Raw genomic sequence first — 272,300 nt, 5'->3', positions numbered from 1 at the left:
GTCATTTATGACATCGTTGAGTTGCAAAATCAACCATCCTCATGACCCTCCCTACCACTAGACACCTTGTTATATAAAACAATACATGTCCTTTTTGTTTAAGTCACTTTGGATTGAGGTTTTTGTCACTTACAACCAAATACATGCTAACTAATACACAATTTGGCTTAGGTTTTTGAAGGTTTATTTCTCATATAACAACAGGAAAACAATAATGTCCTTCAAAGATGTGGGTTTTAGTTCAGAACCTATCATTTATTTATTGAATGACCTTGGGCAAGTCAGTTTCCTATCTGCAAACAAAAACAATACTCTTTTTCTCTTCTTTTTTTGAAAAAGATTTATTTATTTATTTGAGAGAGAGAGAGCATGAGAGAGCATGAGCGGGAAGGGCAGAGGGAGACAGAATCTCAAGCAGACTCCCCTCTGAGCAGAGAGCCCCATGTAGGGCTCAATCTCATGACCCTGAGATCACAAACTGAGCAGAAACCAAGAGTCTGACGCTTAACCAACTGTGCCACCCAGGTGCCCCATCTTCATTTTTTTCAATTTTGATTAAATTTATTTTGATTAAATATTTTTATTTTGATTAAAAGAACATACTTAATATGTTGTGTAATTTAAAGTTTAAAAAAATTTTTAAATTAGCATACAGTAAATATGTAAATATGTAATACATATTTAGCGTACTTTAGCGTACTCATAGCATACAAAGAGCTATGAGTTGTAGCACATCTATAGATCCGTGTAACCACTACCGCAATCAGACATGGAACAGTTCCATCTCCCCCCAAAATTCCCCTTTAAATTCTTTTGTAGGCACCCCCTCCTCTCACCCCCAATCCCTGGCACACTGATCTTTTCTCTCTCTCCTATGCTTTTCCCATTTCCAGAATGTAACATAAATGGAATCATACAGTATGTAATCTTCTGACATTAGCTTCTTTCACTCAGTGTCTTACCTTTGAGATTCATTGTATTACTGTGTTTATCGCTAGTTTGTTCCTTTTTCTTGCTGAATAGTATTCCAGTGTGTGTGTATGTGTGTGTGTGTGTGTGTGTATCATAGTTTGTTTATTCATTCCCCATTAAAGGACATTTAGGTTGTTTCCTGGTTTTAGAACTTATAAATAGAGCTGTCACAAACATTTGTATATAGGTTTTTTGTGTGAGCATAAGTTTTATTTCTCTAGGGTAAATATTTAGGAGTAGAGTGGCTGGGTTATGTGGTAGGTATACATTTAACTTTTGAAGAAACTGCCAAAATATTTTCCAGAGTGGCTATACCATTTTGCAGTTTCCCTAGTAATGCATGAGAGCTCCAGTTGTCCTGGGTCCTTGGCAGCACTTGGTATTGTCCGTATTTTTCATTGTTGCCATCCAGATAGGTATGTAGTAGTTTCTTTTTTCTTTCTTTTTTTTTTTTTTTAAGATTTTATTTATCCATTTGACAGAGAGAGACACAGTGAGAGAGGAACACAAGCAGGAACACAGTGAAAGAGGGAGAAGCAGGCTTCCCGCTGAGCAGGGAGCCCGATGCGGGGCTCGATCCCAGGACGCTGGGATCATGACCTGAGCCGAAGGCAGGCGCTTAACGACTGAGCCACCCAGGCACCCCGGTACGTAGTAGTTTCTAATTGTGGTTTTAGTTTGCATTTCCCTAAAGGCTAATGATGTTAAGCATCTTTCCATGTGCTTATTTGCCATCCGTATATCTTCTTTGGTGAAGTGTCTGTCAAATCTTTTGCCTACTTAATTTTTTGTCCAGTTTTATTGAGAAATAATTGACATACATCACTGCATATGTTTAAGGCATACAGCATGATGGTTTGATTTATATATGTTGAGAAATGATCACCACAATAGGTTCAGCTAACATCCATCTTCTCATATACATACAATAAAAAGAATAGAAAAAAGGGAAAAATTTTTCTCTTTGTGATGAGAACTATTACTTTCCTACATTTCATATAGCATGCCTATTTGAATTTTTAATTGAGTCATTTGTTTTCTTATTGTTTAGTTTTGAGAATTCTTTATATATTCTTGATACAAATCTTTATTAGATATTCAATTTGCAAATATTTTCTTCCAGTCTGCAGCTTGTCTTTTCATTATCTTCATAGTGTATTTTGCAGAACAAAAGTTTTAAATTTTGGTAAGTTCAACTCAATGCTATATCCATGAGCTCTTTGCCTAAGCCAAGGTCACAAAGATTTTCTCCTATGTCTTCTGAAAGTTTTATAACCTTACATATTACATTTAGATCTATGATCCATTCTGAGTTAAGTTTTGTTGAGGTATGAAGTTTAGGTTGAGGGTTTGGGGGGGGGTGGGCATATAGGAATCCATTTTCCCTTTCCTTAAAAGCCCTCTATGTCCTAGGTCATATCCAATTTGCTGAAGAATTCAAAAAATCCTTGTATGTTAATGTCCCTGAAATGCTTTGTGAACTGTAAAGCTATGCTCTATTGTAAGAACATATTTTGATGTGGCTTGGATATGCATGGGAATTGACAATAGAAAATAAATTAGGATTATGATTGTGAAATAAATCACCCATCAGCTGGCTACCATGTTTCTCTCTCATATGTATATCACTCACAGAGCTCCTGCTTTACAGAGAATTTGAAAATTACTTTTTAATTAACAGATATTAATAGGACTTTGTCACAATATTGATTCAGGGGTGTTTTCTTGCTGCATCACTGCTAAGTATTTGTTCAAACATGCAGGCCCTAGGGGAAATTGTGAAATCAGTGAAGATTATCTCTGATCCCCTCTCCACCTTTTTTCCCACCATATCCTTTCAATTGAGGCATGTGAAGAAGGTAGACAGAGTCCTACATGAAATCCCAAATTCTGAACCAGAGCATGAAATGCTGATTATCAAATTCAAGCGTAATCTCTTTTTTCTCTTGTCATAAAATCACATTTCCATTGAAGTCACTCTTCTGTTAATCATTTACTCTGGCAGTTGGTAATTTTAAGCAGGACCTCAAATTTTTCAGAGCTTAGATAAGGACAGAAATCTCAAGTTTTCCTACCTGGTGTTCTTTGTTTTGTGATCCAGTAAATTCTGAACTTAGAAGGCAATATTAGGAAATGCACACACAATTTATGAGGTAGGAAAAGGGCACATAAATGTGGTTAATGATCCAACCTTAGTGTCAGAGGCAGATGAGATGCAAAAGGTGAGGTTATCTTTTATGGGTGCCCTTTTATTTGCTTAAGCTCCCACCCAGAATCCTAGAGCCATCTCTTTCCCAATAGGCTGATTCCAAATCCTCCCCTCAGAAGCACAGAGGTCAATCTGTGCATAAAGGAGATTTATTAGCACACCAAAGGCTATCAGGCATTAAGCAAACAGGGAAATCATAGCGGTTCAAAGTCTACCAAGGGCCTCAACAATTACACCTGATGCTCCCTAGGGCCCCAGATACTTCTAGAATTTGAGTGATGTGGGGGCCCTGTGAGGCTATTGGCATTGCTTCCCGCTGCCCAGCCCTTGGTCTAGAAGCACTGTCCCAAAAGTAATATCTGTGGCAATATTCTCACCTTGAGCCCAGGACACATTTCCTGGATGTCCTCAAAAATCACTGGTGAATGCCTTCCCCAACCTGTTCTGGCTCTTGATGAAAGCTACAGTCCTCTTTGTGGTTGGTCCCTCTCTTCAGACACTACCTGCAAAGTCCTCTTTATGTGTTCAAGATTGTTTTATTTGACCATATCTTCTAAGTAATTGTTTTATTTGACCATATCTTCTAAGCTCTGCTCTCACCTTAAGTGACTAGCTAAACATAGCCTTCTTTTAAGGCTGCTCTACTGGTAACATTTTGTGGCCTATAAAGATGGGACCTAACCAGGGTCCAGACGATAAACTATGAGAATCTTGTTTCTAAAGTGAAAGAGAAACAAGCCCTTTTCCTGGAGCTTTGTTGACCATTTGGAGTCTGGGTCATGGGGATTAGGCACTCATCATGACTGATTCCATCCTTCAGAATTCTTCAACTGGAATTCAACATCCTTTCTTCCAAAGAACCAAGGAGTTCCTGGCTTCCCAGGTCATCCTCTATAGCTCCTCAGTGTATTACCATTAAGAAATAAGCAAATCATCTGGGAAGCCGTACAAAGACAATTAATCCAGAGATTTCGGAGTCAGTCAATTACAGTTGAAGATCTATTTATTATGAGAAAATGCTTCATCTCTAAACCTGTTTTGTCCTCTGTTAACTGGTGGTACGATCTCATGACTTTGTTGTGAAGACGAAATGTGACTGATGGATACAGAGTACTATAGCAGTTCAATAAATGTTAGCTTTTAGTAGTTACTGGCATCAGAACATGCGGTGAGAGCCCCTACCCCCTATCCCAGTTGTTGGTTTATTATAGTCACTTTCCTAGAAATAAGAGAGAGGTGCGCCCTACTTTTTTTTTTTATCACCATTGTCCTCTAAATTAATCAAAAATAAGAAAGAAATAAAACCAGTGTTTCTCAGTGAGGACCCATGGTGTGTTTTCTTCTCTCTTCCTTTTCCCCCTCAGTGATGGGAAAACCAGGGACTTTGTTCTCCCTCAGTACTTCAACTAACTTTTCATGTTTCGAATCTTTTACTGCCTATAGTATTTTCCTTCTGTAACCCTACCATGCTAACCAACCTATCCCATTTGAGATGGAAATAAGATAAAGTAATTAATGATTAAGTGCTTTGAAAATACAAAGGACTCTGTAAATGCCAACAGCCAGTGTTGCTTTCCAGTATAATGAAACAGTGTAATAAAAACAGATCATAAAATCTTTTTGCTATCCTGGCCACTACTCTTTTTGCCAGTTAAAATTTATAATTATTGCCTGTTTATGCAAAGCAATGAGGGACATGAAAACAGTCCAGTCGATTTTCCAAAGCAGGTGTCCCTAATCAATTGAACACAAAAAGTCTGGAGACATCATCAATACATTTTGCAAATTTCATATGAGAATAACACATCATGATCACCTTCAGTTTCCAATGATATGACTGACTCTTCCCCCACCCACAAGCTCTTTTTCTGCAAGGAATGTGCTGTTCACATCTCATGTCTTGTATGAGTTAGTTTATATCACTACCAGGTGTTTTATTTTATTTATTTTCTTTTATTTATTTGAGAGAGAGAATGAGCAGGGGAGTGGGAGAGGGAGAAGCAGACTCCCCTTCGAGCAGGGAGCCCGAGGCGGGGCTCGATCCCAGGACCCCGGGATCATGACCTGAGCTGAAGGCAGACGCTTCACCGACTGAGCCCCCCAGGCGCCCACTTGCAGGTGTTTTTGTGCACCATGCATCATAACAGCAGGACACTAGACACAGAGGATAAATGATCCAGGCAACCTTAGGTTAGGTAGGGGGCAAAGAGTAAATGCATTATTGAGTTTAGAAGACACTGTTTGATCAACTTAAAGTGAAAGCTATTTGCTCGTTTTCCTATTGTAATTCCGAATGGGACAACGTTTTGAACTTGCTAGGTATAACTGCCATACCTGGAAGGCCACCTATTTCTTTGTGTTTGGGGAAGCCTGGGAACTTTAGTATGATTCTGCAAATGGCTGAGACATGGTGAAGGATCCAAAGAATTGGGTTTCCGTTAGAGGCTCTGGATAGATTCACCACCCAGGATTCAGGGTTGTTTTGGAACCCAACTCATATAAAAGTGTTTAACAATTTTGAAATTGATCACAATTTTCAGAACATTCTGTGCTATTTTTTTCTTTTTCATCCCGACTCTACCTTTTCATTTAACAAAGTAATATTGGCACCTGACACTCTTCCTTAACTCTATTAAGTAAGTATAATTAAAAGTTATTTATGTTCGATTATTTGCTTATCTGCCTCTTTGATTGTGCTTTCTCTTTTCATCAATACCAATTTTAGCTTCATTTAATCAAAGTGGTGAAATAATTAGATAGATAAGAGATTTAAAGTAAAACTGATGTATCAACCTTGGTAAGACTCTAAGGCCTCCTGGAATATTAACTTGCTTTATCACTCTTCTCCCTAAGGTTCACCTTGATTTTTACACACCTCTTAACTTGGATGGGGGATACTGGGGAAGCTATTAAAATCAACATGGAATGTCAAAAGGCAAGTACGGTTAGAATGCTTCAATATCTAATGTCATAGGAGGAATTCCACAAATACTATGACTTGCTGATATAGGTAGAAGTTTCATAGACAATGAGAAACTGGGTCAAACTGACTGTTTAGAACTACTCATTAGAAAAAAGGAAAGATTTTAGGCTATGCATTTATTAAACGTTTAATGTAAGCATAGTATCTTCCTTACTAGATTCTTGAGAGTTCTGAGATCATGGAATATTAGACATAGATGGACCCTGAATATCTTAATCCAACTCTCTTCTCCAGAGGACCAGGGAAATATAGTGATGTACTCAAAGTCAGGTAAAGGAGGGAGAAAGAGAGAAAAAGCAAGTGAGAGAGCAAGAAATAAAGTGGCTTATTGACTGTTAGAGAAAGCTCTTCCCTTCACTGATTGACAGAAAAGGAGGGGTCTTCTCTGCCCCCTCTAATTCTCACTGTGGAATCTTAGTGTAGAGTCTTAGTGTAAAACTCTTCCCTCCCTCCCTCCACTCCCTGCAAAGCCAGGTCATGGACACATAATCAATCCAGCAGACATTCCCACCTGGGGCTTTGAACCTTGAAGGACCAAAAGAAAAAGAGCCAGGGAGATGAGATTTACAATGCTATAATCTACCAGCATTTCTGGCTGTGTCCAGTGGCTAACACCCTCTTGCCATGGTAACTAGGCCCAGTGGTGGCTGTGGACTACAGCGAAGTCAGCAGAAATATCCTCCCCCAATCTCTGGTTGCCTTGCCTTCCTAGTCTCCCCTCTTTGCCCAAGCTATTCCTCTCCAGACAGACCCTCTGTTAATTCTATGGGTTCCCTGATGATTTCCTACTAATCCTCTTCTCCACTCCCCTGCAAGAACTCTGGCTGATTCAGAAATTGGTACCACAAAGTGAGCTGCAGGCAACTGACCCTCAGGGAAAAGTGATAAAATCAGGGTTGGTTGACCTCCCCTTAGAAATACAGTGGCAAAACAGCCAATTAAATAATTGCTTATGGTCACCTGGAATGCTGGTTGAGAGTACAATTTAAGGAGAAGTGTGTGAAGGGTATAAGGAGTTCAGTGATAGCCAATGAGGTGGCTGCTTCTTAATGGTGAAAAAAGTCATCTGCCTCAGCAGATCTGAGATGGTCAAAGATAAACTCAGACTTTGGTTTGATCCTGTGTGCTGATGAATTACAATATCAGTGGTATTCACAGCCCTGGTTTCAGAGGTGTATATTGTGGCATTATCTGGGTTAGACTGAACACTAGAAAATTCACATGGAAATATATGAGAGGATTTAGAGAACCCTTCATTCTCATTGACTCTCCCTTGCCAGCTCAAGAAATCTCTCCTACCCTGTCTAATGACCCTGTTCTTCCCTTGATTGAAGATGTATTTTTACTGAAGGGAGTTACCTTGTAAGATGAAGGCAGTTCTCCTCATCCTCCCCCACCAATTTCCAAGATTGTCAGATCTCATCATAATTCTGGGAGGGGGATGGCAATGATAAAGTCAGAAGCCAAGGAGGGCAAAGAACTCCTGGATTTCTAGTTTATATTGAAAAAACTCTGAAAGGGTGTATGAGAATAGAGTAAAAGGATGCTTGATCAAGGATGAGAGATGTAATTTTGGGTTGGTCTGGATCCAACAGTTTAAGATTCACTGTAGATTGGGTAGCTATATCGAATCCAAGGAGTAAAGAAGGGAAATGCTCCTAGTGGGCAAAACTTCAAGTACAGTACCTTGACTGGCATTTAACCTGGAAGGAGAGAAGCCCTGAGGCATGAATCTATAGGAATTCACAAGGAGTTGTTAATGGTTTGGCCAGATGATTAGAGACATGGAAGGGACAAGATTAAAGACTGGAGACAAGTGTTTCCTATATGAATAGCAGCTGAAAAACACCAACATTGTGTTGAAAGAAATATATGTTCAATGGAGTTTAGGTATTAACAACCCAAGAGGTTTAGGTGTTCTATCAGGAAAACACTGATTAGGGCATTTTATTGGGTGGGCTAATATATATATATTTTTTTGGCTGCCCAGCATTTGAACCCCCAATTAGACTTAAAAATCTTATTCCCGCTCTCTTATGTAAGGATCTAGAGACATAAAGGGAACTTCCTAAGATTGGGAAATGGGGGAAGGAAGGAAATGAGAGAGAGAGAGAACAAGCAGACAACTAGAAACAACAACTAAATCTCTGTACTCTTGCTGATAGTCTTACTATCAGATTAATAAAGGATATCTAGGAGGTCATTTGTTAATGGAGATTTGTCTTTTTTTTTTTTTAAGAGGAGACAAAATTGTTTTGTTTTTGAGCTCTTTCCAAATTTCTAGAAATCCCCAAATGTGTGAGTTTTGAAAGAAAGCAGCAGCCCAATTCTCATCAAGGAAGCCAAAGGAAGCAATATTCCCTGTCTTCTCTCCCCTTGTCAAAGAAGGTGAACTAGTAGGTGAACTAGCCCCAGCCAATTGGATGCTTCCACCCAGTACTTTGCTCTCAAGAATGTGGCCAAAAAACAAAGGGACAATGAGATTAGAAGCATGGTGAAAGCAGTGGCTTTGTCTAGCAATAGTGTCCTAGCCAGATTGCTCCTGCTGGGTAGCTTTCCTTGATCTATGACTTTTTTTTTTTTTTCCGAGCCCCATTCCCCAATCTTCCCACTGATTCTGTGCATTAGTTGATAACCTCAAGTACTAGATATCAACCAGGAAAGTTGATTTGCATGGACTACATCAATGAGCTCCCTTTTCTTCTAGCTTCTGGTTGAGCTGGAGAATAGAGGGAGGGAGTAGAGTGAAGTCAAAAGATTTATCCTTCTGGTTTCTCATGAGGTCACCTTGGGTTGGCTGTTCCTCAACAGAAATTCACTGTTCCTCCCAAGGTGGCCTACTCTACACAACTCTCTCTCCTTCCAAGTTCTAATAAGCTCACCATCTCTTCGTCTTTTGGGGCCAAAGCTGTCAGCCCTGGGTCCTTGCACCATGCCTTGTGGTTGCCCCAACCCCCCAACACTTTGAAATGAGTTCCTTTGTAAATAAACCCTTCTCCAATTATCCTAATAAGAGGGTGTCATCTGTTTGTCAGAAACCTGACTGATATGCCTTCATTTTCCGGTTAACTTTGTGCCAAAGAAACCCAACAGACTTAGCATTCTGACAGGAGGATAAAGAAGGAGCCAAAGCCCAGAGTTGGGGTCAAGGGTGAAATTTTCAGTGAATGGTAATAAATGAGACTGAATATAGCCAAGGGACTCTGTTAGGAAAAAGTCACCCATGGAAAGGCATAGATAAAAATAGCTCAAAATCCACTTAGAGTCTTCAAACCTGACCCCTAATCATAAAGGGCAATGGCTAACAGTTGATTGTAAAAGGAAGCTTCTGTTCACAGACATACAATTGCTGAATAGTCGGGCCATTCATTTTTAAGTGTCTGGACAGTCATTAAGTCTTCCCTCTCTCTCTCCCAAGTCCTATGGTGTTTTACACAAAGGAAAATGCACATAGGTTCTTCCACATGTCTCCTCTACAGTTTTCTTCGCTGTCAGAGAGACACAGCTGCACCATGTTTGGAACAATGCAGCATGAAAAAGCTATTAATCTAGCTCCATCTAGACGCACCAAGCCTAACTGCAGGGCTGCCTCCAGTTTCATTATTAGAGTATGTACAAAGTAATGAAATTCTACAAACACGGGCCGTGAAACAAAAACTGGGAATTAAAGTTATGGAAGAAAATAAACAATATGTGAAGAGCCTGCTGAAAGCCAGGCCCCACAGATTTTGTACCCATAATCTCATTTAAACCGTACAGTCTTGCAAATTAGTAGTTATTCTCCTGATTTAACAGGTGAAGAATCAGAGGCAAAGAGTAAGCAACTTTCCCAGATTACTCACATAACAAGTGGTAAAGTCACAACTCAAAGCCATGCTATTCCAAGCCTATTTTTGAAATTGAGGCATGTATCCCCCAGGAGATCGTCAAGACAATCCATTTTGGTGGAGCAAAGCCAATGTTAGAACTTTTAGTTATTTTAATTTTTATCAGATTATCTGAAATCTTTGTGTGCATGTTTTATAATATACATAATAGGTAGTACAGGCAGACAAATATGTAAATGCAAGTGTATTGCTTCTACTGGGTAGTTTTCCTTGATCTTTGTCTTTATTTTTTCTGAGCCTCATCCCTCAAACTACTCACTGATTCTCTACACCAGCTGATAGCCTCAAGTACTAGGTATAGACTCAGGAAAACCGATTTGCATGGGCCACATCAATGAGCTTTTATATCATCTGACTTCTTGTTGGTTATAAGTGATGTGTGATCCAAAAAATTTGAAGACCACTGCTCTGTGCTCTTTCAAAAGGCAGTATAGTGTAGTTGTTGGAAGCATAGGTTCTGGAACCAGGTTGCACATGTTCACACCTCAAGCTACCATGTTTTAGCTGAGAGACGCTGGATAACTTAACTTCTCTGTACCTCAGTTTTCTCTTACACAATATGCAGATTTAATAATTAATACATAGAGTGCTTAGACCAATATCTGGCAAAATAAGAATATAATAATATAAGCCATTATCATCACATTACATGATCCTTCAAAGTCATCATCCAGGAAAGCACCTTGTCATAAAACTACTGCCATATTTCCCTTACAGCTCTTCTTTGGTACCTGGCTCCTGAGTTAGTTTGTGAGCCACCTGAGATCATCAGATCCATTTCTTAATAGTCACACTTTATTTATTGCCCCAAAGGATATTTTTCTTCTTGAAATTTTTTTATACTTTACATCAACTGAAGTTTCAAGTTATTTTTCAAAACAAATCTATTTTCTAAAATCTAATACAAATGCAAAGATTAAGGACTTACATTTCTGTAGGTTTTTACAGAAACATACCTCAAGCTCTGGAGTTTCTTCCAAGACGGTCAAAGCACGTTCTCAACAATTTCAGTGGTGCTAGACTAAGTGACCTCCCGAAGAAGGGGAAATGTCTCATTTGGATGTCTTTTATGTCTAGCAAAAGTAATGGTCATTTTACTGCAAAAAAATTAACCATTTTATTAGAGCATGGTGTAATATAGGGAGTCTAATCATCAGTGTCAAATAAAACCAAGTTTTATTCCTGGTTCAGTATTTGCTAATAGAATCACTTACAGATCATTAACATCTGTAAAGTGATTTAAAAATTCCTTGCTGCAGGTTCTGAGTGGGAGATGAGCTCAGTGAGGTGGAGAGCCAGATGATGTAGACTACTGTTAGGACTATGGCTTTTATTTTCAGTGAGCAGGGAAGCCATTAGAGGGTCTTGAGAAAGAGGAAGGCATGTCATGCTCTTAAAAGAATCCTTCTGAGGGGCGCCTGGGTGGCTCAGTCATTAAGCGTCTGCCTTCGGCTCAGGTCATGATCCTAGGGTCCTGGGATCGAGCCCCACATTGGGCTCCCTGCTCCACAGGAGGCCTGCTTCTCCCTCTCCCACTCCCCCTGCTTGTGTTCCCTCTCTCGCTGTCTCTCTCTGTCAAATAAATAAAATCTTAAAAAAAAAAAAAAAAAAGAATCCTTCTGACTGTTAGGATGGAAGCAGGGACACTGATTAAGAAGTGATGGCAATGGGGGCACCTGGGTGGCTAAGTTGTTAGGCGTCTGCCTTCGGCTCAGGTCATGATCCCAGGGTCCTGGGATCGAGCCCCACATCAGGCTCCCTGCTCTGCGGGAAGCCTGCTTCTCCCTCTTCCACTCCCCCTGCTTGTGCTCCCTCTCTCGCTGTGTCTCTCTCTGTCAAATAAATAAAATCTTAAAAAAAAAAAAAAAAAAAAGAAGTGATGGCAATGGTCCAGGTGAGAGGTGATGGTGTTTTGGGACTGGGAGGTGATAGTGGAGGTGATGAGACATAATGAGCTTGCAGGTATTATATATATATATATACACACACACACACACATATATATTCTTTTATTTTTATTCTCTATAATATATATATTCTTTTATTTGAGCATAGTTGACATACAAGTTACATTAGTTTCAGGTGGATTTGACAAGTTTATACATTATGCTATACTCACCACGAGTGTAGCTCCCATCTGTCCCATTACGTCACTATCACAATATCATTGACTATATTCCCTATGCTGTGCCTTTTATTCCCATGACTTATTCATTCCATGACTGGAAGCCTGTACATCCCACTCCCCTTCACCCATTTTGCCCATCCCCCTACCACCTGTCCCTCTGGCAACCATCAGTCTATTCTCTGTATTTATAGGTCTGATTCTGCTTTTTTGTTTGTTTATTCATTTGTTCTGTTTTTTAGATTCCACATATGAGTGAAATCATACGGTATTTGTCTCTCTTAGTCTGAAAATTAAAACTAGAAATACCCTATGATCCAATAATTTCACTACTGCGTATTTACCCAAAGAACATGAAAACACTATTCAAAAAGATATATACACCCCTATGTTTATTGCAGCATTATTTACAGTAGCCAAGATATGGAAGCAACCTAAGTGTTCATCGATAGCTGAATGGTTAAAGAAGATGCCACACACACACACACACAGGAATATTATGCAGCCATAAAAATGATGAGATTTGGCCATTTGTGACAACATGGATGTACCTAGAGGGTATTATCCTAATCTTGCAGATATATTTTGAAGCTTGATCTTTCTGAACATATATTTAAAGAGATAATGTAGGTAAAAGGCCTCAATCAGGTATGTGGTATACAACAAAACCAATAAAGAGACATAATCATTACTACTTTATGGTCAAAACTTGTACAATAATCAGTAGATGGCCAGTTTGTTCAGGATTGGTATGAACTAAGATCTTATATTTTTTCCTTCCTGACATATTTTCATTTTTCCTCAATAGGCAGATAGCATGGTCCTGAGAACTAGGGTTCTGTAGCCAGACAGGTATGGGTTCAAATCTTGGCTCCATCTCTTACTGTTTGACCTAGAGCAAGTTACTTAACCTCTCTGTACCTCAATGTCTTTATCTGTAAAACGAGGAGACTCAATAAAATATACCCCAGAGAGTTATTTGAGGATTCACTAAGTTAATGTACGTAAAGTACTTAGAACTGTGCCTGCCACATAGTAAATGCTCATGAAATGTTAGCTCTTATGATTGACAACTTCTATTAGTTGTTTGATTTCTTATTTTTCATTTTGAACCCTTTTGTTTTGATTGAAAAAGCAAATTGTGTTAATTGTAAAAAAAATTAAACCCATACAGATATGTATGACTTAGAAATTAGAAGGCCTCTTAATTCCACACCCCAGAGGGAACTACTATTAAACAGTGTAGTAAATGTTGCTCCAGATTTTTACCTATGTGTTTATCATACCTATCCATATATGCACATATGTTAATTTACTTTTTATGAAATGGGATAGTACTCTGCATATTATTTTGCAATGTGTTTTGATCACTTAAAATTTGATCTTAGATATTTTTTCCATTTAAGTTCACATAAAACTATTATATTGATTTTTGTGATCGCATAGTATCCCCTTGTATGGAAGCCCAATAATGTATTCATTCAGTAGCTTAGTGAAGTCATTTAGTTGTCTTTATTTTTCTTTTTCACTGTAACAAACAATGCTACAGTAACATCCTTGCCCATGTTCTTGGTGTAAATTTCTATATTTCTGTAGGAAAAAGTTCTGAAAGAACTTATCTGTAGAAATGGTTACATTGAGTAACAATGATATACCATTTTTTAAAAAATTATAATTTTTGAAAAAATCATATTTTTTCTGAATTTCTAAAAACTGTGAATAAATGTGCTTATTCTCCTACTAACCATATCCTGGCAATCTTTTTTTTTTTAAGATTTTATTTATTTATTCATGAGAGACAGAAAGAGAGAGAGAGGCAGAGGGAGAAGCAGGCTCCCAAGGAGCAGGGAGCCCGATGCGGGACTCGATCCCAGGACCCTGGGATCATGACCTGAGCCGAAGGCAGACGCTTAACCATCTGAGCCACCCAGGCGCCCTCCTGGCAATCTTTTAAATCTTTGCCAGTTTAGTAGGAAAAATAAATATAAGTTTTATGGTTTTATTTGCACTTTTAATAGTAGAGTTCATTGTCTTTTCAAATGTTTAAAGTTTAATTTTTTTTTTTTTGTACATACTCCCTATTTTTCTGCATTGATTTTTTTTTTTTGGTTGGGTTCTTTTTATTTTTTCCTTTTCTCTTCTTTAAGTTCTGGAAAAAGCAAGCCATAGGCTGGCAGAAAATATTCGCAATACATAAAACTGACAACAAACACTAAGTATCTACTCAAAAGAAGTTTGAGCATTTGTCCACACACACACACACACACACACACACACAAACCCATGAATAGCCGTAGCAGCTTTATTTATGAGTGCCCTAAACTGGAAAGGACCCAAAGGTCCATCAACAGGTAAATGGATAAATAAATTAAGGTATATCCATAAAAAGGAACAAATTATTGATAAACACAACAACGTGAAATCATTTCAAAAACACTATGCTGAGTAAAAGAAACTAGACATGAAATTATACAAAAGACAATACTAATCTATGACTGGTGAAAAATCAGAATGGGTTTTTTTTCTAGGAGAGGGGAGTGGGAAGGGGAGGGGGAAATGTTTACCTGGCTTAGGGTGGTGGTCACATGGTGTAATGGTATAAACCTCTGCCAAAGCTCATCAAAGTATACACTTAAATGGGTGCGTTTATTTTATTTTGGTTATGTCCAATCAAGTTGACTTAAAAAGAAAAAATTGTTTTGTTTCTTATTTTTTTAAGATTTTATTTATTTGAGAGAAAGAGAGAGCACGAGGGAGAGCACAAGCAGGGGGAGCGGCAGAGGGAAAGGGAGAAGCAGGCTCCTCACTAAGCAGGGAGTCTGACTCCGGGCTCGATCCCAGGACCCTGGGATCATGACCTGAGCCGAAGGCAGATGCTTAACGGACTGAGCCACCCAGGCACCCCTACAAATGTTCTATTTTTCATGTTTAAATTATTTTCAATAAAATAGCATCATATAGTGCATATCACTTTGTAATTTTATTTTTCTCAACATTACATTTTTTAGAGAATTCTTCATGTCCATACATGGAGAACTGGTTCATTTGTTACAACTGCTATACAATATTCATTCCTGTGTGAATAAACAGTCTTTCCATTCCCCTACTGATGGACATGTAGGTTATTTCCACTTTTTTCTAGGATAAACAATGCTGCTGTGAACAACTTCACGTATGACTCTTTGGGTACAGTTACGTGTTCAGCTTTATTTTGTTTTGGCAAATTATTTAAATAATGGGATTGTAATAATTTGCATTCTCACTAGCAAGCTTCCTGTTTTCCTAAATAGTCAAACACACTTAAAGTCAATAATGTTACTATTTTTGCCAATAATATGAGTATAAAACGTTATCTCGTGATTCCTTATTTTGCATTTTTGTTATTTCCAATGAGATTAAATATCTTTTTATATGTTTATTGGCCATTTGGATTTTTATCTCTGCGAATGCAATATCCTTTGATTATTTTGTATCTCTTATATTTTTGTCTTTTTCTTATTGACTCATTAGTATTCTATACGTATTCTGAATACTAGATCCTTTATCCAACAAATTATCTATAGTCACATTTACCAGCCTGTTTGTTTATTGCTTCAATAAAGTACTTCTTAGGCTTTTCTGTGAGTTAAACTCTTTCTACATAAAGTGTGATCCATGGGCCAGGAGCATCAGCATCAGCTGGGAATTTGTTAAAAATGCAGATTCTTAGGGCCCACCTGAGACCTGCTAAATCAGAATCTTAATTTTAACAAGACCACTAGATGATATTTATGTGCATTAAAGATTTTTAAATACTGGATTAAGTGATTAAGAAAGTGCAAATTTTCTTCCCTGGGGTAATAGCATAGTAGTCCCCGCCTGCTTTCTGCTGTTTTTTTTCTTTTTTTTAAGATTTTATTTATTTATTTGATAGAGTGAGAGAGCACAAGCAGGGGGACCAGTAGAGGGAGAGGGAGAAGCAGGCTCCCCGCCAAGCAGGGAGCCCGATGCGGGGCTCAATCCCAGGACGCTGGGATCATGACCTGAGCTGAAGGCAGACGCTCAACCATCTGAGCCACCCAGGCGCTGCTGTTGCTTTTTTATAAAAGAAATTCCTTGGCTTTGGACCTGTATGTCCTCAGTTCATATATCCTGGAGCTGTACCACAAAATTTCAGAAATCAAAGAAGCTATTAGAATCTGATTTATTGATCTCGGGGCCATGAGATTGAGCCCGGCATCAGGCTCCCCGCTCAGCACAGAGTCTGCTTAAGATTCTCTCTCCCTCTGCCTCCCCCTGCCCCCCAGTGTGCACGTGTGCTCTCTCTCAGATAAATAAATCTTAAATATAAAAAAAAGAATCTGATTTGTAAGTCTGGATGTTTATGGGATTTCGTAGTGGGGTTTTCAAAGTGGAGATACACCTGTTTTTCTGATTCCCAAGAAAGAAACAGTGTTGGCAACTGCATTGTAATGCAATTCAAAATGCAAGCCTTGAAGGTTTTGTTGAATGCTGCCAAGAAAGGAACTAGTTCAGCCAGGAAGCATAATCCATCAAATGCCTTCCTTGTTCGTACATGCCTCTATTTTTAAGTTGACACAGAATGCTCCAGAAATGAATAACAACTAGAATTAATAGGGGAAACTGCCCAGAGTTGTGCATGTCGTCAGACATGTGATGACTCCTCTATATCAACATGATTTCCTGAGGTTGGCCAGCTAGGAAGGGGAGCACACACGGTGAGAACACAGGACTGCAGTCGAGAGTCGTAAAATTATAGCTCAGAACTCCTTGCCTTCTCCAGCACGAGGGAAGTGACTCCACAGGTTGAGACCATCTGGCTACGGGGGTGTGGTGGAAATACGTACTCCTTCCTGAATGTCACGGATGCTCCCCCCTATCCCCGCCTGTCCGTAGTATGCAGGGGCACAGAACACTGGATCTGGCAAGGGGTGGTAAGAAGCAGAAACGTGTTCCCTCTGGCCTGAAACATTTCATTTCCTGCTTCCTCTCTCTCTAGACCTGCTACGGCAAGCAAAGAGGTCAGGAGTCACAAATGGTGCAGCTATGAGATCAGTGGTCCCGGCCCCTGAGTGATCAGGTAAAGCAGATCCTCCCCACTGACCCCTGTTGGACATGTAGCATGAGTGAGGGAAAGAACACTTTTGTTTGTGTCAAGCCACTGAGATTTGAGTGTTGCTTGCGATGTAGCATAGCCTGGGTTATGCGGATACAGTGAGTGTAGATGACTCTGCCTTATTCATGAGAGCTAACACTGTTGAGTGTTACTCCCTAGCCCAGGCACCACACTGTGTTCCATGTGCATGATCTAGTACCTCCCCTTCCAGGACAGACAATAGTATTATATATTATATGACATATGCGATATGTATCTGTATCATATGTATCAAGTTTATGTAGATACCATCTTTTTTATATGTATATATATCATATATAAGATATAGATATGATATATATATGATATATATATATCATATATACATGCGGTATATTGTGCAAGGAGGTTTTCTTCCTTTCTTCTTGTTATGCTAAAGTAGTGTCTCCCCTTCTAGCTAAGACTAGTCCCTCCACAGGCAATCTGGATACCATCTCTTCCTCCCTTATAGTATTGGTTATTCCTTCACTCTCCTGAATCTGTGTTTTCTCTCCTATTTGCTTTGCCCCTCACCATTCTCAGGTCTCTCCAAACTTAAGAGAAGCTCTCCATCCACCTCTCTTGCCCCTCCAAATACTATCTCCTGTCCTCTCCCATCCCATTTCAGTCTCCTGGATGTCCAAACTGTTCACCCACACTTGTTTCTTTCATCTTTTCCCACTCTCTACTCCAGTATTGTTTCTTCCTCCATCACTCTACCAAACACTTCTTTTCAGCATTAATGATATGCATTGAGAAATTCAGGGGGCAGTTTCCACCTTACTTCATTTCTCAGCATCACGTGACACAACTGACCACACCCTCCTGTTGAAACCCTATTCTGTCGGCTCTCTCTCTGTGGCTCCTCTCTGCTTTCGAGCTTCATCATCTCTTGCTGGGCCATTAAATGTTGGCCTTCAGCACGACTCATCCTAGCCTCTCTTTCCTTTTCATTCTATAGTCACTTTCCAGTCTTTCACCTAGAAGTCTTTCCCGAGGCTACCTAGACCCAGGCACCCCCAAATATGTCTCTCCATCTGGGGCTCCTACTTGCCAATTGGCTGCTCAGCTCAGCACCTCCACTTTGATGCCTTAGTGTGCTCAAGGCTGAACTGTAATGTTCTCCCCACCCCGCCTGCCTAACTCCACCCTTCCTTCTCTTTCCTCGGTGTGCCCCATCTTAGTGAATGGCACCACCCTTCCCCTTTTTGCTTATGTTGAAAACCCGGGAGTAGAGCTGCATCAATACTTTCTGGAACACTCAGCAGCAAAATGTGCTTTCTCTTTTTGAAATTTAAAAAAAAAACAAACTTGGGGCGCCTGGGGGGCTCAGTTGGTTAAGCGTCTGCCTTCGGCTAAGGCCATGATCCCAGGGTCCTGGGATCGAACCCCACATCGGGCTCTCTGCTCAGTGGGGAGGCTGCTTCTCCCTCCTCAGTGGGGAGGCTCCTTCTCCCTCCCCCTCTCCTCCCGTGTTCCTACTTTCTAGCTCACTCTCTGTCTCAAATAAATAAATAAAATCTTTAAAAAAAAACTAAACATAGCATAACTAAAGGAAGTTTTTAAAAATTCTTATTTTCCCATAGTGACTATTATGATGCTTACACGAAGAATATCTTATTTTTCCCAAAATAATTTAGGGCCCTTCTTTGCTGTTGTTCTTTTTTTTTTTAAGATTTTATTTATTTATTTGACAGAGAGAGACACAGCGAGAGAGGGAACACAAGCAGGGGGAGTGGGAGAGGGAGAAGCAGGCTTCCCACAGAGCAGGGAGCCCGATGAGGGGCTCAATCCCAGGACCCTGGGATCATGACCTGAGCCGAAGGCAGACGCTTAACAACTGAGCCACCCAGGCGCCCCCTTTGCTGCTGTTCTAAGAGCTCTTTGGTAGTCCTGCACTGCCTGAGTCAATAGTCAGATACCATTTCCTATTGATTCTACCTCCTAAGACATTTTCAAGTCGGCCTGCTCTAGATCTGCCAATACACCATATTCTAAGCCATAGTGACTGGTTGTTGGTATATCTGCAGTAGTCTCTGAACCCTCCTCCTTGCTCCAATTTATTCCCCACAAATCAGCCAGGCAGAATGATTCCAGAAATACACATAGCTGATCCTGTCACTCCACTGCCTAAAACCCCTCAATGGCTTCCCATTGTCCTTAGGGTGAAATCTCAGATCCTTAACAGGCCCACAACCCTGCCACTTTGCCATGAGCTGGTGTTACCTCTTTGAGCTCCTGGAAAGAGCTCTGTTCTTTATGAGCCTTTGCCCATGATTTACTTTCTGCCCAGAGCTCTCTCACCTCTCCCAGCTTATCCTTCTTCAGTTCTTAGATTTAATGATGTTTCTTCAGATAAGCATTTCTTAACATCTCACACCATGTCAGTGCTCTCCATTAAACACTTTCTTTGTACCCCCCACTTTGCTTTGTAAGTAAATGATTATTTGTGTATTGCCTCGTTTAATCTCTCCTTCCAGTTTTAATCAGACTTCCTGAGAAAGTCAATAACATGCTCTCCTACACACAAGGTCCTTGAATCCAGCTTTGATTCCAGAGCTCGTGCCCACAACTAGCACATGTACATACATTTCCTCATCCTGGAAGTTGGCTTTTTGCCTCTTTGTTTTATGGTGTATGGGAAATTAAAGTTTGACTGTAGAAAAATCTCTCTGGATGAACCCTAAAGCAATGGTGTTCTAATGTTGGTGAATCTCTTTGTGCATTTCCTGTCAGTAGTGGATGGCGCACCTCAGCCTTCTGGGGGAGGACAGAGGGAGACATTCAAAGCTGTCGACAGGTTGGGCTGGCTAAACTAGACCCCAGCTCTCCTCCACTGTATAATCAACACATCCACGAGGGAGCAACATGAACCACCTTACAGGACTGCGGTAGGACTCATTCATTCGTTAAAGATTTAATGAGCATCTAGTATATGGAAGGTCTCGGGTTACATGCTGGGAATACAAATGCGTTTTGGATGTTTAGCAGAGTCCCTATTTCATTTAGTTAGAGACAGTCACTTATTACTAGTACTATTACAGTTATGTGTCGACGTTTGCCTGCGTCACACAGCCTGAGTGACAGAGCATGTGATATTTGTGACGTTTGTCACTATGCTTACGGGGTCCCTGCGGGACCTAGATAAACCGCCAACATCAGCGTTGCGGGCTCAGAAGCATCACTGCGCGGCGTGGCCGCCCCTCCCCTCCCGGCCACCAGAGGGCGCGCGGCCTCTACCGCCCCGCCCGCTGCGTCTGCGCCTGCGCCTGCGCCGTGCCAGCCGCCCGACCCTCCGCTCCCCTCCCCCGGCGCCGGCCCCGCCTCGCGCCCTAACGTTCCGCCTCCGTTGCCCCTAGCGGCTGTTTGTTGACTTCCGGGGACGCGGTAGTAGCCGATGTCCGGGGTGTCGCTATGGGGGCCCGGGGGGCTTCCGCGGCCCGCGTCGGGACTGAGGTGCTGCCATAGGCCCCACCGAATCGCCTTTGCCACCTTTCCGGTTCAGGCGCAGGCTCCCCGCACCGCCCTCAGCATGGGGGAACCCGAGGAGGTGGTGCCCGGTGAGTCGCGTCCGCGGGGGGGGGGGCGGCGGGCCGGGAGGGAGGGTCCGCGGGCGGGCGGGCGGGCGGCCAGGTCCCGCCTCCGGGCCGCCCCGTCGGGGGAAAGGCCCGGGCGGCGGCCGCGGGACTGGGTCTGGAGCTCGGGCCGCGCCTCCGCGAAAGCTGGAGAGGAGCGGAAAGGAAGGCGGGGGGAAACACGGGGAAGGGGGTGCTTGTGTTTTCTTCTCTTTCTTTTAAAATAAGCTTTCGATGAGTTTCTCCAACGCGGGGGCAGTTTTTACCTCCCTATAAACTTCCGCAAAGTACCTCCCTCGAGGTCCCCAGGACCCAGTCATGTATTGAATGCGGTAAAGAGTGGGTGACTAGAGAGCGTGGGGTAAAAGGAAGGGGGGAAACAACTTAGAGAAAGGGGGTGCAGAGGGAGCCATTACGAGTGCTCTTTCAAGACTTTTTCTCTGAGCTCCAGAAATACAATTGACATTGTGACGCCGTACCACACGTATAGTGTAACAGACGTAGACGTTTCATGAAGTGGTGCTTATTCTAACCACTTGGAATGCTCTCAGATCTTTTTTATAGTACATTCCTTTAAAAATGATAATCGTGACCCACTAAATTGATTTTCTGACCCACTAATGGGTCGAGACCAACAGTTTGAAAAAAAACACTGGATTACAGCAGAATCAAGTGTGTGTGTGTACATATATATTTAGCGTTTTCTGCCATGCTCTTGGCTCTAACATGATTAGATTCCTGACCTCCTGGAGTTCACAGGCTAGTAAGAGATACTAGAAAGTAAACAAAATGACAGTACCATTTCACAATAGATACCAGGTGACAGAGCAGTGCCACCAAACCCTGGCTTGGGGTGAGGGTATCAGGGCAGGCTATCTGGGAAGCCAGAATAGAACAAAACAAAATTATTCATTCTAGAAAAACCCAGAGTGTGTTCTAGAACCTGGCCTCTTCAATTTCAATTATCAGTTTGAATTGACACGCCTCACAATTGTTCTCAAAGGGTTTTTCACAGTGGCTAGTCCCTTGTACATTATCATTTATTATTAATACTTATGTTCCCTATGTGTGATTATTCTCCTTGAGATTTCCTCAAAAGCTGGATCTGGCCTTGTGTGTGTGTGTTTAAATGGTTATTGAAAACTGGTAGGGATTTTTGGTCTCTCTCTAAAATGGTACTGGACCAAAATAGTCTGTGAATACTACTCAGATCAGGTAGTATTTAATGACTTAAGAATGTTAAATCTCAACATCCTATATCGACATGATGCTAATGATGAAACTCAATACTGTCCTGTTCCCATGTGTGGAGAAAAGCCTTCAATCGGGCTAGACTGTGAGGTGTTAACCAGTGTTAATGGGGCACGGATTTTATCAGTCAGCTCATTCCAGGGAGCAGATGGTCCACCTGGGCACGGCAGGACTTTTAGTATCGCGTTGAGAACTGCCTTCCTTTTTTTACTTTCCACCAGTAAATAATACATATTTAGTAGATTTCATAAATAAAACCAGAATAAAGTCTGAGGAGTGAGACTGAAGGTAGAAGGAGGATGTAAACAGTGCTAGAGCGGAAGCAAAGCTGCCACAAGACAAGGAATCTGTATAGATAAGTTACTGAAAAAAAATAGTAACAGACAACATAGTAAAAGTTGTAAAATATACTGTCGTATATTTGCAGGTTCGGGTGCTGTGTTTACATTTGGAAAAACTAAATTTGCTGAAAATATTCCCAGTAAATTTTGGTTTAAAAATGATATACCTACATTTCTTTCATGTGGAGATGAACATACTGCTATTGTTACAGGTTAGTATTGAAATCCTAACTGAGGATGGTAATCCTTAGAGAACCCTAAATATTATAGATGTGCTGCGTTTCAAACATGTTGAATATATTTCCTTTACCAGAATAATGTTTTTTCTTTCTTTTATCAGAGAATTCTTGACAATTTGATTCATCAAGAGAGTGTTTTAAATTTTGAATCCCCTTGGTATATTTAAATATGATTTTGTATACACACTACTTTCTTGGAATAAATTTATTTTAATATATCTATATGATCAAAAGTGATTACTGCATAATCTTAGAAACATTTTTTTAAAGATTTTTTATTTATTTATTTGACAGAGAGAGAGACAGCGAGAGAGGGAACACAAGCAGGGGGAGTGGGAGAGGGAGAAGCAGGCCTCCCACTGAGCAGGGAGCCTGATGCGGGGCTCGATCTCAGGACCCTGGAATCATGACCTGAGCCGAAGGCAGACGCTTAACGACTGAGCCACCCAGGCACCCCTCTTAGAAACTTTTTTACACCTAACAGAATCTGGTAACCCCTAGATGGACAGTTAAAACAATTCATTTTAACCTGTTTGTAACCTTGTAACCTGTTTCAACACGGAAAAGCAATACAACTTTTAAGTGTAGCTTTTTTATTGCTTTGTGATGACTTCATCTCATATGACTTTATGTTGAAAATGCTTCAGTTTCTTATGTCTTTTTCCTTCCCACCAGGAAATAATAAACTTTACATGTTTGGCAGTAACAACTGGGGCCAGTTAGGATTAGGATCAAAGTCAACTGTTAACAAGCCAACATGTGTCAAAGGTTTGGGGTCTTTTCTTCTTTATTGCTTTAAATACTTGCACTACATAAAGTACTTTTATTGATTGTGATGTTCTTTAATATCATATTAGGAATAATAAAGCCTTTAGTTCTTTAGTTTCCATTATTTACCTATTATTGGTGTTTAACTTTATTTTTTATATGATAATCAGAACTGCTTTTATATATTAGGGTCTAAAAATCACATTGCTTTTTAAACCCGAAGAACACAAAGGAAATAATAATTCTCCAGTATTGCACTTGAATATCCTTTTATTTTGCCTGTTTGTTAACCTGCTTAAATATTACTGTTATTGTATATACAAAGAACAACCAATACAGTATATAAGAATTTTGAGCTTTGTCTCATTTGTTAGAGTTGTGGACATCATGGTTCTATGTAGTTGTTGGTTTTATGAATTATGCTTTACCCTGCTGCATATAGTGAGTAGCTGTACTGAACGAGACATCGGGACTAGGGGTTAATTAGTACTAGTGTCCTTACAAGAACAGGACAAAATATTTTAAATCAGGACTGTCCCAGAAAATATGGGATGTATAATACCTTTACAAAGCTTTCTTAGCATTATGTGTAAAGCTTCTGTTGGGTTGTTACCTGTGAACATCAGCTAAGTTTGAGTGGTGATGGAGATTCTTTGGGATGTGCCAAGAGCAGTATTCTTAATCTTCTTAGCTAAATTTTTAATTTCAGCTCAAAATGTCATTGTAATTTAGCATATCCATGCTATTTATAGATAATGTTATGGAATTTTCAAAGTATTCTACTTGGTCAAAAAGTGTTTATTGAGCACAATGTACTATAAACCCTAGGTTGTTTGGGGTTTTTTTTGTTGTTTTTTTTTTAAAAACCCTGGGTTTATTCACATGATCTTTACTCTCAGATATCTAATAGATGAAGTAACAGATTGTCTAGACTGAACTTTGACACCAGGGACTCTGTCTTAGTGATCTTTGCAGCCTCTATGCTAAGCACTTAGGAGGGGTTCTGTAAATCTTTTTTGAACATGTAAATGAATGAGTGAAGAGCTTTACCATAGGTTATGCCTATGAATATTGGACTTGTAGTGTTTCATTGTGTGAGGTAGAAGGTGAACTTGACAATGGTGGTAGCAGATTAGGGAATAGATCAGGTTGGTGAGGAGGCAGCATAAAGTGCCACAAATCTCAGTACATATTCATGACCTGTGGAGATTTGAAAAATACATAGCAGACCTACTGACTCACATTCCCCAGGGGTGGGGCTGAGCTATCTGTATTTTTCTCAAAGCTCCGCTGGTTATTATGATGCACAGCATGTCCTGAAAACTTTTGGCTTATTAGTTAAGAACATCAACTTTGGAGTCTGACGGGCCTGGGTTTAAATCTCGTTTCTACTGCTTAGTTACCATTTGACCTGTGTTATTTATCATTTTTGTAACCATTAAATCTTTTAATTGTCATATTTTTTTGTATTTTTAGCTTTAAAACCTGAAAAAGTGAAATTTGCTGCCTGTGGACGGAACCACACCCTAGTTTCAACAGGTGTAGTATTCAATCTGTATGACTTTCTTTCCCAGTTTGAGGACAGAGTTCTCATTTGTGGCTTTGTAAAATTAATAGAAATGGTACCTTGGCAATAATAAGATTAGGATTTTTAAAAATGTAAATGGTTAGCACACTTGTTTGCCTTTGAAAATACATAGATAAATGTTAACTGGCTGCAGAAAATCTTCTTTTCTTGGATTATGTCAAGGGGAAGCCCATCCTTACCTATGCGCACACCTCAGGGGCTGCTTGCTCCTGATCTTGCTCTTTCTTTTCTTTTTTTTTTTTTAAGATTTTATTTATTTTTTTGACAGCGAGAGAGGGAACACAAGCAGGGGGAGTGGGAGAAGCAGGCTCCCCGCGGAGCAGGGAGCCCGATGCGGGGCTCGATCCCAGGACCCTGGGATCATGACCTGAGCCGAAGGCAGACGCTTAACGACTGAGCCACCCAGGCACCCGCTCTTTCCTCTTTTCTGAGGGCGAGTGGAAGCCACCCCCAAAAGGCTATTGATGTGAGCACAATTCCAATCAGCATCCAAATGGGCTGTGTATGTCTCTGTGTAGAAACTGACAAGGTGATTCTAAAGTTTATATGAAAAAGCACAGGACCTAGAATAGCCAAAACAGTTTTGAAAAGAACAAAATCGGAGGACTAACACTACTGATTTCAAGACCTCTAAGGCCACAGTAATCAAGACACTGGGCTATTTGCAAAAAGAGAGACAAAGATTATCAGAACAAAACAGAGTCCAGAAGTAGACCCACACATATATGCCCAACTAATGTTTGGCAAAAGTGCCAAGGCAATTCAGTGGAGAAAGGGTAGTCTTTTCAACAGATGCTGCTGGAGCAAATGGACATCCAGGCACTGATCACCGAGCAGCCTTTCTTACCTCCTTCTCTCCCATAGCCTCTTCTGTGTTCAGGTTATTCTCACCACCTCCGGCTCCTCCTCAGGCCTTTCCCCTTATTCATACTTTTTCCTTGCTAAAATATCTTTCTCTCATTCAGATTCTTATCTTTTAAGACCCAGTATAAGTCTTCTTCCATGGAGCTTTCTGTGCCTATTCAACTTTGACTCATGTCATGCTCTGAACTGCTTTAGTATTCCACCAACTCTGGTTCACGCGATATGTGTTAAATCACGTGGCCTTGTGGTATGTTCCGTTGGAAAGCTAGTCTTGGTTCGTCAGCTAGGTGTCATCTTTTCTAATATAATCTAACTTTAAATTTTTACTGATTCAGGCTGATTTTGCCCTCAGTTTCCCCTATAATTTAGTGAGGCTTTAACTTCATGTGCATTTGTATGACAGGTATAACTAATTTTTAATATGGGTATGTTTTTAAAAATCTTCATTATTTTTGAGCTTACTGGCAATTTTTATTATCTGGGTATGATACACTTCATATTTAATTAATAAAGTAATTAACACACATTTACATAGTGTGTACAACAAGCAAATGCCGTTCTAAGAATTTTATAAATGTCAGCTAATTTGATCTTTATAAACAACTCTGTGAAGTAGGCAGTATTCTTATCCCCATTTTGCAGATGAGGAAAATGAGCCACTGAGAAGTTAAGTACAGCTTGCCCTAGGTCACACAGCTGATGAGTGGCAAGCCAGCATTTGCACCCAGGAAATCTGGCTCTCCAGTCCTTTCTCCTAAACACAATACTATACTGCCTTCCTATTTAGCTAGAAAATTAAAATACACATAGAATTTTCATGTTTCTAATGATACTCTTTTTGGATTTGCCTCATTTTACTCGTTACATATTATATCTTAACTTTAATGGGTATGGAAGTTAAAATTAATGAACCACATCTCTTAAAATAGTTTGATTTGGATTATAAACTAATTTGGAAATTACTTTCCTCTTTTTGCTCTGATTTAATAAAGTGCTGCATTAGCAAGAAAATACATTCCACACATTCTGTGCATTTCAGTTGCTACTTAAGCTCTAAACTGATTTAGAAAATCTCACAAACATGTATAATCTTGCTTGTTTTGCTTGATTTTTGATACCGAATTAAAGTTGTTCACCAAATGGTAGGATAATAAATGGTAGGATAATGTCAGCTTTCAGCTTTCTTCACTGTTAACAGGGGAAATATCTGGTACCTGGCCTGTCTCGTAAAGATGGTGACTGTGGTATATTGATGTTTCTTTCCTTTTCCATGTGCAGAAGGAGGCCAAGTATACGCAGCTGGAGGAAATAATGAAGGACAGCTGGGACTTGGTGACACTGACGAGAGAAACTCTTTTCATCTAATTAGTTTTTTTACTTCCCAGCGTAAGATTAAGCAGCTCTCTGCTGGATCCAATACTTCAGCTGCACTAACTGGTGAGACTTTGTTCCACTTCAGGCTGGGAACCATCCCTTTCCTTTAGACCAGGATATACCAACTGAGTCACCTGACCCCAGCATTGCTGTTTCATTTTCTTTCATTAACTATGTGTTTATGAAGACATAAAAATTGAACTTTGAATCATGACATAGAGTCCAGTTTTGTGCTTATTTAGAGTTAGATGTAAACACACACGTAGCTGCCATGCCTCCATCTACTCCTGTAGATATTAAATCGTCATTTGTGTGTTCTGAACGTTATATTTGCAGCCGTTATAAGGTTGCTGTCAGAAACATAGAAATCTATTAGATATGTGTTATCAGAATATGGTCTGGCGGCACCTGGCAGGCTCAGTCGGAAGAGCACGTGACTCTTGATCTTGGAGGGTTGTGAGTTCGAGCCCCACCTTGGGTATAGAGATTACTTAAATAAATAAACTTTAAAAAATAAAATAAAATATGGTCTGTATTGGTCATTGCATCTCTCTGCCCTCCCTCTCAAAGCCCATATGAGAAGTGTCTTTAAAATGGGAGCCAGGATACACGCAGTGTCTGTGAAGAAGCTGCTGTGGGCTTCTCCGCTCCAGTGGGGGAGCTGTGTGGCCCATGGCGCTGCTCCGGCTGCCGGGAGGGCTGGAGTCACATCTGCAGCGTCGTGCCCGCAGTACCGTCCACCGTCCACTTAGCCTCTCAGCGTCCTTGTGGTTCCTGTTTTCAGTTTTCCTTTGATTTGCCTTATTATTAAACCACTTCAAAGATTTGAAAATTTTAAATTAAAGGACGTAAGTCTTGATAATTTCTAAAGTATTTTGCCTAGCTTCACTTTTTCTTCCATTGAAACCCTAATCAGAAAGAATACACGCTAATGCATTTGGGAGATGCTCTATGTGCTCAGATATCTCCTTAATCTCTGAAGTTATGGTATGTGTTTTCAAGTATAAATTGTAAAAAAAAAAAAAAAGTGAAATGCATTTCTTTTTCTTTTTTGTCTTTCTTTAAAACTTCGTTTTTATAGTATTCTCAAGAGCAAGGTCCTCCAGGCCCTTTTGACCTGGGACTTGCCCAGGAAATGTCCAGTGTGGCTCATGCTGTCCAGTTCAGTTGCAGCCTGACTGCTTGAAAAGAAGAAACATTTGCTGTTCAGAGATAGTAGACTAAGAAAAGGTTAAGTTGAGATAATAATATGGACACGATTAGCATCATGTTATCCTCTGTCCTTTATCATCATAGAAGCCTTTCATAGGAGAAATTGAACTCTTATGCAGCTAGCTGGTGTGAATGTCTTAGTAGCACTTTTCTCTCAAGACACGTAGTTTTTCTAAATTAAAAAATAAATGCTGTGTTGGAAATATAATAACTCGATAGCCTTGCTACCTCTTAAAACCTTTTTTTCCTCCTTGTGTTTTCTTTATAGAGGATGGAGAGCTTTTTATGTGGGGTGACAATTCTGAAGGGCAAATTGGTTTAAAAAATATAACTAATGTGTGTGTCCCTCAACAAGTGACTGTTGGGAAACCTATCTCCTGGATCTCTTGTGGATATTACCATTCAGCTTTTGTAACAAGTAAGACAACATTTTGGATTCATTATGTTACCTCGTACTTCTAAGTGTTTATTCAGTTAATGATAAAATCTAACATTTTACAGTTCTGTAGAAATAATGCCATGGCAGCCTATGTAATGAAATAATTGTGGTCCGTTTTGGGTCACAATGCCTCTCTATTTTAGTAATGACAGTTTATAATTCAAAACTCTGAGATGTTAACTTTTTTAGTGAATATTAGAAAATATTAGAAAAGCAAAATGTATGTCAGAGACTTCTAAACTTTGGTTCTCAAACTTCTTGGATTCCTTGGCGTTGGAAATGAGATCTATGGGCCACTTTCCCTTGGGTGCACTTGCCTCTGTACTTAGACCTACTCTACTCTTGTCCTGCTAATTAGCTTTTATTGTTTCAGTAAGGGAGTCATAGACTTTCACTGTGAGAGCAAGGATGTAGAGTAGATGGAAAAGGAAGATTGCTCAGTATGAGATAAGATTTCCTTTGCTGGAACTTTCCTTACCATCCCCAGTCTCTCCCTTTCTGGGGCTCCCTGGCAACCTTTTCTGCCTTAGTTAAATATTTGAAATGTTATAGTCTGTATCTACACAGGGAGTGATAGAAGTATGATCATTCCATCTTATTGGTGGTTTTTCTAACAGCATAAACACCTAGAGGGAATAGTTTTGTGGCCCCTCTTAGATATCTCTAAATCTTTTACATTCTATGCACCTCATATTCAGATTTAGAAAGTGCTGATTGACCCATTCCAGTGGCGCTCAGATTTCCCAGTGAATTGGTAGCACCATGGTACCAAGAGAGGGCAAACTCCCGACTCAGCTGGCATTGGTTGCCACTATATCAGCTTGTATCTTGAACAAACTAATAATAAATATCGTCAAATGAGGAAGTAAGTGAATGAACAATTCATTGTGTTCCTTGGGGCAATGCTACCTACCAACTTATTGGCAACTTTCTGGCTCCTGGGGTTGGTGTAGTCTATGCTCACTTTGTTTATGAGACAAAGAAACAAACAAAAAACACAGATGGAAAAACAAATAAAAGTCCAAGCAAAAGCATTGTCTTCTCTTTAGATTTTAATAAAACTGCCAAATTCAGTTTTATGACTAAACTCTAGCCAGTAGGAAAACAAGGAATTGCTCATTGTAGCCAACAGGCATTGCATTGAGCTTTTTTATTTTGTTTATATTTATGCCTTTTATTTAAAAAAACAGCTTTGTAGGGTGGAATTTAAGAAACAAGACAAATGAGCAAAGGGAAAAAAAGACAAATTAAGAAACAGACTCTTAACTAGAGAACAATCTGATGGTTGGCGGGGGTAGGAGGGATGGGTGAAACAGGTGAAGGGGATTAAGGAGTGCACTGTGATGAGCGCCAGGTGTTGTATGGAAGCGTTGAATCACTATATGGTACACCTGAAACTAATATTAACACAACTAACTGGAATTAACATTTTAAAAATTAAAAAAAGAAAGTCAAAGAACATACACAAACCCAGCTTTATTGACATACATACTTTACATACTTTACAGTTCACCCATGTTAAGGTGTGAGGAGCAGCAGGAATTTATAGACAAAAGTAGAAAGAAACTCATCTGGACTTAGTAACTCCTTTCATGTAAGAGGCATGGGAAAAAGAGGAAGGGAGCCGACAGAGCACTTCTGTGCTAGTGTTTGCTAAATACTGTATAGAAAACTGTGGTTCAGAAAATTTCATTTTCTGTGCAGATCAATCCAGAAAATCAGTAGAGCTGGGTTTGTAGTATTTAACCAAGTTTTAAGTGGTGCATATTATGTGTGTTGGATGTCCCACAGCTTCCCCAAGTTCTGTTTTGCTAGAAGGACTCTCAAGCTTCAATAGCTTGAGAGTTATACTCAATGGCAAAGATTTATTACAGCAAAGGATACAGAGCAAACACAGCTGGAAGGAGATATGTGTCCTCCAGAGAAGTCTAGCATACACTTCCTAGTCCTTACTCTTTGCTGCACAGAACGTGCTTTGAACTACAGGGATGTGTGTGTAATGTCCCTGCCCAGAGAAGCCCACTCTATTCTCAGGATCTTTGGCTTTTATGTGGGGGTGCTGATTGTGTAGGCATACCCTGCTAGCAACTAGTCACAGCAACTGAAACTCCGATCCCTCAACAGTGAAACCAAGTGTACGTTATCAATGTTGATGGTTGTTCAAAGCAACCCTAAGAACCCAAGCTGTCATAATTTGTTGTTCAGGTTACCAAACAAAATCATCAGTCACTAACATAAAGAACACTCCAAGGGCCGCATTCCCAGGGGTTGGTCAATGGTCAATCATGGTTCTCTTGGAGACATGCAGATAATAACCAACCAGATATGCTGTGTTACCTCTCTCCTCACATGAATGGTGATATGTTTTGTGTCAGATCAGGTTATGTAGCTACAAAGGTGTTTAAACTCCTGCCTTATAGAACTCAGTTCAGTTCATAGAAATGAATTCTAAAAAGTTCCTGCTTTCGAGAAGCTCATAGTCATAGTGTGGTAAGAACATAAAAAATCACCTACCAACTTATTGGCAACTTTCTGGCTCCTACAATTCCCAGATGGAATCTGTTTCCAAGTTAGAAATGATTTTTTTTAATAGTGTTAGTATGGACAAGACAGTGATTAAATGTCACGAGTTCCTTGATAAGAGAATTTTTCCGGAGGAAGTGCTATCTAACTGAGCAAAATCTGCTCTCTTAAGGCTCACTCAACATATTTCCTTCACACACAAATGCATTTTCTAAAACAAGTTTCATAAAAGCAGTTATTCATTTAACAAGTATTCACTGAGTGTTTCATATATCAGACACTGCTAGGTTCTTGGAATACCAAAGTGAGCGAGACAAAATCCATGTCCTAATGGGGGCTTAATGTCTAGTCATTTTGCTTTACTATAAAAGGAAGTAGAAGAAATAAGATGGTCTCTATGTGAAACAGCTAAAATCATTTTCTAGTTCATTAGTAGCGATGGTCATGAATTCATAAAGATTTTGGATTAGCATAATCAAGCTAAGATTTTAGCTTTATTTCCTTACCATACAGTAAAAATATCTCAAGAAAGGGTAAATTGATCAAGTTGTCATTTTCTAAATTTTTTATTGAACATGAGAATGTGTACCCCAAAGACTAGTATTTTGTCCATAATTATGTCATCCTTGATCATTGTTCTTTTCCTTCAATAGCGGAGGGAGAACTGTACACATTTGGAGAACCAGAGTGTGGGAAGTTAGGTCTTCCCAGTCAGCTGCTGGTCAATCACAAAATGCCCCAGCCGGTGCCTGGAATTCCCGAGAAGGTGGTCCAAGTAGCTTGTGGTGGAGGGCACACCGTGGTTCTCACAGGTACGTGTGGATCCTGCTGCTCTGTTCCCTGCTTTCTGGGGTGGCTAATAAAAAAAAAAATTACACTCATTTTCTTCTGTTGTGATAAAAACACAACATCTGATCCACTCTCTTCACAGATTTTTAAGTCTATAATACAGTATTGTTATCTACAGGCACAGTGTTGTACAGCAGATCTCTAGACCTTACCTTGCATAGCTGAAACTTTATACCCCTTGATTAGCTGCAGCCCTTTCCCCCTCTTAGCCCCTGGCAGCCACCACCCTAGTCTGTGCTTCTGTGAGCTTGACTTTATTAGATACCTCATACAAGATGGCCTCACATCTTTTTTCATTAAGATCCCCATCTTTGATTTCCATAGTTAATACACATCTTTGGCCTATGGAAGAAAACTGTAAGTAGAAAAAAATGAATCTTGTGGAATTGTTTTTGCTAACATAATGGACATTTTCATGATCTTAACACCTTTAATGGCAGCAGATAACATTGTTTTTAACTTGTTTTCAAGGACAAACTGCCTTGCGCGCGCATGTGTGTGTGTGTGTATTCTATATTTATCTAAAATTGATATCACTTTTCCTGAAATACCTTCTTTTCCCTGTTCATGCTGTTTTCTATATGTCATTGATAATTCTTTTCTTTGTGATATTCACAATGTAAAACTTGGTAATTTCTTTGTGATTTTTTATGTTCTATTATAGTAATTTGACAAAAAGTGTTAAGATTTTAAATTACAGATATTTAAAGAAAGTTAGAATCTTAATAGCAATGTCAATTTTGGCTTCTGAATTTTATATTTGGTATGACATGTCATTTTTCAGGATTCCAGTCAATACGGTAAAATATACATACTCCTTGATAGTATGCTTACTAAATTGTTGCCTCCAAATTTGTTCAACATTAGATTTATTTGAGTAGCATACAGGTAATACAGCTAGTGAACTATTGTATTTTTTTGGTCAAAAAGAAATTAACAGTTTCTGAAGTCACCACTTAATCTTCAGTAGCCCAAAGGTAGCAGTGTTGTAGGCAAATTTTGAATAATATCCAATTCTCAGATGATATGCTTACTGTTGCAAGGTGATTGAGCGATATTTTATCTTTAGATTTTCCTCTCATATTGCTTTTCCTTGACTTTTTGTTCTAGTCCAAGTCATGCTTGTTAAGCGGTGGTTTCCCAGAATTACAATTCCCAGATGGAATCTGTTTCCAAGTTAGAAATGATTTTTTTTCAAGGCCTCCATTCTATATTTGGAAATAATTCTGAGGTTTAAGATTTCTTTGATTTTTCTAACAAAATGGATTTCCATATTTTTTTTTTTTTTTAAGATTTTATTTATTTATGTGACAGAGAGAGACATAGCGAGAGAGGGAACACAAGCAGGGGGAGTGGGAGAGGGAGAAGCAGGCTTCCCGCCGAGCAGGGAGCCCAATGTGGGGCTCGATCTCAGAACCCTGGGATCATGACCTGAGCCGAAGGCAGACGCTTAACGACTGAGCCACCCAGGCACCCCGGATTTCCATATATTTTTAAGAAGATTTATTTTAGGAATTTTAAACTTAGAAATTAATCTATAAATTATCTGAAAATGTATTCTGTAGGCAGAAATTCAACTTATTCCTTATGTGTTCTGTAATTTCTCTAGTTTAAACAAACATTATAGAATTTATTAGGTGATTGAAGGTTACTCTAAAGCACACAAATGTTGATTATGTAAAAATAACATCATTCAACTATATATTATAAAATGTCATTACATAAAATGAGCACCCAGATAATCCATGATACTTTTAATTATACTTAAAATTTAAAAATGCCCTGAAGTATGATATTTTCTTGAAATATTATAGACATTTAGCTTTCTGTGGACTTAATTTTGAGGTTAAAAACTATGTTGCCAGAAATTATTCTCTCTAGATTTTTGTAGACTTTGGGATCTCACATACCAGTATGTGAGTTTTTGTATTTTAAGTTTTTAATTTTGTGACAAGAATATGAAGACCAACAGATGGTTGCGATCTTCTGATCTGCATTTGGCTAAATACGGCATTGCGAAAAAATGCAACCTTTTCATCATTGTGTCATAAATAAGGGGGCATTTCAAAACAAAAATTAAAAAACTCTCAATTTTATTGTAAAAGATACCCTCTTAAATTATATTCACTTATCTGTATGGAAAATTTACTGCTTTGTCTGTTTTTCACATTTCTCCATGGACCTGTGCAAGCTTTGTTATGCGCCAGCCCTGGTGAGAAACCTGTGTTCTGGAGTACAGTGTAGACAGAAATAGTCCTAACTGATGACGAAACAGACCTGAAGCACATATTGATTATCAGTTTGACTAAGTACTAAATTGAATACCTAAGAGTTATAGAATACTTTGAAGACCTTAAAGGAAAGAATAGCTAACCATCTGTTCTAGACCATTCCCTTCACCAAAGGGAAGGGCTTGGATTAGATGATTCTATGGGGGCCCTCCCTAGCATTGTTTTTCCTTTTGTCTATAACTCTGATCTCAAAATCTGTTTGGGTACCATTCATTAAACTACTTTAAAGATAATTTAAATTAGTTTATTGCCAATGAATTTATTTAAAACATAATACTCCACGTGACCGTAAGAGGTTAGAAAATAAAACTATTGGTTGTGGCGATGGTATGATTAGTTTCTACTTTGAATCGGGAAAACAGTGGACTGCTGAGAAAGTGTCAGCTTGGAACTTGGGAAACACTAAGTGAAGCAGAGTGATATACGTAATCTGAAATGTCATCGCCAGCATTAGCAAAAGCTAAGAAAGTTATAAGATGGGGTCCACAATGAAGTCTGGATCCCAAGGGAAAATAAGAACTTATCTTAACTTCTCTAGATTTGGACAAACTCAGGATCTCTACAGGGCAACAAGTTACTAGTCATGAAATCAAATGTATTCTGAGAAATCAGAATAATACTCATATGAAGCCACCTACTAAAACCTGTTTTCCTAATAGAGTATCATTTGTCAACATCGAATTACATTGTTAAATGTTACAAAGATGATAAGACCAACAATTGGATGAGTTGTTATATGTAATGTCCTTAGGTAAAAAAAAAAAAAAAAAAGTAGAAACTGTCATCACTGCTAATCAGCCAAGTACCTGAAAGCGAACCCGATAGGGTAAGGAGCAAAACTTCTGGCACGTGACTCCGGCTGCCTGAATGGCCTCACTTCACAGGCTATCTCAGCCCACGTAACCTAGAGTGATCAGCAGCCAGCTAGAGATGTACAGATGTCTTCATTTACCCAGCACTCTACTGCTAACCTGACATTCAGAACTGGTGACATGCCATGCGATTATTAATTAAACTAAGAGATGGTACTTTTTACGTTAAAATAAGGATGTTTTGCCATAGCCTCAGTGTGGCTTCGTATCCTGACACAGCATATTTTCTTTAAGAGGTATTATCTCTCTGTCTTGTTTATGAAGTAAGTATTATTAGACAGGAAAAATGTAAAGCCATACGACAGTAGATGTGTGTTCATCAGGATCCTCCACTGTCAGAAATAAGATGAGTCGATTAGTTACTTTTTAGAAAAATGTTCTTACAACGGAATGTCCTAGTGTGTGTTCAAATCTGCCTGAATGCTTTCTCATGTAAGCCTCACAGCAACTTTATTAGAGAGGAATCATAACATCAGAGAATTTAGGTAACTGGCGTGCTGGCCACAGCCAGTAATAATGGAGGTTTGGACTCCTGCCTGAATCCAAAGCTCTTGCTCTTCCTCCTGTAGTGCAGAGAGGCGATGTGTGGGACTTTGGAGAAGGAGACCACGCTTCCTGACTCAGGGCCAGCCAGAGTTGTGTGTCTGAAGGGACCCTTTTGTCACCACCCATTTATCCTGTTTTTGTGCTTTTCCATTTCTCGAGAACATATGAACTAATGTTTACTAAGTTATTGGAGGTCTTTGGAGTCAAAAAAAATTAAAGGAAAAGCTTTTGTCCCCCCTTTCATTATTGTTGCGCTTCCTAGTAAAGGAACTTGACCTGTGAGTAAATCAAGCATATCTACGGTGAGTTTCAATTCTCATGCAAATTCTCCTCTGAAATTGTTTTACAAAATAGATTATTCTGTTAAACTATTTTTGAGAAGTAAGGAGTTCTTCTGTAGGAAACACTACTCTTTTTTTTAAGGCAATGAAAGGAATTAGCTTAATGACAATTGATGCTGTTTTTAAAGAGCTGAATGGTAATTATAGGGACATGTTAGGTAGTTCACTGACTGATATGTCTTTAGCAATTCTTTTTACGGTCATACGTAAAAGGTAAAATCAGGCCCATGCCATAACTTTTATAATCGTGTGCCTTGTCATTTTTCTCCTCCTTCATCATTGAGAATGTATACCTCAGCATTAGGTATTCTTACATGGATATTTCAGAGGCACTTAACTTTCATCACAAAAGTTTGAATGCAACAGTTTTCTAGATACAATGGTGACAGCGTCCGCTTCCCTGCAATCTTTTTCTTGTATTTGCTCATTCCCTTTCAGAGAAAGCCGTGTATACCTTTGGGCTGGGACAGTTTGGTCAGCTGGGTCTTGGTACCTTTCGTTTTGAAACTTCGGTACCCAAAGTCATTGAGCATATTAAGGATCAGAAAATAAGTTCTATTTCCTGTGGAGAAAATCACACAGCTCTGATAACAGGTACAGATGAGAATTTCTGTTACATATTTCTAGAACGGGGTATGTTTTACTACAAAATACAAACTGTTGGAACGAATGTATCTAATGTAAGCAAAGGAATCAATAATTGAGAAAATGGGAGTTCTTGTTTAATATGCCAAAGTTGCCAAAGTGTAAAGTTGTAAACTCTTTTTTAACATTTCAGTTCAATTTCAAATCAGTGTAAATGATCCAAAGATTTAGAACCTCAAAACAAGTCAGTGCTGTCAGGTAATATCATAGTATTATACTTTGGCAGAAAGCTGGAATCTGTTTGAAATTGCATCAGTTTGAAGACTCTTAACTCTGCTCAGGCCAGAGGGAAAAGTCTTACAGGAAAGAACTTTAAAACGTTCTCCATGTTCAGTGTGACACAGCTACATACAGGCTGAGTAAATTCCTATGACGCTTTTGCCGCTAGGAGGCGTTTCCAGGAGTGACTGCTACTTTCTCCACAGTGATAGAAACACACCTCAAAGGCCACTAGGTGGATACCTGGCTCCTCTAGACCTTTTGCTCTGTACTTTCTCCTTTACCCAGGGAGATACTGCTTTGGGCCTGCTTCTCAACCTCAAAAACTAGGTGCTGCTAATATGGACCCAATAAAGATTCTCCCCTAGAAATAACTCACTTACCTGTAGGTAATTGATATACTCCACAACTGTAATTGCTTTGGAACAAAAGCCCCTGTAATTTCACTATTTCTAGCCCACATTTCAATCTAAAAATGAAATTAAGCATTAAAAAGGCAGAAATCATACAGTATTTTGCAATAAGCCAGATACTGGTATTTCTACATTTGTTTCCTTCTTTCTAAAAAAGCTACTGCTAAATGGAGCTCATCTAATGGTATCTAGTTGGGGCAACTAGTAATCCGCAAATACAATGTATACTACCGTATACTGTTCCTTCTTCCCCAAAGAGCCTTTCAGAGAGAACTACCTGCCCATTTTCAAGTGTCAATGTCTTTGTTAATGTAGCGTGAAATAAAACTATATAGAATGTAAAGAATTATTATTCACTCATAGTCCCAGAAGAGTTGTTGATATGTATCCCTTACTGCAGGGTCCTAATGTCAATTTCGCTGTCCTTACTGCTCTTTTTCATCAACCCTAAATTGCCATTGATGGGAAACACGTACTTTTTATGGATCATCTAACACACAATTAGATTATTTGGTTAAACTTTCATACTACCTTTCCCCCTGATGAAAGAAGTTACAGCACTAATAATTGACCATTAACTTTGTTTGCTTTTTGCTCATAAAGCTTCGTCAGGGGATAGGTGTTATGAATTTTTTTCTTTCAGGACTAACAAGAGGTGTGTAGTGAGTTATTCTGTAAGTTCTTACCAGTTCCCCATTATGTAGCCAGTGGCTCATGGTTTAAAAAAGCTTTCAAGTTCGAAGTACAATCAGGTAGCTTGGATCAGAGTTTATCTTTTCTGGCTAAAGATAATCAAGTTAAAACACAAAGCCTAAAAAGCACTTTGGGTAAAAAAAAATCAAGGGTCAAAAGAAGAGGAAAAGGGAAAAGGATGATAAAGGAGTATATGTAAAGAAAGGAAATAGGTAGCTAATAGTAAGAAATTTAATAAGAGTCTAAATTTGGGGTTTAAATACTGGTTATTGCTTATTAATAGGGCATTTATTTTCTGTATTTTTTTTAATATTTATTTATTTGAGAAAGAGAGTGATCGAGGGAGAGAGAGAGCAAGCACACAAGCAGGAGGGGCAAAAGGAGAGGGAGAAAAAATCTGAAGCATACTCCATGCGCTGAGCACAGAGCCCGACTCAGGGCTTAATCTCATGACCCTGAGATCACAGCCTGAGCTGAAACCAAGAGTCAGAGCTTAACTGGCTGTGCCACCTAGTCGCCCCTCTGTATTAACTTTTGAAAATTTTACTGAATTATATTATTTTTTCTCCTCATTTTTCCTTCGGTTCTCTTGGATTTTCTTAGTATGAGATTACTTTGCCATCTTAAACTAGAAGTTCCCTTAGAAATGATCTTATCATTTCCTGGCTTAAAACCATTCATTCAATTTATTGCCATTAAGATAGAGTTCAGAAATTCTTAATATGAACCAACAGGGTCCTCTGTAGTGTGGTTCCTTCCTACCTCTTCAGACTCAACTCATACCACTGGCCCCTTTGTGCTCCAGGCACATCGGTTGCCTTTCAGTTTCTTGACTGTGTTGTTTTCTCTTGATTCAAAGCCTTCATATGTGTTTTCTTGCAGCTAATACCCTAATCATCCTTCAGGTCTGTTTGAAAGCCTTCCTTAATCCCCAGACTAGAAGGAAACCCCCCTCTTCTGCCCCCATCCTGGCCCCCTTTCCTTTCCTTCTGCTTCCATGGCACTTTCCACCACTTGAGAGAGAGGGTGTTAAGGAGGGCTTGAGAAGAGGAGTGAAGGTTCAGAATAGCTGCTCTGGCAGTGGGCAAAAGGGTTAACTGGAGAGAAACAGCAAGACTGCTTATCATTATCGTGAGCCATAGAGGGGCCCTCGCCATTGCTATAGGGACTAGTCAGCATGGTTGGTTTATGGCACTTCCCTCAGCAGCGTTCCACAGCCCAGGAGCTGAATCAGTAAAAGAGACAGTTGGATTGATCTAAGCTGGTAGTTTTCCACCAGCGGCCATTTTGTCACCCAGGGACACACGACAGTGTCTGCATACATTTTTGATCGTCCCAGCTACAGAGGCAGGGTGTTTTATGGACATTTAGTAGAAGCCAAGGATGCTGCTAAACATCTTACGGTGCACCAGACAGTCCCACACAACCGAGAATTATCTAGCACCAAATGTCAGGAGTGCCAAGGTTGAGAAACCTGAGGGGGAAAAAATAGATTGTATTGGAACATAGGGGGTCAGAATACAGAAGTCCCCTTCCCCTTGAGAAGATGGTGTGTATGAAGAGATGGCTCATGCTGGGTTGCTGCTATTCCACACAGTGCCTCACATGACTGGGCTTCAAGTTCACAAACCACCGATGGCTTAGTGATTTATTCTCACAGTGTCTGTTGCCTAATGTTACATGCAGGACCACAGAGACCACAGAGAGTGTGGAAGTATCATTGGATCAGAGTAAACTCAGTGCAGCATTTGAGGGGGAAATGGTAATTGCAATATAAGTAAATATATTTGCCTATTTACAAATAGATGCATACAAGTAAGGCTTTTATAAATCTCTCTCTTTTTTTGCATTTTAGATATAGGTCTCATGTATACTTTTGGAGATGGCCGACATGGAAAATTAGGACTTGGACTGGAGAATTTTACCAATCAGTTCATTCCCACTTTGTGCTCTAATTTTTTGAGGTTTATAGTTCAACTGGTAAGGACATCACATTTCCCTGTTTACATTTTCATATTCCTATATATTTGAGTCTTGCAGTATTTCATAGAAAATAGATACTTTTATGTTTGTTGAAAGAATATCATGGCTATATCTAATCAGTATACTCATTTCCTAAAAGTCAAATGTCAGACATCATGCCACTCAGAAAATCTGTCCCTTTCCTGATTCTCCTCCTTTGAGCATCGTCCTGAGTTCTCACCCTAATCTTGACTCTCCTGCTTTGTTCCCCTGTGTCTCTTGAGAACCAGAACTGTGCCATGCCTGGAAGCTTGGTTGTCTGCTCCAGCAACCAGCAGAGTGTCTGACACAATCACCTATAAATAAAGACTTATTTAAAATAATAATAATTTCACAATATTATGAAAGAAATGTTCAGAGTATGCTATTCTTATAACCACCCTGTAGAACACTATAAAGTTGCTAAAAAAATCTGTGTATTACAAATACTACACAATGGTTTTTTAGGCATTTTATTGAAAATCAGTTCTTTCTCAAAATCCTTTGAACGTTGGTTTCATTTTTCCTTGTTCCACCATAGTGCATGCTTACATTTTGCTCTAAGGACTTTTAAGCATTGAACTTCAGAAGTGTTCATGTAAAGAAAAAGGTTTGGAGACATAATTATCCCAAGAGACTGATTTCTTCTTGGATCACTTTTTTCCAAGTAGAACTTCTCTGGGTAATTTTTTTTAAGGTGTTTGTGTTACTCTCAGATTAAAATAACATTTTCTGACTTTGAGGAGGAACATAATGTGCCAGATAAATTGGAAGTAAAATGGTGTGTTAAACTTGTTCTAATTTTCAATTGTAGTGTTTAAAGAAGACATATTATAATTCGTGTGTGTGTGTGTGTGTGTGTGTGTATCTGGGAGGAGGGGAGACACACACTGACTACCTAGGAAGTCTACCATTAAGTAAATATTTTGTAGCTGAAAACTGTTAAAAACCCATTTGTGTTTGAAATCAATGTTGATTAATCAATATGTGGTTTTTTGCTGCAGGTGGCTTGTGGTGGGTGCCACATGCTTGTTTTTGCCATTCCACGACTTGGTGGGACAGAAGAAATGGAGTTAGAAGAAATAAATGATTCTTACTTCCCTGCAGCACCTTCTCTGCCCCTCAGCGATCTGAGCTCAGGAAATGTACTGAACAGAACTCTGTCAGCACGTGTGCGGCGAAGAGAGAGGGTATAGAGTTGGGGCCAGTTCTGTATCATGGCACTACAAAGAGAATGGGAAAAAAATGCATTTTCTTTTTAAATCAAAGAAGGGTCTTTTAAGATAGATTTACTAAGTAAAATGGTTAGAGGTGCAGGCTTACAAACTTAAAGCAAATTCAGAGTTAAGCTGTTAAACACACAAATGAGAAAATTCAAATAATCATGGATAACCTTGACTTAATAGAGAGTGGATACAAAGCAAAGATACAGAGCATCCTTTTAGAGGCCTATCTTCGCACTTCAGCTTGAATGCTGAATTATTTTCTCAATTCCATATGGATTGACTTACTTTACTTTTTATCTTTTAGTTACACCTCATGAGCCGTGGAAGGTTATACACTATAAACAATGAAATGTGGGAAACAGAGAAATAAGGACTTCAGTTCGAGATAGGGAATGTTCTTTCTCGTTTAAATTTAAAGGTTCTCATTCTGCTTTAAAATTATTTCAATGACACTTGTATTTAAAAAAAAAAAAACAGAAAATGCCAAATAATTTTTAAAGGAGATGTTCCTTTTTTAAAGAGTTGCTTTAAGTTCCAAAACATTCCCTTTGAAGTAAAAAGGTTAAGTTTGGCTTTTTGTTATGAAAAAGTAATATATGGAAAGACTGAGAAATAGCAGTATTTTGTAGTTATTGTTTGTTTAGGTCTCGTGACTAATTTTTTGTTTCCTAAGGAAAGCAGAGAGAATACACATATACTTTTCCCCATCGTGTGAAAAACAGGCTTCTAATTTAACAATTTAGAGCAACTTAGATGCAGAGATAACAAAACAAAACATTTTTGAGTCCTTGGGGATAATTTAAAAATGAATGTGGGACAGTGGGCAACTTTGAAGTCTCTCTCTTAAATATTTTTAGCAACTGGGGGGTAGTTTCTGTCAATACTAAACATATAACATCATCTAATAGTTTATTTAACCTGTTTATTTTAAAGGAGAAATCACCCGATTCTTTTCAAATGACACAAACTCTACCTCCAATTGAAGGAACTTCTGTGCCACCAGTTTGCTTTTCCCCCAGGCCAGTTCCTTTCTATATGTCTGCAAGTAAGTGGCCAGGGAAAATGATACTTGAAAAGGAGGACCCCATGCTGCCAGTGGAACCAGGTAACAGCTGATAACTCTGCCTGCTCACAGGAAAAGTGTACTTTTTATTCCTATTGGTGTCATGTTTATCTTAGGATGTTCTTGCCAATTAACTTGTTTTCTTCCTAGTTGGAGGCTAACATCTCTCGTTTGAGTGCCAGTCCGGGAATACTCTTACAAATACAAAGCCTCACCAGTGACCCTAAAAATCCCATGTAACAATAGCAGCATATTTGTACAGAGCAAATGTATAACATACGTGGTACCTTCTCTTATGTTACCTCCTTTAAACCCTGAAGCAGCTCCATGAAATAGGTGGGAGTTCTAAACTCTTCATTTGGATAGATGAGAAAAGCAAGGCTTGAAGAGACTGAGTGACTTGGCCAAGGTTACTCAACTTATAAATGAAGAGAGCTGGAGTTGAATGTGAATCTTCTGGACCTTTGTGAAGTCTTGCATTTAGGCAGTATACCAGAGTGGTCAAGAACATGGGGTATGGGGGCGCCTGGGTGGCTCAGTTGGTTAAGCGTCTAACTCTTGATTTCGGCTCAGGTCATGATCTCAGGGTTGTGGGATCAAGCCCCGTCCAGCGTGGAGCCCTCTTAAGGTTCTCTCTCCCCCTCTCCCTCTCCCCTCCCCGCCCTTGCATGCATGTTCTCTCTCTCTCAAGAAAAAGAAAAGAAAAAAAAAAGAGCATAGGGTATGGAGTTAGACTGATCTGGGGTCAGATGCCAGCTCTGACATTTATTAACTGTGTGCCTTACTTTGGGGAAGTTACTTAATTTCTCTAACCCTCAGTTTTCCTATCTTTGAAATGAGTTTAATAATACTTCTTTAGAGTGATTGAGATTAAATGAGATAGGGTATATAAAATACTTAGCACTGAGCCTAGCACCTCTAGGAAGCTCTTTATAAGTTATAGTCATGGTTATTATTAACACTTCTACCTCACTGCTTTTTAGATACACATTATATTTTAAATTGTAATCCCAGCTCTTTGGTTATTATACACCTCTTTTTTTTTAAAAAAGATTTTTATTTATTTATTTGACAGAGAGAAAGCGATAGAGGGAACACAAGCAGGGGGAGTGGGAGAGGGAGAAGCAGGCTTCCCGCGGAGCAGGGAACCCGATGCGGGGCTCGATCCCAGGACCCTGGGATCATGACTGGAGCTGAAGGCAGATGCTTAACGACTCAGCCACCCAGGCACCCCTATTATACACCTCTTGTAAATAATTTTGTTTATAGGCATTTGTGTATCTTGAGTGTGTATATGTTACCAAAGGGCATATGCTTGAATAGTAGGGGCAGGGCAAGAAGCCAGGATCAAGAGATCAGAGTAAACAGTAGGTTTGGAATTAAGATGATTTGGGCACCTGGGATTAAGAACCACAGCACAGATAATTTTTAGTTATCTTTGGGATTAAGAACCTAGGCAAAAGTTGAGGTAGTAAAAGCAAGAATTGTGGGCCATGGGAATAGAGTATTATCTACAACTAGGACCTTGATCATTAGCAAGTTTCTTAAACTGTATTTTTTCCAAAGGTTTATTTTACTTGTTTTAGAGAGAGAGAGAGCATGCATGTGGGGGGAGGGGCAGAGGGAGAGGATCTCAAGCATGCTCCATGCTGAGCTCAGAGCGCAGTCTCAGGACCCTGAGATCATGACCTGAGCCAAAATCGAGAGTCAGACACTTAACTGACTGAGCTACCCAGGTGCCCCTGATAATGAGCCAGTTTCTCGCATCTCACACAGAACTTTTGTATGCTTCATTTTGAGATAAGCATTACTGACACCCTTCAGGCCTGTACATGGAAAAAGTGGAGTCTGACAACAGTGTATACAAGGAAAAGAGAAGTTTATGGTTTGGGGGAAGTTGTTTCCCACTTCAAGAGATTTGAATGTGAACATATACAGAGTTTGGTAGCTAGAGCCAAAGGAAAAGCTATTCCTTATCTTTTTGTGACTGTTTGCTAAAACTGTCTTAAAAGTATTCTGAAAGTTATATCTAACATATAACACTTTTTCTAAATTATTTGCAGACTTCAGTGTTTATCATGGAGGGAGGAAGGTCAGGGAAGACCTTGCTGAGAAGGTGACGTTTAAGCTAAAATATAAAGGATAAGAAAGCCACATGAAGAGAGAGGTTATATGCATTTTAGGCAAACAAAATCATATAGGCAAAGACTTGGAGGCAGTTTATAAGGAAAGGAAAGAAGACTGTTGGAGCTAGAGAATGCGGGAAAAGGCTAGACAAGATGTTGGAGAAAAGAGTGAAAAAGTATTTGTGATTTTATAGGCTGTGAGAAGCCTATTTGATTTGAGTGCTTTTCTTAAGTGCAATAGAAAGTCATTAAAGGGTTTCAATCAGTGGAGTGATGTGCTCCAATCCAATTTACATTTTAAGATGTTCACTTTTGCCTCTGTGTGGACCGTAGGCAGGAAAGACCAAAGGCAGGACGAATACTTAAGAGCCCTTTGCAAAAGGTTATGGTGTGTGGTCCAGGATGTTTGCTGTGGAGCTGGAGAGAAGGGGGCAGACTGGGAGTGCATTTGAGACCTAGAACTAACTGAATTTACACAGAGAGAATCAAGGATGATTCTTAGACAAGAGGATGGTTGACAAGCTTGAGGGGAAAAAAAAATCGAGCTTGAGATACCTGCAGGACATCCAAGCAGAAATATGGAGCAGGCAGTTGAATATGCAAGCCTAAAGTTCGAAAGGGAGGTCTGAACTAGGGAGATACATTTGGAACCCAGCAACACAGAGTTGGTATTTACAATCCATGGGACTTGGTGAAATCACCTGTTAGATAACAGAGTAGCAAGACAAGAGAGCCAGGAGTCAGGCTGAAGGACATCTAACATTTAGAGGGTAACGGAGAAAGAGCCAGCAAAGAAATTTTCCTCAGCCCCCATCAGCTAGTAGGGTAAGAGGAGGGGAATCAGGAGAGAGTAGGGTCATGAATTCAAAGTACTGCTCATAGGCCAAGGAGAAAGCTCAAAGAAGCATCCCATGGATTTGGCATCAAGTGGAGAGTACCTGTGATTTGACAAGAGTAGCTTCAGGGGAAGATAAGAGCAGAAGCCAGAGGGCTAAGAGTTGAGGCATGAATGGGAAATGAGGAAGTGAAAAGGAGATAGGGTGTGTAGAGAATTCTTTTGCATATTTTGGTCAGGAAGAGGAGCAGAGAAAAGGGCTGGCAACTAGAGGAGATGCGGGGTCAATGGGAAATAGTAGAGCATTTTTGTATGCTAATGGACATGGAGAGATGGGGCTGGCCTACAGAGCAGTCTTTGCTAAAAGGAAAGACGCATCCTGTATTTCAACAGGAAAATGGAGGTAAATGTGTACATTTGTTGGGGGGAAAGATAAGGCAGATCAGGTCTGATGACTTTTTTTCTCAGTCAAGTGTAAGGCAAGGCCGTGAGCTTCAATGATTTCTCTATTTTCCAAACCTCCATTCTCTGCCTTCTCCAGTCTATCCCATTAAGCACTTTCTACATCAGTCTTCCTCAGGCACAGCTTTAGTTCCCATCTGCTCCAGGGGCTTCTGAGAATCCCTAATATTTGTGAAAATAAGTGTAAGTTACCCCATGGAACTCCCACCTGCTTTTGTAGCTTCATCTCTCAGTACTCTTTTTCTTATAACCTTAATGTAGGTCACAGGTCTGTAAAGTACGGCTCATGAGCCACATCCCGCCAGCCACTTGTTTTTGTAAATAAAGTTTTATTGGAATCCAGTCACGCCATTCCTTTATGTATTACCTATGGCTGCTTTGACATGACAGCGGCAGAGTTTGAGTCGTTAGGATGGAGACTGTATATGGCCACAAAGCCTAAAATGTTTACTAGATGGCCTTTTACAGAGAAAGTTTCCCAACTCTTAATTTTGATCAAACTGAGCTCTTCACAGTCAGACTTAGTGGAGAAGGCTGTGAAGTCAAGACAGACCTGAGACCGACACTTGGCACTTCATTTATTCATTTGTGAAGTGGGGATACGCTGCTTACCTCTCTTGTTGTCATGGAGGTAACTCGACACGTGTGAAAGCATGTGTTCCCAGCACATGGTCAGCCTTCAGTAGAAGCCATTCTGCTGCTTCTGTTAGCACTGGGCCTCAGTTTCTTCTCCGTCCACCTCCACCGCTGCATCTCAGAATTCTACTCACTCTTCCCCGCACCTCTTTAGTGAAACATTTCCTGATTCCCGACATTCGGGTGTGATTTCTCATGCCAGTATATCCTATATTTTATATTCCCTTTAGATGATAAGTTCACTAAGAATGAGCCGTTAATTAAGTTGATTATCTTGCATGTAGCACTTCACATGAAATAAACACAAACTGATTATTTGCTCCTTTGAATTGAATGAATTTATAAGGCCGAGATCAGTGGGGACTAGCATTTTTAGCAAAGACTTCGTTCAGGAGCTCCTCTCAAATAAATATGTGGGTGCTAAGTGGGGGTGTAGTAATTGAGAAAAATGTAACATCAAGTAGAGCTCGTAAGTTTTAGTTACCTGCTCGATGACATAATAACCTGGCAGTTTTCCATGAAAGTTTCTAGGTGCTTGTACTAGTTACCTGATTTTTCACATAACAAGTGGCCTTAAAACTCATCTCACAGAGTTTGTGAGGGTCAAGAATCCAGGAGCAGCCTAGCTGAGGGGTTCTGGCTCAGAGTGTTTCATGCAGTTGCAATCATGCTTCAGATGGGGCTGTAGTCACCTGAAGGCTCCACTGGGGCTGAAGGATGCTCTTCCATACTCACTCGAGTGGCCATTGGCAGGAGGTTTTACTTCCTCAGTGCGTGGACTTCTCCCTAGGAATGGTCCTAGCATGGCTTCCCCCGGAGAAAGTGATGCAAGAAAGACAGAGTGGGGGGACCGAGATAGAAGCTGCAATAACATCACAATTATGGCTGCTTTGTTTTGTTGGCCATATGGAACAACCTGGTAAAATGTGGAAGGGAACGACACAAGGGGACCCATATCAGGAGGATGTGGGTCACTGGGACCCTTTTTGGGGACTCACTGTTACAGTGCTTGATACCTAGGTAGTAGTTCTCCCAAAGGTATAGTGTTTGCCTGTTCATATGAAGGAAGCAGTTGCTCTCTCATCAGCATGGAAGTCTTTGAACTTTCAGAAATAGACTTTAAAACCTCTTATCACTATGAATGAATTCTGTTCAATTCCCCTAACATGAGGTTAAAGGACTTTAGTAAAATTATGCCTGCACTTTATATTACAGAATAATTTATTGTCCAGTTGTCTTTCAATTTTCCATTGAAAGCTGGTTTTCTCTTTTCCCTTTTAATCAGATTATTTCCAGGATAAAATGGCCAAAGGGAAAGAGGAAGACAATTCTTCAGCAACAGATTCAGAGAGCCTTGGAGAAACTACTGATGTCTTAAATATGGTAATGGTTTTCTTATTTATCTGTATAGATATGTTTGGATTTCAGTTCATCATGTATTTGTATATGTGTACATTCTGTGCTGTTCCTTGCATTATAAAAGGTTTTGGTTTCATTTTGTTTGTTATTTTTATATGTTATATGTTTATTATTTTATTGAAGTATAGATTATATATAATACAATTAATTTTGATCCTCATATCATTAGTATGCAGTTGAGAGTAGATTATATTACTGTCTGAACTGTTTTGTTCACTTTATATATAAGAATGTATAAATATATAATCTTATATATAGTCTTTATTCTTTTTAGAACATATACTTTTTATTTATTGCAGACACATATGATGAGCCTGAATTCCAATGAGAAGTCATTAAAATTATCACCAATTCAAAAACAAAAGGTATAACATAGAGAGTTATTTTCATTATGGTGGGTAAGAACAGTTTATATTTTTTCTTGAAAGTTTTCTGGAAAGAATACATGAAAGATAAGTCTTCATTTACTTTAGATTTTAAAAGAGGATTACATTGTAGGTAGCCTCAACTTGGGTTTGTTCTGTTGGTATATATTTCGGATATATGACAGGATTTCATTGCTGAAATTTGCTTTTTGGTGTCACTAACAAGTCATAGTAGCCACATTTTCTTATCATCAAAGCAAAGGATTATTATGGCAGTTCATAAGTATTAGAAGAGGCTACTGTTGATCAGAATGGTTCTCGGACTTGGGTTGAGCATGACTTTGGTTGAGTTACCGTGTTGTTCTCAAATGTGATATTAACATCTTTTCTAGCTCTAAAATTTGGTGGTTTTAGTGAAAACATTTGATAATTGCTTTTCCAGTGTGTGGAATGGGCTTTAATCTATCACAGAATTGATAGCCTAAGAACAAAATTAAACATTTGGAAATTAATCAGAAACCATGCATGGGTGATAAAGAGAGACTTTTAATGAATGACCAGTGAATAGGAAGAGGAAGGAATAGTTGGTGGTTTTCACAACCCTGGAGAGGTAAAGGCCTGCCCTGAAATCCTTTGCTTCTGACTTTACGGACCAGACTTTACGGGATGAAAGGAAGGTGGGGTTTGGGGATTAGAAAAGTAAGTTGAAGAAATATGAATTGAAGGAAGAAGGCTTCTAGACAATATTTAATTTCTATTTCCAGTGCCTTTGCCATGTTATTAAGCTAAAAATCCTTAAAGTCAAAGTCACCGAAATGCAAGAGAATCTTGCTGAATTGTAAAAATTTAGTGCCAGTCTTTGTTAGTCTTACCTCTGTTTTACTGAGAGGCATGGTGAGTAACAGCATTGCTTTTGAATATGGGAGAACTGTTGTCCTAGCCCAGTGTGGAAGCTCAGCAAAGGTTGACTGACTTTATTGACTGACTACACTTCCAGGCAGACATCTTTCCTGTGTCTCTCTTTCCTCTTCTCTTAGACCCAGGGCTCTGCCTCTTCTGAGCTATTTGATTGTGCTAGGGAAATAAAGAGACATACATTTAAAAATCATTTCTGGCAACTGGGCCTCTCTGCCTCTCTTTAGGGCTCTTGAAAGAATTGTGACTTTTTAAAGAATAGGACCTAGAACAAACAGAAGGAAAGCACTTCCTTTTATTTATTTATTTATTTTTTTTGGTATTTATTCTCTTCTATTCAGCACTTCCCTTCAATTAGCAATAATCGCGCCTCGGATAAACCTCATTGGCTACGATACTGCCACTGCGCAAAGCTCAGCACTTCCTTTTAAACTGATATATATTTTATACTTCACGTAGTCCTTTTAAGTAGAGGCCCAACCAGACTTATTTTAGTGAATGAAAAAAAGATTTATTATAATATTTCCATATATTGATGTTTAACTTGTGCTGTTTTAATTTTTGGTGTTTTTGGCAAAAAAATGACCTCTTCCTAAGCCTAGCAGTCATGACAATTTGTAACACTTGATTTAGTGAGGTTTTACTCTCCAGAGATGCAAATTCATCAAATATTTCAATTCATTAGCTTACAGAATTTAGGTCAACAATTTGATTTTTGTTTTATTTTGTCTAGCAAGAAATGAATTTCATATTCTTAATGTATCATTCAAATTGCAGTGTTTAATTTCATAGTTTTTATAAAAATCTTAACATTTTACCCTAGATATTTTTCCACATAGTGGTTAGTTTCATGTATGCAAGTTATGATAATTAAAGAATATAATAGATAAAAGGAAGAGGGTCAATAATTTGAAAAGAAACATATTATTTAGTATGCTGATAAAAAGATTTCATTTGTAGTTTTCATTTCAGATTTTTCTTGTAGAAGTAAGCTATTCATTTTTTCCAATATTTAACATTTTCATATTTTCTTTAATTCTGTGAATTTCATGGAATTAAAAGACCAATCAAAATTTGACAATTAAAATAACAGGGAAGGTAGGAAAAGAAACTGAACCCAACTGCATGCAAGAGAAGTGTGTACATTGTTTTTACCAGTATTTTGCACAGTCTGGAAAGGTATTCTATTTAAGACTTGATTCAGATTAAGAAAAGGGGTAGAGAAGACATACTGATGGTCCTGTGTGAGTAGTGGCATCCTGAGAGCAGGCAGTGAGCATGCAGACATGTGTGCCACAGCAGAATCCAAGGTGCTGCAGACTCAGAGAGTGGCAGAAGTTATCTCCAGTGAAAGCCAAATCTGAGCAAAATGTCTGGTAAAACTGGACATTTTTATTCTGCTAGCGAAACTTAGAGTAATGCAAAATCTTGGCAGTGTTTTGTAGTAGATGATAAGTTACCTTTGTCAACTAATGGTAGTTTGACGATTACTTCAAAAATTTACAGAAACAAGAAACAATTGAGAAACTGAAGCAGCGTACAGCTCACTCTGGACATGATGATAGTAAAGGATTTGCAAGTGACGAGATGTCTAAAACAGTGAAAGAGGGGAAAGCCTATAAACAACTTTTGGCCAAAGGAATGTACATGATGCAAGCAGCTATGACTATGGAAGCATTTTCAGATGAGGACGTAGGTAATGACTCGGGCCAGCCTGGGTCTCGGGCTGACACCCGTGCAGAGGGTGTGCAAAGAGAGCTATTTAGACGTGAAAGTAAGCACTGTATTTATCCACCTGACAGTAAGGCAATAGCAAAGGCAAGTGATGGAGGCCAAAGACAGAAGGATCCAGACGCAAAAGAAACAGTCTCTGAAAAGGAAACTGAGCTGGCGGAAATGGCAGATCTGAAGGCTAGGAGACAAAGCGAAGAGAATTTAAGAAATATTGATATGTTCTTTGACTTACCAAATAGAGACATGAATATTGAGGATGAAGACAGTAACGATTTTGTTAAGGACAGTAAGAGGAATAAGCGAGATGTGATTTTTGACAGCGAAAGAGAATCTATAGAGGAGACAGACAGTTACTTGGAAGGCAAAAGCGCAAGTCAGCAAGGTACCACTGACAGCTTCGAGCAGCCCGAGTCAGTAGAATTTAGTAGTGGAGAGAATGAGGATGACGAAGTGGAAACCGAGCAAAACTTGTGGTATAGCAGAAAATTTCTCGAACAAGTACTTGAGGAAGAGGTTGAACACAAAATGTCCAGATTCATGGCAAGATATGATTTTAAGTGTGACCACTTGTCAGAGATCCCCGAAGAGCAGGAAGGAGCAGAGGATGCAGAAGGAAGTGGAATAGAGGAGCAAGAGGTAGAGGCAAGTGAGGAAAATGTGAAGGTGCCAGCAAGAAAACAGGAGGAGGAAATAGACATCCTGCCAGACGTCCTGACAGACAGAGCAGAGGTGAGTGAAGGCAAGGGAAAGGCAGGAGGTGGAGGTGAGGGAATCCAGTGGGAGGGAAATTCAGGAGTGGAACAGAGGCAAAGTGAGGAGGAAGAAGAGGAGGAAGACAAGGGAGGAGGAGAAATAGAGGGCCTGGGTAAGGGAGAGAAAGACCTAGAAGAGGAGGAGGGCCAGGAGCAAAGAGAGGGGGAACGAGGCCATCAGGAAGAAAGAAACAAAGGGATGGAGGAAGGAGAAGGGGAGGAGAAAAGAGATGAGAAGGAAGGGGAGGGGGGGAGAGGAGGGGAAGAAGACAGGGAAGAGGAGGAAGAAGGCAAGGAGGAGGGAGAAAGGAAAGAGGAAGAAGGACAAGAGGAAGGACAGGGAGAGGGGAGAGAAGAGGAAGGAGAGGGGGAAGCGGAGGAGGAAGGAGAGGAAGAAGAAGAGGGGGAAGGGGAGGAAGGAGAGGGGGAAATGGAGGAGGAAAGAGAGGGGGAAGGGACGAAAAGAGGTGAAGGGGAGGAGGAAGGAGAGGGAGAAGGGGAGGAAGGAGAGGGGGAAGTGGAGGAGGAAGGAGAGGGAGAAGGGGAGGAAGGAGAGGGGGAAGTGGAGGAGGAAGGAGAGGGAGAAGGGGAGGAAGGAGAGGGGGAAGAGGAAGGAGAGGGAGAAGAGGAGGAAGAGGAAGGAGAGGGAGAGGGGGAAGTGGAGGAGGAAGGAGAGGGGGAAGGAAAGAAAAGAGAAGATGAAGGGGAGGAGGAGGGAGAGGGAGAAGCAGAGAAAGGAGAGGAGGAAGCAGAGGAGGAAGGAGATGGGGAAGGGAATGAAGGAGAAAGTGAAGGAGAGGGGGAAGGAGAGGGGGAAGAAGAAGAAGGAGAAGCGGGGGAAGCAGGGGAGGAGGAAGAAGAGGGGGAACCAGGGGAGGAGGAAGAAGAGGGGGAAGCAGGGGAGGAAGGAGAGGGGGAGGGAGAAGAGGAAGGAGAGGGAGAAGAGGAGGTAGGGGAGGAAGAGGAAGAAGAGGGGGAGGGGGAAGGAGAGGGGGAGGAGGAGGAAAGAGAGGAGGAGGAGAAAGAAGGGGAGGGGGACCAGGAAGGAGAGGAGGAAGGGGAGGGTGAGGGGGAAGAAGCAGAGTGGGGAGTGAGGGAGAGGGAAGAGGAGGACACTGAGGAAGAAGAGGGGAAATACGAGGAGACAGGAGATGAAGAGAGTGAAAAGCAGGGAAGACCGGGTAAAGGAAAAGGGTCCAACAAAGCAAGCAAAATCAGAGGATCTGTGAAATATGACAAAGATAAGGCATACCCCCCAAAGTTTATTACTAACACAGAGGGCAAAGGGAAAGAGCATGAGGTACAGAGGTTCAAAATGCCAGTGCGGTCAAAACAACTTTTAGAAAATGGGCCACCAGGTTCCAAAAGATTCTGGAATAATGTTTTACCACATTATCTAGAATTGAAGTAACAAACTTTAAATTTGAAAGTTTGTTAAAGTTTTTAAATTTTTAAAAATTTAAATTTTAAATTTAACAAACTTTAAATTTAAAACTGTTGACCAGCCAACAGTTTGAGCATCTTACACGTAATAGGCACTTAATATGTTTTATTAAATTGCTTTTTGTCATGGTTACTTTATGTGTGGTACAATATAGACTGATAAAGACAACACAAAGCACTGGTAAATTTGGCTCCTCTTAAACTAATATTTTGGTATATTTTCCCCCCAAATTATAAATCTGTCACTAGAAAATATCAAAAGGTCATAGCAGATAATTAACATTATATATTCCTCATTAAAGACAGAGTTAGGAAATAGTATACTATAAGAATGTTGCATTTGTATATACAAACTGGTCCCTTTAAAGATGGCACAGATCCTTCAAGGCTATAAAAACATCTCATTTCTTATGAGTTTCTTTGGTCTCTGATTTCAGTGTGCCTACTACGTAGAATAATTTTATAAGGTGGATGGTATTGTAAAGCTAAAATGAAGAATTCGCATTTAAAAAAAATAGTGCTCTTTTTTTACCTTTTATGTGTCCTTTTTGCAACAATCTACCAAGTGTCAGCTGGATTCAGAGCTTAGATCTTAATGTGCTGTCTTTTAGTTACTGTCTGGACAAATGGCAGTATATCTCATGAAATGGAGGTGAACCTAAACATATATTCGGGAAGTATGTAAAACTTGTAAGTATTTATTAGCCAGGCAGAGCTCCTCACTGGGGTTCAGTTTCCTCACGTGTAAAATGGAGCGGATTAGATGATAGAACTATAGTCCCTCCTAACTCTCAGATTCTTTTGTTCTAACAGGCTGATTTACTCCCATTGTGTTTGTCATTTGCATAAAAGTTTTTTAAGTTAGAAGAAAAATTGTACTTTAAAATTAATTGAGTTTTCTATAAATTATATATTGTTCTTTACTCTTAAAAACTTAGGAAGAGCTTTAATGTATCTTGTGTTCTGTCATTCTGTATTTCTAAACTATAACTTCTGAGCTTTAACTGTACTATCAGAATCGTCATTCCCAGTGTCTATTATGTACCCTCAGTGTGTTCTTCATTGACTATTCTGTAATTCTGTTTGTTGCTCGTCAGAATGTTTCAAGTAAAATAAAATGTAAATGTATACCATCAGTAATTGTTTGTGGAAAGAGAAACTAACACTAGATACTGAATTTTCGAGAGGCTAGATTTCGATTAGTGTAAATTCAATCTTCCCTTAAAACTTTCAGTATTTTTCATACAGCTAGATCATTTGTTCTTTATTCATAGCTCCCTTTTCAACTGGTTTCCCACCCCAGTCCCTTCCATATCTTGGGCATGAGGGATTTCTTCTACTTTTAGCAAGGAGAATCTGGATGGTAAACTTCCTGTGAATTTTGTGTAGCTGAATCCTGTGCACATTTGATTCTCTGTGAGAAAGAATATGGGGGGAAAGACTAGAATACAAAGAGAAGAAACTCCTAGGAGCAACTGTAGGTTTTGTTTTAGCTGCAGGGATCTCTGGTCGCTTCCCCTAACTAACCAAACACGCGAATTTGGCATTGCAGGGTTCTATCCAATTCTGCCACATTCAGTGACGGTCAGTGAAATGGAATTGGTGCTTTGATCAAGTGTGTGCGCTGTGTTGTTAATGCTAGGGCCCAACATGTTTATTTAAAACGTTGACTTAAAATGATGAACTGAGATGAACGATAGAATGGAGTTCATAAAGGAAAAGGCTTCAGGGAGAAAAGAAACTCTTAACCCTCAAGTTGTTAATGTCAAAGGCGAGACCTCACCAGCCAGCAACACTGAAATGGTGTTCAGAGCATGTGCCCATCTCAGTATTTGAGCTGGCCTAGAGAGCCACTTTCCAACAGCATTTCCCACCCATTTCTTCACATTTCCCACCCATTTCTTCACATTTCCCTGGCCAACCGAAGTGTTGTATGCTCTTTTTGAAGCAGTAGCTCGGGCAGGCATGGTGTTCTGGTCAAGAGCACGGGCCTCGTCATTTTGAGATGTGAATTAGTACTTGGTAAAACAGATCGGGATAACTGGTTCCTTCTTCATTGTCCCCATCTGCTGGTGGATCGAGCTTTTATTGTAGTTTCTCACTGGTTATTACTGAGGCCAGCGTGAGGGGTGTGTGTGTAGAATCCGTTGAGTTACAGTTTCAAATGAGGACTCTGGCAGAAAAATATTTTCAGGTAAGCTACAAAGGAGTATCACAGAAACATCTGCTGCTGCCAAACCAGTAACTCTTGAGGTGAGTGCAATGAAATGTTTTTTGTAATTGCGTTATAGAGGTCAGCTTGCTCTGCACGTATACATTCAAGATAAAATGCTACCATAGAGGAAGGTGCTGTACTTCCTTCTTCCTTCACTCTTCCCAGTGTCCCTGACCTGTAACTTAATATCTGGTACATACTGTTCACTCAACAAATAAGCATGTACATGGCAAGCACCCAAAAGGGAACGGAAGCTTTCCCAAATCAGGGAGAGCTCAAGAAACGAGGGCCGCTTACAGGCAGCCTCCTGTGGCCCTTTTACCTGTCAGGGACATTAGGTGGGTACAGATGTCTTGAAAGGACACCAGGTAAAAGGAGTTCCCATGGCCCTGCCTTTAACTATGACTTAACAATGCCCTTTAGTTACCTGATCTATCCCGCACCCCCACTCCTGTGTTCTTTTTAGCCAGGGCTACCCGAAGATAAAAATATGATCTGAAAACAAATCTTTTGCTTTCCTTCATGAAGTCCCTTAATTAAGAAGACAGTGGTTTTGTGCCTTGAGTATGCCGAGAGTAAGATACAGTTCCGGATCTCAGGGGACTCTTGGCTGTTTCTATAGGCTGACCAGAAACTTTACCCAGACAATAGAGCGTTTCAGGAGTGGCACTTCAGCAGCCACTTCTGCACTTCAGCAGAGAAGGGCTAGGAAAGGGCTTCCAGGGGGCAACGGGGAAATGTCAGCTGAGTCGTGAGAAGTAAAAGCGAGTCATGCAAGCGGCAGGGGCAGGGCTTTCCCAGTTGATGGGAGCCCTGAGAGTATTTCAGTGTGACCACAACTTAAGAGTGTCTTTTGGTTCTGGGTAGAGAGGCAAAGGACCTTAATGTGTTTCTGAAAGATGTTAAACAGCAAGAGTAAGGTGATCACACTTGGGCTTTTGTAACGGTCTGGCAGCAATATGGAGGGTGGGTTGGAGAGGAACAAGACCAGAGCCAGGGGTGCCAGTTAGGAGGCAGCTCGAGGAGAGCAGGCAGAGACAGAAGAGGGGACTAGACAGTGGACAGAGTTGGGGACATGTGTTATCAAGAGAGCTTTAGGGATAGAATTGGAGGGCTTAGTAAAGAGATGCAACTTGGAGGGAGAGAGAAGGCCAAGCTTTTCTTGTTTCTGTGTGAAGAGCCAGGTGGAAAGGGCGCCATTGGCCAAGGCTGAGAACAGGAGTAGGGGCAGGTTTAGGAGCCTGCTTGGGCTTGTTGACCCAGGAAATGTTCAGCGGACAGATACATGTGTGGGCCTGGAACTCAGGGGAGATTGCTGGGTATCGCCAGCTTTTAGGGGTCATTGAAACCATGAAGTTGAGTGAGAGGCAGCACTCATAGTACGAGAAGAAGAGAACTGAAGACAGAGTTTGAGGAAAGCTCAGTAGCTAATGGGGAGGTTGAGAAAGGGAAGTCTGAGAAGGAGGCGGTGTAGGGACACTTTCTAGGAAAGAGAAGTGCCACCCAAGCCAAGGAAGGCATGGTGGAGGGCTGCAGAGAGGTCTGGGAGAGGCCCAGCAGAAGGCTGGCCAGAGCTCACATTGCCAGCAAAGAGGGAGCTCCAGGAAGGCCGCCTTAGAGTCAGGGACTCTGATGCCCTGGGGGAAAACACCTTAGACTTGCACTTGCTATTAGTATATACAAGGGTATATAAGCACAGGATGTTGTTGAAGTGAGCTGATCAGCAGAAAGGAAGAGACTACAGAGCTGTCAGTTTCAGGGCGGGGGGGGGGGGGGGGGGTTGGGGAACAGCCCTGAGGGCACCTGTTCTGGTCTTCAGGTATTTGAGCAGAGCCGGGAAAGAGCCTGGGCACTGGCCCCCAGTAGGCCTGGATTCACACCCCAGCCCTTCACAGATTAGCTGTGTGGACACCTGGAAAAGCTTTTCTTTTTTTTTTTTTAACCTTTCTGAGTCTTATTTATTTCTTTTTATAAAGGGAGGGGTCTTTGGATAGTTAAATTAGTTAACACATGAAACATGTTAGAGGTACTCAGCAAATGGTAACCCGTGTCCCTCTAATTAACCCCTCTGACTACATCAAGTCAGGTAAGAACTACCCTCAGGAATCTCCAGGTCACTGACAGATGTGCATGAACATCTAGTCATGTGGACCTGACTTCTGTTTAAGTACAACATAGCTGCTCCCTCCCCAAAATTGGCTTATGGAAGTATATCTGTGGGAATGAAGTAAGTAACAATAATGATAACCCCCTTAAATATAGGGTAGAGTGAAAGTCTGCACACCATACGTGGGTCCAGTACTGCCATTCAACATTTGAAGCGTGGTGAAAGGCTGATGGTACGGGACGACAGATTTCCCTGTGTCCTAATGTTTTTATCAAAATAGGTTAAAAAATAAACATAAAGAGTAAAATTGCCTACCAGCAAGAAGTTTGTATCCTCAGCATTGTAGCCACTTTTGCAGGCCTGCTTACAAGAGTCAAACTGGAATGGATTTTGTGGCAAAAATAGCAGATTAGGAATGAACTAAGGGATTGGTACATAGAAAGGAGGAGGAGTTTAGAGACTGTAAAGTAGTGACATTAGAAGGCAATAATTTGGAGGTCAAACTGGGAGCCCTTTGGTGCAACCTGGCTTGCAGACTCACTTCGCTTGGTATACACAGTGATTTTGGTAACGCTTGAATCCATTGCCAACACTGAAATACCGGGAAACTTTATACTGTAGCAGTGTTTTCTGGACTTGACTTGGACCTGAGGCAGCACTGGCCCACAGTCCAGCCAAGGCGCCCCTCCACTTCCCTGTCGTCCTAGGCTGCTCCTGATGGGTCCTGCTTTCTTCCCTTGCTTGTTCTAGCTGCTGGGCTCCTGGCAGACAGTAAAGGGAGCTGTGCAAGAGGGTAGAACAAATACGTGAACACTTGAAATCAACTATTTTCTAGTGATAAGATCTGGGACTTTATGGCAAAAAGGTGCCCAAGCATCTTGTTTTTTGATGGCCCTCAGTGTATACTAGGGAGTCTTAAAATCACTTATATACAGATGCTCATTGTTTGCTTGTGTTATTTTCTCTGTAAATAATCTTTTTAATTTTGATACGAACCCTCTGAGGTAGGTATTGCTGGTGTCATTTTCCCATTCTACAGAGAGACTGTAAAGTAATATTATTAGACCCCTTGCTCAGGCCGTGGCTGATGGTACAGAGCTTGGATAGCAGTACCTAGGTCTTTGTACTGAATGCCCTCCCCGCTCTCTCTTCCTGCCTCAGTGAGTTCCAGTGCAGTAAAAACATGAACTTCCATGTTAACCCTTCTTGTCCTAAAAGCCTTGAGATTGAGATTTTAAATATATACATTTCCCCACGTGGTATTATGTAGATATAAGGTTTTATGCTCTATTAACCTATTTGGAAAACATTGTCTACCCTATATGACATTGAGGCATCTCATAAATTGAGAATTGTAGCACAAAATTTTATACTTTATAGTCGCTTTAAAAAACTTGTTTAAAACTCTTGAAATATAATACATCTAGAAAAGAGCATATCTCGTGCGTGTATAGCTCAGTGCATTTTCCACAAGGTGAACCCGCCCACATAGTCAACACCCAGATCAAGGTAGAGCGCTCCCCAGCGGCTTCCCTTCAAACCCCCTTCCAGGCATTTCTCATCCCCCCAGATGACCACTATGCCAATTGCTGAGAGCAACCTCAAGTTTCTCCAGTATGCAATGTAGTATTCTTAAGCAAACTGAAACCTCATGAGGAACATTTCGGTTTCTTGATATTTCCCATAAGAAATGTGGCCCTGGGCCACACCCAAGACTGCAGCTCCCAGTGCTGTGCCTGACCAGCAAGACAACTGTCCCTCTGCGAGAGCCAGGCCCCCTTCCCTTCGCTCCTGCGGTCCCAACACAAGACGTGTTTCCGTTGACCATTCTAGACTACTTAACGTCTTATGTGGTTCTGGTGACAAGAATGTACTTAAACTTTGCCCTTTCTCTTTGTAAAATGACAGTATTCTGCCAATCTCTCCTAAATTGTTTCAGTTTGAAGGTAAGTACTGTGATTTAGAGTAGTTGTCCAGATGTGAATAGATTAATTCTAAATGTGCTTAAGTGCAAAGTTCTACAACTGATGTGATTTCTAGTGAAAATGTTTTCTAAGAGCTTTCTCAAATTTAGAAAATGATACCGTTCCAGCAGTTACTCATTGTTACAGATTTTCATAAAGTTATGAGTAAATTTATAGTTCATTATAAGAAATGAGTGTTTTGCTTATTTCTAAAATAAGATAAAATGTCCTGTTCCTTTTTATAATAGCATGATATTGTCTTACGGTTACATTAATATCTTAGTTAACTAGCATGATGGGAGTTGACCCAGGTGCTAAACTAGCAGAATTCTCCAAGAGAAGAGGACTTTGCTGCAACACAGCTCACTGACCCCTCCCTGTGGGAGACAGATGGACAGAGTCTGAAATTCTCTGTCTTGGGAACACTGTTCTTTCCAATTGGCCTTCGTTTATATACATTCATGACTACATCTATCTATCAGCCATAAATCTTAAATCTAGTTAATCTTGCTTCCCATTCCCCTCCAAAGTAGTCTCTGATCATTTTACCTTCTATGTGCTTCTGGCTCGGCATAATATACAATATAAGTCACTTAGAGGGGAAATTATGCAGAAAAAAAGAAAGCTTTAGAAATTATTGGTAAATGGTAGCTACCTCATAGTTAACCCTACCCAACCTAAACATGCAGCACATCCTTTAATATAGCTGTCTACCCTGGTACCCTGTTTTCCTCTCTGTGTTCCCCTCCCACATGCACCGCCTCATGACCTTTGCTTAACCTAAGTCAAGCCCTCTCAGCGTAACGAAACTCTTAAATCTCCAGGCTTCGCTTCTGGATTGCTTGTCCTTGGTGAAAATGCTATCAGGCCACACCCTTAGTGCTATTGGCCTGAGGATGCCACTTAACGTCTGTTACTAAGTAACAGTAAATCACCCTAGCCTGAACTCTCACATTTGGTATTTTGCCAGAAGAAAGGTGAGTTAATTATGAGAGGTATTATTTTCAAACCACCCACTAAAGATTCTTTGGGTGTCCCGCTCATCCTTAGCCAAACAGCAACTAGGAAGGTGAACCATGAGAAGCTAGTTACTGTGTTGAAGGGATATAAAGGGTGTATATCGCCTGAGGCAAATATGGCGAGGTGAACTTTGTAAAAACATCCTTCAAGGGAGTAAAGGGCATTAATTACTTACTGCCTCACCTATTTTAGGGGCCATTAGAGAAGTGCATAAATGAAAAGCATAGGAAAAAAAGTCCAATAAGGAGCCTGATCTCTTAATGACAAAAAAATAAGCAGTATTCCACCCAAAATATGAAACTGAAAAAAACTCAGTATAGAATAAAGAATATAACTAATATTTTTCACCTATATTTAGTATTACATGATTTACTCTATCAAATCCATAGACAGACTGTCTTATAATTTGGATTAGTTGGACAGGACCAGATAGACTAAGTTCTGCCTCTGGTTTTCCCTCTGCTTTAAATAACCGAGAGCAAACCATTTAAACTGCCTATGTCCCTTTATCTTCCTGGAATGTAAGTAATTATACTTAACTCTCTCTCGTGAATATCAGTGAATTGTACTTCTGAAGTGATTTTAAATCCCTATGTTTTGGAAAATGAGCATAATATATAGATATGATTATGTTATAATGCTACAGTAGAAAGCTTTTTAACTTCTCTAAAGTTTAAAAGCATTCTTTTGAGACAGCTCAGAAAGCATATTTAATTTTTTTTCCATTTTAACCTTGTAGTAGACGCTAATAGAATTTTGGGAATCCTAGTCATCGAGAATGTTGAAATAGATCAATGTGCGGAAAAGCCTTGGTAATATAGTAACTTGATATGCACGATAGGCTATGCAGCATTTTATTTCTTTGCCTTCAGTATTTGAATTCATATTCTGTGTATTCTTTGAGATGATATAAATTATTTATGACTGCAATATCAAATCTGTTTCTTTTAAAAAAAGAAAATCTTACCTCTTCCCTGATATCAATTTTGACACAGGATCATGAATTTTCAGATGAAGAACTAGAGGACATGGATGAGGAAATTGATGAATATCCGGAAGGCAAGAAGAACATACCAGCGGATGAAGCCAATGACAACTCAGCTGAAAAGGTATTGATTGACACCACTGAAAAGGTATGATGATATGTGCTTAAATCCTGAGATCCTGCCTAAGAGCAAGTTCCATGGTCTCTGCAGAGGGCAGACTCCAGCTTCCTTTGGGAGCAGAAATACTTCTCTGAATAACTTGGTTCATGCGCTATAGGAAAAGCTTTGGCAGATTTATAAATCAGGCACACTTTGTTTCTAACACCCTTTCCACACTTCTTGGTAGCAGTTTGTTCCCGGCTTGAGTGGAAATGAACTGATATGGGCCAGTACAATATACTGTTGAGAAATTAACCGAGAAGTTCAGCACTGGGTCCTTGAAATGATCAAATTACAAAGTTAGGAGCCCTATACTGGTGGCAGGAATGAGGCGTGGGTGTGTGCACACATACATGTGTATATTTACATGTATGTGGACAAGTGAAAGCTGTTCACAGCGGTCTTTGAAGCCGGCTGTGATCAGTTCTGTACAGATGTGGTGTAGAAGAAAGGAATTATAGGAAGAAAAGGGGGAGCTATCACTGAGGAAGAGGAAGTCATCCTAAAAGTGGAGCTAGGGATGCCAGAAACATCTCTTCTATTTGGCAGTTTTGTCCAAGAGGGACACTGCTAGGAGACAGTTGATAGGTTTGAAATCATTCATTTGCTAATGTTGCTCTGGGTTAACTTCATAGGTACAGAATTCAGAAAACGAAACTGAAAATGACACTATGTCGATTTGTTTTCATTTTCAGTTTTTGTACCTCTAATCATACCTTCTTGTTGATGAATCACTTGCATCTTTGGTCTGCGCAAGGCTTCTCTTTATTTAAATTGATTCCCTTTGTGTTCTCCTTTTCCATAACACAGACAACCACTGAAACACGCTTATCCTTTTATTTGAATGTGTACCTGTAAACCTGTGTTGTTTCATGTGCATGTATTTTTAATTTACAAAATGGGGCTGTGCTATCGAGATCATTTTCTTAATTCCTTTCTCAAGACTCCTTCCTCTCACTGAGGAAAAAAAAAAAAAAAGCTTCTAGCCGTTACTGTTTTCTTTCAGAGGGAGGGAAAGATTTATAAGGAATATTTATGAGTTCCAGTTTGGGTAGTCCCTGAAATTCTTTAACAGAATTCCTGAAACTCCAGTTTGACAGTGTAAAATGTTGAGCCAATTCATTTACCAACTAACGTTCCTGAATCTTCTTGGAGTTGAATTCTTGAATCATACAACATTTTGGAATCCAAAAACTTAAAGCTAGAAGGGACGTTAGCAGTCACTCAGCATCTGAGGCAAAAGCCCAGCAAAGTGAAGCAGTAGTCACGTGTTTATGTTGTTAGCTAGAGGCTGACTCGAGAACCCTTGCCTAAAACCCAGATGATGTTTTCCAGCCCATCACAATTACGTTTTTTATTATATTGTTTCTTTATCCTTTATAGGACAAGAAAACCAACCAAGAGGAACGGGCTATTTGTGAATACAATGAAAATCCAAAAGGTGTGAACACATTTGACTTCAGAAGGCCAGCTACTTTAACATACACGCACACATGCATGCATATGTACGCACGCATATGCTGTAGCTGAGGCGCTAAAGCCTACAGACGTGTATTCTGCTTCCTGCCTTTTACTGTCACATGGGCCTCATGACAAGCGCTGAAATACGTGACACAGGAGTACTTGTTCTCATTAATCACCACCACGGCTTCTTCATATAAAATATTCGCATCACTCCCAGCTACTCGTGTATCAGTGTTAAGTGGTTCAGGACAGGCTTTTCACTACCCTTTTTTTTCTTTTCAACCAGTAGTGTTAAGTTGGGCTTTTGTCCCCCATCTCAGTTTATGTCTCTGGTGGGCACTGCCAGACCCCACTGCTAAAGACCAGGCTGGCCTGGAGCTACGGCTGGCCATCCCGTTATTTCCCCCAGGGCTCAGACGTGGGTCTTTCATCTTATCGTGGACATTTAAGACAGGTCCTTTCCCAGGCCTGACTGTTGGTGTCGGAAAACAGGTGCCACAGAATAGAGGGGACTGCGACTACCCTGGAGACCTACATTTTCTACAGCCAGATCATCTGGGTTTTGCTGTACAACCCTTATATTATGTTCCACACCATCACATCAAAGTGTGCTTTTTGCTGTGTTCTCATTAAAAATAACCATTCATAGTAGTAGATATCTGATCTGAACTTAGGCAGGAGGAGGAGGACTTCCCTTCATGCTTTTTTCCTTCTAACTTCAACAGAGTAGTAAGTTTTACTAAAATAGTGTCTGTAAGTATTCTTTGCAACTAATTAAAAGTAAGATTTAAGTAGTTGATAATATAAAATTATAAGAATGCATATACTTCATGAGTATACTTTAAAGATTATTTTTCCGTTATATAACTTGTGGATGAATTTGAAACACCAAAAAGTAACATGTCCATTTGAGTACAAAGAATTTAATTATAACTAGGTTAATTTAAAAAGGTAATTTATATTTTACAGAACTCTTTCCTGACACTCACTGTTACCTTTGTAGCTGTGTTTGGGTACTTGTCATGCAAACATCTCCAACACTGGCCGGGTCATTCTAGGCTTTTTTGCCTTAACTCAGCCCTCTAGGAACTATGAAGTAGAGACCTTGTCTACTGCCTCAGCGGTAGTGATACGCTCTCTGTAGTACTACCCCGTAGGTCAGGCTTGATAGCGTTGCACTGAGGGCATCAGGACTTTCCTTCTTCTCGTTATTAGAAAAACATATTTCTCAATATATTCTATTATAGGAAACATGCATAACCGTGCAAAGAGCAGTTCTTCAGAAGTCCTGGAAGATAGTGAATCAACACCAAGTAAAGACGTCAAAAAATCAAAGGTAAGTGAAATTTATTTTTTCATTTTAGTGTTAAGACCAAAGTATTGAATTGCTCCTTTTACTTTTTATATAGTGATTCATATAATTTACCTCCTTAATATGAGGTTTTATGGCCCCAAAACATGTGAAGAATTTCAAGTGATGTTTCATGTTTTAACATAGCTATTTATTTCCTAGACTTTAGATGGAGTCAGGTGGCCCAGCCAGAATTTAATAGCATGTTCCTTTCAATAATCCCATTCACACTGATTCAACTTACAGGAAAAGATACACAAAAGAACTTTCTTGCTTAAATTATGAGTATAATCATCATGAGAGTCTAGAAAAAAGTAAGTCAAAACCAAGAAATAGGAGAATGAATGCAAAAATAAGGATGTTGTTGCTTAGGAAACGTGACCACACGCTACGTCAGCCTCTCCTGCCAAATACCTGTTTTGGAGTTGTTAATAGTCTGAGAGATATGTTTCTTCTTCTTGGAAGTTACTCTTTCCACTTGCAGGGGAACCTTCTGTAATCATGAGAGCACATTTCCAGGTAGAAGCATTAGGAGGAAATGTGGAAGAAAAGATCAATGAAAGGCCTTGTTAATTCCTGTTCAGCCTTCCGGTTTCAGCTTAAAGTAGTTATTTCTACATAGAGGCCTTTTGTGACCAGCTGCACTTAGATAAATTATGTCCCATTACTATTCTGTCACGTAACACCCTTTTCTCATCCTTCTTTATATTTATCGTAATTGGCAATTTCATAGTGAAGTGTACATTTACTTGCTTTATGACTTTCTCTCTCCACTGGCCTTCAGCTCTGTGGGACAAAAACTATTTTCTGTTTTGCTTTCCAATGGATCCTTGGCATGTAGCACAGTCCCTGGTATATGGGACATGGTAAATGCTCAGTAAATATTTTTGGTTGATAATGAACTATAAAACGTAAGGAGGTAAGGAAGAGGACAGGAGGAGGGTAAAACCAGGAGCAGCCCTTAGAGGAGTAAACAGCCTGTCTTTTGCCACTCTGAAATTCCTTTCAGAATTACTTCAGAAATTTCAAGCTAAAATTTTGGCACAGGTCCCCTGTTGTTATCTTTTATTAAAAATTACTTTGTGAGTATTCTTATCTTTATAAAAATTGCCTTATGTTTAGAGATAGCTGTGACCTGGCTCAAAGGATACTCTCAGAATTACTCTCCTCCTTAGAATTATAACGTGTACCATCAAGTGTTAGGAACAGATTCTCTCTGTCTGGTAGAAAAGAACATTTCAGATATTCTACTCTACTTCATAGCGGTCCTGTGAAGACTTTTTTTCCAATTGTAAGAGCTCAGGGAAAGAGTCTGGAAAAGAAAGTCAAATATGAGGGCGGGAGATGAAAAGCAAAGGAGTCAGGAGACAGAAGAACCTACGAGGGTAAATGAAGTGAAGGAGCAGAAGAAAATATTTGAAACACACAGACCAAATGAAAATGTGTGTTCTAGAACACACGATCGAGTTTTGGGAATTTTTCAGGCTGTCCAGCCTTCAGCATGGCATTGCCCATCGGTGCGAGGATTTGGATACACAGGGCTAGGAGAGAGGGGAGCCAGGGGAGAAATGCCATGTGGCAGGGGGGAGTGGCATGCTCCCGTAGGAGCAGGCCAGGCAGGGGGCCCGAGCAATGGCAGCGGTGGACGGGACAAAGGTGAGGTCAGGCCAGGATACAGCAGGCTGCAGGTGCCAGGCTGAAGAATGTAGTCTTAAACTTGGATTCTGCTCAAATTCTCATTTATACCTAATGGGAAAATATGCTTCAGTAAATGTACATGTCCTTGGTTAAAGGAAACAAAAAGTAATGAAAATCATATTTACAAAGTCAAGCAGTAATAAATGTATTTCTACTTAAAGAATATACTGTTGGGGCGCCTGGGTGGCTCAGTCGTTAAGCGTCTGCCTTCAGCTCAGGTCATAATCCCAGGGTCCTGGGATGGAGCCCCACATCGGGCTCCCTGCTCCGCGGGAAGCCTGCTTCTCCCTCTCCCACTCCCCCTGCTTGTGTTCCCTCTCTCGCTGTGTCTCTCTCTGTCAAATAAATAAATAAAATCTTTATAAAAAAAAAAAAAGAATATACTGTTATTCTCCATATTTTAAAAAGGAAATAGATGATTTAGGTGAGATTTTCTTTTAGTCAATCCCATATGACCTCTTTTAATCTAGAGTGTCTCTAACCTATTTGTACCATCCAAGCCAAACAAATCAAACTTTTTAAAGCTTAGAAAGTAAATGATGCATTAACTTACATCAACACATATTTAAAGTATATAATTTGATTTCTTTTGACATATGCATACACCTGTGAAACCATAATCACCAGAGAGTAAACAGTGCCATTGTTGGCAGAGGGTTCTTGGTGCCTCTTTGTGACCCCTGTCTATGCCCCCTGACCCCTGCTGTCCTCAGCAAACCACTGATCTTCCTTCTATCATCATACATTATTTTGTAAGTTCTAGATTTTTATATAAATGAAATCCTACACTGTATACTCTTTTTGTTTGGCTTCCTTTGTTCAGCATAATTGTTTTGAAATCCATCCATGCATGTATTGATAGTTCATTCATTTATATTACTGAGTTGTATTCAGAGTTAATTTTTTATATGGTGAGGGTATGAATTAAGGTTTGTGGGGTTTTTTTGTTTGTTTGTTTTTTGTTTTTGCATATGGACATCCGATCGTTCTAGCACCATGTGTTGAAAAAAGACTACCTTTTCTCTACTGAATTGTCTTCACAGAAATCAGTTAACTTTTCCATGTGTGGGCACATTTCTGGAGTCTATATTCTGTTCCTTCGATCTGTTTATCTTGTGTCAGTCCCATACTGTCTTTGATTACTGTAGCTTCATAATAAGTCTTGAAGTCAGGAAGCTTTACTCCTTCAACTTTGTTATTTTTCGAACTTGTTTTGGCTATTCTAGGCCCTTTGCATTTCCATATGAATTTTTAGAATCAGTTTGTCAATTACTGGAAAAAAATGCCTGCTGGGATGTTGATTGGGATTGCTTGGAACCTACAGATGAATTTAAGAAGAATTAACATCTTAACAATATTAAGTCTCCTAACTCATGAAGATACTTCTCCATTTATGGATGTCTTCTATTTTTCTTAGCAATGTTTTGTAGTTTTTAGTGTACAGGTCTTGCATAGATTTTGTCAGATTTATTTTATGTCTTCTGTTTTTTATTCCCTGATGAACTGGTTAGAAGTTTATCAATTTTATTGACCTTTTCAAAGAACTAGTTTTTGGTTTCACCGATTGTTCTGTATTATATTTTATGTGCACTCTAATCTTTATTATTTCCTTTCTTCTACTTTCTTTGGGTTAATTTGCTTTTCTTTTTCTAGTTTCTTAACATGGAAGTTGAGGTCACTGATTTGAGCCTTTTCTTATTTTTTAATATAGGCTTTTTGTTCTATAAATTTTCTCTGAAGTACTTGATATGTTGTGTTTTCATTTTCATTCAGTTCAAAATATTTTCTGATTTCTTCTTTGACTCATGGGTTATTTAATTTCAAGATATTTGGGTATTTTCCATTGAGGTTTCTGATATTAATTTCTAATTTAATTACATTGTGATTGGAGAACATACTCAGTATGAATTGAGTCCTTTTAAACTTATTGAGACCTATTTTGTGGCCCAGAATCAGGTCTATCTTGGTTAGTGTTCCATGTGCACTTGAGAAGGTTGAGAAGCATGCTGTTGTTGGGTGGAGTGTCCTATCAATGTCAATTGCATCAAGTTGGTTGATAGCGTTGCTTAAGTATTTCCTATACTTCCTGATTTTCTGTCTACTTGTAATATCTATTATTGAGAGAGGAGTATTAAAATCCCTAAATACAATTGTGGATTCATCTATTTCTCCTTGTACTTCTATTAGTTTTTGCTTCATGTATTTTATTTTATTTTTGGTAAAGATTTTATTTATTTATTTGACAGAGCGAGAGAGCACAAGCAGGGGGAACAGTAGAAGGAGAGGGGGAAGCAGGCTCCATGCCAAGCAGGGAGCCCGATGCGGGGCTCGATCCCAGGACCCTGAGATCATGACCTGAGCCAAAGGCAGACACTTAACCATCTGAGCCACCCAGGCGCCCCAATTGCTTCATGTACTTTAAAGCTCTTATTAGGTTCTGTAACATTTAGGATTGTTATATTCTCTTAATTAATTGACCCCTTTATCATGAAATGACTTCTTTATCCCTGATAATATTTGCTCTGAAATCTGCTTGGTCTGATATTGCATAGCCACTTTAGCTTTCTTTTGATTAGAGTTATATGTCTTTTTCCATCTTTTTACTTTTAATTCGTTTGTGATTTTGTATTTGAAGTGCATTTGATTTAGGCAACAAAAAGATGGGTTTTGCTTTTTTTATCTAATCTGAAAATCCCTGTCTTTTCATTGGAGCATTTAGCCCATTTATATTTAATCTGATCATTAATGCAGTTACATTTAAATCTATCATCTTACTATTTGTATTCTTCATTATCTCTAAAAAATGCTAAAGTATATCTGTTATTAATAGAGCTGTACTAGCTTTCCTTTGATCAGCACTTCGATACATCTTTTTTCATTCTTTTACTTGTGTTTTAGATGAGTCTCTTGTAGATGGCCTATAAGCTGGATTTTGTCTTTAAATTTTTTTAACATACCTACCTAAAATCTAAAGCTAGTTAATGTTCCTGTCTTTTCCTCAAGTAATACCAAGATCTTAGAAGAGTTTTCTCTCCTATCACCCCTTCCTTTCCATTTTACATATTATTGTATCCAGTATTTTAATTCTTTGGCCTCACCAATCAAATGTTACTATTATTTGTTACACCACTTTCTTACTCACAATTCCGTTTTACATCTCAGATATCCTTCTTGGGATCCTTTTTCTTCTCCCTGAAGAAATCTTTTGGAAGTTCCTGTCATAGATTTCTTTTTGTAGTTAACTTTTTTAGTTTCTGTTCACTTGCAAATGAATGATCGTATGGCTGGTTGGCAGTTATTTTTCTCTTGATATCTGCTCCCATTGTTCCTATTAAGAAATTTGCTTTAGTATAATTGCTGATAACTTTGTATATAATCTATCATTTCTCCCTGGCTGGTTTTTTTACATTGTTTATCTTTGATGTACCTCAGTTCACTATGAGATGCCTAGATGGGAATTTTTTTGCTTTAACTTTCTTCTAATTCATTATGACTCTTGAATCTGAGAATTCAAGTCATTCATCGGTTTAAGAAAATTCTCATCCATTATATATTTGAATGTTTCCTCTCTCCTCTTTGGAATTCTGATACAAAACTTTTCATTCTTTTATCCATGTCTTTTAATGTTACTTTCCCGTTGTCCACGTCTAAGTAATATTTCGGGGAATTTCAGAGCTTTCATATTTCAGAGCTCTTTGATTCCATAGTTTCCTTACAGCTGAGACTAATCTTTTCAACCTACCTGTTGCATTTTTATTTCAGTGATTATATTTTTCACATTTTGAAGTGAAATTCTATTTTGATTCTTTTTCAAATCAATCATTTAAAAACTAGTATCTTGTTTGTGCTCATATTTTTTATTCTGGTCCTTTAAATAATTTAAACATACTTATTTTATAGTGTATATTTAGTTATTCCAATGTCAGACATCCTTAGCAATCTAAATCTGTTTGTTGCTCTGGTTGACTTGCTAGTACTATCTTGTTTCCTTATGTGTTTTGAAATTCGGATTGTGAGTGCATGTTCAACTGGGACTTTTTGTGGAACCCCTTTAAGACTTACATTGAGGCATATCCATCCATAGAGAATTTGTATTAGCCTCTGTTAGCTCCCCTGGGTGTTACCATTCCAGGACCACTTTCAGTTAATTTCTCAGTTAGTTAGGGCTTTCCCCCCTACACCAGTAAAGTAAATGGGAACCCCAGCCTCTCATTAGGAAAACATGGTTCTCCTTCACTCAAAGCATAGACCAGGAGAGCCATGGTATTTTGTCATCTCCCAATGTTTGTAGGTGGACTTACATTAAGGGCATAGTTCTTAGAGGGTCCCTACTTTGTGGAGGGGTCTCAGTACCAAGTTTCCACATTTTATGAGATCAAATATACATTAACAAAATGAGTCTAAGTTGTGCGATCAATAAATGCCATTTCATTCCTCCCTCGCCTCTGAGGTTTCCTGCTCCCTCTTCATTTGTTGGCCCACAGGGATTTTCCTTCATTTTGTTTTTGTGAACTTACTTACACATTATAAAATTATGTTTTTTGCACTTATTCAGCATTTCTTGGTATTTTGTAGTAGCAGAATTTTTCAAGATACAGATTCCTCCACAATAGCAGAAATGAAACAGGAGTTCCTCCATTGTAGCCCACAGACCCTTTTTCTAGACTCTGACTTTTTGGGTCGCCACTTTTCACTTGAGTTCCTCCATTCTTTAAAGACTAAAGGCCAGCTATTATTCACATCATTTTGGTTTCCAAAGGAGCCAAGTCCTCACCTGCTTTTGTTGTTTTTGGCATCTTGTCAAAACCAACGTATGTATGTGTTGTCACTCTTCAGGAATCTTATTTTATCTGGCTACATCCTCTAAAGGGCTAAAATCCCATGGGACTTTTCCATCGTCCTCTTTCTCAAATTCTCCTGTATGTACCCTATTGAGCACTCCATTCTTAACACGTTTTCCTCCCTCAGTTCTGAGGTGCCTCTCTTTCCTGATCTTGTTTCTACAAAGCTCTGTCCCCAGTGCTCACTCCTCTGCCTGCATCTCACACTTGGCTCTCCCTCAGTCTCTTTTCTTCTGTTCTCCTTTCTGCCTGCCTGCAGTCCCTGGGTTGTGGCGTCTGCTTTCCTCTGTCCGGCTGTTATCTGCCTGTTCACAGCCCCGGCCTCCCCTGAACAGCAGATCCATATATCCACCTGCCTAGTCAGACCCCTGGGGCTCCCAAAGCCATCATTTGGCAGCGCTCACATTTTGCCAGAAGTTCTGATCTATAGGAACGGGAGGTCTGTCCTCCTCCAGAATATCCTAGTTTTCCTCTTTTTTTCTCTTAACAACACAACAAAGTGAAATACTGAATTTACTCTTTGAAGAAAAATGATAATGTATTACCAAGGCACTGAGGTAGTGTTGAAAGTTAAACCCTGAAAGGTCTTGTTTCGGGGAGGAAGCATGATTGCCATTGGTAAAAGAAGAGGCTGATGGACACTGAGAGTGTTCCTTTGTACACATGGTGCCCCGTAAAGATGTGATGAAATAATGTTAAGACTAGTTGAAAATTATACCCCCTAAATACTGTTAAGTGACTATTCACTTACTGAAATGAATTCTTTGTGTGTGTGGGTTTTTTTCTAGATTTTCCTCTTTAAAAGGATGTCATTGACGAGTCAGAAAAGTATGCAGAGTAATAATGAGCCACTCCCAGAGATAAAACCGATAGGAGATCAAATAGCTTTTAAAAGCAGTAAGAAAGATGCCAACCAGAACCACATGGGGCAAAATCATCAGGATACTTCACCCCCCAATATGGAGAGAAGGTCAAAATCTTGTACGATACTATAAATACATATTTATGTTTCCGTGGTCACCAAGCACATTGTAATTTATACTTGAAAAACAATTTGACTTCTGAAGGAAAGTTTCTGATAACAAACTTTTAAAGACACAAGTTTAATAATATGTTTTATTTGGTTTGAATATTGCGACCAGTTTTGGTATTTATTTATGCTAATATTTTTGACAAGCAATTTTAAAATATGTGTATCTCAAACTCTCCTTCAAGTGTTGTGGCCTTGACTGTTCAGTGTTGCAATAAAATATATATTTTTATATGTGAAGTTTAAATTAAAATATTTCATAGTTTTTACTAAACAAATTCTTTATAATTTCATAAGGCAACATTTGCAATCTCATGACACTGTAACAGTTTTTAATGTATCTGCAATTTTAAAAAACTGAGTCAAAACTGTTTTTAATGAACATTTTAATAAACTATATCTGGTCGTTTCCACTGTTTAAATGTATGAGTATGAATAAAATGTAGAGGTACTTGGAATTCTCTGTCAGTTCACAGAACGGGGGCCAAAAAAATCTGTTTATGTTGAAAATATTGCGAGACACAAACTTCATTTACCTCTGAGTAAAGAAAATATCAGGGCCACCCTGTAAGCAGTACATCTTCGTGGAGAAACTCGAAATTTCTCTGCCTCCCAGTCTGCTTTAGGGAGGCGACGTGGCACGGAAATGCGGCAGATTCTGTGGTATGATCTGGAGTGTTTCACCTGCCACAGCTCGGCCTCTGGCCCGACCAGACACAGCCAGGCTTGCTCGCTGCAGCTGTCGGTAGCCGGGCTGGCCCCATGGCCCAGCCCCCCGCCGCGGGGATCGGAAGCATAAGGCTGCTAGGTGTACCCCGACAGAACCGCTGCCGTCCTGCGCTCACGGATCCTGCCCACTCAGTGGGGCACGCCGCCCTCGTTCTCACCATCCCAGCGCCCGGCTAGCACACTTGTTCTTCACTCACGGTGACCATTGCGCCATTTGCAGACAGGAAAAGAAACTCCATTCTTGTGTTTCACGCAGAGGGGCGTTAGTCTAGAGTAGATGCGATCTTGAAATCTTACAAAATAGTCCCCTGTGCAAATACTACATTTAGGGAGTTCTGATCGTGCTGTTGCTGCTCTAGCACCGAGCCGTGGGCTATAGACCGCGAGACAGCTCACTGACAGTACTAAGGCACCCCAGTTGTGGCGGGCGGGATTCTAAGATGGCCCCCACGGTTTCCGTCAGGGCTGTGCTTGCCCTGAATACTCCCTTCCCCTTGAGTGTGGGCAGGAACCGTGAAGATGATGAAATACCACGCCGTTGCTTCGGTTCCATTATGTGGGAGAGGTGAGACGTTTTGCAGATGTAATTAAAATTCCTAACCCGTTAACTTTAAGCAAAAGGGAAATAATCCTAGATGGGTCTGACCTAATCAGGTGAGCCCTTTCAAAGAGGCTCTAGAGGTCAGACATGGAAGAAGTCGGAGCAATTCAAAGCAGTGGCGATGCTCTCCTGCCGGCTTTGAAGAAGCCAAGTGCCCTGTTACAGACAGGGCCATGTACCAGGGAATGGTGGGAAGCCTCCAGGATGTGAGGGCCTCCAGCCTCCAACTGCAAGGCACTGAATTCTGCGAATAACCAGTGAGGTTGGAAGAGGAACCCAATCCTCAGGTTAAGCCGTAGCCCTGGCTGACACCCTGACTGCAGCCCTGTGAGGCCCCGAGCAGAGGACACAGCTCAGCACTGCCCAGGCTCCTGACCCATGAAAATTATGAGATAATAAATATATGTAGTTTTAATCCCCTAAGTTTACAATAATTTGTTATGTAGCGATAGAAACCAATAGCCCTCTTATTCTGACAAAAGGCCTTTCTGTATGACGGCTTCCTCCATCAGAGCCAGCAAGAGAGTTAATGGAGGCTGCTAGCAAGACAGGGGTCACAGTCTTAGGTAACATAATAATCATGGAAGTGGTATTTTGCCCCCTTTGACACATTCTGTTGGTTAGAAGTGAGTCACAGGGTCTACTCATACTCAGGATGACGGCAAGGAGACCAGGAGGCAAGAGTCACAGGCACCATCTTAGAGCCTACCCACCATACCAGTCGTTTGGCCGATTACTGAAGAGAATGGGACAGGTTACAGACCAAAGAAAGGATTAAGTCCGAGCACTGGGAAGAGGTGGACATGAGACAAGCATAACAAACGGGCAGGGTATCCCTGCTTTCTCGGAGGCCTCAAAGCAGTTCAGACTTGAATAAGGCGGTTGGTAGAGAATCAACAGCAAGAGTTGGTTTTAGCAGTATGAGTAAATACTTTAAAAAAAAACAAAACAAAACTGCATAAAAGCACCGTACCAGTTGTCTGCCCATGGACTGTAAATGCTTGTGTTATATTTGTTTCCTAAACATGGTGTCACATCTGGCTTTTACTTTGAAGAAATACTGAGCACTTCCTCTGTGCCAGATATCATGCCAGAAACTAAGAACAGAGTCACAGTTACTGGGGAGTACAAGGGAGCAAATGGGGAATGACTCTGCATTCTCAACTGGAGCTCTTAGGGCAACTTAAAAACCTGTTTCCTAACTGGATGGAAACGAGATTAGTGGACACTAAACTTAAAAAAAACCACAAAGCTCACATATTTGAGAACTCTTAAGAAGCCGGAAAAGACCATTGATAGAATGGAATAAAATGATCAATTTATACCAGTTTCAAAAATAAAAGGAATTATATTTACTGATAACCTTAGCTTTAATAGAAAGTGAAATGATTTATCTTAATCCCCAAACTATTCATCTTCATTATCTTTTCCATGAATTCCCCTCTCTCCTTTATATAGTAAATTTGCTTTGGCCATTTTTACTGACATTTTGGGGACCTGAAAATAGAGTCTGTTGAGTTGAACATTCGGGGGTCATTGACATTGTTCAGATTACTATGGACCAAGTGTTCTAAGGATATTAATTTAGAAAATGTTAGTAGTGGTAGAATTTTTAAGGTATCATAAAACGGCAAGCAAATCCATGTCAAAACATTAAAGGAAAAGGAAAAATTGGGGGCACCTGGGTGGCTCAGTTGGTTAAGCGACTGCCTTCGGCTCAGGTCATGATCCTGGAGTCCCGGGATCGAGTCCCGCATCAGGCTCCCTGCTCGGCAGGGAATCTGCTTCTCCCTCTGACCCTCCCCCTCTCATGCTCTCTCATTCTCACTCTCAAATAAATAAATAAAATCTTAAAAAAAAAAAAAAGGAAAAATTGGTAGGCACTAAGGCCCTCCTATGTATGAAGAAACTATCCAGTTCTGAAAAGGTGCTTGTATTATTTTCTTAGGGCTTCTGTAACAAAGTACCATAAACTGGGTGGCTTAAAACCATAGAAATGTATTGTCTCATAGTTCGGGAAGCCAGACATCTGAAATTAAGGTGTTTGCAGGGCATGCTCCCTCTCTCCTAACTTCTGGTCACCTCAGACGTTCTTTGTCTTGTAAATACATCACTCCAATCCTTTGTCCTCAGGAGGCCTTCTCCTTCGGTGTCTTCACGTCGTCTGTCTTTTGTGCATGTCTATCTCTGTTCCCAAATTTCCCCTTTTTATAAGGATAGTAGTTTAGAACTCACCCTAATGACCTCATTTTAATGTGATTACTTCCTTAAAGACTCTATTTCCAAATAGTGTCACATTCTGAGGTCCCGGAGCTTAGGACTTCAGTGTCTTTTCCAGGAGACAGTTCAACCTGTAGTAGTACGTTAGTTTGAGAGCTCTACCGATTCCACAAAAAAAAAAAAAAACCTCAATTTTTTATAGCCTCTCCTCTCCTGTATTCTTACTCTGACTTTCCTAAAATGGAAAGACTCTTGCTAAATCCTGGAATTTTAATGATAAAATATCTTCAGTGGAGACATTTTGTGATGTTGAAACTTCTAAGATGCCACCGGTTACATCAAAGCAGGAATTGTAGCGGGGTTATCTTTCCCAGGATCCCAGACCCAGGGGGCCCGTGTTCAACGTCAAATGATTATCAAATAAATGATCACATGTGCAGTCGTAGAGTTTGGATAAAGATTTGTTTCTTCGAAATCTGTACACACATACTGTAAGCTTGAACTCATTTTTTTAACATATTTCCCATATGGTGTATTGCAGTATAATTCTACCCATAGGCTATTATAAATCTGTAGAGGGAAAAGAAAGTCTTTCCATGAGCAGAAGAGAATCTCTTCCAGCAGAAGTAGCAAACACCATCCGAAGCACCCCAAAGGGGAAAATTAGGCCAACTAGTTTTTAAATCATCAGGGTTGACAACAAGAATGAAGCCCAAGTCACTGTCACAGACTTCTACTCTCAGGGACCTAAGCGGCAGTGGAATCAGAGATGAAACTCAGAATAATTATTTGGTGAGAGAGCCAGACTGATGTCTTTATTGTGCTCCTGAATTTCAGTGAAGCATTTTTCTGCCTGCTTTGATTTTGCGAGGCTATTGAAACTGAAAACATTTCCGTACTCCAAATTTCCTTTTGCCAGGGCACATGGTTTAAAGATTTTTCATCTGATAGTAGCTCTTTAAACATCTTAGAGTATCTTTTTTAGACAGAACTTTAAAATGTGGTTTACTTTTTTACCTTGTAAGAATAAGAAGTCTCAGAAGTCAAAAGAGGAGACAAATCAGAAGGTTGGAGTCTTCATCTCAGGAGTGAAGGGGATATTTTATTGAATTGAACGAACAATGCATTTAAACCAGGGGTCCCGTAACTAAGATATTTTCCAAGGCTAAGCAGGTGTGCATATCGGAACTGCTGCCACTGTGTTCTAGCTGGTAACTACTGTTTCTCAAGACAGGCCCAGCATTGCCAGATGCTCAGCATTTTTAAAAGAAGGTGGAAATCTGGGTTTTTCTATGGGTAACTCATTTGTGTGCATGCACGTACATGCATGCATGTATATAGGTTAGGGGGGAGCCAAGCCGTAGCTGCGGGCCAGATTTGGCCAACAAGAAGCAATTTGCAACCTCTGTTCTAAACAGTACAGTATTTTGGCAAGAGAAATTTGTTCACAAGGAAAATATGTTAAAAGAATTAATTAGGGGCGCCTGGGTGGCTCTGTTGGTTAAGCAACTGCCTTCGGCTCAGGTCATGATCCCAGAGTCCCGGGATCGAGTCCCACATCGGGCTCCCTGCTCAGCAGGGAGTCTGCTTCTCCCTCTGACCCTCCTCCCGCTCATGCTCTCTGTCTCTCATTCGCTCTCTCGCAAATAAATAAAATCTTAAAAAAAAAAAAAAAGAATTAATTAGGCCCTGGATTTATCTGAACTGTAATCTTCCCTAGTTAGATACCAGATTTTAAGCAGCAAATGAGAGCTAAAGAATTAACTAGAAGAGTGATCTGATCATTCTACTGAGGTCATTTTTTTTGTTGCATGCCTATGTACATTAGGCCTTCTTGAGTAATGGGAGTTGGGGGCATGACGGAGTATTAAGTATATTGAATACAGTGAAGTGAGATGTTTTTGCTGGAAGAAGCTACATTAAAGTTAAGAGACAATAGACCGACAGGCTTTTTGATAACCGCCCCTCCAACAATTGTAACAGGTGATACTTTGTCACACGGTCACTACACAATCCTCATTACTGAAAAACGTCAGGAAAGGCTATCATAACCCTAAAATTACCTACTAAAACTACAGCAGGGAAACTTACCTGTCCAGGCCAGGTTGCACTCCCAGATAGTTCCTCTTCCACATTCATCTGGCATGTATAATACATGTATAATATGATAGGTAAGGTGTCCTAAGTAAGGTTAGCAGTAGACTAGAGAGCTGTACCTAACTTTAAGAAATATATAAATGGGGGTGCCTGGCTGGCTCGGTTGGAAGAACATGCGACTCTTGATCTCGGGGTTGTGAGTTTGAGCCCCACATTGGGTGTAAAGATTACTTAAAAAAAAAAAAAAAGAAATGTACAAACGACAGTGATACCTTTTTATTTTTACTTAAGAAAAGTCTTATCTGGTTCAGTCACTGGTAAACATCTGTCCCAAGGTGAAAGAAATTGTTTTTATATTCTAGAAAACCTATCGAACTTCCTCACAATCAATCTTTATGAGTAATTTGTTTAGAATTGTCAAAATAGTAGCACACTTTTTAAAATTTTTAAAAAGTGGGCATGAAGGTTATTGTAACAGAAAAGTTTTCTATGAAAAGTCTTAGTCTGTCAGTTGTTTGAAAATCATTAAAATTCTGTCCATAGGAATGTTTGATTTCATATGTTTAGATGTCTATTTCCCAACTTGGCATCAGATTTACATTAACTCCTTAATTATTACAATTATTTAATTTACTGCATATGGTAATTAAGAATTACAAAAATTATATAAAAGTGTAAACCAATTTGGGATTTAAAAGTATTTTCCTCATTAATTACTAGATACTATACAATTTTAGAAATTAAAGCTAGGGATTTTAATTATGAAATCTGGTTATTAACATCAATCTCTTGTGTTTTTTTTAATTTACTGGGAAACAGTTCAAATATGTAGGAAAGTAGGATCAATATAATAAACACCTATGAGCCTGTCACATAGATTTAAGTCAATTACACTTTGCTGTGTTTGCTCCATGTTCTACCCAGACATCCTGACATTCCAACCCTAAATACATCAGTATGCATTTCTAAAAATGACATTTTTGTACATAACTGCAATGCCAGCATTTTCATTTAACAAAGTTATCAGTAATTTTCTAATATCCGCTACTTACCACTCAGTCTCTTATTCAGATTTCCCTTGTTCTTCCCAAAACATCTTTTATAAGCCAGTTCACTTAAATTGAGAATCACTCAAGGTCCATGCATTGTATTAGGTTGTCTCTTAAAGTCTCTCTTAATCTTGAAGAGTTCTCTCATCATGTTTTTTTTTTCATGACACTAAGTTTTTACAAACTGGGGCACTTGTCTTGTAAAATAATCACAGGCTTTAAAGCAAGTCTCTAAGTGGCTCAAACGCATCCTAGCACTGGACACCGATAGAAAAGTTGGACAAATGTATGTATCTGAAGCACTTGAAAGTATCAGAGTGCTAACAAGATGTAATGGGGCCAAAATTCGGGAGGAAGGAAGCCCGAATGGATATGCTTTGCATGTGGGACTGCTTTTCAGCAAGAGGTATTAGTTGCTTCTAAAGTTTAACATTTTCAAGGAAATAATGCCAAAGATTGAGGATTTTGATAGAAAATGGAAACTATTTTAAAAAGGACTAAGTGGGCACCTGGGTGGCTCAGTCGGTTAAGTGGCCACCTCTTGATTTCGGCTCAGGTCATGATCTCAGAGTTGTGAGATCGAGCCCCACATTGGGTTCCATGCTGGTTGTGGAGACTGCTTGAGATTCCCTCTCTCTCTCTCTCTCTCCCCCCTTCTGCCCCTCCCCCTGCTTGTAGTCTCTCTCTCTCTCTCTCTCAAATAAATAAATGTTTAAAAAAAGGACTAAAAAAATCTTAAAAAAAAAAGGACTAAATGTGAATTCTAGAACTAAATACAAGCATTGAAATCAAGGCATAATTATATGGGCTTAATAGATTGGCAGAAAAAAATTGGTAAACTGAAAGCTAGGCCTGAGGGAAATATTCAGACAAGCACAGAGAGACAAAAGGATGCAAAATATAGAAAAGAGTCGGTGAGATATTTATGGTACTATGAAAAGGTTGAATATATGTATATTTGGAATCCCAAAAGGAGAAGAGAGAATAGAAGTACTATTTAAAGAAATAATTCCTGAGAACTTTTCAAGGCAAAGAGATATCAGCTCCAAAATTCAAGAGACATTACAAAAAAAAAAAAAAAAAAAGAGAGACATTACAAACTTCAAGCAGGAAAAACAGAAACCCACACCAATGCAGTTCATTAAAAACCTTTAACCAAACTTGTAATAACGTATGACTCCTATTTTTTATGCTTCCTGACAGCTTTTAAGCCCACCTCTCCCTCTTCCCTTCTGCCCCACATTTGGGCAAGCTGGTAAGAAAGCCCAGGTGTGGGGGCACCTGGCTGGCTCAGTCAGTATAGTGTGCGGCTCTTGATCTCAGGGTCATGGGTTTGAGCCCCACGATGGGTATAGAGATTACTTAAAAATACAGTCTTTAAAAAACCCCCAGGTCCTCTCGTCTTTGGCAGCAGATGAAAGTTCGAACCTTGGCCTGTAGGCTGAAACTCCTACTCCAGCCCCACTCCCTGACCACCACACAAATTTCAAGCCAGTCTTCTTTGCCTGCTTTCTCAGACCATTCTCAGACCAGCTTGGGAAGCCAACCCTGCTCTCCCCAGTAAGCCTCATGATGTGTGTAATAAACCTTTCATACTTTCTGGGTGTGTATGTGACCTCATCACTTTCATCATCAGAAGTAAATCTTACGTCAAGGGTTCATTTCACCCACAATACCACTATAGATATGAATATTGAAAGTGATCAGAAAGAGTGTTCTATTACCTCAAAAAGAGCACTTAAAGACTTACAATTGACTTCTCAACAGAAACAAAATCTAGAGTATAATGATTTTTTTTAAGCGCTGAAAGAAAACAACTGTCAAGTTAGAATTCTATGTCCAGAGAAAATTTGTTTCAGAAGTGTAGGTGAACAAAGGCATTTTAAGACAAAAACTGATACTCGTCGCTAGCAATCCCACACTAAATAATAATGGAGGTTTTTGTTCCCTAAGGTAGTCGTTCTCCACGGGGTGTGGGGGGGGTGTGATATTTGGAGACATTTTGTATTTGTCACAGTGAGGGTGGGGGTGAGAAGTGGGGATGCTATTGGCGTCCAGCGGGTAAAAGCCAGGGGTGCTGCTGAACATCCTACAGTGAACAGGGCAGCCCCCCTAACAAATGAATTCCCCATCCCAAAATGTCAATAGTACTGCAGTTGAGAAACCTTGCCCTAGAGAAAGGAAAATTTAAGATGACACAGACACCAGTTCACCAGTTTTATAGCAGCTCTCTTCGCGATCTCCGAAACCTGGAAACAACACGCAGATCTCTTCGATGGCAGAGGGAAAGCAAACTGTAGTAGGTCCATATGATGGAATACTACTGAGCATTAAAAAGAAATTACTGATAAATGCTAATAACACGAATGGATCACAAAAGGATTATGCCGAGTGGAAGAAACCAGTCTCAACTGGTTACCGATGTAAGATTTCATTTCTATGACATTCTTTGGAAAGACAAAACTAATGATGGGGAACAGATCAGTGGTTGCAAGGGTTTGGGGTGAGAGGAGCGTGTGACTACAAAAGGATAGTATAAGGGCATATTTTTGTTGTGTATCCTGATTTGGGTGGTGTTACCTGAAAATAATAAAATTTATAGAACTGTACGCCTGAAAAAGGTCGATTTTGTTACATGTTAATTTATAGATACAATCAAAATATACTTTAAAAAAAAACTATATTCAGCCAAATTGTATGTACCAAGACAATGTGGCCTGACAATCTAGCTTAATCTAAAGGTAAAATTTGGCTTATTGTAGAGTAGCGGTTCTTAGCCAAGGGTGTATGTAAAACACAGGGAAGTTTTAAAAATAATAATGCCTATGCCTTCCCTGGTTCCGATTCACTGGGTCAAGACTAGGGCCTGGATATGTCTTTTAAAATAACTCCGTAGGCATTTATCCTACATCAAGTGGAGAATAACTGATTTGAACTCACAAATTACTACATAACCTCAGAATGTTATTTCTCACAAGCCAACTGCCGTAATAATGGCATCAGAAATGTGCACATTGTTTTCTATGAAAGGTACTGATTGTGTCAGTCTAGGTAGTTTAACTGCTATAACAAACACTCCCTAAATCTGAATTGTTTCATACAATAAGTGTCTATTGGTCGTGTCAAAGTACACCAAGGGTAAGCGGATGGCCTTGCCTCACGCAGTAATCCAGGGACCTTGGCTCTTATCATTTGGTGGCTTTGGTCTTACCTTTGTGCCTTGGCGTCCTCCAGGCCTGGAAACTGTACATCTCCCCTCTGCCTGCATTCCACTGGCATTCAGTGGTATGGGCCCAACTTCAAGGGAAACTCAAAATGGAGGCTAATTGCGATCCCAGGAAAACAAGGAAACTGCCACAATTGAATGTACTTCCTCTACACGCCGATGGAGGGCATATGCACCTGCCTTTACAATGAACTGAGTGAAGGATGATGGACAGTCTTATACTTTCTGTAGTTTAAAACTCATTTTTAAGACCGTTCAATCAGCATAAAACAGTCAAGTTTCCAAAGCATAACTGTGTGTTCCTAAGAAGACTAGAAAATACATAAAGGAATTTAACTGAGTCCCAAATTGCCCTTTGCCAGTGTAAGGACAAGCTCGCTTCGGCTGTGATGATACATCTGGGCACGACTCGCTGACCTTTTTCTTTTCCTCCGCACTCCCAGTAAGTGCCTTGCCTGTGACCTTCCAAGAACCCAGGAGCTGGTCTTGCTGTAACATTCAGGGTCTGGCTGTCGTATCTAGAAGTCTCTTTTTTGAAACCTCTCTGGCTTCAGAGGCCTCCCGCCCCATTCTTGCTTTTGATCACAAGGGCCTGCTGATGTCACCCGTGACTGCTTGTTTCCCGTGTACTCCAGAGAATGAACTTGTCCTGTAGGTTTGGTCAGAGTCATTCCCCATTTGCTCCCTTGTACTCCCCAGTAACTGTGACTCTGTTCTTAGTTTCTGGCATGATATCTGGCACAGAGGAAGTGCTCAGTATTTCTTCAAAGTAAAAGCCAGATGTGACACCATATATCCTATATCTCCCTCACTCTCCACTTAGGTGCTGGAAAAATGATTCTTTGGCTTGTGTGACAGTGATACCAGTGATTTGTATGTGTGTGAAGATGTGGAAAGAGGAGGAAACCGAAGAATAAAGATTGTTCTATGATCTACTGAGAGAGGAATTTATGGCCTATTTTCTGAGAAGGGCCTACATATCAAACAAAGACAATAATCAATCAATACATCTTGTCTGTTCCCGGTGTTTGTACCAGACGGCATTTGCATTGATTTGAAAGCAAATTTTGCTTCCAGGACCTGAGGACTTGCAGAGGATTCTGTGCCACCTCCCTCCTGAAAAGCTGAATGGAGTAACCTAACTGGACAGTGGTGTTTTTCCTGTCTTTCATAATCATTAGTAAAGGGATTACTCCATCCACGCAAGTGTTTTCAGGAGTCAGGAGAGCGAGTACTCCAGGAGACCACACCCCGGTCTTCAGCATGAGGTCAGTGTCAGAACTACATTGTAGGGTTATGACTTCTTAGTGGCAAGATTTCATATTTAGAAAACCAGCAAAATTTGCTTTTGTTAGGGATTGAAATGTAAGACCTCAGGCTCAGCGTGTGGCTGAAGCAATAAAAAAAGGAATAAGATACATGTGTAGACGGACAAAATTGATGTCAACTAGTCAACTAGGCAGCAGGTGTGTGGTTTACAAGGCTCTATGTCCCTTGTTCCCTAAAATTCCCCATGCATTCTCATAGGGAGCCCAGCAGAGTGCTTGTCTCAGGGTTGGTGTCCAATACTGAGGGGAATCATCATGAAAGAGAGAATGGAGGGGTTGGAAGAAATGTGACATTTCATAAACCATAGGAGACATTAAAAAGACGCCTTGAAGGGATTAAAATGGCGAAGGCTGAAAGAGAAATGAAACCCAAGTAACACAGAGAAACATAGACCCTCCCTCTGAACTATTTGGATTTGAGCATCGCTCAAGAAGCTGAAGCAACTTGGTTTCGTAACACAAGTACATTTTCCTTTAAGCAACTACCTGCCATGTGCAAGTTTCTTAAAATAATATAAATGATTTTACCAATGACCACAGAGCCTGCCAAACCCTCTAAATCTTAGGGTAAAAATCTCACCTCTCAAAATCTCCTGCAGGGAAAGTTCTTCTATTTGCGTGAGGCTCAGTGGAGTTGAAAAAGTGTTTCTGTCTTTCTTTATTTCTAAACAAACTCTTTATGCACAGCTTGCTGTAGCAAGAGAGTCAGCCATTATCACTTGCGTTCGGCAGACACTCACAGGTAGGTAAGAAATGGAAAAGCTTTATAGTGGAAAAAGATGGAAGGCTTCAGGTATGCTCCAATTAGAAGTCGTTGGCCTGGGGAAGCCGGGGGCAGGCTAACGAGAAGAGGGGCAACCTGTCCTTGTATTGAAGAGTGTATTTGCCTTTCTCTGGTGAGCCCTGAGTTGGAAACAGGGGCAAATGTTAAGGAAGTTGGCAGGTCCTGACTATTCTTTTTTTTTAATTTTTTAATCTGAGTATAGTTGACATACAGTGTTACATTCGTTTTGGGTGTACAACATACTGATCCTACTTCTCTATGCCCTATGCTCTGCTCACCACAGGTGACATCTGTCACCACACACCGCTATTACAATATCACTGGCTATATTCCCCACGCTGGGTCTTTTATTCCATGACTTATTCGTTCCATAACTGGAAGCCTGTGTCTCCCACTCCCCTTCACCCATTTTGTGCATCCTCCCGTCCCCTCCCCTCTAGCAACCGTTTGCTCTCTGTATTTACAGGTCTGATTCTGCTTTTTGTTCATTTATTCATTTGTTTTGTTTGGATTCCACATATGAATGAAATGATACGGTATTTGTCCTTCTACATCTGAATTATTTCACTTAGCATAGTACACTGTAGGTCCATGCATGTCGTCGCAAATGGCACTGTCTCATCCTTTCTATGGCTGAGTAATATTCCGTTGTATCTCCATGCCACATCTTCCTTATCCATTTGTCTATCAGTGGACATTTAGGTTGCTTCCATATCTTGACTATTGTAAATAATGCTGCTGTAAACATAGGGGTGCCTGTATCTTTTCAAATTAGTGTTTTTGTTTTTGTGGGTAAATACCCAGTAGTGGAATTATTGGGTCATATGGTACTTCTATTGTTAATTTTTTGAGGAACCTCCATACTGTTTTCCAGAGTGGCTGTGCCAGTCTGCATTCCCACCAACACACAAGAGGGTTCCCCTTTCTCTGCATTCTGGCCAACACATGTTGTTTCTTGTGTTGTTAATTTTAGCCGTTCTGACAAGTGTGAGGAGAGAGCTCATTGTGGTTTTGATTTGCATTTCCCTGGTGCTGAGTCATGTTGAGCATCTTCTCGTGTCTGTTGGCCATCTGGCTGTCTTCTCTGGAGAAATGTCTACTCAGGTCTTCTGCCTACTTTTAAATTAGATTATTTGGTTTTTTTGGTGTTGAGTTGTAGGAGTTCTTTATATATTTTGGATATTAACCCCTTATCAGCTATATCATTTGCAAATATCTTCTCCCATTCAGTAGGTTGACTTTTCATTTTATTGATGATTTCCTCCACTGTGTAAAAGTGTTTTATTTTGATGTGGTCCCAGTAGTTTATTTTTCCTTTTGCTTCCCTTGCCTTAGGAGACATATCTAGAAAAATGTTGCTACAGCCAATGTTGGAGAAATTACTGCTTGTGTTCTTGTGTAGGATTTTTATGGTTTCAGGTTTCACATTTAGGTCTTCAGTTCATTTTGAGTTTATTTTTGTGTTTGGTGTTAGAAAGTGGTCCAGCTTCATTCTTTTGCATGTAGCTGCCAAGTTTTCCCAGCACCATTTATTGAAGAGACTATCTTTTCCCCATTGTGTGTTCTTGCCTCCTTTGTCACAGGTTAATTGACCATATAAGAAAATTGTGTTTATATTTCTACAATTAGTTATTTACCACCTCAAAAGTTTTCAGGAAAAAAAAGGAGTAGAAATATGACAACATTTGAAAACAGTTTTCTCAGCATTTTAGAAATACTCCATGAACTGTGCATGGTTAAGGAATGCATTCGAAGTTGTAGCCAGTTCTCATGTTTCCCTTGGCTTTCACTTTTCTCCAGGATCTCTTGGGCCTCCCCAGCGTTTTTAATTTGGCAGTCCACTGAGGAGGTATGGAGAATTTATCTCAGCATTTCTGTGTTTCTCTGATATCCAGGGTCTCTCCATTAAATATCTGGCTATAAATCAACATTCACTTCAAAGCAGGACCTCAGCCTTGGGCTAGCAAAGCTGGGATTTCCCCCCATCTGTTATAAACCAAGTCCATCACTTCTTACTGGCAAATCTATGGGTTTTCATCCTTTACCCTTTATTCTTCACAGCTGTTACCCTAATACATCTCTTGCACATTTAACTCCATACTGGCATCTGCTTTTCAGAGGACCTAAATGGACACAGTGGGTAGCATAGTTAAATGGATCACCAACTTCGCAGTTTTCACTGGTGAGGTATCTAAGCTAGAACTGGATGATCCAGAATCATCCTCATTCACGAAACTGAACTGATCTCTGTCCAGGTCTACTGGCTTAAATCAAAGATACTGCTCAATGCTTGAAAGAACCCAGAGGGGAAAGTCTTCCCGTGGGAAGGGATGAGGCAGTCGTATGGGGGAGCATTCAAAAGCCATTTGAATTTAGTAAGTTGTCACCAACATGATGTGGGAAAGCTATATTAGGACGCAAAGGAGGATCTACAGGGAACACCATCCTGGCAAAAGCCTGAGGCAAGAGGTAAAAAGGAGCATACTCCCAATAGCCTTCTAAGTTTTCCTAATTGTATTCAAGAATTGCATTCAACTGCTAGAAGTAGAAACCTGAATATGGTGACTAAAAACACAATGGTTTGTTCTCTCGCATAAAACAAGCTCACAGGTAGATAGTCTGCTATTCGTGTGACAACCCCACAAAGTCATCAGGAACCTAGGACCATCCTTTTTGCTCAGCCATTCTCACCATGTGGCTTCTGTCCTTAAGGTCATCCCATGTTGCAAGGTAGATGCCAAAGCTCCAGCCATTATATATGCAGTCTAGGAAAGCGAATGGAAGGAAAGCAAAAAGGCTCTCCCCCAAAACTGAGTCAGCTCCTTTAAAAAAATTTCCCCAAATTTGCTTGTACCACTTCTGCCGAATCCTATTGGTTTAAACGTAGTCACAACAAAAAGGGCATAAAATGTAGTCCTTTATTCTGGGAAGCAATGTACCCAGGCTTCTGTGATTAAACAGAAGTCTGCCACAATGATCTTTCAGTTTAAAAGATCTACGTTGATCTAGTTGAAGTTGAACAGCATGACCAGAAAAGAGAGGATCTTGGGGTAACATTTTTCCTTATGGCTCCCACTAGAGAGAGACAAGAGGGCAGATTGAACCCCTTTTGTGAACCATGCAGTGGGATCTTCCATGACCAAGAGTTGCCATAGAAGAGTCTGCTCACTACCCTAGAGACCCTGGAAAGAACTCAGACATGAGATTCAACAGGAATCAACTTCATGATTTTTTTATATGTCATTGAAGACTTTTTTGTTTTGAATAACAGAAATTGGAAGGGCTCAGCCATATCTCATTTACAAAAAGGGAGATGGTTCTGTTATAAGCTTCCTTAACCAGTGTGGTCTCACATAATCATGGCTCCTCAGGCTTACCCCCAAAAAGGTACCCAATTTTTAAAATAACATTTAAACAAAATACAATCAACCAAATTGGCTATGAAAAATCTACTAAATACAAATTCAGATTTGGTAACAGCCTCTCTTACACACACACACACACACACAGACACACACACACTCTAGTAGAAATCATCCCAGATCCGGAATTAACTCTGATAAACCACAGTTGCAAATTACTTGAGTACCTTTATTTACCTGAGAAATCTTCATTGAACACACAGCACAGACTTTAGAAGAGTTTCCTAAGAAGTGGACAGTTTTTTGCTTTCTCACTGATTGTTCATGGAATGTTAATGTATCAATTTTCTAGGCCAGAAGTCCTGTGTTGATGAGACATATAAATGTGTAGAAATGAGAATAATTCATGTCAATGAGGTGTATATTGTATCAGAAACTTTCTTGAATGGGAAACATTCAGCAAGAGAGACTGCACACTTGGTTTTCCCCATTCTGAACACCAGACTCTTGCCTACAACTATCAGGCAGAAATACATAAACCATGGAAGAAGCATTGCACCCAGAACTTCATGAGGACAACCTAGAAATTTACCAAGAATCATAAATGTACATATTTTATTGTAAAGGTAAAGCATGATGATATACAACAATTATAATGTTAATATTTAATAAGTGCCTACGTACCACATACTGGTCTAAGTGCTTTCTCTTTATTTAACTCATTTAATCTTACCAACAAGTCCATAAGAAAAGTTTTATTGTCCCCCTTTTCAGATGTACACATGAGTCACAGAGAAGAGAATTAACAGAAGAACTTACAACTTGTAGATGGGTTCCTGACTTAGCAAAACTTGTGCTTTTAACCACGTAGATTGTGTAGAATACAGCACTGTCTTTCATTTCCTACAGTAATTTTTAATTATTTTCTCTCTGAAGAACTGATGAATATCCTTCACGTGTGACTAAGAAAATGGTCTTTGTTTTGATCCCGTTTTGGTGTATGTTGTTCTGTTGTCACATTGTTAGTCAAGTTCTGGCGACAAGTCCCCTTATGGGTGTCCCACTGCCACCTCCATTGGGGTCTGTATTAAGTGAGGCCACATGTGTTGGCTTTGTACCATGTCAGCTTAGCTAAACTGGAACTATGTTTCCCAGAACGTCATCCTTCGTGTGGTTTCGGTTTCTGATGGACCACAACAGATTTTAGAAGGTAAAGATGAAGCAGTGGTCACTATTCCCTGAAGGTCAGTGTAACATGCCAGGCGACACCGCAGAGTGCATTCGTTGCTGCTGATAGGCTGGCTTGGGACAGCAGATTCTGGGCCTGCAGACTCTTCAGCTCCTGCCCGCTCTCCTTCAGCTGCAAGTTCTGGGCCAGATGCATATGCAGCTCTGGGAGAAAAGATGCCAGCTTCTGTAGGTTACCCACATCATTGAACCTGGACATGGTAACAGACGGTTTCCACTTTGTCCTTGTGGGTTCCAGTTTGTCCTTGGTCTCTTCCGCTTCAAGCTCAGCATTTCTTTCTTCTAGCCCTAATACCTGTAGTGACCTCAGGCTCATTACTGTGCAGAGACAACAGCTTTCCATGCAGTAGCTGGCCAGCTCCCACAGTTGTCTCAGGTCTAATCCTCGTCGTAAATTCCTAATTCCATGTCACTTAATGGTGTGGTTCTGCTTTCCTAATTGAACTCTAATGGACAAGCTCATTTATGCTATGATAACGAACTAACCTCAAAACCAGTGGCTGAACATGACAAAGGGTTATTTTGAGCTCAGATTCTAAGTCCAGTGTGAGTCAGCAAGGTGGGTGATTGGGGTGACTCTCCTCCACATAATCACTCAGGGACACAGGCCAATGGAGACGCTGACATCCTAACACTTGGACTTCATGGTTGCTGAGACAAGGAGAGGGGCACTAATGGGCTGTTCAGTGCTTGGGCTTGAAAATGACAAACGTTACTTCTCCAAGTCCTTTGGCCACCTGACTCCATTTAACTGCAAAGGGAACTTGGAAATGTGGACAAACAGATGGCTCTTCCATAAGCAGTAAATGGCTCTGCCACAGCTCACACTTCTGTTTATCCAATACCCTCATGCTTTCCACTCCCCTGCCCTGGACGCTACTGGTGCCCCACCCTGGTCTCTCTCATTAGGCAGATGCACAACATCCCCAGCTGCTGTAGGTGTTGGCCAATGGCTCACAACTCCTCCCTCTTCTGGAAAGTTGCCCTTGGCCAAAAGCAAGCCTCTTCGGACGGAAGGTGATACCTCTATCTCTGGGGAGTGGACCTTGGCCAGTGATTGAATGACATGGCGTTCCAAAGGCCATCTCTCTTGCCTCAGGGTGGGACTAATTCTAGTGCTCCAGAAATATCCCATAGTATCAGACTGAATCTATTCTATACCTAACACTACATTTTTTGCTTGGCTGTCCCCCCTGCTCTATCTTCCTTCCCTAAATTCCTCTATGCTAAGAATAGACCCCCAATAAATCACTTGAATAAGAATCTTAGACTCTACTCCTAGGAAACCTGATCTAAAACATTCCCACAAATAGAACACACTCCACATGCTCCACCATTCTCCCAGGGAGACCACTAAAGTCCCATCTAATCAATGAATCTAGCTCATAGTCCTGCATCTCTGGGTGATGCATGGTAACTATGCCTGGACCAGTCTTGGCTCTACTTGGTCTAAAAGACTAACAAAAAAGACAAACTATCTGGCTTACCCTCCAACATACACCTAATGTATAATGGCAACAATAAACACTCCTTTGTGGAAAGGGGCACAAGAGAGACACACAGAAGTCACTGAAATGTAGCAATTTCAAAACTCTGCTTTGCAGGTGATTGGAGGCCCCTATGCTGAGAGTGAAGAACACTCTGGATCACGCCCTGGTTTTTCTCTCTTGCAGTAATTCCACTCTCCACTGTTCTTTATGGTCCCTGGATCTGCTCTGTGGAGGTTTTTCCTTTTCTATAATGCCCCTTGCCATATCTGAACTAGCTGTTGAAGAACATATATGCCCTCTTTAAGTCTGTGTAGCTCTCTCAGTTGCCCTTAGAAGATCAGGGATTAAAATTAAAATTAGAAGATTGGTTTTAAGTCTTAACTAGTCAAAGGCTTGTTTTGTTTGGTACTGCCCAGGCTTGTGGCTTCTCAAGCAGAACAAGACTCTTACAAACTTAATAGACTTGGGGTGCCTGGGTGGCTCAGTCAGTTGAGCCTCCAACTCTTGGTTTCGGCTCAGTTCATGATCTCAGGGTCGTGAGCTCTGCGCTCAGTGGGGAGTCTGCTTGAGATTCTCTCTCTCTCTCCCCGCCTCTGCTTCTGCCCCTCCCCCACTCTCTCTCTCTCTCTCAAATAAATAAATAAAATCTTTGGAAAAAACTTAATAGACTTAACAGTAGGTGAATAGATAAATAAAATGTGGTATATCCATATAATCAGATATTATTTAACCAGGAAAAAGAATGAAATGGTCACACATGCTACACTGTGGATGAACCTTAAAAACATTATGCTAAGTGATAGAAGTCAGAAACAAAAGATCACAGATTCATGGTTTCTAGGGGCTGGGAGGAGGCAAAATGGGGAGTGACTGCTAATTGGCGTGATGTTTCTTTTTGGAGTGATGAAAAGGTTATGGAATTAGATCATTGTGATAGTTGTACAGCTTTGTAAATATACTAAACATTACTGAATTATACACTTAAAAAGTAAACTTAGTAAAAACTTATTAGATTTCTTAATATAGGCTTGTAATTAATTCTGTGTTGCAATCACACCCACAGATCTTTGGGGGACAAAATTAACAGACCTGGCACATTTTTTTGCTGTTTTCTAACTTCCCCATGTTTTCCTTTCTCTTGATTGAATGGTAAGGGAATAGAGGACAGAGAAGGCCAAACTCTTAATCAGATCTTTTCCCTAAGTAATTTTATATAAGTGAGAGATTTTATTGAGGACCACACCCGTAATCATAGCACTTTTCAAAACATTGCTTTATTGAGGTATAATTGAAATAAAATAAACTGCATATATTTAAAATGTACAGTTTGGCAAGTTTTGACACATGTGGGTGTATGTGTATTTATATCCACACTCAATGTAATGAGCCTAATACTCCCCAGAGCTTCCTTATGCCCCTTTGTAACCTCTCCTTTCCACCCTTCCCCAAATACTCCCCCAGGCAATCACTGATAGGTTTTCTGTTACTATAGATTAGTTTGCATTTTCTAATATTTGTGTAAATGGAATACTGCAGTATGTACTCTCTTTTGTCTGGCTGAACTCACTCCGCATGATTATTCTGAGTGAAATGGCTGGGTCTTATGGCAGGTGTATGGTTAACTTTTTAAGAAACTGCTAAACTATTTTCCAAAGTGGTTATAGCATTTTACATTTCCACCAGCTGTGAATGAGAGTTTCAGTTTCTCCACGTCTTTGCCAACAGTTGGTATATATATGGCCAGTGTTGTAAATTTGAGTCATTCTGAACGGTAGTGATCTCATTTTGGTTTTATTTTTTTAAAGATTTCATTTATTTGAGAGAGGCCGAGCGAGCGCACATGAGTGGGGGGTGGGCAGAGGGAGACAGAGAATACCAAGCAGACTCTGTGCTGAGCGTGGGACCTGACATAGGGCTTGATCTCACGACCCCGAGATCGCAACCTGAGCTGAAAGCAAGAGTCGGATGCTTAACCAACTGAGCCACCCAGGCGCCCCTCATTATGGTTTTAATTTGAAACCATATATCTACTTCGATGAGCTCTCTTTTATGAATTTGGGGGATTGTTTATTTTTTCTTATTATTGAGTTTTGAGAGCTCCTTATATATGCTGAATATGTGATGTGCAAATGTTTTCTCTCCATCTGGGGCTTGTCTTTTAATTTTCCTAACACTGTCTTTTAAAGAGCAAATGCTTTTAATGTTGGTGAAGTTCTATTTAACAATATTTTTTTTCCTTTATGGATTGTGTTTTTGGTGTTGTATCTAAGAAATTTTTGCCCACCTCAAGCCCACAAAGATTTTTCCCCTGTTTTCTTCTAGGTATTTTATCGTTTTATGTTTTACATTCAGGACTACAGTTCTTTTAAATTAATGTTTGCCTTTAATGTGAGGTACAGGTCAAAGTTCTTTTTTTTTTTTTATCAACATATGAATGTTTCATTGTTCCAGCAAATGGAACCATTTGTCTAGAAGACTACCCTTTCTCCACTGCATTGCCTTTGCACCTCTGTCAGAAATCAGTTGACCTTATATGTGCCGGCCTATTTCTAGACTTTCTGTTCCATTGATCTATTTGGCTACCTTTATGCCAATACCACACTATCTTCATCAATGTAGATTTTTAATACATCTTGAAGTCAAGGAGTGTTATTTCTTCAAATTTGTTCTTCTTTTTCGAAGTTGTTTTTGCTTTTCTTGGTTCTTTGCCATTCCATATTCATTTTAGAATCAGCCTGTTCATTTTTATTTTAAAAAGCCTACTGAGATTTGGGTTTGGATTGAGTTTACTGTATAGATCAGTTTGGGCTTCTGGTCCATGAACTTTAATTTCTCTCTCTCAACAGTATTACATTGTCTTGGTGTTTAGGCCTTACACAGCTTTTGTGAGACTTATCCCTAAATCTTTCATATTTTTAATGCTATGGCAAATGGTACCATATTTAAAATTTTAATTGTTTATATAGTATATAGTACAGAGAACTCACTTATTAGTTCTAATAGCTTTTTATAGATTCCATTTGATTTTCTACATAGGTAATCATTTCATTTTTGAGTGCGAAGTTTTGCTTTTTTCTTCCAAGTCTGAATATTTTATTCCCTCTTCTTGCCTGATTGCACTGGCTAGCACTTCCAGTACAACACTGAATATTCAGTTGAGTGGCAAGAGTGGACATTGTGATCTTAGGGGGAAAACATTCAGTCATTCACCACCAGGTATGATATTAGCTACAGTTCTTTTGTAAATGTGCTTTATTAGTTTGAAGAAGTTTCCTTCTAGTCTCAGTTTGCTGAATTTTTTTTTTACCAGGAGTGGATGTTGAATTTTGTCAAATGCTTTTTCTGCATGTATTGAGATTATCATATAGTTTTTCTTTTATGGTCTGTTAATGTGGTGAAATACATTGATTGAATTGTGAATGTTAACACTGATTTGTATTCCTAGGATAAATTCCATTTGGTCATGATGTATTGTACTTTTTATATTATATAGTGTTCAATTTGCTAAATTTTAAAGAATTTTTACATCTATGTTCATGAGGGAAATTATTCCATAGTTTTCTGTTTTTATGGTAATATCTTCGGTTTCACTGTCAGAGTAATGTTGGCCTCATAGAATGAGTTGGGGCATATCTTTTCCTCTTCAATTTTCTCTGAGTTGATGGGAATTGGTATTCTTTCTTCCTTAAGTGTTAGTTAGAATTCAGCAATAATGTCAACTGGGCCTGGAATTTTCTATGTGGGAAGGTTTTTAACTATAATTGTTGGCTCTTAAATGCTAAAGCCTAGGATTGATGGATCGCATTTCTCATAGTCAGAATCAGCCTCATGGTTCTACCTAATTGCAAGAAGGCTAGGAAATATAGGGGAGCACATAGATATTTGGTAGTCAATAAATGTCTGTGTCATGGGGTCTTTCAGAAAGTTTAGAGAAAAGTATGTCTACATTGAGTAATTGCTCAACGTTTACTTCAAAGTCCTAAGATATAGTCAGTTCATCCCCTCCAGCACTCTGCAAAAAAGCCCATTGCTTTTATCGTACAATCCTGGAAATAAGATCACATTCTCTGTGCTGTGGCTCCATTCTCTGTTCAGTGGAAACTCAAGTTTTCTCTTCCTATGGCTTCTGTTCCACATTGGTGAAAGAGAGAATTTTATCCAAGTTCAGCTTTGGCAGGAAAAATAATTTCTAGATTGGATCCGAGATGAAAATGGTTCCTTAGTCTTATGGAAACACAAATACCATGATTCTTCCTGTCTTACACTATAAATATTCCCGTGTCTGAGCAGCGTCTCACTGCAGTGTGGCTGCAGAAATGTTTAAATATTTCATGTCCATCAATATTTGGGCTTTGGAACCCCACAAAAGCTTGAATTTTGTTAACATTTCCATATTATTAACACATATCATTAACTTCCTAGGCATATCAGATAAGGTTGTTTGATCACAAATTAAAAACTTACTATAAGTTGTATCACTCAGGGCACATGATAAGATGCTGCAACAGAAACGCACTATTCAGTAGCTTATTCAAGGTGCATATTTCTCTCTTGGATCACAGTTCAGAAATGTGCAGTCCAAGCTTAAGAAAACTGCTGTGCAGTCCTCAGTATGGGGCTTCCATTTACTTCATAGGAGATGGCTGCTGAGTTCTCATCTCCCAGCCAAGATTAAAGGGAAGGGCTTAAGGGAGCACATGAACCTTCTGTTGGAGTAAGACAAGTTAGAAATAGCATACACTACTTCTACTTAGCTCCAGTGACCAAAACCTAGTCTCATGACCACACCAAATTGCAAGGGAGGAAATACCATCCTGAGTTGGGAATCAAAGTGCGTAGCTAAAGCTTGGGAGCTCTAGTGTGAAAGAGAGAGACTGGATATTGGTGGGAAACGAGTAGGGTTTCAGGAGTACATAATATTGACAGGAAGGCAGAAGAAAAGGATTTGGAAAGAAGCCAAAGGAGGGTGGCTTTGGATGGGGATGGGATGCACAGGGAAATGAACACTATAGGAATAGTCAAGGCACAGCTGTTGGGTTAAAAAAAATAAAACCCCAACCATTTTGTCATTTTTCTGTCACTTGTTCTAGACTCAGCGTCCAAATGACCAAGAAATGGTGCCTGCCTTACACTGTATTGGGGAAATAAGGAAGAATCAGATGGATGCTTCCTCCTGAAGCCCCTTGGGTGTCCATAGCTGGAAAGGGAGCCATTTGGATTTCTCATCCTACTAGTTTTTTTTTTTTTTTACAAAAGGGAAATGTAGTTTCTTAGAAAGAAATTGGGGTACCAGTTGGGAGGGGTGTTGGTCTATTATAAAACATATCTACCACAGATGGAATATTGGTCCCATCCAGTTTATTTGGCCATTCCAAAAACAAGATTGTGGCTACTATAAAAAAGAAGCTGCCCTAGTACCCCATATGCTACCAGGATCTAGGTTTTGCTGATGCTTTCTTTGTAATGTTTCTTGTACCTGTGCCTTCTTCCCTATTCTTTATATGTTTCCCAAGCCTTATCATCTGTTGCCTGAGCTACCTGTCCTTGGCTAGGATGCTTGGGATGCAGGTAAGAGAAAACCCTAGAGCTCAACTGATGCAAACAATAAGGACATTTATTACCGCCTGTATCAAGCAGGTCAGAATTACAAGTAGGCTCCAGGCACCATGGATCTGGGCTCTGGTTCTGTTTTGCTTGCAGTTCTCTTCACTTCCCCCTTATCCATATGTTGGCTCCAGTCACAAGCTGGTTATGAAATGGCTGACACATTCTAGGCCTCACATCCATACGTAACATCAGCGGAAAGACAGGAACTTCTCTTGTCTGTATGATTCTTTTAGGAATATTGTGGATGCTGTGATGTGCTGCCTGTATCCCTCTTTAGGATCAGAGGACTTCTCTCCCAGCTATTGGGAGTGTTTCCAGCAGAGCCTGCAGCTGGCAGCCCTTTTCGGAAATGCTCTTTGCAGATGAGAACTGCCTTATCCAAGTTCACCTTCCCTTCCTGGGAGTAGCCAATATCCAATAACTACTTGTCACAAGTGTTTAAAGGCCCAGCCTCCTCACCCCAACTCAGAACAGCTCTACGGGACCATCTTCAGAGGTCTTTGTTGTGTTGGCTGAGGTCTTCACTAAGACAATATCACAGCTGAACTTCTCCCTCTGCCCCCTCTTGTTGCCTCCTCTTTCATTCCACAGATGTGGATCCCAAGTGCACTCCTTTATGAACCTCCTGCACGTTCATTGTCATCTCAGAGCTTGCTTTTGGGGGAACATGATTTACAAGAAGAAGTAAAGAAATCTTTCTGAAATCCCCTCCCAACTTAATGTCCTACTGTGTCACATGCATTTTCCTAAATGGTCCCTGGGAGGCTGGCACGACTGGCTTAGAATAAGGAGGATTTGCCTCTGGAGCAGGTGAGACTCAGTTCAGAGTCATCTTGAAGACTTCCTCACTCCTCTCTCTGGTGGTTGGCATTAGCAATCGGTTGGGGGCTCATCTGAGCCATCAAGTGGTATGCCTGCATGTGAACCCTTCATGTGGCTTCTGCACAGCACAGTTGCTGGCTTCTAAAAATGAGTATCTCAAAAAACAAAACAAAACAACAAACAAAGCTGTATCACTTCCTGTGACCTAGCCTTGGTCATTTCTGGCATAGCCACAGACCCACCTTGAGAAAGGGGAGATAGTATAGAGCTCCCTTGGTGGGAGGACTGTTCAATGTCACATTGTGAGGAACAGGAGGGATGGGGGGGAGGTATTGTCGCAGCCATCTTGATAAAAACACAACACATAAAACAGGCAGACTTCAACTTATCCACTAGGGAGCCTGGGAAAGCTTCCCTGAAGTTCCATTTAAGATACGATCTGAAAATAAGGAGATGTTACCTAGAATAAGGAGTAGGAAAAGCAAGCAGAAGGAGAAGTATGTACAAAGGCCCTGAGACAGAAAGGAACAGAGCACAGACTGAAAGGTCAGTGTGACCGCAGTCCTGAGAGTGATGGCAAGGGCGGTGAGCGTTAAGACTGCATAGGTCAGGGCGCCTGGGTGGCTCATGGGCGCCTGGGTGGCTCAGTTGGTTAAGCGACTGCTTTCGGCTCAGGTCATGATCCTGGAGTCCCTGGATCGAGTCCCGCATCGGGCTCCCTGCTCTGCAGGGAGCCTGCTTCTCCCTCTGACCCTCCCCCCTCTCATGTGCTCTCTCTCTCTCATTCTCTCTGTCTCAAATAAATAAATAAAATCTTAAAAAAAAAAAAAAAAGACTGCATAGGTCAGGGGCACCTGGGTGGCTCAGTCAGTTAAGCATCTGTCTTTGGCTCAGGTCACAATCCTGGGGTCCTGGGGTCGAGCCCTGCATCGGGCTCCCTGCTCAGTGGGGATCCTGCTTCTCCCGCTCCCCCTGCTTGTGCTCTCTCTTTCTCTCTCTCTGTCAAATGAATAAATAAAATCTTAAAAAAAAAAAAAAAAAAGACTGCATAGGTCAACGGGCTCCAGACCAACAGAGCCTTGTATGCTGTGTGCAGCATGCTCTTTCATCTACATGTGCCAGTAATCCATCAAAGAGTTTAAGCTGATGAGTGACAGTTTGTTCTGACTATGGCAAGTGGAGAGTATATAGAGGTTGTAGGAGAGACAGAAGTGGATGCAGGAGACCACTTAGGAAGTCACTGATAGGAATTCAGTTGAGAAGTGATGGAATGTAGCATGGGCCAAGTGGATGGCACGAAGATGAAGCAGCATGGCTGGATTCAAGCACCATAAGGGGGAAAATCAACAGGACTTAGGGATCTGGGTAGGGTGGAATGGAAGGAAGGAGTCAAGGATGAGTAGCGGTGCCCGTCATAGAGACAGAAAATACTGGAAGACAACCAGCTTTGCAGGTTAGAGGTCCTGAATCTGTTCAGTACATGTAGTGTTGGAGATGTATTTGAACACTCAAGGGAAGTTATATAGTGTGGTCAAGAACACATAGGGAGCCTAAAGGTATAGATTTATGAGTTCTCAGCATTTAGCTGGTGATTAAAGTTCTGAGTGTGGATGAGATCACTTAGGGAAAAAGTAAAGAGATTCTCATAGAATGTAACGTTCAGTGGTTGCCCAGAGATTGACGGGTGGCCAGAGGCTAAGGAGCATCCAGAGCGGTTGGAAGTATGATAATGTGGTGTCCAGGAAGCTAAATGTTATTAGTGTTACTAGAGGTGACAAGTAGTCATTAGTGTTGAATGCTTTTGAGAAGTGTACAAAGATGACTAAAACAGGTCTACTGATACAAACAACATGGAGGTCATGACAGCAGAAGGTAATTCAGAGGAGCAATGTGGGACCCAGATTGGAGTAGGTTGACAGAGGCAGAGTTCAGACAACGTTTTTGAAAGAGAAAGAAAGAGTTGGAGGAAAAATGTTATAATATGACCATCATGCAGTAGCATGCATTTGAGAATAAGGTGTATGAAACATTAAGTTTCCTTGACCAGATCAGACACTCAAGAGACACCTACTGGTGTATTCTCCTTTTAAAGAGAAAGGAGCATGAGGTGCGTGAGGAAAGTGCCTATATCCTATATGTTCCAAACAAACAGAAATTGGACCCACTCCAGCAAAAAGAAGGACCCGAGCAAGGTGGGGAAACTTCAAGCAGCCACCTAAAAAATATTCATGTAGAATCCCAATGCGGATAGCTCAGAATCTCTTTTTAGCTTGGGTGTGTTCAGCTCGTGTGAGCCTTTGTGCAAATCTTGAAACTTTTCCCTGCATCAACTTTTCTTTGGCTGTTGACCAGGGTCAGAGAAAGGCTGATCCTTGAAAAGCACTCAGAACAAGAAGTCCAACAGGATTTGACTAAGTGAAGCATTTGATTAGTTATCACTAATAGTATGATGCAACCCAGGAAGGACTATTAACTCATTGTTTCTAAACTTGGCTTGCTTTTGTACTTGGCTGGAGCCCTCAAAGCTCTGGCCAAACAGCAGTGTTTGTGTGTGTGCTCTGGCCTCCCCGAGGACCTCACAACGAGCCAGAAACCCTCAGGAACCAGGAGAGGTCTTTAGGAAAAAAAAGAGGAGAAAGGGCATGGGGACAAGCACAGCGAGAGGCAGCCTGCCCCGTCCACACACAGACAGGGCTGTATGTCAGCTGTTCTTGTAGCTGGAAGCCCTTCTCGAGGGTCGAAGACTAGTTTTCCAGTCTGTGTCCTCGCAGGGATGCTGACCTTTGGGTTGATTGTAAGAGAGAAAATGAAAGCTTTCCCTCTCCTCCAACACATCCTTCTTTGACTTGAAACATGTGACCAGGCTGTTACCTCCTGCAGATGCTTTCTGGATGAATCAGCATTCTAGAAGACAGAGGCCCCAGGATGTGCCAACATCAACAGAATCAGCAGGGATTAAGGAGAGCGGGGAAACAGTTGAGTGGATGCAGCCTTCAGCAAGGGGTCGGTTGTACCACCTTCAAGGTTGGCAGCCCAAGAATCTTGCTGGGAGTAGAGGGTGAAGGGGCCCGAACTGCTTCTGCAGAGTCCTGAACAGATCCTGCTGGGCCAAGGACTGGGGTCTTCTTTTGGAAATTGGTATTGTAATGGTTGGAAGCCTATCCCTGAGGATGGTCTTTAGGTAAAACACATCCCAGTTAACACTCTTTTTCAGATGCATAGCCTCTGGGGCAGAAATTGATTGTTTCCTCTTTACCACCTTCGAGTCTTCCTGTCTCAGAAGTGTGCTGACCTCCTACTTCTCTGCTCCCAAGGGAGAGTAATGCCACAAACCACATTTCAACCCAAGGAGAGAGCTTTGAGGTTATGGGGCTCAATCCGTATAGGAAAGAGGTGATGCCACAGGATCTGACTGATGTTTCCTCACTTGGTCGCATTTTCTGTCAGCCTCCAGTCCTGGGTCACGTTCCTTTGGATATATTTCCACAGGTCCTATCTGGCAAGAGAAAAAAAAAAAAGGCCTTCCCCTCTGAGACTCGGATGACCCCTGTCAAGACCTGTGAGCTGATGTTTGCTATGGCTTCCTTCCCTTTCCCCTGTTCTGCTTGTATATCCTCATTTTCCTTTTCTTCCTCTTTTCTCCAGTGTCCTCAAGGCATTCATCCACTGCGCGGCCTTCAGCTTCCACCTCCAGGCAAGCATTTCCAATCTCTACCCCTCTCCTCATCTCTCCTACTGAATCTCCAGTGATCTTAGCAGTAGCCACCTCCACATGGTCCTTCCACCCGCGTTGGCACCATCTTAGCACGGTCGAAACCCACCTCATTTTCCCTCCACACTGGCTCCTCACCTGTGTCAGGGTGAGTCCAACCAGGGAAGCAGAGTTAGTAGGGAGCTGTATTGCGTAAGGCCGGTATGGATGGGTTACAGGAAATTGCTCTTATGCAATTGTGGGTGCTTGCTAAGCAGTCTCTGTACAGCTGTTGTCTCTGAGTCTGATGCTGGAGCTTGAGGCTCACGGAAGAGGCAGTAGAGAAGGCAAGCTGTGAAGTGGAGGGGGGAGACCGAGGGCAGACTGGAACCCACATCTTGAGCTGGAACCCCGTGGGGAAGGGCCGTGACCTATGTCAGGCCTCTGACCTTGGTGATGAGGGTATCCAGCAGAAGCAGGGCTCTTTATCACAGAGCTAAGCACGTACACCTGGCCTAGGAGTCAGCTAGGTCTGAGGGAGGGTCAGGGGAAGGCAGGGTACTTGCAGGCCCGGCAGCTGCTTGACGCCAATGAGGTATGTCAGCAAACTGGCAAGGTGAGAACCATGAAATGGCCACTGCTTCCCTTCCAGCCACCAGATTCCCCAAGAATGTCCCTTGTGACCGACCCTAACTGGAAACAAACGAGAGAGTGAATTCTGGGAAATGTAGCTCAGGCTAGCCAAGTTGACTCATGACGAAGTCATTAAAATCCACCCCTAGTCAACTTAGCATCCATATACATCTCCTTAAGGTATACTTAATCTCTGCAGAAGGACCCTATCAAAGTCCTACTTCCGCATAGCATTATGCAACAACAACAACAAAATGGTAACTTTTTCCCCAAGGAGAATGCAAAGTTCCATTTTTGTCCTTGGGTGATGTTGATCCTTTTCCAAGCTGGTTCACATTCTTCCGTTGATACCGTATAACTTAAATCCTGAGCTATTAAGTTAAAGTTAAGTAGTACTAATACATCTTATGTGAGATGAGAAGGGGATGCAAAAGAAAAACAAAAATATCCAGTTAACGCATATAGAGACATCTATATTAAAATAAGGAAGAAATATTCATAACTATTACGGTCCTTGTCTCTGCGACGGTCACATGGTCCTCGCTGATCTCTATAACTATCTTCTTCCTATGTGCTAGCATTGCATATTCTTTTTGCTGATGTCAGCAGGCCCCTCAGCTGCTGGTCATGGCTCTTTGCTTGGTAGGTGGAGGGCCACAAGCTTTCATTCGTGAAGGCGGCTCTGGGTTACTAGCAGCCTGGCCTGAATTGGGTTGTTGTAGTTTTCTGTGGACTTTAATCATAGGACATGGGCGTAGTCAAGGCACCTGGAGGATTTCCTGCTTTCTAGACGTTCTCCTCATGCCCACTGTGTGGTTGTAGCAACACGATTTCTCCCTGACCGTCAGGATCGATCACCCCAGCCAGGTAGTCACCCCCTTCTCTGCTATTCATTCAGTGGCACAAGGCACCCTGAGTGCCCAGGCAGCGGTCTCAACTTCCCTTTTGAATGGAGTCATTGTTGGACCCCCTGATGGAAGCGTTCCTCTCTTTGGAACTGAGACCTCTAGACCCGCAGAGCCTACGCATCGTCCCAGGGATGAGCAGTAACATTTTGCTAATGGATCACCGGAGGTAACGGTAAATGGTTCCCTTCCCGTTTTCACCCCTGTACTCATGGATCAGTGAGTACTGGTTATGGGAGTAACAGCATCACATATGGGATGCTGACTCAAAGCATATACAGCATCCGGGAGGACCTTGGCCCACGCTGCAATGCACTTAGCTGGTGCGTTAACTGTGTCCTCGAAAGGGCACTCTGCCTCTAGCAAGCTGCTTCAGGCCCATGGGGACATGGTAAGACCAGTGAATTCCATGAGCGCGCGCCCATTGCCTCACTCCATTTGCTGTGAACGGAGTCCCTTGACGGGAAGCAATACTTGGGAATACTGTGATGGCACATAAGGGATTCTCTAGGACCGTGGGATGGTGATTTTGGCAGAAATATGTGGACAGGGGAAGAAAACCCATATCCCCTTGTGGGTGCCTATTCACATAATCAGGTCGACTAGTCAAAGTCCTGCCTCCTAGGTGGATTTCCCCTCAACACAGCCCCTCAGAGCTGTCAAGAGAGTAGGGCTGCGGTGCGGGACACGCTCCCCTACCGTCTCAGGTGGGACTGATGCGCCGTGCACAGCGCTCTGAGGCTTTTCTTCTTCAGTCACCTGGTCCTAGGCAATGTTCCATCAGGCCCGAGATGGAGGCCGGAAGAGAGAAGGTAACGTAGCAAAAGTAGATGCCATGGGCCTTTGGGCCCCTTCCTAACGCACCTTACTTGTGCCTTCAGGACCTGCTCGGAGCTTGCCAGAGACTTCAAGATGCATCCCTATCTGCCACTGCCACCTTGAGTAAGTATTGCTACATCTCCCGGGTCGTATGGCCCTGGTGGCAGAGAGGCTTACACAGTGGCGTCTTCTGGCTTTCCGAGCCCCACTCAGAGCTAGCATTTCCTAAGTCCCGTTCATACAGCGCCTACCCAAAGAGGGATTCTTTCCACTGGGCTTTGTCTTAACACTTTTTGAGCCAGCCTGGTTGGCCTGCCTGGGACCTGTGCTCGCCCCTCTAATTACGGAGGCTCGGGGATACAGTTCTACTCCTGACCTGATCTGGTTCCTGTAACCACACCTATGACCCAGATTTGGAGTGGCCGTGGCACTCGGGCAAGGTTAGAACCGACCACGTGAGCAGTTCCCCAAATGAGGTTTTTCTGGGAATTAATCATCAAGACAGGGGAAGGAAATACCCTTCCCTGGGGTGAGATAAGGCTCTGGTGAAGTCCGTCCACTTGTAGAGTGGCCCATTTGTGTGGAGAAGTCTCTGGGCCTATCTCAGAATGATTGCTCTCCCTGTCCCCCTGCCAGGGCAGGCAGGGTCTCTCTTGGACCTTCATCGTGAAAACCTGGTAGGCTTCTGGGAGGTAAAGACCCCAGTACCACGAAGAGTCTGTGCAGTGCCTCAGCCCCAGGAGTTTCTCACGCTCCTAACAGGCCACACTCAGCTTCTGGCAATTTTTCTAAATTGCCTTTTATGTGTTCCTACCAATTAATGGCTCCCGGGTGCCTTCTGCTCCAGGTAAGCCCATCTCTGCCAGGACTGTGTGGATCTGCCTGTCTTTCTGGGTAGTGATAGGTGACAGTTAGCCCTGAAAAACCAGTTCTTCGTTGGGTCCAAGAAAAGGGATTGATTTTTCTGCTTGCCCAGCTTTTTCTGGTTGTCAAGACAGGAATAATGACTTCCTAGCATGTGGCAATTGAACCCGAAAGCTGTTAATTACCTTTTTAAATCTCTGCGTTCTTTTATTTCTCAATTCTTGGTATGACCTCCTGTTCCTACTTTCTAAAAGCATTTGCCTCGAATCTGTTACTGAATACGCCAAATAAATATTTTCTACAATTGCTTTTCCTTTTCTTGGTAGCTTATGATTTTTATAAAAGAGATGGCTTCCTTTGAGTCTTTAGAGCAGACGTAGTCCCTTTCCCTTATACTGCAGACATTTTTCATCCCCTAGAGCTTGTGTTGTTTCATTCTGAATGTTTATCTTAGAAAGAGAAGAAATCTCCCGAAGCCAGGGGATTGTAAACAGATACTCTTCTTGGACGGGCCTTAGCTCTTTGATCTTGACCTGGAGCATTCTCACTTTAACCCTCTCCGATCTGGAATGTTTAATAGATACGGGTCAGCAAAAGTACTGACCCAACACACCCTATCTTTCTGGCATTCCTTTAGCGGGATTCCAAGAGACTGAGGTCTAATCTCCTGGTCCTTGTCTTGAGTTCCCAGAAAACTGGAGCGTTTACTATAGTCTGTAGTTCATATGGGAGCAGCAGGTAAAAAGCTAAATCCACTCTCACTCTGCTACTCAAAGTGTGGTCCCCGGACCCGGGCTGCTCTCTGGCTTTTTTTTTTTTTTCCTCTCATTTTGTTTTTCTAGTGAATCCTGTTTAGTGATTTTACAAAAGCATTGAACAATGATGGATTGGAAATTTTGGTGTTTTTTTTTTTAAGATTTTTTTTATCCATTTATTAGAGAGAGAGAGAGAGCACAGAGTGTGAGAGAGAGAACACGAGTGGGGGGAGGGGCAGAGGGAGAAGCAGACTCCCCGCTGAGCAGGGAGCCCGACATGGGACTCGATCCCAGGACCCTGAGACCATGACCTGAGCTGAAGGCAGACGCTTAACCGACTGAGCCACCCAGGTGCCCCTGGAAATTTTGTTTTATTTTTTTTATTTTTTGGATTGGACATCTTAAAATAATAGTCCTTTACTACAGATGGTCTGCGAAGCACTCACACAGGCCGCTTCACTTCGGAGTGGCTCCTCGACATTGGGAAATGCCAATCCATTTCCTGAGGTACAGTGGGCCACCAACCTTCCCCTCAAACTGCAGGCCCTTTACTCTGAAAGGAGGTGGAAAGAGAAGAACTGGTTTGAAAGCCTAGAAGGACGAGGAGGTGTGGGGGAAATGGTGGCGGCACAGGCAGGGAAGGGCCTTGACGGCCGTCCCCAGGAGATCTGTGTCCTGCAGTAGGGGGGGAGGGGGCCGGCAGGTTCTCCTTCACTGGCGTCAGTTGACAAACCCAAGGCAGAAAGTGGGGGCGAATCCTGGGTATCCCCTTCCTTCTCCACCGTGGGTCGCTCTGCTCTGACTCGGGAGAAGCCTGTGGTGGTGAAGCCCAGCGCCTCACCCCTGCACAGGGTGGAAAGACAGCTCCGCGCCCCCGCCAGGCTTCGATGTCCCTGTTCTCCTCGCTCTCCTCGGGCACCTTGGCCAGCACTCAGGAATGCTTCGGCGGACCGACCAGGCACTGTCAGCATGGCCCTGGGGGGCCCCGGCAATCTTAGTTTGGAAGCAACTAGACTGCGTTCTCACGGGTGTTCCCGTGAAGCCATTTCCCCCTCCTCTGTATCCGTGTGCTTGGCTTTTGAGATCTCATGTAGGATGGCGTACTTATCCTTATTCACTGTTCAGCGTCCACGCCGCGTTCCTGCCCCTAGAGATGTTGGGAACCTGCTTCTTGCCTGCCTGTCTTGGTGTCTCACACCAACAATGTCTTTTTTTTCAATTCAGTCATTGTTATGTGAGGCAGGACAGGAATGAGATCAAAGCTCTGTGGCACTCCCTGAGCGACTTCCCTTCCTGTTTCCATCAACTCATTACCCCATCTTCTGGGTTCAGTTGTTTGACAGATTTATTCATCTACGTAACCGTCCTATTGTCTACCGAGCTATTGTGGGATGGACTGATAACCTCTTTCCTTCCTCCACCCTCATCCCTTCTGTCAGAGACCTGGAATAATGGTAATAGTGATGCTGCGCCTGGCTCAGTCGGTAGAGTGTGCAAATCTTGATCTCCGGGTCGTGGGTTCAAGCCCCACATTGGGTGTGGAGCCTACTTTGAAAAATCATAATAGTATTATCATTAGTAGTAGTGTATTACTATTATTATTATAATTGTAATAACATTATGACTAAATAATAAAATCTGATTGGAGTTTGCTTTAAGGCAGCAAAGAAAAAACTTTTTTTACCATAAAACTTGGTATTTTATTTTTATTTTTATTTTAATTCCAGTATCGTTAATGTACAGTGTTATATTAGTTTCAGGTGTACAATGTAGTGATTCAACACTTCCATACGTTACTCAGTGCTCTCTTCTCTTACAAGTACACTCTTTAATCCCCATCACCTGTTTCCCCCATCCCCCCCCCCTTGTCCCCTCGGGTAACCGTCGGTTTGTTCTCTAGAGTTCAGAGTCTGTTTTTTGGTTTGTCTCTTTTTTTCTTTGTTCCTTTGTTTTGTTTCTTAAATTCCCCATATGAGAGAAATCATATGGTATTTGTCTTTCTCTGACTGGCTTATTTCACTTAGCATTATACACACAAAGAGAAAAAGCCTTGACACGGAGAGTGGTATTTGTTATAATTCAGCCAGATTCAGGTGCTAGGAGAGCGCCAGGGGTTCCTTCTCGGCCCAGTAATAGAACTTAGGCTGGTTTTTGTGAGGAGAGCTTGCTTCAGAGGTGACACAGTAAAGGAAGGCCACTGGGCAGGCTAACCTGGACCTGGAATTTGGGGTGCACATTCACCTCTGTTCATGAGCCTAGAACAGTTGTTCACAACTGGGGGCAGACTTTCCCCTAGGGGACATGTGACGACGTCTGGCGGTTTTTCATTGTCCTGACTTGGAAAATGAGGTGTTTTATTGGCGTCTGGTGCACAGAGTCCCAGGATGCTAACCATCCCTCAGTGCTCGGGCAGCCACTCTCCCCGACAAAGCAGTGTCAGGCCCCACATGTCCATAGTGCCTAGGTTGAGAAACGCTGGCCCAGAATTTAGCCCATTCTAAAACCTGCCCCACTGAACATGTGGGAACAAAACTAGGCATCTGGTCAAACTCCAGGCCACCTCCCTAAAGATTGTAGTCTCATTGGTCTGGGGTCCAGCCCTGATAAGGTGTTTTCATGAAATGCCCACCCCCTCGCCCCGCCCTTTGTGGTTGGACAGGATTGAGAACCACTCAGAGGCGGAGGCGAGTCGGGTCTGACAGAGGCCATAGATGAGGCCGCTCTCCTTCATTTTCTTGTGACTGGAGGGGCTATTGAAGGGTTGTTGGCTCCTTGAGGAGGGAGCAGCTGTGGAGAATCTCACAGGAGATGGAGAAAAGCACCCCACCCCCAGCCCTCGAGAGGATAAGATGGAAGTTCAAGTCAGGGGCTTTTGTGAGAATTGGGATAAAAGAATTCGAAAACCTTCTGGATGGATGTACCCAGGGCCCTTAGCCTAGCTAGTGGATCAGACTAGTGGCAAGGGGAAAGTTGCCCTTCCACAATGCATGTGGCCCCTGCCAAGGCACAGGGCTCCCTGACCCAGAGGTGGCTGGATTTCCCCTCCGACCTGCCTCTTCCTCCAGGTCCCTTTGCACAGTGCACAACCTGACTCAGCAGCCCTGATCGCAATTTGCCTTAGCTAAGACCTCTTTGGGGGCAGGAAAGGAGCCAGGTGCTGCCTTGTGGGTTCACAACAAAACAAAACCATTTGGGAAAGCCTCGAAGAAACCAGAGCCGTCCTGCAGGCAGCCTAGGAACCCTATCCTGATGCCAGGCCACAGGATGGAGGCTTCGGGCTGGTCCTGGTGTCCTCGGAGGTGGTCGAGAACCACCCAGGAAATGGGGAAATCGGGTTGCAGGAAACTACAAAAGCTGCATTCCCAAGACTGGGAGTGAGACAGGGAACTTTCTGTGCCTTATGCTTTGTCCATCAAACACCCTGGAAAGAGAACCTCAAGCCCCATTCCAAATCGCAGTTCAGCAGGCACCCCGTCCAGCCCTTGATTCATTCCCTTACAGAAGAGAAACAAAAAAGCTGCAGTATGGACGTTGGTGCGGGCAGAACCGCACACCTAACTTCAAATCCCCTCTCTGCCCGGAACGGTGAACTGGGCACGTTTCCAAGCACTGGTGTCTTCTTGGGTAAAATGGGCATCATAGTACCGAACTTGAGACGTGGTCGTGAGGGTCAGATCAGCGAACGTGGCCGTTAGTAGCCCGGCCGCGGGGGCCACTGTGGACCCGATCGGTTGTCCCTTCCCACAGAATGGCTCACGCGGCTCTCCGCACAGATGACAGCGTGGGGGCCCGGGATCTGGGGGGCGGTTGGGCACCAGTGTGTGTATGCGGGCTGAGCGGAATGGGAGAACAGGAAGATATTCGGGGTCATCCGATGTGCCAGCGCACGCGCCTGGCGCTCTCCGGCCCTGGGGGGGTGGGGTGCAGCCCCGCTTCCAGAAGAAGCGCCGGCACCAAAGGCGGGGCTGGGTCGGGGCCCCGGACCGCGCCAGCGTCCCGGGGAGGCGGAGGAAGGAGGCCCCAGGCGAGAAGGAGGGAGGGAGGGAGGGATAGCGGCGAGAGGAGGAGTTTCCAGCTCGGCTGCGCCCGCTCGCCGCGCAGCCCCTCGGCCCCGTCTGTCTCCTCCGCCCCCTGAAGGCGCGCAGCGCAGCGCAGCCGAGCGGAGCCGAGCGAGGCCGAGCGAGCGCCGTGCGCAACATGGGGAGCCCCGCACTCCGGGCCGCGCTGCTGCCGCCGCTGCTGCTGCCGCTGCTGCTGCTGCGGCTCCCGCCGAGCCGCGCCTTCCCAGGTAGGAGCGGGGGCGGGGCAGCCTCCCCGGCGGGGCGCCCTTTGTCTGCCCCGGACCCGGCTTCGGCGGCCCCAGGGAGGGGGTGGCGGGCAGCGGGCTCGCGTCTGGGCGCCGGGGGGGGAGAGCCGGCTGTCAGCCCCGCGCCCGGCGCCGCGAGCGGCACACCCTCTGCGTCCGCGCTGCCGGCGGCCCGCGCGGACCCACGCTGGCGCCCGAGGCCACGAAGGGAAGTTTGGCGACGGGCTGGTTTCTCCCCACCTGGAGCTGGGCCTGTCACGGGGTGGCGCACGGCCGAGGCCCGGGGCGGGGGCGCAGCTTGTCCTGGAAGGAGCCCCCACCCGCTCCACTGGAGGGCCCGGGCCACCCCGGGGGCTGCAGGGCACGCGCCACGGGCCAGCGGCTCCCTTGGACGGCACAGGCTGGGGCCTCTCCCACATCCCCCGAACCAACCCCCCCTGCTGGGGATTCCGAGAAAGTCTGCGCCTCTGGGAGAGAGGTGCCAGCTGAGAGTGGTGACTTGTGGCATGCGCTCGGTTAGCCCCAGGGGCCCGGGACTACTCACGCGCCGCGCTGTGAGGCAGGGGGTGTGGCTTCTTGTTGCGGGGGGCGTGGTCTCTAGCATCTAAGGGGCCCCCGGGTATTCATTCGGGGCTCTCTTGGTGTTGACAAAACCTTTAAAAAAGCTCCGGCTAACTCCCTCATCTGGGAGTCTTAGGTTAGTAAAGGGCTTCAGGGGAGCAGGACAACATGGATGCACCCCTGTCCCCCTGGAATGGAGAAGAAATCCGGGGGTGCATTTTAATTTAGTGCTAGTGGGAAGGTGGGTGACATGGACTTTAGGGCGTGCAGACCTTTGGCTTTGCGTTCAACACTGTGGGCAGTTTAAATCGGGGGTCCGAGGAATGAACCTACCAAGTTCTGGGTGACGGACCGCGGGCGGTGGAGGGTTCTCAGATAGAGTGGTCCGGAGGTGTAGGGAAGGCTGCCGGAAATACTCCGCACAGCCCCAAATGAATGAGTGAATCGAACAAATGTGTAAAGTGATAAACAGGAACATTCGTGTGTTGAGCTGTTTGGTAGGAACTGCTTCAGGGCAAAGTAGAAAGGAGACTTCATCCTCTGCCCCAGGCAAGTGCCATTCCCAGGCTGCCCACTGCCCTTTAGCAGGAGTCGGGTCACAATGAACCTAGAGGGGCAGGGGAGGTCCGTACTGGACAGGGAGCAGGGCAGAAGTTGAGAAGCTAGAGGCAGCCTTTCACGCTGAAGTGGGAGGCGTCTCTGAGCTGCCCGTACATCTGCTCGAGCCTTTCTCAGCCAAGGGGCCTCTTCTCTTTTTTCCATTTGAAATCCCTCTGCTCTCCTTTCTCCCAGTTTCTACCCTTATATAGTGTAGCTTGCTGCCAGGGCCCAGGCATCCGCAGAAAAATGGGTGCACCAGTTTGGGCACTCCTCTCTGTCTTTGGGGAACTGCCCCTGGCTACTTCTGCCAGCCAGCAGGCTGCCCCCAGTTTGGCACCCCTCTGTGGGGTCTCTCAGGAAATGTGCTCTGCTGGGGCTGCTGAATCCAAAGGAGGGGATTTCAGTCCAAGCCAGAGGTTTGGGAAGGTTGGGGAGGCGAGACTCTCTAGGCCAGTGGGTCCCAAGGCAAATCACATCAGCTGAATTAACCCTAAAGTGCTGGGTGACAGAGGGGCTTTGCAGATCATTTCAGAGGCACGCCCTTAGCAAGTGGACATTATGTCTCCAGTAAGAGAGAAGGTAAGAGGCCTGGAATCAGGAACCTCTGAGAGAGGGAGGTGGGGATGAAGGGCCCCATCACTCTCATCACCATTATATAACTGTCTGAGATTTAGTAGCAAATCTGTCAGAGTGAGAGTAAATCATTTCCGCTCCTAGAAGGTCTCTGGAGTTCTTCCATCTTTGAATTTGATGCATCTTTGTCTCCAAAAATCCACATGAAACGTATAGAAAGTTCATAGCAAACTTGTCTGTGTTGGATTGTGTTTCTATGGCTATAAGAGGTAAGAGTTTTCATTTTGTTCTTTTGGGGACTTTTTTGAGGTATAGTTGACATAACATGTTAGTTTTAGGTGTATAACATAATAACTTGCTATTTGTATACATTGTGAAATGATCACCACAAGAAGTCCAGTTACCATCGGTCACCATATGGAGTTACAATTTTTTTTTCTTGCCATGAAGACTTGGAAGATTTACTCTGAGTAACTTTCAAATGTGCAATACAGTATTATTAACTGTAATCACCAGGCTGTACATTAGTACACCCCCATGGCTTATTTATTTTGTAACTGGAAGTTTGTACCTTTGCCCATTTTACCCATCCCCCCCCCCGAACTTTGTAACCACCAATCTATTCTCTGTATCTACGAGCTTGGGGTTTTTTCTTTGTTTTGTTTTTCAAATTCTACATACAAGTGAGATCATATGGTGATTTATCTTTTGTCTGACTTATTTTACTTAGCATAATGCTCTCGAAATTCCATGTTGTCAGTTGCAAATGGCAAGATTCCTTTCTTTTTTTATGGCTGCCATATGTGTGTGTGTGTGTGTATCTATCTATACCACATCTTCTTTATCCATTCATCTATCAGTGGACACTTGGGTTGCTTCCATATCTTGACTATTGTAAATAATGCTGCCGTGAACATGGGGATGCAGATGTCTTTTTGAGTTAATGTTTTCATTTTCTTTGGATAAATACCCAGATGTGGAATGAATGCTGGATCATATGGTAGTTCTGTTTTTAACTTTTTGAGGCACCGCCATACTGTTTTCCCCAGTGGTGCACCAGTTTGCGTTCCCACCAACACTGCACAGAGGCCTCCCTTGTCCCCACATCCTGGCCAACACTTGTAATTTCTTGTCTTTTTTTTTTTTTTTTTAAGATTTTATTTATTTACTTGAGACAGAGAGAATGAGAGAGAGAGAGAGAGCACATGAGAGGGGGTAGGGTCAGAGGGAGAAGCAGGCTCCCTGCCGAGCAGGGAGCCCGATGCGGGACTCGATCCCAGGACCCTGGGATCATGACCTGAGCCCAAGGCAGTCGCTTAACCAACTGAGCCACCCAGGTGCCCAATTTCTTGTCTTTTTGATGACAGCTATTCTAACAGGTGTGAGGTGATAACTCGTGGTTTTGATTTGCATTTCCGTTTTGATTCTGTGCTTCAGTGAGCCCTAGAAACCTCTTCTACACCTGAGAGTTTGGAGGTTCACCCCACCTCTTCCAGTGAGCAAGGCTGAAGACGAAGAATGAGCACTGCGGGCCCTAAGAAAGGCTCCGTGAATCTTATGCCTGGAGAAAACTGGTGAACTAGGGTGGTTTCACCAGTCAGGACAACCAAGTGAGGTTTGCTCAAAGCCCAGCCAGACCACACCAGCCAAAGCAGTCCCCCGAAGTACCACCTTTGCAGATAAGTATTAGGAACTGACCACCTGGCCCAGGATCTACAATTAAAGTCTCTCCAGGAGCAGGCTAAGCTAGAAATTTGTTTGGAGTTAAAACATGTAAGGAGCTGACAAAAATTCCTCTTCATTAAAAAGGGGGGAATAAAAAGCGGGGAGTGCTGGGGAGAGCAGGACATTTTCATCTAGCATTTTCTTCACCGAGAACACTTGCAGTCCAGTATGTTGGTGTTACTGTTTCTCATTTCATAGATTTGTGAGCTGAAAGAGACACCAGAAATCGTCCTTCAAGGACTGTCTTCAAACCTTCTCACCTCATTAGTCTTCACACCACAACTGAAATATAGCCCCTCTCTTTTCTATGGTTACTAGAACGTTCTTGCTTTTAGTCTTCCTCATTCTGACTCATTTTACTGTCTCCGGCCAGATACTGGTCTTTTAAGTACAACTACTTTTATCACATTACTGTCTGCCTCAAAAACCGAGAGCAGCAGCTCCCTGTCCTCTCTCTCGTTAACTAGAAAGTTCTCAGTTGTTTTCAGGGGACTACACAATTGCTTCTAGCCTTAATTTTCAGTCTTTCCCTCCTGGTTTCCTAAAATGTGGCCGAAACAGACTACCTGTTTTTGCAGAGCTTGAATCACATTTTCCCCGTTCTTGGTGATCGCTGCTTCCTGCACCTGGAACCCCCCGCCTCCCGGCCCCCGCCCCAGCCACCTGTCTGCCCAAATTCTGCCCATCCTCCAGTGACACCCTCTCCTGGATGAAACGTTTCCTTGATCCCTCGAATGGGAAGCTTCTGCCTTCCTTTAAATACCCACGGCACTTCATGTTTCTCTTGTGGTGTTTATGACATGTGTCGAATGGTACAATAATTTACGCCCTCCTGTATACTTCTAGATTCTGAGCTCTGGAAGGCAGGCGCTACTACGTCTTCCCCTTTGTATTTCTCGTGGTGCCTAGCCGAACACCTAGAGCCAAGTGGGTATTTGTGCTGATCGAGTTAATAGCCCTATAATTTGGCTGATGGGCCACTGGAAAGAAAAGAGCTGAGAGAAACGTGCACAGGTACACAGGGCTTTGTGCCACCATGAATCTCCATGCATAGGGACTGTGGCTTGCTGGTTATAGAGGTTGCTTTTTAAATCCATGAACACCCTCTGTTTAAGCAATAACCTTCTCCGTTGGGGGCTGTAAGGCGAGAGACTTACTGCAGCCACAGGCTGGAGCGTACATTTATTATTTTTGTTGGCCACTTTGCTCCAGCCCCTTCCAAAGTGGTTGAATGGTTTCCTTAGTGAACGCAAATATGTGCGCTACATCAATTCCCCTTTCAGAGGACGAGGCTAAAATGGGTAATTGAAAGTGAAGATCGAGTTTAAACAGAAGAAGGTTTCCTTTTGCCAGGCTATCACATAGTACGAACTTGTGGCCGCCAAGTTATGATGAATACCCAGGTTAAAGATTCACTTCCAGCCGAGCGCTGTGAATGAGTTCCAGTTCCTGGGGAGTTTCTCAAGCCAGCCCCTTCGTTCCGTTGGCCATTGTGTGAGTTCTTGACTGTCAGCTTTTATGGGCCATTGTTTATGGGAGCCTTTTAAGCCCAAACTCTTTTTTTTTTTAAGGTTTTATTTATTTATTTATTTGACAGAGAGACACAGCGAGAGAGGGAACACAAGCAGGGGGAGTGGGAGAGGGAGAAGCAGGCGTCCCGCTGAGCAGGGAGCCTGATGCGGGGCTGGATCCCAGGACCCTGGGATCATGACCTGAGCCGAAGGCAGACGCTTAGCCACCTGAGCCACCCAGGCGCCCCTAAGCCCAAACTCTTTTCTCTTGGATATTTGAATGTAGTTCTGAAACAGAATCCCTTACTGCCTTTTCTAATGAAAACTGGGCTCTATCCGGAGAATTTTTCAAGTGGACACCGAATGATGGCATGCTTGGGACAATGGGATGAAGAAGGAGGGGAATTCCTTCTCTCAGGGCTTTCTGTCTTACAGGGAAGTAGACACCGGCTTATCTGTGGGGGCAAATGTTGTAGCAGAGGCAGGTGGACAGGCCCTGGGAGCCCAGAGAGCAGCCATGCAGGAGCACTGGACCTGGATATCGGAGGGATGCTGAGGGATGGCTGAAGCCTTGACAGTGGTCCCGCAGGCCCAAGGAATGTTAACAGAGGGGGTCTGGGTACTTCTCTAAGAACGTTTGGACATTGAAAACAAAAATCTGCGTGGGTGTTCTTTTTCAGGGGGAGAAGGCCCTTATCCCAGTTCAGAACCATTACTCACTAGGTAATCTCCATGATTCTGTGAGCAAGCTGCCCTTAACGGGCACAGAAATCCACATACGAAGTAAAATGAAATTGTCAGAGTGGGAAAACCGCGACTGAACCCATGAGCAGGTGGTCTCTCGGATTACGACCAAAGGTACAACGTCTCCTTCTCCTCGCTTAAAAAGCAACACCCAACAAAGCCGGCATAATCATAGATTGTAATCGCCTTCGGGCCTGGCCTGGCAACTCGTTGTACCTCTCACTTAGCCCAGAGTCTGTGACCTGGAGGAGGATCATTAGTATTTGTGGATTAACGAACTGACTAAAACAATCGCGGTAGAGAGCAAGGGTTCTGTTTCAGATATCCCTGCAGGATTTAACTGGAATTTCCAAGATGATAATTCCCAGAGAAAAAGGAATGCAAGACTGCAAAATGTCAGAGGAAATTTGCACTGCCCTCAACAGGAGAGGACGGGCGAACAGTCAGGGCATAGTTAATGGCTGAGGCTCTTGGATTTCAAATCCCCCTGGGACACTATTCTAGGAGACTTAGAAACTCCCAGGAGTCCCAGGGGCAGGATTTGCAGATCGAGGTTTAAGATTAAAGCTTGTGCAAGAGAAAAGTCATTGGTAGCATTGCTAAGCTCCCAAGTTTTCCAGATGATAATTGGTTTCACCTGGATCTTACAGTTCGCGTGGTGCACTGGACTCAGAAACCTCTGGAGTGCTCATTCCTGAGCTGCATGATTCACTCACCCGTAATCCTTAGCTCATACTGGATGCCTCTTTCTGCATTGTTCTCCAGGGGGAAGATAAATGGGCTTGGACCTAATGGCTTGGATTATCCCGGAGGTTTGGGGTTGTAAATTGAGTATATTGGTTTTAAAACTTTTTTTATGAGTAATAGACAAATCCAAACATAGAACTGGGGGCAGACTTTCTGCCTTGGCCTTGAGATATCACTGCGCGCTTTCTCCAGCTCTGCTCGCTCTCACAGTGACCTGTGGTCGCAGGTACTGGCAGCCGGTTTCTCGTCTCCTGTCGCTGGCTGTTGGCGGCGTGCGCCTGGTTGTGCCTAATGAGCATCCGTCTCTCCAATGCCGATTGCACCCCGGGACCCTCTGACTGATGACTCTGGCTGGCCACTTACTGTGTGGGCGGCTGAGCTGAATGACCCTGCCAGATCCAGGGATCCAGGAATGTTCAAAAACACTGGTTGAATTAGGGTCACAGGGCAAAGACTGAGCCAAGGTTTGGCAGGCCCTTTGTGGAGTGGTGAGGAAGTGGTGGTGTGGCCACGTCCGCCACCTTCTGAGACTCTGCCCCCAGATTGGCCGTTCCCTGTGGGAACTCTGACAGACTTGTTGCCACTGACTCAGCATTCGTCAGACAAAGGCTCCGATTCCTTTAACTATCCAGTGCTGAAATCCTGTTTCCACTTAGAATTTCATTTAGCTTTCCAAGGGGTGGCATCATATTGTTTCCCCATTAGTTACTCATGGATCGGAGGCCTCCGGCAGGTCCTAGGGTCTCTCATTCATTTCGTGTCCTCATGGGCTGTGAGTCCTGGACGCTCCCTCTCTCCACCACTTGCTTTGAGCTCCCCAACTGATAGGTCACCGTATTCTTAACAGCTTTATTGAGATATAATTCGCATCCCATACTATTCACCCACTGAAACCAATGCAGTGATTTTTAGTGTGTTCACAGAGTTGGGTCTCCATCACCACAATTTTAGAACATTTTCATTATCCCCAAAAGAAACCCTAGGCCCCTTAGCCATCACTCCCCACCCCTGACCCCTGAGCTCTAGGCAACCATTCGCCTGTTTTCTGTGTCTACATATTTGCCTATTCATTACATTCTGTATAAATGGAATCATGCAATATTTGTCCTTCTGTGCCTGGCTTCTTTCACTGAGCATAATGTTTTCAAGGTTCATCCGTGTTGAGGCAGGTATCACTACTTGATTCCTTTGTATGGTTGAAGTTTATTCCACTGCATGGGTAGACCGACCACATTTTGTCCATTCATCAGTTGATGGACCTTTGTGTTTCCACTTTTTTTTTTTAAAGATTTTATTTATTTATGAGAGAGAGAATGAGAGAGAGAGAGAGCACATGAGAGGGGGGAGGGTCAGAGGGAGAAGCAGGCTCCCCGCCGAGCAGGGAGCCCAATGTGGGACTCGATCCCGGGACTCCAGGATCATGACCTGAGCCGAAGGCAGTTGCTTAACCAACTGAGCCACCCAGGCGCCCTCCACTTTTTGATTATTATGAGTAATGCAGTAAATAGTCTGTGTGGGCATACGGTTTCATTTCTCTTGGATAGATACCTGGATGATTTTCCAAAGCGACTGCCCCCTCGTCCATTCCTACCAGCGGCGTGTGGTGGTTCCAGCTTCTCCACACCTTCAGCAACTCTTGATATTATCTGTCATTTTGATTAAGTGGTAGCCTTTTAGCTCAGGTCATTAACAGCTTCCACTCAGGGACTGAGTGAGAAAGCAGTGTCTGTTCTGCCAGCTGCAGCAGGATACAGGTGAGAGTCACCTGCGGCTGCCTTCCACCCTTTCACTGCTGGCTGCAGGGCCACTGCTGGTCATCGGGCACCCTTGGGTGCGTTAAAAGGAAAATGAGAAGGAAATGCCCTGTGTGGGTACGGGGGCACCGGGCTTGGTCAGGAGACAGACTTTGGGCTCAGTAGGAAAAGGATGGAGGCGGACCCAGGACTCGGGATTGAAGAGTGGCGGGCAGGATGATTTGAGACCCCACTCGCTCTTTTGGTGCGTGTGATGGTGTAGGCAGTTCCCCGAACAACCCTGTGCATGCGGGTCCTAGATGTCAGTGCTCACCCCATGTGAGCCATGACACCGCCATAGTCTTTCACGGCTTGTGACTGTTTAAAAGGAGCACAAAACAAAAAAGTGTGCTGGCGTATGGACAGTATCCTGGCACGCGTGAATCCTGGGATCCCCTGGGAGCAGATCAGACGTGCGGGAAGCTTGGGCCCCACCGAGACCTACCTACCAAATCAGCACGTGCATTCGAATAAGATCCCCCCCACCGATCCCTTATCCACGGTGAAATTTCAGAAGTACTGATGTGATGAACCAGTTCAGCCCTTTGCCAAGCCAGGGCGGCTTGCCTGTTTCTATGGGCCACACAATAGCTCCCCTCCCCTCCTCCCCCTCTTTCCTGTGGGCTTTGCCTTCATCATGGTTGCTAGACTTCCTTTCCGAAGTTCCCGACATTCCTGAGATAAGCCTGCACAGCCTTTAGGTCTCGATTCCCTCTTCCAACTCCAAAACAAACCCAATCCTGAGGGGGACCTTGACTCTGTGTCCTTTTAAGCCCTCCCGCCTGGCTGAACCTCCAACAGCAACAGAACCATCTTCAGTGATCGGTGGTGACCGGGGCCTCACGTGGCTCAGCTCTGCAGAGAATTTGTCGCTTAGAAATAACTTCAGCTCCTTAGGAAAGCCACAGGATCAGGGCCTGCCCCGCCCCTCCAGCGAGACCCCGTCCTGTGACTGAGAATTGCCACCACGGGGACTACACATTTTTGTCCTAGCAATTGATGCCCCTGGGGTGCGGGAGGAGGCAGCCCCGTGTGTGGGGGTGCAATGCCATCGGGGAAGTCCGAAGAGCACACGCCACCCCTCACACTCAGCACCCCCCATACCCCACGGATTAGGCAAGTCAGGAAGACGGAACTGGTAACAGCAATAAAAAGGGAACCTCCCACCTTTTCCAGGCGGGGGGTGGTGGGCTCGATATTCTGCGTTGGGCAGATCTGGGTTGGGGACTAGGAATCTAAGGCAGGGATCTCCAGAGTCAGTCTGGGCAGGCCAGATAGGGCCCACTGCTTGATTTTGTATGACCAGTGAGCCAAGAATGGTTTTTCAGTTTTAAAATGGTTGGAGAAGTCAGAAGGAGAATATTTTCTAACACGGGAAAATTCTATGAGATTCAGATATCTGTGTCACTGGATCACAGCCCTGCTCATCCGTTTGGATGCTGTCTCTGGCTGCTTGGTGATACCGTGGCGGGGTTGAGCAGTCGTGACACGGACGATGCGGCCTGCAAAGCCGAAAGTGTTTATTGTCTGGGGTGCAGATATCTTTTCAAATTAGTATTTTTATTTTCTTTGGGTAAATACCCAGTAGTGGAATTACTGGATCATATGGTAGTTCTATTTTTAATTTTTTCTCGGGAGGCTCCATAGTGTTTTCCACAGTGGCCGCACCAGTTTCATTCCCACCAACGGTTCCTTTTCCTCCACATCCTCACCAGCACTTGTTATCTCTTGTCTTTTTAATTCTAGCCATTCTGGCAGGTGTGAGGTACTATCTCACTGTGGTTTTGATTTGCATTTCCCTGATGATGAGTCATGATGAGCATCTTTTCCTGTGTCTGTTGGCCATGTGTGTCTTTGGAAAAATGTTCAAGTCCTCTGCCCATTTTCATCAGATTCTTATTTTTTTGTATATGTGTGTTGAGTTGTGTAAGTTTCTTTTAATGTATTTTTGGATATTAACCCCTTACTGGATATGTCATTTGCAAATATCTTTTCCCATTCTGTGGGCTGACTTTTCGTTTTGTTGATTGTTTCCTTCACTGGGCAGAAGCTTTTTATTTTGATGTAGTCTCAATAGTTTATTTTTACTTTTGTTTCCCTTACCTCAGGAGACATATCTAGAAAAAATTGCTATAGCCAATGTCAAAGAAGTTACTGCTTATGTTCTTGTCTAGGATCTTTATGGTTTCAGGTCTCACATTTAGGGCTTTCATCCATTTTGAGTTTATTCTTGTGTATGGTGTAAGAAAGTGGTCCTGTTTCATTCTTTCTGCATGTAGCTGTCCAATTTTCCCAACACCATTTATTGAAGAGACTGTCTTTTCCCTGTTGTATATTCTTGCCTCCTTTGTCATAGATTAATTGACCATAGAAGCGTGGGTTTATTTTTGGGCTCTCTCTTCTGTTCCATTGATCTGGGTGTCTGGTTTTGTGCCAGTACCATACTGTTCTGATTACTACAGTTTTGTAACATATCTTGAAATCTGGGATTGTGATGCCTCCAGCTTTGTTCTTCTTTCTCAAGATTGCTTTAGCTATTTGGGGTCTTTCGTGGTTCTATACCGATTTCAGGATTGTTTGTTCTAGCTCTGTGAAAAATGCTGTTGGTGTTTTGATAGGGACTGCATTAAATCTGTAGATTGCTTCGGGTAGTAGGGACATTTTAATATGAATGATTCCAGTTCATGAATCGGCATACCTTTCCATTTGTTTGTGTCATCACATTTGTTGTTTTTAAAGGGAACGGTGTTTTTGGTTCCAGGACAGGACGTTTGAGAAGATGACTTGAATTTCTTAAAGCTGGTGGCAGTGCCCACTGCACGCCCAGGGGGGAAGAAAAAGAGAAAAAAACCCCAAACCTTTGGGTAGCAACATCTGTCCCCCATCTGTCCCACTAAGCAGTTGCATGCATACTTGCTTGATGGAAGTTTCTTCCAGTTGAAAGCCACCAACTGTTGGCTGGTGCGAACGTGTGTTTTTAAAATGTGTTTTGTGTATTAAAATGTGAAGAAAGGGGTGCCTGAGCGGCTCAGTCGTTAAGCGTCTGCCTTCAGCTCAGGTCATGATCCCGGGGTCCTGGGATCGAGCCCCGCATCGGGCTCCCTGCTTGGCGGGAAGCCTGCTTCTCCCTCTCCCGCTCCCCCTGCTTGTGTTCCCTCTCTCGATGTCTCTCTCTGACAAATAAATAAATAAAATCTTTAAAAAAAAAAATGTGAAGAAAGCCGGCAACAACCCTTGAGATCTATTTCTCTCCTCTCTGCCCACTGCCCCTTCTAGGATACTCTTTTTTCCCCCTTCTGAAAACTTTCCTCATGCAACCCCATCTTTCCAGACCAGTCAAGTCCAGTTGGCTTTTGCTGGTGCCCTTGCCCATAGCGAGTGACCCTTCTCCCCACGGGAACACCCTGGGAAGCCTTCAGATCTGAGGGGATGGCCTCTCCCCAGGCAGCGCCTCTCAGCACAGGGCAGCTGGCTATTCCTTCTCAGCGCTCAGCCTGCCGCCTCACCTTCCAGAGCTTTCTCCTTTGCCATTCGCTGTCAGGGCCAGTGGAGTCACAGCCGCGGGCCTACGATGGAAGCTTTTCATTCTTTGCTACCAGAGAGTTCGTAAATGCTGTGTTGTGTCTGAGTTTGAAAATGCCAGTGACGCTGAGGCTGGAAGTGGGGGGAGAGGAACTGCGAAGTTCTCTTGCCCAGACCTTCACTCTTCGTTATATGGAGGTGAGGCCTCAAGAGCGCAAGAGCTGCCGTGGATGGTGGGGCGGCGGGGGGCGGTGGGGGGGGTCCCTTGACTTGGTTTTACCTTCTGCACGGAATTGTAAAGAAGCAAAATCACCTCACTGCCAGGCACCAGAGGCAGTTTGAGGGCCCCCAAATGTGAATGCGGCGCCAGGGTGAGCCCTCCTCCGGCTCCGAGGCCCCCGTGCGCACCACGCGGCTCTGATGCCGTGTGACCTCAGCCCGCGCCGCCTTCTGGAGCCTTCTGCCAAAGGCCTTGCCACGGCCTGCCTCCCTTCTTGGATTTTGCATGTGCCGCTGTCTGGTTTCACTTTAAAGGCTAGACCTCTTACTGTGTGTTGGCGTCGAATGTGCGCGGTCAGCCTCCAGGGCCTTGGGGATGCCCCTCGGTGGGGCAGGAGGTGCCGTTTGTTGAGGGCCCCTGGTTTGGGCTACCTCAGAATCAGGCGCCTGTCTTTTCCCTGTTTCTCCTCTCTTCCAGCTTTAGGTGGGGGACAAGGCCACGCTTTGGCTCTTTATAATATTAAACGATAGAAGGAAAATAAACTGACAAAAATACATTCTTTTTCCCTCGAACGAGAGTACTGCCTTCCTTTATAAAGTTACCCTTTCAAGTTGCTTTTTGTTAGCTGTGTAAAATATGACCACCCTGAAAATTTCCCAAACCACATGCTGTCTTAATTGTCTTTGCTAAGGAAAGGCGGAATGCCTGGGGACTGTGGGCACCATCCACTCTGCCGAATGTCTCTCCTTTGGGGTTTTGTGTGCAAGAGTTTGAATACGAGAAGGAATATTCTCTCAGGACAGGCGGCTGTAGAAGCAAGGCTGTCTCTGCCAGCTCCTGTCGGGCAGCGATCACTCTCTCACCCGCTCCCTGCCTTACCACTTGTATTTTTTTTTTTCCTGGAGGAAATAAAGTTAAAATGGATAGTTAAGAGTAGCCTGAATGGGGAAAGACGTTACATAAGGCGGGTGTTTGGGTGCAAGAGAGGGAAGAAGAGGATGGAGCCCTAGTTGCCCACAGCAGTGGCCCAGCCAGCGGTACCCTTACCGCCTTCCCTCCCTCCCTCCCCCCCGCCCCCCAACCCATCCTCCGCCCCCCTACCCCCCCACCCCCCCCCCCCCCCCCCCCCCCCTGCCCCCCCGCCCCCGGCTCTCTTCCCCAGCCCGTCTTGGTGCTTCCTGGGATCTCCTCCCAGATGAGCTACTCACAACGCACCTTCTCTTAGAGTCTGCTTTTGGGGAAACTCACACAAACAATGTCGAAGCTGGAACTTAACCCAAGATTTTAGGTTCTGATTCAAAGTTCTCTCTACAGCTGAATTCATTCCTGCCGAACAGAACTGTCTAGATCAGTCAGTGAACCATAAGGCAGACTTCCATGAGGAAGCCTGGGGAGTGTTTCAGTCCTCCGTTGCTGTGTAAGAAACCATCCTGGACCTTAGTGGCTTAGAACAACCACCACCACTTATTTGCTTATGATTCTGCAACTTGGGCAGGGCTTAGTGGGGATGGCTCCTCTCTGCTCCACATGCTGTTGGCTGGGGCAGCTCATACGGGACTGGAGGACCCAAGATGGCTCCACTCACATGTCTGGCACTTCCTCTGGGATGACTGGAATGGCCGAGGTGGCCGGGCCCCCCTTTCTACCTCTTTGCAGTCTCCTGTTCTCTACATCTTCTCTGTCTCTCCGTGTTGCCCTTCCTCTCCAGCAGAGTAAATAGATTTCTTTCCATGCAGATAGCTTTTCGAGGGATGAAAGCCAGAGCTGCTGGGACTCTTAAGGCCTCGGCACAGAACTGTCATGGCCTCACTCTTGTCATGTTCTACTTGTTAAAGCAAATCACAAAGCAGGCCGAGGTGGTGGTGAGAGTGGTTAGACGCCACTTCTTGAAATGGCAAGGGGGGTATCATCGTGTGCAGGGTGGGGGGCATTGGTGGGTTTGGTTTGAAAGAACATACTGGAGATGTGAGTTGAACTTCCCAGGGTGTTTGCCGGGTGCCTTCGTGTGTTAGCCTGTTCAGCTACAGAATGCGGCGTGGCCCGATTCACTGCGAGGACCTGGAAGTGCATAAATCTGTGTCCTGGGCATATCCAAGGTTCACTTGCCAGCGCTTACTGATACTAACCCCACCTCCATGCTTTGCTCCCCCAGACTTCTCTCATTTTCATCAGTGGCAAAGACTTAAAGAAAATGTAACTCAAAATAGATCATAGACATAATTATAAAACTTGTAAAACTTGTTGGTGATAATATGGGAGAAAAATCTTTCTGACCTTGAGTTAGGTCAGATTTTCTTAGATATGACACCAAAAGCATGATCTATAAAAGATAAAAAAAAAAAAAAAAAGTACTTCATCCAAATTTAAAATTTCTGTTTTTCAAAAGACACAGTTAAAAGAACGAAGAGAGGGGCAACTGGGTGGCTCAGTTTGTTGAGCGTCTGCCTTCAGCTCAGGTCGTGATCCCAGGGTCTGGGGATCGAGTCCCGCATCAGGCTCCCTGCTCAGGGGAGAGTCTGCTTCTCCCTCTCCCTCTGCTGCTCTCTCTCTCTCTGTCAAATAAATAAATAAAATCCTAACTAGCATATTTTATTTTATTTTTTATTATGTTCAATTAGCCAACATATAGTACATCATTAGTTTTTGATGTAGTTTTCGACGATTCATTAGTTGCGTATAAAATCTGAAAAAAAAAAAACTTGAAAAAGAGAATGAAGAGATAAACCGCAGATTGGAAAAAGTATTTACAAATGCCATATGGTCCTGATAAAGTATTTTTACCCAAAATATATGAAGAGCTCTCTAAACCAAATAATAAGAAAACAAATAACCCAATTTAAAGAGTAGGCAAAATATATTTTTTAAAGATTTATTTATTTGAGAGAGAGAGAATGAGCAGGAGGAGCAGAGGGAGAAGGAGAGGGAGGGAGAATCTAAAGCAGACTCCACACTGAGCACAGAGCCCGACGTGGGGCTCGATCCCACGACCTGAGCCGAAACCAAGAGTCGGACGCTTAACCGGCTGCGCCACCCAGGTGCCCCATGAGTAGGCAAAATGTTTTAACAGACAGTTCACCAGAGGGGTATATGAAAAGATGCTCAACATCATTACCCACCTACTAGCTGGATGAACTTGGCCAACTGAACTGCTTTCATCTGCCAAATGTGAACAATGCCCCTGCTTCCCTAGGCAAGTGATTTGTAATGTACAGTGCAAATATAAGGTATGGTTATACTCCCCCAAAACCACTTGCACACATTTTTGTTCCTTGGAGAGGGCTGACTAGCCATTTCTCTCTCTCCTTCATTGGACCCTTATGTGACAGACACCCACAAATTGCTGGCTACGATTGCTAGGTAACCACTGGCCACTAGCAATTTGAGGCTGATCATTTACTGTAAGCTCAAGTGGACGTGGGTGCCTCCCACCATGCTTTTCCAAACCAGTCTGGTTTTTAGGGCTCCCTAAAAAAATCTCCCACTGTCTACTTCTTCTGCCCTCAAGTGTGCTAATGTCCTTTCATTTCAAGGAACTTGCATCATGTATGCTCTGTAACAAAGGGCTTTAGTGTTCCTCGGTACTATCAATACCTAAGAGCTTTACTTTGGCCTTGATTTTCTTTGAATTAATTTGTAATCAATGGTAAAGCTTGAGATCATTTTATATTCTCATGTATTACTGTTTTCTCTAGGACCTAATGTTAAATTCAATGCTGAATGCTTAGTAAGGACACTGATTATGTGAGGAGTAAGTCACAGAACATTTTTCATCTAGTGTCTAAATTTGGAAAAAGAAGCTTGGATGAACAGCTGCAGTATCCCAAATGATTTACCATTTCTGTGAATCCCAAAGGCCCCTCTTCATGCATATAAATTCCTAGGATTCCTGAAATTAAAAAAATATTGTGCAAGGAGCACACAGGGTTGTTGTTTTTTTAACAGCTTATTGAGGTATGCTTGACACAGTAAACACCACTGAACTGCCTTTGTGCCTTTTCAAAAATTAATTGGCAGGCTCTTTGCTGGTCTCTTTCTGTGTTCTTTGTTTTGATCCATTGATCTATATGTCTTGCCTTTTGCCAGTGCCACATTATTTTGATTACTGCAGCTTTGTAAATAGTCTTAAAATTGGGTAACTTTATTCTTTTCCAAAATTGTTCTGGCTATAAACTCTGTATACATTTTAGAATCATCTTCTCTATATCTACCAAAAAAGCCTGCGGGGATTCTGATGGGAATGAAGTTAAATTTATCCATCAATGTGGGGAGAATTGATATCTTTCCTATTTTGAATCTTCCAATCCACAAACAGTATATCTCTCCATTTATGTAGGTCATTTTTTATTTCTTTCATCAGCATTTTGGAGTTTTCAGGATATGGATCGGGTACATGTTTTTGTTAGATTTATACTTAATTATTTCGTTTCCTGGAGCAATTGGAAATGGTATTTTTTAAAAAATCACTTTCTAACCATTCTTTGCTAGCAGACAGAAATACAAGTGATTTTTGTGTGTTTCTTTTTTTTAGTTGCAGTATAATTAACATATAGTGTTATATTAGTTTCAGGTATGCGATATGATCCAGCAATTTAATACATTACTCAGTGCTCATCACAAGTATGCTCTTGACTCCCCTCACCTATTTCATCTATCCCCCCCACCCACCTCCCCTTTAATAACCACCAGTTTGTTCTCTGTAGTTAAGAGTCTCTTTTTTGTCTCTTTTTTTTTCGTTTGTTCTGTTTCTTAAATTCCACATACAAGTGAAATCGAGTTTTCTGTTTTGACTGTGTATCTTAAAACCTTGCTAAGCTCAGGAGATATTTCATCCATTATTTAGGACTTTCTACATAGATAATAATGCCATCTGTGAAGAGGGGCAGGTGTACCTCTTCCTTTCCAGTCTGCATGTCTTTCTTTCTTTCTTTTCTTTCTCTGCTTTCTCTTCTTTCTTTTCTTTCTTTCGCTAAGACTACCAGCATAATGTTGAATAAGACTGGTGAGGGTGGATGTCTTCACATCATTCCCAGTCATTGGGGGAAAACACTCCATCTTTCATTTCACCATGGAGCATAATGTTAATTATAAGCTTTTTATACATCCTCTTCGTCAGGTTGAGAGAGTTCCTTTCTCTTCCTAGTTAACTGTGAATTTAGGTCATGAATGGATGTTACATTTTATCAAATGCTTTTTTTTGGGTATCATTTGATATGATCATGTGAACTTTCTTTTTTTTAAGATTTTATTTATTTATTTGACAGAGAGAGACACAGTGAGAAAAGGAACACAAGCAGGGGGAGTGGGAGAGGGAGAAGCAGGCTTCCCGCAGAGCAGGGAGCCCGATGTGGGACTTGATCCCAGGACCCTGGGAACATGACCTGAGCCGAAGGCAGATGCTTAACGACTGAGCCACCCAGGTGTCCCATGAACTTTCTTTTTTAGTCTGTTAATGTAGTAGATTACATTGATTTTTTTTATTGATTGATTTTTTAAATATTAAGCCAGCCTTATATTCCCAAGATATATACCACTTGATGTTGGTTTTTTTTTTTTTTTTAATGTATTACTGGCTTTTATCTAGCAATATTTCACTGGGGACTTTTGCATCTATGTTCATGACAGATATTACCCTGTATTTTTTTTTTCCTGTAATTTCTTTGTCTGGTTTTGGCATCAGAGTTAGGCTGGCCTCATAAAATGAATTGGGACATGTTCTCTCCACTTCTTTCTGGAAGAGATTCTGTACAATTTGATGTTATATCTTCTTTAAATATTTGGTAGAATTCACCAGTGAAATCATCTGGGCCTGGAGATTTTAACTACAAATTTAATTTCTTCAGTATTTATGGGATTATTCGGATTATTGATTTCTTCCTGGGTGAGTTTTGGTAGTTTGTGTTTTGAGGAATTGGTCCACTTCATCTAAGTTGTCGAAGTTATATGTAGAGTTGTATGTAGTGTCTGAAGTGATATCCCCTGTTCTGCTCCTGATATTGGTAACTTGTTTCTTTTCTTTGTTTTTCTTTGTCAGTCTCGCTGGAGTTGTATCAATTATATGAATATTTTCAAAGAACCAACTTTTGGGCTGATTGATTTTTTTTCCTATTTTGTTTTCTTTTGTGTTATTTCATTGATTGCTGCTTTTATGTTTATTATTTTCTTTTTGCTTTGGTTTGTTTTCTTCTTTTTATCTAATTTGTTAAGGTGGAAGCTTAGGTTATTGTTTTGAGACCTTTCCTCTTTTCTTTCCTTTTTTTTAAAGGCCTCTTTTTTTAAGACTTATTTATTTATTTGAGAGAGGTGGGGGAGGGGCAAGAGAGAGAATCTCAGGCAGACTCCCTGAGCAGGGAGCCCGATGAGGGGCTTGATCCCACAGCCCCGAGATCATGACCTGAGCTGAAACCAAGAGTCAGACGTTCAACCAACTGAGCCACCCAGGTGCCCTGTTTCCTCTTCTCTAATAGAAGCATCTGATGCTATAAATTTCCCTCTAAGTACCACTTTAACTGTATCCCACTGCCTGCACTCTTTCTCTTCTCCTTCTTGAGCTCTGTTGACTGCAATGTTGGACCTTTTGGTCTTGTCCTATAAGTCCCCGAACAACAGAGAAAAAAGATTGAAAAAAGTTTACCAGGCAAGGGGAAGACTCGGAGTTTTAGGTGCCTACAGACCCCTGCTGCATGCTGTCACTCCTGCCCATCACCACCACAAGGTTACCTGGGGCTCAGGACACAAGAGAACAGCGAAAACCAGCAAAAGAAAACTGGAAGATTTTCCCCTCTCTGTGAACATTAGGAGTCTCCTTTCCCCCTCTTTGAGCCAGAGCTAGAGAGCTCCTTCTGGAACTCTCTCTGCATCCAGTGTCCACTTTTGTGTTTGGGCTGACCTGAGTTCAGCCCAGGGGAACATCACCACCGATTCGGTGGTGCTTCAGATTCTGTCTTCTTCTCCAGTCTGCCTGCTAATGTTTACTTTTTTCAGAGTCCTCAAATAGCTGTTCAGTGTACCCTGTTCAGGTTTTTTAGTTGCATTCTGTAGGAAAGTCAAGGTGGAGTGTACTTAACTCCATCATCCCCAGACCTGGAATCTTGTGAGCTGTTTTTCTAATGTTACATGATCTTCTTCATGGTGGCCAAATAGGTGATTTCACTCCTCCTGTCTTTCTCTCTCTCGTTTGTTTCTTCATTTTCTTGACTGTGATACCAAGTATACTGTTAGACCATGATAAACAATTTCTGACTTGACTTCGTTCCAATGCAAACATGCTTTTTGCATTTGCATGGTATTTTGCAAATATTACAATTCTGAGAAATGATGGGAATGCATTGGAAAACATTTTCTGCCTTCCGAAGATACATCTACTAGGATGAGATTAGAAAACAATCGCAATTTTAAAACTGGAGAACACTGATCTTATGGGGTCACCCCGGAAGTTCAAGAAGATAATATACTGATAAGTGACACAGGTATAATTTACTTATGTTCCTTTGAGTGAATCCAGTTCCATCGAAAGTGTTTTTTTTTCCATGATGTAATGCCAATAAATATATGTTAATGATTAAAGGAAGCGAGCCATGCAGAACAGTTATGCATCAAATGCTATATATCCTTCTTTTGCTTTATTAGATAGCTCACCTTAGTAGCAAATGACCAATCCTGTCTTCAGCCCGAACAGTGCAAATTGTCAAATTAACAGAGATTCGGTAAAACAGAATCTTTCGTACAAATGAGGCTTCTGGTAAACTTTGCAATTTCTTACTTTAATGTTGGTGCCTGTATTGGTATCCAACTAAACAGCTCTCAAACATGAGTGAAATCATATCCGTTTATTTAGCAGAGTGAACTGTGAGGAAGTGTGGGCTCCTGTTGTCTGCTGACTGCTTTCTGCAGCAGACCCCAGGGGACCCCGGGGCCAGCCGTGCCGGTCCTGCACTAGGTGGCCCTGGCTCAGGGGGTTGGCTCCCCCCTCTGCACTCTACGCAAGCTATTTCCAATCTCAGAGAAGGCAACCACACACCCTGATTTTGAGCAGATGTCTGAACTTGACGGCAGCTGAATTTCGGTGAGAACCGAGGCTCAGAAAACAACAATTTGCGTTAACATCCAAGTTCTGCTCAAAATATCAACAAAAACCAACCCCCCCTGGCTCTTTTGAAGTCTTCTCTCGTGAAACAACACTGTTGACGTGTAATTCATCATTCGCTCATAAAAACACTCCGGGAATATAAATCAGGATGGAGTCTAAAATGGAGCCTCGCTGCTTTCAGCTAGAGCACCCGGCCCAGATATCTGGGACCTGCTCTCCTTCTCTCCATCCACTCTGTCATTGATGAAACTCATCTTCCTCCTCATCTGTGCCCTTCTGCTCACGCTCTTGAAATCAGCCTTTCCCTCTGACGCAGTGCCTGTGTTTAATTTAATGATCTTCAAAAGAATACACCAACTCCACGTTTAAGCAGGAAGACACCCAGGCTCAGAGATGGTGAGGCCAGCCACGGTCGCACAGCCAGCTGGTGGTGGAGCTGGACGAGGCTTCCTAGCATCCTGCTCCGTTGTTTTATTCCCAGGCTTCTAGAAAGGCGCTGTGCTGGTCACAGAACCTCACCTCTGAAGAGACCACTCTGGATGGTTCATCCGCTTACACCTTTCGAGGATGTGCAAGAAAATCAACTGGCGATGAGGTTAGAAGTCAGGATAGACGTGTGATTCCTGTTGCAGTTCATTTCTTGAGCTGAGTGCTTCTATGTGGGTCTGTTCAATTCGTGACAGCTCATCGACCTGTGCACGTTTCTGGGAAGAAAACATTGATAAAAAGTATATGGAAGAGCGATGGTTCTCGCGGCGCACTGGCTGGGAAAAGCGCGGAGGAGGAGACAAGTGACACCTGGCGTGGCCCCTGATTTTTTTGCTTGGACCTCAGAACTTAATATTCTAATGCCCTTTATGATGCAGCAAGTCATCTCTCTCATCCGTCTTAAAAATTCATTTTCCTCTTCAAGACCTTTGATTCTGCTCTCCGGGGTACGCTGGCTTCGCGGTGACTGTCTAATCTTTGTACCCTCAGTGCTGCCGAATCCTGCTTAAAAGCAGGCATTTGCCGCCGCCGCAAATCACAGTGATAATCATGCTGGGAGCTTGGCCCCCACCCCGGGGCACTTGCTTGTTTAATATTTGCTGTGCGCGCTTTCAAACAAGCCAGGGCACATCTGGATTTAGAGTTTCCCTGCACGTCTATGCTCCAAGGCTCCAATAGTGTGTGTGAGGGAGTCTGTAGCTTCTTTTCTAAATGACGGCACTGAAACCTCTTTTCTCTTTTTGCATTGAATCTGAGACAGAGGAAATGATTCTTCTTTAAAGCTTCTCTCTGTCTCTCTCTGTCTCTCTCTCTCTCTCTGTCCCCCCCCCCCTTCCTTTTACAGCAGGGGAAGGGGCAGGAGCCCAAGTTTGTAACCAACAGTGCCCTGAAAGCCATAGATCCTGCCCCCCTCCCCGCGACTGACAAAGTGATCTTTTGGAGGTGTTCATCACTCTGCCTTTATTACTTCTCTCTCTTATGTTTAGAGTTGTCTTTCATCCCTTCCTCCACCGTTCTGCCCATCCCTGTCTCGCCAAAGTTTGCTTTGCAGCGACATACAAGTCAACCTGGAGTCTGTGTGCGAGACGTTATTTGGTATTATAATTTTATAGAACCACAGAATCTTAACCTTGGAAAGGGCCTCAGGGCTCCACCCTTGTCCCCAGTGCAGAGTTCCCCAGCTCACTTCCCCTGCCCGCCTCCCCCAGCCTTGCGGGAACACTTCCAGGTTCAGTGAGCCTTGATGGTATCTCAAGATGGTCTCAAAGCCTTAGAAAATTTTTCCCCGAATCGAGCTGAAATCAGCCTCTGGGTAACTTCCAGACATTGTCCCTGTTTTTCACTTTGGGGATTATACAGACCACATCTCTCTTTCTATAGTTTCATCCATGAGAAATCGGAACACAGGGATTCTGTTTACCTGAAGTCTGGTTTTCTTCAGACTATAAATCAAGTTTCCTTACCATTCAGCAGACTTTCTATTTATTTGTTTCCTTATTTACTTGTCATTAAAGCTAGTGCCCATTGGCCACTTTTTGGTGTTTCTTTCTAGCATCTTCCAGCATGTCTGTGCATTCTCAAAGTGGGGCCCCAAGAATTGGCCTACATGGCCTGGTACTCCTGGTAGACTTGGTTCAGTCTAGAGTAAAGTAGCCTTCTGGAATGTAGCCTCTGCCCTCTTGCTGGTCACTGTTGCTTTCTCCTTTTTAGGACGTGCTTCACCTGCTAGTTCACTGTGTGGACAGCTAGACCCAGTCTTCCATGGCGGATCCCCCCCACACTGGGTTTGTACAGCTTAGTGTGGGAAGAGAAGTACAAGACTTCAGGTTTATAATCTCTATTCAGTTTCTCCTTGTAGCTACTGCCTCTGATGATTTCTTCATCTGCCATTTTTACCTGTCATAGCCAGTGCTGCTGATGTCCTGCCCCATTCTCCCCTCAGCCCACCTCTGCTTTCTCCTGCAGCCCAGGTAGACTGTTCCCGCTCAAGCTGACAGCTTCTCGCCTCACGTGTCCCTGTGTCTCAGAGGCTTTGCCTGCAGGCTTTCAACAGTGCTGTGGGAACTTGCTCGGCAGAAAGTTCTGGAAGGGTAGAAGGTAGAACACCCACCCTGAGGCCCGCCCTCAGTCAAGGAGGGGCAGGAGTCAGTGGATAAATACCCTACCTTCCAACTTCAGTCCCCAGAGCTTCCCCAGTGGGAATGAGTCTGGTTGTCCCCAGAAGCAGCCTGCTCCTTAGCACACCTTTGTGGACTTTTCTCTTTTTTTCTTTCTTACTTCCCCTACTTTCTCACCATGCTTCCTGCGGTCACCTCCCAAGTGACCTACCTGCACCCCAAACCAAGAACCTGTCCTCTTCATCTTGTGTCTTCTGAAAATTATTCTTCTTAATTCTTCTTCCACTCCTAGAACTACACAAAGCCCTACAGCGTGTCTCCCGAAAGAGCGTCACGTATTAGTGGGCTATGAACTCTGGTCAGTGGGTCAGGACCAACACTTTTTCAAAACTAAAATGGAATAGAATAGAAAATATGAGAAGGCATCGCACCTTAAGTGTTGTTCTGTGAAACTTATTTTTCAGTCATGTAAATGTATGTGTTTACTAAGTCACAAGACACAATTTATTTCTTACTGCGGGTTGTGGTTAAAAAAAAAAAGTTGAAAAGTCACTGCTTTTGCAAACACAGTATATAAATCAGTATTTTTTTAGGGTATTTATACAAGCTGAAGACCTTCAGTCACAGGGATATCAAATGAGGGTGTGTGGGTCTTCCTGCACATGTGATGTGCTGGGTCAGAGGGGCATTCTCTTGAGTAAACCAAGGGAGTAAGGTTAATTTGGCCTGATTTGTTCTTTGTGAACCAAGGCTGATCCCAAATTATCACTGCTTAAAAACAATCTCCTTGTTTTTCTGTTTAATAAGATGTTCTCAAACACAACAGAGGATAGAATTGAAGCTTTTCATGTCTCTCTTTTTCCACACCCCATATTTTGACCGGTTTGACAATTGCCCATCCTTAGTCTTCGATGCTTCTTTGGTTCCCTTTCATTGTTCAGTGACTATGAGGAATTGGTCCACAGTCTGCCCTCCATGTTCTTTCAGGCCCCAAGGCGGAGGCGGCCCACTGCCGGGGGCTCCCTACTCCTCTTTCCTAACCTGTGTTTTTTTCTAGTCTGATGGCAGTTCATCTCCACAGCGGTGCCCAAAGCACAGCAGGAGTTAAGAGAATCTCCTTTTCATCAGTTAATCCGTAAATGTTTCCTCAACTTCTCAAGTAGTGCAAAATTCATCTTTATCTTCTTGTCGCCTTAAAACTCCTCCTTTAGACGAAAATATATGGAATCTGGGCACTTTGTATCATAATAGGATGGACAAGACGTTGCCCTTCCTGGTCACTAATTCAGGGACTCTTCCACATAACTGTGGGAGTAGCAGGCCACCGTGGAAGCTTCCAGATTCCTGAGAGGGCAAGGCTGCATTTAGGGCCGGGTCCTGAAACCTCCCAAACTCACCCCCTTCCTGCTTTCCACCCTTGAGATATGACACTTAAGTTCTTTTCTCTATTTGCTTTTTTGGAAATAACTATTAAATAATTGTGAAAGTCACAGCAGACCATTGAAAAAATCCAAAAAGACTGAAAAGCATAAAATATAAAAATCAAATCACCTGTAATCTACCACCCAGAGATAAATAACCACTTTTACTATTGGTGTTTATCTTTCTAGACTTTATTCTATACATACATTCACACAATGAAAGCAGTGTTATTTATCCATCTATGTTTGGGTAATCTGCTCTTTGTAAACTTGAAATTTGTGGTGGTCCCCTCTCCATTCTAATTAATATTTTTGCCAATCAAACGTGCTGAAGAGTTGAAAGCATTTTTATGGTGAATAACCATATGGTACCAACTAGATTCTACAATTAATATTTCCTATACATGCTTCTTTGCATATTTATCTATGTCTCTATCCATCTATCAATATATCTAGTGTTTTAAAGTTTAGAAATCTGATTTCCCCACATCAGACATATAGACCTTAGCACCCCCATTATCATTTCAATTTTTATTTGTATCATTATTTTCAATAGCTATATCACAATTTATTTAACTAATCCCCCCCCCTTTTTTTTTGAGAGGAAGAGAGAGAGGCAGAAAGAGAATCACAAGCAGGCTCCACATCCAGCTCAGAGCCCGACATGGGGCTCAATCTCATGACCCTGAGATCATGACTGGAGCCGAAATCAAGAGTCGGACACTTAACCGACTGAGCCACCCAGGCGCCCCTAACTAGTGCCCTCTTGATGGACATTAGAGTATTTTCAACTTTTTGTTAGTATAAACACCATCACAACGGACATCCTTGTTTGTGCACACTTACCTGATTGTTTCCTTGGGATGAATTTTGAAAGTGGCTGGCTAAAGTTTCATGTGTATTTGTTTTCCTTTTTGATTTCTTATTTTTTTTTTTAGTTGAGGTATAATTGACATAACATTATATTAGTTTCCGGTATACAACATAATGATTCGATACTTGTATGGTTCATGTGTATTTTTAAGGATCTTCATGTGTATGGTCACTTTGCTGTCCTGAAAGACTCTTCTGCACTACACATCTATATCTATTTCCCCACACTCTGAGCAATACCAGATATTACTGATCTTGTAAAGTTTTTCTCATCTCTTCGGGAAAATACAATTTATGGATTTAATTTATAAGCCTTTCTCCTTTTGTTCTTTCCCAGTCTTCAAATCCCTTCCCATCTTGCCATGGTGATCAGCACTTCTGGGTCCTTCTCCCCTGGGCAGTCTCTATTCAGAGCCCCAACTTCCCGCTGCAGAGATGGGAAGTTCCATTGTCTGCTTGGGTGACTTCAGGGACTTGGCCTTGCTTCCAGTTGGCCCAGTTTTGTTGCCTGAGCCTCAAGAGGCCTTTTCTGTCCACTCTGATACACTCTCTTCAGCCCTTTCCCAGATGTATCTGACCACACAGAAAGTTTCTCCTGGGCATTGGTAGTGGCAATGGTAGGATATTGGCATACATATTAAAGCAAGAAAGTGGGGCGCCTGGGTGGCTCAGTCGGTTAAGCGTCTGCCTTCAGCTCAGGTCATGATCCCAGGGTCCTGGGATCGAGTCTTGCATCGGGCGCCCTGCTCTGCGGGGAGCCTGCTTCTCCCTCTCCCTCTGCCTGCCACACCCCCTGCTTGTGCTCTCTCTCTCTCTCAAATAAAGAAATAAAATCTTAAAAAAAATAAAGCAAGAAAGTGTTTAGGTAGCCATTAAGGAAGGACTGCGGACCATCTGAGAGGTAAAATGTTGAAAGCCACTTGAGAGTAGCCTGGGACGGCACTGCCTCCAAACTTTGAGTCTTCATCGGGACACTCTGTCCTTGAAGCTGGTGTCTGCATCACATTATCTTCCGAGACCATTTCCAGATCTAAGACTCTCTAATTTCATTGGCAAAGCATGCCTTTTACTTGAAGCCCAAACGGTCATTCTTAAGAACTTTGAGGATAAACAAGTTCTTATAATTGCAAACAAATGAAAAACCAACCTAACAAACTTTTTGCATCAAAGACATTATAATTGGTCTGGTTAAGAAAAAAAAAGTTTAATTAAACATTGAGTAGAACAAAAGAATATGTAATATGGGTAAAGTCATAACAAAACAACAACAACAACAACAACAACAACAACAGATAGCTCTGTCCCTACCAGCCAGTTTAATAAAAGAATGTTACTGAAAAAGAGCATAAGGGTTACCTTGAAGTCTTTGCTACCCTCCCTCCTGGAGTCTATACTTTCTATCACCTCAGAGGTAACCAATATCCAAGCTTCGGGTTAGTCATTCCTCTGGCTTTCTTTATGGTATTACTGAATATGTTTATATCTCTAACAATATATTATTTACTTTTGCATGCTTTTTTTTTTGACTTTTGTGTGAATGGGCTCATCCTGAATGTTTTCTTCTGCAACTTGCTTTTCTCACTCAACATTAGATTCTTGAGATTTGTTTATATTATTGCATGTAGTTTTAGTTTGTTCATTCACATTACTCTATAGAGAATCCCATGGCATCAATATACCATAATTAATTCATGGTACTCTTGGCATGCATTTGGGTTCTTGATAGTTTTATGTTACCACAAACAGTGCTGTGAGGAGGGTTCTTGTGCATTTCCCTGGAACAACATGCAGGAATTTTTTTGGAATAAATACCTAGGAGTGGAATTGGTGGATAACTTTGAGTTTGCTCAGTAATACCAAATTATTTCCTAAAGGCATTGCACCAATGAAAAATTCTACCACCACTGTGTTTCTGCTGCTCGACATCCTTATCAACACTTGATCTTGTTCGATTTTTAATCTTTTCCCAAACTGGTTGGGTGTTGCAATGGTATCACTGTGGTTTTAACTATTATTATTAATGAGACTTTAGTAATCATGTAACAGCAATAATAGTGTAGTTATAAATACTTATAATAGTGTAGTTATATTATCCTGGGAGGGTTTTTTCATTTTTTTCATCCTCCAGTCAGTGCCAGGGTATAAGACAAGAACTTTTCTTTGTAGGCCTGGTACATGGAATGGATTTATTTCTAGCTTACTCTTTATACTGACTGCGTAGACCTTTGGTGTATCAGCTCTCTGTGAGTGATGAGGGGAGAAGGGAGGTCTCCTCTGAAACTGCCAGTCTTGAGTGGGCCTAGTCCACGGAAATCAAACCTCAATTTCGATACTTGTCCTTGAGATGAAAGGTGAGACTCAACATGTGCTTACCTGACCAGGTTCCTGCTTGTGCAAAGGTTTTGGCCTCTGACTATTCCTTCTTTCTTGCAAACTCAAGATGGATTTCAAAAAGTAAACAAAAAAATTCAGAATTTTTAGTTGATTTTTAGATGAGTAGAGTCAGGCTCCAGTGCCTCCCAATACTGCCTAAAATAGAGTCCTACTTGCTTGACTTTGAAATTGATTCCCTTTCCAACCTATAGTTACTTTTAATTGTACATTATGGAATTAGACCAGCACAATCTAGTAATTTGATGGGTCAGAGGACACTTATACCTCCTCAAGTTCACATACTAGAAAATTCTCAGTGGAGATGGCTACCCCATCACTTGTTCAAGATTTTACAATAAAACAGAGTTGCCTTTGCTAATTTGCTAAGATGTTTCCCATTTCCTGCCTGCCTTTAGTTTTCATTTGCAATTCTTTGCTCAGCATCTCATTGAAGAGTGGTAGTTCTAGGAGGCATCTGCATTCATGCTCTAAAAATGCCCATGTCTTGCTTCCCCAAAGCATCATTAATGATGAAAACGATTCCATACCCGATTTGATTATGCTGTATATAATTTGAATGTGACATGATTACCATACATTTAGGGAAAACTTTCAAAGACCAAGACCACCAAAACAATTGACTGACAGCTTTTGTAAGGGATGCAAAATAGTGTGTTTCCATTTTCCATTCTCTTTGGATAGGCTTCATGTGAATACATGGATTAAATAAAATACTTTATGTAAATCATCCAGGGCAGTGCCTGGGGTCGTGTCTGGTCACTAAATAGTAGGTTCTTCTTCCTCCTTACAAGCTGTAAACACCTGTGTTGGGACTCACTGGTGTCTACTTTGGCCAAGCTGCTTCTGTGTGATAAAAGGTTAGAGAAATCACTGCTACTTCATTTCATTTACCTTTTATTTGGCCATTTCCTTCTTACACTAGACTTGTATCTGCTCATCAGGGTGGTGGAAAATTGCTCAGAAAGATACGAGGGTGTGTACTTCCTTCTTCACTGGCCCATGGTTTCTGAGAACTGGCCTCATCCCTGCAAATGCGGACTTGACCAGCTCCACCAGTGCCCTCCCTGCAAAGAGTCTTGCCTTAACCCTGGAGCTTACTGAAGACTCAAGTTGCTGGGGGAAGGACAAAGGGAGCTTGTCACTGCAGGCCCTTCTCCAGCAAGGGGCTGGGAAGAGGCCAAGTTGCCGGCAGGCTCCTGTGTTGACAAGTTGCAGCATCCTTGACAGCAGCCAAGACATAAAAATGGGAATTTGTGTTTGCATCTGGAATTTCTGAGCTTTGAATTCTTGGACCTCTTGAGAGGATTCTCAATAAGAGAAACCGGGACACACACAGAAATATCCACATCCACGTTAGTCTCTTTGTTAGACCCTAGGTCAGCAGGTGAAGACCGCCAGCTAGCAGGATGATTGTACTGGGAACAGAATGAGCCTGGGTGCCGCGTCCCAGGGCCGGGGTGGGGAGCAGCATATGTGGGATGCTGCAGGCGCTAGAGGGAGGAGAATGTCCTCTTCCTGTAGTGAGTGCTGAGTCACCCCGGGAACATCTAGGGTTCCACTACGTGATGACTCCAAATGACTCTTGTGCACTCTTCGGGGGATCTGAGCACCATTTGTAATACGGTTTCCAAGGGAAAACCAAGTGTAAGTTACAAGCAACTGACTTAAATTGCGCTTTGGGGACACTGCCCTCTGTTGGTGGGAGGCACCTGGGCTCCCCGCTGAGCAGTGCCCGAAATCTTGGCAGGGTTACAAGCCACCCTGTGCCTCTCTTTGGGCAGGAAGCTACATGTGGTATTTGTTGAATGATGCCAGAAGCCCATTGATCCAATATATTGCCCCCACTTGCCTGTTCTGCTACCGGAAGTTTCCCTGTGAAGATCACGGGGTTTCTACGATGAGAAGGAAGCCATTTTGGGAACCCTTTGTGTAACTGGTTGTGTTAAGGCATTATGTAAGTATGCGAGTAGACAAATGCCTTAGTTGATGTTTAGCAAAGATTACTGTGTTTGATTATCAATTTAGGGTCCCTAGATAAGTTCTGCAATGTAGTTATTTTCAAATTCTTTGCTACCTGCAGAAGAAAATAGATTTTACATCACAATCTACAACACACACACTCTATGTCATCCAATCTAAGACTCTTTCGGTTGTCAGAGGCACCATGATTTTAGGTACCACTAAAAAAAAGTGATGCCGGGCGCCTGGGTGGCTCACTTGGTTAAGCGTCTGCCTTCGGCTCAGGTCATGAGCCCAGGGTTCTGGGATTGAGTCCCGCGTCGGGCTCCCTGTTCCGCGGGAAGCCTGCTTCTCCCTCTCCCACTCCCCCTGCTTGTGTTCCCTCTCTCGCTGTGTCTCTCTCTGTCAAATAAATAAATAAAATAAAAAAAAAAGTGATGCCAACTCAGTTATGCCCTTCCATTGATTATAAAGGTCATCATTGTGAGTTCACAGAAATTAAATGTAAAAAGGGTGCTTCCTAGAGTCAATGAAATATTACGTATATCATATATGCATATACATATTACTGAAACAAAAGCTTCATAAACCTTTTCTGTGTACAGTGTGTTATAAGTATTTACTGTTTTTTTTAACCTATCCTGATCTAATGTATTTTATTAAAAATAAAGCTGGTCCCAGTAAATTTGCTCAACAGCACACATGTGTTTTGGGGTGTGGAACCCAACATGGGGCTTGAACTCACAACCCTGAGGTCAAGACCTAGCTGAGATCAAGAATTGGACACTCCACCGACTGAGCCTCCCAGGCGCGCTGTACACACGTATTTTATTTATTCATTTATTTTTTATATATATATATATATATAGAGAGAGAGAGAGAGAGAGAGAGCAGCAGCAGAGGGAGGGGGAGAAGCAGACTCCCCACTGAGCAGGGAGCCTGATGTGGGACTGGATCCCAGGACCCCGGGATCATGACCTGAGCCGAAGGCAGTCGCTTAACCGACTGTGCCACCCAGGCACCCACATATGTGTTTTAAAACTGAGCTATGGTATTGCTTTGAAATAAGGAATTGGAGGTGATTATGCCGAGACCAATTTCTTATTACAAACCAGATGTCATGCCACAGGTTGTGGCCATTCATTTCATTCAGATGTGAATAGATGGCCTACTGTTTAAGTCAGAACTCTTTTTTTTTTTTTTAAAGATTTTATTTTATTTATTTGAGAGAGTGAGAGTGAGAGAGAGAGCACAAGAGGGGGTAGGGTCAGAGGGAGGAGCAGACTCCCCGCCGAGCAGGGAGCCCAATGTGGGACTCGATCCTGGCACTCCGGGATCATGACCTGAGCCGAAGGCAGTCGCTTAACCAACTGAGCCACCCAGGTGCCCCTAAGCCAGAACTCTTGATGGCAAGTAACAGAAACCCATCTTGAACTAGCCATGGCCAAAGGGAGATTTTATTGTTTTATGTAAAGGCAAGGGGTATGCTGGTGGGCCCAAGAATACCAGAGCCAAGGACTCAAATACTCATATACTATGGGATCTCTCTTTATCTCCCTCTTTCTCTGTTTTGTCTCTGCTTTTCTCTGGTGACTTCATTCTCGGGGATTGGCATTTTCTTTGGGACCTAACCTTTGTCATTGGCAACTATAGGGCTCTTATCTTCTTTTTTTTTTTTTTTTTTTTTACCACCAGAGGCGAATCCTCTGGAGGATCTGATTGTCCCTGTGGTCAGGGGCGAGGATAAAGCCATCTCTGCTAGAACCACGTGGGTAGCATGGAGAATGATGCAATTCTCCGAAAGGAGGCGTCTCGTTTCACATAGAAGAACACAGTAGATGCCCCTCACACCTAGACAGCGGGTAGCACCGGGCATTTGTGTCCTCGGGCTTAACCTCTGCCAACAAGTATTGTGCAAGGCCTGCAGATTATCATTTTGAAAACCATAATGGCTGTCAGCTCAGCTCCACCTTCTTTTTTTTCCCCCAGAGCTCCCAGCTCCCAGTGAAGAGAGTAGTAACTGACAGGAGCTACCGTGTGACTGTCAGTTCAAGGGCACTGAATAGAACCTGCGTGCTTGCAAAATCAAGGAGAGAAGCTACCCCAACAGAAACCATTCTGCCTCCTGTCATGGGTGAAGCTGGCTAAATAAATCATGCCTGAAGGCTTCAAGTTGAGTCCAGCTTTTCATCCTTGGGTGCTGGCACTCCATCCTCTGCCAGGGAACCAGAGAATGTTGCAGAAGGACAAAGCCTCAGGTTTTAGCTGAGCAGGCTGCAACCTGTCACTTGTAGACATTCTCACAAGGTTCAAGTGAGGGCTGTTTCCCAGAAGTGTCTTTCCTCAGTCTCTTCTCTCCCTCCATCTCTCTCTCTATCGGCCATTTAATCTGTATTAAAATATCATTAGCTGTGCATTTATTTATTTTTTTATAATTTTTTATTATGTTAGTCACCACTACACCAAAAACTAATGATTTATTTTTTTTTAAGATTTTATTTATTTGAGAGAGAGAGCGGGGAGGGGAGGGGCAGAGGGAGAGGGGGAGAGAGTCTCAAGCAGACCCCGCGCTGAGCGTTAGCACTGAGCGTTAGGCTTGATCCCAGGACCCTGAGATCACGACCTGAGCAGAAACCAAGAGTGGGCCGCCCAGCCGACTGCACCACCCGGGCACCCCGTCATTAGCTGTGCATTTAAAGGCTTGCTGCCTACCATTCTCAGTACACAGTGCTACGATTTTATTTTATTTTCGTGGTATCTTTCCTGAATCCTGTTATTCTCAGTTTTGCCATGATGTGCCAGAATTTTGTAAATTATACCACTGGTTTAGTGCCAAGAATGATGTACCAATTGCCACTTTACTTGGGCAGCTTTCTTGAATCTTAAATACAGTATCTGTTTCTGTAAGTACAGCCTTCAGTAAGGGAGGTGGGTGTCTCATTTTGACACTGGTGGAGCAGCTCGAACAGAAGGCTCGAGGGGAAGAACCCTCTAAGGGCCTCTTGGTGGAGGGGTCCTTTGTTAGTTTCACCGGGGCAGGAAGGGGAAATGAAACCCCACCAACTCCCTCGAGGAGTCTGATGTTTAGCTGGGAAGACAGACTAGAACCACATGGGTGGCATGGGGACACACATCCGAAATGACTTCAGAAAATCCATAGCAATATAAGATCAGTCCTAATTGAAAGATGTGAACAGAGCGTATCAATGTGAAGAAGATTTAAAGTAAAGATGAGAGGGGCGCCTGGGTGGCTCAGTCGGTTAAGCGTCTGGCTTCAGCTCAGTCATGGTCCCAGGGTCCTGGGATCGAGCCCCGCGTCGGGCTCCCTGCTCAGTGGGAAGCCTGCTTCTCCCTCTGCCACTCCCCCTGCTTGTGTTCCTGCTCTCGCTCTCGCTCTCTCTGTCAAATAAATAAATAAAATCTTAAAAAAATAATAAAGATTAAAAGAGGCAAACTAGAGGAACCAGGCTTTGAAATAGCTTTGAAAACAGGCAAGGGACTAAGAAGGAGGGGAAGGGCCTTTTCAGGTTGGCTGTGTGAAGAAGGCATGAAGACAGAGACCAGTGGTTGTGAAATTGGACAAGATTTATGGTCAGAAGAGTTCAATCCTTCTTTCTTTTATCATTCATATTCGCTTCATTCCCAGAGCACAGAGTACAGTCACGAGCAAGGTAGCAAAGAGCCGCTGCCCTCCCAGCTTTCCATTCTAGTCCCTGGGTCATCACTACCTCGTGGGGTGGCACCGAGGACTTAAAGAGGCAATGACAATGAGAGAGGCTGGTGAAGTTTAGTGCTGCACCATGCTCATTGTTTACGACTAGTTGGAGGGGGAGAAAGAGGAGGGCAAGTTGATTTGCTTGACGACAGTGATCCCAACTCCAGGTTGAAGGTGGGGATGTTGGGAGAGAACATAATTCGAAAACATGTAGTGCGCTCTACGGTCGCTCCCTTTTACAGATGAGCAAACTGAGGCTCAGGAAAGGAAAGTGGCTTCCCTAGTCGAGAACACAGTTTGTAGAGGAGCTGGAACTTCATCCCGGGGCTCTTCCAGTTGCATCCTGCCAGCCAGGATGGCCATGGGTGGTTGAAGAAACTCAGGACCTGCTTGCCTTTTCATGGGATAGGACATCCGTGTCCTGAACAAATCAGGGGAAAGAGAAGGCTTCCGTCACTGCTCTTGGAAGCCTTTCTTAGATTGATGCCTTCATTTTGAGGGAAGAAACAAAGAATTAACAAGACAAGGCCATTACCTATGGGTTTTCAAAATATTCAGAATCACTGTTTTCCCAATTATTTTGACTAAGACCCATAAGAAGACATATATTCTACCATGGCCTATTGTTAGGGTGAATGTATTATTTATTGTCCACTTTTGAGTGTGAAAAGGAGTGCTGTTGATAATGCTGGGACAACAGACACAAAATGGGACTGTCTCTTGCAACCTGGGGACATCCTACCACATACACAGCCACGTAATTGAAACAAAGTTGCACAAAGTAGTATTCATCTTTAATATATGTAACAAAGTGTGGTATTTTCTTTTTTAAAATTGAAGTATAGTTGACATACAACGTTACATTAGTCTTGAGTCCAGGACATAGTGATTAGATGAGTCTATACATGATGCTATGCTCACCACAAAGGTAACTACCATCTGTCACCATACAGTGTTATTACAATACCATTGACTATATTCCCTATGCATGTTGGGGCATCCCTATGACACGTTGATTCCATAACTGGAACCCTATACCTCCCACTCCTCTTTGCCCATTTTGCCCCCCCCCCCCCCAGCAACCATCAGTTTATTCTGTTTATGGGTCTGTTTCTGCTTTTTGTTTGTTTTATTTTTTAGATTGCACATATAAGTGAGATCGTATGGTATTTGTCTCTCTCTGACTTATTTCACTTAGTGTAATACTCTCTAGGTCCATCCATGTTGTTGCAAATGGCAAGACCTCATCCTTCTTTATGGCAGAGTGGAATATTACTCTGTAATATATCATTACATATATAAGTACATATATAACGTGTGTGTATATATACCACATCTTCGTTAGCCATGATCTATCCATGGACACTTGCAAACCCTGACATTGTCAATTCTGTTCTGTTTCCCTACCAAAGTACCATATGACCCATTAAATTGGGTTAAAAGTTTGAAACACACAACTCTAGTTGATTGTTGGTACATGTGAGGGGCTTGGGATAGTGATGGAGAAAGAAAAAGAGGGGGGGCGTATGGTGAAGTGAATGTCTGAGATGTACTGTGAACTTGTCCCATCTGAACATTTTGCTAAATGTGCTCCCTCAAATACTGGTAATAAACATTTCCTTCCATCTGTTCCTCATGATTAGCAGAAGGTTTCGATCGATCTTTCTGGATCCACGTGTTCCACTTGGAAAAGTCTCTTCTTGGTGTACTTGCCCCCCCCCCACCCCCTTTTCTTAGCTTTGGCCTTTCATCTGTTAGCCTGCCACTGACTTAGAGGAGTAAGGCTTCCAAGGAAGTGTGGCTCATTTACAGCTTCTGGCCCTCGGCATATTTTTTCCGGGCCTGCATCTTGAAGTTGAAGCTGATGCTCTTGTAAAGCTAAAGTGTCGTCTCCGCTGCACTCCTTTAAACACACACACTTATACACAATTCCTGGACATCTCTCGTCTGTCTCAAAACTTTGCCAAGACCTAACAGAGCAGGTCTCGCCTGCCAGTCATGTATGTAGGACTCACTCCTGAGCTTCCTCAGTGGCCTCCCATATATTACACCTTTGTAAATTTACCCATGGAGGAGAGAAGGGTTACCACTCTCCCCTCTGTCTCCCCTTCCTCAGGGTCCCCCAAATGTTTGAACACTCATACGTGCTACCAAGAGCCACAAAATGAGGGCGCCTGGGTGGCTCAGTTGGTTAAGCGACTGCCTTTGGCTCGGGTCATGATCCTGGAGTCCCGGGATCGAGTCCCGCATCGGGCTCCCTGCTTGGCATGGAGTCTGCTTCTCCCTCTGACCCTTCCCCCTCTCATGTGCTCTCTCTCTCAAATAAATAAATAAATAAAATCTTTAAAAAAAAAAAAGATGTTTAGATGGAAGAATTTGAAAACACACAGAGAAAACTTCGGTAGCACTGAGATTCCTGACGATGCTTAATGCATTAAAAAATTCTTGAAAAACCTATCAGGCCAGATATAAGTTTGTCACATTTTAATATTTTTACCAGAAGCTCATTTACGTGCACAGTGGCACAGGGCAGTAGAAGCCTAAAATACATACACATGGAATTAAATAGAAAATGTGATTATGAACCATCAATTGAGAAGTCTCTAAAACAAACCAGGGATGGTAGTAATTATTTTATTTTAATATGGTATTTTAAAAACATATACATATGCCATTTGACATTTCCAGCAACCCTATGAGGCATGGCCAATTGGGGTATTTGAGTTTTAGGGAGATTCAATGGCTGTCTTAACTTGGTTCCCTGGAAGCTGAGCCTGTGGCTTCGTGACGGACTGCTCTCATGGAAAACCTGTAAGTGAGGGAGGGGAGCAAAAAAGAGCCAAGCAAGGATCCAGTCTCAGGTAAAATCTAGCACCACAAGATGCTCAAACACATGTATTCTGCAGGATTGTACTCCCTCCTCCATTATTTAAAAAAAATGAGATTAAATGGAGGGCACAAAGTAGTCACTGTTCTATAAAAATTCTGAAATCTAGCTGCCCAAATTTTGGTAGTTACTTGGTCATGCCTCACAGTCTAGAAATAATTCTTTTTTTTTTTTTAAGATTTTATTTATTTATTTGATGGAGAGAGAGAGAGAGCACACAAGTGGGGGAGCAGCAGAGGGAGAAGGAGAAGCAGGCTCCCCACTGAGCAGGGAGCCCGATGAGGGGCTCGATCCCAGGACTCTGGGATCATGACCTGACCCGCAGGCAGGCGCTCAACTGACTGAGCCACCCAGGTGTCCCTGAAAAGGATTCTTTATGGTTTTCTACCGTCTGGGTTCTTGATTCCACCCTCTGGGCTCTTGATTCTACTCTCTGAGCATGCTTTCTTTTTTCATGAAAGGTCACACCTATTGACAGCTAAGCAGTCCCGTGAGCCTGCTTCCTGATGGGAGAATTCTGAGAGTCCAAAGACCTCCCCTCATTCTGTAATGTTTCTGTCCTCTCAGTCATGCCAGGGACATTTCTGTATGTATAACTTATTAAGAACACTGTGGGTCTCCTGTGAATCTTCTTGGAGTTCACTCCACTAGACAAAAGCCATACCCACAAGTTTTATAGATACAGACTCTTCTGTTTGGTTGAGAGGATCTATGAGACACATCCTTAATCTCTTTCAGGGGCCTATTGTATGATTAAAGGGATTCTGAGTCACCATCTTGATTAAAGGAAGGATTTGACAGTCATATCTTTGGCTTCATCTTTAGACTATGTTTTCCTGGCAGTGCCCTGGATTTGATCTTTGTTCATAAGCCATCCAAATATCCTTTACACTTTATTGTGGCTGAGTGTAACCCCTTTGGCAAATCATTCGCTAGCACTAAATCATCTCGCTCCCACAAATAAATACCCTATGGCTTCCAATAGTACAAAATACCTTTTTCTGGGGCACCTGGGTGGCTCAGTCAGTTAAACATCCAGTTCTTGGTTTTGGCTCAGGTCATGATCTCAGGGTCACGAGATTGAGCCTTGAGTTTGGCTCCACGCTCAGTGTGGAGATTCAGATTCGCTCTCTCCCTCTCCTTCTGCCCCTCCCCCCCTCAAAAAATAAAATAAAATAAGTTAAAAAATACCTTTTTCTAAACATCCAGATCTCTCCAGGAGTGTCACTTTTCAAATTCATGTACTGAAGCTGTACCGAGTAGGATAAACCATTGCAGACACATAAGCATAAGGACATATGATTTATGTGTCATAAGAAACTTAAGGGAATTTCTCTCTTTCCTTCCTACATTTGTTGACTACCAATTCTTTTTTTTTTTTTTTTAAAGATTTTATTTATTTATTTGAGACAGAGAGAATGAGAGACAGAGAGCATGAGAGGGAGGAGGGTCAGAGGGAGAAGCAGACTCCCTGCCGAGCAGGGAGCCCGATGCGGGACTCGATCCAGGGACTCCAGGATCATGACCTGAGCCGAAGGCAGTCGCTTAACCAACTGAGCCACCCAGGCGCCCATGTTGACTACCAATTCTGAATCATATACTAGGTAGACAAGACATATTAGACATGGTTCTCACCACTGAGCTATTTAGAGACATAATTTATCTTCATAGTTTTCTTAAGTCTAGATCTATGCTGTCTCATATGGTAGCTACTAGCCACATGTGGCTATTAAAATTAAAATGAAATGAAATAAAAGCACTCTGTTCCCCAGTTGTACTAGCCGTATATTTCAAGTGCTTAATTGACGACTTATGGCTAGGGGCTTCCCTGTTGGACCGCACAGATATAAAATATTTCCATCATTTCAGAAAGCTTCCTTCAACATCAAAATCTAGGGGAAAAACAATAAGATCTAATAAAGGTAAGCATTTATCTCTGTTTTAAATATATTTGTATCTCCTCTTCCATACTAAAATGAGTCAAATATCAAGGAGATACTGCATGTTTCTTCGGTAAACATTCTTTTTTTTTTTTTTTTATAAAGGATCTTTCTGGTTTTTTTTTTAGATTTTATTTATTTGTCAGAGAGAGACAGAGAGACAGAGAGCATAGCAGGGAGAACGGCAGGCAGAGGGAGAAACAGGCTCCCCTCTGAGTGAGGAGCCCCATGCGGGACTCAATCCCAGGACCCTGGGATCATGACCTGAGCCAAAGGCAGACGCTTAACCGATTGAGCCACCCAGGCGTCCCTTCAGTAAACATTCTAACATGCTTTAAAATAAAGAATGTTGGCTAATTGAACACAATAGTAAAAAATTTTTTAAAAAGAATGCTATAAAACTGTGGTTCTTAATACTTTTTGGATCACAGACCCTTATTAAAAATCTACTGAAAGTTTTATTTTTACTGAAAATAAAAAGTGTATTTATATACCAAAAGGTACATGGACTGCCCGCACAAAGCCTTTCCGTTGATCCTCTAGGAGGCCAGGGACTCAGACTAACAATCTCTACTGTAAAGGGAATTTTATTTTGCTATTGACTTTCAGTATAAAATTGATGATGCAGTTTGCTATTTAATATGATGACTTTTGATAATAATAAGAGTATATTTAGAATAATGATGATGAAGGGAAAAACAGAAATTTCCTACAAAACATTAAGAATGCAGAGCTGTCTTCAAAATAACTGAAAAATAAACCCAACCCTTTGAGCTAAAAATATAACACAGAACCAGCAAATCTGTCAATTCGGATCATGTATCACAATCAATAAAGAAATATATAGTTTTAGCAAATTGGCTACATTTTCATTAGTCTCAAATGCTCCCCCCACCCCAACATGAGAAAATGTTTAGGGTGATGGAAGGAGCATTCTACTAGCCTTCTAAAATCCAAGGTCCTGATGTAATTCTAATACATATAACAGATATTTCTTAAGAGTGATTTGGTGCCTCAATGGTACATGGACATTCAGAATGATAGGGTGGGATTCAGTCGACCAGAAGACCCTTATTTGAACTTTGGGGGAGAGGAGTGGCTGTTTCTTTTTTTTTCTTTTTCTTTTTTTTTTATTTGAGACAGAGAGAATGAGAGACAGAGAGCATGAGAGGGAGGAGGGTCAGAGGGAGAAGCAGACTCCCTGCCGAGCAGGGAGCCCGATGCGGGACTCGATCCAGGGACTCCAGGATCATGACCTGAGCCGAAGGCAGTCGCTTAACCAACTGAGCCACCCAGGCGCCCGAGGAGTGGCTGTTTCTTTGGAAATCTGTTGAATTAGATGAAGTTTCTGCAAGGAGAGCAGAATTATAAATGGAATTGGCTCCAGGTATGGCTGAGGGACAGAATCCTTCATGGCACCGAGTTTCTGATTTCTGAGCCAATGTAGAATTTGTATTTGTGTGGAAGAAGCACTGAAGCATTCTTTCCAAAGAGTGGTAATCCGAACCATATGAGGACTGATTAATGGTTGTCATAATAAAACCTCAATTAACCAGAATTCTAAAGGGATAGACTTTAATAAATTAAGAAGAATGTGTTAGGGAACCTTCCTCTGTCCTCCCCCACCCCCCCTCTTTTTCTTCCTTTCTTTCTTTTCACTGTAACCCTGTGGAACATCCCCAGTACGTCTGAATCTCTTTTACTGCTTATTAAACTTTAGTAAGTAATATCTACTGAACAAAAGTTAGTCTTTGGTCTTATGGCATCCTTCAGTATGTCCATTTTGTAGACTGGTTATTTTTTATAGAAGTTGATGTGTGAGTTTAGGCTGAATATGAACTGGACACTTTCAGAGAGGGATGGCTAATACCCATTTAGTTTCTTTTCCCTTCTTTTATCCCCTGTCAGTAATAGGCAGTAAATTTCCCATTCATTTGTGTATCGGTCTGGATACATTCAGTTACAAGTAATAAACAGTGCTATTCACTGAAGCTTAAATCAAAAGGACATTTATTGTTGACCTAACAATAAGTCTGGAGGTAAGATGTCTGAGCTTGATTTAGTGGCCCAATAAGGTATACCACAGACCCCACATTCTTGTTATCCTTCCACTGTACCATCCTCAGCTGAAAATTTTTAGAAGTCCCAACATCTTATCTCATGGTTGCAAAAGGGCTGCCATGGCTTCGGGCATTCACCCTTACACAATAGCTTCCAAAGCAGGAAGCGAGGAAAGAGGGCAAAAGAGTTTTCTCCTTGGGCAGTTCTCTCTTATATCAGGGAGAAAATCTTTCTCATATTCCCCATCCCCCTAAATCGGACTTCTTACTTGTCATTGGCCAATCCTGGGTTTCGTGCCTACCCCGGCAATAGTTGTTGGCAGAGGGCGATTTCTGACTTAAAGTCATCGTCGTTCATCTCCTGGGGAAGGGCACATTGCTGCCAAAGACAACCTGGGGGTCTTTAGCAAGAAAAAAGAGGAGAATGGCTGCCAGGCCAGCGATCAGCAGCTTTTGGTGCACCCAGATTGGTCTTGCTTTTGGGGGGCCCACTCTTCCCTGGAATACTTGTTCTTGTACCCCGAGACGGTCGTTTGCTGTCGGCCTGTCAGTGCTCGGGAGAGCCATACTAGTGGGTTGGGAATCTAAGCGGGGCTGAGTGGACCAATGTCCGTGAGCTGCTGCTAATCAAGTGGCTCATCAGGGTGACCTCTGCCAGGATTCTGAATTGAGGTGATCTGCAATGTCTGCCTTGCAGTCTCTGATTTAAGTAAAAGCAGTAGTGAGAATGTTTGTGTCTCCTTCTGGCTCATTATAAAGACTCTCGTCAGGGTGTAACCTGTTGGTTTCTTCTCTTTGGGCAAACATCTAATGCTTTTCAAATGACGCTTGAGTTGAACTCGTGGTCTTGACTTGAGCTAGTGGTTTAACACACAGAGTTTACCCCTGAGACCCCGGGAGGCAGTGAGCAGGGTCAGAGCTCACGGTGGGAGTTATGTGTGCGCAGGTGAGGGGGAGGTGGAGGAAACTCACAAAGCAGAGAATAGAAACCTGGCTTCTGGCAGCTGGTCCTGCACTTGGCTTGTGCGGCAGTCCTTTTAGATGTGTATCAAGGCTTTGGGATGTGAAGACTTGCAATGGTGTGGTATGAACCAGAAATATTAAATACCACAGTCCGCCATGTCTAGTCTTTCACAATTGTTCAGTACGTTTTTGTTGAAAATTTTAAAGTAATGATAGGCTCAATGGAGAAAACTGGAAAAGCGGAGAAAAAAGGGGAAATTTTCACCGATGAGTTCTGCTCGAGTATGGAGGTTTCTGGTATGTTCTTCCAGCCATCTTCCCCATTTCTTTCCTTCTCTCCCTCCTTTCCTCTCTTCCCTTTTTATTTTTTATTTTTTTAAGGATTTAATTTATTTATTTCACAGAGAGAGAGACAGCGAGAGCAGGAACACAAGCAGGGGCAGAGGGAGAGGGAGAAGCAGGCTTCCCGCTGAGCAGGGAGCCCGATGTGGGACTCAATCCCAGGACCCCAGGGTCATGACCTGAGCCAAAGGCAGGCGCTTAACAATTGAGCCACCCAGGCGCCCCAGTAATTCTGTATTCTGTGGGGGGCAAATATTTTCTCCCAGCCTGGCACTTGTCTTTAAATGTTGTTTATGTGTCTCTTATTGCACAGAAGTTTTACATTTTAGTGTGGTGAAGTGTAGCAATATTTTCCTTTATAGGTTATGGTTTGTACGTTTAATTTAATAGTCTTTCCCTACCTCATGATCATGCAGACATTCTGCATTTTTCCCCAAATTTTTGGCTTTCAGATGTAGGCTCTGGAAATGGTTTTTTGGTATGGTGCAAGATAGGACTCTTATTTTTGTTCTGTATATGCATATCCATTTTATCCTAGCGTATTTATTGACCGTTCCCCCCACTGATAAGGAATCCTACCTTATTGTATTCCAAATTTGACATACGTGTGTTAGTATTATATTATATATATGTGTATAGTTTTATACTTCATTCTGTATATAGTTTACAGTATCTGCTTTTCTGCATAGCTGTATTTCTTTTTTTTTTAAGATTTTATTTATTTTTCCTTGAGAGAGAGCGTGAGAGAGAGAGAGCACAAGTCGGGCAGGGGAGAGGCAGAGGGAGAAGCAGGCTCCCCGCTGAGCAGGGAGCCCGATGCAGGGCTTGATCTCAGGACCCTGGGATCATGACCTGAGTCAAAGGCAGACGCCTAACTGACTGAACCACCCAGGCGCCCCTGCATAGCTGTATTTCATACACATTTCCCTATTCCAAACTTGATTAGTGGTTATATAATAGCTTGTTGGTAGAGGATAACTTGTTTGCTCATTCCCCTGTGGTCAGATGTTAAATTTTCCCTATAATAAATAATATGTGACGAAAGTGTCTTAGAATGCTGATGTGCCAGCAGAATGGGGCTGTGCACCCCAGGTGCACCTGTCTCTCTACTAGGTCCCTTCCTTTCTCTATGGAGGGTACCCCCCCTTGCAATTACACATCTCGAGTTATTGTTCCATGAGCGAGTGTTGTGGTGGTCTTGGAGATGCCCCACCAGATCTTCCTTCGAGGAAGGAGCAGTGGTCTCCACTGGAGGCAATCCTGGTCTCGGCCAGTCATCAGCTTTCAGCCCCTTCAGAAACTGCCCCTGCTGTCGGGAGTGCGTGGCCCATGTTCACGTCCTTCCAACATGGGCCCTATCCAGTGGCTGATCGAGGCAGGGATATAAAGCCTCAGCATTTCCACCCAACCCGAGAGGCTGTCATTGGGCTGACATCAAAGCTCGACTTCTCCCTCTGTGCAAACCTGCTTCCTTCTTATCCCTTTCACAGGTGTTGATGATCCCTAATAAACTTCCTGTGCCCTGAACTCCATCCCCAAAGCTACTTCCCAAAGAACCCAACCTGTGACAGTTGTCTTCTTTGCTTCGAACCAGGAATAAGTCCAGAGCCTGTTACTGCCTAGGTAGATTGTATGGAGGCCAGGATGACTCGGGGGAAGAGGGAAGTGCTCTTAATACGAGCTAGATCTCTTGACACTTACTAGGAGATAGGCCATAAGGAGTTGAAGAATCCAGCAGTTCTTAGAGAATTCCAGTTCAGCTCTGAACGTGGAGAGAAATGGGGGCAGGGTGGGAGGGGAGGGACAGCAGATTCTGAAACACTTCTAATATATTCAGAATGTTTTCTAGAAACTAAGATTCTTTGAGTTACATGAATAATGTTTATTTTCCATTGTGAAAGTAATACATGTTTATAGTAGAAAATTTAAATGAGAAAGAAGAAAAACATCCAATTATCATAGGCTCTTCGATGCATTGTTTATTGTGAATTTGATTGTTTTACATTGTTATAAATCACACCATTTGTATAATTTTGCTATAACACATTGTTCACTTAATGTTATAACATAAGCTTTTCCCACACTGTTGTATCTTTTTATAAACATTATTTTTAATGGCTACATTACATTACAATCCAATGAATCCAGTGAATGTACTATGGTTTATTTAACCATAAGATTGACTATTTGGTCTGTTTGTAGTCTTCTGCTATTATAAGTGACATCGCAAAGAAGTCTTTAGGTGTAGAAATGTTTTCCGATATTTAATATTCTTTCCTTGGGATAGATTCCCAGAAGTGGAATGACTGGATAACGGGGTTTAAAAATAGGCTTTTGATTCATGTTCCTAGATTGCTTTCCCGGAGGGTAATACTGGTTTTCTTGTTCACTTTTTGATATTGAGGAAGGAACAGTTTGTGTAACTTTGTACCTGTCCGGGCAGCCAGAGAGCAAGTAAAGAATCCCGGAGCAAAGGAGAACATGGAACTGGGCTTCTCTTTTGGGGAGTCCTTTTTCAAATGGACATGGTCCAGCCTTCATCAGCTTCCAACTTTGAATTTCCATTCTATCTCTCATCCAGAATACATGTGGAGCAGGGACCATTACTCCTTCACTTATCCTGTATGGGGATTTGAAAAACCTCATAGTAGAGAGGGTTCTTGTCCTTGTCTGTTAGGCTTGCAGGTCCCTATAGGTAAACATGTGACCAAGATGGTGCCAACTCCATGGTCAGTGATCAGACCAGGAAGTCTAGAGGGAAAGATATGATATGTAAATTTAAGACTCCAGTTTTGAAGTTTGGGCCCTGGTACTACTTTAAAGATGAAGAATCTACCACTTACTGGAATCTAATATTTAATATTCTAAAAATGTTTCAGTTCCAACTTCCAAATGAGTTTAAATTTTAAAATTAAATATAGACTTTCTCTCTGGGGCTGTGGTTTTCAAGGGTAGCAAGACTCATTAAGAAACTTTACTTGAGCGATGCCTTGGTCAGAGGTGCTAAATAAACATCCAGATTGTTGCTTTTGGCCCTCATTTCCTACAAATACACCAGAGTAGCTTTGTAGTCCTTTTGTCATTAAGATAAGACATTTGATCTGCCTCCTTAGCCTCCACCCAAATTCATTTCACAGGACAGACTGATTTTCAGGTACCACAAATACCCAGGCTGAGTTTTCTTTGACTGCTGGAGAAACTGTAGGCCATGTCTGAGTCACACACATTTTACTGCGTCTCCCCTGGCATGAGATTCATAGACACATTGGTGTCTTCCCAGAGTACAGTGGACTTACTGTCCTGAGTCCAGAATTTCAGTTGGCACATGGTGACGCCAAAAATCAGTTGGAGGTGCATTTTGATTGGCTCTGGCAACCTCAGCCCAGCCATGTTCCCTCTGCGAGGTCCCCTGTCCCTTCATGAATGGCCACAGAAGCTTTCACTCTCGGCTCTGCGTTCTAATTGCCCCTCTTGCATGGACTGTGCCAAAGCAATGCTTCGAAATATTCGTCCATATCAGGTGGCTTTTCTTGCTGCAGTTTCTGTTCTTTTTTATTGTAGGATCTGGAGACTCACCGCTAGAAGACGATGAAGTCGGGTATTCACACGCTAGATATAAAGGTGAACGCTTGGCTTGTGTGCTAATGAGGGACCTGCTGGTGCCAGGAGGCCTTTCCTTTTTGCCCTGCAAAACAGACTATAATAAAGTGACCAGACAACCACCACATTCAAGTGCGAATTTACTTGTCCAGAAAAAAAAAATATTGAAAATTGAATAAGCTTATGCTCCCATTTAAAAAAAAAAAATGAAGAGAAACAAAAGAAAGAAAAAGCATTTGGAATTTTCTGAAGTGCTGTCCTTCAGCAGCCCAGTGGTCATTTTATTCTCCTAAGTTTCTTTACTGTCCTTACCTCTGCAAAGCCAAGCTCTAGCTGATGAAAGTGAAAATCAAGCCATGAATTCTGCCTGATTCACACATTACAGCCAGAATGGTCCAGAGTAAACCACCCAAAGTCAAATCTGGACCCCCGTGCTGCTAATGTACTGAGATGAATGGGGAATGAGAAAACTTGATTTTCATAAGCTCATTGCATTGTGCTCTTTCTGAGTCCAGCTTGGCTCCCGAAATGATTAAGTGTGTTGCCCACTGAGACTTTAATCTCATGATAAAGAACTCCATCTCTACACATTTGCAGCCATCCACCCCCCCACCAGGTATAAAAAGCCTAATCAAGAAACTTCTATGCAGGCTCAGGTAAGTATGTCCACACATATTTCTACTGGTGAGTCATTTCTCTGAAGCTTAGGGAACCCTGGGAAAAAAGAAGGTAAATTGAGGTGATTTCTCTCTGAATCCGGGTTCCTTTTGCAGTGGAGGAATAATTTGAAGAAAAATTGGTTAATAAAGTTCTGTTGTGGCACCTTACCCAGGAAATTTGCCCACAATCTAGCAAGAGGATACTGCCCTGCTCTGTTGTGATATGTCTAAGCTGTGGGAGAATCAGGGTAGTACTGGGCAGCCTTTGGTCTCAGAGAGTCCTTCACTGGTTTTCCACAGAAGTGAACAATCTAATATAATGATTAGTTCCTATGTCCAGGTGTATTTCCCACCATATTCCACATTTTCTTATGATTCGTGAATGCAGATACTCATTTCTATACACAACCTCTATATTAAGTGCCTCAGGAATTAACCAATCAAGCAAAGGACAAGCTTGTTAATTAGATGTTTGGGGTAAGGAGGTATTCTGATTCCTCACAATTCTTAATTAATTGAGGGTTTTAAGAGAAGATTTTTATTTATTTACTTGAGAGAGAGAGAGAGCATGAGCAGGGAGGAGGGGCAGAGGGAGAAGGAGAAGCAGACTCCCTGCTGAGTAGGGAGCCCAATGCGGGGCTTGATCCCGGGACCCCAGGATCATGACCTGAGCTGAAGGCAGATGCTTAATGACTGAGCCACCTAGGTGCCCTAACTGAGGGTTTAAAAAAAATTTTTTTCTTTGAGTTCCTTGTTGAAAAATCTTCCTAAAACACATGCATGCACATATGGCCCTTCACCTGTACAATAGAAGTTGTCTGGTGCCTTTAGCTCATTGTTCCTAGTGTTCATCCTCACCTCACAGCATTGCAGGTGTGGGAGGTAGACCAGATGGCTAAAATATGTGCCTGTCCTAGAGTTTTAAGAAAAAATCTGTCTTAAGAAATTGGTTTTTTTGTCAGTTTTTTAAGTTGTTTTTTTTTGTTTTGTTGTTGTTGTTTTGTGTGTATGTGTGTTTTTGTTTTGTTTTGTTTTAGTAATCTTTACACCCAACCAGGGGCTCGAACTCACAACCCTGAGATCAGAAGTCACACACTCTTCTGACTGAGCCAGCCAGGCGCCCGTTTTTTGTTTTTTTTTAAAGTTTTAATACTTTAAACGCAAACCATTGTTAACGGGGGGTTTAGCTCTAGCTCCTCAGGCCCCTGCACAGTGTCTGGCACAGAGCACGTACTCAATAAGTGTTCTTGAGTTATAGAAAAGAAGAAAGTGAAATGTAATCAGCGTTTATTGTGGCCCCAGAATGTGGCAAGCATCGCTTGTTGATTCTCTTGCATGGAATGCCATCATATGGTCACACTAACTGAGGGAAGGGGGAAGGCATGTGGAGATATATTGTTATTCTTTATGCACCGATGAAGGAACCACAGATTAGAGAGGGTAGGTGACTTGCCCAGAGTCACACAGCTAGCCAACATTGCATTGAGGTCTGAAATCCAGATGTTTTAACTCAACGTCCAGAGTTTGCTAGTGGTTCCTTACTAGTCTGCTATAAGACACTGTCTATCCCAGGAACTCCAGTTAACTGGAATGCTTACCACTTTGGCCTAGGGGGCTGACAAACCTTTCCTGAATAATCAATTTAGATTTCTCCCGAAATAAACCATGTCTTAATGGAAGCCGCATAAGAGCTTTCTTCCGCAAAACCTTTGTGTTAAACGTTTTGCTCATTCACTTCAACTCATGGTGCTTTGGTGCACTTCCAATTCAAGTCACTCACTAGCATTTTAATTACTGTTACAGAAGGGCTGTTAAACCGTCAAAATATCTTCCATAGATTTCTCTTGGAAAGTAATCCAAAAGGAATTCCTTTCGCGAGTAAATGAAAACAAGATTTTTTTCCCCACATGTTGACAATGGCACAGCTTTTAGATGTGCAGTCAGCACTTCTGGGAGGATTTGAGGACTCAGAATATGGGACAAAATCTAATTGCATCGAAAATATTATATCGAAATGGATGAATTTGTGATATATGTATACCTAGGTCATTCTCTACCGGACCTGCCAGCCTTAAATATTTGTCCTGGGTACATTTGTGGAAAAGCCAACCATAACACGTGTGCTAAAGTGAAGGTATGCTGCTTCCTATTAGCTTCTTTGAAAATCGTGTCCCTCCTGAAAAAAAGTCCAGAAGCTGGAGGATATGAGCATTTTCAACATTTGAGTGAAGGACAGGCCGAGAATTGGACACTCTTCCCGGGTTTACGTCAGTGGAGTTGTGATCAGGACACAGAATGCACAAAGGATTTGCCTTCAGCTGGAAGGGTTACGAGAGACTACTCAGTTATCAGTCAGAAGAGGGAGGAAGGAGGCAGGCATGGGTAGGGGGTCGGAAAGGAGTAAGGTAGAGTTTGAATCCTACAACTTTAAAGCTAGATGACACTTTGAAAAGAACTTAATCCACTCCTCTCATTTCTAGACGAGGAATCTGATTCCCTGAAAGATTTAGTGAATTGTCCAGGGTTGCTAAGAGATGATAGAGTTGGACCAGATGCCCCCCAGGGCTTTTGCCTCTGCCTGGTGTTGCATGCGCCATACTCTACTAGCTCAGTACGTTTTCCTCCTCTCTCTCTGTGCCCCCCATGTTCACTCTTCCCTCACCACCCTTTCCCCCACCCCCAGTGGGGGCTTCACTTTCTCTCTCTGGAGAGAGAGGTAGTAAGGGGGACCCAGTCAGCAAGAGGAGGAGGCTGGAGATGGGGAACACAGAAGCCTTGCAGTCTAGAAGGAGAAAAGGACACGCAAGGAAAGTAAGAGGGAATGAGGCAGTGGGGAAGATGATAAAGAGGTAAAATGACAGGTGACTTTTAAGTTTTTTTTAATACCATGGAAGTCCTCTGATGAACTATAAAAAGTGCTTCTCTGAGACCCAAAACAACAGGTGTATATTGGAGTTTCCTTGTAGGTGATCTTTCCTATTACAGTTGGAAAAGAAAGGCGGGGGGTGGGGGAGAGAGAAATATACCTCACTTCTAGTAGTCACAGAGGCCAGTAGGTTCCAAATCTCAGTTTTGTTTGAGTAGTAGGCATCTGTGGATTTTTCCAGAATTTATCTTAAGATCTTTTGATGATAGAAGAAATATCCACAGCTTGGCACGCTAAGCAAACAGACCCCAAGGGCTTCTCATTTACCCGTGATGTTGAGATCTCCTAGTTTCATGGCTTACCTGGAGCCATCACCAAAGAAAGAAGCAGGGTATTTAAAACTGGTTCAAGAATTCTTTTATACTTAGAAGGAAATAATGGAGACGTGTGTGCTGTTTTGTGCTTTACTTCAGGCTCCAGATTGTTCTCACGTACAACCGTTGGCACAGACAGGGTATGTAAAGTCCAGAGGAACGAAACTTTGTTCAAGGAGGGTCTGTAGGCCTGGGGCAAGCTCCCGCAAGTCTGCGTCCACAGGGTTGAACTTTGTCAGCTCGAGGCCAAGCCCGCAGGACATGCCTTACACCCTGAAAGGCCAGGGAATGCGTGCTTGAGTCCTGACTTAGGACCCACGCACGTGGCAGCAGGCTGCAAACACATTACAGGATCAAAGTGTTAGCCAAAGGAGTTGTGAAAGCACAAAAGTAAAAAAGCAGTCTGCGCACAAGTCCTGGGCATGACCTGGTCTTCGGGGCTGAGAAGCAGTCAGAAACACCCTCAGCAAATTTTTTGGACAGTCAGACGAGGTGTCCTCCTCCTTGGCCACATGATGGCGCGCGCACCCCGCTCACGGACAGCTCAGGTGCCCGAGCGGCGAGAAGAGCCAGGCAGCCGGGGGAAGGGAGCTCCTGTGCGCGGCACTGAGAGCCACTGGCGGGCTTGAGGGAGCTCGGCACTGGTCCCCATCGATTGTGCAGTGGGCACCGTGGCAACTTGCCCCCCGGGGAGCTAGCCTTGCCCTAACAATGTTAGGGCTCTCAGCGAGCACCTTGCAAAGGTACCGGGGAGAGGTTCTGATTTATCAGTGTGATCCCAGCTGTGCTCTGGGCAACTACTAGACCAAAATCAAAACACCCCGGAATTTTGCCATTTGGGAACTTTGCCACATTATCTAAGTGGGGCATAACTGGGGACATCTGAAAAGGGGGTTGCTTCCCTATGGGGAGCAAGTGTTTTGTGATTTTAAGCCAAAATTATATCCCTTGGCAAAATTCTGGACATGGCAGCTTCATTCACATGAACTAAAATAGTAGTATGAGTTTTTACAGAGAATATGCGTGCAGATTTGGAAAAACTCTAACCAGTTATTGAGTCCCCTGCCACTACGTACGGATGGTTAGGGTTAGGGTTCACAATCATATCAGTTGCCCTTTGTAGAATTCTGTTACCTCCTTCAGGGAAATACCAGAAGGAACAAGCATTTATTGAATAAGTGCTATGTGCTGGGCACTGTGCTAGGTGCTTGATATGCATTAGTGGGGGGTTTTTTGTCCTTAATAAGAGCCTCTGTGGGTATAGATACGTACTCAGGTATAGATATCGACTCAGAGAGGTTAAGTAACTTGCCCAAGATCACACAGTTAGTAATGGAGGAACCCGGATCCATAGTCAGATACGTCTGACACCTAGTCCTGTGATCATAACCTCCCCACCCAGAGACACCTTAAAGACTCCTTTTTTTTCCCCAAGATTTTATTTATTTATTTGAGAGAGAGAGAGAGAGAGAGAGAAAACACAAGTGGGGGGAGGGTCAGAGGGAGAGGGGGAAGCAGACTCCCCGCTGAGCAGGGAGCCCAACCTGGGGCTCGATCCCAGGACCCTGGGATCATGACCTGAGCCAAAGGCAGACGCTTAACTGACTGAGCCACCCAGGCGCCCCCACCTTAAAGACTCCTTCAGAGATTCCAAAATCTGGAGTGCAGCCAGCCAGGGACTTGGGAGAATGAGGAGACACATTTTCTAAAGATGTCCTTTCCTATCTCTCCCCTCCTTTGTTTCTGCTACCCACAGACACCCCGTGGTGCTCCCCCATCAAGGTGAAGTATGGGGATGTGTACTGCAGGGCCCCTCAAGGAGGATACTACAAAACAGCCCTGGGGACCAGGTGCGACATTCGCTGCCGGAAGGGCTATGAGCTGCACGGCTCTTCCCAGCTCGTCTGCCAGTCAAACAAGCGGTGGTCTGACAAGGTCATCTGCAAGCGTGAGTAGCGCAGCCGTGGTGGGGCCTCGGGGCCAATCAGGGCCAAAGTTCTTGTGCTCTGAGATTAGGGCTTTTTTTTTTTAACTGAACGTTACTTGGTCCCTGATGAGAAAAACTCCCCCTGGTGGGCACATGCCAGTGGGTTTGTAAGATGTGGTTGGAAGAGTGATGACACAGACCTGGCGGTGTGATCGGCAGTTTGGGGAAAGGGGGGCAAGAACAGAGGTCTGTTCAACGAACAGGCTGTGTTTGTTCCGTACGTGCTAGCCCCCGGAAAGGTGCTGGGGATCTAGAAACAAGACACACACAGGCTCTGCCGTCAAGGGTCCCGGAGTAGCAGCAGAGAGCGGGGCAGAGGTGCACATCGTGCCAGAAGCACCAGGAGAGGGAGAAGTCACCGACTCCTGTTCCCAGAGACAGTCTAGAAATGTTCTCCCAAGGGGTGGAGCTTCGGGAGGCAGGGCGAGTCACTGCAGAATGCTCTCCCGGGGAAGCAACTGTGTGTCGGGGAGAAAGAAGTCAGGGGCTGACTTTGAGCTTGAGGAAAAGTCACCTCTCATTTGGGCCCCTGCAAGAGGGCGTTGTTGAAGCACCTGTGAGATGGCATTGTTATTGCAAACAGCCCCCATTTATTGAGCACCTGTTGTATGCCGGGCATCTGCCCTGTGTCCAGTTTTTGCCACAAGGCTATTGATAGGGGTGCCGATACTTTATCGTCGGGGAAACTAAGGCACTGCACTGCAGCCATGTGACCCAGCCCGTGCCGACGATGTGCCACGGTGACTGGACCCTTTTGGTGCTTTACCCAGATATTCCTGGATGCCCTTTTCCCAATTCTTGGTGTCCATCCCCCAGCTCCTGACTTGCCCCTTGGATCTTCTTCAGAGGGAGAGGAGGCTCTGCTCCTGCGGAGGACTGTTCTCTTTGTGCGGACAGGGAGAGCATCCCCAGTGGGCCCATAGCTGCCCGGGACTGACCGGTGGAGGATTAGGGAAGCCCAACTTCCTTGCCTGGAGGCAGGCCAAACTCCCGTGTCTTCTGCTCCAGAGCTCCCCTGCGGGGGCAGGCTGAAGCCCACCTTGCCTGAGATCCCACCCTGCCTGGCTTCCTTCCCTCCCCTGTGCTACCATCTCCACCCCTCACTGGTCTCCCTCGGGAGCCCTTTCTAACTAAATCACTTGCACACAAATCCACGTCTCAGGGTCTGCTTCTGAGGAACCCAGCCGTTTGCGGCTCAGCTGGGATGCCAAGCCAAGCGGGTCTCACAGGGAACAGTGGGCCCCTTCTGTGTGGCATGCGGCCACCGCTTTGTTTCTCTCATTCTGTCCGTTGTCTTTCAATCGACTTGGCACTCGCTGTGTTTTCAGCGTTTCTGGACGCTGAAAGTCTGCGGACAAAAACTAAGAAGTGCTGAGTATCCGGTTTTCTCTTTTTCAGAAAAGCGGTGTCCGCCCCTGGCCATGCCGGCGAATGGAGGGTTTAAGTGCGTCGATGGCGCCTACTTTAACTCCCGGTGTGAGTACTACTGCTCTCCAGGGTACACGCTGAAAGGGGAGCGGACGGTCACGTGTATGGACAACAAGGCCTGGAGTGGCCGCCCGGCCTCCTGTGTCGGTAAGAAAATACCAGTCTTGACGGGGCACATACTTTGGGAGGAGCAGGGTGTGTGTGTACAGTGGATTTTTAAAGGAAGCATCAACAGCCCGGATGTAAAGCATAAGCACCCAGCTTTGCTTCCAGAAGCTCTCTTCATCCCTACTTCTCTGGCTTTTAGCCTGGACCTAACATGAGTTTATATCCTGGAGCTGACCTCACAAGCCGATGGCTTTTGTCGGAGTTTCGTCTCTTTCCCAAAAGTCCGGTTTGCTACTGAGGCCGCTGCAGACTAGCAGAGGTATTGCTTCCGTCCAGGGATCTGCCCTGTGGCACTGAGCAGTCACTGACATTTGCGGGACCGCCGTGCAGAGAATATGTGTGTGCCTTTCAGCTGACAGACGAGTTCATTTGTTGTCAATTGTGATGGTCAGCCAGCGCTCGGTGTGCTGAACAGGGATTTGGAAAGGTTACCTGACTCTGGGTTTGTTGAGCAATGGTTCTTAAGGTGTGGTCCTGGGAGCCCAGAGCAGCACTTGAGAACTCTTTAGAAATACAAATTCTTGGCCTCACTCCAGATCTGCTGAATCAGAGGCTCTGGGGTAGGGCCCAGTGCTTTGTGCTTTAAGGAGCACCCCCACCCCCCCCCCCCCACCCCCAGGGCATTCTGAAAGTGCTTAAAGAGAGCAACTGATGGAAGACCGTACTCCTCAAACTTTAAGGGGCATGGAATCACCTGGAAACGTTGGTGAAAATGCAGATTCAGCAGGTCTGGGGTGGGGTCTAGCAATTGGCATTTCCTCAGGCCCTCCAGGGGATTCTGATGCTCTCAAGTTTGAGAACCTGCCTTAGAATATCAAATTTGGGAAGAACTTTAATACCTTCATTCTCAAAAGTGTGCCCTTGGACCAGCAGCATTAGCACCAGCAGGAAGCTTATTAGAAATGTAGCACGTTGTGACCCATCCCAAACCTGGCAGATCAAGTTCTACATTTTAATAAGCTCCCCAGGGGATTCCTGTGCCCTTTAAACACTGAGGCAGACTGCTCTAGGACAGTGGTTTTCAACTCTGGCTTCTATTTAAATCTGAATCACTGGGGCCCTGGTATTTTTCCAAAGCTCCCTCCAAGTGGTTGAGAGCCACCATCCCAGAGGATCGTTTACTCATAAACTCTTAGAGCTGCCAGGACCCACCCTTCCAGAACATTCTAGGCCCTTCCCCTAGTCTACAGATGAGGCCTGAGAGGTCACCTGACTTATTCAAGGTTGCATAGAACCAAGCCTGTGTCTCCAGGCTCTCAGGCCCAAAGTCCCTGAATCCAGAGACAGCTCTGGCACTGACTAAGCTAAGGCAACTGGCCACAGGAGCCTGGCTCTTATACTGTTGGTATCTGCCCATCCTCCAGAGACCTGGTCAGCTCAGTCTGCTGATGTGCTTTACCCCAAGGACTCCTTCCTGACTGCTCACTGTCTGGGGCATATGCTTCGGGAGTGAGACTGAAATTGGATGCTACCCTCTGGGGGCAGAAGTACAACAGCAACTCCTCCGGCCTCAGTCCCAGGGGTGTCTTCGCGATGGCACCACTGTCCACGGTCCTCCCTGGCAGCCGTTCTCACTCTGCAGTTACGGGGGGGGGACTGAGCTCTAGCCAAGGGACCTTGCGCAGGGTGTGACAGAAACCCTTCTACGTCCGAGCCACAGCCTGGACCACACCTCGTACCCATTTGACGAGAGCAACAGGTCCAAGTAAACTCAGATCACTGACTCAGATTTATTCGAGGCTTCTCTTTTTCTAGGACTTAGGTAGGAGCTTGTATTGGTCAGCAGCTGGGAAAACAGACACCACGCTAGGTACTTCAAACAGGAGAATTTACTCCAGAGAATGGGTTAAAAAAAAAAAGTCTAAAAAGAGCCCGAGGAACAGAAGAGGAAAAACACTGTTACCCGGGAGTGGTTACAGCAGAAAGCCACGCCAGCCGAGGGCTGGGGGAGCGGACGTTTGCTGCTGTCTCGGGAGCCCAGGAAGCCCTGTCTGAAGCTTCCACCAGAAGCGTACTGGCCTCCCCCTCCCAGGACGGCGCCTCCTGACCGCGAACCTGCCCGGCACCCAGCTGCCAGGAGGAGCCTGGGAAATAGAATTTTGAGACTTCCAGCGCAGGCAGTAAGGGGGCGAGTATAGAAACCCGGAGCTGCTGCAGCCCCTCGCTCTCTGAGGCCTTAGACCTCTGCCCCCGGCTCACCGTCGTTCCCGGTGCGAAGATGGTGGCGCGGTCCTGGTCCCGCGGCGCCGAGGCCGTGCGCCTCTGGGAGAGCAGGACCTACGGCCCGAGGTTCGGGTCGGGAGGGCCCGTCACAGCTGTCGCTTTCAGGGTCTCGCCCTGGGACTTGGTGTGTGCAAGCCAGCTCCTCAGAACCACCACGCGGATGTGCTCGTCTCTCCTCCCTCACGCGGCAAAGGGCCAAGGCGGCTGGGAGGAGAGGAGAGGCTTGCAAATCTTCCTGCTGGGCGAGCGTCGGCCACGCGTTCTCTCGGGATCACCGTTCAGGTGTCCAGATCGTGTGCAGCCATGGGAAGAACATGCCGGCCGTTCTCAAAGAGCAACAGGCATGGCTTAAGCTGGCCCAGATGGGGCTGGAACCTTCCCAGAGGGAGCGAGAAAGAACTAAGAGACGAACCCCAATTGCAGGGGATTTATCGTAGGGTTTGCCGGGGCAAGGCTCAGCCATCCTGCGGGGGCGGGAAGGGATCTTGTGCCTACACTGAGGTGGGAGTGGCAAAGAGGGGACTCGGGAGCCACCGGAGAGCATAGAGCTCCCAGGAAAAGGAGACACAGGGACAAAGCAAGCAGGCAATTCTTTTCTTTGATTTTGGCGACAGATAAGCTGGAGTGTGTCCCCAGTGAATGTGACTCCAGGGCTGTCCTTGACTCTTTCGGCTTTAAATGGATTACGTGAGTTTAATCACTTTGTGTGTTGGCAAGGCTAGGCGGTCCTTGAGCATAACCCCGAGCCTCAGACTATTTTAGATGCTGACACATGGTGGCTGAGTAGTTCCCAGATTGCTACACAACTTCTAGCAGCGCATCTTGGCCAGAGCTTTGCTGAGTGCTGAGAAAAGCGTCCCAGCTCTCCTCCAGACCTGGAGGGGGAGAGACAACCCTGGGCTCGCTCTTGACTCTGAGGTGGTCAGTCCTGTGGTCTGATTCGAAAGTGCCGTGAATTAAAATTAATTCTCTTCTGCAGACCACACGCTGGCGGCGGATTCAAACCCATGTTTATTTCCAAAACAGATATAGCAAGAAGTCAGCGCCGGGGAAGAATCGTACTGCAATTGCAGGAGGGTAAACTATTTAAAGAGCCGCAACTGCCTTTGACATATAAAACAAGAAAACCTTGGAATGAAACAACTGTTGTTTTTAGGGGATGTTTTTTCTTTCTTTCCATTTGTAGTTGTTTTGGCTGGCACTGGCCGTTACATAGAACAATGGACAGTTAGAATTACAAGTCCTCATCTAGTGACCAGATTTTGAGTTGACACGTGATTTTTCCTTTAGACCAACCCTATTTCCTGGGCCAAAAGAGGAAAAGAGGGGCGCCCGGGTGGCTCAGTCAGTTACATGTCTGCCTTCAGCTCAGGTCATGATCCCAGGGTCCTGGGATCGAGCCCCGAGTCAGGCTCCCTGCTCCGCGGGAAGCCTGCTTCTCCCTCTCCCACTCCCCCTGCTTGTGTTCCCTCTCTCGCTGTGTCTCTCTCTGTCAAATAAATAAATAAAATCTTCAAAAAAAAAAAAAAAAGAGGAAGAGAAAAACATTAAAGAAAGTTTAAAAACCCCAGATAATGAGAACCCAGCGGATATCTTGACATGCAAAGAGCCCCATTTAGCTGTTTTAACAAAGGACAATGTACGAACCAACTTGGGTTTTGGAATTGCTCTCTGCTAGTTTTGTGTTGTCTGCAGAGAAGAATAGATTGAGAGAGTCAGCACAAACGAGATTCTGGAATAAAAACTTCTCTGAGATTGCAGATATGCATGCACATTGATGGAAGGCTCTTCTGGCTCTCAACTTTCTGACAGCTGGACTGACCGACAGGGAGGTTTGCTGGGCTGCCCTGCCTTATTTCCAGAGATTCAGCTGAAGATACAAACATTATGGGGCTAAGAATAAACGTATCCGTGCATCGTTGTCGATCTTAAATTATGCTAAATATTTCCTGGGTTGACAAATACACATCCTTTAAATTTTCAGGAAGCTAGTGTCAGCTTTGAAACAACTGGATCGATTAAGATAGTGGTGGACTTTTTCCCCTGGCCTGATTTGTTAGTGCAAAGCAAACAGGTAAACTTCTGGTGTCCATCTCTAATATAAACATACCACCAGCCACTTTTCAGTTGGGCGTCTTGTCTTTTTGGTGAAGACGGTGACTTTTCACTGTGGAATTCATTGCTTCCACTCTTACCTCTTTTGTTCATTGGGGAAAATCTTCTAATACCTTCCATGATACCAAAGAATCAGAACCACTTCCCAGAGACATCCACAAAGATTACATTCTAGCTGGGGGAAGCGAGCAGTTGGGTAAGTTTTCAGTGTCTGTGTTTGTTCTGCCTCAGTCACTCTCTTCCTATGCCCCATAAAGTGGCTACTTCCTCCCTCTGTCACCAACCTCAGACTATTTTATATCTGTATCAGTAATCTATTGCTGCATAACGGACACCCCAAAATTTAGTGACTCCAAACGACCATGTTATTTTGGTCCTGGTTGTTTGGGTTAGGAATTTGGGCAGGGCTTGGTGGAGACAGCTCATCTCTGTTCCACATGGTAATGGATGGGATGACTGATTGGGGCCAGAGGATCCAAGATGGCTTCACTCACACATCTGGAACCTCAGTTGGCTATGCTGGCTGGGGTTTGGCCGAGTCTCTCTCTCTCTCTCTCTCTCTCTCCCTTCCCCCCCTTCATAATTTCTTATCCTCCTCACACGGTCTCTTCAGTCAGATAATTGGACTTCCCTTAGATGGCAGCTGGCTCCCAAGACAGCGAAAGTCAAAGGTGCCAGACTCTTTAAGGGCCCAGACTGGGGACTGGCATAGTGTTACTCCCTTTATGTTCTGTTAGTCAAAGTGAGTCACAAGGCTGGCACAGATTCAAAGGGAGGGAAATCGACTCTACCTCTTGGTAGGAGGTGCTGCATGTATATAAGGGGATTATGAGTAGCTATCTTTGTGGGAAATGCACCACAGTATTTTTTGTTCAAAAGCAGTGCTTAGGAGTCATTAATGAAATACAGCTTGGAAGATGCCATACAAGAGGGTATATATATAGGAGTAGTTTGAAAAAACTGGTGTGATTGCTTATATACCAGTTCAGGTCCTATTAACACGGCCAAAATCATAATGCTTCAAATGAGACAGAAGTTCTCTTCTTACATACAGGTTTGTGCTTAAGCAACCCTGGGCAGTGGCCTATGCCCCAGCTCCTTCTCACTTGCTGTTCCTCAGTCTAAGATGGCTGCTCTCGCTCCCGGACACATCCACATTCAAACCAGGGTAGAGGAGGGAGGAAAAAGAAAAGGGTATGCTCCTCCCACCCTTTTTAACAGCACAGCCCAGAAAGTTGCCCACGTGACTTTTCCTCACAGCCCATTGGTCGAACCCATCACATGGCCACGCCTAACTTCAAGGGCAGCTGGGAAATGTAGTCTTTGTTCCGGAAGGCCAAAGGCCCAGGCTGACTTCTCTTGCTATAAAAGAAGGGGGAATCAGAGAGTGGGGGAACAACCACCAGTCCCTGCCACATTGACTGTACAGAGTGAGAGCAAGGTGGTGTGAAAGGTCAGGGATAGAAGAAGTGAGAGAAGCAGCAGGTAGAAAGCCAGTGTGCATGGGGTATGTAGGAAGTCCGGAAATGGGCACTGAATGGAGTCTGCGTGTTGTGAGGAGCGGGGGCAGCCCTTGACTGGGGGTAAGAATATCATCTTGCTTTAGAATGAAGCAGAGAGAGGACACCCCCCCCACCCCCCCGCCCAGGTCGGGCAGTCCCAGATACAACTAACTGGCACGTTCTAAAGCACCTATGAATCACGTCTAGCAGTCATCTTCAAACACAGATCTCCAGTGGAAAACACTATTTGAGGAAACATTTTACCATGCAGTTAATTTATAGCCTTAGTTTAAAAGGCTTTTTTTTTTTTTCCCTTGTTACCTGTTGGCCAGGATATTATCCTTTTGAACTTCTTTCTTATTTCTACTGTGAACCTGGTGAGACTTTTGAGGATTCCCAAGCTTGTCAGATAAACAGTAGTTGATACAGTGAAATATATTTGTTTCTGTTATATATATATATATATATATATTTTAAAGATTTTATTTATTTGAGAGAGAGCACGAGTGGGGGGGGCGGAGGGGCAGAGGAAGAGGGAGAAGCCAACTCCCCGCTGAGCAGGGAGCCAGCGTACAAGGGGCTGGATCCCAGGACCCCAGGATCATGACCTGAGCTGAAAGCAGACGCTTCACCAACTGAGCCACCCAGGTGTCCCTTGTTTCCGATATTTCATATGCAGAGAGATGACTAGAGCACAGAGGAAGGACTCAGTTGGTCAGGTGTCTCCCGCGAATGGGCAGAGGCCAGGGTTTCCACACAATAACTGGCTCTGTGGGCATCCTGACTCAACAGGGAACTTTGTTCAATTCATTCATGGAAATTTACGATCACTTATAAAAAGCAATGATGGCCATGGCTGTGTAATAATAGGCCTAGGTTTCTGGAACATCTCTGAAGGGAAGGCCAGCTGGTCTTGTCAGCTGAAAGTGAGGGCGGAATGCTTGAGGGTGCAACAGAATCTGCTCTTTAAGGATTCAGAGCAGAGCTGTAGCAGGCGACCCCAAAAGAGTGTACGTGTTGGGGGAAACTATTAGGTCAGCAGCAGGCAGACACACAGAAATGTTGGGCTTAGTAAGATAATTAAAAAATATGTGATCATATCTTAAAATCCCAGACCGCAGAGAAATTCCACAAGAGAGGAAATACTTCCCAGTGTACAAATGAGGATGGTAATAACAACACTTAGTCTGGTGGGCAGCAGGGAGAAGTCAATGAAATAATGCAGGCATAGTACTCAGCCTGGGGTGGGCTAGCAGGTTGGTTCAGCAAATGTTAGCTATTATTTTTAAAAATATTCTTTTTATATTTTTGTATTTATTTGAAAGAGAGAGAGTGAGAGAGAGCACAAGACAGGGGAAGGTCAGAGGGAGAAGCAGACTCTCTGCTGAGCAGGGAGCCCGATGCGGGACTCGATCCCAGGACTCCAGGATCATGACCTGAGCCGAAGGCAGTCGCTCAACCAACTGAGCCACCCAGGCGCCCCTAGCTATTATTTTTAATGATTGATTTTTTTTCCTTGTTTCTAGTTTGGAAGAGCACTGATTCTGAAAAACTAGGCCAGTTTCGGCTGATCATTGTTAGCTGGACATAAGCTGGCTTTGGGAAGCTCTGAGAGCCTTCACCCATATAACCTAATTTGGAGCATGTTTGCTCACAATGTCAGTACGCATGGTTGGATACAGAAAACCCAGCATATCTTTCAGATGTTTAGTTTACATGACGCAGAGACTAGAAGTATCTCTTCACTCGGACAATGTCGTCCCAAGAAAATATGGGAACACAGTGTAATTTTTGCATCGAAATCTGTCTCCTGTCCTCATCCCTCCCCTTTTGCTTTAAATTAAAAAAATAAATAAATATGCTTTCCATGATGAGCGAGCCAGCTAGAATTGACCAGCAGGGGGCAGGTATTGTATACTCGTCATTGTGATTAACCCAAAGCTGTGAAACATTCCTGTCAATTATACATGTATGTCTTCTGTCACCTCTTGAAACAAAAATAAAAGGATTATTTTTTTTAAAAACTTAGCAAATGAAAATAGACACCTCAAATGCATTTAAAGCACGTTCCATTTCATCAGAACATGTATATACTTTATCAGTTTTGAGAGGCATATTGTACATTTTAATACCCCTGAAATTGGGACGCATCTCAAAATGGATTGTAACTTAGATGCCATAATATGGTAGCTACTCGATTTGGGATAGCGTATTAAGGTTTGTAAATTCATCAACACATGACATAGAATACATATGAATTTGGATACCCGAAGGCAAAACTGTTTAACAAATCATTCATAATTTGTGACCCTAAATAAAATGAGAAGTTATTAGACAAGACGTAGGAGAAAGTATATGAAGACTATACATGGTGCGTTAGTCTCTCAAAGATGTTTGTGATTCGGAATCAAATATTTAATTTTCATTCAGGTTGTAGCATAGCAGCATTTAAACAATTACCAGCTGACATGGAAAGCAGTACACATCTAAATGTTGTTAACTTGCTAGGCCATCTTTATTTTTTTAAGATTATTTATTTATTTGAGAGAGAGAGAGTACACACACGAGTTGGGGGGAGGGGGAGAGGGAGAGGGAGAAGCAGACTCCCTGCTGAGCAGGGAGCCCACTGCGGGACTCGATCCCAGGACCCTCATTTATTTCTAGCCCTCATTACCAACCCCTCCTTGATACTGAGGGAGCAGAAATTCTATTACCAGGTAGAGAAGCTACTCGGGGAAATTCGGGAGGCCTTTGGAGGGCCAGAGCCAAAGCAAAACTGCTGTCCCCAAACACAAAACCATAGGTGTGGTCCCATGGCAGTTGGAGGGCACAGTGGACCCAGACAGACCATTGTTTGTTGTAAGGTACTGAGCAGTTGGGAATGGACATAGCCAGAGGAGAGAGAGCTTGTTCCAGGAGTAATACAATTCACACTATTGCTGTCTATATGCCTGGCCTTCAATGAATCACTTAAGCTCTCTGAGCCTCAGTTTCCACATCTGTAAAATAGAGCATTGGGTCATTCCTTGAAACCTCCATCCCATTTACTTTTACCTCACCTGGGGCCGTGCCATCTTCTGCCTCGTGTCCTATTTTATGTATGGTGACAATAATCCGCCCCAGTAGACCATAACCACTTGAGCAGCACGTGATTCTCTTGCCTTCGTGCATCCCCAAATGCAGCAGTTGGAATGATGCCTTGGATAAGGCGGCCTCTCAGTAGAGATGTGTTGCCTTGAATTGAATCGAACTAGAAGACAGCTAAGATTCCCCTCTCTGATAATCTCTGATGCTGTCTTTAAAGGAGGAGGGACTCCCCGGGGCTGAATGACTTCTAGCTGGGTGGGCTGCAATGTTGTGAAGTCAGTAAGCAAAGTTTGGAAGCATGGGGAGGAGTTGCCGTAGCTAATGAATTACCCCAGAAGCCGCCTTGCACGGCCAGGTTTAGCTGTGTGCGTAGGAGTTCTCCAACCATCTTCTGAACTCAGCAGGAGAGAAGGGGCAGGATGAATGGAGGGAAGAGAAATACATCTGGGTGAACAAACCCTTCGAAAATGAGTAGCACCTAGAGCTCCGGGCATGTCAGGTGCTGGGTGTTGCGCCACCAGTTGACAAGATATTTCTTGATGATGGTGAAAATCTGGTTATATTTTCAGATATGGAACCTCCTAGAATCAAGTGCCCAAGTGTGAAGGAACGCATTGCTGAACCCAATAAACTGACAGTCCGTGTGTCCTGGGAGACCCCGGAGGGAAGAGACACAGCAGATGGCATCTTAACTGAGTAAGTACAGCTTGGCAGTGTGGAGGATGTTGCTTCTTTTATGAGAGACATTTAACTAGCCAGAGTGGGGAAATGTATCTGTACGGGTCCATTTATGCCTTCAGAGTCAGTATGGTGCTCCTTCAACAGTTCCGCATTCAGGCTTTAGTTTTCTCCATCGTCACCTTCAGCACCTGACCTACTGTGTGTTTCACTTCTGTCCTTGTGTCTTGCCTGTCTCCACTATAGCACATTTACTGCCAGACCCCGAATGCCCAGAACCATGCCGAGCACAGAGTTGCGACTCGGTAAATATTTGTCAAAGGAAGGAAGGGAAGAAGAGGGACGGGGGGAGGCAGAGGACATCAGCTGGTTCACTCTGCCATAGAATCCCCCCCATTGCCTGCCCAGGGGGCTCCTACTGTAGCCCCTAGGCCTTACTAAGCCATCACCTACCTCCCTGCGAAGCCTCTGTGTCTCTGTGGTTTAGGGCAGAACTTTCCATCCCTTGTTTTTTTGGCAACCGCTTCTTTTAAAACTTGATTTTTAGTGTTTTTTTTTTTTTTTTTTTAAACTTGTGACTACATTAGGGCCGCCTGGGTGGACAGTCGGTTAAGTGTTTGACTCTTGGTTTTGGCTCAGGTTTTGATCTCAGGGTCATGGGATCGAGCCCACGTGCTCCGTGCTCAGTGCAGAGTCTGCTAGAGGCTCGCTCTCCCACCACTTCTCCCCCTGCTCTCTCTCCAAAGTAAATAAATAAATCTTTAAACTTGTGACTACATTAAACACTTACAGAAGCAGCTTATTAAAAAAAAGAAAAGGGTTCTTCTGCCTTCTTCCCTACCCCAGCCCCATTCCCCAGGACCAGCTGTGTGAGTAGTTTGACATACATCTGGAATGCTTTTTAAAATGGCGTGATTCCCTTTGGGAAAGTTCTGCTCTGTGTTGTTCTAATCTAGCACCTGGGCCCGTACCCCTGCAGCGATCTGCTTGGCCTTCATGTTCCCTAGAGGCCACTGTTTCATGTCAGCATGTTCACATCTGTGCCTTCAAGTTCATGGCCCTGTCAGACCAACCCACTGGAGTGTGCACCTGCGGACAAAGGATACCTCTGACTTGCCGCCTCTGAGCTACACAGCAGGGAAACCCTAGTTAGAATCCCGTCGACCCAGGCTGGGCAAGAGGAAATATTTTAAGCAATTATGGGCAATAAGAGAACATCTTCTACTAGGAAGATGTTGAGTCTTTCACCCCGAGCAAGACATTTTGTTCCTACATCCTGATCATTTCTCGCAGTATGCCAGTTCGCTTAAATAATATTACTAGCTGTGTGCCTCCTTGTAACTCCTTAAAGGTAAAGTTTTAAGTATTAAGAAAATTATATATTTGCTGTCATATCCACGTGTCACAAACCCCTAAGGAGAAATTTTAGGCAGTTGGGATTAAAAAGTAAGTCACAGTTGATATAAACAGGGATTGGGTTTTATTTATCTTGGAACTTTTGGGCCTAGCACGATGCCTGACCCAGTCCCAATTGCTCGTGAAATCCTGTATAATAAACACAGAGTATCAGGTCACCAGATGACTGTGTTTGTCTAGCGAGGATATAGACCTTGGCATTTTTGTGGGTCGCCTGTGTGTTATGGTTAGAAACATGACCGTTTCAAAGAGCACCTTAGTAGCCTCCAGCCTTCCGTTCCAAGCAGCTGTCTGCTTCTAGACTTCTACAGCCCGAACCAGCAGAGGCTTGGAGCAGGATGCTGCGGGGAGCACTCTCCAGACAGAATGAGGAATTCCAAGAAGGCTGTCTCGTCGCCTTTTCAGCTCTCACTTGGGCTCCTTGCTTCTCCGGCATGTCTCTCGTACAAGCTACTGTTCTATGGTCCCCTTCTGAGAGGGAAGGTTCTAGAGAGCAAGTGCTTCTCCGAGGCAAGTGCTTTCTGGGAGCTCCCTTAGTTACTCCTGATGACTGTTATTTGCAGGTCACAGATGAAACAGAGTCTCCAAGAGGTCAGCAGCCACTCATATTTGAAGCTGATTCCTCTCAGGGTTATCTGCATTTGAATTGTGCCTCAGTTGATACCTTATAAACACACACCCTGTCCACCTCTGTGGAAGGCTTTCTTCAGTGGTCACAGTGATAATTTCACACACTCATTCTTAGCAAATATTCTCATCGTTGCTAAGAACTGTAGAGAGAAGGCAAATTAAGTATCTGTTGGAAAACCAACCTACCAACCTGGCATTCAATCATGCTGTACCTTATTGGTGTTCTCATCAGACAGCCAAGAGGAAAGATGCTAGAGTCACCCTAGCCTTGTCATCTTAGGCAAGTTCCCTAACCTTTTGGTGCCTCAGTTTCTTCATCTGTGAAATAGAAATAATTCCTATCTCATGGGGTTTTGGGGAGGCTTAAATAAACCAGTATGTGTAAAATACCTAGAACCGTGCCTAAAATATGTATATAACATTTATGTACGTGCAAAGAACTATTATTATTATTATTATTATTATTACTACTACTACCACTACAACATTAGGATAATCAAGGAATCACAATAAACTTGCTCAGGAAAGATCTCTACACTGGGCCAGATAGAAAAAAAAAAAAAACAGAGACAATTCTAGCACCCCCTGTAGGCCCAAATTGCCAATGACTGCTTGGACTGTACTCTGAAATGGTTTTCCTCACAGAAAATTTGCTCATCCTCCCCAAAATGAGGCAGTTTAAGGTTCCCTGTGAAACAAAGGTGGGATGGGAAGAAGACTTGGGGCCCTGGGTTCAGCCTCCCCCATCCTCTGTTCTACCCTCCAGTGAGAAAAACTGATCCAAACTTCCCAGGAATTGGGGACTTCCATGTTCTGGTCTCAAACTGCTCTTCCAAAGGAGAATAAAGCTCAGGAAATGCTGTTCTTGAAGAAATCTTTGTTCTAGTCAAACTGGCCTCAGTAGCTCCACATCCAGTGCAGAGTGCCCATAATGACCGTCTTTGATCATTAGGCCCACAATGACCTAATTGTTGTTAGGTCTTTAATGATCATCTTTGGTGTTCCTGTTTTTTTCTCCCCCCTTGAAGTGTTATTCTAAAAGGCCTCCCCCCAGGCTCGAATTTTCCAGAAGGAGACCACAAGATCCAGTACACAGTCTATGACAGAGCTGAGAACAAGGGCATTTGCAAATTTCGAGTTAAAGTACGAGGTAAGAATACTGCTTATTGGCTTTTTCCTCTCTTTACAAGAGCAAAGGGAAGTCGGCCCTCAAGCAGGAACCCTTTGTGAGTGCCCACTGCCATGGGGATACTTGCCAGCTTTGGATTAGCCTCTGATGATGAGCCGAGGGAAAGGGTGCCATCTTAACACCTGAATTTCACAATACAAATCCGGATGAGGTTCAGTGCTGGCAGATTATTTAAGAGGCCTGAGAGAGCAGTAAGCTAGTCTCACATGAGCCCACAGCTGGCTCTCCCAGAGGAATATTATTTTGATAACATTTTCATCCCTGGGCTTGGGTGACCAGCTAAAGCCTGTAAGTCCTTCTATAAAGGAGGTGAAGAGCCCCCTAGCTTGGGCCACCAGGAGCCCATGTTGTCGGTGTTCCAGAACCTTTATTCTCCCTGAAAGAAATACCTTGAAGATTTATTTTATGCCTCATGGTTTGGGCAGCTAATGACTAACCCTCTTTATTCTTTATTCTTCTGGGCTCAACCTCCTCATCTGTAACTCGGGGGACTAAACCGCTTGATCTCAGTGGTCTCATTGGTATGAACGGTGACCATTCCAAGGCCCACCCACTGGCCAGAGAGTCCTCCCCGCCCCCTCACTCATCCACAGGCGTGACTGCCAAGCTGCCGCCTTCCCTGGTTACTCTGTGGAGGGGAGCTCAGCACTGAGCCTCCTCTGGCCTTGTGTCCCCACAGTCCGACGCTGTGGCAAACTCAACGCCCCGGAGAATGGTTACATGAAGTGCTCCAGTGACGGTGATAATTACGGGGCCACCTGTGAGTTCTCCTGCATCGGTGGCTATGAGCTACAGGGCAGCCCTGCCCGAGTCTGTCAGTCCAACCTGGCTTGGTCTGGCACGGAGCCGTCCTGCGCAGGTATGAGTGCAGCCCTCTCTCCAGCCAGCAGCAGAACCTGAAGACCCCTGGGTTCTGGATTCCAGTAGAGGGAGGGAGGATTTCACTCTATACACTTTGAGAGGTTCAGTGTCATCCCTCTTCATCTGACGGGTGCCAATGGTCCTCGAATTTCTAGGGCAGCTCATCTCATCCACCCTCCTCCTTGGCCTCTGCCCAGCTTTGCATTTCTCTTTCATGTCCTCTAAGAAAGAAGCTGGAGGTGGGAACCCAGGGCCTGCGATTCGCGACTTTGTGAATCAGCAGACTCTGCTTTAGGTACCCTTGTTCTTCCCCTCTACAAATGAAAGGGTCTTTTTTTTTTTTTTTTTTTTTGCAATGCCAGGGCACTGCTACGTATGGACAATATAATGCGTGCTTTGCAGCCCTGGCTTGAAAGTCACACAGACATTCAGGATTTTTCCTCCTAATGTTAAATGAGGAAGATAATACCTTACCTACTACTTGAGTTGTTGTAAGGATTAAATGAGGTTATATCCACTGAACAGTGGGATAGAGCAGTGCCTGGCCCAGGGCAGGTGCTCAATGCACATCAACTCTTATTACCAAGGTACACAAATTGGGCTGAGTGTAGTGATAATGGTGTGAAATTTGGACTAGTCAGAAAATTCTGGTCATATCTTTTATTTATATACTCCACTTTTCCCCCCTCTTTTCGGGGTACTTTCTCATCTTTATGCTTTCTCTTTAACCCCAGCCTTTCAGAGTTGACCGAGAGAGAGAGAGACACACACACGTGTAGACCATCAGCTAAATGCCCATGGTTCTTCACTTTCATACATTAAAGTAGAAAGAACATACCTCTTTCCTTCCCTGTCTCTCTTCCTGAGGCAGGGAAAGTAATGCCCACCCCCCAAAGATGTTCACATCCTAATCCCTAGAACCCGTGAATAAATTACCTGACATGGCAAAAGGGACTTTGCAGAGGTAATTAAGTTAAGGATTTTGAGATGTGGAGGGTAGCTTGGATTCTCCAGGTGGGCCCAGTGTAATCACAAGGGTCCTTATAAGAGGGAGGCAGAGGGAAGAGAGAGGTGAGGATGTCACGCTGCTGACTTTCAAGATGCAAGAAAGGCCACACACCAATAGATGAAGGTGACCTCTAGATGCTGGAAAAGGTAAGGAAACGGATTCTTCCCTCGGGCCTCGGTGGGGGGAGCAACATTTTGACTTCAGCCCAGTGAAACCCATTTGAAACTTCTGACTGCCAGAGGTGTAGGAGAATTTGTACATGTTAAGCCCCTAAATTTTGGTGATCTTGATAGCAAGAGAAAACCAATACACTTCCGTATTCCCCAACCCAGTGCTTCTTGGGACCATCTCCCGAATAAACCACTTACAACTGGGGCACCTGGGTGGCTCAGTCGGTTCAGTGGCCTGGTATTGATTTCGGCTCAGGTCATGATCTCAGGGTCGTGGGATCAAGCCCCGCCTTGGGCTCTGTGCTCAGCGCGGAGTCTGCCTGAGATTTTCTCTCTCTCTCTCTCTCTCTCTCTCTCTCTCTCTCCCCCTCCCCCCACCTTTCCCTCTGCCTCTCCCCGCACTCGCAGGAGCGTGTGCTCGCTCTCAAAATCTTAAAAAAAAAAAAACAAAAACAAAAAACCACAACACTTACAACTGAAACTTTGTCTCGGGGTTTACTTCTTCCGTGTTCGCGTATGGTCTGCGTGTCCTCCCAGGCTATGTTGAGCCAGAACCAGTAGAGGGTTTCTCACCCATCTGGCCCTTTCTAATTCCAGCCATGAATGTCAATGTGGGCGTCAGAACAGCAGCTGCACTTCTGGATCAGTTTTATGAGAAAAGGAGACTCCTCATTGTGTCCACCCCCACAGCCCGGAACCTTCTCTACAGGCTGCAGTTGGGAATGCTGCAGGTGAGTCCTTCCAGCCTGGCCCAGGTTGTGGGGAGAGCTCTAACACGAAGGGCCCGGTGATTTCATTAAAGGCGAAGGCCACATTCAGTGCCTCATCTGTTTTCTGGAAACTCTGGGAACTGGCACATTAGAGATCCTACCGTTCATCTCTGGCTCTGGGGCATAACCTGATTAACATCGACTCCCCAGAGCTAACCCAATTGTTTTCCAACTAATAGGGTTTCTTTGTCTTTACCAGTAAGCCCAATGGACCTGCTGCCCAGGCCCAGCCAAAGAATAGTTGTCTTTGTTGGACCTGTCCAGGATATGCCTATGCTGGAGGCCCTCATTCCGTTGTTTGCCCAAGAGGCTGGCTCAAGGGATGAGGGGAGTCCAGGAGCCTTCAGGCCCCAGATCCTGCCCCAGGGAGCTTCCCCTGCCTCCCTAGAGCTCCTCCAAGAGTGATGGCTGTCTTTAGGAACAGTGGTTCTCAAAGTGTGGTCTGTGGACCAGCCGCATCAACATCACCTGGGAGCTTGTTAGAAATGCAAATTCTCCCCCATCCCAGACCTACGGGGGGTCTAATCTACGTTTTAACAAGACCTTCAGGAGATTCCCGAGCAACTGAAAGTTTGAGGCACACGTTCCTAGGAAATGTGCCATTCTCAGCTATGTAAACTTTATAGCTACAAAATGAGGCAGCCGGAGTCTTCTGGGGGAAAAAAAAATTAGGAAAGGATCAAACTAGAACTTGCTAGATTTTGTCCAGAAGCTGGCTTGCAGTAAGAGTGGCCAACCATGACTGAATGCGCAAGAGGTAGGATGTTATGCCGGGTCATGGACACGGTGCTGTACACTTTTTTGAAAAGACCTTTCTTCTACTACAGTGAATAAAAATAAGACTAAGTGTTCAAAACAATCTTGGTTGAGGGGAGCCTGGGTGGCTCAGTCGGTTGAGCGTCTGACTCTTGATTTCAGCTCAGGTCATGATCTCAGGGTCGTGAGATCGAGCCCCACGTTGAACCCTGAGTCGGGCTCCGTGCAGAATCTGCTTGGGATTCTCTTCCTCTTCTTCTGTCCCTTCCCCTGCTCATGCACTCTCTCTCTCTCAATAAAATCTTTAAAAAATAAAACCATCTTGGTTTAATAAAGTTTACAATTTTACTTCTCATTTCAGCATTTATACAATGAATAATGAGGAGTCTTTCTTCCTTCTCCCCGTATACTGGAAAGGCTCCCATAAACTCGGAAAACCCATGCAAAGTTTTGTAGACTCCTTTGATGGGAACTCCGTTCATTACATCTTTACTCCCAATCCCTGCCACCTTCCTTGCCTCCCTCCATCTTTGTATCCCCTTGTCCCAGCTGAGACTTGTTCTTCAGGTGTCGCAAGGCTGTGTGATTCCACTGTGTGGGAAATTGGCCTCCCACTTGCTGATAATTTTCTTAATTTTGTAGAAAAACGAATAAGCCAGGCAACTTGCTTTTCCTCTGTTGGCAAACCACAGCTTTTGTAAGTGAAATTTGATTGGAACGTGGCCTTACTCATTCATTTGCATGCAGTCCCTGGCTGCTTTGCCCTCCAGTGGTACAGTTGAATAGTTAGGACAGAGACCATCCAGCTCCGGAAAGCCTAAAATATTTACTACCTGGCCCCTTACCAAAAAATGTTTGCTGTCCTCTGCCCTAGTCTATCCCATCCTTTCGGGTACTTGCTAAATTACTAATTAAATCATGGTGATTTGGGTAGGCAGGGTCTAAGGACTCAGAGCGGAGTCCCTGAGGACCAGCCAAGAGGGTCCCTGTCTGCACACAGGATAGAAATCAGACATAAGCCAGCAGGAGGTGAAAGTGGAGTTGATCAAAGGTATATAGAGAGAATGCAGGTAGAGAGTGTCTGGGAAAACGGAGAGTGTCCCACCTTTGTTCAGGGTCTGGGGCTTTTGCTGAGGATCATGGTCAGGTGTACATGTCCTCTCAGGCATCCAGGAACCGGTTAGAACAAAGACGAGGACCCACACGTTAGTCCTTGGAGCCAGGGGGCCTTGGTGTGGAGAGGCCTAGTGTCGCTGGTCTGGAATGTGCATATGATGGCTTCCTCTGGTCATTCTGACCTGGTCCGTCCTTAGATGTCGTCTGTTTGAAAGAAGTCATTAACTCCTTGTCCCTTACCAGGAGGACCTACACTGTTTGCATTATAAGGCATGTGTAAAGTGGGCATGCAAAAGTAGAATCAGGAAAAGGAGCAAAAAGCAGATTTTTATGGACTCCTTCGGTTTGCCTATCTCCGTTGGAGAAGATATTTGGTATCCAGGTGTTTATATGTGACCCCCCCTCCCCCACAACATATTTACATTGGCATTTTAACCAGAGCCTTCGAGGAAAGGTTTGATTTGACATAGGTGATTCAGTTAGAATAATAAAAATATGTATTTCTATCCTTACCAATTCCATCACGTTATAGAGGGATGCTTCAGTGGAACTGTAGTATAATACTTGGTGTTGTAGTAACTCAGGAGTTTAAATTTTCTTTCCTCATTTAGCCAGATTCATCTTGTTACTTTCCTATTAACCAATTACCATCGCTGTTCCTGATGTGACGACCTGGCATCTGGTTGAGGGGACCACATTCCCAAGACTCTTGCCAAGGGCTGACTCACAGGGCTGGAATTTTCTTTTTTCTCTTTTTAAATTGAGGTATCATTGGGGCGCCTGGGTGGCTCAGTTAGGCGTCTGACTCTTGGTTTCGGCTCAGGTCATGATCTCAGGGTTCTGAGATCGAGCCCCACATTGGGCTCCACACAGCACAGAGTCTGTTTGAGATTCTCTTCCTCTCTCTCTGCTCCTCCCTTGCTCGCTCTCTCTCAAATAAATCTTTAAAATAAAAAAATAAATTGAGGTATCATTAACCTGTAACATTAGTTTTTGTTGTACAACATCATGAGTCAATATTTATATTACAAAATGATCATCACAATATTCCAGTTAACATCTCTGTCACCAAACCTAGATACAAATATTTTATGAGAACCTTCAAGATCCACTCTCCTAGCTACATTCAAATAGACAATACAATATCATTAACTATAGTCACCATGCTGTACATTACATGCTCAGGACTTTTTATTTTATAACTTGAAGCTTCTACCTTTTGGCCCCCTTCACCCACTTTGCCCATCTTCCCACCCCTGCCTCATGAAAACACCAGTCTGTTTGCTATATCCATGAGATCACTTTTTGTTTTTTGTCATCTTTTTTTAGTTTTTGTAGACTCCACATATAAGAGCGTATGATACTTGTTTTTCTGTCTGATTTATTTTACTAAGCATAATGAGCTCAAGGACCATCCATGCTGGTTGAAATGGGAAGATCTCAGTCTTTTCTATGACTCAGTAATATTCCATTGTGTACATATACCACATTTTCTTTATCCATTCATCCATCGATGGGAAATTAGGCTGTTTCCAGGTCTTGGCTATTGTAAATAATGCTGCGGTGAACATGGAGGTGCAGATCTATCTTTTGATAGTGTTTTGTTTTCTTCAGATAAATACGCAGAAGTGGAATTGATGGATCAGATGGTAGTTCTAGTCTTAGCTTTTTGAGGAACCTCGATACTGTTTTCCACAGCAGGCGCACCACATTCCCACCAACAGTGCACAAGGGTTCCCTTTCCTCCACATACTCGCCAGCACTTGTTATTTCTTGTGTTATTGATTTTTGCCATTCTGATAGGTGTGAGGTGATATCTCATTTGTGGTTTTGATTTACATTTCTCTGAAGATGAGTGATGTTGAGCATCTCTTCATGTACCTGTTGGCCCCCTGGAGGTCTTCCTTGGAAAAACATCTGTTCATGTCTTCTGCCCATTTTTTAATTGGATTGTTTCTTGTTTTGCTGTTGAGTTGTATGAGCTCTTCATATATTTTTGGTATTAACCCCAATCAGATAAATGATTTGTAAATATTTTATCTCCCTCAGTAGGTTACATGTTGATTTTGTTGATGGATTCTTTTGCTGTGCAGAGCTTTTTAGTTTGATGTACTCTCACTTTGTTTTTGTTTCCTTTTTAAAAATTTTAATTGTAGTATAATTAATATATGGTGTTGTTTTAGGTGTACAATATAGTGATGTAACAATTATATACATTACTCAGTGCTCATCCAGGTAAGTGTATCCTTTAATCCCCATCAACTATTTCACCCGTTCCCCCCCCCTCCGCCCCACCTCTCCACAGGTAACCATCAGTTCTCTATAGTTAAGAGTCTGTTTCTTGGTTTGTCTCTTTTTTTTTCTTTGCTTTGGTTCTTAAATTCCACATATAAGTGAAATCATATGGTATTTGTCACTCTCTGACTTATTTCACCTAGAGGATTATACCCACTAGATCCATCCATGTTGTTGCAAATGGCAAAATTTCATTCTTTTTTATGGCTGATATTCCTCTGTGTGTGTGTGTGTGTGTGTGTGTAATCTATCTACCACATCTTCATTTTGCATTCATGTATTGATGGACACTTGGTTTGCTTCGAGTTTGGCCATCATATATAATGCTCCAATAAACACAGGGGTGCATATATCCTTTTGAATTAGTGTTTTCATATTCCTTGGGTAAATACCCAGTAGTGGAATTATTGGATTGTATGGTAATTCTATTTTTAACTTTTCGAGAAAATACTGCTTTCCACAGTGGCTGCACCAGTTTGCATCACCACCAACAGTGCAAAAGGGTTCCTTTTTCTCCACATCCTTGCCAGAACTTTCTCTTTTTGTTTTTGATTTTAGCCGTTCTGACAGGTATAAGGTGATAGCTCATTGTGGTTTTAATCTGCATTTCCCAGATGAGTGATGTTGAGCATCTTTTCATGTGTCTCTTGGCCATCTGTATGTCTTCTTTGGAAAAATTGCGTTCATCTCTTCTGCCCATTTTTTAATTGGATTATTTGTTTTTTTGGGTGTTGAATTCTAGAAGTTCTTTACATATTTTGGCTACTAATCCTGTATTGGCTATGTCATTTGCAAATGACATTCTGTAGGTTGCCTTTTAGTTTTGTTGATAGTTTCCTTTGCTGTGCAGAAGAAGCTTTTTATTTTGGTGTAGTCCCAATAGTTTATTTTCGCTTTTGTTTCCCTTGCCTCAGGAGACATACCTAGAAAGATGGTGTTACGGCCAGTCTTAGAGAAATGACTGCCTGTATTCTCTTCTAGGATTTTTAGGGTTTCAGGTCTCACATGTAGGTCTTTAATCCATTTTGTGTTTATTTTTGTGTATGGTATAAGAAAATGGTCCAGTTTCATTCTTTTGCATGTAGCTGTCCAGTTTTCCCAACACCACTTGTTGAAGAGACTGTTTTCCCATTGCATGGTCTTGCCTCCTTTGTCAAAGATTGACCATATAATTGTGGGTTTATTTCTGGGCTCTCTATTCTGTTCCATTGATCTGTGTGTCTGTTTTTGTGTCGGTACCATACTGTTTAGATTACTATAGCTTTTTAGTATATCTTGAAATCTGGGACTGTGATACCTCCAGCTTTGTTCTTCTTTTTCAAGATTGCTTTGGCTATTTGGGGGTCTTTTTGTGGTTCCATAGAAATTTTAGGATTGTTCTGGTTCTGTGAAAAATGGTGTTGGTATTTGATAGAAATTGCGCTAAATATGTAGATTGCTTTGGGTAGTGTAGACATTTAAACAATACTTGTTCTCCCAATCTGTGAGCAAGGAATATTTTTGCATTTCTTTGTGTCATCTTTAATTTCTTTCATCAATGTTCTATAGTTTTCAGAATACACATCTTTCACCTCCTTGGTTAAGTTGATTCCTAGGTATTTTACTGTTTTGATGAAATTATAAATGGGACTGTATTTTGATTTCTCTGCTACTTTATTATTAGTATATACAAATACAATGGATTTCTGTACTGATTTTTTTATCCTGTGATCTTACTGAATTCATTTATTAGTTCTAGTAGATCTTTGGTGGAGTCTTTAGGGTTTTCTATATATAGTGTCATGTCATCTGTAAAGAGTGAAAAAAAATTTTCCTTACCAATTTGGATGCCTTTTATTTCCTTTTGTTGTCTGATTGCTATGGCTAGGACTTCCAGTACTATGTCTAGTGAAAGTGGTGATAGTGGACATACTTCTCTTGTTTCTGACCTTAGGGGAAAAGCTCTCCGTTTTTCACCATTGAGTATGACGTTAGCTGTGGGGTTTTCCTACATGGCCTTTATTATGTTGAGGTATGTTCCCTGTAAACCTACTTTGTGGAGGTTTTTTTTTTTTTTTATCATGAATTGATACTGTACTTGGTCAAATGCTTTTTCTTCATCTGTGGAGATAATCATATGGTTTTAATCCTTGATTTGTGAGTATTGAACCATCCTTGCATCCCAGGAATAAATCTCACTTTATCATGGTGAATGATTTTTTTAATATATCCTTGGATTTGGTTTGCTAATATTTTATTGAGAATTTTTGCATCCATGTTCATCAGAGATTCTGGCCCATAGTTCTCTCTTTTTTTTTTTTTTTTTTTTTTTTTTTTTTTTTTTTTTGTGGTCTTTATCTGGTTTGGTATCAGGGTCATACTGGCCTAATAGAATGAATTCGGAAGCTTTCCCACTGCTTTTATTTTTTAGAGTATTTTGAGAAGAATAGGTATTAACTTTTCTTTAAATGTGTGGTAGGATTCACCTATGACCCCATCCAGTCCTGGACTTTTGTTTGTTGGGGATTTTTTGATTATTGATTCAATTTTATTGCTGGTAATCAGTCTATGTTAATGTTATAGTTCTTCTTGATTCACTTTTGGGAGGTTACATGTTTCTAGGAATTCTTTTCTTCTAGGTTGTCTAATTTGTTGGCATATAGTTTTTCATAATATTCTTAATGATTGTTTTTCTGCGGTGTTAGTTATTTCTCCTCCATTATTTTTGCTTTTGAGTCCTCTCCTCTTTTTTAAATTTTTTAAATTTTCGATTAGTCTGGCTAAAGGTTTATAAATTTGGTTGCTCTTTTCAAAGAATCAGCTCCTGGTTTCATTGATCTGTTCTATTGAGGTTTTTTTTTTTTTTTTAGGTTGTATTTCATTTATTTATTTATGCTCTAATATTTATTATTTCCTTCTTCCTACTGGGTTTTGTTTTGTTTTTTTTTTTTTTTTCTGGCTCTTTTAGGTGTAAGGTGAGGTTGTTTGAGATTTTTCTTGCTTCTTGAGGTAGGCCTGTACTGCTGTATATATCCCTCTTAGAACAGCTTTTGCTGCATCCCAAAGACACTGGACATTTGTGTTTTCATTTTCATATGTCACCCATTATTTTGTGATTTCCTCATTGATTTCTTCCTTGACCCATACATTGTTTAGTAGCATGTCATTTAGCCTTCATGTATTTGTTTCTTTCCAGACTTTTTTCTTTTAGTTGATTTTAAGTTTCATAACGTTTTAGTCAGAACAGATGTACAGTATGACCTCAGTCTTTCTGAATTTGTGAGGCTGTTTTGTGGCCTAACATATGATCTATTTTAGAGGAATGTTCCATGTGCATTTGAAAAGAATGTGTGTTCTGCTGTTTATGGATGGAATGTTCTGAATTTATCTGTTGATATATCTGGTCCAGTGTGTCATCAAAAGCTGCTGTTTCCTTGCTGATTTTTCTGGTTGAATTAGCCATTGATGTAATGGGGTGTGAAAGCCCCCTACCATTGTTGTATTCCTATTGATTACTTCCTTTATGTTTGTTACTAACTGCTTTATGTATTTGGGTGCTCCCACAATGGATGCATAAATATTTACAATTATTATATCTTCTTGTTGGATTGTCCCCTTTATAATTATTCAGTGTCCTTCTTTGTCTCTCATCACAGTGTTTTAATGTCTGTTTTGTTTGATATAAATATTGCTACCATGGCTTTCTTTTCACTTCCATTTGCACAATAAATTTTTTCCATCCCTTCACTTTCAATCTGCATGTGTCTTTAGGTCTGAAATGAGTCTCTGGTAGGCAGAATATAGATGGGTCTTGTTTTTTTTTATCCATTCTTACACCCTATGTCTTGATTGGAGTGGTTAGTCCATTCACATTCAAAGTTATTTTTGATAGGTATGTGCTTATTGCCATCTTGTTACTTGTTTTATGGCCGTTTTTTGTCATTCTTCTCTGTTCCTTTCTTCCTTTGCTCTCTTCTCTCACGATAAGTTGGCTTTCTTTAGTGATGTCCTTGGGTTCCTTTCTCTATTTTTTTGCATATGTATTACTGTTTTTTTATTTGTGGTTACCACTGGGTTTAATATATAACATCTATGCATATTAAGTTGATGTTTGCTTAAGTTCAAATCCATTCTAAAAGCCCTAAATTTTTACTCTTCTCCACCCCTACCCCCAGTTTAAGGTATGGGGTGCCAAATTTACATCCTTTTGTGAGTTCCTTGACTGATTTTTATAGATATACTTAATTATACTACTTTTGTGCTTACTACTTTTCTTATTCCTGCTTATGGTCTTTCCTTTTCACTCAAAGACTCCTCTGTAACATTTCTTCTAAGACTGGTTTAGTGGTGATGAATTCCTTTAACTTCTGTTTGTCCAGGAACCTCTTTATCTTTCTTTCTATTCTGAATGATAGCCTCACTGGATAGAGAATTCTTGGTTGTAGGTTTTTCCCTTTCAGGACTTTGAATTTGTCATGCCACTTCCTTCTGGCCTGCAAGGTATCGGCTGAAAAATCAGCTGATAGCTTTATAGGGTTTCCCTCGTATGTAATGGTTTTCTTTTCTCTTGCTCCTTTTAAAATTCTCTATCACTGCTTTTTTGCCATTTTAATGACTGTGTTTCTTGGTGTGGACTTTTTTGGGTTGATCTTGTTGGAGGCTCTCTGTGCCTCCTGGATCTGGATTTCTGTTTCCTTCTCCAGACTCAGGAAGTTTTCAGCTATTATTTCTTCAAATAAATTTTCTGCCCCCCTTTTCTTCTTCTGGAATCCCTATAATGCAAGTGTTATTAGGCTTGATGGTGTCATCGAGTTCCCTTAATCTATTTTCATTTTTTATTCTTTTGTCTCTACTATTCAGCTTGATTGCTTTTCATTACCCTGTCCTCCAAGTTGCTGATCTCTTCTTCTGCTTCCTCTAGTCTATTTATTCCATCTAGTGTATTGTTAATTTCAGTTGAGTTCTTCATCTCTGAATCTTTGTTTTCCTTCTCTTTGTTGAGGGTCTCACTGAGGTCCTCCACTTTTCTCAAGTCCAGTGAGTATCTTTATGACCATTACTTAAAATTCTCTATCAGGTATATTACTTGTCTCCATTTATTTTAGTGCTCTTGCTGTGATTTTTTTTTCCCCCCTGTTCTTTAAATTGAGACACATTCTTCTGTCTCTTCGTTTTGCCTAACTTTCCGTGTCTGTTTATGTGTTAAGAAAGTCGGATACATCTCCTGCTCTTCCTGTAGTGCCCTGCAGTGCAATGTACCCTGTTCACCAGAACCTGTTTGCCTGTTTGGGGCAGGGTTTGGTCCCTGTGTTGTCAGTGGGCCAGTCTGGGGCCCCCTTGGCCTTGAGTTCGGTCAGACTAGACATTTGCCAGAAGTGCAGTAGCACCAAACTGCAGGGTACTTTCCATGTGTTGGACCCTCAGAAGCTTTCATTGGTGGGTGGATCCTGCAGTCAGACCAGATGTCTGCTCCCAGACCACTGCTGGGGCCAGAGTCGAACTGGGGTGTGTGGTTTTCTTCCCCTCTCCCCAGGGCAGGGGACACCTTGGGGGTGGTGCTGGCCCGTTGGGGTTGCTTGCACATTGCTGCACTTGGGGCACCACTGTGGGTGGACTCCTGCCAAGGGTGTGTTGGAGGAGAATGTGGGGGGGGAGGCGCACGGTGCCAGCAAGCTGCCAGGGCCCACTGTTAGCCAGATAGGTGAAGTGTTGGTGCTGCGCTGGTCCTGCAGGTGTCCGTGTATCTAGGTTGGAGAGGTTGAATAGGAAATGGGGCCCTCCAGCTCTTCTGTTCTTAGAGAAATCTCTCAAAGATCCCTGACTCTCCAGCACAGGCTCTGAGATGAGTAAACAAATCTTCTCCCCCTATGCCCCAGGCATTTTTCAAACTGCTGCTTCTGTGCTGTATCTCAGCAGGGCTTTCTTTTGTGCTGCCTCTTTAAGGGCAGGGACTCGGTTTCCTGTAGCCTTCAGGCTCTCCTGCATCTGAGCCCACTGATTTTTAAAGTTCCCTGTGTTGGGGTGCCTGGGTGGCTCAGTTGGTTAAGCAACTGCCTTCGGCTCAGGTCATGATCCTGGAGTCCCGGGATCGAGTCCCGCATCGGGCTCCCTGCTCAGCGGGGCGTCTGCTTCTCCTTCTGACCCTCCCCCCTCTCATGTGCTCTCTCTCATTCTCTCTCTCTCTCAAATAAATAAATAAAATCTTTAAAAAAAAAAAAAAAATTCCCTGTGTTGCGCCCCACTATAAGAATTCATGAAGTTAGGCCCCTGTAGTTTTGAAAGCCAGATATTATGGGGATTTGTCTTCCTAGTGCTGCTTCCCCAGGCTGCGGTGCCTGGGGTAGGGTCTGTTCCTCTGCCCTCCTCCATGCTCACGGTGTCCCTCCCTCCCACGGACAGTCCCACAGGTCAGTCTGTCTCCTGATTGCATCTCTACCCTTCCAACCCTCTTTGATGTGGCTTCTTTCTTACACTGAGCTGTGGAGAGTCTGTTCTGCCAGTCTCTGGGTCATTTTTTGGGTTGTTTTCATGAATATGGGTGTTATCATCTAGGCGTATCCATAGGATGAGGTGAGTCTAGGATCCCCCTAATCTGCCATCTTCCCCAGAACTGTTGCCTTTCTTTTGATGTCAAATCCAAACTATTATCACCAAGACCTATCTCAAGGAGCTTACTGCCTTTTTTTTTTTTTTCTAGATGTTTTATGGTTTTAGGTCATATTTTCAAGTCTTTAATCCATTTCATTTTATTTTTGTATATGGTGTAAGATAGTAGTCCAGTTTTCCCAAGATCATTTATTGACGAGATTGCCCTTTCCCCACTATACTCTTGGCTCCATTGTCATAAATTTGACCATATATGTATGAGTTTATTTCTGGGCTCTGTAGTCTATTCCATTGATCTATGTGTTTTTATGCCAATACCATACTGTTTTGTGTACTATAGCTTTGTAGTATAATTTAAAATCAGGAAGCATGATACCTCCAGCTTTATTCTCAAAATTGCTTTGGGTTTTGTACTTCTGTACAAATTTTAGCATTGTTTGATCTATTTCTATGAAAAATGTCTTTGGAATTTTGATAGGGATTTCATTGAATCTGTAGATTGCTTTGGATAGTATGGACATGTTCTCAATATACTTCCAGTTCACAAAGATGGACTAAACTTTCCATTTGTTTGGGTGTCTTTTTCAGTTTCTTTCATCAATGTCTTATGGTTTTCAGTGTAGAAGTTTTCACTTCCTTGGTTAAACTCATTCCTAATTATTGTAGTCTTTTTGACACACTTGTAAGTGGGATGGTTTTCTTAATTTCTCTTTCTGATAGCTTGTTACTAGTGTATAAAAAGGCAAAAGATTTTTGTATGTTTATTTTGTGTCCTGTAACTTCACTGAGTTTGTTTATTCTAACAGTATTTTGGTGGAGTCCTTAGGGTTTTCCATATGTAATATGTCTCTACAAATAATAAGTTTTACTTCCTTTCTAATTTGGGTGGCTTTTATTTCTTCTTGTCTAATTGCTCTGGGTAGGACTTCCAGTACTATGTTTAATGAAAGTAGTGAGAATGGGCATCCTTGTCTTGTTCCTGATCTTAGAGGAAAAACTCTAAGCTTTTCACCATTGAGTATGATGTTTGCTGTGGGCTTTTCATATATGGCTTTTATTATTTGGAGGTTTGTTTCCTCTATACCCACTTTGTTGAGAGTTTTTATCATAAATATATGTTGAATTTTGTCAAAAGCTTTTTCTGCATCTATTGAGATGATCATGTAATTTTTATCCTTCATTTTGTTAACATGTTATTCACATTGATTAGCAGATGTGGAATCATCTTTGCATCCTGGAATAAATCCCACTTAATGGTGGTGTGTGATTCTTCTAATGTATTGTTGAAATAGGCTTGCTAATGTTTTGTTGAAGATTTTTGAATCTGTGTTCATCAGGGATATTAGCCTGTTCTTTTCTTTTCTTACGGTATCCTTATCTGGTTTTGGTATAAGGGAAATGCTCGCTTCATAAAATAAGTTTAGAAGTGTTCCCTCCTGGTTTTTTTTTTTTTTTTTGGTAAGAGTTTGAGAAGGATTTGTAATTTTCTTTGAATGTTTGGGAGAATTCACCAGTGAAGCTGTGAAGTCCTGGTCTTCTGTTTGTTGAGAGGTTTTTGATTACCAATTCAGTATCCTTACTAGTAAGTAATTGGTCTGTTCAGATTTTCTGTTTCTTCATGATTCAATCTTTGAAGGTTGTATGTTTCTAGGAATTTATCCACTTCTAGGTTGTCAAATTTCTTGCTGTGTAATTGTTCATGGTAGTCTCTCATTATCCTTTGTATTTCTGGGCTATCAGTTGTAATATCTCCTCTTACATTTCTCATTTTGACTCTTTTTTTCTTTGTGAATCTAGCTACAGGTTTGTCAATTTTATCTCATCAAGGAAGCAACTCCATTCATTGATCTTTTCTAGTGTCTATTTCATCTATTTCCACTCTGATCTTATTTCCTTTCTTCTAACTTCAGGCTTTTTCTTTTTCTAGATCCTTGACATGTAAAGTTAGGTTGTTTTAGAGATTTTTCTTGCTTCTTGAGATAGGCATTTATCACTATGGACTTCTCTCATAGGAATGCTTTTGCTGCATCATGTAATTTTTGGTATGTTGTATTTCCATTTTCATTTGTCTCAGGATATTTTTTGTGATTTATCTTTTGTTGACCCATTGTTTGTTCAGTAGCATGTTTAATCTTCATATATTAACGGATTTTCTAGTTTTCTTATAATTGATTTCTGATTTCATACCTCTGTGGTCAGAAAAGATACTTGATATGATTTCAGTCTTCTTAAATATATTAAAACTTGTTTTATGGCCTAACATATGATCTATCCTGGAGAATGTTCCATGTGCCCTTGAGAAGAATGTATTCTGTTGCTTTTGTATGGAATGTTCTATATACCTGTGAAATCCATCTGATCTAACCTGTTGTTTAAGGCCAATGTCTCTTTATTAATTTTCTGTCTGGATGATCTATGCATTTTCATAAGTGGGGGTGTTAAAGTGCCCTATTGTACTGCTATCGATTTCTCTCTTTAGGTCTGTGAACAGAACACATATTATATCTTATTGTTGGATTGATCCCTTTATCATTATATGACACCCTTCTTTGTCTCTTATTAGAATGTTTGTTTTAAAGTATTTTATATGATATAAGTATACTTACCACGGCTTACTTTTGGTTACCATTTGCATGGGATATCTTTTCTCAACCCTTCACTGTCAGTTTGTGTGTATCCTTACATCTGAAGTGAGTCTCTTGTAGGAAGCATATACATAAGTCTTGTGTTTTGTTTTGTTTTTTTATCCATTCAGCTACTTGATGTCCTCTGATGGGAGAATTTAATACATTTAAAGTCATTATTGGCAGATACGTACTTATTGTCATTTTCTTAATTTCTGGCGGTTTTGTACTATCCACATTCCTTTCTTCATCTCTCGCTCTTTCATTTGTGGTTTGAGGACTTTAGTATTATGCTTAGATTTCTTATTATATTTTATTTCTACTGTAGGTTTTTGTTTTGTGGTTACCATGAGGCTTACATCTAACAACTTATATTTATAACCGTCTATTTGAAGTTGATTAGAACTTAAGTTTGAGTGCATTCTAAAGCCCTGCATTTGTACTCTCTCCCCTTACATTTTGTTTTTAATGTCATAATGCACATCTTTTATCTTGTGTATCCCTTAATATATTTAGTACTCTTGTCTTTAAACCTTCATACTAGCTTTATGTGATCAATCCACTAATTTTACTATATATTTACCTTTACCAGTGAGTCTTTTGTAGTTTTTTGTTATGAATTATCGCCCTTTCATTTCACCTTAAAGAAGTCCCTTTAACAGTTTTTGTAAGGCTGGTTTAGTGGTGATGAACTCCTTTAACTTTTCTTGTCTGTAAAAATCTTTTATCTCTCTTTCAAAATTCTGCATGATAACTTTTACTGGGTAGTCTTCTTGGTTGGGAGTTTTTTTTTTCTTTCAGCACTTTGAATGTATTGTGCCACTCTCTCTGGCCTGGAAAGTTTCTGCTGAAAAATCTGAAGGGGGCTCATGGGAGTTCCCTTGCACTTAACGAAATATTTCTCTTTTGCTGCTTTAAGATTCTCTCCTTGACTTTAACATTTGAAATTTTAATTATGCTCTGTCTCAATATGTGGGTCTCTTTGGCTTGCTCTTATTTGCACTCTCTGTTCTTCCTGGATCTAGATGGATGCCTGTTTCCTTCCTCAGATTATAGATCATTTTACGCTTTACTTCATCAAATAAGTTTTCTGCCCCTTTCTCTCTCTCCACCTTCTGGGTCCCCTACAAGGTGAATGTTACTACAATTGATGTTGTCCCATAAGTCATTAAGCTATCTTTACTGTTTAGATTCTTTTTTCCTTTTTATTGCTGTGATTGTGTTCCACTGCCCTGTGTTCGAGTTCACTGATCCTCCTGCTTCATCTGGTCTGTTATTAAACCACTCTTGTATATATATATATTTTTTTATCTGTGGGTTGAAGTTGTTACTGTGTTTATTCATTCTTCTCCCCAAGTTCAGTGAGCATCTTTATGACCATTACTTTGAACTGTTTATCAGGTAAAATACATATTTCCATCATTTCATTGAATTTTTTTTATAAAATTGACTTACCAGTTATTAAGAATCTACTATATGCCATTGCCACACTTCCTTTTCTCTGGGTCTTTTCTCCCCAGGTATATTTAGATATAATTCACCTACATCGTTGTATGAGTTTAAGGTGAACAGCATAATGGTTTGACTTATTGTGATCATTTCACAATATATGTAAGTTGAGCTAGCATCCATCAGCTCATGTATGTATATACAATAAAAATGGAGAGGAAAAAAAAAATTTTTTCCTTGTGATGTGAACTCTCAGGTTGTACTCTCTTGACAACTTCCATATATATCCTACAGCAGTGCTAACTGTGCTCATTGTGCTGCACATTATATCCCTAGTATGTATTTATTTTGTAACCGGAAATTTCTACCTTTTGACCACCTTTCTCCAATTCCCCCAACTCCCCCTCCCCCCAACTCCCACCCCTGGTAACCACAAATCCGAAGATAGCTTTTTCTATGAGTTTGGGTTTTTTTTTTTGCATGTCACATATAACTGAGATCATACATTATTTGTCCTTTTTTAAATTTAATTTTATTATGTTAGTCCCCATACAGTACATCATTAGTTTTCGATATAGTGTTCCATGATTCATTGTTTTTGTATAACACCCAGTGCTCTATGCAATACATGCCCTCCTTAATACCCATCACCGGGCTAGACCATCCCCCTACCCCCCTCCTCTCTAAAACCCTCAGTTTGTTTCTCAGAGTCCATAGTCTCTCATGGTTCGTCTCACCCTCCCTTTTCCCCCCCTTCGTTTTTCTCTTCCTTCTCCTAATGTCCTCCATGCTATTCCTTATGTTCCACAAATAAGTGAAACCATATGATCATTGACTTTCTCTGCTTGACTTATTTCACTCAGCGTAATCTCCTCCAGTCCCATCCATGTTGTTGTATAAGTTGGGTATTCATCCTTTCTGATGGCCGAGTAATATTCCATTGTATATATGACCACATCATCTTTATCCATTTGTCTGTTGAAGGGCATCTCAGCTCTTTCCACAGTTTGGCTATTGCGGACATTGCTGCTATGAACATTGGGGTGCATATGGCCCTTCTTTTCACTATGTCTGTGTCTTTGGGGTAAATACCCAGTAGTGCAATTGCTGGGTCATAGGGTAGCTTTATTTTTACTTTTTTGAGGCACCTCCACACTGTTTTCCGAAGTGGCTGTACCAACTTGAATTCCCACCAGCAGTGTAAGAGGGTTCCCCTTTCTCTCCAACCTCTCCAACATTGGTTGTTTCTTGACTTGTCAGTTTTTGCCATTCTAACTGGTGTAAGGTGGTATCTCAGTGTGGTTTTGATTTTAATTTCCCTGATGGCTAATGATGATGAACATTTTTTCATGTGTCTGTTAGCCATTTGTATGTCTTCTTTTGAAAAGTGTCTGTTCGGGCGCCTGGGTGGCTCAGTTGGTTAAGCGACTGCCTTCGGCTCAGGTCATGATCCTGGAGTCCTGAGATCGAGTCCCGCATCGGGCTCCCTGCTCGGCAGGGAGTCTGCTTCTCCCTCTGACCCTCCCCCATCTCATGTGCTCTCTCTCTCTCATTCTCTCTGTCTCAAATAAATAAAATCTTTAAAAAAAAAAGTTCATGTCTTCTGCCCAATTTTTGACTTGATTATTTCTTTTATGGGTGTTGAGTTTGATAAGTTCTTTATAGATCTTGGATATCAGCCCTTTGTCTGTAGTGTCCTTTGTAAATATCTTCTCCCATTCTGCGGGTTGCCTCCTTGTTTTGTTGACTGTTTCCTTTGCTGTGAGGAAGCTTTTCATCTTGATGAAATCCCAAAAGTTCATTTTTGCTTTTGTTTCATTAGCCTTTGGAAATGGATCTTGAAAGAAGTTGCTGTGGCCGATGTCAAAGAGGTTACTGCCTATGTTCTCCTCTAGGATTTTGATGTATTCCTGTCTCACATTGAGGTCTTTCATCCACTTTGAGTTTATCTTTGTGTGTGGTGTTAGAGAATGGTCGAGTTTCATTTATCTATATATAGCTGTCCAATTTTCCCAGCACCATTTGTTGAAGACACTGTCTTTTTTCCCTTGCATATTTTTTCCTGCTTTGTCAAAGATTATTTGACCGTAGAGTTGAGGGTCCATATCTGGGCTCTCTATTCTGTTCCATTGGTCTATATGTCTGTTTTTGTGCCAGTACCATGCTGTCTTGTTGATCATGGCTTTGTACTATAGCTTGAAATCAGGCAGCATGATGCCCCCAGCTTTGTTTTTCTTTTTCAACATTTCCTTGGCGATTCAGGGTCTTTTCTGACTCCATACAAATTTTAGGATTGTTTGTTCCAGCACTTGGAAAAATGTCATTGGAATTTTGATTGGGATGGCATTGGAAGGTATAGATAGCTCTGGGCAGCATAGACATTTTAACAATGTTTATTCTTCCAATCCATGAGCATGGGATGTTTTTCCATCTTGTTGTGTCATCTTCAATTTCTTTCATGAGTGTTCTGTAGCTCCTAGAATATAGATCGTTTACCTCTTTGGTTAGGTTTATTCCGAGGTATCTTATGGTTTTTGGTGCTATTGTAAATGGAACCGATTCTCTAATTTCTCTTTCTATAGTTGCATTGTTAGTGTATAAGAAAGCAGCTGATTTCTGTGCATTGATTTTGTATCCTGCCACATTACTGAATTGCTGGATGAGTTCTAGTAATTTGGGGGTGGAGTCTTTTGGATTTTCCACATAAAGTATCCTGTCATCTGCGAAAAGAGAGAGTTTGACTTCTTCTTTGCCAATCTGAATACCTTTTATTTCTTTTTGTTGTCTGATTGCTGTTGCTAGGACTTCTAGTACTATGTTGAACAATAGTGGCGAGAGTGGGCATCCTTGTCATGTTCCTGATCTTAAGGGAAAGGCTCTGAGCTTTTCTCCATTGAGGATGATATTCACTGTGGGTTTTTTATAGATGAATTTTATGAACTTGAGGAATGTTCCCTCTATCCCTATACTCTGAAGGGTTTTAATCAGGAAAGGATTCTGTATTTTGTCAAATTCTTTTTCTGCATCAATTGAGAGGACCACATGGTTCTTCTCTCTCCTCTTATTAGTGTGTTCTATCAATCATATTAATTGATTTGCAAATGTTGAACCACCCTTGCACCCCAGGGATAAATCCCACTTGGTCATGGTGGATGATCCTTTTAATGTATTGTTGGATCCTATTAGCTAGGATTTTGTTGAGGGTTTTGGAATCCATATTCATCAGGGATATCGGTCTGAAATTCTCCTTTTTGATGGTGTCTTTGCCTGGTTTGGGGATTAAGGTAATGCTGGCCTCATAGAATGAGTCTGGAAGCTTTCCTTCTGTTTCTGTTTTTTGAAACAGCTTCAGGAGAATAGGTATTATTTCTTCTTTGAATGTTTGGTAGAATTCCCCAGGGAATCCATCAGGCCCTGGACTCTTGTTTTTTGGGAGGTTTTTGATCACTGCTTCAATCTCGTTACTGGTTATTGGCCTATTCAGGTTGTCCATTTCTTCCTGTTTCAGTCTTGGCAGCTTATAGGTTTCCAGGAAGGCATCCATTTCTTCCAGGTTGCTCAATTTATTGGCATATAGTTGTTGATAATAATTTCTAATAATTGTTTCTATTTCCTTGGTGTTAGTCGTGATCTCTCCCCTTTCGTTCATAATTTTATTAATTTGGGTCCTTTCTCTTTTCTTTTGGATAAGTCTGGCCAGTGGTTTATCGATCTTATTCTTTTAAAGAACAGCTTCTAGTTTCATTGATCTGATCTACTGTGTTTCTGGTTTCTAATTCATTGATCTCTGCTCTAATCTTAATTATTTCTCTTCTAATGTGTGGCTTGGGCATTGTTTGTTGCTTTTTCTCCAGTTCTTTAAGGTGTAAAGTTAGTTGGTGAATTTGGGATTTTTCTATTTTTTGAGTAAGGATTGGATGGCTATGTATTTCCCCCTTAGGACTGCCTTTGCAGTATCCCATGTGTTTTGGACCGATGTGTTTTCGTTCTCATTGGTTTCCATGAATTGTTTAAAATCTTCTTTGATTTCCTGGTTGACCCAAACATTCTTGGGCAGAGTGGTCTTTAGCTTCCACGTGTTTGAATTTCTTCCAAATTTTGTCTTGTGATTGAGTTCCAGTTTTAATGCATTATGGTCTGAGAATATGGAGGGAATAATCTCAATCTTTTGGTATTGGTTGAGACCTGATTTGTGACGCAATATGTGGTCTATTCTGGAGAAAGTTCCATGTGCGCTCGAAGAATGAGTATTCTGTTGTTTTAGGGTGGAATGTTCTGTAGATATCTATGAGGTCCATTTGGTGCAGTGTGTCATTCAAAGCTCTTGTTTCTTTGTTGATTTTCGATCTGTCTTTTGCTGAGAGTGGAGTATTGAGGTCTCTCACAATTAACGTATTGTTATCAATATGACTCTAGTTTGGTTAACAGTTGGCTTATGTAGATGGCTGCTCCCATGTTGGGGGCATAGATATTTACAATTGTTAGATCTTCTTGTTGGATAGACCCTTTCAGAATGATACAGTGTCCTTCTGTGTATCTAACTACAGTTGTTAGCTTAAAATCTAAATTGTCTGGGGCGCCTGGGTGGCTCAGTTGGTTAAGCGACTGCCTTTGGCTCAGGTCATGATCCTGGAATCCCTGGATCGAGTCCCGCATCGGGCTCCCTGCTCGGCAGGGAGTCTGCTTCTCCCTCTGACCCTCCTCCCTCTCATGTGCTTGCTCTCTCTCATTCTCTCTCTCTCAAATAAATAAATAAATAAATCTTTAAAAAAAAATCTAAATTGTCTGGTATAAGAATTGCTACCCCAGCTTTCTTTTGAGGTCCGTTGGCATGGAAGATGGAACTTCATCCCTTCACTTTCAGTCTGGATGTATCTTTAAGTTCAAAATGAGTCTCTTGTAGACAGCCTATGGATGGGTCCTGTCTTTTTATCTTCAACCCTGTGCTGTTTTATGGGAGCATTTAGGCTGTTCACGTTGAGAGTGATTATTGAAAGATATGAATTTATTGTCATCATGTTGCCTGTGAAGTCCTTGTTTCTATAGATTGTCTCTGTAAATTTCTGTTCTATATCACTCTTGGGGTCTTTCTCATTTTATAGAACCCCCTTTAATATTTCTTGTAGCACCGGCTTAGTGGTCACATATTCTTTCAGTTTCTGCTGGTCTTGGAAGCTCTGCATCTCTCCATCCATTTTAAATGACAGCCTTGCCAGATAAAGTATTCTTGGCTGCATGTTCTTCTCATTTAGTACCCTGAGTAGGTCTTGCAAGGCCTTTCTTGCTTGCCAGGTTTCTGTGGATAGGTCTGACGTTATTCTGATGTTCTTCCCTTGTATGTAAGGAATCTTTTCCCCTAACTGCCCTTAAGATGGTTTCCTTGGTTCTAAGATTTGTGAGTTTTACTATTACATGCTGGGGCGTTGTTTTGTTTTCCTTGATCTTGGAAGGGGTCCTCTCTGCCTCTAGGACACGAATGTTTGTTTCATTCCCCAGATTAGGGAAGTTCTCGGCTATGATTTGCTCAAATATATCTTTTAGTCTTCTCTCTCTCTCTCTCTCTCCACCCCCTCAGGGATCCCAATAATTCTGACATTGGTACGTTTCATGGCATCACTTATTTCTCTAATTCTGTTTTCATGGATTTCGAGCTGTTTCTCCCAGGCTTACTCTTTTTCCTTCTTTTCTATCAATTGGTCTTCTAAATCACTAATTTGTTCTTCTGCCTCGTTTACCCTAGCCGTTAGAGTATCTAGATTAGATTGGATCTCATTGATAGTATTTTTAAATTCTGCCAGTTCAGCCTTCACTTCTGTCCTTAGAGACTCTATGTTGCCATTAATCGATTTCTCCATTCTAGCAATCATCTTCATAACTGTTACCCTGAAGTTCATTTCTGAAGTCCATTTCCGACATCTTGGTTATATCTGTATCCATTTGTAAAGCTGTGGCAGAAGTCAGTCTCTGAGTCTTTCCTATTTTGGGGGTTTCTCCTCCTAGTCATTCTGTTGAGGGGTGGTTGAGGGAATGTACAGAGTCCAAATTATTGACCACAACCCAAGCAAGATGCACCTGTTTTGTAGGGACCTCAGGGTTGTCGGCCAGCCTGTCTTCTGGGGGAGGGGCCTGCTGCACTGTTACTCAGACAACCCTGTTTGGGCAGAGTTGCCCTGCCCCTCTGTGGGGGGGATGGGCTCAGTGAAAACCGGTTTTTTGAGGCTTTTGTTCTCTGGCAGCTTTCCCTGGCAGCTTTCTGAGTCTCTTCAGAGAGAGCAGAAGAGACCATTTCCAACCCTCTGCCTCAGAGCAGAGAGATCGCAGTCTGTTCCTCAGTGAGCTCTCCAGGCCATGCTATCTCCGTTTCTTTCTGTGCCACCAAAACTGCAGCGTCCTGGGTTGTGCGCCCCTCAGCTTCTAGGTCCAGGCACTTCTCTGCCCTTTGTGCCTCCAAAACCGCCAGCCACCCTCAGTTCACACGCACGGCCCCGCCACTCCAGGTTTCAGTCTGGGGGGCTGCCCTAAAGTCATTTCCCCTCCACTACCGTTCTGTGAGTCTGTGTCCCGTCCCCCTGCCCACCGGCAGTACAGGAACCCGAGGTTCCCTCCCCCTTCCGTTTATCTTCCGATATGTGCCTGTGGAATCATGGCTCCCCGCTTCATACCTCAAAACCTACCACCTGCAATATTTTGTTTGTAGAGATCCAGATATATCTTCTTACATCTCAGGCTGATTTCATGGGTGTTCAGAGTGGTCTTGTATATATCTAGCTCAATTCAGGGGACCAGTTGGAGTAGGGTCCCCTATTCCTCCACCATCTTTTTTGCAGCCCCCTGAAATTTTTCTGTCTTTTTCTAACTTATTTCACTTAGAATAGTACCCTCAAAGTCCATTCATGGTGTTGCAAATGGCCAGGTTTTATTCCCTTTTGGCTGAGTAATATTTCATGGTTCACATCACATTTTCTTTATCCATTCATCCATCAATGGACACTGAAGTTGTTTCTGTATCTTAGCTCTTGTAAATAATTCTGCAATGAACACTCTTCAAGTTAGTGTTTTTGTTTTCTTTGGATAAATATCCAGAAGTGGAATTACTGTATCATATGGAGGTTCTATTTTCAATGTGGGGGGTAACCTCCATACTACTTTCCATGATGACTTCACCAATTTACATTCCCACCAGCTGTGCACAAGAGTTCCCTTTTCTCCACATCCTTACCAGGATTTGGTATTATTATTTTGCTGATGACATTCTAACAGGAGTGAGGATATCTCTTTATGGTTTTGATTTGCATTTCCCTGATGAGTAGTGATGTTGAGCATCTTTTCATGGACCTATTGACTTTTTGTGTATCTTATTTAGAGACATTTCTATTCTGATATTTCTCATTTCTTTATTTTGTTAATCACCATACATTACATCATTAGTTTTTGATGTAGTGTTCCATGATTCATTGTTTGCGTAAAACTCCCAGTGCTCCATTCAATACGTGCCCTCTTTAATACCTATCACCAGGCTAACCCATCCCCCCACCCCTCCCCTCTAGAACCCACAGTTTGTTTCTCAGAGTCCATAGTCTCTCATGGTTCATCTCCTCCTCCGATTCCCCCCCCTTCATTTTTCCCTTCCTACTATTTTCTTCTTTTCTAACATATAATGATTTATTTGTTTCAGAGGTATAGGTCTGTGATTCAACAGTCTTACACAATTCACAGCGCTCACCATAGCACATACCCTCCCCAATGTCTATCACCTAGCCACCCCATCCCTCCCTCCCCCCCACCACTCCAGCAACCCTCAGTTTTGTTTCCTGAGATTAAGAATTCCTCATATCAGTGAGATCATATGATACATGTCTTTCTCTGATTGACTTACTTCACTCAGCATAATACCCTCCAGTTCCATCCACGTCGTTGCAAATGGCAAGATTTCATTCCTTTTGATGGCTGCGTAATATTCCATTGTATATATATACCACATCTTCTTTATCCATTCATCTGTCAATGGACATCTTGGCTCTTTCCATAGTTTGGCTATTGTGGACATTGCTGCTATAAACATTGGGGTGCACGTACCCCTTCAGATCCGTACACTTTTATCTTTGGGGTAAATACCCAGTAGTGCAATTGTTAGGTCGTAGGGTAGCTCTATTTTCAACTTTTTGAGGAACCTCCATACTGTTTTCCAGAGTGGCTGCACCAGCTTGCATTCCCACCAACTGTGTAGGAGGGTTCCCCTCTCTCCACATCCCCGCCAACATCTGTTGTTTCCTGACTTGTTAATTTTAGCCATTCTGACTGGTGTGAGGTGGTATCTCATTGAGATTTTGATTCGGATTTCCCTAATGCCAAGCAATGTTGAGCGCTTTTTCATGTGTCTGTTGGCCATTTGGATGTTTTCTTTGGAAAGATGTCTGTTCATGTCTTCTGCCCATTTCTTGATTGGATATTTCTCATTTTTAATTAGATTATTTGTGGGGGGGTTTCTTTTGTTTTGTCTTTGCTATTGAGTTATAAGAGGTTTTTTAAATATATTTTGGATTGTAAACCTTTACTAGATATATGGCTTACAAATATTTTTCTCATTCTGTAGGGTGTCTTTTCACTTTTTTTTTTTTTTTAATTGTTTCTATTGCTGTGTAGAAACTTTTGTTTGGTGTAGTCCCACTTGTTTTTTATTTTGTTGCTTGTGCTTTAGGTGCATATGCAAATCAGTGCCAAGACCCATGTCAAGGAGCTTTTTCCTTAATTTTCCTCCTAGGAATTTCATGTTTCAGGTCTTTTGTTGACGTCTGCAATCCATTTTTCAAGTGGTATAAGATAGGGGTCTAATTTAATTCTTTTACATGTGAATATTCAGTTTTCCCAGCACCATTTACTGATGAGACTGTCTTTTCTCCATTGAGTATTCTTGTATCCCTTGTCAAATATTAGTTGACTGCATTTCCTTAGGTTTAATTCTGGACTCTCAAGTCTGTTTCATTGATCTGTGTGTCTGTTTTTTTTTTTTTTTAAGATTTATTTATTCATAAGAGAGAGACAGAGAAGGCAGAGGGAGAAGCAGGCTCCCTGCTGAGCAGGGAGCCCAATGTGGGACTCAGTCCCAGGACCCTGGGATCATGACCTGAGTCGAAGGCAGACGCTTAACCATCTGAGCCACCCAGGCGCCCATGTGTCTGTTTTTATACCAGTAGCACACTCTTTTGATTCTATAGCTGCTTTGTATTATAGTTTGAAATCAGGAAGTGTAATGGTTTCCATTTTATTCTTCTCAGGATTGCTGTGGATATTTGGGGTCTTTTGTGGTTCCATATAAATTTTAGGATTTTTATTCTACTTCTGTAAAAAAGAAAATACCATTGCAATTTTGATAGATTGTATTGAATCTATAGATGGCTGGTAGTATGCCCATTTAAACAATATTAATTCTTTTAATCTACAAACAGGATACCTTTTCATTTAATTGTGTTTTCTTTGATTTCTTTGGTCAGTGCCTTATAGTTCTGTGTAGAGATCTTTCACCACCTTGGTTAAGTTTATTTCTATGCATTTTACTGTTTTTGGTGCTGCTGTAAATGGGATTGTTTTCTTCTTTTTCAGATAATTCACTGTATATAGAAATGCTGCTAGTTTTTGAAGGTTAATTTTGTATACTGTAACTTTATTGAATACATTGATTATATCTCACAGTTTTCTCGTGGAGTCTTTAGAATTTCTTATATATAAGATGTCACCTGCAAATAGAGAAAATTTCACTTCTGTTGCCTTTTATTTCTTTCCCTTGCCTGATTGCTTTGGTAAGGTCTTCCAGTACCAGTTGAATATAAGTGGTGAGAATGGAAAATTTTTGCATTTGTATTCTTCAGGGATGTTGGTTAATAGTTTTCTTTTCTGGTAGTATCCTTTTCTGGCTGTGGTTTCAGGGTAATGGTGGCCTCATAAAATGATTTTGGAAGTATTCTCTCCTTTTCAGCTTTTTGGAAGAATTTGAGAAGGATTGGTCTTTAAATATTTGGTAAAACTCACCAGTGAAGCCATCTTGTCCTGGGCATTTTTTTGTTAGGAGGTTTTTGATTACTGATTCAGTCTTCTTACTAGTAATTAGACTATTCACATTTTAAAAAAGATTTTATTTATTTATTAGAGAGAGACAGAGCATGAGCGGAGTGAGGGGTTGAGAGAAGCAGGCACTCTGCTGAGCAGGGTGCCCGACATGGGTCTCAATCCTGGGACTCCAGGATCATGACCTGAGCCGAAGGTGGATGCTTAACTGACTGAGACATCCAGGCGCCCAGATTTTTTTTACTTTTTCTTAATTTAGTATTGGTAGTTTGTAGGTTTCTAAGAAGTTTTCCATTTCTGCTAGGTTGTCCAGTTTTTGGCATGTACTTGTTCATAGTAGCCTCTTGTGATTATTTATATTTCTGTGGTATCAGTTGTAATATCTCCTTTTTCATTTATAATTTTGTTGATTTGGATCCTTTTTTTTCCTTGGTCAGTCTAGTTAAGGTGTGTCAATTTTGTTTATCTTTCAAGGAACCAAATCTTAGTTTGGTTATTTTTTTGTCTATTGTTTTCCTGATCTATATTTAGTGTATTCCTACTCTAATCTTATTTCCTTCTTTCTGCTAACTTTTGGCTCAGTTTGTTTTCTTTTTCTAGTTCCTTAAGGCATGAAATTAGGTTGTTTATTTGGGAAATTTCTTCTTAATATAGGCTTTTATTGCTATGAACTTCCCTCTCAGAACTGCTTTTGCTGTATCCCATATGTTTTGATATATTGTGTTTTCATTTTCATTTGTCTCAAGATACTTTTTTATATCCCCTTTGATTTCTTCTCCAATACAATGGCTATTCAGGGGAGTGTTTGATTTCCATGTATTTGGGTGTTTCTACTTTCCTCTTGTTACTGATTTCTAGTTTTATACCATTATGTGAAAAGAAGATACTTGGTAGGATTTTATTCTTATTGAATTGGCTAAGACTTGTTTTGTGGCCTAATATATGGTCTTTCCTAGAAAATATTCCATGAGTATTTGAAGAATGTGTACTCTGCTCTTCTCAGAGTGTTCTTTATATGTCATTTAGGTCCATTTGGTCTATAGTATTGTTCAAATCCACTGTTTCCTTATTGGTTATCTTTGGAGAATAGATGATCTCTCCATTGTTGACAGAGGGATATTAAAGACCCCAACCATTATTGTATTGCTGTTTATTTGTCCTTTTAGCTCTGTTTTGGCTTTATGTATTTAGTTGCTCTGATGTTGGGAACATAAATATTTTCAATTTTTCTATCTTCCCGATGTATTGATCCCTTTATCATTATATAATGACCTTTTTTGTCTCTTTCTTTTAAGATTTTATTTATTTGAGACAGAGGGCGTGTATGAGTATAGGGGGAGGGAGAGAGGGAGAGAAAGAAGCAGACACACTGTGGAGCAGGGAGCTGGACACGAGGCTCAATCCCAGGACCCTGAGATCATTGACCTGAGCTGAAGATGGACACTTAACTGACTGAGCCACCCAGGCACCCCTTGTCTCCTTTTACCATTTTTAGATTAAAGTGTTTTGTATGATACAAGTATAGTTACTTCTACTTTTTGTGGTTGCCATTTACTTGAAATATCCTTTTTCATTCACACACTCAGTCTATATGTGTCTTTAAGGCTAATGTGAGTCTCTTGTAGGCAGCATATAGTTGGATCTTTAAAAAAAAAAAAAAAAAATCCACGGGTGCCTGGGTGGCTCAGTTGGTTAAGCGACTGCCTTCGGCTCAGGTCATGATCCTGGAGTCCTGGGATCAAGTCCCGCATCGGGCTCCCTGCTCAGAGGGGAGTCTGCTTCTCCCTCAGACCCTCCCCCCCTCATGTGCTCTTTCTCTCATTCAGTCTCTCAAATAAAATCTTTAAAAAAAAAAAAAAAATCCACGTATTCTGTCCTTTGGAGAATTTAATGTGTTTACATTTAGAGTAATTATTGATAAGAATGTACCTTCTATTTTGTTGTTTTTTATTGTTTTATAGCTCTATTGTTCTGTCTTGCTGTCTTTTTGTGTGTGTGTTTGATGTCTTATGGTTTCAATATGCTTTGACGTCTTCATGTTCTTTTGTATAATTAGTACAGGTTTTTCCCTTGTGGTTACCGTGAGACTGACATACAATATCTTAAAATCGTAACACTGTTTTAAACCAATATCAACTTACCTTCAATAGAATTCCTAAGCTTTATACTTGTACTTCTCCCTCTCACATTTTAGGTTATTGATGTTACAGTTCACACATTTTTATATTGTGTAACTAATAACAGATGATTGTAGTTTGTTATTTTTACTCCATTTGTTTTTTAACTTTAAAACGAGAGCTGTAAGTGAATTAAGCATCATCTTTATCATATTACAGAATCCAATTTTGATCATATATTTACCATCAACAGTGACTTTTACATTGTCGCCTTATGTTTTTATGATGTCAGCTAGTATTCTTTTATTTCCACTTAATGAACTCTGTTGAGCATTTCTTATAATGTAGGTCTAGTGGAGATCAATTCCCTCAACTTTGGTTTGCTCAGAAAAGTCTTTATCTCCCCATTTCTGAAGGACCACTTCACCTGGTATATTATGGTTGGCTGACAGTTTTTTTTTCTTTCAATATTTTGAATATGCCATCCCATTATCTTATGGCCTGAAAAATTTCTGTTAAAAAATCCACTAATAGTCTTATGAGTTTCCCTTGTATGTAACTTCTCTCTTTTCTTTTGCTATTTTTAAAATTATTGCTCTTTGACTTTTGACAATTCAATTATGATGTGTCTCAGTACAGCCCTATTGGAGATCATTTGGGCATCTTTGATCTGGATGTCTATTTCTCTTTCCAGGTTTGGGAAGTTTTCAGCCATTATTGTTTTAAATATATTTTCTGCCCCTTTCTCCCTTTTTTTCCCTCCTTCTGAAATTCCCATAATGTGAATATTGTTTCCTTTCATTCTGTCCCATAAGTCCTTTAGGCCTTATTCCTTTACATTCTTTATTCTTTTTTTCTCCTCTGACTGGGTAGTTTAAAATGCTGCATCTGCCAGGTTCCTGATTTTTTTTTTTTTTTTTTTTTTTTCCTTCTGCATGGCCAAGACTGCTTTTGATGCTCTGTATAGAATTGTTCAGTTGAGTTACTGTATGCGTTAACTCTGGGATTTTTATTTTATTAATTTTTTTTTAAGAATTTATTTATTTGAGAGAGAGAATGAGAGACAGCATGAGAGGGAGGAGGGTCAGAGGGAGAAGCAGACTCCCCGCTGAGCGGGACTCGATCCCGGGACTCCAGGATCATGACCTGAGCTGAAGGCAGTCGCTCAACCAACTGAGCCACCCAGGCACTCCTGGGATTTTTTTTTTTAATTTATTAAAAGATTTTATTTATCTGACAGAGCATAAGCAGGGGAAATGGCAGAGGGAGAGGGGGAGTGAGAAGCAGGCTCCCCACTGAGTCAGGAGTCCGATGAGGGGCACAATCCCAGTTACCCTGGGATCATGACCTGAGCCAAGGGCAGATGCTTAATGGACTGAGTCACCCAGGCACCCCTGTTTTTTTCTAATTGTTTCTATTTTGAACTCATCTTGTTCATACATTGCTTTCCTAATTTTGTCTAGTTGTCTATGCATTCCTGTAGTTCACTAAATTTAGAATTATTCTGAATTTCTGACCATTCATAGATTTCCATTTCTGTAGCATCAGTTATTAGAGCTTTATTAGTTCCCTTTGGTGGTGTTCTTGATTGGTTTCCTTTGGTGTTTTTTCATGATCCTTGATTCCTTGTGTTGGTATCTACACATTCGAGTAAGTGTTCTCTTCCAGACTTTGCAGGTTCACTCTGGCTGAAACAGTTCTCAGCAATCAGCTCAGTTTTGGTTTTTTGGACATGTCTGCCGGTAGTGTCTTTGGACATGTGGGGCCTGCTCTTAGTTGCCTTGCCCCAAGATAGCGCCTGTTTGGGTTCTAAGGCCGGTGGTCGGGGGTGGGGTGTGTGTGCCCCTCCTGAGAATAGCTGGATAAGACTGCTGGCTTGCTTCCTTATCCAAGTGAAGCTGTAGGATGGGCTGGATTCTCGAGTCCGGCTTAGTAGGCAGGACTGGCTACTATACTCAGCAGGAGGTGGAGCTATGACTTTGCCTCCCTGCTCTGGTGGGGTGGCACGATGGAAACCAGGGCCTGCACAGCTCCCTGTTCGTGGACCTGAATGAGGCAAGAGTGTGCGCTGAATATCATGGTCAGGTGAGGCTACCGGTTTTGCTCTACAGACAGGGAAAGTGATAGGCTGTGCCCTCTGTTCAAGTGCCCCTCTAAGCAGGGCTGTTACATAGGCCACCCAGCATCCCTTGTGCTGTGGGAAGGTGCCCCGGTTGGGCAGTCGGGAGGCTGTGCTCAGCAATAAGTGGGGCGACAGATGAGTGGGTGAAGCATTAGTTTCCCTGCTTGGGCTCAGTGGGAGCAGCAGCTCCAAGGCCACTAATGCTCTTCATTTTTGGTCTTGAGTCAAGTCGACCCAAGCTTCACGTTCATGTCCCAACAGGACTACTGTGTTCACTCTGGTAGCAATCAGCTCTGCCCACCTACCTCCCAGCTTGGGAGTGGCTGCGTTAGGTAGTGCCCTGGTGTTCTTACCAATCTTCCCTGTCAGAGGGAGGGGGCTGGGTGGAAGCCATATTCCATAGCTGGTGGGGCCATGACTCATGCTCCTGCCTGGGCAGGACTGGAAGAGTTCACTTACGGCAACTCCCACATTTTCCCAAATAGGCTTTCTGGTCAGGAGTGGCTGTGAGTCTTGATCCATAGTGGGTAGGGCAATGCGTTAATTCCCCTGCCTGGGCTAGCCGAGAAAACCTCCAGAGAGCGAGGGTGCAAAGACAGTGTCCCCTGGCCCATGTTCCCTGAGAGCAAGTCTGCAGGCCCCTAGATGTGTGCCAAGCCTGAAGTCTGCCCCTTTGGCCAAAGATCCAGGCCAAACAAACAGGCCTCTTTCACAGAAATACTGGGGTTGAGCTTCAGTCGGCTGTCTAGTGCCCTGGGGTGGGGGGCAGGGGAGCCTGCCAAGAACTGTCTGATTGTTACAGTCCCATAAGCCCTCCCAGCCACCAGAGCCAGGCCACCAAGGGGCATTTTGTGAGTGGCAGCTACAAAAATCAGGACACCAGACACCATCCAAGGTCTCTGCAAAGGTTCACAGTCTGCCCTTCGATGTGTATTTAATGAGAAGCCTGCCCTTCAGGCCGCCCCTATGATGATAAGCTCACAGGCCTCTTTCACATAAAGACTGAGCTCCCGGGTCTGTTACCTCGTGCTGTGCCCTGAGGGTGGTGGCTATTTAAGAACCCTCTCTCCTTTGGTTACGGGCCTGCAGGACTGCTAGTGTAAGCGCGACCGGACGCCACAGCCAGGTGATAGTGAGGTGTTCCTGGCGGCAGCCATAAAAATCAAGTTCCCAGACAAGGGAATGAGCTCCTTTCTGGAAGATACCAGTGAGGTGGAATGAGGAAGAGTTAGAGCACAGACAGCATCCACTGGTCGCCAGTCCCCGAGAGTATCTCTGGAGGCCCCTAGATGGATGCCAAACCAAAAGGCTGCCCCTCAGGCCAGACCTCCTGGACAAGCAGATAGGTCCCATTCTCAGAGAGGATGCTGGGAGGGGCACCTGGGTGGCTCAGTCGGTTCAGTGTCCGCCTTCGGCTCAGGTCATGGTCCTGAGGTCCTGGGATCGAGCCCCATGTTGGGCTTCCTGCTCGGCGGGGGAGTCTGCTTCTCCCTCTGCCTCTGCCCCTCCCCCCACTTATGTACTCGCTCCCTCTCTTGCTCGCTCGCTCTCAAATAAATAAAATCTTAAAAAAAAAAAAAAATGCTGCTGGCGTTTCAGTCTTCCATCTGCGCTGTGCCGTAGGAGTTGTAGTTCACCAGTAACCCTGTCTCCAATTGTTATGGTCCCTTGGGACTCAGGAATGCAAGCCCTTTCCGCCCGGCCCCCAGCCTCTAGCATCAGGCTATCAAAGGGTGTCCTGTGGGCAGCAGGTATAAAAGGCAGGTCATCAGATGTGAAAACTAGGGCACCAGATGAAGATTGAAACCTTTGATTACTGTGTCTTTTCTTACTGTGTTTGGGTGTGAGGAGCTTATGGCAAAGGTGGGGGGAGAAGCAGGGGCAGATAAGGGGACTCTGGAAATAACTCTTCTCTCCTTGAAAACAAATTGGAATTCTCTGGGGGTGGTTTTGGACACTTTCTAGGATCTTCAGCTCATGCAAAGTCTCACCTCCTCTGGAAATACAGAAGACTGCCATCTTGCTCAGGTTTTCACAATCTTATTGCTGAGCCATTGCTGAATGGTTTCTCTAGGAGGGTATTTGGGTTTTAAGCCACTAGTTGAACCCCAGTTTCTCCACTGTTCTCAAGAATGTTTGGAGTAGGCAAATAAACTTTCCCAAACAGAACACTGCTGTTTCTGGACGTCTGTAGTTTGACCTGGAAGTCTCTTTCCTCATGCTCATGCCTCCCTTTCTGTTGTTGCTTCCCAGCAAGCACAGTGTGGCCTGGATCTTCGACATATCACAGTGGTGGAGCTTGTGGGTGTGTTCCCGACCCTCGTCGGCAGGATAGGCACAAAGATTATGCCTCCAGCCCTGGCTCTGCAGCTCAGGTAGGTGGAAGTCCTGTCCGTAAATTGTAGTCCCTACAATGTGCTTTTTGGGGATCAGGCTCCCTGATTTCTCGCTACTCAGTATTAATTCCAGGTAACCTTCAATGTTGAATTGCTTGTAGTCTGAGAGTTCTAGAACCATGTTAATTGGCATGGTGCTGCTTGTGCAAAATACATCATATGGTGGATAATTTCCAGTGTTCTCTTCTTTCCCTCTTTAACGAAGGGTCTGTGCTTTGTCTTGGCTTTGTTTTTCTTTCTGCTGCATGGGGTTGGGGTGAGTAAGGAAGAGGCTGCAAAAAGGACCTTCGCAATCCTTTGTGTTATTAGGAGAGCGGGCATCCAGTTAGCCTTTGCAGGCTTGGCCTCTTTCACCTCCATGCTTTCAGGGTACTTGTCCACACCCCCATTTTAACAACTTTATTTTACTTCGGTAATACTTACAAAGCTAGAATCATGGTGCTCAGGCTCTGAGTCATGGTGCCTTAAAAAAGCAGAATTCAACAGCCAAAAGGTAATTTCAGAACAATCCCAAATATTTACTTGCATCTCTTGACCACTGTGAAAAGGATAATTAGGCTAAAGCAAAACTCCTCAAAATCTTCTTTCTCACCCATCCTTTTTTCTCCCACAGTGCAAGGGGTGGGGTGCTTGATAGCTGATAGTCACTACTCTTCAGAGTCTTTCAGGGGCCCAGGCTGATGTGGCCCCACAATCTTGTAGCATCAACATTTAGAAGACATGACTTCCAGGTTTCTGCAAAGGGGGAAGAAAGGAAAAATAAACCCTACTCCTCTTTCATGCTTCACATTGGAAGCAGAAAATTGTTCTCTCCAAGGCCATTGGCTAGAATTCATCCTGTGATTGCGACTGAACTTCAAGGCAGCCTGGGAAATGCAGCGTTTCTGTATTCCCAAGAAGAAGAAAATGAACGAGGACTTGATGAGCCCCATCACAGATGTTCAGAGGTTCACAGAGATTCCTTGGGAGAGTATAGGATAGAAATATGTCCTGAGCCAGTGAAGTCACAGATCGACACAATAGATTCTTTAATGTGTCTATTTTCCCTCTGCCTTTGGCACCCCCCACGTTTGATTTATACCTTTCCACCCAAAAAGAGTGCCCCATCCATACCAAGGTCAAAATCCCAGAGGGCAAGGGAGGGAAAAAGAAATGAGGATGCCTCAATTACCTTTAGTTGGCTGAAAGAGGGAGAAGGCTGGGTATACTCATAAGCTTTTATATATACATTTTTTGGTCCTGTCGCATTTGCGAGGACCTCTCTAGAGGTGACACTTTTGAGGTCACCACCAGATCTCCTCAACATTTGCTATCCAATACCTAGCACAGTGCCTGGCACCATGTTGGAGCTAAGTAAGTGGAGGAAATGATTGGAAACTGAAACAGATTTACTATTTCCAGGGGTAAGAGTAGCCTCTAAGAGTGTATTTACACTTCTTTCAAGTTGAAAACCGCAAAACTCAGGAGAGGACTATGTTGACATCTGAAAATGTCTAACAAAAATTCTCAACGTCTGTGTTTGAAGCTGTTGGTAATTTAGACCTACCTGCTCATACCCTGCACTCATGATTTTTTAAAAACCTGTCACAGAATCGGCTAAATGTTAGTCTTTGGATTACAGATAAATAGAGAGGGAATCTTGATAAAATTTTGATGTGATGTGATTTTAAACTATTGAAATTTGAAGAACAGAAAAATCTGATTTAAGACAAAAACTTCTATCACTCAAGTTGTAGATGTTGGGGTGACTATAGACTTCTGCAGGCTGGGGATGACCAAAGCAACAAAGAAATTGCATACATGAATTACTCAGTGCTTCTCAAACCTGAGCAGCCTCAGAATCGCCTGGAACACTGTTAAAACACAGAATTCAGGCCCCACTCCCACAGCGTCTGCTTCAGTAGGTCTAGGCTGGGGCCTGAGAACTGGCACTTCAGGCATGTTCCCATGTGTGGCCAAAGCTGGTGGTCTGGGGCTCACACTGTGAGAACCACTGGCCTAGCGTTTTACCAAAGACTTCACAACTTTGAAGTGGAAATTTTGCAAAGCAGCCTATAAAAAGAGGGTCAATCATTACTGGGTAGCCAGAAGATAGTCCAGGTAGATGTCACGCAGAGATGATCTGTCCATGAATTACTTAATGGATTCAGTGTAGGCCACATGACCCCTTTATCAGACCTATCAGTGAGGAATAAGGGACTTGGTAGATGGATGTTTTATCTTTTTCCCTTTGAATTCACCCTAGAGTCTAGTGCAGATGAAAAGAGCCAATTTAAGCAAAGAATGGAAAGCATGAAAGAACAGGAGATGCAGAATGCCTGGAGAATCTAAAACTTCTCTTGTCTGGTTAGAGTACTATTTTCAAATGGCACTGAAGCCATGATAAAACAATTAACAGGCAGCAGCAACGCCTGGTGTTGAAAAGTTCCCACCTCCCTGTTTTCTCACTCACACGTGTTTGTTTGTTTGTTTATTTATGAAATATTTTATTTATTTGAAAGAGCACAAGCAGGGGAAGTGGCAGGCAGCGGGAGAAGCAGGCTTCCCACTGAGCAGGGAGCCTGATGCAGGGCTTGATCCTAGGACTCTGGGATCATGACCTGAGCTGAAGGCAGCTGCTTAACTGACTGAGCCACCCAGGTGCCCCGTCTCAGGTGTTTTTTTAAAGATTTATTTTATTTAATTTTTTAAAAGATTTTGACAGAGACACAGTGAGAGAGGGAACATAATAAGCAGGGGAAGTGGGAGAGGGGTAAGCAGGCTACCCACAGAGCAGGGAGCCCGATGCGGGGCTTGATCCCAGGACCCTGGGATCATGACATGAGCTGAAGGCAGACGCTTAATGACTGAGCCACCCAGGAGCCCCAAGATTTATTTTAGAGAGAGCGTGAGCATGCGCATGTGGGGGGAGAGGCACAGAGAGGACAGAATCTCAAGCAGATTCCCATGAGCGTGGAACCCGATGCGGGGCTTGATCCCAGGACCCTAAGATCATGACCTGAGCCGAAACCAAGAATTGGATGCCTAATCAACTGAGCCACCCAGGTGCCCCAGCTCTGATGTTTTTTAAGGCATGAAGGTATGGGCAAATTCATGTTCCCTAGAGTAACTTTCCAGCAATTACAAGGGTGATAGGGACAAAGGATGCCATTATTTTTATATCCATATTATTTTTGAGGTATAATTGACCCTATACAAGTATACAACATAAGGATTCATTATTTGTACTTATTGCAAAATGATCATCATGTTAAGTCTGGTTAACATCCATCGCCATATGTAGCTACATTTTTTCCTTGTGAAATTTTAAGATTTACTCTTAGCTACTTTCAAATATGTGATGTAGTTTATTAACTATAACTGCCATGCTGCACATTAATTCCCATGATTTATTTTCGATCTAGAAGTTTCTACCTTTTGGCCCCCTTCACACATTTTACCCATCCCTAACCCCCTGCCTCTGGTAACCACTGATTTGTCCTTTGTATCTATGAGTTTGGGTTTTTTTGTTTGTTTTCTTGTTTGTGGTTTTAGATTCTGCATATAGGTTATACCACATGGTATTTGTCCTCTGATTTATTTCACTTAGGATAATGTCCATAAGGTCCATCCATATTGTCACAAATGGCAACATTTTATTCTTTAATATGGCTGAATAATGTTCTAGTGTGTGTACTAGTGTGTACACCATATATTTTTTATTTTTCAAATTTTCCATTGATAGCAATTTCTGGTTTCTGTTGCGCAGTAGATCCTATTATACAAATTCTCCATAGTCTGAAACAGATTTAGTGAACTATTATGCTTCAAGTATATTTGGTATGAAAAGGTCCACTGTCCTTTTCATACCAAATATACTTTATCCATTTGCCCATTGATGGACACTTACATTGTTTCCATCTCTTGGCTATTGTACATAATGCTGGAGTAAAGACGAGGGTGCATATACCTTTTCAAGTTTTTTTTAATTTTCTTCAGATAAACCCCCAAAAGTGGAGTTTGGACAATCATATACTAATTTTTTTGAGGAATATCCATACTGTTTTCCAAAATGACTGCACCAGTATACATTGTCACCAACAGTGCCCAAGTGTTCCCTTTCTCCACATCCTCACTAATGCTTTTTTTTTCTTCAAGATTTATTAATTTGAGGGGCGCCTGGGTGGCTCAGTCATTAAGCATCTGCCTTCGGCTCAGGTCATGATCCCAGGGTCCTGGGATCGAGCTCCTCATCGGGCTCCCTGATCCGCAGGAAGCCTGCTTCTCCCTCTCCCACTCCCCCTGCTTATGTCCCCTCTCTTGCACTCTTTCTCTGTCAAATAAATAAAATATTAAAAAAAACTAATTTGAGAGGGGAGTGGTGTGGGGGGGGAAAAGGGGGAGAGGAGAAGGAGAGGGATAGAGTCTTAAGCAGATTCCCAGCTGAGTGCAGAGCATGATGCGGGGCTCAATCTCATGACCCTGAGATTATGACTGGAGCCAAAACTAAGAGTCAGATGCTTAACTGACTGTACCACCCAGGAGATGGTACACCCATCTCCCCCACGAACACATACTTTTTGTCTTTCTGATAATAGCCATTCTAACAGGAGTGAGGTGTTATTTCCCTGTGGTTTTGATTTCCACTTCTCTGATTAGTGATGTTCAGCACGTTTTCTTTTTTCTTTCTCTTTTTCTTTGGTGGCGAAGTGATTAAAAAAAAATAAACCAGGGGCGCCTGGGTAGCTCAGTCGTTAAGCGTCTGCCTTCGGCTCAGGTCATGGTCCCAGGGTCCTGGGATTGAGCCCCGCATCGGGCTTCCTGCTCCATGGGAAGCCTGCTTCTCCCTCTCCCACTCCCGCTGCTTGTGTTCCCTCTCTTGCTGTATCTCTGTCAGATAAATAAAAAAAAAATCTTTAAAAAAAAAATAAATAAACCAGGATATTCCTAATTGAATGCTCTGGGACCTGTTAACAGCTATGTAGTTGATGGCCATGGGTATGTCTTCTGTGGGAAAACATCTATGCAATTCCTCTGCCCATTTTTTACTTTGTGTTTGTTTTGTTACTGAGTTGTATGAGCTCTTTATATATTTTGGATATTAGTCTCTTCTCAGGTATGAGTTGCAAATACTTTGTCTAATTCAGTAGGTTGCTTTTTCATTTTGTTGATAATTGCCTATGCAGAAACTTTTTAATTTGATGTATTTCCACTTGTTTATTTTTGCTTTTGTTGCCTCTACTTTTGGTCAAATCCAAAAAAGCATCACGGTGATGATGGATTTACTGACTATATATTCTCCTATATGTTAGGGTTTTACGTCTTACATTCAAGTCTTTAAGGCACTTTTTAGTTTATTTTTGTATACAGTGTATGATAGTGGTCCAGTTTTCCCAAAAATATTTATTGAAGGAATCGTCCTTTCCCCATTGTAAAGTCTTGGCTCTTTTGTCATAAATTGACCATATGTGTGTGGGTTTATTTCTGGGCTCCCTATTCTGTTACACTGACCTATGTGTCTGATTTTATGACAGTACCATAGTGTTTTGATTGGTTTTGTAATATAGTTTGAAATCAAGGCGCCTATTGCCTCCAGCTTTGTTCTTCTTTCTCAAAATTGTTTTAGCTAGTCAGCATCTTTTGTGCTTCCATACAAGTTTAATGATTTTTTTTTGTTCTGTTTCTGTGAAAAATACAATTAGAATTTTGATAGGGATTGCATCTGTATATTGCTTTGGGTAGTATGGACATTTTAACAATATCCCAATTCATGAGCATGGAATATCTTTTTTTTCTGTGTATTTTCTTCAATTTCATTCATCCATGTCTTAAAGATTTCAGTGTTCAGGTCTTTAACCTCCTTGAATTTATTCCTAGGTATTTTATTCATTTTCATGCAATTGTGAAAGTGCTTGTTTTCTTAATTTTCTTTCTGATACTTCATTATTAGTGTAGAGAAATGCAAAAGATTTTTGCATCTTGATTTTGCATCCTGTAACATTCCTGAATTCATGTATTCTATATTGGTGCAATCTTTAGGATTTTCTGTTTCTGTATATAATATGTCCTCTGTAAATAGTGACAGCTTTAATACTTCCTTTCCAATTTGGATGCCTTTGATTTACTTTCCTAACTGCTGTGGGTAGGATTTCTAATACTATGTTAAATAATAGTGGTGAGAGTGGGCATCCTTGTCTTGTTCCTGACCTTATTGGAAAACCTTCAGTTTTTTGATATCAAGTATGATGTTAGATGTGGGCTTGGCATATATAGCCTGTGTTATGTTGAGGTTTGTTTCCTCTATACTTTGTTGAGAGTTTTCATCATAAACAATATTGAGTTTTGCAAATTGTTTTTCTGCATCTATTGATGAGTATATTCTTTTTATCCTTCATTTTGTAAATGTGGTGTATCATGTTGAACAGATGTTGAACCGTCCTTGCATCCCTGAAAGAAATCCCACTTGATCATGGTGAATGATCCATTTATTGTATTGTTGAATTCAGCTTGCTAGTGTTTTGTTAAGGATTTTTGCAACTATGTTCATTAGGGATATTGGGCTTTTCTTCTAGTGTCTTGTAGTGTCTTCATCTGGTTTTGGTATCAGGGAAATTCTGGCCTCATAAAATAAGCTTGGAAGTGTTCCATCCTCTTCCATTTTTAGGAACGGTTTGAGAAGGATTGTTATTAATCATCTTCTTTGAATGTTTGCTATAATTCACCAGTGAAGCTATGTGGACCTGGTCTTCTGTTTGGTGGACAGTTTTTTGATTACTGATTCAATAGCCTTACTAGAAATTGGTGTGTTCAGATATTCTATTTCTTCATGATTCAGTTTGGGAAAGTTAAATGTTTCTAGAATTTTATACATTTCTTCTAGGTTGTCTAATTTGTTAGCATATAATTGTTCATAGTAGATTATGATTTTCTGTATTCTTATATTATCAGTTGTGACATCTCTTTCATTTCTGATTTTACTTATTTGAGCCCTCTTTTATTTCTTTGTCAATCTAGCTTTAGTAGATTTGTGAATCATTGTTAGGTAGCATATTTTTTAACCTCCATGTATTGTGGTCTTTCCAGATTTTTTCTTGTGGTTGACTTCTAGTTTCATAGCATTGTGGTCAGAAAAGATGCAAGTTATGACTATGATTTTTTCATTTTGTTAAGGCTTGTTTCTGGCCTAATATGTGATCTATTCTGGAGAATGTTTAATGTCACTAGTGCCCTTTTAAAATATATAATACTTTGGGCGCCTGGGTGGCTCAGTTGGTTAAGCAACTGCCTTTGGCTCAGGTCATGATCCCAGGGTCCTGGGATCGAGTCCCACATTGGGCTCCTGGCTCAGCAGGAAGCCTGCTTCTCCCTCTCCCACTCCCCCTGCTTGTGTTCCTGCTCTCACTGTCTCTGTCTCTGTCAAATAAATAAAAATGAAATCTTTAATAAAAAAAAATACTTTGTACTCTAGAAAAAAATAAAATAAAATTCTATTTATCAACAAAATAGCTTGAGACCAAAAAAAGAAAATAAAAGCAGTTCTAAAAGGAAAATTCATAGTGATAAATGCCTACCTCAATGTAACTTTACACCTCAACCAGAACAAGTGAAGGCCAAAACAAAAGAAAGGAAATAAAGTTCAGAGTGAAAATAAATGAAACACACAATAGAAAAGATCAATGAAAGAAGAGCTAGCTTTTTGAAAAGACGGCAATACTGATAAACCTTTAGCTAGATTGACAAAGAAATAAAAGAGGGCTCAAATAAGTAAAATCAGAAATGAAAGAGATGTCACAACTGATAATATAAGAATACAGAAAATCATAATCTACTATGAACAATTATATGCTAACAAATTAGACAACCTAGAAGAAATGTATAAAATTCTAGAAACATTTAACTTTCCCAAACTGAATCATGAAGAAATAGAATATCTGAACACACCAATTTCTAGTAAGGCTATTGAATCAGTAATCAAAAAACTGTCCACCAAACAGAAGACCAGGTCCACATAGCTTCACTGGTGAATTATAGCAAACATTCAAAGAAGATGATTAATAACAATCCTTCTCAAACCGTTCCTAAAAATGGAAGAGGATGGAACACTTCCAAGCTTATTTTATGAGGCCAGAATTTCCCTGATACCAAAACCAGATGAAGACACTACAAGACACTAGAAGAAAAGCCCAATATCCCTAATGAACATAGTTGCAAAAATCCTTAACAAAACACTAGCAAGCTGAATTCAACAATACAATAAATGGATCATTCACCATGATCAAGTGGGATTTCTTTCAGGGATGCAAGGACGGTTCAACATCTGTTCAACATGATACACCACATTTACAAAATGAAGGATAAAAAGAATATACTCAACATTGTTTATGATGAAAACTCTCAACAAAGTATAGAGGAAACAAACCTCAACATAACACAGGCTATATATGCCAAGCCCACATCTAACATCATGCTTGATGTCAAAAAACTGAAGGTTTTCCAATAAGGTCAGGAACAAGACAAGGATGCCCACTCTCACCACTATTATTTAACCAGGAAATCAAAGAAGTAATAAAAAAAACTACATGGAAACAAATGAAAATGAAAACACAATGGTCAAAAACCTTTGGGATGCAGTAAACGCAGTTCTAAATGGGAAGTTCATAGCAATACAGGCCTACCTCAAGAAGCATGAAAAATCTCAACCTAATGGTACACCTAAAGGAGCTAGAAAAAGAACAAAGATTAGATCAGAATAAATGATATAGAAACTAAAAGACCAATAGAATAGGTAAGTGAAACCAGGAGCTGGTTCTTTGAAAAAATTAATAAAATTGATGAACTTCTAGCCTGACTTATCAAGAAAAAAGAGAAAGGACTCAAATAAATCACAAATGAGAGGAGAGAAATAACCAACACCACAGAAATACAGTTATAAGAGAATATTATGAACAACTATATGCCAACAAATTGGACAACCTAGAAGACACGGATAAATGCCGAGAAACCTATCACCTACCAAAGCTGAACCAAGAAATAGAAAACTTGAACAGTACCAGCAAAGAAATTGAGCCTGTAATCAAAAAACTCCCAACAAACAAAACTCAAGGGCCAGCTATCTTCAAAGGAAAATTCTACCAAACATTTAATGAAGTGTTAATACCTATTCTTCTCAAAATATTCTAAAAAATGGAAAACTTCCAAATTCATTCTATGAGGCCAGCATTACCTGATACCAAAACCAGATAGACACCACAAAAAAGAAGTACGTGCCAATTTCTCTGATGAACATAGATACAAAAGTCCTCAACAAAATACAAGCAAACTGAATCCAACAATACATTAAAAATCATTCACTGCAATCAAGTGGGACTTATTCCTGGGTTGCAAGGATGGTTCAATATTCACAAATCACTCAATGTGATACATCACATCAATAAGAGAAAGGATCAGAACGATATGATCATTTCAATTGATGCAGAAAAAAAAAACCCTTAACAAAGGCTTAGAGGGAAACTACCTCAACATAATAAAGGCCATATGTAAAAAAAAAACAGAGAACATCATCCTTAATGGGGAAAAACAGAGCTTTTTCTCCCTAAGGTCAGGAACAAGACAAAGATGTCCACTCTCACCACTTTTATTCAGCAGAGTACTGGCAGTTCTAGCCACAGCAATCAGCCAACAAAAAGAATGCATCCAAATTGGAAAGGAAGAATTAAAATTTTTAATATTTACAGATGACATGATATTCTATGTAGAAAACCTGAAAGACTCCACCAAAAAACTGGTAGAACTGATAAATGAATTCAGTAAAGTCACAGGATACAAAATCAATGTATAGAAACCTATTGTATTTTTACTGCTTCATTATTGGTGTATAGAATTGAGAAAAACTTATTTAAAATTGCACCAAAAATAAGATACCTGGGAATAAACCTAACCAAAGAGGTGAGAGACCTGTACTCTGTAAAACTATAAAACACTGATGAAAGAAATTGAAGACAATGCAAAGAAATGGAAAGACATTCCATGCTCATGGATTGGAAGAACAAATACTGTTAAAATGTCTATACTACCCAGGGCGCCTGGGTGGCTCAGTTGGTTAAGCGACTGCCCTCGGCTCAGGTCATGATCCTGGAGTCCCAGGATCGAGTCCCGCATCGGGCTCCCTGCTCGGCAGGGAGTCTGCTTCTCCCTCTGACCCTCCTCCCTCTCATGCTCTCTCTCATTCTCTCTGTCTCAAATAAATAAATAAAATCTTTAAAAAAAAAAATGTCTATACTACCCAAAGAAATCTACACATTTAATGCAATCCCTATCAAAATACCACCAGCATTTTTCACAGAGCTAGAACAGATAATCCTGAAATTTGTATGGAACCACAAAAGACCCCAAATAGCCAAAGCAACCTTGGAAAAGAAAAGCAAAGCTGGAGGCATCACAATTCCAGACTTTAAGATATATTACAAAGCTGTAGTAATCAAAACAGTATGGTATTGGCACGAAAATAGACACATAGGGCAATGGAACAGAATAGAAAACCCCGAAAAGAACCCACAAATATATGGTCAATTAATTGTTGACAAAGCAGGAACGAATATCCAATGGAAAAAAAAAAAAGTCTTTTCAACAAATGGTGTTGGGAAAACTGGACAGAAACCTGTAAAAGGAAGAAACTAAACCACTTTCTTATACCATACACAAAAATTCAAAATGGATGAAAGACCTAAATGTGAGACATGAAACCATAACAATCCTAGAGAACACAGACCATAACCTCTTTGACGTCAGCCATAGCAACTTCCTTGTACATATGTTTCCTGAGGCAAGGGAAACAAAAACAAAAATAAACTATTGGGACTTCATCAAGATAAAAAGCTTCTGCACAGTGAAGGAAACCATCAGCAAAACTAAAAGGCAGCCTACTGAATGGGAGAAGGTATTTGCAAATGACCTATCTGATAAAGAGTTAGTATCCAAAATATCAAAAGAGCTTATGCAATTTAACACTCAAAAATTTTAAAATGTACACTTCTCCCTACCCAGAGAAGACCTACAGGTGGCCAATAGACACATGAAAAGATGTTCAATACTACTCATCATCAGAGAAATGCAAATCAAAACCACAGTGAGATATCACCTCACACCCGTCAGAATCGCTAAAGTCAACACAAACAACAGGTATTGAGAATGTGGAGAAAGGGGAACCTTTGTGCACTGTTGGGGGAGAATGCAAACTGGTACAACCACTGTGGAAAACACTATGGAGGTTCCTCAAAAAGTTAAAAATAGAACTCCCCTCTGATCCAGCAATTGCCCTACTAGGTATTTACCCAAAGACTATGTTTTATGTTTGTGATGTCACAACTACATCTTTTTATCTTGTGTATCCCTTAACTTATTGTAGTTATAGTTATTTTTACTACTTAATGTATTTTCACCTTTTATACTAACTTTATGTGATAAATCCACTACCTTTACTATGTATTTACCTTTACCAATGAGATGTATACTTTCATATATTTTCTTGTTACTAATTAGTGCCCATTCTTTTCAGCATAAAGAAGTCCCTTTACCCTTTCTTGTAAGGGTGGTTTAGTGGTGGTGAACTCCTTTAGCTTGTCTGCAAAACTATGTCTCCTTCAATTCTGAATAATTTTGTTGAATAGAATATTCTTGCTTGGAAGCTGTTTTCTTTGAACACTTTGAATGTATCCTGCCACTCCCTTTGGCCTGCAAAGTTTCTGTTGAAAATACATGCTGATAGTCTAATCGAACCATATTATATGCAAATGTTAGTCTGTTTTCTGTTGTTCCATATGTCCTTTAAGCTATTTTCATTGTTTACCCATTCAGAGCAGCAAAAAGAAAAATTTAAAATTCTTCTGCCCTGTCTTTGAGCTCACTGATTATTTCTTCTGCTTCATTTAGTTTGTTGAATTCCTCTTACATATTTTTAAATTCGGTTATTGAATTCTTCGGGTCTGTGACTTCTGTTTGGTACTTATATTTTCTTTTTTGAAGTTCTCACTGTACTAAACCATTCTTTTTCCGAGTTCAGTGAGCATTTTTATGATCATTACTTTGAACTGTTTATCAGGTAGATTACTTTTCTCCATTTTATTAAGGTTTGTTTTCCAAGGTTTGATCTTGCTATGTTGTTTGGAGCATATTCTTCTGTTGCATTAGATGAAACAGCCACTTCTCCCAATGTTGAAATGGTGGTCTTATATAGGAGATGATCTTTATTGGTCATCTGTGCCCTAGCTTTTGGTTCTCTCAAACCTTTCTGATTCTCTAAGCAGACTATTTTATTTTCAGTAGCTTCCAATATTTGAGAGTGTGCCAGTATGTATCCGTGTACCAACGGTGAGAATCTTAGCACTTAGATTCAGGCTCATTGGAAGCCAGACCCCCAACCAGCAGCTGTTAAGGATGCAAATATACATATAGTGCTGTGGGACTGTAAATGTTAGCTCCACTGGTCATCTGAGCTGTGTGATCGGGAGGTGTCCCCTGGGTGGCAGTCACAAAAATTGGGACCTCAGACAAGTGAATAAGCTCTTTTCTAGGACCTATAGGTTCCTAGATGTGTGCTAAAGCTGAAGCCTGCCCCTCAGGATGAAGCTCCAGGATAAGGAAATAGGAATTTTTCACAGAAAGATGGGATCTGTTTTAATCTGTCTGTGCAGTGCCCCAGAGGTGATAGCCTACCAAGAACTGTCTTCTTGATTGTTACAGTCTGGTGGCACCCAGGAATGTTAAGTCTTTTTGGCCACTAGAGCCAAGTGATTAAGGGGTATCCTCTGTGTGGCATCCACAAAAACCATGGCACCAGATGTAAAAAACTATGTGAGGTCCCCTCCCATAGCTGCTAGGACTCTGGAGAGCAGCAGACGGAGAGTACAGAGATAGCATCTCCCCTCCAAGGTCTCTGAAAGGTTTACAGTCAGTCCCTAGATGTATATTTAATGAAAAGCCCATCCCACGTGCTGTAGCTATGATGATAAGCTAATAGACCTCTTTCACAGAAAGACTGAACTCCTGGGTCTGAACTAACTGCTGTCTCCTGAAGGTGGTAGCTGTTTAAGAACTTTTTCCTGTTGGTTACCATCTTGTAGGACCTATAGGTGTAAGCAACACTGGCCCAAGAGCCAGATGATATAGAAGTGTCTTGGCAGCAGCATCAGTGAGTATCAGGGAGCCAGAAAAGGTGTACACTCCTTTCTGGAAAATACTAGTGAGCTGTAGGGAGGCAGATGGAGTGTGTGAAGATGGGGCCCACCAGCTTGAGTGAAGCAAAGGGAGAGTGCAAAGGATGGTACTCACTGAAAAAGGGATAAAGAGAGACAGAGAGGGAGGGGGACAGAGCAAAGAAGAGAGGGACACACACAGGGAGAGACCAAGACACAAATAATTGTAAGGAGATGGTTAGAAAGAGGAAAAGGATAGAGGGAGGTGGGGGTAAAGAGGGGACAGGAGCAAAGGAGAGAGAGACACACAAATGGGGGGGTAGAGTGATATGGGGGAGAAGAATGAGAGAGACAGAGTGGGGGAGATGGACACAGAGAAAGAGACATGGACCGAGATGGAGTGAGAGGGATGTAGAGAGGGGTAGGGGAAAAAAGAGAAGGAGAGAGAGGAAGAGAGGGGGAAGCTGAGACAGACAGACAGAAAGACCGAGACCTACATGGGGAGAGATAAAGAGGTAGAAAGACACACCAACATAGACACATACAGAGAAACAGGGCTTGAGAAAGAGAAGGATAAAAGGGAGAAGGGGGATGGAGCATAGGAGACACACACAGACAAAGCAAGAGATGGACACACAGAGAGAAGGAGAGGGAAAGGGAGAGAGAAATGGGGAACAAGTGTGCAAAGGACAGATGGAGAGAAGACGAGTGTGACAGAGAGGGAGTGCATGCGAGAGCTGGGGAAGAGAGAGATGGACAGAGCTGGAGGGAAAGTGAGCACGATGGACAGACTGGAAGCAAGAGAGCTTGAGTGTGCACGACGGGGAGCAAGGAATGGATGGAGAGAGACCGTGCCCACCAGCTTTAGAAGGCAGGATAGCACAAAGATGGCACCTGCTGGCTAGAGTATAATGAAGTAGCCCAAAGGCCAAAACTAAGAAAAGAGAGATGGCTTCCACTAGCCTTAGCAAGACAGAGGTGGAGTGTGAAAATGGCACCCACGAACCTCTGTCCCTGGAGACTCTCCCTCAGGCCCCTGCCCCCCAATCAGGAGCCTCTCTCACCTGATGTCTGGGTGTTTTTCAAATGGCTGCTCCTGGGTTGCACTTTGGGGTGAGTTTGCATGTGGAGCCCTGTCAGCACCATTTCTCAGTTTACCACAGACCTGCACATCTCATGTGCTTGAGCCCTATTAGTTTTCAAAACTAGCCATTTGGGGAGAGCTCCCTCGTGCAGATCTCAAGACAGGGTTCCCCAAGAGGGGTGGAAATACTCTGATCCTCGGGGAAAAGCTCCAGGTTTTCAGCTCCCTCTTGATTGGTATTACTGTGCTGGGCATGTGGATTTTTTGCTGAGACTGTAGCTCAGCTTTTCATACCTGCTTGGATGTGGCTTTGTTCTCATTTTCTGAAATGTAGTAGTCACTCTGGCTGGTCTCAGGTGTTTTTTCAGAAGAAATTGTTCCATATGTAGTTGTAAATTTCTTGTGTCCATGGGAGGAGGGGAGTTCAGGATATTCTTCCTTTGCCATCTTGAAACAGAACATCCCGTATTATTTTTTGAGTCTGCAGAGTTTTCTAGAAGATTCTCCAGGAAGAGCTCATTCCAGTCTGATGACAGGCATTTATGTAACTCTAACACACTGCTGGCACCACCACTCCAACCTGTGGGGTGTCCCATCATCCATCCCCAAGATTTCTGTGTTCTCTTGGCCATGGTGGGATATACTCCAGTGACTGTTGATAGCCTGCTGGCCTGAACACTCATTTCTTCCCATGGTCGTTTTTCCTCTTTATATTCTGTCAGTCAAGGCACAAGGCTCACATGAGGAATGTGTGTGGAGCAGATGGTGACACCATGGGAGATTTCCATCCTAGCGTCAGAAGCACTATAACATCAAATGCTCCAGTCCCTCATTGGCTGCCCCACAGGCAACCCACAGGCTCCAACCACCACAACATTGCTTGGCCCTTTTCTCCTTCCAGACCGGCTTTCTTCGCTTGTTTTCTGGGACCCTTCTGCCCTAGGACATCCCCCTCTCCCCCAGAAAAACCTAAATACTCCTCTCTTTAAAGATGCAGCACAGTTTATCTCCATTTTGCCCCACTTCATGGTCTACAAACATTCCATTAATGCATTTCTCAGTCAGCTACTCCTGAGCTTCCCTCTTACGTCTCAGGAGACCTGGTAGAGATATTTTAATGTTGTCTTTCTTTTCCTTCTAGTCATTATTGGTGGATTAGCAATTTAACCTCCCACTGAGATAAAATATAAATTATTCCCATCTTACCCAAAACTCTCTTAAAAGGCAGGAGCAAGTGTAGTCAGTTTGGATTTTAAGTAATGAATATTTTTCCCTTGATCCTTTTGTGGGAGGAAAAATATTTCATTTTAAATACAGATGGCAGTGTGTATTCTGCCTTACACATAACCTCTGGATAAGTAAAGTCAAAAGTAAAATCGAGACTGAGTGGCACTGATAATGAGGAATTCTTAATCTCAGGAAACAACCTGAGGCTTGTTGGAGTGGTGGGTGGGAGGGACGGGGTGGCTGGGTGATAGACACCGGGGAGCGTATGTGCTATGGTGAGCGCTGTGAAGTGTGTAAGACTGTTGAATCACAGACCTGTACCTCTGAAACAAATCATGCATTATGTGTTAAAAAGAAAAAAAGCAGGAAGGGAAAAATGAAGGGGGGGGGAATCGGAGGGAGAGATGAACCATGAGAGACACTGGACTCTGAGAAACAAACTGAGGCTTCTAGAGGGGAGGCGGGTAGGGGGATGGGTTAGCCTGGTGATGGGTATTAAAGAGGGTATGTATTGAATGGAGCACTGGGTGTTATACGTAAACAATGAATCATGGAACACTACATCAAAAAAACTGGGCTTATTTTTCAATGGGTTCAGCTGATCAGCTTGGTTGCTTTCTCTGGCTTATTTCATCTGAACATGTTTCTGTTCATATAAAAATCATTATTTTACACAATATAAATTCTAGCATGATAGAGTAGAAAAAATCAGACTTTTTGGGAGGGAATTATTTGAGGCAGAAATTAAAATTAACCAAGTTAATATACCTAGAGTGTAGACCAAGCTTAATCTCCTCTAACTGTGCAGTCCTGAGCTGGCTACTGAATAAGCCAGAATGGGCCAGAACTACAATGTTTGGAGACTTACCTTCAGTCAGCTTCACCTAGTCCAGGGTTTTTCAGCCTCAGTACTATTGGCATTTGGGGCTAGCTAATTCTTTGCTGGGGGAGGCTTCCGTCTCCCTAGAGGCTAGACGTTTCCCTTCTCTGTGCCAACAAAAAAATGTGTCCAGACATAGCCGGATATTCCCTAGAGGGCAAAATCACCCCTATTAACCATGGCCCTAGTTCTAGTATGTACATGGTTGTGCAGACCTAGTCTGTAAATTTGGGTTGACTCCAATTTAATGCAAAAAATCTATTAGTATTTTCGTACATACCTTGTAGTAACTATTGGCACATAGTGCACGGAGGCAGGCCCGGTGTCTTCCTGACGGTTGCGAAGCGGTACTACTTAACCTTTCACGTGCATACCATTCATTTGGGGATCTTGTTAGTAACTCAGATTGTAATTCAGCAGGTTCAGGGTGGAGCATGGGATTCTCCAGTGACGCTGTTAGTCCAAGCACCATACTGTGAGTAGCAAGGGTCTTCAGATGAGTAAGTCGGCGGTAGTAAGCCTTTCTCTGCATACTGTCACTATAGTGCTCTGGTTGGTCCAACAGAACCCTTGGGAGTCAGGTTTGACAGTCTTCTCTTTGTCTGCCCTAGGTTGTTGCTGCGAATCCCACTCTATTCCTTCAGTATGGTGCTAGTGGATAAGCATGGCATGGACAAGGAGCGCTATGTCTCCCTGGTGATGCCTGTGGCCCTCTTCAACCTGATCGATACTTTCCCCTTGAGAAAAGAGGAGATGGTCCTGCAAGCTCAAATGGGCCAGACCTGTAACACCTGATGCGATGGTTCCTCTCTTGGCAGTTCCTCCTCTCGTTCTACATAGTGCTATGCACGCGGAAAGGCCATAAAAATATCCTTGATGTACAGATTTTTATTTGTAATTTTTAAAGTCTATTATGCTTTTTGTACTTTGAAGTGTACCCCCCAAAATGGTGAATAGGATATGTACTCTTTCTCTTTATTCCATCACGGCTGGTTAATTTTATAGAGAAATTAGAAACCACAACCATACACATGTTTTCAGTGTGTTATTCAGTGTAACACATAACTTCTATTTAGTTTTTTATATAAAACTTAATAAAATATTTTGGAGCAAATTTATTAAAACTCATTTTATGTTTTAAGCATAAGCCATACTTGCTCAGTGGCTTTAGGAATGGAAAAATGTAATTTCTTTCATCAGGAGGAGCTCAGCTGAGCTGGGAGAGCTGTGCTTTCAGGTGGTGGAGTAACTGATTACAGCAACAAGCCAAAAATTAAAGAGGTAAGCCTTCAATCACTGTGAGAACATAAACAAGCACCAATTCTCCCCTTTTGTTTTTCCCCCAAAGACAGAGGGCTCATCACCCTGTTGCTGGAAGTCCATGTTCTGGGACCCTCCCCTGGAAGATAGTCCTACCAGGCCACACCCAAAGCCACAAGTACTAAACACGTACTTACCCCCACTCTGCCACCACCTTTTTATTCCCAACAGCTTTTTAATGTGTGCACTCAAAACCTTAGCAGCAAGTCAGTTCGCATAGGAGAAACCAAGAACTTCTGCTATAGCACTACTTTCTGGCAAAAAAAGAAAGCTCCCTAACTACTAACCAGTTGAACTATTAGAATCAACGTAAACAGACATTCGGAAGATGGAGAAGGATCCTGAGCTCACCTTATCCCATGGGCACATCAAGGCATCAACTACACGTATATAGCTAACTCTGACAATTACCTGAAGACTGGCAGAACCGATCTTCTATAGCTAGTCATGGAGAGAAGGCCATGTCAAAAAGGGTAAGAGGAGTGGAGATGGGGTTGGGAACCAAACCCCTGGCACAACTAACTGCAAAGAAGAGGGGCATCACAAACATGGAAAAGCAAGACAATCAGACCCCACACCAGGTACCTCTGGCAGTGGGAACACAATTCCCCATAATGTCTGGCTGTGGAAACTATTGGGGCTTAATTCTGGAAGAGCCCAAGGGTGATAGGAAACTGAGTTCCTGCCCTTAAAGAGCCAGCATATAAATAACGGCCCAAGACACAGCACAGAAGCAGTTTGATAAGCACCTGGGGTATACATGAAGGAGATTTATCAACTAATCTCAGAACATCTGTCAGAGGAGCTGAGATCTGCAGGAGATTCCTCTGGAACAGGACTGGTGGGCACCATTTTTCTTGCTCTTCCCCAGCCGAGACAGCCAGATGCTTCTGGGAGCTACTTCTAACACTGTCCATCTCTCGTTAGCATGGCATGCTTCCAACCTGGCCATCTTGTGTGCAACCACCCAATTCAATCTGCCTGCTCCCGAAGTGACTCCTGCCCTGCCTCACTTGGCAGGTGGCCCTGGCCAGGACTGGCACCACCCCCCCATGGGATTGCTGCTCCCACACCAGCACACTCACAGCTCCAGCAGCCAGACCTTTCAGCTCTCTGTTCATGGAGCACACCCTACCCTTTGGTGCACCTGCAGCTATATCATAAAGTCTACCTGCACACAGCTAGGCTGACTGCTGTCCTTGTCCACGAAGGTGCCTGTGGTGAGGGCAGCCAGACCTCTCAACAGCACAGGGGGCAACCCTGCCCAATGCATTCAGAGCAGGCAAAGCAGCTTACTGCAGACAGCTGGGCTGGAGGCAATCAGGGCTCAGCCACAAGAGGAGGGTGCAAACATGACATGGGACATCCCTAGAGTGCCTGAATCTGGTGACCAGGCGGGATTGCGTTATAGGGCACCCCAGGACCCTTTACACAATGCCACTACTTTGAAGAGCAGGAGACAGGGCTGACCTTCCAAATACACAGAGACACAGAGTTGGAGAAAATGTGGAGACAGAGGAATGTGTCCTAAATGAAAGAACAAGACAAAATCACAGTAAAAGAACTAAATAAAACAGATAATATGTCTGATAAATTCCAAATAATGGTCATAAAGATACTCATTGGACTGAAGAAAAGAGAGGATGTGCTAACTAAGAACTTTAACAAAGAGATATAAAATTAAAAAAGAACCAGTCAGGGGCACCTGGGTGGCTCAGTCGTTGGGCGTCTGCCTTTGGCTCAGGTCATGATCCCGGGGTCCTGGGATTGAGCCCCGCATCGGGCTCCCTGCTTGGCGGGAAGCCTGCTTCTCCTTCTCCCACTCCTCCTGCTTGTGTTCCCTCTCTCGCTGTGTCTCTCTCTGTCAAATAAATAAATAAAATCTTCAAAAAAAATAAGAACCAGTCAGAGCTGAAGAATCCAATAAGTGAGAGAGAATCAATAACAGATGAAAGACTGTAAAAAAAAAAATGGGTCAACAGTCTGATATCAACAAAATGATAATAGATAACAACCAAGCTGAAAAGGAAAAACAATAAAAAAAGTTAGACTAGGTTAAGGGGACTCTGTGACATCATCAAATGTCCTAACATTTGCATTACAGGGGTCACAAAAGAGGAAGAGAGAGAGGAGTCAGAACATTCATTTGAAGAAATAATAGCTGAAAACTTCCCTAATCTGGGGAAGGAAACAGACATCAGGTCCAGGAAGCATAGAGAGCCCCTAGGAAGATGAACTCAAGTTGGTATTTTAATAATAATTAAAATGGCAAAAGTAATGATAAAGATTTAAAAGCATCAAGAGAAGACAGTTATATACAAAAGAAATCCCATAAGCCTGTCAGGTAATTTTTCAACAAAAACTTTGCAGGCCAGAAAGGAATGGCATGATATCTTCAAAGTCATGAAAAAACCTACAGCCAAGAACACTCTAGCCAGCAAAGCTATCATTTAGAACAGGAGACATAAAGAGTTTCCCAGACAAGCAAAATTAAAGGAGTTCATCAACACTAAACCAGCCTTACAAGAAATGTAAGGAGAATTCTTTAAGTGGAAAGAAAAGGCCATACCTAGAAGTATGAAAAGTATAAAAGGAAAAAAAAATTCACAGGTAAAAGCAATCAGATGGAAAAGACAGATTAATCACTTATAAACAGCCAGTGTGGAGGTTAAAACACAAAAGTAGTAAAATCAATTATATCTACAAAAATTAGTCAAGGGGTATACAAAATACAAAGGTATAAAATATATATACATAAAACATGGAGAGGGAAGTGTTTTTAGAATGTGTTCAAACTTAAGTGACCATCAATTTAATATAGAGTACTATACACATAGGATGTTATATGGGAACCCAATGGTAACCACAAATCAAAAACCTATAGTAAATACACAAAAGAACTAAATCCAAGCATAAACTAAAGAAAGCCATCAAATCACAAGGGAAGAGATCAAAAGAAGAAAGGAACAGAAAAGAACTACAAAAACAACCATAGAAAATTTTTAAAAATGGCAATAAGCACATACTTATCAATAATTACTTAAAATGTAGATGGACTTAATGCTCCAGTCAAAAGATACAGGGTGACTGAATAAACAGAAAAACCAGACTCATCTATATGCTGCCTACAAGAGAGTTACATCAGGCCTAAAGACACATACAGACTGAAAGCGAAGGGATGGAAAAAGATATGCAAATGGAAGCAAAAAAAAAAAAAAGCTGCAGTAACAATGCTTATATCACACAGAAAAGACTTTAAAACAGACTGTAGCAAGAAACAAGGGCATTACATATGATAAAGGGATCAATCAAAAGGATACCAATTGTAAATATGCACCAAACACAGGAGCACCTAAATACATAAAGCAAATGTTAATAGACATAAAGGGAGAAAGTGAAAGTAATACAATAATAGTAGGGGACTTTTACACCCCGTTTACACCAATGGATAGATTATCCAGGCAGAAAATCAACAAGCAAACTGTCCTTGAATGGCACGTTAGACCAGATGGACCTAACAGCTACATGTAGAACATTCTATCTACAAAGAGTGGAATACACATTATTTTCAAGGGCACATGGAACATTCTCCAGGATAAATTACATGCTGGGCCACAAAACAAGTCTAAACAGATTTAAGAATACTGAAACCATCTAAAGCATCTTTTCTGACCACAATGATATGAAACTAGAAATCAATTACAATTTAAAAAACTAGAAAAAGCACAATCACATGGAGGCCAAAAAATAACATACAACTAAACAACTGATGTTATGACAAATAAAAGAGAAAATAAAAAAAAATACATGAAAACAAATAAAAACAAAAACATTAGTCCAAAATCTTTAGGACACAGAAAAAGCACTTCTAAGAGGAATGTTTATACTGATACAGGCCTAGGTCAAAAAACAATATTAAAAAAAAATAACCTTATACACTTGAACTAGAAAAAGAACACACAAAGCTCAAAGCTAGTAGAAGGAAGGAAATAATAAAGATTAGAGGAGAAATGAATAAAACTGACACTAAAAAAAAAAAAGAACAAAAGATCAATGAAACCAAGAGCTGGTTCTTTAAAAAGATAAGCAAAATTGATAAATTTTTAGCCAAACTCATCAAGAAGAGAGGACTCAAATAAAATGAGAAATGGAGGAGAAATAACACCACTACAGAAATATAAAGCATTATAAGAGAATATTATAAAAACTTACATGCTAACAAATTGGACAACCTAGAAGAAATCGTTAAATTTCTAGAAACACAATCTTCCAGAATGTGAACCAAGAAGAAACAGAGGAGTGAGGAGTTAAGATGGTGGAGGAGTAAGGGGACCCTAAATTGGTCTCATCCCTTGAATACAACTAGATAGTTATCAAATCATTCTGAACACCTGAGAAATCAGATATATGAGAAAACAAATGCTGCAAGTCTACAAGTAGAAAAGTGACCACCATTTGAAGGTAGGAGGTAAGGAGACTGAATCCAGTGTGATATAGCTGGGGATACAGCAAAGAGGGAGCCTGCTTCAGGAGGCTACTGCTAAATATTATAAGCAGCAGAGTGCGAAATGGGAACTTTTAGAGGTCGGCTACAGTGGGGGATGCGCCTGGCTTAAAAGTGCTCAGGTGGTGAAGCAGGGCAGAATCCTAGGTGGGACAGCATGGTCTCAGGATCCCCGGAGGTCACAAGAAGAATGGGGGTGCCTGAGTGCAGCAGAGTTTCCAGGCATCGGAGCGTGGAAGCCAGCTGAAAACAGTGAGTCCAGGCACCGGCTTTCTGCTCTGTGTTGCCATAAACTGTGAACAGCTGCATGGTCCGGCGACCACTCTCCTAACAGGGGCCCAGCAAAAGGCAGAAGTGTGGCAAGACTCCTTCCCTCTTCTGGGAGGAATAGCACACAAGAGTCCATAAAATTTAGAGTTTTAAAACACAGTCGTGTGCTTGAGATAAAAACGCTTGGTCACAGGCGGCGTGAACAGAGTTCTGACAGAAACTGGGGAGACAAGAGTGATTGCTTTTCTGTGAGGGCTCACTGAAGAGTGGGGGGCACGAACTTTCAGCGCCAGGGCTGGAGAGTAGGGCACTGCCATACTGATTCACGACCCCAGCCCCCGACCCTGCAATCAGGGCTGAAAGCCTTCAGGGAGCAAAACAGCGCCACCTAGTTGACTCTGGAGCCACTTACACCAAGGCCTGCCTCTGTGCACTGGAGACCCATTTCCACTAGGGCAAGCACACCAGAGAATCAGCACAACAGGCCCCTCTCCTAGAAGACCAGCACAAACAACTGGCTCTCAGCAGGTATACTGATCATAGAGGGCTCCAAAACTTTAGGTCTTGGGGAAAACAGTATATAGCATTCTTTGTATTTTTATTTAGTCTTTTAGTATTGTTTCTTCAGTTTTCTTATTTTTTCAATTCTTTTAAAATTTTTATTTTTATATATACTTTATATATTTTTTATTTTTAGTTTCATTTCATTGTTTTATATATATATGTATAATCACACACATATATATGCATATATGTATACATACATTTTTTTCTTTCTTTCTTGTTTTGGGATCCAGTTTCTTTTAACAGGCAGACCAAAACACACCCACGAACTAGGAATTTTTTTCCTGTTGGTGGTGGTGGTGGTATTGTTGGTTTTGTTTTTATTGTTTTTTCTCTTTCTTTTCTTTTCTGGACAAAATGATGAGATGGGGAAATTTACCCCAAAAGAAAGAACAGGAGGTAGTACTCACTGCCAGGGATTAAATCAATACAGATATAAGTAAGATGTCTGAACTAGAATTTAAAACAACAATTACAAAGATACTAGCTGGGCTTGAGAAAAGTATAGATGATACTAGAGAATCCCTTACTGTAGACATAAAAGAATTAAAATCTAGTAGGGCCCAAATTAAAAATGTTATTACTGAGATGCAGTCCCAAGTGGAGGCCATAAAAAGGAGGATGAGTGAAGCACAAGAGCAAATCAGTGACATAGAAGACAAAATGATGGAAAATAAGGAAACTGAAGAGGGAAAGAAAACTATTAGATCATTAAGGTAGATTTAGGGAAATCAGCAATTCCATAAACTGAAATAATATCCATATTATAGGAGCCCCAGAAGATGAGGAGCAGGAAAAGGGGGCAGAAAGTTTATTTGAACAAATTATAGCTGAGAACTTCCCTAATCTGGGGAAGGAAAAAGACATTCAAGTCCAGGAGGCACAGAGAACCCCACTCAAAATCAACAAAAATGGGTCAACACCTCAACATATTATAGTGAAGCTTGCAAATTACAAAGATAAAGAGAAAATCATGAAAGCAGCTTGGCATAAGAGGTCCTTCATCTACAAGGGTAGACACAAGGCTAGCAGCAGACCCATCCACAGAGACTTGGCAGGCTAGAAAGGACTGGCATGATATATTCAGGGTACTAAATGAGAAAAATATGCAGCCAAGAATACTTTATCCAGCAAGGCTGTCATTCAGAATAGGAGAGATAAAGAGTTTCCAGGATAAAAAAAATTAAAGGAATTTGTGAGCACTAAACCAGCTCTGCAAGAAATATTAAAGGGGAGTCTGTAAGCGAAGAGAGAGCCCAAAAGTAACATAGACCAGAAAGAAACAGAGACAATCTACAGAAACAGAGACTTTACAGGTAATGCAATGGCACTAAATTCATATCTTTTAGTAGTTACTCTGAATGTAAATGGACTAAATGCTCCAATCAAAAGATAGAGGGTATCAGAATGGATTAAAAAAGCAAGACCCACCATATGCTGTCTACAAGAGATTCATTTTAGACCTAAAGATACCTCCAGATTGAAAGTGAGAGGGTGAAGAACCATTTATCATGCTAAGGACCTCAAAAGAAAGCTGGGGTAGCAATCCTCATAGCAGACAAATTAGATTTTAAACCAAAGACTGTAGTAAGGGATGAAGAGGGACACTATATCATACTTAAAGGGTCTATCCAAAAAGAAGATCCAATAATTAAAAAAATTTATGCTCCTAACTTGGGAGCAGCCAATTATATAAACCAATTAATAACAAAATTAAAGAAACACATTGATAATAATACAATAATAGTAAGGGACCCTAACACCCCACTGACAGCAATGGACAGATCATCTAAGCAGAAGATCAACAAGGAAACAAGGGCTTTGAATGACACACGGGACCAGATGGACTTCACAGATATATATATAGAGAGCATTCCATCCTAAAGCAACAGAATACACATTCTTCTCAAGTGCATGTGGAACATTCTCAAGAATAGATCATATACTGGGTCACAAATCAGGTCTCAACTGATACCAAAAGATTGGGATTATTCTCTCCATATCTTCAGACCACAATGCTTTAAAACTTGAACTCAATCAGAAGAGGAAATTTGGAAGGAACTCAAACACTTGAAGGTTAAAGAGCATCCCACTAAAGAATGAATGGGTCAACCAAAAAATTAAAGAAGAATTAAAAAAAAATTCATGGAAACAAATGAAAATGAAAACACAACTGTTCAAAACCTTTGGGATACAGCAAAGGTGGTCTTAAGAGGGAAGTACACAGCAATACAAGCCTTTCTCAAAAATTTAGAAAAGTCTCAAATACACAAGATAACCTTACACCTAAAGGAGCTGGAAAAAGACCAGCAAATAAAACCTAAACCCAGCAGGAGAAGAGAAATAATAAAGATTAGAGCAGAAAACAATGAAGTAGAAACCAGAAGAACAGTAGAACACAATGAAACTAGAAGCTGGTTTTTTTGAATGAATTAATAAGATTGAAAAACCCCTAGCCAGACTTATCAAAAAGAAGAGAGGGCCCAAATTAATAATATCATGAATGAAAGAGGAGAGACAATGACCAACACCAAGGAAATACAAAAAATTTTAAGAACATATTATGAGCAACTATATGCCAACAAATTAGGCAATCTGGAAGAAACTCATAAACAACCAAACCCAAAACAGGAAGAAATAGAAAACCTGAATGGACCTATAACCAGCAAGGAAACTGAAGCAGTAATCAAAAATCTCCCAACATGGGGCGCCTGGGTGGCTCAGTTGGTTAAGCAACTGCCTTCGGCTCAGGTCATGATCCTGGAGTCCCTGGATCGAGTCCCGCATCGGGCTCCCTGATCAGCGGGGAATCTGCTTCTCCCTCTGATCCTCCCCCTCTCATGCTCTCTGTCTCCCATTCTCTCTCTCAGATAAATAAAAAATCTTTAAAAAAAAAAAAAATCTCCCAACATATGGGAGTTCAGGGCTGGATGGCTTCCCAGGGGAATTTTACCACACATTTAAAGAAAACCTAATGCCTATTCTTCTGAAGCTGTTTCAAAAAATAGAAATGGAATGAAAACTTCCAAACTCATTCTATGAGGCCAGCATTACCTTGATCCCAAAACCAGACAAAGACCCCATCAAAAAGGAGAATTACAGACCAATATCCCTGATGAACATGGATGCCAGAATTCTCACCGAAATACTAGCCAATAGGATCCAACAGTACATTAAAAGGATTATTCACCACGACCAAGTGGGATTTATTCCTGGGCTGCAAGGGTGGTTCACCATCAGCAAATCAGTCAATGTGATAATCACATTAATGTATGAAAGGATAAGAACCATATGATCCTCTCAATTGATGCAGAAAAAGCATTTGACAAAATACAGCATCCTTTCTTGATAAAACTCTCCACAGTGTAGGGATAGAGGGAACATAACGTCAAGATCATAAAAGCTATCTACGTGAAGCCCACAGCGAATATCATTCTCACTGAGAAAAACTGAGAGATTTTCCTCTAAGGTCAGGAACATGACAGAGATGCCCACTCTCACCACTTGTTTGACATAGTACTAGTCCTAGCCTCAGCAATCAGACAACAAAAAGAAATAAAAGGTATTCAAATTGGCAAAGAAGAAGTCAAACTCTCACTCTTCAAAGATGACATAATGCTTTATGTGGAAAACACAGAAGACTCCACTCCAAAATTGCTAGAACTCATACAGCAATTCAGCAACGTGGCAGGATATAAAATCAATGCACATAACAGTGGCATTTCTATACTCTAACAATGAGACTGAAGAAAGGGAAATTAAAGAATAGATCCCATTTACAATTGCACCAAAAACCATAAGATACTTAGGAATAAACCTAACCAAAGAGGTAAGGGATCTGTACTCTAAAAACTGCATAACACTTATGAAAGAAATTGAGCAAGACACAAAGAAATGGAAAAATATTCCATGCTCATGGATTGGAAGAATAAATATTGTTAAAATGTCTATGTACCCAGAGCAATCTACACATTCAATGCAATCCCTATCAAAATACCATCGACATTCTTTACAGAGCTGGAACAAATAATCCTAAAATCTGTATGGAACCAGAAAAGACCCCAGATAGCAAGAGGAATATTGAAAAAGAAAACCAAAGCTGGTGGCATCACAATGCCAGACTTCAAGCTCTATTACAAAGCTGTAATCATCAACACAGTATGGTACTGGCACGAAGACAGACACATAGATCAGTGGAACAGGATAGAGAACCCAGAAATGGGCCCTCAACTCTTTGGTCAACTAATCTTCGACAAAGCATGACAGAATATCCAACGGAAAGAGGACAGTCTCTTCAATAAATGGTGCTGGGAAAATTGGACAGCCACATGTAGAAGAATGGTACTGGATCATTTTCTTACACCATACACAAAGATAAACTCAAAATGGATGAAAGACCTAAATGTGAGATAGGAATCTGTCAAAATCCTAGAGGAGAACACAGGCAGCAACTTCTTCGACCTTGGCCACACCAACTTCTTGCTAGACATTGTCTAGCAATAGTTCAAATAGCAATAGTTCAAAAATGAACTATAAGGACTTCACCATGATAAGAAGCTTCTGCACAGCAAATGAAACAGTCAATAAAACTAAAAGGCAACCTACAGAATGGGAGAAGATATTTGCAAATGACATATCAGATAAAGGGCTAGTATCCAAGATCTATAAAGAACTTCTCAAACTCAACACCCAAAAAACAAATAATCCAGTCAAGAAATGGGCAGAAGACATGAACAGACATTTCTCCAAAGAAGACATACAATTGGCCAACAGACACATGCAAAAATGCTCCACGTCACTTGGCATCAGGGAAATACAAATCAAAACCACAATGAGATACCACCTCACACCAGTCAGAATGGCTAAAATTAAAAAGACAGGAAACAACAAATGTTGGCAAGGATATGGAGAAAGGAGAACCCTCTTACACTGTTGGTGGGAATGCAAACAGGAAATGGTATGGAGGTTCCTTAAGAAGTTAAAAATAGAGCTACCCTATGACCCAGCAATTGCACTACTAGGTATTTACCCCAAAGATACAAATGTAGTGATCCAAAGGAGCACCTGCACCCCAATGTTTACAGCAGCAATGTCCACAATAGCCAAACTGTAGAAAGAGCCAAGATGTCCATTGACAGATGAATGGATAAAGAAGATATGGCATGTGTGTGTGTGTGTGTGTGTGTATATATACACACACACACATACATACATACATACACACACAATGGAATATTACTCAGTCATCAGAAAGAATGAATACTTACCATTTACATTGATGTGTATGGAACTGGAGGGTATTATGCTGAGCAAAATAAGTCAATCAGAGGAAGACAATTATCATATGGTTTCACTCATATGTGGAATATAAGAAACAGTGCAGAGGATTATAGGAGAAGGGAGGGAAAACAATGGGAAGTTATCAGAGAGGGAGAAAAACCATGAGAGATTCTTACTATAGGACACAAACTGAGGGTTGCTTCAGGGGAGGTGGATTGGAGGATGGGGTATTTGGGTTATGGGCATTAAGGAGGGCATGGGATGTGATGAGCAGTGGGTGTTATATGCAACTGATAAATTATTGAACACTACATCTGAAACTAATGATGTACTATATGTTGGCTAATTGAATTTAAATAAAAATAAAAGAAGAGAAGTGGGGAATAAGGAGGATATCAATACTACCCTTCAAACAAGAGATACTAGAGTATGGAAGAAAGAACACTTATCAGCTATGACAACTGATGCAAGAGAAAGTCAGGATTTACTTAGGATTGTTTTGAAAAGATACCAAACATACAGGAAGTTTATTTTACTATGAAATATGTGGGGGCGGGGGGAGTGCAGTGGTCCAGAAGGCATCACAGAAAGGTCTGGGATTGAGTTCAGCTGAGGTACACTCAGAGCAGTGTGAGAATGAGATGTCAACAGATTAGTTAGAAGATTGGCGAGATGGCTCATGCTTAAAGGATTAGAAAAATAAGAGGCGAGGATAACCCTGACAGGCTCTGAAGTCCCCATTTGCAGAGTACACCTGTTTTGGTGCCAGGACTGACCCTCAGGCTGATTGCTATGTAACCTGTCCTAGACTCCAAGGCAGGAAGAGCCAGGTCCAGCCCTCAACTATGGCTAGAACTGAGCTCATGGTAGGTGCTGGACTTGGCTCTTCCTGTCTTGGGGTCTAGAAGAGTTTATACAGGAATCATCATGAGTCCTAGAAGAAGGTAACAGGATTTCCTAGAGAGTCATTAGTTCCATGTGTGGGGCAGGAAAACTCAAAAGGGAGGCTGAGACAGCCTGCTATTGTCAGAATGTAAGAATGCTTTCAGAGGTAACTGAGGTAATATTTCTTAAAAAGTAAAGATAATGAATCCCTGCAAATCAATTAAAAAATACAAACAATAGAAAAATGAGCAAAAGATTTGATCAGACAGCTCATGAAGAAGACATATGAAAAGCCAGTAAGCACAAGAAAAGATGCTTAGCATCTTTTGTCATCAGGGAAATGAAAACTGAAAACCACAAAAAAAATACCCCTTGAGTCATTAAAGTTAAAAAGACCAATATACTCAAATAAAAAATTAAAAAAAACACCCAAATGTAGCAAAATATTATTAGCAAATCTGGGTAACAAGTATTTGAGAATTCTTTACTCTTTTTTTTTTTTTTTTTTTTTAGAAAGAGAGCAAGTGAGCATGAGTAGGGGGGAAGGGGGAGAGGAAGAAAGAGAATCTTAAGCAGGCTCCATGCCCAGCATGGAGCCCAATGTGGGTCTTGATCTCACAACCCTGAGATCATGACCTGAGCTGAAATAAAAAGTTAGATGCTTAACTAACTGAGCCACCCAGGTGCCCTGGGAATTCTTCACTCTTAATGCAACTTTTCTCTAAGTTTGAAATTATTTCAAATTAAAAATAAAAAAACTATACCATGAAACATGCATAAAGTCTCCTTGGGGAAAAACAAAAGGACTGATAGTGAAAGTGTTGGCAGGATACAGAACAACTGGAACTCTCCTACACTGCTGGTAGGAGTGTGGAGTGCTGAAACTACCTTGGAAAACTGATAGTTTCTTATAAAGTTAAACATAAAAGTTCCTTAAAACCCAACAATTCCACTCCTAGGTATGTATTTAAGAGACAAGAAAATGTAGATACACAATTGCAGCTTTATTCATAATAAACTCTACTGGAAATGGCCCAGGAGAATGTTTAAACTGGCATGATACAATACTATCCAACAACAAAAATATACAAACTACTGATATATGCTATACTGATATAAAATTATTATCCTGAGTGAAAAAAGCCAGACTCACATGAGTACATATTATACAATTCCCTTAACATGAAATTTATTAACAGGCAAAACTTGTCTATAGTGACAGAAACCAGCACAACAGTGGTTTCATCTGTCAGGAGATAAATTGATTGGAAAGGAGCACAAAGAAAGCATCATGGGGTATTAGAAATCTTCTACCTTGATAGGGATGTAGGTTAAAGCCCAAGTGCCAACAATCTGAACACCAAAAATATGATCATGATTATTGTCAACTAGAACCATAAGTCTACAATGATGTAAAATGGTCAAGAACCAGAAAGTATGTTTTAAAATGACATAATGACATGAATTGATCACAAAATGCAAGTGTGAGTGCAAGATGTTGGACAGATGACCAGCCACCAAGACTGAAGGGGAAGACTATGAGAAAATGAGTGTCTGATGATGGTCCTTAGCCCAACATCAGAACCACCCAGGGTTAGAGGATGTTAAATTAGACTCAGTGTGTGGATTGTGGGGAAATAAGAGTTTCTAGAACACTGCATAGGTGGAGGAGAACATATTTTCAAGAACCTGCTACAGACTGTTGTCTTCCCATAGATTAAGATGTCGCCTTGCTGATCTTGGTTCAAAGATGGGAGGAGACAGGAATTCCACATTGGTTAACAGCAGAAGAGCTCACCTCATACTAACTCTCCTGCTGATAATTATAATTCTGGAAAAACATAGAAAAAAGGTGGTTTGAATTCACTGGAACTCCATCAAAAGCAGGCAAAAACTGGAGAAGATATGACCTTGAAAGAATGGAAACATATTGAATGAGCTCCACATTTAGTTGGCTTTTCCGCTGAAGCCTCTTCCATTTGCTTGATGAACTGGACATGGAACTCAAGCAGAAGGCTATAGTCTTACTGGGCTGAAAATTGAGAGGAGAGAGGTAGGGTGGCTACAGAGGCTGGAAACTGAGGAAACATGAGAGAGGAGAAAGCCCCAGTGAAGTAGGCTCTGAACCTGCAGATAAATTGATCTTAAATCTTTAACTGACCCCTGAGTTGTGCATGTGCATAGTTAAGTTCCAAAGAGTCCAGGTGGGAAAAGAACAGTTGAAAGTAAAAGAGCTCAACAGATATCTCAGCAGCGGGTCAGTGCCTGAGATCAAGTCATGTTAAAGAGGCTCATCGAACAGCTGAGGCTTCAATGGAAAACCCAGAAGTACAGACTAAGTCTCTGGACTAAGATAAACCAAAACAGACTGCTCAACAAATCTTAAAACCAAGCTTCCACAAGATCAGGATGATAAACTGGTAATTTAACTGTCTGCAAGAACAAAAATGAGGCCAGCCTATATGGTAAGCATTCCCTTAACCTAGCAGTTCTCAAACCTTGGGAAGACTCCAAAGCGCTTTTATTTATGTGGGTGATACCTATCAATACTTACTGTGTTATAAATTAAAACTAAGAAGGAAAAAAATCTCATTTATAATTGCATCAAAAAGAATAAAATACCTTTTAAAAAATAATAAAATAAAAAAATAAAAATAAAAATAAATAAAATAAATAATAAATTTAACTAAGGAGGTGAAAGACCTGTTCACTGAAAACTATAAGACAATGATGAAAGAAATTAAAGAAGACACAAATAAATGGAAAGATATTTTATACTCATAGATTGGAAGCATTAATATTGTTAAAATGTCCACACAACCCAAAGCAATCTACAAATTCAATGTAATCCTTATCCAAATTCCAATGGCATTTTTCATAGAAATAGAATAATCCTAAAATTTGTGTGGAACCACAAAAAACCCTAAATAGTCAAACCAATCTTGAGAAAGAGGAACAAAGCTGGAGGCACCAAGCTCCCTGGTTTCAAACTCTATTACAAAGTTGTAATAATCAAAACAGTATGGTATTAGCATAAAAACAGGGAAATACAAATCAAAACCTCAATGAGATACCACCTCACACCAGTCAGAATGGCTAAAATTAACAAGTTGGGAAATGAAAGATGTTGGTGAGGATGCGGAGAAAGGGGAACCCTCCTACACTGTTGGTGGGAATATAAACTGGTGCAGCCACTCTGGAAAACAGTATGGAAGTTCCTCAGAAAATTAAAAGTTGAACTACCACGTGATCCAGCAATTTCACTTCCGGGTACTTACCCAAAGAAAACAAAATCACTATCTCAAGAAGATATAAGCACCTCCACATTCACTGCAGCATTATTTACAATAGTCAAGATATGGAAACAACCTAAACGTCCATTAATGGATGAATGGATAATGAAAATGTATATGTGTGTGTGTGCGCGTGTGTGTGCACACACACACACACAGGAATATTATTCAGCCATAAAAAATGTGATCTTCCCATTTGCTACAGCAACAAGGCTGGATCTTGAGGACATTATCCTAAGATCCTAAGTGAAATAAATCAGAGAAAGATAAATCCCATATGGTGTCACTTATATTTGTAATCTAAAATGGCAAAGAAGCAAACAAAAAAACAAAACTCATAGATACGAAGGACGTATTGGTGGTTGTTGAGGGTGGGTTATATGGGTGAAAGGGATAAAATGGTAGAAACTTCTAGATATAAAATAAGGCACTGTACACCATGGCAATTATAGTTAATAATACTGTATTCCATATTTGAGAGTTGCTAAGAGAGTAAATCTTACAAGTTCTCATCACAAGAAAAAGATTTTTCTAACCATATATGGTGACAGATGTTAAATTGACCTACTGTGGTGATCATTTTGCAATATATACAGATATTGAATCGTGTTGTACACTTGAAACAATGTCAATTATATTATACCTCAAAATAATATGGGTATAAAAATTATAGCATTCTTGGCATTATATGTCAAGTATAATTAAATAGGAGGCTAAAACAGAAATTTTTAAAAATCTATACTTTAATTCATTTAGAAAAAATAATAACCTCATATATTAACATAGATATATATTTTAGAAAACTAAATATGCTTTCAAAACAAAAGAAGTGAGATAAGTGGCATTATTTTACATTATTATAAGTGTTTTCAAAGTTTGCCATGAAAGCAGAGAGCTAGATTCTCTTATATACTTTTCCATTTAGTCTCCCGTAGTACCAATATATTGTTTTGATTGAAGCATATAAAGAAAATCTGGCTTCAGAGAGATATATATCTGGACAAGAGAGGAGTATTTTAATAGCTTATTTATATAACTGGATGTTTTTCTTTGATCCTTCACCAAAACTCAGCAAATAGTGGTTCCTTACAGATTAATGTCATTATGGAAACATTTTTATACTCTATTGCATTAGAGTCCATTGGTCTATCCTGCACTTTGAATGGATCTTTTACCCATGCATGATTTTCTAACTTGTACATTGGTCATTTAGAAAATATTGGTTCACTGAATCAGGCACACCTTCCAAAGGTCGATTAAATTTGTTCAACAATACCAAAAAAATTCACATTAGTTAAGGCCATCATCAATCTCATCAGAAAAGTCTCTCAGCATTGGGAACTGTCACACAAAGGTGTATACAGGTTTTTCAAAATTCAAGTTTTCACTTCAAAGCTCAAATTTTATAATTGTCAATAAGTACTGTCAGTTGTTTTTCTTGAAGTGACAGGCTCACTTTGTTCATTTTTGAGAAACTGCCTGCCCAGTCCTCAAGACTGAGTAACTATGGTTTATCTGTCATCCGTTTTTTAAAATAATGGTGAAAAATGCAGCCAGTTCAATTTACAGCTCAAAGGCACAAAGGCTTTTCCTTGTGACAACCCTTGTACTTGGGGATGCACAAAAAAATTAAGAACATGTATTTGAAGGTCAAGATTTAATAATGTTAATCATTTTTACTGCTTCATGACAGATCTTCTTCAAAGTGGTATTTTACATATTTACAATGCGTGCATAAAGGCAAAGAAACACACTGCCTTGATTCATGCTAAAGGGTGTGCGGTTTTACTCACCATTGCTTCCGGACCATTGGTGCAAATGTCAACCCGGTGAAAAAAGCAAGTGAGGAAAATCGCTTTGACCTGGCTGGCCCCCTGAAAAGGTTTTAGGACACCCAGCGGTCTGCAGACCACACACTGTGAACTACTTCCCTAAACAGAAGGGCATGGATGTTTCTGGAATGTGACAGAATTCTGGAATGGTGACAGGAGCTTGAGTAGAAAGGAGTGGAAGCGTACCAAAAATTTGGCTCTTTGCTCAGCTCTGACAGGACTCACAGAGAGTGTTCCTGGTAGCTGTGTGCCTTGTAGACAAGGGGAAGTTCCTTCAAATTTGTTGCATCTGTTCCTGTTTTCTGCAGATATCTTTCTTTCAATAAATTCTATATCCTTGGGCGCCTGGGTGGCTCAGTTGGTTAAGCGACTGCCTTCGGCTCAGGTCTTGATCCTGGAGTCCCGGGATCGAGTCCCGCATCGGGCTACCTGCTCAGCAGGGAGTCTGCTTTTCCCCCTCCCGCTCCCCCCTCTTGTGCTCTTTCTCTCTCTCTCAAATAAATAAATAAAATCTTTAAAAAAAAATTCTATATCCTTCACTGAATTAATCAGAAATTAAGAGCGGGGATGACTGGACTCTTTTGGCCCATCAAGAATCCAAACTATAACACTGCACACACATTATTTCATTGAATCTTCACAAAAAGTCACAAATAATTCATTTCCATCCAGCTCTACTTGCTTTTTAACAACATTAAATTTGAGACTCAAAGTAACAGAAGAAACACTGGAAGGTTCTTCTTAGCTTAGTGCCCTAAGGCGAGGGGCATGTATTTTTTTTTCTCCCAGCAGGCCCTGCAAACACCACACCCTTGGCCTACTAGTTCTCTCATCAAAGTACTCTTTATGTCAGTCCTTCTTGACCTTGGGTGCACACTAGACTTACTTGGGGAGCTTTAAAAAAAATACTGATGTCCTGGTGCCATCCCCAGAGATGATGATGTCATTTGCCCGGGTACAGACCAGGCATGGGGGATTTTAAAAGTTTCTAAGGGGATTCTCATGGGCAGCCAGGGATGAGAACCACTGTTTGGGATGGGGTGAGAAGGATGTTGGTATAATCTGCGATAGAAACGTTTACCAAAGTCACTGCTTCTCTGCCCATGGCCAATGTTTACAGTATGCACTGCAACATGAGAATTATGCTTAACTCACTTAAAATATAGCACTTGTTTCTCCTTAGTAATAAAAGCATAGGAATGAGGAAGGCATCTCGCTTTGTTAATCAGAACCAATTTTATTGGTGAATGTGCAGAGGGAAGATGCAGGTCTATTACTGGGGGGTCATTTCTGAAGATGTTCAGCTTAAGGATTTGTTTTCCTATTTGTTCTATGGCTGTGTCAGAGCTTGGGTGAAATTTGATCTCTGTGCACAGGATTTGGACTTTTTGTTTCTTCTGTCTGTCTCCCCATCAGAAGGAACAAGTTTTCCAGCAGGATGGTGCTGTACTTAGGCAACAGTGTTCCGAGACTAACAAGCTGACTTCAGAAGGAACCGAAATGCTGTCATCTGTCAGGCCACAGTTCAAATCCGAATCCTTCTGAGTATCTTCCCATCAGGCTATTTAGTGGGTTTCTGATGCCCTCTGAGACTAAGCATGGATTCAAAGGCTTGATGAGAGGAGCCACTTCTTTCTTGGAATATTGGAACGAGACGAAATGCTTTCCTTTCTCAGCAAGTGGCAGCCATTTTAGAAGATGGTCCTGGGAAGGGACTGAGTTCCAGGGCCCTCAGAAGTGATGCTTCTCGAAGTGTTCTCCTACTGGCTGCTGGTTCCTGGACCATTTTGCTACTGGTTCACAAAGAGATAGGGAGCTGGCCCCAGAATGTAAATCCACAGTGTCAATAAATGCATTATTTGGTTTGGCTGATATTTTTTGATAGCAAAACCTTCTCAACGGAGGCAGCATGTTGATTTTAAATTCAGAGGTAGGCTCCTTATTTTATTACGGACCAGTGCTCTGAGTAACATTGCTCTAGAGGAGAACCAGAGGTGAGACACTTGTTCCTTTGTCTCTATGGGGACAATTACAAATTAGGAAAAGGAAACACAGTAGACTTTTCCAAAGGCACAGCTTTTATAGTCACCTGACTAGACTCAGTCATTTCTAGATTTCTGTAATAAGACAGCCTATGCAACTCCAATCAGGACTTTAGCTAAAGGACTGATAAATTCTAGACAGGCAGCCTAGACTAAGTAAGGCCTTAGGCTGTAAATAAAGCTATTAAAAGTAGGCTTGGCCAGAATATATGGCAGTTGTTCCACAGAGCAGTGAATGTGAACTACCTGCAACTGCTGAGGAATCTGATGTGTTTCCAGACCTGCGGACCATTCTGTTCTTACAGAAAGCTCCGGATCCAGTTCATGTCGAGTCACAAACAACAACAGTACTTCTTCACAAAAAGCAAATTTGTACCCACACTGGTAGCATTTGCTTTAGAGTTATCTCATTTCATGAGAAATGGAATGACTACATAGTATTCTAATGTTTTAGCCCTGGTGTAACAACTAGGAATCCTGGGCTAGGCCATGACCTTCTCGTTGACTATCCATCTCAAGACTGAGAAAGAGCATCTAAGTACTTAGGAAGAATCAGCGTTGACTCTGATTTTTGAGGTTTATTCTGAACACACCATCTGTCATACCACTATACCGTATCCGTCTTTGAGATGAGCTGTACTATGAATGCTAATCATTCAATGATTCATTCATTCACCAGGAATATATCACAACTAGCCTAGTTCATTGATTCTAAGATGCACATTTTTTTTTCACATTTTAACATCTCTGAAGTGGGGAGTGTCTTACAATCAATGACATCCTTTTTAGTCAAAGTCCTGTTGGGAAACAGATAGCAGGCTCAGATGGGAATTGAAGAGGACATAATGAAAGGATTATAATGGCGTGGGCATGGTAAAAGAACTCAGTGAGGGGTACTGTAGCACTTCAAAGCTTGCAGTATCAAAGGATATTTACCACCCTAGGCTTGAAGGGTAAGCGGAGGAAGTGATCAGCAGAACCCAGAGAGAACTGTACGTATAGTTTTAGGACAGACCACCTGAGAGGAGCTGGGGCAGAGGAACACAGCCTCTCACAGCCTTCAGCCCTGCAGGGAGGGAGTATGGGGGATAAACACCCTGAACTGTCTTTCCTCTTGTCCTCTAATCTCCACTATTGGCTCCAGTTGGCCAAACTCAACTGAAAACCAGAGGACAAAGAGCAAAGCTCAAAGCAGTTTGGAAAAGCACCCCATACATAATAATAGGTGCTCAATGAACGTCCCTTCGGAACCCTTCCCTCGTCACTACCTATGATTTATTCAGGAGAGTGCAAAGAGAGCTATGGTGTCAGGGTTCAGATTTACAGGAAGGTAAGTGAGCAAGACCCACAATGATGGTCAGATTCAGTAGGTGAGCACCAAGAAGAGTCACGTTCAACATCATCCTCGCCTGAGAAACAAAAACCAGACAATCTGTGTGTTAGTTCAGCAAATGTGCTTTTCTCCGAAGACAACTAAGTATAAAAACAGGAGGAACAGGTGACATACAATCAATCCTCAAGGATATACAAGCCATTTTCAAGGACTCGGGAATAACTTGCAATAGAACACATTAGAGATGTTAGCAAAGTGAATTTAATGAAAAAGACATTAAACTTTGCAGCAAGTACAGGGTGGCACAAAGCTTTGGTTTGGGGTACATGTTCCCCCTTACAGAAGCTTAAAAGTAGGCATGTTACACGTTTAAGTATTGTTACTAATTTTGCCCTGAACATGGCAAGACAAGTAAACAGGAAGAGTTGTTTGGAGCCAACAACAGAACCGAGAAAACCAGCAAAATGAATGCAGCCCTCCCATCATCTCCAGGGGATTTTAAAATACGTTATTGTTTCCTAGAGTGTTCCATCCTTTCCTCTTTACTTAAAAACAAAGATACTGTATTATACACCTAAAAACATGTTAAGAGGGCAGATCTCACGTTAAGTGCTCTTGCTACAATTAAAAAAGGAAATAAAAACAAATGGACAATCAAGCCACAAAAAGCCACGGAGAAATCTTAAATGCATCAAGTGAAACAAGCAAGTCAGAAAAGGCCACATACCATATGATTTCAACTCTATGACATTCTGAGAAAAGACCAAGATGCTACAGAGATGGTAAAAAGATCAGTGGTTGCTACAGGTTGGAGCACAGGGGATTTCAATGGCACCGAAACTCTTCTGCACGATGATGTAATTGTAGATACACGATATTTTGCATTTGTCAAAACCCACAGAACTGTAAAACACCAAGAATGAACCCTAAACTATGGACTTTAATTAATAATGATGTACCAATACTAATTCACCAGTTGCAATAAATGTGCCACACCACCATGTTCGTTAGAAGAGAAACTTGCAGGGGAGGGGGCAGTGTATATGGGAACTCTCTGTACTTTCTGCTCACTTTTTCTGTAAACCTAATACAGCTATGATCAATAATATCTATTGATTTAAAAACAAACAAAGAAATCAACTTCCTATCCGAGCAGGAGTTGAGGAGAGTAAATGGACAGCCAAAGCAAGTGGGTGCCAGGGACAAAGCAGAAATGAACAGACTCACAGGTAGGTGACCCAGCCTTTGGCATTTTGGAAAGTTACCCCTCTTATTGCTTCCTGAGGAGATCCCCCCGTTCCAGTGTCCCAGTGACCCAACGGTCTTTAGCTGTTCTTAGGATATTGAAAGTGTGTCTTCCTTCTCCAGCCTGCTAAACTCTTAGACTCATCTTCAGGCCCAGAAAATACAAAAAAACCCAACCTGCTTGTGACAACAACACTCAGTCTAGGGATGGGGATCTAGTGCATTCAGTTGGGCCAATTCTTGCCCTGATGATGTGGTGCCCCTCTACAAGGTTGTTTAAATATTTGTGTAACATTTATTTTGAGGAACACCTGCCTGGTAGAAGGGGTGCAAAGACCTGCCTGGTAGAAGGGGTGCAAAGGAAACACCCAATGGAGGTAACTGCCCCCCCTTTCCCTATGTCCTTAGCAATTCATGTCTGGCCCAAATTGTATTCCCTATTCAACAAAACAAAAGCCTTGCCTTCAAATAGACCTTTCTTAGAATTTCTCAACCATGAATTGCTCTTCAGGCATGGGGTCCCCTCCTCACTTATCTACTGAAACAGACATTATTTCTTCCTGCTAATACCATACTCTTCCTTTGAGAAGTTCACTACCTCATTACCTTTTCAGGGATGTTTAATGCCCCTTATCACTTGGCACCCTGGTAAGTAGCCAGGACAGTCCCCACCCAACCACATAAACTGGCTTTGTGCGTTCAGATGATTTACAAGCATATGACTCCAATGGAGCTGGGTTTGGAGGTGAAAGGAAAAAGCTGAAAATTAACAATATTTCCATTAATCCATGTGGAAAAAAAGCCTTCTGGGCATCTTCTAAGGTTCTTCAATACACCCCATCAGTCAGAGGGACAATGTAAGAAGATATTTAGGAATTAAGGACAGATTAATTGGAGGTGATGAGGCAGGTCAAAAGCAAAAAGACTCAGGAGAGCCTAGACATCTATTTCTTCACATCAACTGAAAGCCAATGATCTCTCTTCAAAAATGTCTATTTATGAATAATGAATATGGGAAAACGAAAGAAAGGAACCATAAACGATGGTCATAAACTGCCTTGTAATGGAATGGCTTCCTCCCTTCCTTCTTTTTGAATGCGAGAGATTTAAAAAGTTGTGTTTTTGGGACTCACCCTTTCTCATGGATTTGCACAAACAAGTTTCAATCTTAAGACAAAAGGAACATTTGGCTAAGCAAAAAAAAAAAAAATGCATGGAAGGAGCAATCAGATTCCTTCCTCCAAAGTAAACAAATCTAATGATAAAGGAGTGAAACTAAAATATTTACATTCAAAAACGTATCTAGTTCCCTGCTCTTCTAGAAGGAGACATTTTTTTCCCTCACAAATGCCAATGATTTATGCTTTAACAATAATAAGATTTTATTTGCTTGCTGTATTGGTTTTTGCCTCAACCAAGGAAAAAGGAAAGCAGAGATAAGTCCCCTTTTGTGCTGAAATACTAAAGAGAAAGATACGATCTACTACCCTATATGAGTGTTCTATCATTTACGGGCCATACTGACTATATATTCCACTTCTCTTTTCCAAATAGGGAAGGAAACCTCTACCAGAACAGTTTGATGAATTCCAGTGAGGTAAATGATGTACAACTGTGAATCTTTGAAACACCATGCATTCCTCATAATGACAACAGTAGCTTGTATTTCTATGGAATTTGTTTCAACAGAATGGTACATTTCCTTCTGCAAATAAAAAGCATGATTCTGAACAACATCCCCGTGAGGAAGGCAGGTTTGATCTCCCTGGCATGAAGGATAGACAACGGGCCACAGAAAGAGATGGTCCTCACAATGGAAGAGGGTGTTAAGGAAAAGTGTGGCAACATGATGTACTTGCAGATTCCACAACCTAGTAACAAAAAATGGACCACAGTTTTTTCTCTCCATCAAATAAAACACATTCTGAAATATTTATTATCTAGTCAGATGAAGCAGGACATTCCAGCCTGAAAATAAATTACTATCACCCACGATGGGTAACATAGCACAAAATAAGGGTTTTTTTTTTTTCTTTTTCTTTCTTGTATTTCTGCTGTACACTGGAAACCACTTCACTATATATAGAATGATTAAGCCCTAATGAAGCATTCAGGAAAAAAAGGGCCTAAGAGATTATGAACCACAGAGTGCTGTAACTAGCTCACCAATGACCTTTTCCCCCCATAGTGCATTACAAAGCATATTTCATGTCTTCACTAACTCCCAAGTTAGCCCAATTATTCCTATTTTACAGGCAAACAGATCAAGGCCTAGACTGGATAATTAACTTGACTGAGGTCACACAGTTGGTAAGTAGTCGAGACTTGAGCTAATATCATCTGAGTCTGAGGTTAGGCTCCTTCCACCTCACCATGGTTGTCTTGCAATGAACAATGTCCAGGTTAGCCAAATCCAATCTGCCATCATGACAGAGTTAGTCCAAACAATATAGTCGAGTTATTTTGTCTTCTAATGCAGTGTTTCTCAAACTGTGATCCATTTGTATTAGAATCACTCAAGAAGCTGATAAACATGATGGAAATTCCTGGGAATCCTGTTCAGTAGGTTTGGAGCAATGCTCTGGAATCAATGTATTAAATTCACACTCCAGATGATTCAGACAATCCTTTGGAATCCTTGATGTGGCCCAATTTCCATGGCTATTGTTCAAACTTTCCAATATTTGTGATAGTGTTGCCTGTGTAGATTTCCTCCTCCTATTTGTTTTAATTTCAGAAGCCATAAATGGTACCATAGTAGGAGGAAAGCCCTTCTGCCAACTTCTAAGGGCAATGCTCAGTTTGATGCGAAATATCTACATGGAACAAAAAATAAACATTGATCACAGTCCCAAATGCCATAGGCTTTTACTCTGAGGTACTTCTGGGACTACTTGATATTTGGATCTCCTTTGTTTCTACAAGTGGGATTTGCCCTTATTTCTTCCATAGCTTTCTCCCCCCACCACCAAATAGAAACCTTAGTGTAGTAGGTGATGATGAGATCAATATTACTGTGATTCAGGTGGGGTGAATTCATCCATTAGTTACTTAAGTACTTAATGATCATTGGTCATAGATTTGTATAAGCTTATTAAGGAAAAAAGAGGCCAGAAATATGAAGTCCCATCAAAATATCTTTGTTTTTGGCATTTGTGTGACCTGGAAAATCTACATCCTGATGATTCCAGTTACAGTGACAATGTGAATGAAATGAGAGCTGATAAATAAATTTCCATGTGTCCTGCAAGTGTTGTTGATAAACTGAATGGATAAAGTCAGGCTTTAAAGCTTGCCCATGTCCCTTTACAACTTGTCTGATTCAACTGAGGGAAAATTGAGGGCTGAGAGCTCCAAATAAGGAGGAGGATGCTCCAGGCAAGGCCACGGTCTCTTCTGAGAAGGTGATACGGAGAGCTGGGCTGGAGAGCACCCTCTGTGCTTTTATCTGTGCTGAAATAGGGTGGGGTGAACTATCCTGGGTTGTAACTATAGTACTTATAGTGACTGGGTAGATGATGGTACGAGGTACTGAGACAGGAGGTACTGAAGTAGATAGAAACGGGGTACAAGAGGAGGGCTGGAATGAAGAGTTCAGTCTTGACTATGTTGAAAACATGAGCTATCCTGGTGGATATGTCATATAGGCAGCTGGATCTGGGTCTGGGGCTGAGAGGAGCGGTCTGGGTTGGAGATGTGAGTGTGAAGTCATAAGCATAGAAAACCAGCGAGGCACCGTACATGATAATGCCTGAGAGGGTTTATGAAGTGAGGAGGAAAGAAAGAACGAGCACGGAAGAATCCATTGTTTATCACTGAACAATCTTTAGCAGAGAAGGAGCGACTAATGAAACAAAGAAAGTAGGCATTTATGTTATTACAGAAGGCCTCTACTGATGGGCTATTGGATTGTTTCCTATCTTTTGCAATAAATACTTTCGTATGTACTCATTTCTCACATCTGTATCTTATCTCTGTAGGAAAAATACCCAAAAGTGGAATGGCTGCATAATACATATGTCTCATTTTGAATGTTAAAGTGTTGATGTTTGAAAGAAAAGATTCTCAGAAAAGCCACCAAATGTAGACAGCATAGTTAACCATATTTAATGTGGCATTTGATAGGCGTGGTTAAAAAATTTGCTATATCCCTGTAATGTAATACCCTATGGCCATAAGAAAGAATGAGGGAAGAGAAAGAAGGCAGACTTACTTTTCACAATTTTGAACTATTTAAATTTTGTGCCATTCACATATATTACCTATATTTAAAAAAATATTTGTACTTCTACACAACACTTAGTAAAACCAAGTGACCCGACGATCAATTTGCCTTTCTTTCTGAGAGCAACACCACAGGTTTCTGATGGACTTCTGCATACCTGGGTTTTTGAATTATGGATATACCCAGTTAGATATTGGATTTTATGAAACCATAATACAGAGACTTGCTCTAAAAGTGGCAAAGGTCTGAACACATAGAGCTATACTCATCTAGAGTACAAGCTATAAATTTTGGAGTTTATTATTTTGCCACTTTTATTATTAATGAATAAATCTACTTTATTTTGTTTACATTGGAGAGGTCTCCAGACTTCACCAACATCACCCTCTCACGTGCCCTAAAAATGTCACTGAAGACAGAATGAGTCAGATCAAGTCTGCAGACAATTAATTTTTCCAATATAGGAAGTAGTGATGATCTTACAGTTTTTGTTTTCCGTTTTTAAGAAGAGCGGCATAGGGATATGAGTGTTGAGTTTAAAAAAAAGTTCCATATACACTAGACCAATAAATTCAACTTTTGAGAATTAGCCTATTTTTGAATAATATTGAAAATGGACTGCTTATTACCAAGAATAATGTTAAATATATTCTTAATTCAGTTTTTAAAATTCAAGAAGAAATTCAGAATATGGAAAAATTAGCTTGAATAAGTCTGAAGATGATTCTAGCTTTCGTACCACTAAAATTCCGTTTCTATCCTTTCAAAGATTTTATATGAATTCAAGTGAAAAAATGAGCTGAGGGGCTAGAACAGGACTCCAGAAGAAGAATGAGTCAGGAACTTCATACTGAAATAACCCGACTCTTCTCCATCTCCTTCATCTATGCCCTCCCGTCCACCCTGATAGGCATAAGATTATGCCAAGGGCTACAGTGGAAAGAATACTGGCCAACAAGTCACACCCTGGATTTAAGTCTGGATACAGTCATAGCTTCTATACGAACTTGGGCACGTCATTTCAGCTCTCTGGGGGCTTCAGATTTGGAATATGCAACATAAGGAACCAGGTCTGAGGTACCTTTTAGCTTTAACTACTTTTGCATCTAAGTTTGGGGGCTAACGCATCTGGAATTCCAGGTAATAGAAGGTATAGTAGATTGAACTACTGGCCACGATTCTTCTTCCCTTCCTGCATTCTCATCCTTGCCGTGACTTCACTGTGAGCAGAGTATATTTCCCTGCTGCTTAATTTTAGGCTTGGCCATATGACTGCCTTTGACCAATGGGATATCAGTAGATATGATGCATGCAGGGGCTCAAAATGTACATTAGTTCTTATTCCCCTGTAGTTAGTGGCTTAGAATATTTTATAACATAAATGTTTACAATGGAGCTGTCTAATTGCTAGGTCATAACTAGGGTGACACTGCATCTCCCTTTTCCCAGGTCGATCCTGGTTTGCATCTGTTGTTTGGGTAGAAAGGTTTAGTTCTTTGCTTCTCAAAAGTGGGCTGATTTTGATGACAAATTATATAGTCACCATAGAAAAACGGGTCAGTTCATCTTGAAAACTTACCTGGTTAATCCACAAGTTTGCTACAATAACAGAGCTATCTCCTTGTGCAAGCAACCATCCCCACAATGCCTTTTTTTTTTTTTTTTTAATTTTGGATTATGGGAATTCCCAGGGTGAGAAAAGGGTAGCCAGTATCCCTTCTTACTCTTCAAGTGATCTACATTATGAGTGGCCCCTTTATCCCTCAAACCATTTTAGGAAATGCAAAATAACACAATAATAGAAAAAGTTTAGGGAGTCCAAATTTCAACTGTAGTTTCAAAGAAACTTGTACCATTTCCCTTATGGTGTAAAGCCTATGGATCATTGCACAATTTGCCTGTTGACAGGACAGTGTGGCACCCTTTCTATCATCCAATCAAAAAGGCCCTGGCCCCTGGACATATAGAGGTACATGCTCTTTTAGACACTCGGCAAGACCCTAAATGTTCATAACAGACATCTCTACCCTCGGGTGAGAAATGGCAGGGAAGCAGAATGCCAGGTCCCAAGACCGATACTGGGATGAAGTGGCAGCCAGACAGTGCCTGGAGGCCTCACTTTGGAGACTGGTACCTTCAGAGCCTACACTTCCCCATGCTGGACCGGAGCATGAGTACTCCCTCGACAGGAGTCCCAGGACTGTCCGCCATCTTCCGCCATAGGCGTTGCTCTTCCCCCTGAGAGTCCATCCAATCCACATTCTTCCCATGGCTCACACCTAAGGAAGGGACAAGGGAGCATTACACTTCACAGATGAAATGTTCTGATCTTCTGGAAGACCCCTATCAACCTCTGAGCGGGCCTTATTGAGCAGAGAGTCCTTCACTGGCTTATTTTCACTTACCCTGTCTAGTGAGTAGTGTTAGAATGACAGACTCCCTTTGCAGTCGGCACTATGCTCTTCTGCCAAGATAATGAGAAACAAATCAGGATGGCCTTCGTGGCTCATTTCTTCCCCAGCTGTGGTAGCTTGTCAGAGAGCTGGCTCATCGGGACTGAGTTAACATGACAGAAGAAGAGGCTGAAGTGAGCTCTGAGGCTCTCCTTTTTTAACAAGGCCACTTCTCTGACCTGGGGAGTTTTCAGTTTAGTGGAATAGATATTTTTGGCTCTCCTTAATCTATAACTAAGCACAGCACCACAGAGGTGGGGTTGTTCTCAACAGGAGTATTGACCATGGTGCGTGCAGACCCTCTACGTCTGACGTAAGTTCCGGGATAATGAGGGTCTTGCGGAACCACGTGTGCTCTGCCACCGCCATTTCCCTCCAGTCCGCCCTGTTGTGGTTATGTCTTGTGGCATCAGCGGCCTGTTTCTGCAATCCGTTTGAACAACATTAGATGTTATTTTGTAGGGGTGGAGGGGAAATGGGTTTCCTTTCAATTCAACCAGTGAGTCATCTGAGAAGAGGATGAAGTAAAGTTGGTCTTGGAAGTCGTTCTCTCCCCTATATCCTCTCCTGAGAAAAACCTGAAATAACACCCATGAAAGTAGTTGAAATTCACTTAGACTAAAGTGTAAGTGATATTTTATAAAAGGACTGAATATAAACATTATATATCCTAAACTCAGAGCCAAAGGATACAAACCTATGAAGCAGTATTTTGATTTTAACAAGATTTTACTTTAACAAGCAGATTTTTGGCTAAAGGAATGGAGCATCTGTGGTAATTTCAGGAATCAGCTAAGCTGAAGCTACATGTACATCTACTACATATTAACCTGCAGGAACCACTCTCCCGCCCCATGCCTAGTCACAGACCATCTCAGGGTCCCCAAGTCCCTCACCGGTCCCAGAATTCAAACGAACTCCTCCCAGAAAGATGTTGCTGGAAAAGGGCTCCTTGTCCCAGACGGTAAGTTCTAGGCAAACATTCTTTATGTCCTGGGGGCTCAGGCCACTGAACATGAAAGTATGATTCCACTGAGGGTTAACACTCTTCTTTATCACGAGAGTTTTGTGCTTGGTAGCTTTGCTATCATCTGGGAGCAGGTAGCTGCAAGAGAAAATGCAATCAAGCCATTGGTGAAACAGAAAATGGCATCCCCATTTTCAATTATTTAGTTAGTTTATTTATTCAGTTATTTCGATTCCCCATAATTCTTAGTGCGTGTGTGTGTATATTTGATTTTTTCCTTCAAGGTTCTTATATGCTTATGTCTAGATTTAAGTGGAAGGTTTTATTGTTTATTTTAAGTAGGACAATAGTAAAATGCCTGCACTCTCCTTTCTAATCCTATTTTGGTTCTTCTCTCATCTTGAAATGAAAGTATCTCCGATAGTAGGTACTTACAATAAAGAAGACACATTGCAACACTTGAGATTTCATTTCATGTACCAAGAAGAGATGGCTTATCCCCTGATACTCATTCTCTCCTTATTCTTTAAAACAGACTCTTTTTTTTTTTTTTTTAGTTAGGCAGAAGAGTGCCCAGAATAAAGGCTACATTCCCAGCCTCCCCTGCAGCCAGTATAGCCATGTACTAAGCTCCAGCCCAAAGGATTTACAAAGTGCTTCTGCATGAAATTGCTGGGAATTGTCTTGACAGCTGGAATCTGGATGGGATAGCTGAAACTCCAGCAGCAATCTTGGCCCGTGAGGTGGATACCATAACAAGATAGAAGAAACATGGGTCCCAAATTATCATGATGCTTTCATACCTGCCCTAGATGCTTTACCCTTTGTCTTTGTTTACATGCAAGAGAAAAGACTTTGCTTTCTCATGCTCTCTTTCCTTTTTAAAGATTTATTTATTTGAGAGAGAGAGAGCGTGCACAAGCAAGTGGGGGAGGGGCAGAAGGAGAAGGAGGGAGAGAATCTCAAGCCGAAACCCCACTGAGCACAGAACCCTATGCGGGCCTCGATCTCAGGACCCCAAGATCATGACCTGAGTCGAAACCAAGAGTCGGATGTTCAACTGACTGAGCCACCCAGATGCCCCCTTTCTAATGCTTTCTTAAAAATCTGAGGTTCCTTTAAAATCAGCTCAATAGTTAAGTGTAATTAGATAATTTACTAGAAAGTTATTGGCCTTTTCTTCATTATAGAACAAAGATACTGTCCTTTATTATCTCTGCTTTGTAAATGTTCAACATGATAAAGTGAAAACTATTTCAAAAGATGTTAAGTCACCCCTGTAAGGCCACGATGAGGCCATAGGTAAGGAGCCATTCCCTCATCCCACTAGACAGTGGGCAGGAAGAGGCCTGAACTGGATGGTGGGGCTGATGAGGCAAATTGCAATGGCAGGATCCAAATAAAGCATTTCTTTTGTGCTTAAAACTTTTGTGAGAAAGAATGATGGACAGATGAACTGGGACTCAGGCCCACACACTCAACAGTAGGAAAACCCCAGATATCTGCTTCTCCTTACTATTGGCTTTAGCAAAATTAGAATGTGTGAGGGTAAATGTTTGACTCTTTTTTCTTGTAGAGTCAATTACACTTTTTAAAGAAGGATAGATGAGAGGAATAGTAACGTCATTGACTCAAAGAATTAACCTCATGCCCAAAACCTAAATATATAAAAAATAAAGAAAAAGAAAGCCAAACATAACACTACAGAAACTGATCAACCACAAAGAGAGCAAGAGAAAAACAAAGGAACAGAGAAGAACTACAAAAACAACCAGAAAACAAGGAACAAAATGGCAATAAGTGCCTACCTGTTAATAATTACTTTATTTTTTAAGTTTTATTTAAACTCATTTAATTAACATATAGTGTATTATTAGTTTTAGAGGTAGAGTTCAGTGATTCCTCAGTTGCACATAACACCCAGTGCTCATTCCATCAAGTGCCTTCCTTAATGCCCATCACCCAGTAACCCCATCCCCCCACCCACCTCCCCCCCAGCAACCCTCAGTTTGTTTCCTATAGTTAAGAGTCTCTTATGATTTGTCTCCCTCTCTGATTTTGTCTTATTTTATTTTTCCCTCCCTTCTCCTATGATCCTCTGTTTTGTTTATTAAATTCCACATACGAGTGAAATTATATAATTGTCTTTCTCTGATTGACTTATTTCACTTAGCATAATACCCTCTAGCTCCATCCACATCATTGCAATAATTACTTTAAATGTAAATGGTCTAAATGCTCCAACCAAAAGATAGAGGATGGTGGAATGGATAAAAAACACAAGATCCATCTATATGCTGCCTACAAGAGACTCACATCAGACCTAAAGACACATACAAGACTGAAAGTGAAGGGATGAAAAAATCTTACCATGCAAATGGAAGCAAAAAAAAAAAAAAAAGGCAGCTGGGATAGCAATACTTATATCAAACAAAACTGACTTTAAAACAGACTGTAGTTGGTGATGGGCATTAAAGAGGGCACATGATATGAGCACTGGGTGTGAGACAACGGATAAATCACTGAACACTACATCTGAAACTAATGATGGCTAATTGAATTTAAATTTAATTAAATTAAATTAAAAAATAAACAGACCATAACAAGAGACAAAGAAGGGCATTACATAATGATAAAAGGATGGGGCGCCTGGGTGGCTCAGTCCTTAAGCGTCTGCCTTTGGCTCAGGTCATGATCCCGGGGTCTGGGATCGAGCCCCACATCAGCGGGAAGCCTGCTTCTCCCTCTCCCACTCCCCCTGCTTGTGTTCCTGCTCTTGCTCTCTCTGTAAAATAAATAAATAAAATCTTTAAAAAAAATGATAAAAGGATCAATCCAACAAGAGGGTATAACAATTGTAAATATCTATGCACCCAATATTGGAACACCTAAATACCTAAAACAAATATTAATGGATATAAAGAGAGAAATTAATGGTAATATAATAGCAAGGACCTTTAACACCCTACTTACATCAATGGATAGGCATCCTGGCAGAAAATCAATAAGGAAAAGGTGTCTTTGAATAACACATTAGACCAGATGGACATGACAGATGTATACAGAACGTTCCATTCCACAACAACAGAATACACATTCTTTTCAAGGCCATATGGAACACTGTCCAGAATACATCACATGTTAGCTTACAAAACAGGCCTCAATAAACTAGAGAAGACTGAAATCACACCATGCATCTATTCTAACCACAATGCTATGAAACTAGAAATCAATCACAAGAAAGAAACTGAAAAAAAGAAATATGCTTCCCCCAAAGCACTCTCCAGTCAGTATCTCTGGGGAGGATGCTCTCAAATCTCTACTTTTTACAATTTCCCCTAAGAGAGCAAAATACCAAGGACCCAATATTTTTGTTGCTGTTGTTTATTGCCAGTACCAAATGATAACAAAGCACAATAAAAATATATTACACACAGAAAATCATATTTTCTCCTCCTTTAAGAAATGAATCTCACAGGAAAATCTGCCAGTATTGAGGGTGAGAATGATGGGAAACCCTGAAATATGCTGGAAGCAAGTGGAAAGCTAGAATAAGCAGCCCCCCTCTAGACTCGTGTTGTTTCAGATCTAAAAGCCAGCATTTAAGGGTAGCTCTTTCCTTGTCCATTTAGAGTAAGATGAACATAGAAGTCTCACAGCCACCACTGTCTCATCGGTCACAGATCCTCTCATCTCCCATTAAGTATCTTTTTTTTTTAATTAATTTATTTATTTGAGAGTGAGAATGAGAGAGAGAGAGAGAGAGAGAGAGCACGAGAGGGGGAGGGTCAGAGGGAGAAGCAGACTCCCTGCTGAGCAGGGAGCCTGATGCGAGACTCGATCCCGGGACTCCAGGATCATGACCTGAGCCAAAGGCAGTCGCTTAACCAACTGAGCCACCCAGGTGCCCCTGAGCCACCCAGGCGCCCCGCATTAAGTATCTTCTAAAATGAGAACGAAATTACCCCTTCACAAAGCTATCAGAAGTGCCTCCTGACTTCACTGCTGTCAAATTCTTTGCCTCTTTGATGAACACTTCCAGGATTCCTCCAGAGATTACAGGTGACTCCTTCTTCTTTCCCCTTTTGAAGGTCTTCTTTCCTGTATCAGCCATCAAAAAGAGAGAGATGGACAGGGAGGGAGAAAGAAGGGGAGGGAGAGGGAGCGGGAAGGGGAGGGAGAGAGAGATCACGGGCTCCATTTCAAAATTCACCAAGAAAACCTGCCAAGATTTATTTCATTTGCTGACTGAACTGGGTCTTTATGTTATTGTGTATTTTTCCATGGATTTATCTCAATGTTTCTACCCCACCAGATTCCTTCTGGATAGGTCCTTCATTTGTGTTTGTTGAAAAAAAATGAATAAATGGAAAACTTTAAATACTTCCCAACAAGGAGTATCTTTTTACAGGGTATAGAGGAACAAAATGGAAAAGACTCTGAGAGCTGCCTGAACCACATTCTTGCTCTCAGTGAGAAATAGCTACAGAGAAAGCCACACAAGTGCCAAGACTCCCAAAGAGAAAATTCCATAACTTCCTTCTCGGGTATTTTAGTCTTAAAAATTTAGAACTGTACAAGGCCAGCTCTAAAGGCTATACATGGCCCAGGCACAACTACATTTCTGACTGAGAGAAAACTCTTTCCACGTCACATTTTTATTCTGATGAAATGTGCTCAACGTGAGTAATAACCACCGCCACCACCTTTATTCAGTACGGCTTTAAGCACTTTCCATGGATAAACCTATTGAATCCTTACAATATCCCTACGAAGTGAAGAAACGGAGGCTGAGAGGCAGTAAATTACTTGCACAGGGTCACACTGAAGAGAGTGACAGTGAATGTAAGGATAGAGGAGGCTGCCTGGATTAGTTGATGGTAGAAGGCCAAAAGGGACTGGAAAGTTGACTCCATCTGGATTTTTCCTTTACATTCTGTGTTCAACTTCTTCCTCAAGACTCCCTGAGTAACTGTGAATGTCGTAAATCCATACAGCAGCTTTTTATACCTCTCCTCTCAGCCACTGTACCCCTCTCCCCGTCCCTACTCCATCCTGGGGAAGATCCTCTATCTCCGGTATTTCTGGGAAACAAATACCACCATTAAGCCTTGTTTCTAAGTATGAGCTTTGTCCTTTACTTGTAAAGATCCTGCACCCTTCCCCATATGTAGGATATACTCCACAACTCTCTTCAAAGACAGTGACACCTAACTGTTTACATTTTCATCTGTGTAACACCACAGTAACATAGTCCAACCAATTCCTGATCCCTATTCCCATACTTCTAGACACAGGATGTCCTTGGTCAAAGTCACTGATTTTTACTCTACCTTGAACTTCTTCTAGAGGAAGCATCAGGTTCTCCTCTGGGGGGATGTAACGTAAAACAACTGTTAGCTCTCCTTTATAGTGAAGGCCTATGTCCGCAGCAAATTCCACCTGGCCAAAGGGAGACAGGTGAAGAGAAAAAGTGAGAATGCTTGGTCTATTATTTTGTAGCCCATGTTTGAGTGGTCTTGTCATATTTACTTGCTGGCTTAAATATGACAATCCATTCCCATTCAACTGTATTAGCACTTACTGGTTTAAGATATGCGTTAGGTACGAGAAGAGAGAGGCTGGAAAACTTTATGAAAGTATTTGTGTATAACTTTTAACATTAAAGTGAAAGGAATTTGAGAGGAGATATATGACACACGTGTGGTGAGTCAGTGGCTACTGCCTGCCTGTGGTGCAGGACCAGAACCTATCACTGAACATATAGTTTGGGGTATGAGGCGCAAATAAAGATACCACTGAGGACAGCTCCTGAAGACACATCTCCCTGTCTGGTCTTGATGTCTCAAGGCTGTCCTAAGTGACCAAGAGGGGGAAATAGCCAGTAATGCTTGATTCACATTGGGCTGCCCAGCCACCAATTATTAAAAGCTTCATTTGTGATTTACATGATGAAAATTTGATGTGGAGGGGTGCCTGCACGGCTGAGTCGGTTAAGTGTCCGACTCTTGATTTCAGCTCAGGTCTTGATCTCAAGGTTGTGAGTTCAAGTCCCACATTGGGCTCAATATGGAAAAAGTGGTTCACTCAAACATTGCTGGTGAGAATGTAAAATGGTGTAGCCACTCTGGAAAATGGTTTGGCAGTTTCTTATAAGACTAAACATATAACTACCATACAACCCAGCAACTGTACTTTTGGGCATTTATCCCAGAGAAATGAAAGATTACGTCCACATAAAAGCCTGTATGTAAATATATCATCTTTATTTGGAATAGCCCTGAACTGGAAATGAACTAGATGACCTTCAAGAGGTGACTGGTGCAACAAACTGTGGTACGGCCATACCATGGACTACTACTCAGCAGTAAAAAGGAATGAACTAGCAATACACACAACTTGGATGAATCTCTACAGAATTATGCTGAGTGAAAAAGCCAGTTCAAAAGGATACATATCATACAATTCCATTTAAATGACATTCTTGAAGTGACAAAATAACAGATACGGAGAACAGATTAGTGGTTGCTAGGAGTTAGAGAGGGGTGTCCAAAGGGAGGTCGGTGTGGCTATAAAAGATCACAAGGGATCTTTGCAATGATGGAACTGTTCTGTATCTTGGCTGTAGTGGTAGATAAAGCTACATATGTGATAAAATTTCATAGAACTAAATACACACACACACACACACAAATGAGAAGTGAGGAACTCTGAAGAAGATGGGGGGGGATCAATGTCATCACCCCGGTTGTGGTATTGCACTATAGCTTTGCAAGATGCTACCATTGGGGGAAACTAGGCAAAGGGTACATGAGATCTCTCTGTATTATTTCTTATAATTGAATGTGGATCTGTAGTCATCTCAAAATCAAAAGTTTCAGTTCAAAAATTCAATGTGAACATAATACCCAGACCCTTTGCTCTATAAAGCTCCTAGTTGCCATTGAGTCAACTCAACTGACTTTTCATAAATGGGGTAAGAAAGTTGGTATATTTTCTTAGGCCTTTCCTTCAGGAACCTGGCCCCTGGGCACTGAGTCGAGGGCTGAGAACTGCTGTCTTCTGAGAGGCCAGAAACCCCCAAACTCAAACAGTGAAGCCAGAGGCTGTTCAAGCCTCAGCAAAGATGACTGAGACCATTACCAGGAAAAGGGATCCTTGCCTGACTTTCCTCTTGGTGGTGATAAAACTTATCAGTAAAGGTGGGAAAATCATTTGAAGTATTTTATTCAACCTTCTTACTAGGGGCAAACATGAGATTAGACAGTGAAATAGACTACCCATCTAATATTTAATCTAATTAAGTCACATGCCTTGTAAAAGGACTTTTCTTGTTGTTTTGACAGTTTCAGTAAATTTTACTTTATATGAATGTCACAAATGGAAAGTTGTAATGGGCATTATAGCAAATTAAAGAGGTCATTACTTTTTTGATGCTATAGCCAATGAGCGGTGGGGTATTTATCCTTTCTCTTTGGATCTTAGTGGACCCTGTGATTGGTTCGACCAGGAGACCATGGCACCAGTGACAATGTGCCAGTTTCTGGGCCCCAAGCCCAAGATCAACAGCTTCTACTTCCTCTCTTAGAATGATTATCCTTGGGATGCTCCCTCCGAGGACCCATGGTGTTGAGGCCCAAGCCACAGAAAGAGGCCACATGGAGGTACTCTGGTTGGCAGCTAACAGTAAGTGTGAGACAGCCAACTTGAACAACCAGCCCAGTCAATCCTTCATATGACTTCAGCCTCAGTCTACCATCTAGCTGCATCCACATGAGAGACCTTCACTGAGAACCACCTACCTGAGCCTAGTCACCCCACAGAATGATGAGCAATAATAAATTGTTTTAAGCCACTAAGGTTTAGAATAGTTTTCTATATAATAGCTAACCAATGCAGGCTCTATTTGCTTTTAGCTGAGAGCTTTGGATGGGAAAATACGTTGGTAGGAAAAAGTGATGTGTGTAGGTGTGACATACTAATATATATTAGTAGAGGTTAGAACCTGCAATACTGGGATTTATTGATGTTATTAATGTTAATGTTCCACTGGTATTTAGCTTAATTAAAAATATACTGGTGACTTTCTATAAATACAGTCTTGAAATCTTGTAAGAGTAGAAAAGAGTAAAGATGAAGCCTTGTAGCATTATAATCACATACAGAAGAAATTCAAGGGAGGGAGTCATCTTGCAGCCTGTACATGGCTAATAAATGTCTTGGGATAGTTTGGGTATTCTTGCAAGGAAATTCCAAGGCAACGTCATCTCCTGACATACCATCATTTTACGTCATTCAACCACCTTTTGCTCCGAGAAAGGTAGAATTCAATTCAATTCAACTCATTCAATCCTACCAACACATATGGGATGCCTTCTTGTAGTAATGCTTTGAAGGCATTTTGCTAAGTGCTGCAGAGACACATGAGACAGACCCTACTGAGGTTTCAGTCTATCCAGGAGACATATATTCAATAGAAGCTCTATAAATCTGCCCTTATTTAACTGACTCATCAGATTAATGTTCTCCATTCCCAGTGAAGAGTAGGATCCTCTATACAAAGACCATGCATGCCTACTCCTATCAGTTGAACTGTATGCTTATCAAAAGCCAGCTGCATTCGTCTCCCAGGTTCTTTATGCCAGGCACGTCTGTGGTTCTAATTATATAATTTCATATCAATAAACTGACGAGTGCAAAAAGACAGCTACTACTATAAAAATTAATATGAATACTTTCAAAGAACTAAGTATTTGAAAATCAATTTGCTATTGGATTACATTTGGGCTCGAAGCTATAAAAGATTAGAAAACAATCATGAATATTTAGAAAGCTTTTATATTTGGTTTACTTTGAAAGCATTCTCAAGTTCTTGCTGCATTTTAGAAAAGCTCAAACTAGAAACCACTGATTAGAATGCACTAGGGTCAGAATTTATGCCAGGAAGATAGAACAGAATTCTAATCACCGAAACTATACTCAAACAAAATGAATTATCCCTATATTAAAAGACTTGAAAATCAATGCACACTTTAAGTTAAAATAAATGATTAAGAAATGCACTGGAGGTGTATGTTTGTATGTGTGTGATTTCTGTGGCTTTATGAACTGACCTACTATTGTAAGCTCAGCTCAAAGGATGACAGTTGCTTCAATACAGGTACAAAGAAACTACTGTGGGAAGAGAGAGAATCATCTAGATTGGGATAAAGAGGTGGCCTTTGCCTGGTGCTTAAAGGATGGGAGATATGATGACTGATAAAGAGGGGATGGGAAGGTCAGTCTGGGATAAGAAAACAGTATAGTATGAGCAAGATTCAGTGGGGACTGTGTAAAATGTGTTTAAAAGCTGGCAGGAAGTCAGGTGTGATTAGAGGTGTGTGTGAAGGGAGGTAGTAGCAAGGAAGATGAAAACGAGGTTTCTATTCTGGGTTGCCCGGAAGACCCTAAGACACAAATTTATCTTAGTGTGTTTTATTAGGAAGGGGAGTGAGGAAGTGGGACCACAAACTGAAGAAGGCTTAACAAGGTTGTGATATTGGGCAAAGTTTTATGGTGAGTAACTTTTTCAGTTCCACAGGGGAGCTTTGCAGACAAGACAGATCACATCTCCAAGAGCTGTCCCAACCAGGAGACAAAAGAATGAGAATGTTGATGATGCTCCTTCACCCATCAGTTACTGGTCAAGGGCTCCGCCCTTCACCCCCAGAAAATTTTACCTTTCTCAGAGCAAAAGGTGGTTGAATGACGTAAAATGATGGTATGTCAGGAGATGATGTTGCCTCGGAATTTCCTTGCAAGAATACCCAAAGTATCCCAAGACATTTATTAGCCATGTACAGGCTGCAAGATGACTCCCTCCCTTGAATTTCTTCTGTATGTGATTATAATGCTACAAGGCTTCATCTTTACTCTTTTCTACTCTTACAAGATTTCAAGACTGTATTTATAGAAAGTCACCAGTATATTTTTAATTAAGCTAAATACCAGTGGAACACTAACATTAATAACATCAATAAATCCCAGCATTGCAGGTTCTAACCTCTACTAATATAGATTAGTATGTGACACCTGCATCATCAGGCAAGCCCCATCATCTTCTGCTTTTTGAAGAGATCCACATTACATCGGAGTTGGAAACAGAGTTCCCAGGACATTTTCAGGTCTAAGGTGGGGGTCACAGATTATGGACAAAAGTCTGCCCCAACCTCCAAATAGAGAGAGAGAGCCTTTTAGCTCAGTAATAATTTCACAGGAACTTGCATTTACTCTCCACCTGAAGGCAGAACAGAGAAGATTTCCTTGGAAAACACTTGAGCTCACTGTTGATTTTCAAAGCTCCTTGTTTTTTATAATAGCACCTTCTGGGAAGACATGAAAGGCAATTCATACTGACAAACCCTTCTGGTCTACCTACCTAATATGCCTTTCAGAAAGATAATGAGTTACAGCTGATAAACAATCTCCTGTTGTGTAGTAAAATGGAAGTCGTACTGTGAAACTACTTTACAGCCCACTTGACAACTTGAGTTCTTCCTCTGTCTGCACCAGCCTCCTCACTGGCTTAGTGCCATAAGTCTCAGCAAAAAGGCAGGTGCCGAGGGACGTTCACTAACACAGAGTCAATGAGAAATGAGGCACTGTGTCTTTCCCATATTCCCACTGCAAAGGGATGTCAGTATTTCCGAATGCCGAAGGACTATTCATTCTGATCCTCTATCACTAAGGAAATTGGCCCCTGTGGCTTACACTTCACCTCCTTAGCTGGATAATCTACAAGGAAACATCAAGTCTCCAGGGCTGCTCGTACTCTAGCTGCAGCTGATGAAGTGACTGAGATAGGAGACTGAAAACGAAGCAACGCTTCTCGAAGTCGGCTGATAATCCACCACCCGGAGCCCAGCTCAGCCTGAGGATGAGCCACCAATGAATAGGAGGCAGCCTACAGAGTACGTAGCACCTGTCCTCCCCATTTCTGGAAGGCATGGCGTCCAAACAAGGCTGAAACTGTGGGCTTTCCTCTACACGTATGAGAGATACGTCTATGCGTCTATATGTGTCAGAGACACATATATGTGTCTGTGTGTCATCTTTTTCTTGGCAGAGAAAGATGACATGGATTAAAGACACGAAGCTCTGTGGGGTTCCCCAGAGGCTCACTCTGAGATGAGGATTCTTAACGCACATGACTTAAGAATTGCTCCCAGAATAGACCAGGGAAGGGGTGACCAGGAAAAAGGTCAGGAGGAAGCCAGGCAAGGGTATAGCCTGATCTGGCAGGGAAGCTGTAGAGTGTAAGTAATGCCTTGGAACACCACCCTCCTTGCCCCCGCCACTCTCAGTAAGGGAACTGGGCTTTCAGACTCCCCCATCTAGGAGTTATTGGCAAAGAGTTGCCTCATGGTAGGTGGTACATAAGCTCCTAGGAGCTTCTGACTCTCTCCGCTCACTGGAAAAGCTACAGTAGCCTGGGAACAGTCTTCTAAACAGAGTCTCAGGTGAAGGCTGTTGGAGGCAAAATTCCTAACAGTCATGGTTAAAGGAATCCAAGGGGATCTGGCAGAGGACCAAGGAGTTCCAGACATTACACTCAATCAGAACTTTTCTACCTTGAGCAGCCTGAGAGCTGCTTCTCCCTTATGATAGAAAGTGAAGGGGCACCTTGGTGGCTCAGTCATTAAGCGTCTGCCTTCGGCTCAGGTCATGATCCCAGGGTCCTGGGATTGAGCCCCGCATCCGGCTCCCTGTTCCGCGGGAAGCCTGCTTCTCCCTCTCCCATTCCCCCCTGCTTGTGTTCCCTCTCTCACTGTGTCTCTCTCTGTCAAATAAATAAATAAAATCTTAAAAAAAAAAAAGAAAGTGAAATCACTCAGTGGCAATGTGAAGGTGATTACCACGGAAAGTGGCTGGTCCCTAAGCACAGAGGATATGCCTGGGAGAGCTTAGATATCATCCCAGTGCAAGTCCTTCAACCATTTCCAGGAAACTGACTGGAATGTTCCAAGCTGTTTTCCAAAGAGCCCCTATGTGCTTTAATGTTAAATTTATGACAAGTTAATTTCATGTACTAAAATGAATGTTACTTGTCCTACATCTGCATCATGCTTCATATAATGTCTTGGATATTTTCTAACTATGATTCTGTGGTGCTCACCCATCATACACAAAAGGAAGCGAGTGACAGGAGACTGTTGAGTCAGATTAAGTGCTATCCTTCAGGGTGAGGCTTTTCACTCAACTCCAAGAGATTCAGTGTTTAATGACCAATTATTTCCCATGCTTAATGTCAAGGGAATGTTACACTCCTGCAGACTTATTTCTTGTGACTCTTGTATTTCCTATCACATTTATGTTAGTCAGGGGCTTGCAGTTATTTTATGTTTAAGGACTTTTATTATATTTTATTATTAATTTTACCCACAGCCCAATTACACTTCCCAAAGATTTTCCATGAGTGATTTACACCAAGCTTGAGGTCAGCACTTCTAAAACTCTTACCAGAAAGTTGTATTTAACTTCTGAGTCTCGATCTCCTCAGATGCAATGGAAATGATGATACTTACCTTATGATGTTTGTAGTGAACAATGCTGTTGCTGCTGCTGATCCACGCATGTGTTGTTGTTCAGCTTCCACTCACCATTCCTTTAGAACTACTATACCTGGATTTCCTTTGGGGCAATACTACCTTCAGGACCAGGGTATATTCTGATTGTCTTAAGTCAGCCAACGTATCTCACCTCCCTGGCCGGCCACGGCAATTAGCTCAGGACGGGCAAATGATGTCATCAGAATGAGGAGAACCAGGCCCAGGGTGCTGGGTGGACTGCTGGAAGAGGAGGACATTTGTCCTCTCCCGGGCCATGTGATGCAAGGAGGAGGGGCTTACATGTATTGTAATGTCCAAGAGAAGCATAGTAGAGCTAGTGATGGAAGCCAACTGCACAGAGTCTCAAAATGTAGCCAACACAGAGAAGAGAGACCAAGAGAGTCCAGGGCCTTGATACGATGTGAGTTATCTGGGTAAAGCCACGCTTGATAATCACTGGTCAATAATTTCCTTTTTTGAGTGGTATGAGCTGGGGTTTCTGTCAATTGCAATACAAGGACTCTCACGTAACATAAACACTACCTAGCATTTACTGAGAGCTTAAAATGTGCCCGACACAATACTGCGAGCATTGCAGAGTGCTTCTCCAAACTTCACAACATCCCAGTAAGATATGTCCAATTATTGTATCACAAATGAGAACACCAAAGTCTGGGAAGTTAATTTGCCCAGTGTCACACAGATAGTCATGAAGCCAGGACTGAAGCCAGGAAGTCTGAATTGAGTCTACTATCTTTACCATCATGTTCTTTTTGCCTCTCTGTATATAAAGAACAATCTTCGGTTACATAAATGTGACCTTTTTTCATCTCACTTTCAACTTAAAAATTACTATAAATGTAGAGAGACTCCGGTTGCATAGAGTGAATCCAAGGTACTGTTGGTCTAGAACATGCTGTATTGCATTTAATTTCTAGAACCAGCTTTAAGATTGTTTTTCTGACTATAACTTAAAACCTGGGTTAAGAATCTCAAAAGTAGGAATATAGGAAACCAGATACTTTAGCTACTCCTTACTTCCTCATGTGAGCCAAGGAAAGGCCACTCCTGCTTATGTATGAATTGTGGAGAATGGGGAATAGAGAGAATGGTTTTTTTTGTTTTAAGATTTTACTTATTTATTTGATAGAGAGAGACACAGCGAGAGCAGGAACACAAGCAGGGGGAGCGGGAGAGGGAGAAGCAGGCTTCCCGCAGAGCAGGGAGCCCAATGCGGGCCTCGATCCCAGGACCCTGGGATCATGACCTGAGCCAAAGGCAGACGCTTAATGACTGAGCCACCCAGGTGCCCTGAGAGAATGTTTTAAGACTGACTGGCTCTATGGATTTGTTTTTGCCTATGGGAAACTGAATGCTTTCTCTTTCTGATAGGATCATACAATGTACTCCCCTTTTTTAATCCATGGAGACTTTCAAATGATGAATACATTTTTAGTAAGTCAAATTAATAATACATATGACTATGTGACTTGCATTGTACAGACGGTCTGTATTAAAGAAGGAGTTCCAAGGAAAGGATTTACATGTATTGTATTATTCCAAAATTAGCTGCACTCATCTGTTCAGATTACCACTTGAAAATGAGAGAAGTCTTCAGATTCTCTAGGCCTATGACATCAATTTTGTTCCTAACCTGTCTCGTTGCATAACTGTTCGATTAATCTGGAGGCATTTCCTACCTTGGGCTGAAGCACAAACCACTCATCATTTGGATTTTCAAAGTTCCATGAATCAAAAGGAATCTCCACCTCCCCAAGGAAGCTGTTACGTCCAAATCGATCATGATGCCAGACTGAGAGCTGCAGAGTTCTTGTTTCCAGCTGGGCGTGGCTGATGGTGTACTACAAACGAGAGTCACAACATCACACTCCACGTGGAGGGCTCTGCCCAATTCTACCACAGGCTGAAATTTACTTTCGCCATCTTTCAGATCATACACACTAGTAACATGAATGAAACACACACACACACACACAAGCCCACTGCATTTTCCCTTGTTTATGCTACAACGGGGGTTCTATGCCATGAACTCATTTTGTGTTAGACCTCACACTGAAAGATGTATCAGCCAATTATTTAGGAAGAAGTCAATAAACTTCAAATAGTATATTAAAAGTATTAGGTAATGAAGACTGTCCCCTTTCCAGTTTTACCCCGTTTTCATCTGTGAATCGTTTTTCAACCTCTCCTTCGTAAGCTTAATGTTTGCTATATCAACTCTCCAACTTCTCTGTCTTATTTTAGTCATGACAAGAACCCCCAAATCCAGGAAAGTACCCTCAGTGAGAAACTTGCAAACACCAAACTTCATCAAGTCTCGCATAAGCGCAGGAGTGAAGAGACCAATACAGAGACTGAGCGGAAAGAAAATACTGCTGGGGTAGCTTTTCCTTTTCAGCAGAACGTGATCCACAGCCACATGCCTATACACCCTCGAACCTCCTGCTAGTTCTATGCAACTCCCACCTGAGACACACTGCAGACTGTTTCTTGAACTTGGATTTGCTTCTATACCCATCTTTGCTGGTCCTGGCGTGATTGACCTTGGCTCCATGCTTCCTGAATTTGCCACGTCACCCTATCTATTCTGCTTGGGCTCATCTTTGCTACCTTGTTAGAGCCACCAGATTCCCACCCTGCCTATATTCATTCATCCTCACTTTGATCTGTCTTCATATTGGCTCCTGCTTCCAAACACAACCCCACTGATGGATGTCCCCACTCACCAACTTCCTGCTATGGTGGATTCTGACTCCCTCACTCCAGGTACAAGGTCCATACATTTCCCTGCGACTGGCAATAACTTCTACATTCCAGCCTCCCTGGATCTTTCTTACCAGGCTAGATTGGTCCAGGGTGGGAGAAGGGGTTGTTACATAGAAGCCCATGGGGGAAAGAATGTCTCCAGGATTGGGGCCTGGGTCATGTCTTATCGGGGCCACTCTCCCTGAGGTTCCTCAAATCCAGCTGTGCATCTCCACTGTTCATTAACCACAGGCCTAAATTTAGCCCAACTCTGAAACCTGACAAGAAATTGCACACACTCATGCTGTGTGAGCAGAATGAGGAGTGGGCACAAAGTGACTTGCTAAGTTAGTGTCAAAACTGTGACAAACTCCTTTTAAGGGGAACTAGAAAAAACAGTTTTCCCAAGGGTGAACCATATTTTTTGACAAGATGCCCCGGCTCAGATGGAATTTCACTGGATCATCTTTACTTCAGGCGTCACTTTAGCAGCAGCGAGAAATAAGCCGAGTAAGGGTGGTTTACAGTTTTTCCAAAAACTGTTAGGAAAGCCAAGGGCGTGACACGAATGTATTCAAATTCTACTTTTCTAAAAGATATTTAAGTCTGGACATGCAAATCCTCCGTAGTCAATTTTAAACCAATGAGGATATGAACGGTATCACTTGCGTGAATATGAGAGAGCATGTACTCACCTTTAGCGTCTCATTGAATTCTGGATTGGTGCCTGTTCTGACCTTGGTCTTGCGCTTATTGTTTCTGGACTTGTCAGGAAGAAGGTATGACTTGACATAACTGTACATGAGAAAACATGAAAGTAATTATTGGAAGACATCTACTTTGCAAGGAATAGTCAGGGATTTCAGTGAATAAAAGAGGTGAAGGGAATAGGCCAGCAAACATGAGAGAACCAGAGAGAATGTAGTCTACATGGCAGGATACCTTAAAATATAACTCTGGGCTTCCAGTAAGAGAGAAGTGGTAAAGTATAGTGATGAAGAGTGTGGGCTCTGAAGTCAAGCCAACTAGGCTTGAATCACTCCATGCCTCACTGGTTTTGGTAAACTCACGAACTTACTTAACTTCTCTGTCCTCAGTTTCCTCATCTGTAAAACTGGGATAACAACAGTATCCAACTTATGGCATTGCAAGGATTAAATTGGTTGATACATACAGGGAGCTGACATGTTATACTCCTCAATAGATGTCATCTATTCATAGGATCATTGGTCTCACAAAATACTGTAGGGTTATATTCCTCTCTATTCCGATGTCAGAACTTCTGATGAGTGGAATCAGTGGTCATGGATGAATGAAGGAAAATGGTGAAAAAGAACAAATAGTAAATAACAACCTGATGTCACAAAAGCAATTCTACCTGACACCTTGTGCTGGGATATCCCAGGAGCCTCCTGGAGCAGGGGTATCAAGGCAAACTTAGAAATGCACAAGATGTACAAGACTGCAATGTACAAGATGCTACCAGAGCTGTGAAGCACATCTACCAGGGCTTTAGGTGACCTCTCTCCATGCTACTCTAAATGATTATATTGGTCCTGAAGCCCTTGAATATTCAGCTGAGGAAGTAGGTGGACCCATCTATACTCAGAATCCACTCATTTGTCTTTTTTTTTTTTTAAGATTTTATTTATTTATTTGACAGAGAGAGAGAGAGAGCGAGAGCAAGAACACAAGCAGGGCGAGCGGGAGAGGGAGAAGCAGGCTCCCCGCCGAGCAGGGAGCCCGATGTGGGGCTCGATCCCAGGACCCTGGGATCATGATCTGAGCCGAAGGCAGATGCTTAACGACTGAGCCACCCAGGTGCCCCTCATTTGTCTTTTTTTTTTTTTTTTAAAATTAAGTAATCTCTACACCCAAAATGGGGGCTCGAACTCACAACCTTGAGATCAAGAGCTGCACACTCCACCAACTGAGCCTGTCAGGTGCCCCACTCCCATTTGTCTATCTTTAGACACTTGGAAACAGCTTCTCTGAGTTGTTTATTGGACCTGGGTCACCTATTATGGAGGAAAGGGGTAACACAGCTGGCCTCAGATGGCTGTCCTTGGAAATGCCTGCTTACAACATTTGCCATTGGTCGGCATCTGGAAACTTGGATTTGAGGAGGATTCTCATCACTCCCAGAACAGATGTAAGTGGCTCACTGTGACTAAACT

The 272,300-nt window shown here is 42.0% G+C and overlaps 3 protein-coding genes and 1 pseudogene across 6 annotated transcripts in view; 2 read left to right on the top strand and 2 right to left on the bottom strand.

Moving 5' to 3' along the window:
• Positions 1-20,669: 20,669 nt before the first annotated feature.
• RPGR (retinitis pigmentosa GTPase regulator) lies at positions 20,670-72,623 on the top strand. 2 transcript variants are annotated; one of them, XM_035002984.1, is made up of 18 exons: positions 20,670-20,870; positions 22,564-22,689; positions 23,392-23,484; positions 24,961-25,023; positions 27,215-27,373; positions 28,791-28,940; positions 32,138-32,296; positions 36,822-36,977; positions 40,209-40,333; positions 41,359-41,544; positions 42,514-42,685; positions 47,988-48,085; positions 48,421-48,486; positions 50,908-51,864; positions 61,632-61,745; positions 63,165-63,222; positions 64,493-64,581; positions 71,924-72,623. In XM_035002984.1, exons 1-18 carry the CDS (start codon positions 20,708-20,710, stop codon positions 72,128-72,130), a joined length of 3,141 nt encoding a protein of 1,046 aa, XP_034858875.1. In that variant the 5' UTR covers positions 20,670-20,707; the 3' UTR covers positions 72,131-72,623. The 2 variants fall into 2 exon arrangements, with proteins under 2 accessions (XP_034858875.1, XP_034858869.1); XM_035002978.1 differs by lacking the exon at positions 50,908-51,864.
• On the bottom strand, positions 49,651-49,816 carry LOC118010654 (annotated as a pseudogene).
• Positions 72,624-108,446: 35,823 nt separating the features above from the next.
• On the top strand, positions 108,447-225,671 carry SRPX (sushi repeat containing protein X-linked). Of its 3 annotated transcripts, XM_035003007.1 has the most exons (10): positions 108,447-108,683; positions 153,505-153,564; positions 159,199-159,390; positions 160,828-161,004; positions 170,522-170,648; positions 173,705-173,826; positions 174,545-174,724; positions 176,503-176,636; positions 208,055-208,176; positions 225,169-225,671. In XM_035003007.1, the coding sequence occupies exons 1-10, from the start codon at positions 108,593-108,595 to the stop codon at positions 225,350-225,352; spliced, it is 1,389 nt and encodes a 462-aa protein (XP_034858898.1). In that variant the 5' UTR covers positions 108,447-108,592; the 3' UTR covers positions 225,353-225,671. The 3 variants fall into 3 exon arrangements, with proteins under 3 accessions (XP_034858898.1, XP_034858907.1, XP_034858889.1); XM_035003016.1 differs by lacking the exon at positions 153,505-153,564; XM_035002998.1 differs by lacking the exon at positions 108,447-108,683 and having other exon boundaries at positions 151,898-153,564.
• Positions 225,672-249,297: 23,626 nt separating this feature from the next.
• Positions 249,298-272,300, bottom strand: part of SYTL5 (synaptotagmin like 5) — a 105,999-nt gene continuing 82,996 nt past the window's right edge. Inside the window, exons 12-18 of the mRNA XM_035002969.1 lie at positions 270,819-270,918; positions 269,058-269,219; positions 260,104-260,212; positions 258,736-258,871; positions 254,700-254,908; positions 253,485-253,629; positions 249,298-249,941 (exon numbers count right to left, since the gene is read on the bottom strand). Of these exons, the coding sequence (XP_034858860.1) occupies positions 253,487-253,629; positions 254,700-254,908; positions 258,736-258,871; positions 260,104-260,212; positions 269,058-269,219; positions 270,819-270,918 (859 nt within the window). The 3' untranslated portion in view covers positions 249,298-249,941; positions 253,485-253,486. The remainder of the gene's footprint in view (positions 249,942-253,484; positions 253,630-254,699; positions 254,909-258,735; positions 258,872-260,103; positions 260,213-269,057; positions 269,220-270,818; positions 270,919-272,300) is intronic.

This window comes from Mirounga leonina, unplaced genomic scaffold (genome assembly GCF_011800145.1).
Source record: "Mirounga leonina isolate KUSES-001 unplaced genomic scaffold, KU_Mleo_1.0 Mir_101609, whole genome shotgun sequence".
Taxonomy (NCBI): domain Eukaryota; kingdom Metazoa; phylum Chordata; class Mammalia; order Carnivora; family Phocidae; genus Mirounga; species Mirounga leonina.
This window is presented reverse-complemented; position numbering and strand designations above follow the sequence as displayed.

What these genes read in the sequence shown, in the direction of transcription:
- RPGR (XM_035002984.1), top strand. Translation starts at nt 20,708, where the DNA reads ATGTCCGGGGTGTCGCTATGGGGGCCCGGGGGGCTTCCGCGGCCCGCG. An exon ending in TGAGGTTTATAGTTCAACTG is followed by an intron (nt 40,334 to 41,358) that starts GTAAGGACATCA and finishes TTTTTGCTGCAG; the next exon opens with GTGGCTTGTGGTGGGTGCCA. An exon ending in CATGCTGCCAGTGGAACCAG is followed by an intron (nt 42,686 to 47,987) that starts GTAACAGCTGAT and finishes CCTTTTAATCAG; the next exon opens with ATTATTTCCAGGATAAAATG.
- SRPX (XM_035002998.1), top strand. Translation starts at nt 153,363, where the DNA reads ATGAATGGCCACAGAAGCTTTCACTCTCGGCTCTGCGTTCTAATTGCC. An exon ending in TTCACACGCTAGATATAAAG is followed by an intron (nt 153,565 to 159,198) that starts GTGAACGCTTGG and finishes TGCTACCCACAG; the next exon opens with ACACCCCGTGGTGCTCCCCC. An exon ending in GCAGATGGCATCTTAACTGA is followed by an intron (nt 170,649 to 173,704) that starts GTAAGTACAGCT and finishes CCCCCCTTGAAG; the next exon opens with TGTTATTCTAAAAGGCCTCC.